The sequence below is a fragment of the Mesoplodon densirostris genome, unplaced genomic scaffold, assembly GCF_025265405.1.
Source record: "Mesoplodon densirostris isolate mMesDen1 unplaced genomic scaffold, mMesDen1 primary haplotype scaffold_101, whole genome shotgun sequence".
Lineage (NCBI taxonomy): Eukaryota > Metazoa > Chordata > Mammalia > Artiodactyla > Ziphiidae > Mesoplodon > Mesoplodon densirostris.
The window spans coordinates 1-242332 of record NW_026778188.1 but is presented as its reverse complement, the minus strand read 5'-3'; the positions used below and the strand labels follow the sequence as shown (position 1 = coordinate 242332).

At 37.4% G+C, this 242332-nt stretch overlaps 1 protein-coding gene, 1 long non-coding RNA gene and 1 pseudogene across 6 annotated transcripts; 2 read left to right on the top strand and 1 right to left on the bottom strand.

Annotated features, from left to right (window-relative positions):
* The first annotated feature begins 17466 nt into the window (after positions 1-17466).
* LOC132482907 (UDP-N-acetylglucosamine--peptide N-acetylglucosaminyltransferase 110 kDa subunit-like) lies at positions 17467-23529 on the top strand (annotated as a pseudogene).
* An 11506-nt stretch (positions 23530-35035) lies between these two features.
* On the bottom strand, positions 35036-47336 carry LOC132482906 (ferritin light chain-like). Its single transcript, XM_060088174.1, has 3 exons — positions 47275-47336; positions 35301-35638; positions 35036-35205 (listed from the first exon to the last, which is right to left on the bottom strand). The coding sequence occupies exons 1-3, from the start codon at positions 47334-47336 to the stop codon at positions 35036-35038; spliced, it is 570 nt and encodes a 189-aa protein (XP_059944157.1).
* A 31575-nt stretch (positions 47337-78911) lies between these two features.
* Positions 78912-234223, top strand: LOC132482909 (uncharacterized). Of its 5 annotated transcripts, none has more exons than XR_009531024.1 (9): positions 78912-79350; positions 85980-86141; positions 123181-123668; positions 130298-130459; positions 167716-168203; positions 175049-175210; positions 212490-212977; positions 219591-219752; positions 234045-234223. It is a non-coding gene; the product is annotated as an uncharacterized LOC132482909 (long non-coding RNA). The 5 variants fall into 5 exon arrangements; XR_009531025.1 differs by lacking the exon at positions 234045-234223 and adding an exon at positions 223392-224874; XR_009531021.1 differs by lacking the exon at positions 234045-234223 and adding an exon at positions 221491-223357.
* The last annotated feature ends 8109 nt before the right edge of the window (positions 234224-242332 follow it).

Sequence of the window (242332 nt, the reverse complement as noted above, 5' to 3'; positions counted from 1 at the left end):
CCTTTTCTTTTTATCTTTCCTATCAGGTCTTCTGCCCACTTCCCACCCCCTTCTTTCAAACAGGAGAGACACTAAATTAGCTGCTTTTTTTTTTGTTTGTGCTAAAACAACTATTGTTTTGGGTTTCTTGTTGTTCGGTGAACATTTTTGTTTTTACTGCCAAATGAGCTTCGGTGGTTGGTGTAGGGGGTCTCTTGGGAACTTAACTTTTTCCAGTTTAAGTGGGAAAGCTTTTTTGTTTGAATGGGCTTTTACTGGGTGCTTCAAGGTTTGCTCTTGGCTCTTTGATGGGGGACTGGATAGCACTGTGTTTCATTTGAGGTTCCGATAAATAAAGGATCCTATGTCCTCCTGGGCACTTTTTGTTGATTTTGCTGTGTGTTCTCTCTAATAGCCAGATGCAGATTCCAGGAAAATGACATATAAATGAATATAAGTAATCTAATATTTTTAGAATTTGCTTTTGCCATACTCCTGGTCTTATTCTACTTGTAGCAGATGGATTTAAAGAGCATTAGCTATGTATATATTAAATACAACATAAATATACCAATATTAAATATTATATTGATATATAAATTTAATATACTAATATTTATATTAATGTATAACAATTATGTATTATATTAATATATATTTTTGCCTAGCGTATATTATATACAAAATATATGGGTAATGAAATGTATTTATATGGTTAAAATGTTCATAATATTAATAGGATATATCCTGTAAAATTGATTATAAAACAATTATATCATAATATATAAATTATAAATATATATATTTTTATATATTATAAATATATAATTATTATTATCTGATATAATACACTATAGTTAATATATTCTATATAACACAATACATAATGTATTAGTATAAGACAATTATATTATGTAATATAAATATAATACATCTATAAAACTATATATATTTTAATTATATATTACACATACAAGTATGTATAGCTATTTATAATTTTATTTACATAGGAATCTGTTCATCCTAACAATTGATGTAAAATATGCAATATTTTCAATCAAATGGGCCTTTACCTCACTACCTACACATAACTACTCTTATAATCATGAGGCCTGTCTAACTCATGCTTCCATATCTCTCAACCTGCTTTTCTACACATGCACATAGACGACACACATTTATACACGATATATATGTATACTACCAGTTTTCAGTTCAATGTATATAACTATATAATATATATAATTATATTCCTGTGTATGTATACAAATATAAATCAAAGGTATGTGTATAGGTATGTAATTCATACGTTTATATAACTATATCATACAAATAATGTATGTGTATATAAATACATGACTATACACATACATACACAGAAATATACTTATTTAAACAAAAGGGACCTAAATAAACATAGTTCTCTAAGAATAAAACTAGTTATGTCTCACTGTTTCAATAAGAGTTTATAGTTTTCTACTGTATGTGCTTCTATAATTGTTATGAACAATTCCCATTTGTTGAATGTTAAGTTGTTTTAATTTTTTGCCATTATTAATGAAGCTCTAAAGAATACGGTGGCAAGATTACTTGAAAAACTCTCCTGAAGGAAAACGGTTAGGTATGCTAGGTTAAATGTACACAACTTATTTTTAAGTGCGTGGTTGATTTTTGAAGTATGCAGTAGAAATTTCCAGGACCCATGAAAGAAGGGTGGTACATGTATGAGAGTTATAGCTATATGAGGAGTGGATTGAAGATCTTGATAGCTTAGAACAGAAGCTGGAAATCCTGTTTTTATGGAGCCAAGTGGCAAATATTTTAGGCTTTGTAGACCAAAGAGCAAAATTGAGGATATTATTTAGGTACTTAGGTAACCATTTAAAATGTTACCAGTTAAAATGTGAAAATTATTCATAGCTCACAGGCCATAGAAATAGGCATCTGTCTGGATTTGTAATACAGGCCATAGTTTAATGACACACCTGACATAGAGACTTGTTTATAAATGGCCATAACCACGTGAGAGGCAGGAGGTAAGACTCCATCCCTACTAGATGGGAAGTTAGAACTAAACCTATCTATCCCTAGCTTCACCTTCAATGAAAGGGGTGTGCCAGGAGAAAAAAAATATCTGCTGGCAAAAGGAGACTAAGACCAAATTCTCTTGGCCTCTGCTCTGGGTAGGAAACAGGTAGGAAATCTTGAGAATTCTGAACCCCAGATCTGTGTTCCCTGTGTTTGGGTTGCAAATTTATGTGCGGTCTTGCAAACAGAAGCTAAGAAATTAACTTAAAATGCTCCCAAATCGGTGGTATTCCAAACACAAAACTAAACCCTTTCTGGAGAGGTAGACCTTCAACACAGGCCTATAGCATTCCCACAGATAAAGTTTAGCTAAACATGAGCTCATGATCTAAATTTACACAATAATGAAGAAATCAGCTAGAAGTGGAGAGAATCAGCAAAAAGCAATCAATACCAGAATTATATTCCCAAGGCCATCCATCAGATGTTGGAATAATCAGGTGCAAGGCAGAAAATATACATAAAACTAGAACTGAAACAAGGAACAAGGATGTTTTAAAAGACTGGGTAGGATCTTTAAAACATTTTTCAAGTACATGTCATTGATAAAGCTAAAAACTCGAAGGTTGTGTAATACAGCAGATTAATCATGGAGAAGTGTGAATTTATGCTGTTTTTAAAAATATGGCAGGTCAGATTTTCTGCCTAATTATATAAGTAGATTTATCTTTAAAAATACACATTATTTTAAAGACTTATTGGCTGTAAAATAAGTTAAGGTTATTTCAAAGGGCTTCTCTCCAAAGAAGAGTGAGAAGTAGCAAAACACAGAAAGTCGAGGGGAAAAAATGTCAATATATACATTGCGGTAGGGTGAACTAAGCCTTAGGCTAGCAACAGTGTGGACGAGCTGACCCTTAGATACTTACAACTAATCTGGAATCTTCAAAAAGTTCAACTATTTATAACTAAAAAGATTTCTTAAAATTAATAACCAAGTGTTTTAATTGACATCAGAAGAGTAAAACAATAAACCCTGAGAACATAGAAAAAATAGATAATAAATATATGAGCAGAACTTAATAAAACAGAAAAAAGTATAAAATTGAGGTGATTTAGTATGTCAAAAGAATATTCTTTGAAAAGATTTAAAAAACACACTTTGATTAAGCAAAACAAAAACATAAGTAAATAATATACAGAAAGAATCAGGACAATGTTAGAGCAGAGAATATATGAAATGCCAGTAAATTTGAACATTTCTGTAAAGTGGACAATTTCCTAGCTCCTAAAGTTTACCAAAACTGACACAAGAGGAAATCTATAGCTGGAGTTCTTTCACCAGTAAAGGCATTATGTCAATAGTTCACAGTCTTTCACCAAGAAAATACCAGACCCAGCCAGATCATTTGGGAGGTGAATTCTATGGCACTTCTATTAAACAGATAACATCAATATGAACAAAGAAAAACTTCTAGAGATAGCGAAGGAAGAATTCTCCTTTATTCATCTTATGAAGTCTATAAAATCCTAATACTGAAAATAGATTAGGACTGTAAGGAAAAAGAAATTTACAGGTCAAATTTACTTGTAAATATAAAAGCAAAAATGTTAAACTATGATATTAGCTACCCAAGTTCACTAGAGTAAGAAAAAGCATGAGCAAGTTAGGTAATCCAATGAATGAAAAGGTAGTTTAATGTCAAGGATATATATCAATAGATTGAAAACACCACATTTTATTTATTTCATCTGTCTCTTTAAAAAATGATAAGTACTTATATTGATTTCTCTTGTACTAGGCACTGTGCTAAGTCACTTACATATTTACTCCTTTAAACCTTCTATCATCCCTGCGGGAAAGTTCTATTTTGCTTCCATTTCTTAGCTAAGACTCTTACCCCCAGGAAAGTGAAGCAACATTTGTAAGTTTTTGTGGATGGTCAGTGATGGGACCAGTACAGGAACATCCAAAGTCTGTGCTTGGAAACAGCGCCCCATGTTGACACTCACATTACAGATGAAAGGAAAGGAACCATGCACTTACCATATAGATTAAGTCTCACATTACAGGTTAAAGGAAAGGAACCATGCACTTACATTATAGATTAATACCCCCATAACAGGTTAAAGGAAAAAGAAACATGTGCTTCCTCAAAAGTTGTAAAGAAAGCATATCCATTTCTTAATATATTTCCCAATTTCTTTTGCTTGTTTTCTGACCTTTGTAGTGCATTTTGCCATGAGGCAAATTTTATTTCTTATATAATTAAATGTATCCTTTTTTCTTTGTATCTGAGAAAGGTATTCCTCATGAATACCTTATTTCATGTCTCCCAGGTTTCTGATACTTTTACAGTTTCATTATTTTTTAACTTTTAGCTACTTGCTGTATCTAGAATTTAGTAATGATAGCCATATTTTCCCACGTTTGTTGAATAATTTTTGCTGCTGATCCAAAACGTGAATTTTATTTTAAACTCAATTCCTTTATGCTCTTGCATCTAATTTTAAGATGCTTCCTATTCCACTGGTTGTTTGCCTATCTAAAACAAAATGCTACCTCAATTATAATGTAATTATAATATAATAAATGTAATTAGTAATCATAATACGATATATAATAAATAGCATATATAAAATAACAAAATATAATTTACCATATAACAAGGTCCAAGGAGAGCAATACTATACAATCACTTGAAATATCCCGCAAAAGATAGTTTATAAAATTCAATATTCATTTGTAATTTAAAAGAAAGAGTAAAATAGGGATTGATGAATGCTTCCAAAATAAGAAGAAATTATATGTCTACAAGAGAAAGAGGTAAATGATAAACTTTAGTAACACTGGCAATAAATGCAGGACAAGATGAGGATGCCTGATATAATGTTAAAGAAAAAGTATTATGTAACATTGTTTTTGCAGCACTGATGAGTTCAGTGAAAAGAGAATCTCATAGAAAAGAGTATCTCGTTCTTCTTAATGTCTGTACACTTGTCCATTGCATGAACATAACAGCTTATTTAGCCAATATGTTACTGATCTGCATCTGGATTTCTAGGTTTTCATGGAATTTTTTATTATGCACAATTGTTTCAAACACTAGGACTTCCTCTTATGTTTATATCTTTTGAAAGAAACAATATCTCCACAGATGATTTATCTGTGCTGTCTGCTAGCTGACTTTGGGTACTTCTCATTTCTTCCCTTTACCTTCCTTGTCAATATGAAAACGGAAGGCAAGAAGGTCTCCTGTTTAGAGACTGTCAAGATAGATCTTGGTGATAAAGACTTGGTGGTAAAGGCTAAAAGTATCAACCCAGAACAAACGTTTTTCCACCTGTAGTTATGTGTGATTCCCTTGGCTTGACTCCGTAGAGGATGTCAGACAAGACTGTAGAATCTGCCGTCGAAGTGCTTCCAGTAGGATGAGCTAAGTCAAGTATGGTGGCATATGTAATTCAAGACAAAATATAATGTCTCCTTTTCTCTCCTAGCAAAACTTGGTGGAGTGAATGTAGAAGTCACTGTATGCTTTGAATTAAAGGAACACAATAAATCTTGTTTTGGAAGGTAAGTATTCTGGTCTCTTTGTGGAGATGAATTGGAAATTGCCTAGAAGAAGGAAAATGAGGTTAACCAAAGTTAAACTCATAAATAATTGAGCATTAATTAAATATCTGTGGTCTATGTTTGTCTTTGATCATAATTTCTCCCAATTTATAGACCTCTTTGATACTTGATGAGTCCTTGTCAAAGATGCACTTAACAATGGTTATCACTTGTGTATTAGGTTTTGCCTGGGCCCTGAAGAAACTATCCTAAATTACCAGCTATGATTGTCACTTGATTTCCTCACAGAGAACAATCAGAACTCCTTGTCTTAAGTGGCTTGGAATGTGAAACTAGTTAGTCTCTTAGATATTGTTAGAGGACCCTACAGAGCCCATTGGTGAAAGTTTGGAAAACATGGGGCTTCTTAAAATTGATTCTTGTAGTGCTATAGGAAAGATCACTGAACCAAAAGGATAACGGTGTTTCTGGTTCTGTTGTTAGCGTTCTCCATGGAAACATTGCTGAATCTTCTGGATTCAATTTCCTTCCCCATGTGTGAATGTCACTGAAAATATCCAACTCCATTCTATCCCCATATAACTTCAGGAACTAAGCAAAATGAAGACTCAAAATTCATTTCAAATAATGAAATGAATATATAACATAGAATGGAACTGGGAAAATACCTGGTTTAAATTCTGGAAAGTACCAACTGTACAATTCTGGATAAGTTGCTTACTCTTGCTTAGTCTAATTTAATGCCCATCTCACAGGATGTTATGATGATTAATTTAATATCTTTGTATAACACACAGTGTTATGTAATTTCTTCTTGTTTTTCTTGAGTAAATACATATCCTTAAGCAACTCACTGTAAACAATAGTTACTTACTTGCTTAAATTACTCTTATCTTCTATTATCACCTGAACTGTGTCCTGCTCAAGTTAATATGTGGAAGTCTTAACCCCCAATACCTCGTAATCTGACTGTATTTGGACATAAGGCCCTTAAATAGGTAACTGAGGTCAAATGAGGTCAAATGGGTGGGCTCTAATTCAATATGACTGGTGTCCTTATAAAAAGAAAATATTAGGACACAGACATGCACAGAGAGAAGACCATGTGAAGACCAAAGGAAAACATGGCATCTACAAACCAAGAAGAGATACCTCAGAAGAAATCAATCCTGTTGACACCTTATCTCAGATTTCTAGCCTCTACACCCGTGAGTGAGTAAATTTCTGTTGTTTAACCCCCTCAGTCTCTGGGACTTTGTCATGGCAGCTCTAGGAAACTAATACAACTTTTTATGGCCTCCTTGTCTCAAGTTGAAAGTTCAATATTTGGCATCATAGCTAAGAAACAAAAATATCATCTACATTCCTTGTTGTAGTCTTTCTTCCCCATTCTCATCACTAGTAATTTCCATATTTGGGTCTGTTTTCTGTATCTTGTAAACAGAGCGTTACACTCATTTCTTGTCTTACTGCTAAGATACAATAAATGTGCAGATACCGAATAGATTTTGGAGAAGTGCAACATATAGTTGATACATGTGTGATATGTGTGTATTCATATAATTTATACTTTTTCTCTATTTTCTTCCTTTGGTGTGAGCTAAGATTCTCTGCTTTTGTGACTAGTGCTCCTGAATACTAATCCCTGAATTTAATTCACCAAAAATTGTCAAAAATAATAATCATATGGGGAAAGAGAGAGTGATAGAGGGAGAAGAACAAATAATCAGGCAAAGGCAGTACTGTGACTTATTAGGGTCTTATTAATAAGATTATGTTAGTCTAGAGGAAATGACCGTAAGTACCATCAGTGAGCCCAGTTGGTCTTTACTGAGTGCTAGACACATCCCTGAGTTCTGTTCTTAGTCTCCAACTGTATGATGACTACTGTCTGGAAGTATTATCTGAACAACTAAAGTCACTTAATGGAAAAGGAATATGTCTTTAGAGAAGCAACAGTAATTTTTCTATCTGATTAAAAAGCAATGTTGACTGTCTGGAAACCTCAGTCATATTTGTAAGCAGAAAAGCATTGGCTATTAAAAGTGGATGATGTAAAGAGATGAGCAGAAACTTTGGCGATAGGTATACCTGGATTTAATTCTCACTTCTACCACTTGGCAGCTGGATAGCCTTAGGCAAGTTTCATACCTCCCTGAAATTCACTTAATTCAGTCTGTAAAATGGCATAATAACTTATTATAGCATCCTTTTAGGAATTTTAAATCAGTTATTGAAATAAAAGTACACACTATATAGACAAGTATGGATTCCTCAATAGGTGTTTGACCTTTCATTTCTCCAGTATCCCACCCCCATCAAATAAAGAAAAATACTTTTTAAAATTTATGAATATTTCATTATTCCAAAGTTAAAGCCATAAAAATAAAAATAATCAACTGGCCTACGATCATACCATTAGAAGAACAAAAAAATAGGTGTTCATGAGAGTTCCAAATTAGAATACAAGTTTTCATTAGGCACCTGTTTATGTATGCTATTCTACTCTTTAAAATAAATAATTAAATTTGAAAGACTTATTTCCTCACTTTTAAGACTTTATTAGTTTACAAATTACATATCGACCTATGCTAAATATTATACCGACCCATGCTAATGAATTCAGTACAGAAAACAAAAAACACTGCACTCAAGCAAACTACATATATATGTGTGTGTGTGTGTGTGTATATATATATATATATATATATATATATATATATATATATATATATATATATATATATATACATATAACTTAAATGCATTTATATCCTAGCATGTCCCATAAAGCATTGTGGTAACTCACCGGAATACATACAATCAAATATAATGGCAAAAGCACTTAATATAAACAAGGCCAAGGAAACATAGACAGAAGATGAGGGAAATGTGAACAGGAGGAAGTGTAGTTAATCGAGTTGTATGCTTTGACCTTAAGAGTCTCTGTGTGGGGACTTCCCTGGTGGCACAGTGGTTGGGAATCCGCCTGCCAGTGCAGGGGACATGGGTTCGAGCCCTGGTCTGGGAAGATCCCACATGCCGCGGAGCAAATAAGCCCGTGTGCCACAACTACTGAGCCTGTGCTCTAGGGCCCATGAGCCACAACTACTGAAGCCCGCGTGCCACAACTACTGAAGCCCCAGCGCCTAGAGCCCGTGCTCAGCAACAAGAGAAGCCACAGCAATGAGGAGCCTGCACACCACAATGAAGAGTAGCCCCCACTCGCCCCAACTAGAGACAGCCTGTGTGCAGCAACAAAGACCCAACATGGCCAAAAATAAATAATAAATAAATTTATTTTAAAAAAAGATTCTCCGTGGATAAAACAACATGTAAATAATTGGTTACAAAGCCACATTATTTGAAGGTGCCAGACTGCACATTAACAGTCTGACACAAAGGGACAGCACAGGAAAACTATTCAAAGATAGAGATTTTTAAATATTTGCAGTTTGAAACCTTTTAGAGCACGTATAATGAGCTCGACAGACATTTCAACACTCAACATGTTAATCACATGTTCAAAGTATGTCTCAAAGTCATTGCAAATAGCTGTTGTCTCTGTCCCTGATATCCAAAACTGATCTGTGATGTGTAAAACTCAGGACGTATTGATATCCACTTTTTGGCATCTGAACAGGAAACAAAGTTGTTTCGCAGTGATAATAAAGAATGAAGTAAATGCAAAAGGATACAAAAGACAAAGTACTGAGGGAATGTATTAACAGAACAAGTCAAACTAAATTCTGGTGAACTGGGGCCTACGATTGTACACACTCCATGGAAATACCCCAGCCTAAATACTGGCATAGGAGGAAGGGTACTGCGAAGCCCATCACAGTATAATCCTTTAAAATGTCCCTTTCAAGGTTGGCTCCACTCAACACTGAGTATAGGAAATCTTCCCATCAGGCAGAAACACTGGCTGCCCAATGATTGACCAAGAAATTAACACACTAATGAATAAATGATGCTAATTTATTTCTAGCCCTGACAATGGGAAACAGCACACACTCTGTGTCAATGGTATGTCCTCTTTCCCACTTTTCTAAGTGGGAAATTATGTTTTTCCCTTCATTGCTTTATATCATGTGTGGCAGGCATGATGGGAAATGGCTATCAATGGTTCTGTTATTGATTTCTACCTTCATTTCATTGTGGCTAAAGAGGATACTTTGTATGATTTCAATTTCTTAAAAATGTATTGGTACTTGTATTGTGGCCTAACATATGGTCTTTCCCGGAGAGTGTTCCATGTGTACTTGAGAAAAAATGTGTATTCTGCTGTTGTTGAGTGGAGTGATCTATATACGGCTGTTAGGTTTAGTTGGTTAAATGTGTTATTCAGTCCCCCTACCTCTCTACTGATCTTCTGTCTAGATGTGTTTTCCATTATTGAAGGCAAGGTATTGATCTCCAACTATTATTTTAGAACTATCTATTTCTTCCTTCAATTCTGTCAATGTTTGCTTCACATATTTGGGGGTTGTTTGGTACATATATGTTTATAGGTGTTCTATCTTCTTGATAGATTGAACTTGTTATCAACATATAGTGGCCTCCTTTTCCTCTTGTGATAGTTTTTGATTTAAAGTTTATTTTGTGTGATAGTAACATAGCCATCCCAGATCTATCTTCCTTCCTTCCTTCCTTCCTTTCTTTTTCTGTCTCTCTTTCTTTCTTTTTTGTTACTAGTTGCATGGGATATTTTATTCTATGCTTTAACTTTCAAGCAACTTGTGTCTTTTGAAATCAAGTGAGTTTTTTGCGGACAGCATATACTTGGATTATGGTTGTTTTTAAAGTCCATTCTGCCAATGTTTATCTTTTTATTGGAGAGCTTAATCCACTTACTTTTTCAAAAATTACTGATGAGGAAGAACTTAATTCTGTCTATTTCCTGCTTGTTTTCTGTATGTCTTATGCATTTTTTGCCCCTCATTTACTCCATTACTGACTTCTGTGCTTAGCCGATTTTCTTGTGGTGAACTCTTGATTCCCTTTTCATTTCTTTTTGCATATAGTCTATTGATATTTTCTTTGTGGTTATCAAGAAGATGACATTTACCATTCTAAAGTTAAAACAATATAATTTCAGTTGAAACCAACTTCAGTAGCACACAGAAACTCTGTTCCTCTACAGTTCCGTTCCTCCTCTTTACATTATTATTGTCACAAATTACACCTTTATACTTCGTGAGCTCAATAACATGGATTTATGATTATTTTATACATTTGTGTTTTCAATCATGTAAGAAATAAAAAGTAGAGCTACAAGCCAATAACACAATACTGGCTTTAGTATTTGCCCATGTATTTATCTTTACTGGAGATTTCTATTTCTTTCTACAGCTTTGAGATGCTGTCTAGTATCCTTTCATTTCAACCTGAAGGTTCAATTTAGCATTTCTCATAGGGCAGTGGTAGGAAGTTGTAAAATAAATGCCCTCAGCCTTTGTTCATCTGGGAATGCGTTAATTTCTCCCCACGTTTTGAAACCAGTTTGGCCAAATATAGAATTCTTGGTGGACAATTCTTTTTTCTTTCAGCACTTTAAATATGTCTGGCCTCTTGCTTCCGTGGTTTCATATAGGAAATTAGCTCTAATCTTTTTGAGGATCCCTGCTTTGTAACAAATTTCTTTTTTCTTTCTCCTTTGGGAGAAAAGATTCTTTCTGTGTCGTTTGGCTTCTGAGAGTTTGATTATACTGGTTTTTGCTGTGGGGTTCTTTGAGTTTCTCTTAGTCCTGAAATCAGCTAAAGATTTATAGCAACCAAACACATAGTGAACCAGGGAAGAGGCAATTTGAAAATGGCAGGAAAGCTTTGTGGCATTTTTACTTGCCCTTGCCCCATCCACTGTTAGTGTAGTGATGGTGTTAAAGTGGTGGAGTCTTAATGCAGTGATAGTCTTAAAGTAGCAGCAGACCATTCCTAGTATGGGACCCTCAATCCTGCTTCAGGAGGGAGCAGAGGAGACCGTACTCTCAGATTATTATGTGTATCTGTTCTAACCTGTCTGGGAGCTACCTGAAGGACTGACACAAGATGCTTATCTCTGTCTTAGCTAACTTGGAACACAGTCTGGAAAAGCAGTGGTCAATGCTCAAAAAAAGTGCAAGGTGAACTAACAAAACACAGGTGGCTGGGGCAGAAGACTGTGCATTGAAATACAATAGACCACAGAAGATGCAGGAGCCAAAGTTGGGGGAGATTCTTTGGGAAATTAGAACCTACATAAAGTACACATGTGTCCAGAGAAATTAGGAAAGCCACATGCATACTCGAGATAAGATGCATGTTCTGAAAACACCAGAGGAGTCTCTAAGCTTTTACCGTGGGCTGAGCCCTGAACTCAATGCAGGTCAGCTAAATGTTGAAGGAGTGATCCAGCAATCTGCACAATGGGCAGAGGTGTGTGGTTTTGGGTGTGCATGTGGATGTGCTTGTGTGTATTTATTTTTGTTTGTTTTAGGTGCAGGAATTCAAGGAAATCTCTGTCAAAACATTAGCTAAACATGAACTAAAGGAACAGAGACTTCAGTGCGTACATACGATAAGGAAAACAGTCATTGCAAAAATAGTTTGGAAAGGTCCCTAAACAAACAGACTACTACAGCCTCCAACAAGCAAAAGCCCAGGGAACCCTGGGAAAGTGGGAGAATCTGATTTCCATAGATACCACATTATACTATTTGAAAGACAAATTTTCAACCAAAAAAATCACAAGGTATACAAAGACATGGAAAAGTATGGTCCATTTAAGAAAACAAATTAATTGATGAAACCATCCCTAAGGAAGCCCAGACATTTCTCCACTGCATATTCTGGCCTCCTTTGTCATAGATTCATTGACCATAAGTGCATGGGTTTCTTTCTGGGCTCTCTATTCTGTTCCAGTGATCGATGTTTTTGTGCCAGTACCATACTGTTTTGATTAGTGTAGGTTTGTAGCACAGTCTGAAGCCAGGGAGCATGATTCCTCCAGTTGTGTTCTTCTTTCTCAAGACTGTTTTAACTATTCAGGATCTTTTGTGTTTCCATACAAACTTTAAAATTATTTGTTCTAGGTCTGTGGAAAATGCCCTTGATATGTTGATACAGACTGCATTGAATCCGTCGATTTCCTTGGGTATGATGGTCACTTTAACAATATTAATTCTTCCAATCCGTGACCATGGTATATCTTTCCAGCTGTTTGTGTCATCTTTAACTTCTTGTATCAGTGTCATATAGTTCCCTGGGTACAGGTCTTTTACCTCCTTAGGCAGATTTATTCTTCTGTATTTTATTCTTTTTTATGCGATTGTAAATGGGATTGTTTCCTTAATTTCTCTTTCTGATAGTTCACTGTTAGTGTATCGAAATACAGTAGATTTCTAGATATAAATTTTGTATCCTGCAAATTTACCAAGTTCATTTTTGAGCTCTAATAATTTTTGGATGGTGTCTTTCAGATTTTCTATGTATCATGCCATCTGCAAACAGTGACAGTTTTACTTTTTCCTTTCCATTTTGGAGTCCTTTTATTTATTGACTTTTCTTGTCTGATTGCTGTGGCTAGGACTTCCAAAAGGACCTTCAATAAAAGTGGTGAGAGTGGGCATCCTTGTCTTGTTCCTGATCTCAGGGGAAATGCTTTCAGCTTTTCACCATTGAGTATGTTAGCTATGAGCTTGTCGTATATGGCCTTAATTATGTTGAGGTATGTTCCCTCTATGCCCACTTTCTGGAGAGTTTTTACCATGAATGGATATTGAATTTTTTTCAAAAGCTTTTTCTTCATCTATTGAGATGATCATATGGTTTTTAGTCTTCAATTTGTTACTGTGATGATAAGAGACCTAAGAGAGCTACAGAGGCTAAGTGACCTTTCCTTCCCTGAATGGGTAGGTATCCTTGTTCTGCCTTCTAATTGAGTTAGTATCTGAGTAAAGAACTGCCAGGTGTCATTTAGTTCACAATACACTGTTGTGGCAATATAGAAATGAATTTGCCTAAATCATTTGGCTTTTCTAAATTATAGTAAATGAATATACTGAATGAATACTTCAACTTAAGGAAATGTTCTTAAAAATATATTAATGTAGACACTTCAGCGGAGAATTGAAAACAAAACAAATAATTCAGGTAAAATTAAAGTACACTCAGTTGTATCCAGTTTCCTCTTGTAAATCTCTCTTTTTCATTTGAGTGGACAGTCACTGGAGAATATCTGACTTGGGGCTAAGGAAATCTAAGCCTTCTTGGCCACACTGTATTCCCTTATGTCGTTTAATAAAGACACCAGTTGGGTTGCTGAAAAAATAGTGGGAAAAAATCAATGCCTCACATCCAAAGGGCAGCTCTTGAAAATATGTGGATTGTCGTAGTCATTTTGCTCTTCTGGCCTCAGAAGTTCTAATCTTAACCTTAGCCCCTCACGCAGAGAGACATTTTAAACCAATTCGCACATTACTCATTATGTGACTGTTGAATAAGAGAAACCCAGCTCTTTTCCTGTGCTTTCAACCAGTTATCTTCTTCAAAACTTTGTTTGGATTGTTATACCTTAATCTTGCCTGGCAAGGGACTTATGGGAAGGTTGTTATTGTTTGAAAGTTTGGTGCCAGTATCTGCAAAGAAAGAAGAAAGTAAAGAAGAAAAGGTGTGTTTATCAAACATCCCAATAGTGAAGGTGTGTGAAAGCAACTTTTGAAAAAGTGAATCTGTCAGAGTTTAGCCATATTATTACATTTTATTTTATTCATTGAACATAAGTAATTATCAGTGAATCCTTTCTAGATTTTCTAGTTTCCCAAAGTTCCCTGTATTCACATTCTAAGGTGAAAAATGGTATTTTAAGTCACTGCTCTCCACCTTATATTATTTATAATCACTCCTCATGACCTCTTCCTTCAAAGAAACGTGATCCTGAGAAGTGTCCTTTGTTTGTCTTTGTGGAATAAGTGATGGGGATGCATCCTGGAGACCTGTGAGATGTTTAAATTGTGGCCTAATGAAACTAGGATGGAGAGTTCTGGAAAGATCTGGAAAGATGGCTGGTAGAGTGTGGCCAGATGTGGGAGAAGAGATACATACAGAGAGAGGGAGAGGAAATTTTCAGAGGGAGACAATTAAACAAATAATTCAATAAGTTTTGTTGTGTGGTGTGGGATGCAAGCCTTTCTCTCCCCCTTTCCTTCACAATCTCTTTGTTAAAGACTGTGTATTTCATTAGCTTTACTAAGATAGGATTTGCCGTTTTCTTTGGATACTGAGAATGGACCCATGGAAACAGTTACATTTGGGTTATCTCTGACTGTCTTTAATGAAGAACATAAATATTGGCCACACTATCTATGCACATGCTATCACTATGCCTTTTTTGTTCTCTGTTCATATATCTAAGTCCTCTTCTTTGAGGTCAATCTCAAACCTCATCTGAAATGTACATTTATTGATAGATTCAACCCATAATGAACTGTCCCTTCTTTGTGCTCCTTAGGCTCTGATTATTTATAAAAACTCATTTTTGAACTTAGACACTGTCCAATATGATATATTAGTTATTTCATCAGCATATGTTATATCCTCAACACAGTTATAAGCTTTTGTGGGGCTGGGATCATACATTCTGTAATTTTTCTCAGTACTTACACTTACTTTGATAGAAAGCACATTCATTCATCTAAACATCATTTATTGAGTGTTAATTAAATGTCTCAACTCAGTCAATATTGTTTGAATGAATGCATGCATGAATGACGGAGTATGCAATAGGTAGCCTAATGTACCGCCCGATGTGAAAAAACCAAAAACATAAACACAAAAGCAAGCCGAAAAGTGGACCAGGACTTTCTGTAAAATATCCTGCTTTTGTTGGATGAGGCCATGAAAATCAAAATGCTCCTGAAAGGTCTTAAGAGCTGACCAAGAATAGTAAACAACTGAAATTCTCTCAGGCTTATTCAACCCTATCACTGGACACATTTATACCTCTCAGGAATGTTATTAAAAGAAGAGATTAATAAAGCTTTTATAGATGAGTTGATAAATCTCTAAATATTTGAATCTTCATTTCCTCCTAGGTTTCTCTAGTTTGGGTTTCCAAAAGATTTCAAGAAACCACAGGATAATTAAAAAATTAGACATTATCTTTCTTACCTTCATGTTTTTTGATGGTAAACACATTTTATTTTCTCCATAGTGCTGCCCAATTTCCACCAGTACAGTTCTTAAGTGAATTTTGCTCTGGATGGTGGTATATATAAGATGTAAATGAATTGTTTGTATATGTTTTAGAATTCTTCAAAAGGGCCTGGCCATGGGAATGCATTGAATCTTACTTAAATAAGTAAAGTAACTTCCTCAGAATTATTATTTTATTCTGGTTAGGATACTCTCTGCCCTGGTTTGTTAAAATTTCCCTCTAGAGTGGTTTTAATTTTGTTTCTGATAGGGTCCTAGGATTTATTGCCACACCCATCCTGCATCTGGTTTTCTTTGAATTACTCTCCTTGCAGTTTCTGATTCATACAGGGCCTTACAGGTTAGTGACAACCTGGCCATCACAACTCTGGGAAGGACAGGCCTACTTTTCAGAGGTGTTGATGTTTTCTGTACCTGAAGGTTTTCAAGAGATATCAATCTTCCTCACCACCTCCCTTGGCCCTCTTAATGGACTAAGCAGTTCCTCATGAAAGTTCTGTAGGATATCTGTACTAACTTCTCCATATTGTTCCATCCTGAGTCTAAATTCCTGGCCTCAAGGTAATGTTAGATTTCTAGCTCCAGCCCCTATGTACATAAGGCCTATACTAGGGAACGGAACCCATACACATCAGTCTGCTCTTATTTCTCTGGATTTAATTTCTCTGTTACTTTCTGAAACATGCAGGTGTTCCTTTCTTTCTTTTAATCTCAGCTATGTGCTTTTAACATTTTCAAAACTGACCCAGAATTTACATGTGTCTCCAGTAAGAGTACATTAAATTGAGCTTAGTCTGCTCTTCTACTGGCATATTTGAGATCCAAATAATTTGCTACTTAACTGGATTCAGTTACCTGTATATTTCAGGCACCTAAAACTCACCATGTTCCAAATTTCCCCCTTTATTGTTAGTAATTTTCTTGGGAATCTGGATAACATTTGATGGAATAAAGTTAGTGAGTGGCCCAGGATTGCCTGAAATTTTGTTTGTCAGAGTGGCCAGGGAAAGTTAAGCAAAGAAGAAAACCAAATGAAAAACAGAATCACATTATTATGGCTGAGACAAGATTCCATGCAGAACTCTCTGTAGAGCTGGGTTGGGTCATAACTTATGCCAGAGCTCTAGGTGGGGTTGACATCATCTCATGCCAAGATCTCAGTTCTGGGCTAACGTCATCTCTGGTCCACTCTATGGAGTGGAAACTTTGGAGGAATGGCCAATGTGTTCCACAGTGTAGGAAGAGGGAAACTGTGAACGTTACTTTCTAAATTGTGGAGGAACTAACCACTGTAAATGTGCCTTGAACTATGGTGTTTAATTTGACCAGGCAGATCAATGACTTTCCCCTTGAATGAAATGCTGCTACATATATGAGCAGAAAAACAAAACTGGTGTAAGGAATAGATAGCTAGTGGGAAGCAGCCACATAGCACAGGAAGATCAGCTCTGTGCTTTGTGACCACCTAGAGGGGTGAGATAGGGAGGGTGGGAGGGAGGGAGATGCAAGAGGGAAGAGATATGGGGACATATATATATGTATAACTGATTTACTTTGTTAGAAAGCGGAAACTAACACACCATTGTAAAGCAATTATACTCCAATAAAGATGTTTAAAAAAAAAACTAGTATAAGGAGATGGAGAGACTGGGAGTCTTATTTTCCCAGCAATTAACTTTTCCTCGACCATGACCTTCCCTTTGAGTCTCCTAGACCTTGGGGATGATCGCAACCCCTTGGGTTGGGTGATGGCAACCCCATCTTCACTAGAACCTCTATAGTTCACTTTGATTTTTCCCACTCCGTCTATCCATCCCATGTATGCAGTCAGACATTTGATCTTGGACTTTTACTGACAAAATATCCTTGAATATAACCATTTCTTTTCACTCCCACTGCTACTGCTTTGGTCACTGCCTTAACTAGGGCTTTATCTTTAAGTTCTTTATATAAATATATAAATATCTATATATAAATAAAATATACAAATAAATAAAATGTAATATTAATTCTGATGATTTTAAAGTCTTTTCTTGATAAAGACTTTTCCTGATAAATATACACAATATCTTATATAAATATTTGTGTATTATCTGTTCTTTTCTTAGAATTTTAGTCATATGATTCTATCTCTTGGTATGTCTAGAACTTTTTGATTGAATGCTGACTATTTTATTTGGCTTTTTAAATTTTTCTCAGTGGAAATGTTGTTTTGCTTCAAAATATTTTACTCTACCTGGAAGTAGCAAATCTTCAAAATACAATTTTTTTAATGCTTTCAAATATCAACACTGTAGGTGTCACAAAATCTAGAAAAATGACATTTGAAAATGAACTGCTGCCAGATGTGTCTCTATAAAACTTTTTCCCCACTCTTGTAGCTATATATTCTTTAACTGCCTCCTCATATGACAGTTTATGTGTTTTAGAAATAAAATTTTAAGAAATAAACTTTGTAGTTTATAGACATAGATTTCTTTTCACATGGTTGATTAGAGTTTGCTTTTAGTTATTAATAGTTTAGAAAAGTTTATTTCAGCGTCACAATTTATTATTGATAATGTCGCATTAATGTTCATTGTTAACTTTGAGAAAACCTCTATGGATTACTTCTTCATAAATATTTACTATTATAAATGCATTACTGATTTCAGTACTGCTATAGGTTTGTGCATTACAGGAATTCTGCTAAAATACTCATTCACACCATTCCATTACACACATTATTGATGGGGTATATTCTTTTATTTATTTATGTTTGAGTGTGTTGTGTCTTCGTTGCTGTGCGCAGGCTTTCTCTAGTTGCAGCGACCGGGGGATACTCTTTGTTGCGGTGTGCAGGCTTCTTATTGCGGTGGCTTCTCTTGCTGCAAAGCACAGGCTCTAGGCACACAAGTTTCAGTAGTTGTGGCTCGCAGGCTCAGTCGTTGTGGCTCACGGGCTCTAGAGCAAAGGCTCCATAGTCGTGGCACACGGTCTTAGTTGCTCCGCAGCATGTGGGATCTTCCCGGACCAGGGCTCGAACCCGTGTCCCCTGCATTGGCAGGTGGCTTCCTAACCACTGTGCCATCAGGGAAGCCCCTGGAGTATATTGGTTTTATTTATTTTTTTGCAGTATGCTGGCCTCTCACTCTTGTGGCCTCTCCCCGTTGTGGGGCACAGGCTCCGGACATGCAGGCTCAGTGGCCATGGCTCACAGGCCTAGCCACTACGCAGCATTTGGGATCTTCCCTGACTGGGGCACAAACCCGTGTCCCCTGCATCGGCAGGCAGACTCTCAACCACTGCACCACCAGGGAAGCCCTGGAGTATATTCTTGACAGAAGGAAATTTCCGTTTTGACTAAGCATTGAAGAAAACTGAATCTTTGACTTATCTTTCACATGCCTGATGATTGAAATAATTTTCCACAGAATAACTTCTGGTTTTATACTTTTCAGTTCTTTTTTTCTTCTTCAAACGCACATGCTTTGAGAGCTGTGAAGTGCAAGACATGGCTATACTGTAAGGTGGTTTTTGTCCTTACGCTTCTGTGTCTTGTGCTAGTTATGTCAGTAGGGTAGTCAGTAAGAGTACTGGAAGTTATTCCTGTAATGGGATATTATATAGTCAATTACATATGGTGCTGTCTGAAAATCACATAATAGCCTCACTTAAAACATCTCCTTATCCAGATTTCAAAAAAGCCTGTGACCAATCCAAGATGATCCAACATAGCAGAATATGATAGAAGGAAAATTGACAAAGAAATAGACGCTGGACTTACCTGATGGAAATTAAAATATCTCACATTTGACAATTTTTCAAAAACCTATAATTACATGAACTAATTTCTAGGGTTCTTCGTAGGACCTCAAAAGGAACCCATAGAGTTGTGGAACAACAATAGAAGCTACTGCGATGAGAAGCCTGGGCACCGCAACAAAGAGTAGCCCCCGCTCGCCGCAACTAGAGAAAGCCTGTACGCAGCACTGAAGACCCAACACAGCCAAAATAAAAATAAATAAATAAAAATAAATAAATTTATCTTTTAAAAAGTAATACTCAGGTTTGAGGCATGAGAAATTTGATGAGGAGAAATTAGCTAATGTTTGCAGAACTTTTAAAATATCAAACTCAGTCTCTAAGATTTTAGCATTCTATACAACATCAGTTACTTATTATTGGTTTGGGAAGGCCAATTTAAAATTTTCTCATCTTACTGTATTGAAATTCACAGCCCTAATGTTGTCCACGTTGACTATATGAATGATGAAGAAAAGTCAATCATGTATTTCATTTCCAACTGGACAGAAAACAATATTTTAAAAAGTGTTTGGCCTACTGATTTTTGATTTCTTCTAAGGCAAATGGATAGGTAATTTTTATTCCCTGATTAGAAGAAAAATGGTGGAAGAGGGCAGGGTTAAGAATTAAGATTTCAAGAGCATGAGAGGTAGATGGCCAACCACAGTTCCTAAGGTTCAGTGCCTGTAACTGTTGCCGCCGCTTACGCATGCCAAAGCAGTGGTACGGCTGCTGCGCTCGTGTTTGCTACCACTAGAAACATTCTTGCCAGTAGTGGCGGCAGCAGGACTCCATTACCCCCTTTTTTCACTCTCTCCAGAAACTCCAGGTGGCGTCTTCCGTGGGTAACGTGGCCGACAGCACAGAACCAACAAAACGTATGCTTTCCTTCCAAGGGTTAGCTGAGCTGGCACATCGAGAATATCAGGCAGGAGATTTTGAGACATCTGAGAGACACTGCATGCAGCTCTGGAGACAAGAGCCAGGCAATACTGGTGTACTTTTATTACTTTCACCTATACACTTCCAGTGTCGAAGGCTGGACAGATCTGCCCACTTTAGTACTCTGGCAATTAAACAGAACCCTCTTCTGGCAGAAGCCTATTCAAATTTGGGGAATGTGTACAAGGAAAGAGGGCAGTTGCAGGAAGCAACTGAGCATTACCGGCATGCATTGTGTCTCAAACCAGATTTCATCGATGGTTATATTAACCTGGCAGCCGCTTTGGTAGCAGCAGGCGACATGGAAGGGGCAGTACAAGCTTAAATCTCTGCTCTTCAGTACAATCCTTCTTTGTACTGTGTTCGCAGTGACCTGGGGAACCTGCTCAAAGCCCTGGGTGGCTTAGAAGAAGCCAAGGCATGTTATTTGAAAGCAATTGAGATGCAACCGAACTTTGCAGTAGCTTGGAGTAATCTTGGCTGTGTTTTCAACGCACAAGGGGAGATTTGGCTTGCAATTCATCACTTTGAAAAGGCTGTCACCCTTGACCCCAATTTTCTGGATGCTTATATCAATTTAGGAAATGTCTTCAATGAGGCACGGATTTTTGACAGAGCTGTGGCAGCTTACCTTCGTGCCCTAAGCTTGAGTCCAAATCATGCAGTGGTACAACCTGGCTTGTGTATACTACGAGCAAGGCCTGATGGATGTGGCAATAGACACCTACAGGCGAGCTATTGAATTGCAACCACATTTCCCTGATGCTTACTGCAACCTAGCCAACGCTCTCAAAGAGAAGGGCAGTGTTGCTGAAGCAGAAGATTGTTATCATACAGCTCTCCGGCTGTGTCCCACCCATGCAGACTCTCTGAATAACCTAGCCAATATCAAAGGAGAACAGGGAAACAGTGAAGAGGCAGTTCGCTTGTATCGTAAAGCATTAGAGCTCTGCCCAGACTTTGCTGATGCCCATTCAAATTTAACAAGTGTATTGAAGCAGCAGGGGAAACGGCACGAAGCTCTGATGCATTATAAGGAGGCTATTCGAATCAGTCCTACCTTTGCTGATGCGTACTGTAATATGGGAAACACTCTATGGGAGATGCAGGATGTTCAGGGAGCCTTGCAGTGTTATACTCGTGCCGTTCAGATCAACCCTGCATTTGCGGATGCCCACAGCAATCTGACTTCCATTCACCAGGATTCAGGGAATATTCCAGAAGCAATTGCTTCTTATCGCACTGTTCTGAAGCTTCAACCTGATTTTCCTGACGCTTATTGTAATTTGGCTCATTGCCTGCAGGTTGTCTGTGATTGGACAGACTATGATGAGCGAATGAAGAAGTTGGTCAGCATTGTGGCTGACCAGTTGGAGAAGAATAGGTTGCCTTCTGTGCAGCCTCAACATAGTATGCTCTATCCTCTTCCTCATGGCTTCAGGAAGGCTATTGCTGAGAGGCATGGGAACCTCTGCTTGGCTAATATAAGTGTCCTTCATAAACCACCGTATGAACATCCAAAAGACTTGAAGCTCAGTGATGGTCGACTGCGTGTAGGATACGTGAGTTCTGACTTTGGGAATCATCCTACTTCTCACCTTATGCAGTCTATTCCAGGCATGCACAATCCTGATAAATTTGAGATATTCTGTTATGCCCTGAGCCCACATGATGGCACAAACTTCCGAGCGAAGGTGATGGCAGAAGCCAATCATTTCACTGATCTTTCTCAGATTCCATGCAATGGGAAAGCAGCTGATCGCATCCATCAAGATGGTATACACATCCTTGTAAATATGAATGGTTATACCAGGGGTGCTCGAAATGAACTCTTTGCTCTCAGGCCAGCTCCTATTCAGGCAATGTGGCTGGGGTACCCTGGGACTAGTGGCATGCTTTTCATGGATTATATCATCACTGATCAGGAAACGTCACCTGCTGAAGTTGCTGAGCAGTATTCTGAGAAACTGGCTTATATGCCCCATACATTCTTTATTGGTGATCATGCTAATATGTTCCCTCACCTGAAGAAAAAAGCCGTCATCGATTTTGAGTCCAATGGGCACCTTTATGACAATCGGATTGTGCTGAATGGCATCGACCTCCAAGCATTTCTTGATAGTCTATCAGATGTGCAAATAGTCAAGATGAAATGTCCTGATGGAGAAGACAGCGCAGACAGCAGTAATACAGCTCTTAATATGCCTGTCATTCCTATGAATACTGTTGCAGAAGCAGTTATTGAAATGATTAACAGAGGACAAATTCAGATTACAATGAATGGATTCAGTATTAGCAATGGCCTGGCAACTACCCTGATCAACAATAAGGCTGCCACTGGAGAGGAGGTTCCCCGTACCATTATTGTAACCACACGTTCTCAGTGTGGGTTACCGGAAGATGCCACTGTGTACTGTAACTTTAATCAGTTATACAAAATTGACCCATCTACTTTGCAGATGTGGGCAAATATTCTGAAGCGTGTTCCCAATAGTGTACTGTGGCTGTTGCGTTTTCCAGCAGCAGGAGAAGCTAATATTCAACAGTACACACAAAATGTGGGCCTTCTCCCAAACTGTATCATTTTTTCCCCTGTTGCTCCTAAAGAGGAACATGTTTGGAGAGGCCAGCTGGCTGATGTCTGCTTGGACACTCCACTCTGTAATGGCCACACCACAGGGATGGATGTCCTTTGGGCAGGGACCCCCATGGTGACTATGCCAGGAGAGACTCTTGCTTCCCGAGTTGCAGGTTCCCAGCTCACTTGTTTAGGCTGTCTTGAGCTGATTGCTAAAAATAGGCAAGAATATGAAGAGATAGCTGTGAAACTGGGAACTGATCTCGAATACCTGAAGAAAATTCGTGGCAAAGTCTGGAAGCAGAGAACATCTAGCCCTCTGTTCAACACCAAACAATACACAATGGAACTAGAGCGGCTCTATCTACAGATGTGGGAGCATTATGCAGCTGGCAACAAACCTGATCACATGATTAAGCCTGTTGAAGTCACTGAGTCGGCCTAAATAACGACTGTGTGCCCAGGAGAATTATCCCTGTAGCTGAGCCTCAACCTTCTGGGGGAAAGGGAACTACTTTTTCAATATCATGGTGCAGATGGGTGACAGACAATGATAAGAAATAGCACAGCCAGACTTGCTTCCTGCATGATCACGATAGGGAGAGACCCAAGAGATGCGAAACTGCTGTTCCACAAGGAGTCTCCATCGAATTTTGCAGCAGCCAGGTGTCTGGAGGGTCTGGAAGGTAAGTCTGGAAGGTCTGATCTCCCTTGGTCTCCCAGGGGATGGATGGTTAGTGTGGAAGGGAGATAGAGATTGCCCAGCCGTTTTGTGATTATCATGGATTGATTGAGTCTTCTGAATTAATTTTTTTCTTTATATCTTGGGTATTGGAGCTTTTAAAAATGTTTGGTTTCAGGTATTTTTATTCATGTGAAGTGTATGTGATTCTCTTGAGATAAGGTTTTAAGCTAAAATATTCCTTGTTTTAGTTTCTGAACTCTACCGATAAATGGGGACTTTGCTGGTGTAGTCTTTTTATAGGTTTTATAAACCACTTGAGCCTATATCAGTCACTTTAGTGTCTGACATAACGTTTGGAACTCTCAGTGCTTTGTTGGTTTGTAGATGATGGCTTCAATTCTTTTTCTGGTCCGTTTCCTTCTTCCCTTCCCCCCACTTTAAAAATTATCCTGTAACTTGGCTAACAAAATACCAAGTGTGATTCACAACCTCCCAGAGTGTTTCTCTTCAACACATCATCTGGTGCCAAATGAAGATTCTTAGGAGTACTTATTAATTATAAAGGGCACAGTTGTGGTACTGTCACTGACGATAATAATAATGGATTTTTGGCCTAGAGTTTTGACCTATTTCACCAGTGTTTTACCGTTGACTGCCCCTCTATGCTGCTTCCAAAAGTGAGACTGTGTGATACGGTTTTTACTTTCATTTCTAAAGTTTGTTTTTTTTAGGTGAGTCCTGTTCTTCCTTTTTCTTTCAGCAGAAATGAAATCCCAGGTAAGTATAAGTATTCAAATATTTGATCAGTAAGTCACAGTTATCTCCAGTACATTAAATAACTTTCATCAAAAAACATGTTATAGGTAAAAAGCTCTGAAGGACCAGCTATGTATATGATAATTATGTTTCAGGCCTTCTAGGGTATTATATATAATAACTTGTCTTCTGGTTGTGGTCTTGAAGTCTTTATGGATTCAGCCTCAGTAGTAGCGAACTGCACTGCTACTTGGTTTGGAGTACAAATTAGACTTTAGCCCTCCTGGAGGTTGAGTTTTTGGTATTGAAAACCATAGGAATGAAATTATTGTATTTCAACAAAGGATCGAGGGCTTGAGGCTTAAACAAGCCAACATATGTGTGGGAAGCAGTCAGCCTTGAGAGCAGGCTGCAGACATGCCAGGCATGCCGCCGCTGCTCGAAGGGACTGTCCCTACTTGTTCCCCTCCTTGTTCCATTCCACGGGAGATAAATCACCAGGGCCCAGAAATCAGAAAGAATGTAAAATGAGACAAGCAAATCTGTCTCCACCCTGCACGTGCAGGTTATTTTGGATGATTCTGGGTTTATGGGTTTTCTCCCAGGGAAGTTAACCTTGAGCCGAGACAGTCATTAGATCATGTAAACCACCGTCTGGCAACCTTCCCTTTTCTAGTCTATATAATCTGCAACTGTAGCATAATAAAACTTGCCTTGCAACCATCAGTTGTCTTGGTCCTTCTGACCCCATTCGTCGGTGCTACTTCAGTTCCTTACCCCGTCCCTTCTGACCCTGGGTGGTGAAATCCTCTTTCTGAGGCTGGTCCGCGGCAAGTGGCACCCAAACAGGGACCTGAAGCATGAAGCCAATGAAAAGAAAAAGAAAGTGCAGGTAAGAGAACCCTTATGCAAAATATGTGTGGACACGAGTAAAAGTGAAACTAATAGAGGCATAAGGCAACAGTCAGAAGTAAAATAAGATGGGGCAAAAGGGCTCAAAGGAGCGTGAATTATTTGCTCCGGTTTTACTTTTGATGCTTCAAGCTCGGGGTAATAAAGTTTCTACCTCACAGTTGACTGAATTTTTGCAGCATATCCATGATGTATCTCCCTGGTTTCCTGATGGGGGCTCTGTGACATAGAAATCTGGCAGAAAGTTGGAGAAGATTTAAAAAATTATTATGAGCCTCGAGGGCCTACTCATACTGCCGTTGTTACATTTAGTTTGTGGAATCTGATAAAAATATGTTTAGGTTCTTCTCATGATAGTGTTGATTTGAATGTAAAGTCAGAAAAACATAAGCCTCTGACAGAAGAAAAGACTGTATTATCAGCTACTGTGTCGCCACTTCCTAAACCAAAAGAGCTAATTAATTTAAATATTTCAGATGAAGAGGAACATTTTGACTTAACAGATGAGGCTTTTAAACATAAAAGAGAGAAATATCCTGAGGATGATTTTCTAATGGCTATAATAGATAAGTCACTGCAAAAGCTGCAAATTAGTAAGGACTGTCTTCCTCAAAATTCTCCATCTGTAAAAATGCTCAGTCCCTTGCAACGTGCTGTACAAGCAGCAATAAAACGAGGAGAAGATCCTATTTTCTGTTGTCCTGTCACGGAAAGACCTGATCCTAATAATCCTCAACAGGCTATTAGGGAGCATCAGGCTCTTCCTTTTAAAGTTTTGAAAGATTTAAAATCTGCTTGTGCTCAATATGGGCCCACTGCTCCTTTTACTACTGCTATGGTTGACACTATTACAGGAGAAGCTCTTCCCCCTGCTGATTGGCAGTCTATTGCACGAGCTTGTTTAAATGGTGGAGATTATTTAATATGGAAGTTTGATTTTTATGAACGGGCTGCTGAACAAGCAGAAAAGAATGCTATCCATGATATTCCAGTTGATTATCATATGTTGATTGGGGAAAGACCATATATCTCTTTACAAGATCGATTAACTTATCCCTTTGTTGCTTATCCTCAAATAAATCATTTGGCATTACAAGCCTGGAGGAAATTATCTTCTACACACAAGACTGAGGATCTTTCAAAAATTAGACAGGGACCTGATGAACCATATGCTGATTTTGTAGATAGATTGTTACAGCCGGTGGGGAGGCTCATTGTGGATGGACTCACTGGTACAATTGTAGTTAAGCAACTTGCTTTTGAAAATGCTAATAATGCATGTCAGGCTGCGATTCGACCTTGGAGAAAACGGGGAACATTGAAGGATTATATTCGCCTTTGTGCAGACATTGGGCCTGCTTATATACAGGGTGCTGCTATGGCTGCAGCATTAACTGAAGTGGGGTTTAAAAACAATCCAAAGAGAACAAAGACTAGTTTTAAATGCGGAAAGGCAGGTCATTTTTCTGGAGAATGTAGATCTTTTCACTGTAACCCTGGTCCTTCCTTCCCTACTCAAAACCCTCCAGATGGTCAGAAAATCCCTGGTTTATGCCCTAAATGCAATAGGGGAAAACGTTGGGCACGAGATTGTCGCTCAGTGGCCCACAAGGATGGAACACCACTGTCGGGAAACTCCTCCCGGGGCCTTTCCCGGCCCCAACAGATAATAGGGGCAATGTCTGTGTATCCTCCTCAAACTATCAATCAGACATTAACCAAAAACAAAAACATACAATATCTTTGCTCTCCAGAGATACAGCAGGAAGCGCAGGACTGGACCACAGTACCTCCGCCTGATATGTATTAACTCCTGAAATGGGTCCTCAGGCCTTCTCTATGGGCATCTATGGACCTTTACCCAAGGGTTTGATGGGACTATTATTGGGAAGAAGTAGTGTCACCATGAAGGGTTTAACTATTATGCCAGGAGTCATAGATTGTGACTACGAAGGAGAAATAAAAATCATGGCACAAACTATTAAAAATATAATAATGATTTCTCCTGGGGATAAAATTGCACAATTGCTACTTTTGCCCTTTGTACCTCATGGACAAATTTTACAACATCAAAAGAGAGACACAAAGGCTTTTGGATCATCTAATGCTGCCTACTGGATTCAGAAGATAAGGAAAGAACGTCCAGAAAGGAAATGAACCATTAATGGAAAGGTTTTTTCAGGTTTGTTAGACACTGGAGCTGATGTCTCTGTTATGACACAGATTCACTGGCATAAACATTGGCCCGTTAGTCCTACTATTACAGAACTTCAAGGAATAGGACAGAGTTCTTCTCCTATGCAAAGTAGTCAGTTATTATTATGGCAAGATAGTGAGGGCCATTCAGGATACTTCCAGCCTTATGTTTTGCCTAGGCTGCCTTTAAACCTCTGGGGCCGAGATATATTAAAAGAAATGGGAGTATTACTTTATAGTCCAAATTCTCAAGTCTCTAATATGATGTTGGATCAAGGATTTCTTCCCACAAAAGGACTGGGGACAAATCAACAAGGAACTGTCTATCCTATTGATGTGAAAATAAAAAATGATAGACAAGGTTTGGGTTTTTCTTAGGGGCCTTGGATTCTCCTCCACTCACTGCTGATCCAATTACTTGGCTGAGTGATGACCCTGTATGGGTGGGCCAATGGCCCCTCACAAAGGAGAAATTAGAAACTGCAGAGCAATTAGTACTGGAGCAATTAGGGCATTTAGAAATTTCCAATAGTCCTTGGAATACTCCTATTTTTATTACCAAGAAAAAATCTGGAAAATATAGGTTATTACCGGATCTAAGAGCTGTTAATAAAACTATGCTAATAATGGGAGCTCTTCAAGCAGGTCTACCCTCTCCAACAGCCATACCACACAATTATCATCTTTTAGTTATAGATTTAAAAGATTGTTTTTTTCACTATTCCTTTGTTTCCTGAAGACAGAAAACATTTTGCTTTTAGCTTGCCTTCCTTAAATTTTAAGGAACCCATGAGGAGATTTCAATGGAAAGTATTGCCTCAGGGCATGGCAGATTGTCCTACATTATGCCAAAACTATGTGGCTCAGGCCTTAACTCCTGTGAGAAAAAGGTTTCCAACGTTATATCTCATACATTATATGGATGATATACTTTTAGCCACAGATAATATTTCTTTATTAGAGACTGCTTTTCAATTTTTACAACAATCCTTACAATCATTTGGCTTGGTCATTGCCTCAGAAAAAATTCAAAGACAATCTCCATTTTTCTATTTGGGAAAATATATTGATAACACTACCATTAGGCCTCAAAAACTGCAAATTCGAGTTGATAATTTAAAAACATTAAAGGATTTTCAAAAATTACTTGGAGATATTAATTGGCCAAGGCCTTCCTTAAAACTTACTACTGCTCAATTAGAGCCTTTGTTTGATATTCTTAAAGGTGACTCAGATCCTTCTACTTCACGCTCTATGACTCCAGAAGCACTTCAAGCTTTACAAATAGTTAATAGAGCTATCAGCTCTGCACAATTAACTCGAATGCATACTCACCTGCCAATTTCTTTAATTGCTTGTCCAACACCTCATGTGCCTACTGCCATCTTCTGGCAAACTGTTGGAATTATTGAATGGATTCATATGAAAACTACATCCTCTAAGGTGATTAACCCTTATTTTGAACTTAGTAGTAAGCTAATAATGCAAGGTAGAACTAGATGCTTACAACTTCTGGGTATAGAACCTTCTCAAATTATTATCCCTTATTCAGTTAGTCAACAAAATTGGCTTTTTCAACATAGTAATGAATGGGGTCTTGCTCTTGCAGGATTTTCAGGTAGCTTGGAATGCCATTACCCTGCTGATAAATTGATCCAATTCGACAAAGTTAACTGTTACATCTTTCCTTCTATAATTAGGCAACAGCCTATTCCTCATGTACCTTTGGTTTTTACAGACGGTTCTTCTTCAGGAGTGGCTACTGTAATCATTGACGACGGAACCAAGCTCATTAAACAAACTTCCTTGACTTCAGCTCAACGTGTTGAACTGTATGCTGTCATTATGGCTTTTAAACATTTGCCTTCTATATCTTTTAATTTGTTTTCTGATAGTAAATATCTTATCAGCTTATTATTTCTTCTGGAGACTGCGACCAGAGGACATACTAATGACCCTGAATTATCATCCTCTTTTCGTTTGCTTCAACAGCTTATTCGTTCCCACGATGGTCGTGTTGCAGCTCTGCATATCCGTGCTCATTCTAACTTGCCTGGTCCATTGTCTAAACTTAATGCGACTGCAGATGTTTTAACTCGATCTAAACGTGATCTTTATCCTGTGCGTTTTCCTCCCCAAAATAAAGTTAAAGTTCCTCTTCCTCCTCAATCTCTTTTCCCTAAAGCAGGACATATCCCAATTTACCGTCCTCCTCCTTTCCGTTCGTCATGCTGTCAAGAATGGCTAAGGTATTGCATTCATTATCTTCATACTGTTGATACTCATGGTCCATGTCCTGGACACCCTCATATTATGGTAAATTATGATCAAACTGCTTCACAAGCAGCACAGCAATCGCATGCTTTACACCATCAGTCGGCGGCTACGTTACGCAAAGAATTTTCCCTTACTCGTGAAGGCGCCCGACAAATTGTTAAGCAATGCCCACAGTGCTTACCTCACCTTCCTGTTCCACATTATGGTGTTAATCCTCGTGGATTATTACCTAGTCATTTATGGCAAATGGATGTTACTCATATCCCGTCTTTTGGGAAATTACAATTTGTTCATGTCACTATTGATACTTATTCTGGTTTCCTCTGTGCTACAGCACAGACCCGAGAAGCTACTAAACATGTTATCACTCATTTATTACACTGTTTTGCTTTCATGAACCTTCATTTTACGGGAACCAACATTACTCTTACAGGCCCGGCTACCAGCCGACGAGAGGATCTTAAGGATACCATCATTTGGTATAAAAATGGGCAAGCTATTAATATTAGAGGTCGAATCTCATATGCCTCACCACTTCAGGATTCCGCTATTACTATAGCCAAGGTTCCAGGTGAAGATTCAGGAAATTATTTCTGTATGAAGCATTTTCTTGGAGGACAAGGGATACTTATAGTTGGACATAAGGTTACTATTCTTAACAGAAAATCAAAAACTCAATTTCCTCCTTTTATGACCATTAACTTTGCTGGATCCAATTTTGAATGTTGCAATGCATCTTGGAATAATAACCAAATATGGTGTACTACAGATCATACCAAGAGGTCAATTCTTCTCTCTTCTATTCCCATCATAGATAGGTTTATCACATTTCAAAAGAACTGGGATATATGGAAACTAGCTCTAACTTATTCCAATACACCTGTTATAACTTGTGTTGCTCCTCCATATACACTTTTGATTGGTTCTATTAACATTGGTAATTCTTCCAAAGGAGGATATAATATTAGCTGTGTTCATTGTATTTTTAGCAGTTGTATGTTCCCTTCTGCAGGAACACAATCTGCGCTTATACTAAGGCAACCCATATATGTTATGGTGCCTGTACATCTGAGAGAACCTTGGTATGAAGATACTGGAGTACAGGCATGGGTGGAACTCTCTAAAGCCTTACAGAGAAGGAGATGCTTTATTGGGTGGCTAATAGTAAGTTTACTTGCCTTGGCTGCTCTGTCTGCTACTGCGGCTACTGCCCGTCTTGCTCTTTCACAGAGTATTAATCATGCTCACTTTGCTAATCAATTATCTCAAAATACCAGTCTTGCTTAATCTTTACAAAGTCACATAGATTTACAGATTAATAACAAGTTAGATGAATTTAAAAATGCAATTTTGAGGATTGGAGATCAGATGGCAGCATTAAAATTGAGGATGCGTTTAGCTTGTCATGCAAAGTATACGTGGATTTGTGTTATTCCTTACAAGTACAATGACTGTATTTGGGAATGGGAAGAAGTAGAAATGCATCTGCTGAGTGTTTGGTCAGATAATATTAGTCTTGATCTTAAGAAATTAAATGCTGAAATTCAGGATATACAAAATGCACATCTTGATGATATTTCACCAGAAGATGTAATTCAAAGTTTACTGGATCATTTAAAGTGGTTAAACCCTTAGTCGTGGATTACTAGAGGGTTTTCAGGATTTATTACCCTGGCCATAATTTGCCTATTATTGATAATAATCTTCTCATGTCTGTTTCGTATCCTCATGCAACAGTATACTACTCTCGGCACTAAGGTTCATGGAATTATTTTGCAGCAAAAATTAAAAAATAAAAAAGGGGGACCTGTGGGAAGCAGTCAGCCTTGAGAGCAGGCTACAGACATGCCAGGCATGCCGCCACTGCTCGAAGGGACTGTCCCTACTTGTTCCCCTCCTTGATCCATTCCATGGGAGATAAATCACCAGGGCCCAGAAATCAGAAAGAATGGAAAATGAGACAAGCAAATCTGTCTCCACCCTGCACGTGCAGGTTATTTTGGATGATTCTGGGTTTATGGGTTTTCTCCCAGGGAAGTTAACCTTGAGCCGAGACAGTCATTAGATCATGTAAACCACCGTCTGGCAACCTTCCCTTTTCTAGTCTATATAATCTGCAACTGTAGCATAATAAAACTTGCCTTGCAACCATCAGTTGTCTTGGTCCTTCTGACCCCATTCGACGGTGCTACTTCAGTTCCTTACCCCGTCCCTTCTGACCCTGGGCGGTGAAATCCTCTTTCTGAGGCTGGTCCGTGGCACATATGAATATGTTTTTGTCTTGCTGTACTGCACCTATGCTGTCTAGTAACAGATATTTTGTCTGCTATTATTGTTTTAGATTATGTCTTTCCAAAGCGCTGAGGCAGTGCACCTATTTTGAAGTTGTAGCTGATGCCTGAACGTATCCTAGCTGACAAATTATTGATTAATGAAAACATGAATTTCTGAAAGATTTGTACTGTTCACCAAAATCTGGGCAAGGAGTCTCAAATGTAATTCTTAGCCAGAATTACATGTTAATGAACCATTTAACAGTGTAAATCAAGGAACATCAATGTAGGGATTTCTTTTCATTTATTTCTTACCTGCTTGAAATATCAGTTAAAGGTTGCCAGCTTGGTTGCAGATGAACGGACGTTTGAAGTTCCCCGAACTACTTAATGTGGAATAGGATACTAGACTTCCAACGCCCTCAAGGCTGTGACCTTGCAGCCATTTTACATAGCACATCATCCTCCTATAGGGATGAACCTTTCCCTGGCCTGAAAAGTAGCCACTCCGTTGAAGCTTTGCTTATTGTAACAGGCTTTTGTTTCCAGGTTACATGTCTGTGGAAGACTTAATTCTGAATAGAGATATAGATATTACTGGAAACTAATTGTTTTTGCTATTATACTCTGCTTTATCAAAAAAGTAAAACATTTAAATTGTGCTACAAAAATTCAGATGTTGTCTTGCAATCTTTAAACAATAAATGAATGAATTGCCCTTAAAAAAAAGAATTAAGCAGTTAGTTAAGCTGTTGGTCCCACATCAGACAAATTATCCTTATACCTCATGTCAATATTGTTAACAGAGACTGTTATTTTATTAATCCTTATGATCCCGTGATTCTTTCTTTCATGTTTCGGGGCACAGCATTTGAGAGAGTGGGGTTGTTAAGGTGGGTGGGTTTATCCTTCTTTTATGCGTTCATTCAATTTTATGTTCATTTACTTATTGTATACATATGGCAATAGAAGCTGCTAAGGCAATCATTGCTATTCTGCAAAACAACAAGGCACAGAAGCAGATGTCTTATTTCCGAGATTTCTCCCCCCAGGATTATTATGATTAAAGATCCTTTCCCCCCACTCCCTGGAGAGGACAAGGGGCTGCTTGCTGGAGGATTTTTAATGACTTGGGGAAAGGCTCAAATATCCCCCCATTATGGTAATCCACCCCAGGGGCAAACCACACAAGAATATTATGAATTTATTTTATTTTTCTATCCTTGCAAAGGTAATACTCAGCTCATTAGAATACGAAAACTATACTGTCAAATTTCAGAATTACATGGATGAAGAAAATCACCAAAGTGACATCATATCATGTGTGTTATAGTTGTATTTACTATATTGACTATATTAAATATGTTGTGTTAACAATGTATTGTATAACTATATATTGAAAAGGCAAAATGCTGTAACGTATTTCAGAGAAAATAATTATGTTGGCCAACCCCAAATTGTACATTGTAGACGGGTCCTAGGAAAAGAAGATTTAATTCATAGTGAACAAGAGGTTAGCTTCTGTTTTCAGCCATGTGCTATTTCAAGAATTAAACATCATGAATAATACACGATATAAGAGGAATAGTCTAAAGATGGAAAAGCACATTTTGATTAGGAAAGAGAATTTAAGGCTTGAGTCTTTTTTTTAAGGAAAACTGCCTTATTACTATGAGATAAGAAAATTGTTTCCTTCTTTTCTTCCTTGCTTTCTTCTTTTTTTTTAACCTTTTTAATTTTGGATATTTGACCTCTAAGCTGAGATGACTGAAAACGCCTCCTCTGGGCATCAACCTTTTTGAAAGACTATTTCCCTCTCCCTAAGGGCTATTTGTCTCTTGGAGGCTTTGTCTACATTACTCCTCAAGAGGCAAGCATTTGTCCTTGCACTAAATGCTGACATCTCCTGATAAGAGGGAAGCTGCAAAGTAGAAGAATTGAAGGTCAGTATGTTGGTATTGGTCTCAAGTGCATTGATGTACATTTGTGTATTGGGGAAGGGGAGTGAAGCTTGAGAGTGGGCCAGTGGGGAGGGGTAAATATTTTGTGATGCTGTCTACCTATGGGCTTATAAGGTTTACATCTGCATTAGGAAGACAAGCATTACCATTAGCATGAAAAGTAGGGCAGACCTCAGTTGCAAAAGCTTCTAGCCATACACATAGGGCAATACGTAAATGATACACCTTATTGCATTCACCCATTCGCCCTCCCCTGTTCACGCTAATTGGAAATTTCCATCCATTTCAGAGAAGTAACACAACTATCAATCATTTTCCCTGGCACGAATCTTCCAGGAGGAAGAAAATGGAATACACCTAGCGACAGAGCTCACACACTAGTAAGTCCATGTGTCTTAGATTTAATATCTGATGACTAGCTGCATTGAAGCCAAGAGGTGGTTCACAAAGTTGCTGCACATTAGAATCACCTGGGGAACTCTGAGACCTCCCGGTGCCCAGGCTCCTGCCTAGACCTACTGAATCAAAATCTCTGGGGCTGGGACCCAGACACCAATGTTTTTCTTCAAAGCTCTTTAGGTAATTCAAACGAGCAGCAAAGCTTGAGAACCAGCCCAATAATTGGAACAAACTTACTTCACACAGATAAAGTGGGGCAATTCATATGTTAAAAGAACGTGAATATATGTATATATTTCTTTTTTTCGCTTTATTCTGTTTGTATTTCAAATAGGCTTTTTTTTTTCCTTCTGCAAAAAGCGTTATTGTTTCCATTTGGTCCAAGTCTTGGGAGAGGGCTCCGGGGCAGTTACAAAGCTGCCTAGTGGCTTCAGAGCGGGGCTTCAGGCAGAAGCTCTGACGCCAGAGGGTCTCCTCAGATGCGGCTGGACTTCAGAGACTCCTGTTTGGCTCGAGGGTGAGCCTTTCAAAGAGATGCTCGCCCAGCACAGCCTGCGGACCAGCCAGCCTGCGGAGGTTGGTCAGGTGGTCGCCCATCTTCTGGATGAGTTTCACCTGCTCCTCCAGGAAGCGGCTCTCCAGGAAGTCACAGAGCTGGGAGTCTGCAAGGCAGGACCCAGGGCGCGCAGATCCGATAGTGCCTGGTTCAGATTCTTCTCCCTAAGAATGGCGGCTTCCACAGCATCCTGGGTTTTACCCCACTCATCCTGAGAAGGCTTCCATGCATCCTGGAAGAGGGCGCGGCCGCAGCACTGGTTTTGCATTTTCAAGAGGCGCTGGGCGCCCTCACACTTCTCCTCAGCCAGCTGGCGAAAAATGTGGCCCATACTGTCCAGAGTCCCATTGTTGCTGTCGAAATAGATGCTCAGAGAGAGGTAAGTGTCCACAGATGCAAGATGAACAGGCGGTGGACGGGGGCCTCCACCTCGGTGGAATAATTCTGACGAACCTGGGAACTCGTGGTTGATCAGGGATAAGGAGCTAAGCTCAAAAACTGGTGTTGGCCTGTCCTGGAGGCTGAGGATAGCTGAGTGTCTGATTCCAAAGGTTGCGAAAGGAAAAAAGGTTGGAGGGTGGTCGGGGGCTGGAGCAAGGAGCGTCCCTGGGTCTGTTCATTCCAAACACTGTTGAAGCAAAAGACAGATCTCCAGGACTGCCGAACGCACTGCCTCAAATAGGCTTTGATATAAATGAACAAGAAGTCCAAGCAAGGACAAAACTTACCCTTCCTCCCACCAAAATAGCTGGTGATACTAGAATCTAGATCTGGGAAGGGATTCTTCCATTACTTTCCTAACATTCCAAGCCACTAGAGCAGTGGTTCTCAAAGTATGGTCACCTTGTAACCAAGCAGTACCCTATGGGGCCTTCCTAGGACAGACCCATCCACCATATCCTCTATTGTAGTTTCTCTCTGAAGTACTCAGATAATAGTATCTCAGGCATATTTCTTGAGTTTTCAGATGCTAAAAACCACCACCCAATGGAAGAAATGAACTCCTTGATGATCAAGAGCCTGTAGCCCCCAGACCTTCTGGCACCTAAGGATGGATAATGTTACCTGCCTTGTGGCCTCAACATCAGCCAATCAGAGTTTTGTGCACGAGCTGATCAAATGCCCTGGGATGTCCCTCCCTCACCTGGCCTTTAAAAATGCTTTGCTGAAATCCTTTGGAGATTTCAGGGGTTTTGGAACACGGACCACCCCTCTCCTTGCTCGATCCTGCAATAAACCTTTCTCTTCTCCAGACTCCAACCTTTAGGTTTGTTTGGCCTCAGTGTGCTTCAGACACACGAACCAGCATTCAGTAACAACCTGACCAGCTTTACCAGCATCCCCTGATAATGTGTCAGATATTCAAGTTTTAGGGCCCTATCCCAGCCCTATGGAATCAGCAACTCTAGTGGGGCTCAGTGATCTCTGTTATAACTGGCCCTCCAGATGATTTTTATTCACCTTAAAGTTTAAAAATATCTGCCTTGTCAGCTGCCAAAGCGTCCACCAGCAGGTTAAGGGGAGTGACGCCTGGAAAAGATAGGGAGTAGCCAAGGCAAGTACAGCAGCATTTGCCGTGGTAGTAATGGAGAATGCCTTTTCTCCACTGATTGGCACAGACTAGTATCTGGGAGCAGTGGCAGGGTTATTTAGGATACTTTACAATTCAATGTAGAGTGACCACTTTCCTGGTTTGCCAGGGACTTCCCCTGTGTGAACACTTAAAATCTCATCCTGGCAAACCCCTTAGCCCTGGATTTGAAAAACTTAGGGAATAACATGAAATTTAGGGGAAACATGATCTAGGATTTGGGCAAGTCACAAGTGCTAATTAAAGCGAAGCAAGTATGGACAACATCTAGCCTTCTTTACCCCTTTGTGGGAAGGTAAATCTGATTGGGTGAAAGGACTTATTGTTAAGAAATCTTTGTAGAAACATCCCCTTCTGCTTAGTCCTCTGGTTCTCAGTTCTGGCTAGACACTGGCATCGTCTGAGGAGATTTAAAGTTATTTTATTGGTCTAGGATGACCAACAGTCAGTGTGAGGGTTTTTAAAAAGTGCTTCAGATGATTCTAATATGCAGCCAAATTTAGGTGCCACTGCTTAAGCTTTTGAACCACTGCTACTTTTTTCACCTCATCTTCCTATGAGAATACCCAACTGTAGTTGAGGTTTGTTGTTTTTTTCTTTTTCTTTTTTTAACTCTCTTATTATAAGATTTACTGTCTTAAATAAGATTGAATGGACAGAAAATCCTGCTAGTCCATCTGGTATAGCTAGATACTTAGAATAATATCGTTAAGATATATACCATTTAAGTACTGTGACTGGCCTTTTTAAAATTAACATATGCATTGAATTAGTACAATCTCTTTTGAAGTTGTCATGTTGGGGAGCTATACCTGTAATCTGCTGCCATTGCTAAATATCTGGACAACTCTTATTAGGAATTGTTTTTAAACATCTTTAGGGATTAAAACCAAGAGTGCTGTATTATTTGTACTGGGACCACAAAAACCTCACAAAGTTTCCCCACTGTACCTTCTACCCCCATCTCTAACCCTTGGCAATTTCTAATCTGTTCTCCATCTCCACAGTTTTGTTATTTTAAGAATAATATGTAAACATAATCATGAATTACTTAATCTTTGGAGATTGGCTTTTAAAAATTTTTTCTTCAGCATCATTCCCTTGAAGTTCATTTTAATTTTTGCATATATTAATAATTTGTTCCTTATCGTTGCTCGGTAGTATTCTATCATAAGATTTTATCACAATTTGTTTCAACATTCATCCATTGAAAGACATTTGGGTAGTTGCCAGTTATTGGCTATTATAAATAAAACTGCTCTGAACATTTATGTGTAAGTTTCTGTGGGAACTTAATTAAGTTTTTGTTTCTTTTGGATAAATGCTCAAGAGTACAATTACTGCATTGTAGGGTGAATCTACTTTTAGGATTAAAAGAGACTGTCAAGCTGTTTCTCAGAGTGGCTAAACCATTTTATTTTCCCACCAGTGACGTGATATAACTTTTCTACATACTCGCCAGCATTTGATGTTGTCACTATAATTTTAGTTATTCTCTGATATCTCATTATGGTCTTAATTTGCATTTCCCTAATGCTAATGATGTTGAGCATCTTTTCATGTGCTTCTTTGCCATGTGTATATTCTCTTCCATGAAATGTCTGTTCCTGTCTTCTGCCTATTTTCTAGTTGGATTTTTTTAAGTTGTTTGGAGAGTTCTTTGTATATTATAGATACAAGTCATCTGTCTCATATGGGATTTTCAAATATGTTTTCCCACTGTGTAATTTGAGTTTTCATCCACTTAAAAGGATCTTCTATGAAGCATTTTTAACTCATTTTGATGAGATCCAATGTATCAGTTTTTGCTTTTATTGATCATACTTTCGGTGTCAAGTCTAAGAATTATTCACCTAGTTCTAGATGCCAAAGATTTTCTCCCATTTTTTTTTTCAAAAAATGTCCTGCTTTTACATTTAAGACTATGATCCACTTTGATTTAATTTTTGTGTAAGGTGTGGAGGTTTAGGTTAAGGTTCATTTTTTGTTTGTTTTTGTCGAGGGATGTCCAACTGTTTCAGTACCATTTTTTGAAATGTCTATTCTTCCTTGATAGCTTTTGCACTGCTGTCAAAAACAGGTTAAATGTATTTATGTCAGTCTGTTTCTGGGTTCTCTATTCCATTCCATTGATCTATGTATCTACCCTCCAAAATTGCTGCAAAGTCTTGAAATTGGGTGGATTAATTCCTCCCATTTTAATCTTCCTTTACAAATTGTTTTAGCTATTCTTCAGCCTCTTCTTACCATATAAATCTTAGAAAAAGCTTGTCTATATCCGCAAAAACCTTGAGGGCATTTTAAGAGTAATTGTGTTAAGCCTCTTAACTTGGGGAGAATTGACATCTTTATTATGTTGTGTTTTCTAATCCATGAACAAGGTATGTCTCCCTATTTGTTTGGGACTTTAAATGTTTTCTTCATCAGCATTTTGTAATTTTCAGTATAGAGGTCCTATAAATGTCTTATTGGGCTTGTATTTAAGTATTTATTTAGGTCAGTTGTCAATGGCATCACATATTTTAATTTAAGCTTCTACACATTTGTTATTAATATATAATGTGATAAAATTGTGTTGATCTTGTACTCTAAAACATTTACAGACTAATATTATTTCTCAAGCTTTTTGTGGATTCCTTGGTATTTTCTCCATTTAGATTATCATCTCCTCTTCAGACACCGAGAGTTTTACTTTTCCTTAGGCAATATAATAGGATATATTACTCTTCAACATTCAGTAGGATATATTCCTTCCTATTCAACATAGTAGGAATAGTCCTTTTATCTTTTAAATGAACTTTTTAAAAATTTAACTTTTAAATGTATGTATTTATTTATTTTTGCTTTATTTTCTTACTAGAACCTCCAGTAATATATTTAATAAAAGTGGTGAGAGCAGATATCCGTGCCTTGTTTCTGATCTTACAGAGAATACATTCAGTCTTTCACAGTTAAATATAATGTCGGTATAGGTTGTTTGTAGATCATCTTTATGAGTTTCAGTATGTTCCTTTTCTATTCCTAGTTTGCTTGGAGTTCTTTTTTCTTCTTTTGTTAAAATCATGAATGAGATTGGATTTTGTCAAGTGCTTTCTCTGCATTATTGGATAGGATCACATGACTTTTCCCTTTAATCTATTGGATATGGTGGATAATATTGTTTGATTTTCAAATATTTAACCAACTTTGCATAACTAGAATAAATGCCACTTGGTCATGGTATATTATTCTTTTTATATATTTCTGGATTTAATTTGCTAATATTTGGCAGAAGATTTTTACAGCCAATTTCATAAAAAATATTGGTCTGTAGTTTTCTTCTTTCTATACTATCCCTGTCCGGTTTTGGTATCAAGGTAATACTGGCTTCATAAATTTAATTAGGAACTGTTCCTTCTACTTCTCTTTCTTATCAAATCATGTAAAATTGGTGTTAATTCTTTATGTCTTGGGTAAAAGTGAAACATCTAAACCTGAATATTCCTTTTGGGAGTTTTTAAATGAAAAACCAGTGTTTCTAATGGTTACAGGAAAATTGAGATTATCTATTTCATCTTGGCTGAGTTTTGGTAGTTTTGAGCGTAGAAGCATTGGCCCATTTCACCTACATTTTTGAATTTATAGTGTAGACTTGTTCATAACAACTTGTCCCTTATTAACCTGCAGGATATGTCATGGTATCCCTGGTTGCATTTCTGATACCTGTGATTTGTGCCATCCATCTTTTTATCTTTATCAGTTTTGCTAGATCTTTATTGATTAGATTGTTTATTTCCAAGAACCAGCCTTTTGTTTCATTGATTTTCCCCCCTATTTTCCTGTTTTCAGTTTCATGGATTTCTATTTCATCTTTATTATTTCCTTCTTTCTGCTTGTTTAGTGTTTTTTTCCTCTTCCTTTTTTACTGTTGTAATATAGAAAATTAGATTATTGCTTTGAAACACTTTCTTTCCCAATTTAGTGCTATAAACTTCCCTTTCAGCATTGCTTTCACTTCATTCTGCAAACTTTGATCTGTTATATCTCCATTTTCTTTTATTCTATGCATTAAACAATATTTCCTTGATGCTGTCTTTTTTACCCATGAGATATTTGGAATTGTGATGTTTAGTTTTCATGTGATTGAAGACTTTCCTGTTGTCTTTCTGTTATTGATTTCTAGTCTGATTCCATTATGGCTAGAGAACATACTCTATGATTTTAATTCTTTTAAATCTGCTAATTTTTTATGAATATATAAATGAAAGAAATAAGAAAACCTCTGAGTCTTAGCATCCAACACTTAGGCACATTACAATTTAAATCTGCTAAGGTTCTTTTTATTGCCCAGTATATAGTATATGAGTGAATATTCCATGGACACTTGAATATGTATTCTGCTGTCACTGAGTGTGTTCTTTAAATGTCAGTTATATCCTATTGATTGATGATGTTTTCATTTCTTCCATATTCTTGCTGATTTTTCTCTCTGGTAGTTCTATAAATTGCTGTGCTGAAGTCTCAAATCATAATTGTAGATTTAAAATTTTCTCCTTTTACTACTTTTTTCAGTGTTTGCTTCATATATTTTGAAGTTCTGTTGTTTGGTGCACACACATTTAGTATCATTAGGTCATCTAGGTGGATTATTCCTGTTATCTTTATGTCATGACCCTGTTTGCCCCTAATAATTTCCTTTGCTCTGAAGTCTACTTTATCTGATATTAATATAGCCATTCCTACTTTTTCTGATTAACATTCACATGATATATCATTATCTTCCTTTTACTTTGAACTACCTATATCATGATGTTTAAAGTAAACTTCTTATAGACAGTATATAGTTGGATCATGCTTGTGAATTTTTAATCTACTCTTCCAATCTCTGTCTTTGACTTGGTTATTTAGATCATTTACAGTTAATGTAATTATTGCTATGTTAAAGATTAGGTCTACCATTTTATTTTTTGTTTTGTCTTTTACCTTAGTTTCTCAATCCTGTGTTTCTCTTATTTTGCCTGGTGGGTTACTTAAACATTTTTTAATAAGTCCATTTTAATTTAATTTATTTATAATCATTTGTGTATACTGTTTGTATAGTTTTCTTAGTGCTTACTTTTGGCATCACAGTATACATATGTAACTTACCATAGCCTACTGGAATCAGTGTTTTATTACTTCAAGTGAAGTTCCAAAATTTTACTTCCATTTAGTCTCTTAATATTCCCCAGTTTTAAAGTATGATTTTCTGTAGTATTTCCTTTCTCTACATTGAGAACCACATCAGATGGTGTCATAATATTTGCTTTGACCATTATATAGTATTTAAGAAACTCATGAGGCTAATGATATTCTCTTATATATACCCCATTTGTTTTCACCCATTCCATTGTTCCCCTTTTCTTTCTGAAGTTCCCAGTCTTCTGTTATTGTTTTTTTTTTATGTTTTCATAACATTAGGTGATATCTGGGCTTTCCAGTGCCATTGGATATGAGTTTCAGGAAACACTGAGTCTGGCTCACTTAATGCTGCTGAGTTGGAGGGTTTGTATATGTTGGGCCTGTTGGTGCAGCAGGTGCTAGCAGATTAGACTAATGTTGATGGGACTAGTGCCACAGGAGGATGGGTTCCCATTCAGGCTATGCTGCTGCTACAGTAGATCAAGTCCCCCTCTACCCCAAGTGTGGGGCAGTGACCTGCTGCTGTCACTGCTTTGTATTAGGCTGCTTTTGCCTCAGGTGTGTGGTGGAATCCCTTGGAAGCTGCTGTCAATCACAAGGTTAAATTCATTTCCGAAATACTTAAGTATAAATATATAGCCTGGCTCCTATAGGACCCCTGTAATAGTTTTTTATTGCTTTCATACAAATTACCACAAATATAGTGACTCAAAACAATGTCAATTTATTACCTTACAAGTCTGACATTGGTCTCAATTGAGTAAAGTAAAAGTGTTGGCAGGATCGACAGATGAATGGATAAAGATGTGGCACACATATACAATGGAATATTACTTAGCCATAAAAAGAAGTGAAATTGAGTTATTTGTAGTGAGGTGGATTGACCTAGAGACTGTCATACAGAGTGAAGTAAGTCAGAAAGAGAAAAACAAATACCGTATGCTAACACATATATATGGAATCTAAAAAAAAGAAAAAATGGTTATGAAGAACCTAGGGGGCAGGGCAGGAATAAAGACGCAGCCATAGAGAGTGGACTTGTGGACACAGGGAGGGGGAAGGGTAATCTGGGATGAAGTGAGAGAGTGTCATGGACATATATACACTACCAAATGTAAAATAGATAGCTAGTGGGAAGCAGCCGCAAAGCACAGGGAGATCAGCTCTGTGCTTTGTGTCCACCTACAGGGGTGCGATCGGGAATGGAGGGTGGTAGGGAGATGCAAGAGGGAGGAGATATGGGGATATATGTATACGTATAGCTGATTCACTTTGTTATGAAGCAGAAACTAACACACCATTGTAAATCAGTTCTACTCCAATATAGATGGTTAAAAAAGAAAAAAAAAGTGTTGGCAGAGCTACATTCTTTTCTGGAGGCTCTTAGGGGTGTTTCTGTTCCCTGGACTTTATCCGCTTCCAGCGGTCACTTGTAGTCCTTGACTCAGAGTCCCCTTTCTCCACCTACAAAACCCAAAATGTTGAATCTCTCTGATTCTGCTTCTATTAGGACATCTCTCTCTTTCTCTTTCTACAGTTGGGAATGGTTTTCTACTTTTAAGGACTCATGCAATTAGATTTGTTCCATGAGGTAATCCAGGATAATCTTTCTATCTCAAGGTCTATAACTTCAGCCATATCTGCAAAGTCCTCTTCACCATGTAAGGTAACATATTAATAGGTTCTAGGGATTAGGGTGAGGGCATTTTTAGGAGCCATTATGCTCCCTACCACACCCTTAACAAGTGACTTTGAGAAAATTACTGAGATTTTTAAAGCCTTACTTTCCTCAAACATAAAATGGAAAGAAAGCTAACTAATTAACATCATGAAAGTGAAACAGTATATATGAAATCAACTAATTCAAAAAATAAGATTTCTTCTTTTTCTTTATGATTTACATGATTCTCAGAGTTCAGTTACTTGAAGAGTTACTTTTTTTAAAACAGAACTAAGGAATTTCAGGGTTCAGGTGCTGTAAGATTGTCTGAATTATCTGAGTAACAATTAGCTAAGCACAGGTGTAAAGCATTTGATTTACTCCTTGGTTTTCTTTATCTTCTCATCCCAGTAAATGCAAATCCCTTTTCTAGCTCCAGGCAGTAGAGTCAGAGCTCGTGTTACTGTTTAACTAAAGTTCAATTTAAATTCTCTCTACATCTCCAGATTCTCGGCCCTGGTTGCATATTATAATCACCTGGGGAGATTTCAAGGACTACTGATGCCAAATTTCTACCTATCATGGATATTTGAGGAGGGACCTGGAATGAAATGCTCTAGCTTATGGTTTTTGGAACCAAATCATAGTCTACACTGAGCCAAATTATTTGCAAGATCACCTCTAAAAAGGAATTTATCTGTGGTGACTAATGCTCTTCCTTTGTCAGTATGCTTGATTTGTCCCTCTTTGGGGGAGAAAAGAGGGGGAAATAAACCCCAGCAGTTGTGCTCCCTGAATTATAACCTGATGCTGTGGAATTAGTGTTGGCTTAGAGCGCACATCTTCGGATACCCATTCTCTCTCCTGCTTCCTTGCATGAACTTATATCCTTGGGCAGTGTTTCATCCACCACCCTCTTTTGCTTCTAATCTTAGCAAGTAAAGTCTCCCCTTAATGAAATAGCATTTCATGAGGCTTACTGGGAGCATAGGTCTGTTCCAGACCTATCCTATGTTAGCTAAAGCAGATATAAGTGATGTATTTTTGGCATTCATCCTTGTGGGTTGGAAAGAGAAGACAGAATTTTATCTTTAGGTGTCATCTGACTGGACAAATGGGCTCTTTCCCTCTGCTGCCTACCATGTAAAAACCTGAGGGTGTTACCTCTAGACGGTATCTTCTAGTTATCAAAATAGTTCAGATAAGTCAAATTTCTCAGTAAAAGATGACAAAACTAGGGCTTAGGTGGTTAATTTTCTATGTCAATTTGTCTGGGCCACCATGCCCAGTTATTTGGTCAGATATTATTCTGGATATTTCTGTGATGGTGTTTTCGTGTTTTTTACAATTTTATTTATTTATTTATTTATTTATTTATTTATATTTTTGGCTGCGTTGGGTCTTCATTGTCACACGTGGGCTTTCTCTATTTGCAGCAAGCGAGGGCTACTCTTTGTTGTGGTGTGCAGGCTTCTCATTGCGGTCGCTTCTCTTGTTGCAGAGCATGGGCTCTAGGTGCACGGGCTCAGTAGCTGTGGTGCACAGGCTTATTTGCTCTACGGCACATGGGATCTTCCCAGACCAGGGCTCAAACCTGTGTCCCCTGCATTTGCAGGCAGATTCTTAACCACTGCGCCACCAGGGTAGTCACTGTGATGGTGTTTTTGGATGAAATTCATATTTAAATTGGTGTTGGACTTTGAGTACAGCAGATTATCCTCCATAGTATGGGTGCGCCTCATCCAATCAGTTGAAGCTCTTAATAAAACAAAGACTGACCTCCCTGTCGCAAAAAGGAATTCTGCCAGAAGACTTACAGAAATTGAACTGCAACTCTTCCTAGAGTCTCTAGACAGCCTAACCTGCAGATTTTGAATTGACCAAGCCTCTATTATTGTGTGAACCAATTGTTTAAAATCTCTCTCTCTCTTTCTCTATCTTTATATAGATATGGATATAGATCTAGGTATCAATATTGATATCTATATCTATCAATATATATGGGCACATTGTATACACATGCTGTTGGTTCTGTTTTTCTGGAGAAGCTTGACTAATATAGTGGCCCATATAAATAAAAGGATGAACCCAAGTTCACCCAGGTAGAAAGTAGTACAATGAGAACTGGAACTTAAGGCCTCATGACTCATTCAGCTGTGAACACTGACCCAGAACTGGGGTCCGCAAACTCTGGCCCACTGATCAGATCTCGCTTGACTCCTGGTTTTGTACATAACATTTTGCTTGAACACAGCCACACCCATTCATTAACGTATGGTGCATGGCTGTTTCTGTGCTACAGCAGTAGATAGGCAGTTGCAACGGAAAGATATGGTACACAACATCCAAAATATTTACTATCTGACCCTTTACAGAAAAGATCTGCTGACCCTTGCTCTAGGATGCCATCTGATTTCTGATAACACAGAGGAGAATAATTCATGCACATTGGGGTTGATTGTTAATCTCATGTCCTCCTTAGGTCAAAGATCTCTTAAATGCTCACCCTTGCAATAGCCAGCTTGGGGAGCATTGTCTGAGGATGCAGAAATATTTCTTGCCAGGTCTTTCCAATCCACACTGCTCCCTGACTATGGTTCTTAAAACCTATTTTTTAAAAAAAAAATTATTGGAATATAGTTGATTTACAGTGTTGTGGTGTTAATCTCACGTGTACAGCAAAGTGAATCCGTTATACATATACATATATCCACTTTTAGTTTTTTTTAGAGTCATTTCCAAATAGCCCGTTACAGAGTATTGAGTGGAGTTCCCTGTGCTAATAAGAAGAGCAGGTTCTTATTAGTTATCTATTTTATGTATAGCAGTGTGTATATTTCAGCCCCAGTCTCCCAATTTAGCCTCCCCACCACAATCCCCTGGTAACCCTAAGTTTGTTTTCTACATCCCTGCCTCTACTTCTAAAACCTGTCTATTTTAACCAACTACCACTCATTGCTTACTGTCTCTGGCTTCATGTACTTCATAATAAATCTATCTCTTGTTCAATCCTGGATGACATGTTCCAAGGACTGAGATAATATCTTATTCTACATAACTTGTCCTTGATATTGTCTAGCTTGGGGTCTTCATCTATGTCCCAAAGAAGACAGTCACACTCTGTCTTCTAGTACTACTAATAATACCACATTTTATGGCATGAATTTGACCCAATGCACTGAACTATCCCTTTAGAAACTGTATGCAACCTGTCACTGGGTTTTAGCACCGGGATAGAGCTCAAATTAGTGTTCATATTTAAACAAATCTACTTGACCAGAAACTTTTTGTCTCACCATTTATTTTATTACACAAGTAACTTCTCTCTTTGCATCTATGATGTAAATATTTTTAATTTCCTAAATTATCTGAAAAATTATTTAGAGCTTCCATTTCAGTAGGCATTGGAATTGCTGTGTTATGACTATTTCATTATTTTATTTCCAAATGTTAAATTAGGCTTCAAGCTTTGGCCAAGAGTAGACAGGAAAGGGTTTTAAAAGAAATGAAGAATGGGAAAGACTTCTGATGCAACGGAGACTTAATAAAGATTTGCTTTTGAATCAAGAATTTATAATAAAGGTTTGATTTTGAATCAATAAGTTATGTCATTGCAAAATAGCTCCCTGGTAAAATTCCATTCTTTTGTAATCATTAAGTACAGAAATTAACCATCAAAATATGCAGTGATCTTTTTCATTTTCTAAAAACAAACCTATATCTAGATGAGAGAATTCATTTCATAACTCAGGCTCTGGACTTACGACTCCAAGTCCTGTTTTCTTTCAACCATGCCTGCTAAGTTTCTGTCTAACTTCTTGAGCATGAGGTAATGGCTTCAGCTTTCATCTCCTTACTCAGTATATAGCTTGGTGACTAAGAGTAAGGGATCTAAACCTTGAGAACTTGGGTTCCAATCTTGACTCTAAAATTTACTTGTTGAGTACTCTTGAGCATGTTATCTGTTTTTGCCTCAGTTTTCTCATCTATAATATAGAGATAACATTACTTCTCTCAGCGAGTTGCTATGAGGGTTAAAAAAGAAAATTCATACAATGCAAGAATTTATCAGTTCTTGGAACACAATAAATACTGAAAAGAAATGTTAGCCATTATCAAGGGCCCCTCATTTTATGGATAATATAGATTAGTTTATATAGGTCTAATATTTACATATACATAAATATTTTGTACCTATATGTGTGTATACGTTCTTCTTAGAAATTGAGCAGTCAACATTCACATCTAAAAGTATGTGCTCTGTGAAATGTAGATCTCCTGTGTACAGACACAGTGCTGTAGTTATCTATTGCTACATAATAAAGAAGTCCAAACTTAGTGGTGAAATAAACAAAAATTTTAATATGTGCCCAGATTCTGTGGGTCAGCAATTCAAACAGTACGCAGAGGAGATGGCTTGTCTCTACTCTGTGACTGATGTCTGAAACCTCAGCTCATGAGGATTCAAATGGCTGGGGCTGCAATCATCTAGATAATTTTAATTCACATGTCTGGCCCTTGAGATGGGATGACTTGAAGACTGGGCCCAACAAGGACTGTTGCCTGGAGTGCCTACAGATGGCTGCCCATGTGGCTTGGACTTCTCATAACGTGGTAGTTAGGATTCAAGCTAGAGTATCCCAAGAATGAGCGTTCAGGGTTGAAGCATTCCAGGAGAATCATGCAAATGGTGCATGACCTTTTATGACCTAGTCTTAGATGTTACATAGCATCACTTTATACTATTGCAGGTGTTGGAGACCTTTTTCCATAAAGTATCAGACGGTCAATATTTTAGGCTTTACACGCCATACAGTCTCTTTTGCAACTACTTAGCTCCGCTGCTGTGATGTGAAAACAGACACAAACAATACATACACTAAGGAACATGGCTGTGTTCCAATCAAGCTTCATTTATAAAAGCCGGTAGAGGCCTAGATTTGGCCCACCAGCCATAATTTACTGACCCCTGCTCTATTGTTTGAAGCCATGGAAAGCCTGCCCAAATTCAAGGGGAAATGCCCACATCTGGATGTGAAGAATGGCAACGAATCTGAGACCTTGTATTAAAACCACTACATATGGGATACTTAGAAGAAGATCTGTCTGCATACCTTGTTTCTCCCATGTATGGTGGATATGAGGTATTGGCACATGCTACATCTCTGTAAGCCTGGGTCAAGGTCAAAGTTGGAATCTGAACTCAATGACCTTGATATCTGGAAGAATTGGTAACTCTACTTATGATATCCTTACACTCCTTACCCATATAAATACACCACAAAAGATAGATTTCAAGTAAACAGTTGCTTTATGGCAGATTTTTATTATGTCTCCATTGACTGAATTATTCCATTTTGGTTAGAAACATGAGTTTTGTTTCTTTCCTAAAGAGATCTGCAACTTTTCAGATGTGGCATTTCATTCTAATGAGAGGATGATGTAGGTTTTTATAAACGGAAAAAGCAGGGCAGGCTGAGTTCACTCAGATCATACCAATGCTTACAGGAATAACCAAAACTGGAACACAGGCTTCCAGGTTTTCCCGTCCTGTGCTCTTTCGGGTAGGTGCCATTGTCTGCTGGGCCTGGCAGTAATAAGTTTTGACCTTTACCTCTCTACACTCTTGTGAAGTGGTTTTGGGCTTTGTTAGCTTTCTTATGAGTTTGTACTAAATTGTGTCCATAAAGTAGGCTGAATTCCTCAGGGAAGGATGATAGCTGTTACTGTGTTATTACTGCAAATGTTGTGTTGGTTACTTTTTTTTCTTTTCTTTTGTCCAGTTGTATCCTGAACTTAAAAGTTATATTATCTGAAATGAACGATGTGCATCTGGTGGAAAACACTAATTTAAGGGATGAAAATTCCTGATGATTGCTTCAGTCAACCCTTAATACACACTGAGCTTCATTAGTAAATAGACAACTCTCAGACCTTTCCCTTGGAAGAGGTCGCATAATCAGGCTTTGTGTTGATTTCGCATTCTGTTCGTTAGAGACAGAACAAAGTAGAATAATTGGCTGGTACAGGGAAAGCAGAAAGAACTTTCTTCTATTTTGGTGATGCATCCCGTAATAAGGGTTGAAAATGAGACTGGAGGTAAAAACGTGAAACTCAGAAGAGCAAAGGAGAGAGGATATTGTTTCTTTGAAAATATTCTTTCAGTATTGGCCCAGATGAAATATGAAGCTGAGGAAATTTTTTTTTTTAAATGATGATTTTTGTGTTAACAATGTGAGTGTGGAATTAGTAAGAATCAGAAAGCAAGCATCCTTTTCCACCAAGGACTTGGGAGCAAGTGAAACCATAAATACTCCCGGTTCTTGGAAACCCTTTTGGAGCAGTAATCAGAGAAGGGTAAAGGCAAAGCCTCAGAGCAGAGGTGTTCAGAGCAAAGGGATAGGAGGAGAACAAAAGGAGAGTGGATATTTTTAGAGCTGTCATTTTGAAATTTACCTGCTTCTGATTCAGTGCCGCTTTGCTACTGTGTTGATCCCGTGGAAATCCTCAAAGCAGGAGCAGCCCTATTTTAAAATAACAAGGTTAGAGCAAGTGACTTGAATCCAGGTCTCTTTAGCTCAAGAGCACAGAGGAGAGTGTGAGGAAAGAGTGAGGCCACAAGGAATTGTTCACTGGGTACATTTTCCCCAAACCTCACTAACTGGGAGAAACTGACCACTGGATTATGTGGCTTGAAGGAAAGCAAAAATGTTGAAAGCAAAGAGTGTGGAGCTTGTTTAGAAAGCAAGCTCTATCATTTGGTCACCTGCTGATGATAATAGCATTGGCTGAGTCCTGACCATTTACAATGAAGGCACTTCTGTAGGTCATAAGTTCCAGGAGGGCCAGAACTGAGTATGTCTGTTTCAGCATTTAGCATGGTTTAGCATCTTAGAGCCCGGTACATTATTGGCATATAGTAGACTTAAAAATGAATATTTGTGGATTGTCTGAATGAGTGGATGGATGTGTGTGATTCATATCCTATTTGCAGGTCCTATGCTCTAGAGTGGATTTTCAGTGTCAGATTGGGAACGTATTTATGATGGGGATTGGCATTGTTCCCTATCTAATGGATAAAGATTACACATCAAAGGACTTTACATTGACATCCCAAAAACCTCATAGGAATTACTTAACAAAAAATAAAATTGGATTCTGTATAATTTCTAATTTATAAGCTGGCTAGACCACTGGTATTTCTGCCAGTCCTCTGGTAGTTCCGATGATGTCCCCATGATGACCCAGGCATAATCAGAATGGCTTTAGGATTTGGGAGCCAAAATGTTCCTCAGTATTTACTGCTTTGCTACTCCATTTAAGAAAATGGACTATTGAAAAAATAGCTTCAGACACAATATGGCATTTTCTGATTTAGCATAAAATCTGAGAAATATAGAGGTTATCTGAAGCCTGCAGTGGTAAAGTTCCCTCTGCTATTGAAGTTATTGTCTTTAAATAAAGATTCTACATCAGTAATGCTATATATATATATATATATATATATATATATATATATATATATATATATATATGGTTTTTTTCTGATATTCAGGTTAATTTCCTATTCTCTATAAGGAAGTAATTAGTTGGTTGGTATGAGAGATAGTGTGGCTTCCAAAAGTGAAAAGTATTATTTTGTTGTAATTTCCAGCTACCTAAGGATGGGAGAGGCCCAGGACACTGCAGTCAGTATATTATGTGGAGCAGGTTATATTGTGGTTTATTTATGACCTTTTACATGTTTATTTTCTATGCAATTTTGTGTGCTCCTTTTTGAGTTTTGGTAGATAAGTGTTTTGTAACTTCAGAATACTTGGAATTATATATATATATATATATATATATATATATATATATATGACATATATATATATATATATATATATATATATATATATATATTTATCAGAGTAGTTAAAGCCGTGGACAGTGTACTAGTCTACCTAGGTTCAAATTCTGGCTTTACCCTATGACTTCCCTGTGGCTTCCTCTGCTCACCTATTTAAAAGGAGTATAATAAGACTGCTGTGGTGAGTTATATACTAAGTGCTATTTAAGCATTTGCTATAATGATTATGTATACTCGAAGGCAAGGAACTTGCCCCTTGATTGTCTCTGTATTCCTAGTGCTTAAGAATTCCTAGTGCTTTCCTAGTGCATTGTCTTAGGATAGAGATAGCTCAGTATAGTTCTTCTCACTATAAAGTACTGTTACATTGAAAGTCTTTGCTTGTGTACTAATAATCTATGACATATCTGCTGAGGACAAGGAAAGGAATAGTTTTAAAACTGCAATGGATAAAAAAAGATTGTATGATGTAATGCCTTTATTATGTAATTATAAAACTAACAAATGATCATGGTAGAAAATTTGAAAAACTCCTAGACAAAATAGAGATCAATAAAATTTGGAGTAGCGTTCAGAGTGTAGAGTTGTCCATGAATATTAGTGCTTTCACATTTTCCAGGACTTTAAGTAGACTCTGCTTCTTAAGAGTCTATTCATGATATTTTATTTTCATGATGTTTTCATCATGGGGACACACACACACACACACACACACAGAGAAATCTGTTAAAAAAAAAAGAAAGACATGTAAATCACTGATGTTTCAGATAGCCACATGAAATAAAGTGAGAAAGGTCAACAAGCTGAAAGAATGTGGAGTAGCATCTCCTTAATTGCTTACATAATTCTGATAATTACCTCTCTGTGGGTAATGTAATTAATGGGGAATCTAATTCAAGAAAAATGTATGAACTTCAAGCCTTCTCGAAGCCACGTATTTCTTTCCACAAAAGTTTAATTTCCACAGTCGTGCTTCCTTATTACCTGACAGGGAAAGTGTATTGTATGGCAAAGGATCTTCCCGAAGGAGGGTGCTTCCCACACTGATCGTCATAAATGACTTCGGAATTACTGTTGCTATATTACCAAAATCTTAAACTAGGGTATTTTTGACAAATGTGGTCCTTAGTTAATTTTTAGAGCTACAAACTCTCAGATGGCTCTGCAATAACAATTGTCTGGCTGTTCTTCAGGTTGATCACAATATGGTAATGACCTTAAGGTACCACTAAAAAGCAGGAAGGTGTGAGTCTTCCTTTGGTTCCAGAGTGAAATGCGAGTTGGAGTTGGAGTTGGAAAAGAGGCCGACAACCAAGTGATAGAGAAGGAAATGTGAGGTCATTAGTGAAAAACCAGGTTTAAGTTAAGGTGAAGAGGCATGAGGAAATGGTCAGCTGTTACAGTATTACAAAGATCATGAAGAAGCATATCCATGAATGTGGTTTGTATTGCAATCTGCTGAAAAAGAGACAAATATCCTGGCCTGGCCTTCATGGAGCTTATTTTTATTGATTCTGATAATAGATTATTGTTGAAAAGGGCCTCCTATAAATTATAACCATGCAAAGGCAGCAAGATAATTTGTTTTTTCTTTATGTATGTGTTTCTCATTCCTACTCACTTCTCTCTTAGGGGAAGAGAAAATCACAAAACACAAAAATGTCAAATCTCAGCTATTCATTTTCAAAATAATTTTTTTTCCAAATTCCAAAGGAGGCAATAGGTTAACTGTTAAGATTTGTAAGGCTCAGAAAACTAGATTTTTACAAAGTGTAGCCAAATTTTGTTCCATAAATAGTAGCTTTGGGAAGAATATGTGATGATGCAAAGTTGGAAAAAGCTGGTTTTTCTTCCGTAAATGACTTCACCATGTGGGAGAAGAGGCAGAGAAGAAATCAAAGTAATTAAACATGGGGTGAGTTTTTCTGATAGGGGACTCTAGTGCTTAAAAATAGACTAGATAATCCTCGGGATAATCTGAGGGTAGAACAGACCAGTGCCTCATTTCCAATCTGGTACCCTGGAAGAAAACAGTGTATTTCCTTTGAGGTCTTGAGAGGTTTTTCTTCTTCTTTGTTTTGTTTTTGGTTCATTTTGTAATCAACTTTATTAAGGTATCATTTACACACAATAAAATGCAGATATGTTTAGTCAACGGTTCAATGACTTTTAATTAATGTACACATTTGTATAACTACCACCCCCATAAGATCGATAACAATTCTAAAACCCTAGAAAGTTTCCTCCTAGGCTTTTGCAAAAGTATCCCTATCTCCCACCCCAAGGCAACCACGGATCTGATTTTTATCTTTAGAGATGAATTTTGCCCAGTTTAGAATTTCATGTAAGTTGAATAATACAGTAGGTGCCCTTTTGATCTGGCTTCACTTGCTCAGCATATGGTTTTTGAGATTCATTCATGTTGGGATGTTTTAAAACCAGGACTTTAGCCTGGGTGGCTGATGTTGTCTGAAGGCACCTATAGGAACATCTGAGTCTCTGGCATTGTCACTGTCTGTTCTTGGCTCAGTAGTTTCAACTTTACTAAGAAGCACAAGGTTGAAGTAAGGAAGATCATTGTCAGTATAATGGAGGTGAAGTGGGTTCTGTTATATAATATTCTCAGCATAAATTGACCTGCTTGGAATCATTGTGTTGATGATCGACAAGAATACTCTTCCTCCAAAAACCTTGATACTATAAAACTTCTAAAGGATGCTGTCCTAGGACTCTTTTAGTTTTCATTTTTTGGGAAACATTTCTGGAAAATTGAAATGCTCACAACCTGAAAGAAGCAATTATTCACCTGAAGGCTAACTCTGCTAAAGTTGAGTTGTCCGACCTTTACATGCTGATAGAACCCAAATAGCCTTGCAAAACAATGCTCTCTTATTGGATATAAGCATATAGATTGTTTAAGACGGACGTGTATATGCAGTAAAGTGAAAAAACAAAGAATCTTTGAGTTTTCCTTGCTGTTTTTTTTTTATTTTTTCATTTACGCTTCTATATCATATGCTAATAGTTTAGGGTAACCTCAGGTTAGTTTTAGGTCCACTCTTTACGTAAATGTTGATGTACTCCATACGCAACTTTTTTCTACCTTCCTTCTTTTCTTCCATCTTTCCTTTCTAACTTCTTATAATCCATTATACTTAATCCTGCATTTGTTGAGGTGGCAAGTACTGTAGGAAAATTGAAAGCAGTGTGAAATTTTGCTGTTCAGAATGCATGTTGACCAAATTCTATATTGGGAAAAGGTCTGAATTTACCCACAGTAGCCGTTTCTCAGCGTCTCTGAATAAAGGCCATAGAAACTGGGCTCTATATAGTATCCTGACAGGTATGTAGAATTCATAGCAATTGCCCTCAAAGAGCTTACCTAGCGTAGATGCATATGAATGCATTTAATGATTGCTTTATTGGCAGCAGTGCCAACATACACAGTCTATTTTGTTTTATATCATTATCATTACCTGCTGTTTACCACTGTATACATTGCTAATGGTGTGGTTTCTATAGCTTGTGAATTTCACGGCCCGATATTATGTAATTTATTGCACACTTTAGTGTAGAAGATGGAGACTCCATAAATTTTCGTGTGCTCTTTGCCCCTTTGGAATGTATTACACCGAGATCAGGCGAAGTAATAAATTTATTTCAAATGTGCGTGATAGCTAAACATCAATTAGGACTTGATGGGAAATATTTCTTCTTCCAGCAACATAACAGTTTTTAAAGACTAAGCCATTGAACGTGGAGTTCCTGAACATGGGACTCAGTTCACTGGGATCCCTCCTTAGAAAAATAAAGGAAAACTTGAATTGGATATGTGTGGCTTATTCAAGTAGTAACTAATCAGCTACATCTTTGTTAACTTAATTTGTCACAATGGTTTGGTATTTTATTAACTCTCTTCCCCTTCTTCTCCTGACTCTCACGAGAATGGATCATGAGTATCTTAAAACATACTAAGTCATCTTCCATCCCTGTTAATCTAACTACAAAAACACACTTCCCTTATCCAATGTAACATACCATCTTTTAGAGTAGCTGTGGTTTTAATTCTCTACAAAATTAAAACCAGCAAAGAGAAACATTTTCAAGGAGCCACCACATTGTAGAGCTTTAGAAAGAAGACTTTAGAATTAAGGGCAACTATATCATTTTATAGCTAAAGCACCTGAGACCTAAAGTAGGAAGGTAACCATCGTGGTCAGGGAAAGGGGTTGAAGATCAGGTTTCAAGCTGAGAAAGAGTCTACAGGGACTCAATCTGAGCAGGTCAAAAACTGAAATGAGACCACGAATGTTCTGGGAAGGGTGGCACCTGGCCTCGAGGGTGGGATTCAAACAGGGAGTGGGCCTGGGGGAACTGAGCTTCTGCAGTAGGCAGAGAAGGCCACCTCATCTGCAGAAAGTGCCACTGACATCAGGGAGTTGAGGGGAAAGAGCGGTGAATTCCAGTCCCCCTGAGAAAGCAGGCCAATCTGATTAACTCTGAATTTAGGCTTATTTCAGATACTTCTTGAGAAAGAACTTGGACAAGAGCACGTCCCACACAGCCTCTTTAAATCCATGTCCAGTATTTTCTGGTGGAGCTGCTTAAACCCTCCAAGTGACTCCAGTATTTTAATTTCACATTATATTTAATTCCGACAGTTCTATGATTGATTATTTAATGGGCAAATAAGTAGGGTCACAAAAGAGTGTGAATGTATTTCACAGGATGAGGATGGGCGGAGTGGAGCAGTCTGGAATAGGACACCAATAAAAAGGGATCTTGGTAAATAAGAACGTCTATTAGAAATGGAGAGGAATTTGCAAGGAAATTAGTGCCTGACACCACGCCCTTCTCTCTGCATGTTTAGAAGCTAGTTTCTAATTTTATTTTCATAGGAGATGTCCCTGTGATGAATTGTCTTTTACCTCCACACTATTTATCACGTGACATATTGTGAAGTTTGTGTGAGAGAAAGTAAGTATTAGCATTTGTCTTGGAAGCAGCTATAAACATTTCCTGGAACAATCTAGGGTAGAAGGAAAAGGAAAGGAAGGTGGAAACAAAGGAGAAAGACAGCTAATGCTGCTGGAGTCTCTCGCTGGGATTTGTGGTGTCTCTTTTTGAAACTAAGTACAGAAAGTCAGAACTTGACTGATTGTTTCTTGATCACGGTTTGTTTTCATTTTTGTTTTTTTCTTGCTCTCTCATCAGGTATTCCAGCCAGTGCTATGTCATTTTCAGTTTCATTAAGCATGCCTGTCTTGTTTCCATTTGCATTATTCACGCAAACGTTGATTGAACTGATGACCCCGAGTTATCACGGAAACATTAGATACACCAGTGGATACATTTCTTAATTTTAGGAAAAATTTACCGAGTGAAGGTTAAAATAACTCCTCTTAAATTTGTCATTTTAAAAAAACTTCTCCTAACATACAATACCTCATTGCCTAATAATGCCAGATAAGTGAAGAATACCTATGTATTCATGAATGCAGGCTAGTCTGTATATTTTTTGGCAGGTATGACCATTACCAAGGGTAACGGCCTGGTTTGCTAGCCATGTCCTATCTCCTAGAAAGTTGTAGTTTCTGTTGTCTTTCAGTTGGTCCATTGGATATCAGAGGTGAATTTATAAAACTATACTTCCCTTTCCAATTACTTTGTTTTGTTTTGTTTTGTTTTGTTTACTTGAAGTATAGTTGATTGACAATGTTGTGTTTCAGGTGTACAGCCAAGTGATTCAGATATATTTCTTTTTCAGATCCCTTTCCATTATAGGTTATTACAAGGCATTGAATATAGTTGCCTGTGCTATACAGTAGGACCTTGTAGTTTAATACTTTATATATAGTATACACTTACTTTGTGTGATCCAGGCTGGTCAGACCACAGGATTATTTTCACTTTTGATATAATTTTTTCAGGTCCAACCTCAAATCTTTGGTAAGAAGATATTTTAAAATAAGTTTAGCATCTGCATGCTCTAAATCCAACAGTAGTTATTAGAGATATGGTTTTGCACTAGGTATTCCTCTCTTTTTTGTTCTTGGCCAACCAATTGAAAACTAGCTTTTATTTTCTGGTTGGTTTGCTAGATGTTTATGACTATAATAAAAGTCTTAAATTTTGTCTCTTATCTTAAAACACAATCTGAATTAGCAATGGATATTGTGCTATACGTAGGGGCTGTGATATAAATATAGTTTCTAACTTCAAAAACATATAACCTAGAATGGAACACAGACACATGTGCAGCAATTATGGCAACTGCATTTGTTTGCTAAGTGAAATAGTACTGAGATGGATAAAGTTCTAGCAAGCCTTGAACAGCCAAATCAGCTTCAAAAATAGATGTGCAGTTCTTTAAAAATATTTTAAACATTTTTCCAGCTACATGTAGAATATAACAGCATAAAAACGGTATGGGTTTTATTTTAAGTAATTAAGCATTTTGACATCGTCATAATGAAATTAAATCCAGAAGGAGGTTTCTCTCCATGATCTCTTGAAATGGTCCTTGATCATCCACAATATTTCAAATCATCACAAAGGTAATAGCAAGGGCAGGGAACTCCAACATTATTAAAGTTTCATAAAGCAAAGTCAATTTTAAGAATATAATGTCCCCAAACTGATAAAGGTCTTGACAGATAATTTCAAGGGAAGCATAAATTATTTTCTGTTTGTCAGAGGGCAAAAATATTTAGATTGGGTTAATGAATGGTAGAGTTTTTGAGTGGAGAGTGTCCTTAAAATATTATGTAGATCTGTACTGTCAACAGATGCTAGCTATGTGGCATTATTTATATGTAAACAAAATTTAAAATAAGATTAAAAGTTCAGTTCCTCAGTTGCATTTGCCATATTTCAAAGATGTTTATTAGCTCCATGTAGCTATTGAATACTGCTTTGCATAGTACAGATATAGAATATTTTCATTATCACCAAAAATTCTATTGAGCAATACTAAAATTATACCCAGATATTCACAGAGAAGGCCACCCAGTCTCAAGGAAATAATATAACTTCCCCAAGGTCACACAGCTATGTTTTTAAAGAAAAACAAAATGACACAAAGGAAATAGTAATAGAGGCATTAAAGAAACCCAGTAAGTTTCTGGAGCAGTCAAAGTAGGGCTTAAAAGTGCATACTTAGCTGTTAGCAGGGTTGAAGCTCTTGATGGTTGGTAAGATCTACCTGCCTGAATTTGGACATTAGCATTTTATGCAATGAATTAAAAGCAAAAAATCATTTCAACGTGTGGCTGCCAGTTCCATACTTTTAGCCACTGCCATGCTTCCAGATTATGTTTATCACTTTCATATACAGGGCACCACTGTGAAATGTGATGGTTTATCTGACCCCAGAGAAATCAAGAAATCTTGTGGGGGCTATGGCTCTATTTGAAAAGGTTGATTTTTAAATGCATCATGCAGACTGGCCCTGTTTTAAAGGGGATTCCTGCCATCAATAATCACAATGTAAACTCTCTTCTCACCTTGAAAAAGTCAAAGATAGTCCCTGCATCTTTATTATTTCATTGAAATCCAAATATTATTTTTCCATTCTCTAAGATGTTTTCCTCACAGTGTGATCAACTATTGCCAAGGAAAGAAAGGTTAGATTTATCAATCAAAGTTTGCTTGAAGGTCCCCTAGGTAATTGAACGCTCAGGAAAAACAATCCTCATGTATTCTTTTTCTGTTGTTTCAATAGCTTTGTTTCAGTATGTTTTGTTCTGTAGCAGAGGTTCTGTGACGTGCTTATCTTCCTCAGAGGTCCAGAAAGCCTGCGAGTCTGTGGGTAAAGAAGGGTAAGGAGAGAGAGGGAAGGAGGATAGAGAGAGGCTCAGGGCTGAGATAAGGACAGTGATCTACAGCCTCCTGGGGGTGAGGCTGGGGTGCACAGACACCCACGACTAATCTAGACAGAAACTGAGTAATCAAGGGGACGGCCACTGTGAGGTCATGTGGTCACCTCTCCCTCTAGAAATAAACATTGCCCTCAGTAAGTCTCCTCCCACCCCAGAAGAGCATTAGGAAGGTCTGGAGAGGGGGATTATTGGCAGAAATGGAAAAAGCAGGTTGAAGGGATTAGCCTGGAGCAGAGAGACCAAGAAACCCAAGCCAGTAGGTGGAAGGCAGACTTTTCATGGAAGTCTCCAAGCCCAAGTCAAGTTCTGGGACCACCAAGTACAAGTCAAAGAGTGCTCATTTAGCCCCTTTGGGCCCCCATGGGAGTGGAGGAAGACTGGACAGAGAGGGAGAATTGGAGGTACGGTATTTACTAAGGGATTTAACTCCTGAAAGGCCTCCCAGTAGCTTCAGATCTGCTCAAGAATCCTTCATGTCCTGCTGGTTTGCAGTGAGTGGCTCACAGCTTCAAGGCCTCCTCTGCCAGATAGAGAACTATTTCAACCATCCTGCCTCTATTTTGGACTGTAGCAATGCAGACAGGAAACCTGACCCCATTTTCAGGTTCTAAAGAGAAATTCTAAGTACCTGAAAGACTGAGGAACATGGTGGCTTTTATTTAAGATGGGGAGCTAGAGAGCACATACCTGGACTTGGGCCTGCAGCAGCACCAAACTGCACCAAGAGTTCCCTTTATTTTCTCTCACATCTCTGTTTCTCCTTTTCTCTCTGCTGGATTAGCCACGGGGACTCCAAGTTCTTCATTATGTGGTCCTGGTACCAAGATTCTCCTGGGAATTGTAAAGCTATTCACCTTCTACATCGAGCACTTCTTGTTTTTTCCCCAGCAAAGTTAAGTCATCCTTAAGAGGAGTCAGGGTGCTAGCTCTTAAAAATATTTCAGTCATCCCTTTGTACATTAAATGCTCTTTCTTGGAGACTGCTCCTGACGTGGCGTTCACCGTGCTCTCAGCTGGCCTCCTGAAGTTCTGCCCTGCCTTCCCCACCAGGTACAGTTCAGGAGCTGCCTACCTCAGGGTGATAGGTTATCTTCTAGTTGCTTTATTCCTTTCCCGTTTACATTTAGAAAATATAATTTGAATACATAAACTTCTCTGTGGCCACAGCTTTATTTGCAACCCACAGGTTTGGTTATGGCATATTTTCATTATCATTCAATTAATAAAATTCTAATTCCCATTGCGACTTTATCTTTGACTTACATAATGATCAGAAGTATGTTTTTAATATCCAACTATTTGGTAAAATATTGGTTATATATTTTTAAATTTCTTGCTTATTCGGAGTCTTGTTTTATAACCGGAATATAGTCAATTTTATAAATGTGCCATGTGCACCTAACATTTTCTGCATAATATATATATTCCATCATTGTTGTTGCAGTGTTTTATGTAAATTTAGGCCAAAGTTTTTAATGTTGGTATTCAGATCTTCTCTAATCTGCTGATTTGTTGTTGTGGTTCTATGTTACTGCTCTAGGTAATTTAGATTTTTCTATTTCTACTTAGTTTCTTGGAATTTCCCTTCATCTATTGCATTGAAGTTTAGATTTATAATATATTCCTTGTAAAGTAACAGTGGGTTTTATTATCCTGCCTTATCGCCAGTGATACTTTTTGCTTTCAAATTTATGTTAACATTAAAAAAATCTTCTTCAATTTTACTTATTGTTGTTAGGACATAATTTTTGAATCCTTTAATTTTCAATCTGACTCTTGTCTCTTGTAGGTGGCATAGAATTACGGTTTTTGTTTTAATAATCCTTGTCCTTTAATTTGAGTATTTACAGTTAAGGTATTTTCTTGTAGACCGTTTACTCCTCGTTTACTATCTGTCCCACCTTGTTATGTTCCTTTTGCTCTTCTTTCTTCCTTTTAGATTTCTTCAAATTCCATTTTCCCTTGTATTAGCTTGTTATTTTTACATAAGTAGCAGTTACACATGTACCATGACTTATTAGCTCTTTTACTGCTTCTCAAGCAATGCTGAGATCTTAAATATCTTTTACTACGTTTTCTCTTCCATTTGTTTTAATGCATTTTAATTTTTGATATATTTTATTATTACTTTTTTGTGCTGTTAGATTTTATTTAGGTTTATCCACTTATTTATTCCTTCTGTTATACATAATTCTTTATAAAGTCCTTATTTTCGTCTATGATAATCTTCCTTCAGCCTGCGGGTCTCCCTTTATAATTTAATTCAGTCAGTTCTGATGAGAACATATTTTCTAAATTTTGTTTGTCTGCAAATTTCCTTATTTCATCTTTCCTTCCAAACAACATTTTCTCTGCCTCTAGAATTCCCAATGGGCAGTTCTTTTCTTTAGCACTTAAAAATGTTATTCCATTATTTTCTAGTATCCAGTCAGTTTCGTTGAGAAGAAAGCTGTAATCTTAATCCTATTGTTCCTTTGAAAGTAATCTCTCTCTTTTTCATCGGGCAGCTTTTAAGATGTCATGTTTTTCTTTGCTATTCATGAATTGTACTGTGGTGATCTCAGGTGTGGTTTTCTTTGGATTTGTTCTTGTTGCATTTTTTAATGCTTATTGAATTTATGGCTCCATATATTCTTTTTAGTTTTAGAGAACTCTCAGCTGTTAATATTTCTGAAATATTGTTTTCATCCCAATCTCTCTCTCCTTTTTTCCTTGGACTCCAGTTTACACATATGATAAAAAATATTTACTGTGGCCCATGTGTCTCAAATGCGCTTTTGTCTACTTTTTATTCTTTTCGTTTCCCATGCCTTAGTCTTAATATTGTTACTACTCTATCTTCCAGTTCACTTACCTCTCTTTACCTGTGTCCAATCCAGTACCGAGTTTTAAATTTCGTATAGTTTTTAATTCTATCAGTTCAACTTCAATCAGTTTATAGTTTCTTGTCGTCAAGTTAAGTTCTCCACCTTGTCATCTATTTTCTTGAACTTGATAATATTTACCAAAATATGTATGAACTTTAATGTTTAGGTCATCTATGATTCTGATTCTGTTTTGTTTTTTATTCTAATTCTCCTTTTCTTGGTAGTCTTGGTGGCTCTTCAGCGAATACCAGACTTGGGATATGACAAGTTGTATAGAATCTGAATGACATTACAGTTGCCCTTTGAACAACCTGGGTTTGAACTGCACAGATGCACTTATACGTGGATTTTTTTTTCAATAAGTAATACAGTACTACATGATGTGTGGTTGGTTGAATCCTCAGATTCAGAACCACAGATAAGAAGGGCCGACCATAAAGTTATATGTGGATTTTTGACTGCACAGGGAGTCAGTGTCTCTAACCCCTACATTGTTCAAGGGTCAACTGTATTTTCTTGAGGAGAGAATTTCCTATTCTTAGGTAGGGAGCAGAGGGGAAGATCACCTCAGTCACTGGACCAACTTCATACTCATTTTCCTTCTTTATAAGGTTCAATGTAGATGTTGCCTCAACCTTCCTAACACACACACACACACACACACACACACACACACATGTAGAGATTTCAATGTCCTAATTCATATCATTAGTTTACCATTGGGCCACAAATCTTTCATAGGTTCTGAACCCCAATTTTGTCTCTTCAGCATTATGAACCAACTAAGTCTTTGCTTTGACTTCAGTTAGCTTTTGTTTGACTTCTTAGCATCTTGCCTTGTCTACCTATTATACATGGAAAATACTGCAAGAGAACACTGTTGCTGAATCCAGCTCCGTTCTCTGAATCTTTACTCTCTCTGTGATTTTGGTCCTTAAAATTCTAGCTGCCTTGTTATTTCTCAATTCCAATTCTGGTTTCCTTAGTCCTATGACATTGTCCTAAGATCTACTGGCTTTTCTACCTCTTAGGAGCCACATTTGGTTTCTCAGCCTTTTGCTCTTCATCAGTAGTTTCTAAATGACAGGGCTAGAAAAGCATGTGCAGAATATTGTTCTCACTTCAGTGAGTTTCTTTCTCTATTTTACTTTTCTAGGTCATGGCTACCTCAGTAGCTTTCTAACGCTCACAGTCAAATGTTGCTTATGATTTATCTGGCCTTTCTAGTATGTTTTCCTAAGGTAAACTGATATAGTTGGAAACAGAAGTTCGTACCCACCATTTAAAAAAATGCTGTTTTGTCTTTCTATGAACTCTCTTTTCGTCCCATCTTCTGTCACTTTTTCCCACCCAAAATTCCCATTCTCCCAGATAGATTATTTTAAGACTAAAAATTATTATTAAGCTAATATGTTAATTTTGAAAGGAATTAATTTTGCTTTGAACAAGAACACAGATTGGTGAATGGAATATGGAAGATTCCTTAAGACCTTTTTCATCTCTAAGAGTAGTATCCAACCATCGGTACCATAATAAGTTTGTCAACAATGGAAGAAAGCAGTCTTTATAAAATCAGCATTATTCAGTAATCTCAAAAACTGCTTCACTTTCCTGCTCATGCCACCAACTTCCAAATGTTCAATAGGAGCAGAGAATCATGGGATGGGATGTGGAGAAATGGCCTGTCATAGTAACTATAAATATTGGAAGAATGGAATTATAAATAAAGAGGGTTTTCTATGAATATATTTGAAGTGTTTGTTCCTAAAGAACTTCTAGAATAAGACTCAAAAGTTTAACATAGAAACACCTCTTAATAAGTATGAAAATCACTAAAATTTATCTCATAATACTTTTTTCTTTTGTGTTATGTGATTGTCAGAGTCACACCAAACTATTTTTATCTGGACTTCACAGATCTTCTTATCTTTACTATGGGATCAGTTACCCTACATTTTTGAAATTTGGCAAAATAGTTAAAGTTGGAACATTTCCCCAAAATCCAGGGCATATGACTTACATTTCTGTAGAAGGCAATATTATATTTCTGTCTAGTTCTGGGGTAAACATTTTCATACCTGCCAATCCAATTTGACGAATGTATCATTTTTCCAGTGCACTAGTGTAAAGTAAATGGTAAATTCAGTCAAACAGTCATTTCATACATCAAAAAGGAAAATCAGTCAACACAACTGTCTGACTGAAATGAATGAAGAAAACAAATCAAGGCAAACAACTGTCCCAGTAGACTTGTATAAATACAGTAGTGGTGTCATGTGCAGAATTAATCTTCCCTCACCCTTAACTGGAGAACACTCTGCCAGCCAATTCAGTCACTCAAATGATACTGAATTATAATATTCCAGTTTCATTTACTCTCAGTTACTGCTGACTGCCCTTCCTTCTCCTTCATCTGTCCATCAGTGGAGAATGTCAGAGCAGGAGAATAGTAATATTGGCATATTGTAATGTACTGTCGTGAATTCTACAGCTTCAAAATTCTTAGGATAACTCAGTGATCTTAAAGAGTCTGGTGCAGAAAGGATATGTGAATTAAATCGCAGACCACTGTCTGACCCTTCCAGCACTAACACCCCTTATTCCTGGTTCTAATATATCACAGAATACTCAAGAGGAAGGTTTTGAGTGGTCAGCAGAAATATGGCTCCAAAGCAGCCACATGGAAAAGAAATGTTGTCATCTCTGATCCACTTTAAAGTTGACTTGTCTTTTACTCATAAACCAGATTCAGTGTGAATTCTGTTCTGCTAAATGTTAGAGAATCTATTGGAGGAGTGTGGCCAATTCTTTTGAATTTTTTTCCTCTCTGACTTTTTGTTTTTTTAACATCTTTATTGGAGTAGAATTGCTTTACAATGCTGTGTTAGTTTCTGCTTTATAACAAAGTGAATCAGCTATACATATACATATATCCCCATATCTCCTCCCTCTTGTGTCTCCCTCCCACCCTCCCTACCCCACCCCTCTAGGTGGTCACAAAGCACCGAGCTGATCTCCCTGTGCTATGTGGCTGCCTCCCACTAGTTTGTGTTTTACATTTGGGAGTGTATATATGTCCAAGCCACTCTGTCACTTCATCCCACCTTACCCTTCCCCCTCCCCGTGTCCTCAAGTCCATTCTCTACGTCTGCGTCTTTATTCCTGTCCTGCCCCTAGGTTCTTCAGAAGAATTTTTTTTTTCAGATTCCACATATCTGTGTTAGCATACGGTATTTGTTTTTCTCTTTCTGACTTACTTCACTCTGTATGACAGTCTCTAGGTCCATCCACCTCACTGCAAATAACTCAATTTCATTTCTTTTTATGGCTGAGTAATATTCTACTGTATATATGTGCCACATCTTCTTTATCATTCATCTGTCGATGGACACTTAGGTTGTTTCCATGTCCTGGCGATTGTAAATACTGCCACAATGAACATGGTGGTACATGTCTCTTTTCGAATTATGGTTTTATTAGGGTATATGCCCAGTAGTGGGATTGCTGGGTCGTACAGTAGTTCTATTTTTAGTTTTTTAGGGAACCTCCATACTGTACTCAATAGTGGCTGTATCAATGTACATTCCCACCAACAGTGCAAGAGGGTTCCCTTTTCTCCACACCCTCTCCAGCATTTATTGTTTGTAGATTTTTTGATGATGGCCATTCTGACTGGTCACAGAAAGAACTTTGGCATGGTGTTCATCATCTAACTTATCCTAACATGCAGACATTTATGAGAGTAAAGTCATGTCTTTGCCAGAGTGGGTTGCTTATCTGGGCAACTGGGTCAAATCAAGAAGGGCAAATGTAGGCTGCCAGAGTAAATAAGGAGAGGAAAAACAAAAGAACGAGCCATACCATTCATCACTGATTTTCCCCCCAATATTCTTAGCCTCCACCTATCTCCATCTTACTGGTAACACAGGAACTAGACTGAACTATCAGGTAAAAGGTCTCTACAGAAACTGAGGTAATATAGAAAATTAAAAAAAAAACATAAAATTGTAAACTTTCTTCCTAGGGCTAATTGAGATGATACTTCAATAATAACATAAGATCAGGTGAGGTCTAAAGAAATTTTAGAAAACCTGGATACAGTAAGAAAACATCTGTTCGCCAGCATCCGAATGTTAGAGAGACACCAAGACATGTGGGCCAAGTTCTGGAGAGAAGGGAAACACAGATGCAAGCTTGACATTTGGTGCAGCTTTTCTCCTTGGGGCATTTGCTGATTCAAATGTTACAGCCTAGGAGCTGAAAAGCCAAGGAGTTCAAAAGACTGTAACCACAGAAGCCAAATGGCAAGAGCTCAAGCTAAAGGCAACAACTAATGGAATGACAAGCTACACGTATCCTTAGCCTCACAGGGCTGCGGGAACCATTACATTTAAAGCCTAACAAATACAAGGGTAGTTGGGAATAGGGAGAATCCAAACTTTCACATGGTTAATTCCAAAGGGCAACACCACCCGTAGAGGAAGGACAAGACAGAAATAGAGCACCCTTCACACAGATGGGAAAAAAGGCTTTGAATGAGCTCCAACTGAGAATGGACTAAGGTTTCCAGTCCCTATAGTAACTGTCTGCCATGGGCAAAAGGAAATCTTTTCAAGAGAACAATAACAACATCCAGAATGTGGAGGTATCTTTACAGTTTCCTAAAATAAGTTAAGCCCAAATTTAATATAAAAAATAATTGGACATACCAGGAAAAAGACTAAGTGATCAAAAGCTCAAAAAAGAGAGAAAGAAAGAAAGAAAAAAGACAATATAAATAGACACAGGAGGACAAGAGTTAGTAGGCATTGGTTAAAAAACAAAAGAAAAACAACTATGATTAAACAAAGAAAATAGACACATGGCAAATAAGCATATGAAAAGATGCTACACATTCCATGTCATCAGGGAATTTTAAATTAGAATAAGGAGATACCACTACACACCTATTCAAATAGCTAAAATCCAAATAATGAAATACCAAAGTTGTTGATGATGCAGAACAACTGAAATTCTCATTTGCTGCTAGCAGGGTACTTGGCAGTTTCTTACAAAACTAAACATACTTTTACCATACAGTGATCTAGTAATCATGCTCTTTGGTATTTACCCATAGGAACTGAAAAGTTATGTCCGCATAAAAACCTGCACATGGATGTTTATAACAGTTTCTTTCATAATTGCCAAAACTTGAAATCAACCAAGATGTTTTTCAATAGGTGAATGGATAAACAAACTATGGTATATCGGTACAAAGGAATAGCATTGAGCAATAAAGAGAAAATGCTATGAAGCCATGAAAAGACATGGAAGAAGCTTAAATGCATATTGCTAAGTGAAAAAAGCCAATCTGCAAAGGCTACATGCATATTATATGATTGCAGCTATATGAAATTTAGGAAAAGGCCAAAGTGTGGAGACAGTCAAAAGATCAATGGTTGCCAGAGGTTGCGGGGAGGGAGAAAAGGATGGGTGAAGCGCGGAATTTTAAAGGCAAAGAGACTTCCTGTGTATGGTTCTGTAATGGTGGATACAGGTTATTGCACATTTATCAAAAATCATATAATGTACAAAACAAAGAGTGAAGTCTAATGTAAACCATGGACATTAGTTAGTAATAATGTATCAATATGGGTTCATTAACTATAACAAACATCTTACGCTAATGTAAGATGTTAATAATAGGGGAAACTGGGTAGAGAGCTAAGGAGGTACGAGAACTCTGTCCTTTCTGCTTAATTTTTCTGTAAACCAGAAACTGCTCCGAAATAGTCTGTTAATTTAAAAAACAAATCTAGACCTGCATACATAACTTGCACGTAAATCCAACCACAGCAGCATTATTCATAAGAGCCCCAAAGTGGAAATAACCAAATGGCCATTTACTGTGAATGGATAAATGAAACATAGTAATATCCACACCATGGAATATTATTCAGCCATAAAAAGACATCAAGTACTGATGCATGCTACAACATGGATGAACCTTGAAAACATGCTAAGTAATTGTATGATTCCATTCGTATGCAATGTCCAGTCTAGACAAATCTGTAGAGACAAAGTAGATTAGTGGCTGCCTAGGGTTTGGAGAAATGGGGGAGTGAGTGACCTATAATAGATTCTTTTTCTTTGGGTGGGTGGATGAAAGTTCTAAAATTGATTGTGGTGGTAGATGCATAACACATTAAATTGTACACTTTAAATAATATGGAAAGTAAATTATATCTCAATGAAACTATTATTTAAAATTATGATTAATGTATTAAAAGAAGGGCAACATGTACAATTTAAGCAAAAATTATCTGTGAAATGCAACCAAAAGAAACTTCTAGAATTAAAAAAGTTGAAATTAAGCACTCAGAAGATTGGTTGAACAGTACCTTAGTCAAACAAAAGAAAGGAATACAAATGTCAATTAAAAAATGACTACACAAAAATTTGGAGGGAAAATGATGGAAAACAGAGAAATAAGTACTTAAGACCTATAGAGTATATGTGAAACACTGTGTCTAGCCAGCCCCAAGTCACACAGCCTAGGAAGGAGACACACAGCCTACCTGAATCACAAGGACTTCTCCAAAGTAAAAATGAGGTTCTGAGGCCAGAAGTGGAAGGAATGAATTACAAAGGAAAAGAACAGTGGTAAACTATAATGTAGATATACATCAGTAAATACATAGGTTCCCTGGGGTTGTGATCTGGTACAAACAATAAAAAGAAAAGAGATAAGACTCATAGTAGAGGCTGCTAGATTCTGCTGAGGAAAATGCCCAGGGAGGGAAGAGTTGATTTATTTCATTATTTTTTTAGAGTCCACATATAAGTGACATCATGCACTATTTGTCTTTGTCTTATTTCACTTAGCATAGTGGCCTCCAGTTTTATCCATGTTGACTTAAATGACAGGATTTTCTTCTTTTTTAAGGTTGAATAATATGCTATTCTCTATATATACCCTATTTCCTTTCTCCATTAATCTACTATGGCCACTTAGGTGGTTTCCATACCTTGGCTCTTGTGCATAATGCTACAATAAACATGGGAGTACAGATATCTCTTCAAATTATGATGATATTTCCTTTGGATATATACTCAGAAGTGGGAGTGAGGAAGAACTTATGACACAAATCGACCATATGTAAAAGATGTTGTAGGAATGAAAAAGTCTGAACACCTAGAAGGAGTGTGGAGTACTTGGAAGGGTCATTGTTCAAGGTCATACATAGTTTAAAGTTATGACATTTCAGTGAGCCTGTGTGCATGAAGGCTTGCTTATATTTGGGGATTTGAATACAGTGCAAAGAAGTGTTGCTACATTTTCGATCAACATCAAAAAAAGGGTGGAAATGTTTTTTTCTTTGATTATGACACTGCAGGAAAGGAAGCCTAGAATTCTAGGCCCACTAGAATTTTCCCTGAGGATAGTGCTAATTTAGGAGAAGAAGAAGGATCCAAGGCTATAGAACAACTTTGAAAGCAAAATAAGCCTGCCGAGTCTTCACCCCGTGTATGAGATGAAGTTTTCATGGCACATGATGAAGTGGCCACGACACAGCCGGCAGAGCTCGTTGAGTTGTGGAAAATGGCTCCTGAAGCTACAGGAAATGGACAGGAGACATAGAGACGGAACAAGGTAACTGCCAAAGAGTGGAAGGACAAAAGTCATCCAGAGAAAAGTCAAAACTAGAGAAGAAAAGCAGTCAACGTGACAAAGAGAACCAAAAGCTTGCTCTTTACAAACACCAATAAAATAAGCAATATTTGGCAAATATGATAGAGATGGGACTAGCTAAAAAACAGAGAGCATTTTTTTTTCATTACAAAAGAATACTACGGTAGCTTTATACCAACACATCTAAAGATCTGGACAAAATGGCTGATGATGATTAGTTATATGCAGCCATTATTTACTCCTGTTTTGAGTCGAGAATACAAGAAGCTTTATGAAAATAGAAAACATAATCAAAGATATACACCTTAGAAAGACATCAGTTATTTTCCAATATATATAAAAAGTTAGAAGAGTCCTAATACGAAAACCAGATATGGGGCTTGCCTGGTGGCGCAGTGGTTGAGAGTCCGCCTGCCGATGCAGGGGACACAGGTTCGTGCCCCGGACCGGGAAGATCCCACATGCCGCGGAGTGGCTGGGCCTGTGAGCCATGGCCGCTGAGCCTGCGCGTCCAGAGCCTCTGCTCCGCAACGGGAGAGGCCACAACAGTGAGAGGCCCGTGTACTGCAAAAAAAAAAAAAAAGAAAGTGAGTGACAACTTAAATGATATATGGAATATTTTGCTGACTTACAAGAGCATGCATAATTAAATATGACCCAGTTGAAATGTTAATTTTATTTTAATGTGTATGTTGGGATGGAGTCTTCAAGGTGCCAGAAAACAAGCATTCATCCATGCTGTTTGGAACTGCAGCACACAGACACCTTCAGTTACCAGTTCTGTTCATGCCACAGAATCATCTTCAGAAAACAGACTGTTTTTTATGGACCTAGTATATATCTTAATTAGTTTGAAGAATTCCCCAAATACCTGTTAATATGTAGTGATCCAATTCCAATCTGGCCACGTCCTGTACCAGTGACACAGCACATAGGAGTTTCATTTCTCTTTCTTTCTCCGGGTTGTTCAGAACCCAACGAAAGAACAATGGAATGGCATCAAAGAGATCAGGGTTCTTGTCCCAGAGTTACCATAAAATAATAGTGTCCTCTTGGGAAAATTATAGTTATTCTAGGCCCCTTTCCTTTTCTTTACTTTGACAGAGCTGCACTAGATGACCCCAAGTAACATTGCACTCTTTGCAGTAGTAGCTTAGATGTTATTGGTTTTCTGAAACAAATGAAGACAATGACACATGAAACTGTGCCACATCTCTGTAACTATGTTTTCTTAGAGTTGCCTCCATTTTACAGATGATAAGATGGCTGAGCACAGAAGTAGCTGTCTTGACCAGAGGTTGCAGAGTAGATGGAACTGAACCACAAGTTTCCTTCTTTCCTGAAGCTCACTTAGCCAAAACATAGGCTTCTGAATATTAAGCTGTAAAGCATATTATCAGTATGCTTTAAAAGAAGCGGTTCTTCTAGGATTTCCAATTAATAGCAGGAGGTTTTGAAATTCTTCAAAGATCATCTAATTTTGTGAGATTTACAGCTCAATTTTCCTGTCAAGCAAGTTGTATTAGTGCCAATCATCTGAGCTTCTGGATGCTTCTCTGAACTTCTTGAAGTTTTCTTCTTGCTATCTGAAATTCATGCCAGATAAGCCTTTTTCTAGAGCGCATATACAGACTTGTGTATTTTTATACAGAAAAGCAATGCAGTGAGTCAGGACGGGGGTTAAGCCCTCATTCTCAGAGTGGTATTGAGCTCCTGGTGAAATATAATCATCATTTCCTCAGAATCGAAAAGCAGTTATCTCTAGTTTTTAATCCCATTAACTATTTATACATTTATGTATGATACATGTATTTATTGTACCTACTAGGTGTGTTCTCTTTGGGAAGTACAAAGCTCTTTGAGATATAGGTTGTTCATTTTTTCGTTTTCCCACAAATACTGTGACCTTTTGAGCAGGAAGGTCTATATTTTACTAACATCTAGAACCAGCAGTTATCACGGTGTCTAAGATGTAGTCAATAAATATGAAATACATAAATGAACACATTTTTAAGGAAGGAAATGAACAAATAGAAATTTTTCATTTTCAGTCACAAAGCAACCAGAGACATAAAAATGATACAGACAACGAGTGCTACGGTCATTCAAATAAGGCATAGAATAGATACAACAAGGATCTCCTTATTGGCACAGGGAACTCTACTCAATATTTTGTAATAACTTATAAGGGAAAAGAATGTGAAAAAGGAATCACTGTGCTGTACACCTGAAAGTAACACAACATTGTAAATCAACTATACTTAAATTAAAAAACAAACAGACAGACAACAACAACAACAACAAAAACCCAAAAGAGGTCATAGAAGTTTTTATGAGATTCCATAAGAGAAGCCAAATGAGGACGGGCGAGACGGCTTTTGAATCAATTCAGAGGAGAGGTCACAGAGAAACTTGTCTTTGACCTGAACTTGAGTTTCCATTAAGATTGCAACACAGGGATATTACAGATGAAGGTAATCACATAAACTTACTACACTGAAACTTGCAGAGGTTATGAGTGTTGTTCAAGATCCCAAAGCAAGTGCATTGTGGAATCAGAATTTTAAGTGAGACCTAATGAACTAAAAACAAACAAACAAAAAAACAAACCTTTTCTGTGATACCATGTTGCCTTTGAAGTCGTTATTTTGGTGGGTTGGTAGAAAGTGGTTCCCGTGTTTCTGGCAGCAAGCAATGACTAGTTCTGTCCCCCCAGCGGCCCCCCACCCCCGAGTTGATCCTCAAAGTTCCCTTTAGAATGGACTTGCTAAAATGCAGACATGCAAGTATTCATGACGCCTGTGTCCAATCATTTCTCCTGCCATTGCCTACTTCACTTCTGGATTATATGAACAATTCACTGTCTTCATTTATGCTTTTCCCTCCTCCAAGAACTCCTTTCTCCCTATGGGGCACCTGGGAAACCCACTTCATTTTTCAAACCTCAGTTTACATATTATGTCTTTTGTGCAGTCTTCTTTTTAGTGTTGTGATCACATGCTCCTTTTTGCTACCCTTGCACTTCTGCATGCCTGATTGTTGCACTCGCTACACTGTATTGTGATTGTGTTGTTTACATATATCTGTGTTCTCCTGGGCAACATTCCTTGGGGCCAGGGACTACCATTTTTCATCTATTGATGTTGCCTTAGCATGTTACTTGTTGCGAAGTAGTTAGTTATAAAAATGAGATTTGTTTAAATTGAAAATTGTTATGTACATATTAGTCATTATCATTTACAGATATAACAGGAAAAAATATTAATGCTGGTGCTGAAAGTTCACTTCTAGTAAATGATGGTGGTACTTGACTTCACTTATATTATTTTCCCCACTATTTTATATCTTTCTACCTGATATCTCTTCTTTATTCCCATCTCTTTCTTTATTACTAAACCAAGAAAAACAGGGATGAGGGTAGGGCTAGGCCATACTTGGCTGGAATAGTAAAGAAATTGTGTGGGGTTTTGGTGAGAAAATCCTGAAGCATACAGGTCTGCATCTTCCTTTTATTTTTATTTTTTTTGCGGTATGCGGGCCTCTCACCATTGTGGCCTCTCCCGTTGTGGAGCACAGGCTCCGGAGGCGCAGGCTCAGCGGCCGTGGCTCACGGGCCCAGCCGCTCCATGGCATGTGGGATCTTCCTGGACTGGGGCACGAACCCGTGTCCCCTGCATCAGCAGGTGGACTCTCAACCACTGCACCACCAGGGAAGCCCCTGTTTGAAGTTTTTTGATAAATTAGATTTGATAACACAGTTTTATAAAAACTTAGTTTGGACATTTCTGAACCTCTTTTTTTGTTTCCTTATGTAAGAAAGCTGCTTGTTTAGGGTTAATACTAATTCAATGGGGGTAAGATTTACACAGGACCAACCCTAACATTCATAGTGTGTGGCACAGGAAACAACTTTGAATGGCCATTTCAAGGAACAATATACTTAAGTGTATACAATGAGTAAAATGGATGAACTACACAAATTTATGAGTTGAAAACCATAGAATCATAGAATTTTCTCACTGTAAAGGCTCTTACTTTTCCAACTGCTTAACTTCAACCTCTGTTAAAGCACTTCAGTAACAGGGAGTTCTTGAGTTTAAAATGCAGTCGGTCCATTTTATAGTTGAAAGGTTCTACTTGTCAAAATATTCATCCTTTTATCAACCTAAACCTGTCTACTTGGTCTAAAATCTTCAGTGTGGGACAGTCTAAACCCTTTTTCATAGGACAACTCCTAAAATAGTTTAGAGCGACCACCTACTTCTCTCCTGGTCTTGCTTCATGTCATCTATTCCCAGTTCCTTCAATTGCTTCTTATTTTAGATTCCAGACACTTTATTGAATACACTTTCTTCAGTATAATAACTCATTTGCTGAATGTGATATTTTAAGCCTAAAAGGATTTGTTTACTGTTTTCTGTAAAGAATTAAAACATAAAATGTCCAATCAACCAATAATTCTTCACCTAACATGATTCATATACACCAATTGATATGGAAAATTTAAAAACTCAAATTACTTCATTCTTAAAGAGTGATCATAGTATGTCCTTATTTATAATGTACAGGAAATATGAATTTTCTTTCTGTGCATCTATAACAGTGCCCTCTTGCAGGGTACAGAGGATCCTCCATTGATGCTGCCTAATGATGTGTATGTGATATCCTGATATTTACTAAGAAGTTAGACATTCAGGAGGATTTTTTGTTCCCAGCAGACATACACATATGAATTTTTCTTCTCTATTTTTGTGTGTTTCTAACTTCTATTATTCATCTATTGGCACTGAAGTGCATTCACCAAACTGCATCATAAACATCAAAGTAGATTACTTCACTTTTCCTTTTATGAGATTATTATACTTATCAACCAATATCTGAGCCCTTAATATGGGCAAATCATCCTAGCCTGTTAAGCACAGAGGTAAAGAGCATGGAGTTGAGAGGGCACACACCAAGATTTGAACAAATTACTTAATCTCTCTAAGTCTTCATTTTTGTATGTGAAAAATGAGAATAATTACAATGATTGAACTCATAAGGTGGATCGTAGAAAACATCTAGGTGCTACGTGCAAAGAGCTTGTTTGACTACCTGGCAAATATATCCATTCTTTATTAACATGATGGTGATGATGTTGATGGTGATGATGATGATGATGCAGCTACCAGCAGGTGTCCTTATTAGGTTGGTAAGGATGGTGAATAAGCCACAAGATCATGTCTGTGAACATTTGCATTCTAAGGCTACACTGCCTTTGCCTTCCCAACTCTGGCTCCACTCCTCATCTGTTTAAACGTCTCCCAAGATAGCTCAGGTCTTCTCCTCTGTGAAGCTATTCTGAACTACTCCTCTAGAATGAACTTAAAATACATTGCTTGCACTTATATTAATTTATATCAAGTACAAACTTCTGCAGTGGAATCACTCATCCTCCGTCAACCTTATATGGACCTTTACCTCCAACCCTGATACCTAGCAAATCCTTCCACTACATTATAAATTGTTAACCATAAGGTTTAGCATGTTCTCTCTTCCAAGGTATTTAGAACTTTAAAGGAGAAAGAAGCCTGCCCAAGTGGACAAAGCTAACACTTATCAAGCATGAGCTCCCAACATTTGCACCAGACAATTTCACATCATCTCATTATAAACTGACAATAATCTTTGTGAGGTTGGGGTCCTAACCTTCTTTTTACTGTGGATCCCTTTGACAATATGGAGTAGCCCATTTAAAGAGTCTTAAAATAACACTTTTAAATTCATAAAATATAATACATAGAATCTCAAAAGAAACGAGTTACTATGTTTTAAGTGCAGTCATTAGAATATTTTCAAAACCAAATTTGTGATATAGAAACGAATGGGTATTTAAACTCATTAAATAACGAGATACAACAGAGACTCTATTAACTACTATACTTAAAAATAGTGATGTTGGGGAGGTGGGTTCACAACTCTGATACATGTGTACTGAAATTGAACAATTAAATAAATAGATGGTGGATGGTGGTAGCCACATTTCTCAATATTGAAGTATGAATTTACAGATAAACAAGAGGAGAAGGCTAAACTAATCTCAGCGTTAATGCATTATAGTTGCAGACATCAGTATACACTCAGCTCAATATAGATATAGATAGTTATATATAGAAATATTTACTGATATGTGTATATACATGGGTTAGTATACATATATATTTCTTTGTTCTCTCAGTTAAGAGAGCCTAATCAAATAATAGCCCATTAGCAACAGCACATCTAGAGCCCAGATCTTGGTTTCTATTACTACTCTCCAATAAAAGGAATCAGGGCTCCTCAGAGAAATGACTGATTCTAGGACTGGGGCAGGAAATACACAAAATGAGCCTGGAGCATCTTGTGGTACCAGAAAGTCAGGAAGTGTTAAACACACACACAAACATGCATGCTAAACACAGATACACAGACACACACAAACTCACACACCCCAAAGGGAGTATGTCAAAGGAGCACAGGCACCAAAAGCAAACGCTCCCAATGGCCAAAGCTGGAACAATTCAAACAACAAAATAAAGTAGTATTGGATTATAACCCAAAGGATAAAATAGATATCCATGAGTCTATACTGATATAAATAAATATCAATAATTGAATAAATTAATGTTTAGCGGAAAATAGACAAATCTGTGTGGAAGAATTCCAAATACTTTATGTACATACTCTGTCCTCAAGGAGGTGGATCATAACTCTCCACTCTTTGGGTTTGTGCTTCACATAGTGACTTCCTTCCAACAAGTGTAGTGTGGAAGGGGTGGAGGAGTAACTTTACAGTGGAGAAATCTGAGACACGACCTCAGCCAGGTTATCAAGGTCAACATCAACAGGCAAATCACGTTGATAGCATGTACCCTTGATAAGATGTTATAAAAAAGGCACTTTATCTGGTTGTCCTCCCAATAAACCATAATCCCAGTCTTACCATGAGAAAAGCATTGGACAGTTTACATTAGTGAGGTATGCTACAAAACACTTGATCACTGCTCCTCAAAACCATCAAGGTTGGGGCTTCCCTGGTGGCGCAGTGGTTGAGAGTCCGCCTGCCAATGCAGGGGACACGGGTTCGAGTCCTGGCCTGGGCAGATCCCACATGCCAGGGAGCAACTAAACCCGTGCGCCACAAGTACTGAGCCTGCGCTCTAGAGACCGTGAACCACAACTACTGAGCCCATGTGCTGCAACTACGGAGGCCCACGCGCCTACAGCCCGTGCTCCACAACGAGAGAGGCCACTGAAATGAGAGGCCTGCGCACTGCAACCAAGAGTAGCCCCCGTTTTCCGCAACTAGAGAAAGCCCACGCGCAGCAACGAACACCCAACACAGCCAAAAATAAATAAATTAAATAAATACATTTAAAAAAGAAACTGTCAAGTTTATCAAAAACAAGAAAAGCCTGAGAAACTACCACAGCCCAGAGGAGCCTAAGGGGGCTTGATAACTAAATGTAATGTGGTGTCCTGGATGGAAGCCTGAAATGGAATTAAGGACACTAGGCAAAAGCCAAGGAAATCTGAATAAAGTACAGACTCTGGTTAATATTATTGTATTAATATTGGCTCGTTAATTGTAAAAAAGCTACCACACTAGTGTACGGTGTCAATAATAGAGGAAATTGGGAATGAGATATATAAGAACTCTGTATTATCCCCTTAATTTTTCTGTATATCTAAAACCATTCTAAAATAGATATAGTCTATTAGATAAAACAAAAAAGGTAATGATGAGTTGATTGTAACATCAGACTAGTGATACTTTGAGATAACTATAAAAACTGCCTTAGGAAATTGTCTGTGGTATCTGCTGGGGATATAGTCACAGGTACTCCTAATATTATTGTGGTTTGTTGTCTGCATTTAGATTTAAAGGACATGCTAAATACTAAATTGCAGCTAGAGGTTAGTGAAATTAAAGATGTAATATTCCCATCCAGATTCCACATACACTTTGATACATATTAAGAATCCCCTGCTCTTTGGTGAGGTCTAATTTTATGAAAGTGAAACTCAGAGAGATGAATTAGGTTGTTCCAGCTTTTAAAAAGCCCGCATTCTAGGGTCAAGAATTCTTACTGAGCCTTGTTGAAACTGTTTGCTACACTACCTCCTAATTTTGGAACTGCTAAACAGAGAGTTGGGAACTCCTCCTAGATTAAAAGTACTGCCTTGGCCTTGTGCAATTATACTGTTTAGGTTGCTGGACAAATCCAAGGATAAAACTGGCCTGGACCTAGTGATGGGCAATTCCAAAAGCAAGCTGAATGTGAGAAGTTCACTCACAGAGAACCCTAGTGTCAAAAAGCCTCTCTACTTGGGAATGGCTGAACACCGGGAAAATAAGCCCTGGTTCAGCTGTAAAGAGAGCACATCCTTGGCCTTTTTTCCCCCTTAAGTCCGGAAACTGATGATCTGGTCAGCTTAGGAGAGGGAGGGAGGGAAGGAGGGAGGGAGGAAAATGAGAGAGAGAGAGAAACCTGTTAATAGGTGGTGCCAATTTAAAGAGAGAAGGAAAGGGTTTCTTATATACGTATATGCTAATATTATTCCTAAAGCCAATTCTGATAAATCCTTCGGGAAAGAAAGAGATGCAGCCACCTGTTAATGTGGCTTCAGCTTCTTTGTTTCCAACTGTTACAGCGGTCACCACACCAGCCATTCCACTTGGGGCGGGGCCAGGGGGTTAGAGGGGGAACATCTGTCCACTAAGGACACTACTGAACAGCAACAAAATCTTGGGGCGACCCCTCTCTCTTTCCTCGAGTGCTTTCGCTAGCCGGTCCTACTTCCCCACTCCTTTGGGAGTTTCCTGTTCCATTACGTAGGCAAGAGGGCGGGCGAGAGGTCCCAGCTTTCCTAATTGTGAGTGGTTTGGCTGGGTGTGTACGTGCGAGTAACTGTGTGTGTGTGTGTGTGTGTGTGTGTGTGTGTGTGTGTTGAGGGAAAGTGGAGCTTGCTACAGGGGCTTAGAAAAACTAGTCGCCAATTTAAAATATTTTCGGAGTGTTTGAATGATATCTTCAAAGCTAATCCCACTCTCAAACTCAGCGAAATGAACAATACAGATAAGGAAGATGAAGAGGGTGGAAAACCCACACAGCGGAATGGAGCTGTCCATGCCGCGGGAGTGACAGGGGAGCGCTCAGAGGTAAGGCGCTCTGCAGAGAAAGTCACTCTGGCTCTTCTCTCTCGGTCCACCAGCCGGCGACGCTTCTTCTGTAAAAGCATTCCTAGAAAATAACCCTACAACCGGGAAGGGTAGCGATCTTTGAGCGCAGTTTCCAGGAGCTGGTCCCCGCAGCAGGGAGAGGCCCCTCTCCCCCCGCGGCTGGCGCGGAATGTGGCGATCCGGCCCGGCGCGGGGGATGACTTCCTGCGGCCGGAGCTCGGCGGCGGGAGCGGCGGGAGCAGCTGCTGCAGCTGGCAGGTGGGGTGGGGGCCGGCCGAACTGACCAAGCACAGACCCGGCGCGGCGGCACTGCGGCCCCGGGGCAGCCGGCGCGGGGACATGCGCTGATTCGATCCCTCCGGAGAAGGTAAGCAGCCCGGCTATTATTAGCCTCGGCCACACTGCGCGGTGCTTTCTGCTTGGTTAGTAATGGGGTTTGTAATACAGAGGGAAGAAGGGGAATATCCCTGCCGCCTTCTGCAATGGGAAAAAGAGCAGCAACTGGAATTGAAATATTAATCAGCCAAGTGCTTGAGATTATTGGAGGAGCGGTGTTACTGGGCAAACAAAGAAGGCGGTCAGCCTCTGTAATCTTAAGATAATCAACCATTGCTGTGCCACACTCGCTTCGATATTGAAGAGGATTCAGAATGTAAAATAATTTGAGTTTCACTTTTACGTTGCTACCTTCAACCTTCGCTTGGTTAATTTCTGGTTTGCGAGCAGCAGGTTCTTGTCAGCAGCCTAGAGAAGTAATCGGAAATCTTCCCTCTCCTTTTGCCTTCCTCAGTCTTCTCCCTTTCCAGTTATTAGAATGGGTCTGCACATTTCAACGTCAAACACCCACTTCAATACTGAACCTTTAGAAAGAATCTCAAATTAGAGGAGAAACTTACCTCCTGGAGTTCAGCTTGGGTTGAGCAGCACTTGTCCCCACTTCTCCCTTCATTTACCATCTTCTCTTGTCAATCATTTCATTGATTCCCCCACCCCCCACCCCGGGGATGCTGTGCTCATTAACAAGCCAGCTCTTGTCAGCTCCTGTCCACCACCTCTGTTCCCTGACTGATTTTTCAAGGACCCAGAAAGGACATGGCCTTATACCATGTTTGGACTATTATCTGTGTCCTTCCCCAAAATGCATGGCATGAAAAATCCTTTCAACCCAGTACCAACATGGTTTCCGATAACTCCCTTCATTGTAGTCACTGCAGCTACCAGATGGGTTTCGAGGACAGCAGAATCTGTTGGGGTGTGAGAAAGAGGGCTATACCTACATATTTTGCTCCACGTGCCTAAGAATAGGTGGAAGTAGAAATGCAAATGTCAGTCTGTCCCGTTTTTCTTGAAGCTTTTTTAGTCCAGCTAGGTTGTGAGACACCTAGCTGGGTAGGGTATGGGGCAAGTCCTCCTGCAAAAGCAAGCAGTGTGTTTGTCCTAGGATTCCCCCAATAACCTCAAAAGAGATTCCAGAGAGGCTTTTCCCACAGGCAGTCAGAAAGCCAGGGGAGGTGGCCAAGGTAAACCTCAGGTTATTTGGGCATCCTCAAGTTAGTCTCCCCTTTTAGGGGTTCTGACCTAGGATTTCCCCACAAACGCTTTGCTGCTGAGCTCAAGTGCCGATTCTTGTTGCCCACCTAGGGATGTACAATTGAATGATATTCTGTGAAATGGTGAAGATTGCTATGGTGGGGATTACAAATGTGCCACTTCACCAACAGAGAACAGTTGCAATAAGCCAGACTGTGTGGTGTCTGTGTGCCAATATTCCATTTAAAAAGAGATTTGTTATCTTTAAATCTGAAATTAAAGAGACAGTTTGACTCAAAAGGCCATGGATTTTATTTTAACAAATTAAAATAGGAGACCAATGAAAAAGAGGTCCAGGGTTTATAGCTAACCTTCTTACCTTCTTTTTTAAATATTGCTTTAGAACAAGATACTGGTTCTGAAAAATCATGTTACTTCTATTATATATCGTTCTTGTTTTTCTGATTACAAATTCTCTATTTATAGATACACTTTGGAAAGAGTTGAGTTGGTTTCTTTGTCTCTATCTTCAGTATATGAGGCAGAAGGAGTGGAGGGGGGTGGGCAAATCTCACTCCAAATGGCCCCCTCAGAGAACTGTTCCCCGGACCATGCAAACCTCTGGACCGATATTGTTTTGGCTGGTTGTTATTATTATCTTTAAATGCGGTTTGGGTTTGAAATATTAAATTTTCAATATTCTAAAATTTTGGCTCAGGCACACCAACTAGAAGAGAGAACAAAGAATAAGAAGAGCAAAACTATTTTCCACCTTTCTTACCTAATTGTAAAATATTTAATTATATGAATAATTATTCTGAATAATAAGTGAAAAACATATTAAAATAATAATTCATTTTTTAGAAAGTAGCCCAAGGTTTATGAAATACAGGTGAGTGCAATTGATCTTAAGTACAGTAAAAATTTCTGTAATTTTGAAAGGTGTTTTTATGTTGAGTATTAGTACATGAAAATATGCTAATGATGGTTAGAAATTGAAATGTCTGTTACTTTGTTTCTGAAGAAGCTGAGTTCTTTGGCAAGAAATGGGTCAGGATTAGGGGACTGGAGCCGCCAAAGCCGGCATCATACCTGCCAGTGATTGTATAGGTAAGATGAATGCATGAAGTTATGGATTAGGGTTGGAGAAGCCTTCTGGGGAAGAAAGAAAACAAGATAGAAAATAGAATTTGTTATTTTAGTGCAACTAAGATAATTAAATTTAAGGTATTTCTGAATTTGGACTTCGTTATATTTAAACAATTTCTGAGGAAAGTTTCTAAATTCCAAGCCCTAGGTAGAAATAGTTATATGGTTTCCTAACCGAAACTAATTTATGACTCTATTTCCTTTGTTAAAAACGTTTCCCAGAGAAAGGAAAAATTAATTGCCCCGTGTTAAGGAGGAGTAATACCAAATAGAAGGATGTATTCTATTAGTTGCTAAATGAACTGTAGGAACTTTTTTGTAGATATGACAAGATAGAATTGAAATCAATCTGTTGCTTTCCAATCACGTAAAGAAAAACATTTAGTCTGGTGGGTGGTCAGTGTTATCAGTAATTTAAGACTTGAGTACCCACTTAGGATTCACAAAGTTGCCCTCTCTTTACAAAAGGCATTTTCTGGTGCTGCATTACTGCCATTAGCTACAATTGAAATAGACTTATCCTGAGATTTTGAAAAACAGAAAAAGAAATAGTAGGATTAATAAGGCTTTGCCTCCACTGAGAATGGGTAGAAAAAGTGCTATTTTGAAAGTTATCAATGGCCTCTTAATTGCCAGATTTCTGCGCTGTTTCAACCTGCTCTTTATGTCTTTATTTTTAAGCTCTCTTCTAAGTTCTTTTTTAAAAATTTTACTGCTTAGTGTTTTATTCACTAAAATAGCATTTTTAATTGAAGTATAGTTGATGTGTAATATTATATAAGTTACAGGTGTAAAATATAGTGACTCACGATTCTTAAAGGTTATACTCCATTTATAGTTATAAAATATTGGCTATATTTTCTGTGCTATGCAGTATATCCTTATAGCTCATTTTATAATAATAGTTTGTACCTCCTAGTCTCCTATCCCTATATTGTTCTTTTTTTAAAAATTAAATACTTGTGTTCAAAAGTATTATTAATAAGTAATACATAAAGAGATATCTCTTTATCTAGTTTCTCACTAATCCCCTTAAATTACCTCATGACCAGCCTAGAACAAGTGCTGTTTATTTCTAGTTTGTGCCTCATGATATCACGACTATATGTCTTCATTTGTTCCTTTCACTCACCCTGCTACACGTTGAAACCTTGCTCACAGCATTCACTGCCTCTTCCATGAACCCTTCCCCATACCCACCTTCCTTCTCATTTCAGATGTGTTTCTCCCTTGTCTAAATGCCTGTGGCACTTTCTATTTTGGTCTATCCTTTAGTTTGAACATGATTTGCTGTTGTAAAATAACCCTAGGGAGCAGAGTCTTTGACTAACAACTTTTTATTACCTGAAACTCATAATACAGTGCCTAGCTATGTATATGCAAAGTAGATGTTCAGCAATTTTGATTTTAGTGAAGAAATTAGCTATTATTTTCCAGGAGTGTATATCCACCTACTCTAATATCCAAGTTAGGCTGTAAATAGTGTGTGCAGGTACATTTTAGTTTAAAATCCCTATATAATAATATAGTGAAAGTACATTCAAACAGTTATATTCAACAAAAGTTATTGTGAGCTTACATGCCCTTAAGTGGATATTGGCTCATCCGTATCAAAAAGCATAGTAAGCATTACAAAAGAAAACTTTAAAGAAGACATTGTACCAGCTTTCAGTATGCTTTCATTCTACTGAAAACAAGTAAGCAGGGGAAGATGTCTTGCATAAATAAGTACTAGTCTTAAAGCTCTCTGCTAGGTACTTTCATCTGTGGTGTATAATTTCATCCTTCTACTATATGCTAATTTTACACTGAGACTCAGAGATCTTACCTAAATGGCAGAGATTCTTTCCACATTCACATGCTGTTCTTTGAAGTGTTAACGAGTGAAGGAAAACTATAAAAACATAATCAGAGTAGTTTAAAATGGTTTTGTGGTCAGGCTTTCCAGTGCTTTTTAAACTTTTGGGTCTTAACATCCCCTTTAATAATTCAATAAAGGCTATGCGTCCACTCCCCAAGTACATACACAACACACACACATAGAATTTTGCCTGTAATTGCAGGTGTTCGCGGACCTAATAAAGCCCTCCTTTGCAAATGCTTTAAGGACATCTACGCTGGGCTCAGTTTTTCTTTTTGCTTGTTGTATGCTTAATATTTATTTTTGTACCTATTAAAATTAAACAAATTGTTATCTGTTATAGATTGAGATATAAACCTAAGCAGCTTCGTACTTTACAACTTTTCTTTTTGCATTTTTGTATTCTGTCCTCTCTCACACAAACACACAAATTTATATAAATGAGATCAAATAATACTTTTCTGTGAAGAGAATGCTTAGAATTTATTCTTAACGATTTTTCTATATATCACACGTCAGTGTTAGCTGTAGTCATCATGTTGTACATGATGTCCATAGTATGTATTTATCTTACAATTGGAAGCTTGTACCTTTGACCATCTTCCTCCAATTTCCCCTCCCCTGACCCTCTGTCTCCTGTAACCACAGGTCTGATCTCTTTTTCTATGATTGTTTTCCTTTTTTTTAGGTTCCACATATAAGTGAGATCATATAGTGTTTGCCTTTCTTTCTCTGACTTATTTAACTTAGCATAAAGCCTTCAAGGTCCATTTCTGTTGTCTCAAATGGTAGCATTTCTTTGTTTTCTTACAGATGAATAATATTTCAGTGTGTGTGTGTGTGTGTGTGTGTGTGTATACATATAATACGTATATATCTATAAATATATAAAACAACCTCTTTACCCATTTGTCCATCAATGGGCACTTAGATTGTTTCCATGTCTTGGCTATTATAAATAATGCTGCTATGAACATGGGGGTGCAGATATCTTTTTGAGTTAGTGTTTTCATTTTCTTTGGATATATTCCCAGAAGTGGAGTTGCTAGATATATGTAGTTCTAGTCTTAATTTTTGAGGATCCTCCATACTGTTTTCCATACTGGCTTTACCAATCTACAATCCCACCAACAGCACAAGGCTTCCCTTTTCTCCACATCCTCACGAGCATTTGTTATCTCTTGACATTTTTGAGGATGACTGTTCTAACAGGTGTGAGGTAATATCTCAATGTGGTTTTAATGTGCATTTCCCTAATGACTAGTGGTATTGAGCACCTTTTCATGTACCTGTTGGCTTTTCGTGTGTCTTCTTTGGAGGAATGTCTATTCGGGTCCTTTGCTCATTTTTTTAATTGGGTAATTTTTTTTTTTTTTTGCTATTGATTTGTATGAATTTTTAATTTATTTTGGATATTAACCCTTATCAGATATATGGTTTACAAATATGTTTTTTGCATTCTATAGGTTGTCTTTTCAATCACTTTGTTGATTTGTTTTTGTTTTCGTTTGCTGTGCAGAAGCTTTTTAGTTTGATGTAGTTCCATTTGTTTATTTTTTATTTTGTTGTTTGTGTTTTCAGTGTCATATCCAAAAAGTCATTACCAAACCCATGTAATGAGCTTTATTCCTATGTTTTCTTCTGGCAGTTGCATAGTTTCAGGTCTTACATTTGAGTCTTTAATCCAATTCAAGTTAGTTTTGTGTATAAGATATTGGTCCAATTTCATTCTTTTACATGTGAATATCCAATTATCCCAGGGTTCCCTTGTATGTAACTTCTCTCTTTTCTCTTGCTGGTCTTAAAATTCTTTCTTTGTTTTCGACTTTTGATGATTTAATTGCAATGTGTCTCAGAGTAGCCCTATTTGAGTTCAACCTATTTGGGCTTGTTTGGACTTCATGGATATGGATGTCCATTTCTCATCCTAGGTTTGGGAAGGTTTCATCCATTATTGCTTTAAATATACTTTTTTTTCCCTTTCTCTCTCTCTTTTCTTGTTCTGGAATTCCCATACATGAACATTGTTTACTTTATTGTGTCCCATAATTTCCATAGGCTTTCTTCACTCTTTTTATTCTTTTGCTTTTTGTTCCTTTCACTGGGTAATTTCTAAAGTCCTGTCCTCCAGTCTGCTGATTCTTTCTTCTGCATGGTCGATTCTACCTTTGAAACTTTCTATTGAATTCTTCAGTTCAGTTATTGTATTTTTAAAATCTAGTGTTCCTGTTTCTTTGATGTTGCTACTTCCTTGTCAAACTTCTTGTCTTGTTCATGCATTGTTTTCCTAATTTCACTTAGCTGTCTGTGCTTTCTTGTAGTTCACTAAACTTCCTTAGGAGGATTATTCTGAATTCTTTGACAGTTCATAGATATTCTCTTTTTTTTTTTTTTTTTTTTTTTTTTGCGCTGTGTGGGCCTCTCACTGTTGTGGCCTCTCCCATTGCGGAGCACAGGCTCCGGACGTGCAGGCTCAGCAGCCATGGCTCATGGGCACAGCCCACTCTGCGGCATGTGGGATCCTCCCGGACCGGGGCACGAACCCGCATCCCCTGCATCGGCAGGCGGACTCTCAACCACTGCGCCACCAGGGAAGCCCAGATCTTCATTTTTTTAAGGTCAGTTATTGGAGTTTTATTACTTTCCTTTGGTGGTGTCCTATTTGCCTAATTTTTGTGATCCTTGATTCCTTACATTGGTATCTGCATATCTGAATAATTGGGCTCTTCCACCAGACTTAACTGGGTATTATATTCAGTAGTAGTAGTACATGGGGCTATGAATTAGTTTCCTGGCAGAGAATCAGAGCTTGTATAGGACCTGGCTCTGGACAGGACCCAGAGCCTGTATAGTTCATTGTTTGGGAACCCAAATCAGGCCAGAGTGTGCACTTAATTCCCTGGTCAGGTGAGGGCAGTGGTTTTGCCCTGCAGAAGGGGGAGGCCACAGGCTGTGCTGTCTGTTCAAGTGCCACTGTATCTAGGGCTGTTTAATGGGCTGTACAGCTTCCCATGTTCTCTGGTTAGGTTCCCCAGTTGGACGTGCTGAAGGCTGTATTCAGTGATGAGTAGGGCTATGAATTAGATTTCCTGCCTGGGTGCAGCAGGAGAAGCAGCTCTAAAGCCAGTAAAGCTCTTTGTTGTCTTAACTCAAGCTGATCCACACTCCACGTTCTGTGGCTGAACAAGGCCACTGGCTTGGCTTTGCAGACTATCAGCTCTGTCTACCCTTCTCTAGGCTTGAGCACTGCTGGGCCGCACAGTTTCTAGGAGTTGTCACCAATCCTTGTAGTCAGATGGGCCAGGAAGGCACTCTCCACAGCAGATGAGATGGGGCTAGTCCCAGTTCCTTTGCCTGGGTGGGATGAGGAGGGACCACTCCAGGCGACTCTTAATTTCTCAAACAGGCTCCCCAGTTGGGAGGAGCTGGGAGCTCCTCTCAGCCTTGGATATGAATTAATCTCCCTGCCTGTGCATGGTACAGGATCCCTCCACACCTGATACTGGCTCTGCTTTGTACCAGAGCCAGTGATGAGCTCTGGCTGCCTGCCTCTTGGCTGGAGCACGACTGGGCCAAATAGCTTCCAGGATTTATTGCCAGCCCTTTTGGTCAGATGGCCAGAAGACACTCTCCACAGTGGGTGGGCTGTGACTCTGCTCTTTCCCTGGGTATGGGCAAACCAGGTTCAAGGGCCAGATGCATATCAGGTGGATCTGTACCCTGCTGAGTTCCCCGGTTGTAGTGTCCCACCAACCTGGCTCTGTAGATAAGCAAAGGTGCCAGTTGTGATCACTACTTGGGCACTGCAGGTATGAATTCCATCGGTCACAATCCATGTGCTGGCTGTTGCATGCCCCTTCCCCCTTCATCACTAAAAGTCCAACTTTTAGTGGTCAAACCCTGCAGATTCCCCTGCAATCCCAGTGGAGCAGATTAGAGCAGTGGCTCCCACAAAGCAACCCCAATGCTAGTGGTGGTGCTTGCTGTCCCCCAGTTCTCTTCCCCTACTGGAGGAACCAGAGGTTCAGGGGAGACCTCACCCATGGTGCTCCACTGGCTTGGGGGAGGGGCAGTGTGGTCAAGCTCCTTTTCTCACCCTTCTAATGCAGTCTGTCTTGGTCTCTGTGGTGAACGGGGGTGCTTCAGCCTCACCTCCATGTTCTAGGACTCTCTCAAATAGTGTCCTGTTTCCAAGTAATTGTTAGTTGTTCCTCCTGTGGGGGGCGTGGAGCCAGGAATGACCTTGGTGATGTCACCCCACTCTGGGCTTACTTTGACAATATGTGTGTCCTTTATAGCCCAGACATTTCTGGTACTTGAAATGAGGTTCTCCTTTTATTGTTCTCCCTGCTTTAGGACCTAAACTGGGAGCTCTTCATTAGCACTGGCACAAAGGCTGCTGAGATGACTAGGAAGCAAGTGCCAAGGAGGATAGTGAATCAAAGAACCTTGATTCATGGAAAAGGAATCCCAGAAGGAGCTCTAAACATTACACATTCCAAAGGATTTATTCAGGGTTTTCCAAACAAAATCATTTTTACAAAAAAGAAACAGTTCTCAGACTTCGAGTAGTATACTGCCAAGTATGTGGAAGAACATTGCCAGCAGTTGAGTGGTGTGGTCTGCTTTGAAATATATTCAGTTTGCTTAGGATGGACATATGTCTACTTCAAAGTTACTATTTCTTTCTAGTAATGCTGTCTACAGTACTGTATTTGCTTTTGGCAAGTTAAGAAAACAATGGCACCTCCCAGGTTCTAAAACAATTACCAGCATAAAAATACATTAAACTTTTTAGCTGATACTTAAGGAAACCAGTACTAGTTAGCATTCCTACTGATGCTAGTATTCAAAGAGAGGCGTGACAAAACCATTAATCTAGAAAACACCAGGTTGGAAAGATGGAGAGAAAGAACTCAAGAGGACTACTTAAGCTGTTGCTTTCTTTACATGTCCCCAAATATGATAATAACCATATAAGCTCCTAAAATAAGTGCAATTTTATGCAAACTTCATAGTCTGCCTAGTATGAGGTAAATTTGTACTTTATTTTATAGTATATTTTTATTTTTTATTTTGGTAAAATGTCCCATAATGTAAAATTTACCATTTTAACCATTTTTAAGTGTATCATTTATTGGTATTAAGTACATTCACAATGTTGAGCAACCATTACCATTATCCATTTTAAGACCTTTCTTGTTATCCCAAACAGAAACTGTACTCACTAAACAATAACCCCTTATTTCTCCCTTCCCCTTAGCCTCTGGTTAACTCTATTCTATTTTCTGGGTTTATAATTTGCCTGTTCTAACTACCTCATATAAGTGGAATCATATAATAGTTGTCCTTTTGTGTCTGGCTTCTTTCACTTAACATAATGTTTTCAAAGTTTATCCATGTTATAGCATGTAGCAGCATTTCATTCCTTTTTAAAGCCATACAATGTATAGTGATTTTTAGTTGCAAAACACTTTTAGTACATTGTGTTTCTATTATATTAATGATATCTAGCATATATCACTACCATATTACCTTTAGTAGATGCCCAGTAATGTGTACTATGAGTGAGCCATAATTTCATTCAGTCAAAACCCATTGATAAACATTTATTAAGTTCCAAACAGTTTTATGATTTCAAGAAATGTGGTAATGGACATAGAGGTTCATGTCTTGATGTCCTGGAGCTTTTACTTTCGATGGAAGAATTCTTGGAGTGGCATGGAATGGTATTGTTGGGTCAGAGATTATGCAGAAACATTTATCATTTGAATACATACATTGACTATAAAAACCATCAACTTCTTCAACAGATAATATTCCTGTATTTTATGTAACCATTTATGACTATCTTAAAAATGAATGCAAGTAATGTAAGGGAATCCACTTAATGTGATTTGAGCAAGGAAACATTCTCACTTTTTTCATTTCTAGTTCATGGAAGAAAATTCCTATACACAAGTATTGAAATATTTCAAGTCTCTGGATCACACATTTCATCATTTCAAAAATATTACAGAGTACATCACGGATGTCAGTCAAGTCTTGTAACAGCAGTGTAGAAAACTAGTAACATTTATAGCTAGTTTGTTTTTAAGCTTCAGCAATGGATCAATTCTATCCAGCCTAATCTGTAATTTTAATTAGATTAATTTTTAAAATAAAACAGATTAATTTTTAATTTAAAAGTATTTTTAGTTCATATTTATGTACCTGCATTATGGTAAATCTTTTATTTTGTTGTTTTTTTCTTAGTTTCTCTTCAGAGTATCTTTGAAAATTTATTTTTAAACAGAATAATTAAAGCCCAAAGATGAGAATGTCTCATTTAAGATAAACTAAAGAACGTTGGAAGAGCTGAAGTATGAACACAATTGGCACAACTTTTCACCACCCTCCTTAGAAGAAGACTGTTTTGATTTGCATGGTCCAAGAAAGGAGAAACAGATAACTTGCTGGGGATTGCATCCTGCTTTACTTAAGTTAGACATTAACAGGCTAAAAGGGCAAGGATGAAGCAACATGTTTATAACATATTTTTGAAAAGCTACTTAAAGGTGAAGGGTGGCAAGAACACAGACAGACACACCCTAGACATTTCACGACAGTATTTTAAGGTATGCCTTTTCTTTGGTTGATAGGGATGGAGGGACCTATTAATAAACATTTCTCCTATTTACTTTTGTCTTTATTGCTGTCTAATCAAACCCTCATTAAAAAACAGACATAAAACAAATAAGCATTCTGACTTTTGCCTGAATAAGCAACAACAAGCTCACATCTTAAACAATGGACTGCAATGGCTATGAGACTGAGGATCCTTGGTCATTGCAACAGTAGCAGCAACACAACCTGCTTTGTTCCTTCTGTTGTATCCTGCAGAATCTGAGTAAATAGAGAGAAGTCAGTGATACCTTTAGTGCCATTTCTTACACTCCTCTCCATGATCTTTCACACTCAGGTTCTCTGGTCATCTCAATGTAGTGAAAAACCACCAGGATGTTAATACCCTCTATCCATTCACAAAACTTAATGCTTCTGAGACTTGCAGAAATAATGTTGAATCTGAATTGGTGGTACCCAATAGAGTCACTAAGAATAATCCGTCAGACTCACCAAATCCAAATTCAGATTTAAAGGCCATCAAATTTTAAAGATAATGAAGATTTTAAGATTTCCATATTTATTATATATGGTCATATGTAAAAATTTAGAAAAGTAAAATTACATGTATAGGTTTTTAATTATAAGCTATATTCACTGGAGAATTAATGCATTTTTAAAAGGATTCATTCTGAAAAGATTACATTAGCACTTTTTTTAAACCACTACCCTCAAAAATAAATTGTGACAAATCATTGTTCACCCAAGTTTATGTCTCATCTCAAGGAAGTGAGTTGTTCTTGGGGAAATTGCTTTCATCTAATTTGTGCTTTCCTGCAGTGGATCAAGCTGAAATGAAATGGGGCTGACATTCTTAACTATTATTACGTGCCCACATTTACCGGAATTACCTAATGATCAGTACCAAAGAGTTTTATAAGAAATAAATATGTATGTACTGAGAGTCTCCACTGATAAAATTAGTTGAGACATGGCTGGTGATCCCATAGAAGAGATATCTAGCTTATATTTCTTACATCATCTCCATAGTAGAAAGCAATCCAGGATTGCAAAGCAAGGCATGAGACAGTAGCATCTGGTGTATTTTATAAATGTTTAGATTTCTAGGGAGCTTATTGGTATTACATATTGTGGTAAGCACTCAAATGTAAACTGTTACTTTAAAATAGTAAAATATCAAGACCGTACAAATTCCTGCAACTTAAATGGTCAGTTTGGTATTTGGCTTTATGATAAGCATCTGCAAGATATTTATTAAACAACCAAATGAACCAATACCATTTAATTTTGAAAACTGCCTTCCTAATACAAAAGAATTGGTATTCTACACAAGTTCCTTGTGATTATTTTTGTAGGTGTGGTGGGAATGAATTATGGATGTCACTACCCTTTCTCCTGTTTCTTGTCTGAGGTTTTGGTAAGGTGGAAATTAGAGATGATGGACCTTAAAGTTTGAGCAGTTCAAGACACTCAACCAGTAAGTCAGAAAGAGAAAGACAAATACCGTATGCTAACACATATACATGGAATCTAAGAAAAAAAAAAGGTCATGCAGAACCTAGGGGTAAGATGGGAATAAAGGCACAGACCTACTAGAGAATGGACTTGAGGATATGGGGAGGGGGACGGGTAAGCTGTGACAAAGTGAGAGAGTGGCATGGACATATATACACTACCAAATGTAAAATAGATAGCTAGTGGGAAGCAGCCACATAGCACAGGGAGATCAGCTCGGTGCTTTGTGACCACCTAGAGGGGTGGGAAAAGGAGGGTGCGAGGGAGGGAGATGCAAGAGGGAAGAGATATGGGAACATATGTATATGTATAACTGATTGACTTTGTTATAAAGCAGAAACTAACACACCATTGTAAAGCAATTGTATTCCAATAAAGATGAAAAAACAAAAAACAGTGAGTAGAATTCAAATAAGTAATAGTAGATATAAAAATAATAAAAAAAAATTTTGGCAAAAAAGACACTCAACCAAGCACAACCCATTTGCCCAGGACAAGAAAACATATGACATTACTCTTCTTTTTTCAACCACCATGGATTTGAACTTTTAGAAAATTGAAAATGCAAGATACAGATTTTATTTATTTTCTTAAGTAATTTATTTATTTCTGGCAGCGTTGGTTCTTTGTTGCCGTGCCTGGGCTTTGTCTAGTTGCTGGGAGTGGGGACTACTCTTCGTTGTGGCGCACAGGCCTCTCATTGCGGTGGCTTCTCTTGTTGCACAGCACGGGCTCTAGGGCACGCCGGCTTCAGTAGTTGCAGCGCATGGGCTCAGTAGTTGTGGCTCGCGGACTCTAGAGAGAAGGCTCAGTTGTTGTGGCCCATGGGTTTAGTTGCTTTGTGGCATGTGGGATCTTCCCAGACCAGGGTTCGAACCTGTGTCTCCTGCATTGGCGGGCGGATTCTTAACTGCTGCACCACCAGGGAAGCCCAAGATACACATTTTAATAAGAAAATATTAGTCAACAGTTCTCTTATCTCTGTGTCTTTTTCTATCTCATTGATTGTGAAGAATACAATCATAGAGAAAGCAAAATCTACATCAGTTGAAAATTTTTTCCACCTGCATGCATGTTATAGTGGATGTGTAACATCTTCACAGGGTTTGTGAAATCACTATTTCACCACAGAAATTAAATATGACACTAAAATGATCTGACACTAATTAGTCCATTGAATAAGGGGAGGAGGATCGGCATCTTGGTCATCGTTTAGAAGAAAAAAAATCATTAACCTGTTAGGCAAAACACTTGTCTTTAAATTATCCCTTAATAAATATAATAGAAAATGAAATAAAATGGCAGTACAGTGTTATGAAAGGAAAGCAATTGGGTGATCTCAAAGTGAGTGAGTATAAAAATCAATATTTTTTGTTTAGTTTGTTAATAATTTTATTCTTAGAGCTCTCAGGCAGCTAGCTTTTGGTCATTTTTAAGATCAATCAAAAAGTTCTAAACATTATTTTTAAGGTATGGAGATCACTAGGCCCTCCTCCCCTCCTTTCTCTCTTTCTTTTAATTTTTAAATTTATTTTGGGGAGTTTTGGCTACCATTTATGTTCTAATCATGTTTTTCAGGAAGTGAATTTGAACTTTGAACCTCACCTAGTTTGAATCCTACCTCTATTGTTTTCTATCTCTATGAGTTAGGGTAAGTTACTTAACCACTGTGAATTGTTTCTGGATATTTAAAACAGGAAAATCACAGGGTTGTTGCGAAGATTAAAGAAGATAACATAAAAGGGAACTTACTGCAGTGTTTGAGACATAGTAAGGGTTAGTAAATATTTCCAGTTTTTATCTTTCTAATTCTCGTGAGCAGTTTACAATGAGATCTCATTACCACAGATTTTCCCTAAAATTATGAACCTTTTCCTACCCCTCTCCATTTTAAAGCAAACCTTGAAATGACTGAACCTCATAGGAAGATGTCTCAATGCAGGGAAGCCCAGTAGCAGGAGAGGTTGGAAGCTACCACAATGCAAAGTTGTCAGGCTCTGATCTGGCAGTAGCTGTGGGAATTAGTCTTAGCTTCTATTTTTAACTCTGCAAGGAGTTGATTGGATGACCTGGGAAAACTCAGTTGGCATCTTATTTTCTTTCTGAATTTCTTTCTGCATCTTATTTTCTTTCTGAATTGTACCATTTGTCTAATCACTCTTTTCACTGACTCATTATCAGAAATGATATCAAGGGTGTTGATTTCAGAAGTAATGTTATAGAAAATGGGAATTGTTCCCTTTCTTAAAAGCAATAGTTGACAATTTTATTTTATTTTTTCTGGTACAGTATTGAAGTTCCTGGGAGAGGCCAACTTTAATTTATAAAGAGTTGTTAACATTCACTTCCTCTAACAAAAGCCTTTAAAGGTAATACTACTAATTATCTGCCTTGTACCCCAGTCTCTTTTTTAATATGTAACTGTTGAAGTTTTTTAATGTTAATCAATATCATTAAGTTGTCCAAAAAGGAAAATTAATCTGTTACTCCATTGTACATCATATACAAAGGAATCTTCTTGGTATATGATATGTTTCTATTTGACTGAATCTCAATGAATTTAGAGAGTACATGTAAGAATTTTAATATTCAGAGTCTTATTCATAAAAGTGCACTACTGAGTAGATTCAATCACTAGTAACACCTTTAAACTGAAATCAAAAGTAGAGCCTCAATTAATGTGAAAACTTTAGTAGCAGAAACACCTGCCTATAAAAACTGCACTGTTAGTACACAGGCGAGCTTTAGTATTGATAACAATTTTGTTGAGCTTGAAAAGCACATAATTTGACATTTTTTTCTTATTTGACTTTTTATCATTATGTGGACCATTTAGGTCTAAGGACACAAGTACAAAAACTGCCTAAAGCCTTCCATTTAATATGTAAGCCATAGTTGTCCGCAAGAGAGAATTTTGTGGTGATCAACAACTCTAGCCAAATCGGCAATAATTTATTTTAGTTGGTAGAGTCTAATCATGTGTACCTAACTATGTTCTTTTAAGTAAAAAGTGTAAAACATTTTTAGTAGTAAGTTTGTCCTGAATTTCCAAGTCAATATTTTTAATCCCTGTTTGAATACTGAATTCATTAGCTATTCACCAAAGGCTTGAGGCATAGATTTTGGGCATAGTCTGCTTCTAAGATGAGATGTAGCAAACAGTCTAAATTCCAGTTTTAAATATACACGTGCAAACACATATACACGTATATTATACAAAAATTTATATACAGACATTCCCCGAATTACAATGGTTCGACTTACCGATTTTTCAACTTTACCATGGTGCGAAAGCGATACTCGTTTAGTAGAAACTATAGTTTGAATTTTTTCATTTTTTCAAAGTATACTTTGAATTTAGAGTAGAAACTGTACTTTTCCCAGACTCCTGATATGCAGCATGATGCTCTCTTGTGATGCTGGGCAGCAGCAGCAGCAAGCCACTCCTCCCACTCAGCGACTCGATCACAACTGACACACTTACAACCGTTCTGGTTTTCACCTTCAGTACAGTATTCAATAAAACAAATGAGTTATTCAACAGATTATTATAAAATAGGCTTTGTGTTAGATGATTTTGCCCAACTTTAGGCTAATGTGAGTGTTCTGAGCACATTTAAGGTAGACTAGGCTAAACTATGACGGTTGGTAGATTGGGTGTAGTATAAGCATTTACAATTTATGATATTTTCAATTGATGATGGGTTTATCAGGATGCAGTGCCATAGTAAGTTAAGGAAGATCTGTATTTTATGTGTATTATATATATTCATTATATTATCCAATTATGTGTATATATGCATATAAATGCATGTATATATGTCTGCTTTCATGAACATTTGCCTTCTATTTCAAATATTTGATTATATTTATTTATTTTTTTTTATTTTTTTATTTGGTTATATTTAAAATAAACAGACAAGTTCTTGGAGAAGCATTTGAAGAATCTTTGTTTCCAGAGTCAAGTTTTGCAAAGAAAACTTATTTTTTCACTAGCTGTTTATTTTTCAATAGTTAAAAAAATATTTTTAAATTTTAAAGTGATTCTTTAATATATGAATATGAATATGTATTTACTTCAGGTGCTATATATGTTATTTATACATATGTGTATTTATATATATTTAAATGTTTTTAAACCTGATCTTACTGGGTTATGTCTACTGTCCAATTATGTGAGAATAGTGAGATTGTTGCCTTTCAGCTTGGAACATGCTTCTGTTTCATTTGATTATATTTTATCCATTAAGTGCTCTGGCCTTCCATTAGCTCTTTTGCTTTGAGGAATACATTTTATAGTGCATTAGAAATATTCTTCTATTTTTCATGCCATAATTTTCCAGTGTCTCACAAAATCATAATTTGGAATGTTCTGACTTGAATAGTGTTTCAGAATAGAGACTTGTCCCTTTTGGAATCATCAGATCTGTTGGTTAGGTACAGTATTTCTTATTTTTTCTGTTGGGGAAAGGGAGGAAGGAAACTGCAGTATGGAACGTTCCAGTTTTTTTTTTTTTTTCTTACGCTTATACCAAAAAAATGCACTCTTCTAGTAAAACTAGAAACATGAGAGTGGCAGTTACATAGTTCCAAATTAGGACAACCTAATATACTGTAATTTTTTCAAGTAAAAGAATAACCCAGGTAGTATATACTATTAACTAGATTTTTTAAAACAGCCATTTGTTGCTTAATAATTCTACTCTTTTTCCATTCTTAGTTTCATAACATTTTTACACAAAGGTTTATATTAACAAATGCCATCAGTTGTATTGTTGGTTTCCTCCTGCTTTCTGATGAGTTCTATAATTTAAAAATGCTTAAAGTCCAGACTTCTCAACTAGAATACATAAGCACAGTAAAAGCAGTGTTTTTAAAATTAATTCTGGAATATATTTCTCTTGATGGTAAAGACATATAAGATTACAGATGTGTATGTTTGGATGCTTTATAAGTAAAAGTAATATGATTAATCATGTAATAATTTATACTACCAGAAATTCCCTCTAAATCCTTTCTAGGACATAAACATTTATGACATTTCTATATTGTTCTCATTTTATTATTTTAATGAAATATTATATAGGTAGTATTTCATAAAAACATTGCATCAATTGTAATACAAGTTTAGGAATCTTAATTTGGTATGTAAATATACTAACTTCTGTTGAAATTGCTATAGCTTAGGGTCAAAATTAATTTGAAGGTTATTAGTGTTATTATTCTGGTTTTTATTAGCTGCTGTCTCAAATTAATTATAAAGACAAAAATATCCCTGGCTTAGAGTTTCTGCACTATTAATGACATACCGAGATGTCTCTTGGGTATCGGTAAATGATATATTTTAGAGCATAACTTACGAAATGACTTGCCGATTGGCAGACCACCTTTGACAATAAAATACATTTGATAGTCTACCTTTGCAAATGCATTGTACCACACAAATGTGATCTTGGTAATTGACATATGACTATTAAGCTTCAATCATTCTCCATAATATTCCTATTAGCAATTATTAACAGAACAAAGGGGAGATAACAATTCTATAGTATTTATTCAGATTTTTATTTAAAGTCAAGTATAATCTATATTTCTATAGTGCTTTTTTAATCTAACACCTCACTTAAGTAGAAGGAAGTGTTCTAGAGGTTTGTTATCAGCTTTTAAATGAAGTCATCTTTATCTTTTATTTAAAAATACCAAAAACAAGTTTCATGGTCTTTAATTAAATATAAATAGTGGAATTGTCTATGAAACTTTTGAAATGGTCAATCACATAAAAACATAGGGATATCCTTTAAGCAGGGGTCCCCAACCCCCTGGCTGTGTGAGGAAATGGGCCGCCCAGCAGGAGGTGTGCGGCCAGTAAGCGAGCGAGCGAAGTTTCATCTGCTGCTCCCCATGGCTTGCCATCGCTCACATTACAGCCTGAACCAACTATCCTCCCCCCACCCACTCTGTTGGTGGAAAAATTGTCTTCCACGAAACCGGTCCCTAGCTCCAAAACAGTTGGGGATCACTGCTTTAAAGCATATGAATTTCTAATATATTAATTTAGGTTATAGATGCTGAACTTTTTTTTACATAATAGCTCATAGGTAACCTTCACTATTAAGTATTTTATGATGCTTAGAATCGGAAACAATACAGAAGTTAACAAATTAAAATTGTTTTTTGTAAAATGTCAAGTGAGAAGAGAAGAATGTTAAATAATAAATACAGCATATTCACCACTTGGTTTTGAATATCACGCACATAGAGAAAAAAGACCCAAAGAAAATGTAAAAATTATTTATCAATGGTTAACTCAAGAAATAAGAGAGTCAGGGTGACCTTTACTTCCTCCCGTTCTCATTCTGTATTTCCAAATTCATTGCACTATGTATGTATTACTTTTAGAAGTGTTTAAGAAGAAATGTGCCAGTTTGGATAATTTTATTTTAACATCTAAACATTGCCGAGTATTGTTAAAATGTTCAGGTTTTATGTAGCTTTCTGGAAGATCTAGGTGGCCATAAAAAGCTGAATATATTAGCGGAGGGGGAGTTTTCCCTCATCTTGAAATAATAATGATAAATAATATTTTTAAAGCATTAAATAATTTTCAAAGCATTTTTATGTACATTTTCTCCTCAGACCATCCTAACTCTCTAGAGTTGGTAGAAAAAAAGATTCTACTCATTTTGCCCAGGGTGGGGGTTGGAGAGTGGGAATTGAAATTCATGAAGTTTAGCAAATTGCCTGTTTAAGCCGTACACAGTTATTAAGTGGCAGGGCCAGAATCCTAACCTGGCCATTCATGCCATGGCCAATCTAGTGCTTTCCTCTATGCTGTAGGAACTGGACATATTTAAGAGGTAAGCACAAAAATGGAAATAGGTCTGAATCTTGCTCTAGTTGCAAATTTGCCTATAGACCTCACTGGAGCCTGAACCAGGAAAATCTATATGAATTTCTTTCTTCAACCCAAAGAAATGGCCATGTTAAATAATTCCTAGGTTTAATTTTAAAAAATCGATACTGTCTGTTTTTGCACCATATTCCAGTTTTGTGTATCTTGTGTCTCTCAACTTCTCCAAAGAACCATGCTTCCTACCTAAAGGATTGCATTGCTTAAGAAACAAACATTGACAATTCTGATGCTAACCTGAATTAAATAATATACCAATCATTTATGAGATCCGCCTTAGTATTTTTACACTCCTGAAATATCATCTCTATAACCTGCTTTCTAAAATAGTCTGACACCTACCGGGTACTCTTTCACTTCCTACAAGAAATCAAGAAAAAGGAAGCATTTGTGTTTTTAATTTTAGTGAAGGGTTCTTGATTTAAGAATTAGTCATTTAATGTCATTTGAATTTCAAGTGTGCCTCAAGTACTTGAGGTTCTTTCTGTATGACTTCTCCAGAGTTTTCACATATATATCATCATTAATTTCATCTTTCACTTGGGATTAGTACAAGAAAAGTTTTATTTACTACTATTTCTTAGTTTTCTTCATTTCAAATATTCAGTGCCTTGTCAAAAATAATATTACAGTCTTATACTGTTCATTGATAACAGATAATACCAAGAAATTGTGATTCTGGTTTTCAGTTAAAAAAACAAAATGAGAAACTAAAGAAATAATTACTATAACAGTGTTTTTCTCCATTTAGCCAATCAGATATTCACATCAGTGAGTGTTAGATTTTGAGACTATGAATCCCAATACTAAATGTTTTATATATTCAGAGAAGTGAAAAATAATACTTATTATGCTTCCTCTGTGCTAAATACTATTTTAAAACCAGTTGGAATCCCCCCTGACAACAATCCTAAGAGGTAGGTTCTGTTTGCACCTATTTTACAGCCGGACAAACTGAGGCACAGAGTGATTAAATTATTCATGGTCACACTGCTAGTAAGGCACAGATACAGTATTTAAAATCAAGTCTGTTTTTGTGAGAGTCCACATTCCCAACCCCTGTAATGAAAGCGTGTGACCCCTACTATTTTCTATGTACCCAGTTACTTGCTTTGTGGAAAGAAAGGGAGTGAGGGAAGAGGAGGGAAAGGGAGGGAGGGAAAGAGGAAAAGAAGGCGGAATGGAGGGAGGCAGGAGAATTGTCAAAATTCTGCCAGCTTGTTGCTACTGTGTGTTATTTCTTATAATAAGGTTGAAAATAAGGACTTGTAGAGATTTACATAGAAGAAATAATTTTAAATTTCCTTAAGGGAAGTCTCTGGTAATATTATCAGATGGTGACAGCAAGTGAATTTCTGTTTAATTCTATTCATAATTAAAATGCTATAGCAGGCTCATATTTGGAACAAACACAGTTCTGTTAATTCTCATAGTAATAATTCTACATTTCCTTAAATTTGTTATCATGTTTTTCACCCTCAACACTCTCAGCTTATTTAATTTTAGTACCTACTCTTTTTCAAAAGTCCATAAATTTTAGTTAGGCTTATATCATAGGAAACTTGAAGAAAGTTTAGAGCTTGTAACAGAAGGAAACCACCCCCTTCCCACCCCGAGCCCAGCTCTGTCCATTTCTATCAGAGCTACTCCACCAAGAATGGAGGAATTATTCTAATTGGTCAGATTTATGACACATTCTATTGCATAGGGTGACTGTATTTGTTTAGAGGTACACAGCAACAGTTCCACATTTCTTCTTGTCCGTTGCCTGGTTCTGTGAAAGCAGGTAAGTGGAGTGAAGATCCTCAAAACCTAGACCTCAGTCTCTTGTTTCTGTTCCATTCCGTTCCACCAGGGTGAGCTTAATCCAGCAGAAGAGTGAGCTCTTCTGTGTTTCGCTGGATGGTTCCATGCAGATGAGTCAAGTTCCATTTTGAGCCTGGAAAATCTTGCATGCTGTCTCATCAACTTCTTCCTCTTCTGAGTGTGTCCTCAGAAAATGGTACCATGCCCCCAGTAAGCCTTGACCACAGCTCTGACTCAGGGTTATTAGGAAGGAATTCCAAACCTCAGACATGTTCTGTATTTTAATCAACAGATAATTTGTACTTATAGTTAACATTTACTCTGGATTAGTCACGTGTTCTTATGCAGTTGGAACCTATTTCTGTCTTCATGTGCTTAAAGCTAGGATGAGTATGGATTTTAATCAAGATAATTTAGAAATTTTATTAAGTGTTTCTTATGTGGCAGGCACTGTTCTAGGTACTGGTGATAGAGTTTTAAACAGAGTGGTTACAATCCACACTCTAAGAAAGGGTACTTAACATGAAAATTCATATAGGAAAGATGTACAGAAATCATACGCAAAAAACAAGAGTCCGTTTAATATGCATGGTTGGCATCTTGGGGATAGAAGAAATCTAACACAAGGAGTTTTACAAGACTGATGATATTATAGTCACTTCAGTTGAACTTTGTTTTATTTAAAACAAGCAACCTTTTTCAAACCAAGTAAAAAAATTATTGACAGTAATTGTACAACTTTGTAGCTCCTTATTTAGTAAGGAGAGGGTGCTTTGACTTATGATATGAGGGAATTTCAGTATTTTGATAAACTAACCTTCAGCATTTTAGAAATTAAGCTTTTTCATTGATGGAAATTCTAATATTTGCCCATCAGTTTTATTTCATGCCTCCGAAATTCGATTAAATTTTCCAATTTTAAGTGAAAACCTGGCATATTATCTATTGACACTACAGTTCCAAGTTTTATCATAAGAAAAGGTGGGTGAGAGGAATCCCCAGCTCAAAATCCTATGCAAATTTGGATTCTGAAAGTCTTTTTTTGATTGATTAGTAGATGTTGGTATCACATTATTTGCAATGACAGAGGACATTGTCAAGTTGTTATTAGCATTCATTGCAGCACCGGCTTCTGAGAATTTAGTGGGTTTTTATAAACCACGTTTTCTCCTCTTGACCCATGACTCCAACTCTCAAAATATCTTGACTCATTCATACATCATACATTCAAGAAATAATTACTGATCGCATATACTATTCCAGATACCAAGCTGGTCACTAGGGAGTCAAAATGACTAAGGCACAGGCTTGGCTGTCAAGGAGACCCCAATGTAGTGAACCTTTGCTTCTTACTCTTCAAGTGGCATTGATCCTGTGTAACCAGAAGTAATAGGGAATTAAGTAGCATTCATATTGTAAGTAAATGTAGATTGAGCCAGATGATTTTCCAAAATCAGGTTTAATCAGAGATAGGGCAAGAGTGTTCTTTGGGATTTTTCCTTGATGAGCATTGTTAACTATCCTTGAGATGCAATAATAGAAGTCAGTGAGTGATTTATCAATTTGGTTTCCTATGGGAACCAAGATGAAGGACGTTTCCTCCTTGAGTCATTGACTTTCTACAGAGATAGCAAAGGTGCTTCAACTTTCCCAGAAAAGCAATCACCAGTAAACAGCAGTGATGGTAGATGTGGGTTATTTACTACCATGGGGTTGAGAATATTAGTGAGCTGCATTTTGACCACTTGTCAAACATTTTGACATCTTGGAACAGAAAGTGTTATTTAAATATAAAAAGCATTTTCTGTTGAATTGCTGTTAGTCATCCCTATGAGGAAATGACCTATTAAGTAATAGATCGGGAATAAGATTGATTTCTGCTAAAGAGTCCTTAAAGTAGCTACATGTTTCAATTTGTGGGTGTTTTTCAACCATTTGTAAGTTACCACAGTAAAAACCCCATATAAAAAGCTCTCTGAATTTACTTTCCAGCATTCTTTCCTGGGCTTTCTCTCTCTTTCCCCCCCCCTCCCTCTCTCTCAGATCAGAAGAAGAGCAATGGGTCTCAAGCTTTAGCTAGAATCAGAAGGCTTGTCAAAACAATGATTTCCGGAGCCTCAGCTGGGAATTTGCATTTCTAACAAGTTTCTAGGAGAAGCTTCTGCTGCTGTTACATATTTGATGAACCACTGCTCAAGTAAAAGGAATGGGAATTTAGGAAGTAGAAAGATGGAGAGCTATGAAAAGCTGAAGTCAGCTTCTGATCTTCTTCACCAATCTGCCCAAGCTATTGGGAAGATAATCACTACCGCCCCTGGGAAGCGTATTGAAAGTCACACCGATTAGAATGGGCATCATCAGAAAATCTACAAGCAACCAATGCTGGAGAGGGTGTGGAGAAAAGGGAACCCTCTTGCACTGTTGGTGGGAATGTAAATTGATACAACCACTATGGAGAACAGTATGGAGGTTCCTTAGAAAACTAAAAATAGAATTACCATATGACCCAGCAATCCCACTACTGGCACATACCCAGAGAAAACCATAATTCAAAAAGACACATGCACCCCAATGTTCATTGCAGCACTATTTACAATAGCCAGGTCATGGAAGCAACCTAAATGCCCATTGACAGACAAATGGATAAAAAAGACGTAGTACGTACATAAAATGGAATGAACTTGGGTCATTTGTAGAGACGTGGATGGACCTAGAGACTGTCATACAGAGTGAAGTAAGTCAGAAAGAGAAAAACAAATATCGTATATTAACACACATATGTAGAATCTAGAAAAATGGTACAGATGAACCGGTTTGCAAGGCAGAAATAGAGACGTAGATGTAGAGAAGAAACGTATGGACACCACGGGGGGAAAGCGGGGCAAGGGTGGTGGTGGTGGGATGAATTGGGAGATTGGGATTGACATGTATACGCTAATATGTATAAAATAGATAACTAATAAGAACTTGCTGTATAAATAAATAAATTTAATTTAATTTAAAAAGTAATTGGCCCTCCTCTGAGTAAGTGATTGCCCGAGGGCATCATGTTGAACACTCTTGACTGTCCTCTTAAGCCCAGGTTTGCAGTGAATGAGCCATTTAACCTCTCTTTACCCCAGTCTTTCTAGATTACAAATAGTAACGGTAATTTCCCTTCCCTCTTGTTAAAAAACAAGACAAAACAAAAAATACGCAAATCCTGATGGTGCTTTCCCTTTGTGGAAAATTCTTTGGATTTATCCATCTATTACTCTGATGTAGTAAAGAAGAAATTTAGCAAAATTTCTCTCTGTCCATAAAGATTTTAGGCTTTTAAGCTTAACTCTTCAGCAAAAACTATCAAATGCCTATTCTCCACTGCCTGTGACTAGACAGTTCCTTGATTCTGTCTAAGAGGTGGGGAGCCACAAGGGAACAAGTACTTAAAGAGACTCTAAAAAGCCCTATCTTTTCTGCACCCCCTTCGCCACCACCAGCTCTCCAGTTTATCCACTGCTCTTCTCACTCTTTCCACACCAGGAACACCAGCCTCTTAGTTTGTACTTTCAACACTCAACGTCCTCCCATCCAAAGGCCCTTGCATTTACGATTTCATCCTCTGGAAATGTTCTAGAAAAGTAATCCATACACATATAAATAGAATATGATACTAGAGGTTATGATAATAGATAGGATATGACTACCTTCAAGTCTCTGGTCAAATGTCACCACATCAGTGAGACCTTGATCATCCTATAAAAAACAGCTGTTGTGCATCCCCATGCAGGTGCACACATTAACCTACACATGCTCCATTCCATCTCTGATATAGTTTTCTCCATATGTTTGTTCCCGTCTGCCAAACAATATATCAATATTTGGGTATTGGTTTATTTTCGGTCTCTTCCCTAGGTAGAATGCAAATTCCGTGCAGGTAGAGTCATGATTTTTTCACTGCAGAACCTACAACAATCATTGGCACATAAGAGTCACTCAGTAAATATTTCTAGGGTGAAAAAAAGAAAGGTGATATATCCTTACCTTAGATTATCCACTGCACATTTTGGCATCCTTTGCATTACTTGCTCAAATGATCTTACACTCCAGTCATACGTACCTATTGGCAGTTCTTTAGGACCACCATTGCTCTGTATGCCCTCGTGTCTTTTTTAAAATTTAATTTTATTTTTTTAACATCTTTATTGGAGTATAATTGCTTTACAATGGTGTGTTAGTTTCTGCTTTATAACAAAGTGAATCAGCTATACATGTACATATATCCCCATATCTCGTCCCTCTTGCGTCTCCCTCCCACCCTCCCTATCCCACGCCTCTAGGTGGTCACAGGACATATATACACTCACTACCAAATGTGAAATAGATAGCTAGTGGGAAGCAGCCACGTAGCACAGGGAGATCAGCTCTGTGGTTTGTGCCCTCTTGCTTTTTAAATCTTGCTGTAGCCTCTGCCTAGAATGTTCACTTCTGAAACTTTTTGGTTGTCTTTCACACTTCTACATTTCCTTCAAAACACAAATCAGGTGTCCTGTTCTTCAAAAATATTTCATGATGAACTCATTCTTTCTCTGTGTCCTCCTTCCCACGCTGGCACCCTGTCCTGGCACTTATCTACTCATTATGCTATACTATTCTGTCCAGTTGAAACTCCTCCCAGCTTTACCAGAGACCACTTGAAAGCAGGGACTGCTTCTGACGTCAAAAGCACAATGCCCCAATGCCTGGCATATGACAGCTACTCATAAATGATCAATAAATGAACAACAACCCACCTTATTCATTTTTCTTATCGTAAGAAGCTGCTCTTCATTGCTTTAAACTTCTAAAATTGCCCTGAGGGATATAATAGTAATGAGTGTTCCTGAAAATCAAGAGAATGGACACTTATGATAAGTAGCTTGAAGATCAGCCAAGTGAAAACTGGAATAGCTCTCAAGGAAGAGGAGTGAGGCATTCAAGCTCCTTTAGGAGTAGCAAGTAGCAGTGATGCTGGTGTTCACACTGCCATGAAGAAAACCACTGCCATGTGAAGCTCCTAACACAAGTAAATATGTAGTATCTCTGAGGTATGTGATAGTATGTGAGAGTAGATCATGACAGAACTCTTCAGCAACCTTGTTTCTGGATTTTACCTCATCCAGCATCACTTGGTGTATGTTGAGGTAATGCACAAATTTTACTAGGTAATTAGTCTAGGAATTATTCTTCTAAGGTAGAAAGATGCTATCTTACTCCAATCATGTTGCTATAACAAAATACCACCAACTGGGTAGATTATAACAACAGCAATTCTTGCTCACAGTTCTGGAGGCTGGGAAGTCCAAGACAGAGGTGCTAGCATGTTTGCCTTCTGATACCAGGAGGAAAGTGGAAAGTAGTCATGTATGTCCCTGCAGGTATTTGTAGGTTGTCTTCCACTCTGAGATTTCTCTGCTGCCTCCCCTCCCCTAAACAAGTGTCAGAGAGGATTGGAGCTCTATCTTCACAGCGCTTGCTGACTTTTCAAGAGAAACATTGTACAGATAGACCCACAGACATACTTAAATAGATATCCGCAGCTCTGTTGGATGTGTAGTATTTAGCTTCTTCGGTCTGTGTGTGAAACACTTCTAACATGCTTCCCCTCCTCCAATGCCCACAGGGCCACCAGTTTTCAGCCTGTTTTCTCTGTTCTGTTAAACACACCTCTTTTTCTAGCAGCTGAATGGGAAGGAGGACCCCCCTTTCAGTTGTCATCTTCCTCGAAACTGTTCACTCTAAACGAATTCTCACATTTCCCTTCTGAATCTATCTACCATCTCCCTCTATGTCCAAACTCCTCCTGATAGACAAATTTATTGAGCGCTTAAATGTATACCAGTTACCGTTTGTCAGTGGCATTTAACCCTCACAAATATTATCCACATTACACAGTTAAATACTGAGGCTTAGAGAAAGTAAGAAACTTGCCAAAAGTTGCACACTTAACAAGTGACATGTCCAGGATTCAGGCACAAAAGATTTGAGCCCAGAGGCCATGCTCTTAACCATGAAGTGAAACCCTCTACACAGGAAGAAGTTAACACCTGTTCAAGGGAAATGGAGGGTCCATACTAGCTCCCTTATTTATACCAGCTGCCCGAGGGGAAAGTTTAACAGAAAAGTGTTCCCATTTAATTTTTCTGTTTCTTTAACCATTGAACTAAATAATAGCACGTCCTCCTTAAATGCAATCTCTCTTTGATTCAAGCTTTCTGATTATTTCAGAAACTTCAGTGAATAGTTTATATCTTCATAATTTTTTTCTTTAATTTCAGAACTTTGTGAGAAGGATAATGCTATTTTCTTTTAAGTGATTAGATAATTTTGTAATTTTCTATGCTAAAAAGTATACTTATACTATAGTATATATAAATTCTATGTATTTAGTGTGTACTTTTGTTAAAGCATTGTAAAATAACAACTGAATTGTACTCCAATAAATACATCGTTTTCCTCAACATTGACTTAATGTGCACTATAGTTCATATTTTTTTCTGATTAGTTCAGAATTATCAAATTAGAGAATTATCATTTTGAGACTGGTTTTTACTAACTCTAACTTCCATGTTCCTAATTTCCATGTTCCTAATGAATAAACTAAGCTTTATTTATCCTTAATATTTTCTGACCTCTTCACTTCAATTGAAATCTGGATTGTTTCAAATGATTCCCCTACCATCTCCACCACAAATTTAGCTTTCTCTTTCTCTAGTATAAGAAGAGCCAGCCTGCTTCTTACATTTATGCCACTTTCTGATTATTATTCTCTAATCTCTGTATTCCCCTAATTTTAACTTACTGTTAGGAAGTAAAGTTGGCCCTCTCTCTATTCAAACCACTCCTGTATCCTCCAGAACCAGTGCCTACTTCTACTTTCCTGAATGAGGTCAACTACAGTTCACCAAGCTTAATGTTTTTTAATTTTAACTAATTAATTTTTAAAAAGTTAATTTTATTGAAGTATAGTTGATTTACAGTGTGTTAGTTTTAGGTGTACAGCAAAGTGATTCAGTTATACATATTCATATATCTATTCTTTTTCAGATTCTTTGCTCATATAGGTTCTCATAGACCAAGCTTACCAATTTTATAGTTTCATTGCCTGTCTTCATCTATGCCATGACCTCATTTCTCATTCACATCTCAAAATTAAACTTTCAGAACTCCATTGCAACAATGATCAGTGGTCTAATGAACTTGTATAAGATGACCAGAAGTTGAAGTATTGTAAGCATTAGTAATATAAAAGTCCAACTTCTGTCTGTTCTGCAAATGAATATATGTTTAATACTAAATATAGGTTTAGTACTAAAAGTTTCACCATGGTAGTGTGAGTCTTTCCAAAATTTATTACATTCCTATTATATGCCAAGCACTGACTTACTCTTTGATTTCATTTTCCCCCCAATTTTGTTTTCCAAACACAGAATGACAACTTGGTGAAAAAAAACCCTGCGGTATATACCAAATACCAAGATGTGCATCCTCTGCCCATCCTCATTTCTGTATTCCCACTCATCCCATCGTAATTAGATTCTGCCACTTTTCTCCTGAGCCCTATAATAGTCTCATGTCTACTCACTTCCCATCTCTTTCGCGTCTTTTAATCTCAAATACAGTTCATAAATACAGAACGTCACCTGAATGATGTTCATAACTGATGGCTGCTTGCTTTCTTAAGAATGCTTAAAAGATGCAGTGTTGGAAGAGAAAGCTGTCACCACCTGCTGATTTGTGCCCAAAGTCTCAGAGGCTGAAACTTCTGCTTTCATAAATGGGGAGGTCCAGCACAGAAGTGAATTGAAGAAGTGCCATAAAAGAGCTTATGAGCCTTTTAAAGACTTCCCAGGAGATATACACACACACATACATGTACACAAGATGTTCAGTGTGATTTCAGAGAAATTCTCAGAGACCTCATATGTCTCGAACACTGGGTAAGACCTCTGCTTCCAGACATTCTAAAATTTACTCTTGAATAATGCAACCCAGAGAGTGGAGTACTTGGACCAAATTACTTATATCCCTTATAGTATTATTTCTGGCAAATTACCCCATCCGCTTTTGGCTTGCATAACACACAATTACAAGAGCTTCTTTTCTATCTATTGGTAGAGGTCCTCTTCCATCACATCCTGTATACAAAGACTATATAAGTGCACATAATGTCTTACATACTATTTCATAGGGTTAACAGATACTTGGTGTCCAATGTAGAATAACATGGACTATGGGCTAACAATGTTCTATAAAGAATAAAGTAGTTCTTTGTAAACTAGACTGTTTATATATTTCATACACACGCTTTGTTTCCCAGTTATTCTCTCTCATCACTTAATAAATTCTTTTGATGTCTTTTCTATATCATTTGTACAAAAGTGAAACAAAGCAAGATGTTTTTGATTGCTCCATACCTGGACAAAAGTGTTAGAATGGAAGCCTAGAGGCTGCTATGGTGGTAGCAGTCATAATGAAAATGAGAGAACCCCTAAACGGATGTGGTTTTCCTGCTTCAATTACCTGGAGATTGTTTTCCAGTGCTGACACCAGGATGTTCTGCATTTTGCTTTAGTGAAAGGAATGAGTGTTTCCTCTACAGTTTTAATTATAATTTTGTTTCCTCTAAAATGGCTATGTAATTTCATTGACCACTGAGTTAATGCAAAGTGAACTCCTTGGCCTGGCCCTCCAGGCACTCCAACTGTTCTAACCTATCCCTGCTGCTCCATCACCTCCCCTTCTCCTACACATGGGCCTGTGCTGCCATCAAACTGCACAAACCTCTCTTCTCTCAAGTGCTGGGGAGTTTTCTAATCTCTGTGTCACTTTTCATTCTGCTGATTATGTCAGGAATTGGATTTTCTTAGATGCGATGCATACTAAATCTACTTTACATGTATAACATGCTTATATAGTTAGTAAATTTGACAAAAAATTATTAAATGATACCTAATGATGACTACATTATAAAATCATATATATATATGCTTTTTCATATATATTCATGTCTTTCAACACTAACCTCACCCTCTCCATTCTCATAATACTTAAAATATGCTTGCTTTATGTTTTCCAGGCCATTGCATGTGGTGCTCTCTTTGCCTGGACTTCTCTCCTTCCTCCGTTCTTCTACTTGCTACCACTTCCCCATGTAATGACCCGATTTGGAGAAGACTTGTTTCTGCTTCTCTTACGGGTTCCCTTAGTACCCTCTTCTAAGTTCTATTAATTCAGACTGCATTGTAACTCCCTGTTCATTGTCTTACTTGCTCATTGTGTCCCCAATGCCTATACAGCACCTAACGTTTGGAAAGTACTCAAATAAATGAAAGTTGGTGACATTGAAATACATGTATAACTGGTTTAGAAGAGTTAAATGATCATTGTTATTGAAAGTCATAAAGATACTTACACCTTTGACCCAGTAATCCAGGAGTCAAAAATTCACATGCTTTCAGGGTCAAGCAAGTAATCTAAATGTGCAATGTTGGCCTGGGGGAAGGCAATGGGAATACAGGTTACTGTACTTGCCTCACCTAAACACATTCAGATTTACACTTTTATAAATACTGTCAATACAAGCCAAACAAACCATAACCCCGGTCTCATTCAAAGAAACAATTCTGTAGAGGAAAAAAAATATTCATAATAATATTATTTGTGAATCTATCTGTAATCAGGAAAAAATGAAGACAAATAGCTAGTAATAGGAATCTGATTAAATTAAATATCGATTGTATCCATTAAATATCATGTATTCTTTAACATTAAAATAATCCCCCAATTGTAATATATGAAAAATGCTTTCGTTATTGGAAATGGTGAAGGAATAACACAAAACCCTGTGTTTGCTGTAATTGCAACCATGTAAAAATGTACATCCTTGTTTAAAACCAAAAGGATTATACAAAATGAAGATAACTATGTTAGGGTGCTCAAAATAGAAATGATTTTTGTCAAGTTCAGCATTTAATAATGCCGTCATTTTTCCAATCCTAGTCTCTGGAGAAAGCTTTGGCAATATCTCTTGGAGTCTTAGAAGATGATACCTAGCAAGCAGAACCAGGTGACTTTGGGTAAAAGCTGAAGAATATGAATTGTGGGCTGAGCTACAAATAACATTGTCATAGCACCCTCCAAAGATTTCATAGAAAAGGCATGACTTGGATTTCTCTCTTTTTTTTTTAAGGAAAATGACTAACAAGATCCCTTTTGAAACAGTTCCGATATAGTGCGGGATAAGATACAATAAGTTTGATAAAGAGTTTTGTCGAGAAATTGGGATAAACTGGCATAACCTTGAGATCAGAAGTGAGACTCCCTAGTGTAGCCTTAGCACATTATTTTGTGTGTGTATTGATTAGTTTTCAGTGACGTAACACTTATGTGATGCCAATCTGCCTTCCCTGCAGATAATATTTATTTAATAATAAAATATTAAGAACAATATAATAATTCTATAATGATAATAATGGTTATTGTTAGTAAAAAAGTTCAATTCTCCTTGTTAGGAGACATTTAATATATTTCTCTGATTCTTTATAAAGGCTTGATTATCTGTTCTCAGGGTTCTTCTGTGATACTATATATAACCTCCTGGAAACAGAGGACTGTGGAAATACTGATAGTATCAACGGAAATCATTGTAACTTCTTTGGAAAGGGCGTATTCCATCAGTCTCATTGCCTCATTTGTTAAGCTGAATCGCCATCCTCAGTGACAGATCTTTTCAGTGTCCAAACTTCCTGCAAGGATTTATGTTATTAACCCCATTCTGTTTGAGTTTAGATCAGGAGTGTCCCTTAGGTTATTTTAGGAACCCAGGTTTCCTGTAGTTTGCAAAAGCTGGCCCAGCCCACTGGCAGAAAATCGGCTTCTGATAGCATAGTCCTGTGGTAACAACTTTGGTATCTTGCACAGATAAGCAGCCTTGATATAGGTCCATGTGGTTAAGGAGGAAGACATTGTCAGTAATTACTTTTACGGGGGAAATTCTAGTTAGCAATTTTTTTCCAGTTCGAGGTAAACATGTAAATCTGGGCTTATCATAAATAGCAATATATCCAAAGTATCATTCTCAGACTACACACACATTTTTGACTCTAGCTTTCTGTGTAATGTTAGAAAAACAAACAAACAAAAAAGCATAGTCAGATCACCTGTTACCTCAAAATAAGGAGCTGTGTGGCAGCATCAGGAAGCATAATGAGTTAAGCCAGAGTTAACAAGGAGCAGGGCTGAGTGTGAAACCCCTGCAGTTCAGGCCTGATCATTGAAACTGGCACCTGATTGCCCTTACAAGTAATACCTGTTCACTCAGTTCTTGAAACAATCAAATATATACCGTAAATATCATGGTTCTGCTAACACCTTTTGTATGTTTTCTGAAGCCACTGGTAGAACTAACCTTTTTAACCATCTGCTGAGGACAGAAGTCACGTTATAAGTCAAGTGGAACTTTGAGTTCTATTTCCATTTCTAAACATTTGACCACAAAATTAAACCTCAGATTCTTAAAGAAGAATTCAGTCTTCTGGGTAAGTGGGATCTGTCCACTCGTTCATTCAACAGTTACTGAGCTGCTGCTTCATGTAGAATGTACAAGTGGGTTAAAAGATGTTTGAGGAGATTACTGTCTCGTTAGCCATCCAACTAATGATCACTCATGCTGAAGTTTTGAATCAGAAAAATAAAAGAGTTGAACCAATATTTGTTAAATTTTGCACACAAATAGCCCTAGGGAGCACAGAAGGGAAGACTTTTTCCATTGAAAAAATGTATGACTTTTCTGAATAAATTAATATGTATCTTAATCATCTACATTTCAAATGAGGAAAAGATTAATTTAACAGAATCATTCTGTAAAACCCCTACTGCTTTGAATCCTATGAAAACTTGTTGCTAATTTGAGGCTTTCAAATTTAAAGTCATAAGATAAGTTGAGCAGTCAATAACCTTGAAATTTAGGAAAGTGACTGACATGGACTAGCCAGAACGTTTTTTGCAGTAATTTGATTTATAACTCTGCCCTAATCACTCTTAAAAATCAGCTAGACAGTAAAAAGTTCTCTACCTTCAAACCTCTTGATGAAGTTTTGCAGATTAATCTGAATGGGTTGAAAATTTGATGAAAGGATGGAGAGCATCTAAATTTAGTTTTTCTGGATAGCCACACACAAAAGAATGAGACTAGACCACTATCTTATACCATGCATAGATATCAACTCAAAATGGATTAGAGACTCCAATGTAAGATCTGAAACAATAAAACTCCTAGAAGAAAACATAGGCAGTATTCGCTTTGCCTTTGGTTTTAGCAATATCTTTCTGCATATGCCTCCTCAGGCAAGGAGACAAAAGCGTAACTAAACAAATGGGACTATTATCAAACTAAAAAGCTTCTGGACAACAAAGGAAACATCAACAAAATGAAAACCTACCAAATGGGAGAAGATATTTACAAATCATGTATCTAATATCCAAAATAGATAAAGAATTCAAGCAACTCAACAACAAAAAAGCTAACAATCCAATTTAAAAACGAGCAGAGAAACTGAATAGATATTTTTCCAAAGAAGGTATATAGATGGCCAACAAGCATGTGAAAAATGTTCAACATCACTAATTATCAGGGAAATGTAAATCAAAACCACAGGGAGATATCACTTCACACCCATTAGAATGGCTATTATCAAAAAGACAAGAAATAAGTGCTGGAGAGGAAGTGAAGAAAAGGGAACCCTTGTGCACTTTTGGTGGGAATGTAAATTAGTGCAGCCACTATGGTAAATCACATGGAGATTCCTCAAAAAATTAAGACTAGAACTATCATATGATGTAGCTATTCCACTTGTGGGTGTTTATCCAAGGAATACAAAAACACTAATCTGAAAAGATATATGCACCCCTGTGTTCATCACAGCATTATTTAGAATAGACAAGATGTGGAGACAACCTAAGTGTTCACTGATGGATGAATGGATAAAGAAGATACACACACACTTACAATGGAATAATAGCCATAAAAAGATGAAATCTTGGCATTTGGGACAACATGGATGGACCTTGTGGGTATTAGGTTAAGTGAAATAAACCAGATGGAGAAAGACCAATACCATATGATTTAACTCATATGTGGCATATAAAAACAAGCAAAACAGAATGAATGAAGAAACCAAACTGAAACAAATAGATACAGAGAACAGAGTAGTGGTTAGCAGAGGAGAAGGGGGTGGAGGGAGGGCAAGATGGGTAAAGGGGGTCAACAATATGATGACAGTTGACAACTAACCTTTTGGTGGTGAGCACACTGTAGTTTATATAAATGTCAAAATATAATATTATACACATGAACCTTATGTGTTATAAACCCATGAAACTATAAATAAATAAAAATTTAATAAATAAATTTACTTTCATTAACTTATGAAACAGCAACATACTTTGCCCAATTTACTTAGGTTCAGAATTTTCATTTGTACAGTTTGAACCAGAAGAAGTACCTTTTTATTGGTTTATTTTTTTCTAAAATTCTAAGACTAAATTGTTATTACAATGTCTTCACAAAATTATTAATAGAATGCCTCCATAATTATCTCACGTAAATATTTAGATAAATAGCTATGCATTAGCTGAATTTTCTCTAACTCTTAAAATATTATTTCTAAAGGTATATTTCAGGTTAAGAAGGATTAAGCTGCAGAGATATAATGTTTAATGATATTTCTCAAGTGATAAGAACTTACTATCAGAAGCATGTAATGTATTAGTACCCTCATTATGGAGTTCAGATTCTCTCTTCAGCAGAAAATGCTCAGGGCATATGTGAGTGATGATAATTTTTTTTCTATGCCTATATTCCTATAGCATTTCTTATCATGATGTCATTGTGTAACTGCATTTAAAGTGGGCTCTTAGGGACTTCCCTGGTGGCACAGTGGTTAAGAATCCACCTGTCGGGGCTTCCCTGGTGGCACAGTGGTTGAGAGTCCGCCTGCCGATGCAGGGGACACGGGTTCGTGCCCCGGTCCGGGAAGATCCCACATGCTGGGGAGCCGCTGGGCCCGTGAGCCATGGCTGCTGAGCCTGCGCATCCGGAGCCTGTGCTCCACAACGGGAGAGGACACAGCAGTGAGAGGCCCGTGTACAGCAAAAAAAAAAAAAAAAAAAAAAGAATCCACCCGTCAATGTGGGGGACACAGGTTTGATCCCTGGTCCGGGAGGATCCCACATGCCGTGGAGCAACTAAGCCCATGCACCACAACTACTGAGCCCATGTGCCACAACTACTGAAGCCCACGTGCCTAGAGCCTGTGCTCTGCAACAAGAGAAGGCACCGCAATGAGAAGCCCGCGCGCCACAACGAACAGTAGCCCCCACTCCCCGCAACTAGAGAAAGTCCACGTACAGCTATGAAGACCCAACACAGCCCAAAATAAATAAATTTAAAGAAAAGATGATTCTTTAATCAATCAATCAATCAATCAATAAAGTGTGCTGTTAAGCATTTGCCAATTAAAGAAACTCAACATAAAGACCCAAAGACCCCATCTGAGTTTGCTAAATGATGCAGTGTTAATAAAACTGTGGCTCATTGGAATCTAGTGTGTTACAGGATTTTTTGCACACTTAGCTCTTCAACTGATTTGGTTTGGATTCTAGTCAAATTACTTGGTACCTTGGTTAAGTGGACTTGTGAAAAATACCTGATATATACAACCACTTCCTATGGAGCTAATAGCTATATGTTTGCTAAGTATTTTGTGAGAAGAAAAGATCAGAGAGCAAAGAAAGCTGGATTTCCTTTAAAGCACTGAACTGTAACATGTATGTAAAGACTGGGTAATTACTGGGCAGAAACAGGCCTGCCAGTAAAAGCCAAATATATGCAGCTCCCTTCTTCTGCTGAAAATCTGTCCTAGTTTCATGTTAAATTATATATTAAAAGAATACTGCATTTTTCTATAATGATGTTTTTATAATATAGAGGGTGTTTCTGACCAAAGACTCTACATCCACAATATATGATAAAAGCAAAGGTATAATGATAAAATATCATACTCAACTCATTTAAGTAGTAAAGTATATTCTAAACCTCATAATGGACAAATACAGTCACTGTGAGGTGGTTCTATAAGTCTCTAATATATTTTTAAAAGGTATATATCATGTTCAAACCAATTTCTACTATATCTTAAATTATAACTATATAAAATGAACACATTAACTTTAATGACCACTTATTTACACTAATATAAGTCTGTTCCCCAACAAGAAAGATGTACATATGTATATGGTTGTTTGTATGAGTTAGATAACTGGCATCTTTTAAAAAATTGTTCAAGAAAGTTTGAAGGAATGAGTTTTCATGTAGCATGAGGAGGTAATCAAAATCATTCTCCCATATTTCCTTAATTCTAAGGTGCCATATGTTGTATATGTCCTTAAGTTAGTGAAACTTTTTTTGGAAAGAAATAGCAAGTACACCCGATGCGCACATTAGAAGGAAAATTCTGGTTTTATAAATTTTATAATGAAAAAAAGAAAATGGAGTACATATTTTTATTTACCTTAGAATTAAATTTGAATTTAAGCTTAATTTCTACAGTAACCTTTAGAAATTTTTATTATGCATTCTTTCTTGATGATAATTTGTAATTTGCTATGATTGATTTAGAATTTCCAAATTTCCATCCATTTTTAGAATTCAAAATTTTGGCTAAAACCATCAATTATTGGAAATCCTCTCAATGTAGACTGTGCATGAGGCCAGTACCTGAGCTGATCCTATAGGGAGCTTCATGGAGAGTATAATAAGGGGAGCCCTTGTTGAGTAATTTATAGTTGATTAACATCATCACGAATTGCTCCCAACTTTATTCATGATTCTGAACACTTGAGATAATCGAAATACCAAAAGAACGAGTATAAAGCTATTAGGACGAGTGGATACTTGAGCCTACTCACAGTCTCTTTGAGGCAGAGGCTCATTTTGTGCATAAGTGTAAAGAAATTTATTTTTGGAAAAATAATTCTAGTTCCAGTTAGAAGATGGTGAACTCAGAGATTTCATTTATCACTGCTCAAAGTGTTTAGAGCCATTGAAAACATTTCCCCCTAGACATTGACATGATGGACTTATTTTAATCAGCAATTACAAAAGTTGACCAAGTGCCAGGCATCAGTGAGTAGATTATTGGGCAAAAATCAGTTTTTTCCCCTTGTACAAAACCTGGATGCATCCTGTCCAAGGACAGACTTAAACAGGCAAGGGAAAGTTTATTGAAAACGATTGCAGTTGGAGAGAGAGATTGGACTAAACTCTGCTGAAACACAAGGTGGGACAGTTTATCAATTCTGGAGTGAGCTAGTGGACTGGTACTGGAGGACATTAGGAGGAGACTGGTTAATGTGATTAGGCCATCTGTGTTTGCTAATCAGCACTTATTGAAGTTAGACTCTTGCCCTCCCACAGAGAATGCGGTGCTATCTTTCTTGATGATTACATTTCGAAAAATGGCTCCCATGTCCGTGAGAAAGACATTCCTGGGTTGTAAATCTGGCAAGATTACTAGAAGAAGATTTACGTGTCAAAGGGGTGAAAAAAGAATTTGCATGTTTTTTAGAGTAAATGTTCTAAATAAGGGGAGGTCAAGGGCCTATAAGTCAGGAAGAAACCTGTCTAAAGTTTTATTAAGCTGAAAGGAATGTGAAGGCTGTCTTGGTCAATCTAAACCTTGAACACAGGTAAAGATGTTTGCCAACTCTAGAGAAAAGCCTACAAGTACGGCAAGCTCCTTTACCTTTAATCTCCCATCCTCCCTAATCTGATTTAGATATTTCCCTTGTGTTGTCACAGGCTTACCAATATCACAGAATTTATCAGGTCAAATTGCAATTTTTTGTCTGTTTACTACTCTTGACACTAGACTGTAAGGTACCTGAGAACAGGGATCCTGTTTACATTTGTAACCACAGGACCTACTGTAATTCCCCTTACCTCAATTAATGCCTGCTAAAATAAACTGAATTCTAAAAAAATAACAGAAAAGTAGCTGAGATAGGAAATAAGAATGTGGGGATTACAAAAAAATTAAGAGCCTTTAGTTTAGTAAAATGAAGATGGTAAGGGAATATGATCAGAAGCCATATATTCCTAGAAGGTATGAAATTTTCTAGTAAATCCTAGAAAACTAGAAGTTGGCCACACCCAGTGGAGATAGGAAAGAGGGCTCACATTTAATGTACACTATATGGTAGACACTATGTTAGCATATCAAATTTAATCCTTTATCTGTGAAGAAAGCACTGCAAACCCTATTTTATAAGTAAGAAAACTGATACCTGGAGTGGCCATATACCACCTACAGAACAGTGAACCAAGATTTAACCACTCACCTTTATGGCCCCAAAGCTGTTAAATTTGGCTGCCTTAAACATAAATTATAATAGTTTAAGTTTAGGAGAGAAACATGATCAATACTTTTAACTTTGCATATGAGATGATATCCCTAAGAAGGGATCACCCTCAAAATATAAATAGAATCAATAAGTATCAGATGTGTCTTTAAATACTAGAGACAAGCAAGGTTGTAAAGAAAACTGGTGATGTTTGGGGGTACCTTGCAAAACTTTTGAAGGTGGTGTCACCACAAGGAGACTCTGTCTCTTGGTAGCACCATCAGCTCTGCTTCTGGATTGGATGGATTTTGAGATGACATTAGAAGTGCTCTTCTCTTAGAGTTAGGACATTCTCGGATTCTTTAGTAATGAAATACCTTTGATTCTTTGCTTTATCACCAAAAAAGATGGTTTAAAGGAACAACCTTTTTGTTTTTCCAGATACACACTGGGAATGCTATTTACTAACTCTCACTACATGCTAGAGATATGATGGTAGTCCCCTTATATATCGCAGTATACCATACAGAAAATATTAAGGCTACTGGCATCAGTCCCATATGGTTAAATAAGCTATTTAAAGGAGGATATTCCTGAACTGGAGAGGGATGTCTGGGACAAGAGCAAGCAGGATGAGGATTTAATCAACAATTTAGTTTTCTCTGGAAGCCTGATAAAATTCAAATACCCATGTCTCGCTTACATGGGACTTATTTCTCAACATAATATGGCTTGACAATTTTTCTTAAGAATTTGGGATGAGAAGGAAAAACATAATAATTTAATCTAGTCAATAAGAGGAATATTGATGTTCCTCATATTTCTTTGAAGTCCTTTGGTAAATTTCTTGACTTGTCATCTGACTGACTTTTACCCTTTTCTAGAAAAAAAGCATACCGGGAGGAAGTAAGACCTAGTGCTTTTTAGTGTACTCTTGGCATTCTTCCAACTCTTCTGGAAAACATCATTCTATCACTTATATTCCTGTCGAACTGTAAGTTGAAATGAAGAACCCTCTTACCCAGCCTCTTACACAAAAGTATCACGATATTCTTTAAAAGACCCTATCCAAACAGACACATTTTAAATAATTATTAGTTCATCATCATGACCCAACAAGACTGCAGGGTTGCTTAGCAACAGAATCAGGCACTCTTAACAGGAACATGCATGGGAACAATGGTGAAAAGTGATGGAGATCTTACAAAGGCAAATTCTTTGAATTAAATCTTTGTGAAAAGACATCACGGGGAAAATGAGTTTTTTAACCTAAGAATTGTTTCCTGAGATTGATACATTATTTCATAGCTAAACATCAACCACTTTCCATAGAATAGATAGAACAATGGAACTTTTAGTCTTTACATAATTTAGGGCACTGACAAAACATTATTTATCAGTGTTAGCTTGAAAGTGAATAATATTTCTGTGTTGTCCCATTATCTTTAAAACTGTATAGATACATAAAGAAAGGAAGTTACATACAAAAATAAATACTGAAAATGTATTTGATTAATGATGTTCTATTTTTATGTCATACATAGACTATAAAAAATTGTATTCTTTTAAATTTGAACAAGATATAAGTATATATATATATATATATATATATATATATATATATATACATACATACATACATACATACATACATACACACAAACATGCATTATCTATCTAATTCCCATTTCCAGTGGAAAAAGAAAAGAAAAGAAAAAGCCTGCAAAGCATTGTCTCTTTGGGAGTCCTAGATTGACTAATTTTTGACTAGTTTGACTGAATGGGCTGATTTTATACTACAATACCTGTAAAGGCACTAACTTGCTTCTATCAGTAAATGGAAGAAAATCCAGTACATATGGGCTCTGTTGATGCAATATGTAAACACCCAGCAAGTTCAAAGAGTAAGCTCAACATCCTGGCAGAAGACCTCAACTTTGACCCTAGTCCCATCTCTGGCTTGGACAATTCACTTAACCACCATAGACCTCATATTCCTCATCTATAAAAGGAGGCCTCCAAGATTATTTTCAGCTCTAAAATTCCTAAAGTTCATGTCCATCAACTCTAAGTAGCATCATTCTTTTTTTCTCACAGAAGATTGTTTGTTTTACTGCATTGGTTATTTGACTACTGTCTTTATGTAAATACTAGAAGTAGCAGGCTTGTTCACCAATACATTCAGGTATCAGGCAGAAAATTTTCAATACTGGGTTTTTGTTTGTTTCTTTCTTCATGGCTGATTGCATGTTGCAGAGCTGATTTTTAGTTTCTGGAAGTTAAAAACATGCAGGTGTAGATATAATATGCTGCAGCCATTTATATCACCAGCCATAATGTTTTAAAACAACTGGCTTTTTTGCATAGTCTTTAGAAGAGGGTTAGATGAGCACTTCTGTTTTCCTTTTCTTGAGAAGTTTTATAAAAACACCAAAAGGTCATCTTTAAACTGTCAGACAAGATTAACAACAAAATCTTGGAAGACAGCCAGTCCACCAAGGAAACAAACCCAAAGGACTCTTTACAGATGCAAATCTTAAATAAGCAACAGAACCTGAGAGTGGGGTGAGGGCAGGGGAGAGAAATACTTTGTAGCAAAGAAATACATTCAAGAGATGCCTCGTGGCCTTGAACTGTTGGAAAGGAGTAGCAGTAAACAAACCTGGCCCCCAGCAATTGCTAAAGGGCACATTCATTAGGAAGTTGGAAGCAAGAAGTCTAAGATCATGAGTCAGAGAAGCAGAATCATGAGCCACACCCACACTGGGTTCTATATGCTATTGTTAAAACAAAGAGAACTTGATGTAAATATTTTAATTGCAAGGAATTGAAAAAGTGGTTATTAATCCCACTAGTTGATGCCAGGCCAGGTTTCTGATTATACAACTGAGGATGTAGCTCTATAGTCCTGACAGCTGGGTAGTAGAGAAGATGCAGTTTTCTTCCCACAAAAATACCACTTCTCCTACTAACACTTCTAAAGGGAGAGAAAGCCTTTAACAGAGAACACATTAAAGGAGAGTCACAGTTATTTAAAACCAGAAACTTAAATATTGATGGAAGAAGCAAGTAGGTTTAGGAAGAGAGCAAGCTACAGAAATTGATAAAAGCTTTGCACTTTTAGTTGAAATTTTTAAAATTATAAACAGAAATGGAGAATTCTCTGCCATTTGTATTTTATCCAGTATTCAACTAAGTGGCCTATTAGTTTAGTAGGATGAAAAGTATCTTGCTGGCAAATGTGGAAACTAATACTGAAACAAAACTATAAGGCAGAGACATATTTTTGTAGCAAAGGATTTCACCAGCGCTGTCAGGGTTGACACAAGAATCATATTATAGGGGCTTCCCTGGTGGCGCAGTGGTTGAGAGTCCGCCTGCCAATGCAGGGGACACGGGTTCGAGCCCTGGCCTGGGCAGATCCCACATGCCAGGGAGCAACTAAACCCGTGCGCCACAAGTACTGAGCCTGCGCTCTAGAGACCGTGAACCACAACTACTGAGCCCATGTGCTGCAACTACGGAGGCCCACGCGCCTACAGCCCGTGCTCCACAATGAGAGAGGCCACTGAAATGAGAGGCCTGCGCACTGCAACCAAGAGTAGCCCCCGTTTTCCGCAACTAGAGAAAGCCCACGCGCAGCAACGAACACCCAACACAGCCAAAAATAAATAAATTAAATAAATACATTTAAAAAAGAAACTGTCAAGGTTATCAAAAACAAGAAAAGCCTGAGAAACTACCACAGCCCAGAGGAGCCTAAGGGGGCTTGATAACTAAATGTAATGTGGTGTCCTGGATGGAAGCCTGAAATGGAATTAAGGACACTAGGCAAAAGCCAAGGAAATCTGAATAAAGTACAGACTCTGGTTAATATTATTGTATTAATATTGGCTCGTTAATTGTAAAAAAGGTACCACACTAGTGTACGGTGTCAATAATAGAGGAAATTGGGAATGAGATATATAAGAACTCTGTATTATCCCCTTAATTTTTCTGTATATCTAAAACCATTCTAAAATAGATATAGTCTATTAGATAAAACAAAAAAGGTAATGATGAGTTGATTGTAACATCAGACTAGTGATACTTTGAGATAACTATAAAAACTGCCTTAGGAAATTGTCTGTGGTATCTGCTGGGGATATAGTCACAGGTACTCCTAATATTATTGTGGTTTGTTGTCTGCATTTAGATTTAAAGGACATGCTAAATACTAAATTGCAGCTAGAGGTTAGTGAAATTAAAGATGTAATATTCCCATCCAGATTCCACATACACTTTGATACATATTAAGAATCCCCTGCTCTTTGGTGAGGTCTAATTTTATGAAAGTGAAACTCAGAGAGATGAATTAGGTTGTTCCAGCTTTTAAAAAGCCCGCATTCTAGGGTCAAGAATTCTTACTGAGCCTTGTTGAAACTGTTTGCTACACTACCTCCTAATTTTGGAACTGCTAAACAGAGAGTTGGGAACTCCTCCTAGATTAAAAGTACTGCCTTGGCCTTGTGCAATTATACTGTTTAGGTTGCTGGACAAATCCAAGGATAAAACTGGCCTGGACCTAGTGATGGGCAATTCCAAAAGCAAGCTGAATGTGAGAAGTTCACTCACAGAGAACCCTAGTGTCAAAAAGCCTCTCTACTTGGGAATGGCTGAACACCGGGAAAATAAGCCCTGGTTCAGCTGTAAAGAGAGCACATCCTTGGCCTTTTTTCCCCCTTAAGTCCGGAAACTGATGATCTGGTCAGCTTAGGAGAGGGAGGGAGGGAAGGAGGGAGGGAGGAAAATGAGAGAGAGAGAGAAACCTGTTAATAGGTGGTGCCAATTTAAAGAGAGAAGGAAAGGGTTTCTTATATACGTATATGCTAATATTATTCCTAAAGCCAATTCTGATAAATCCTTCGGGAAAGAAAGAGATGCAGCCACCTGTTAATGTGGCTTCAGCTTCTTTGTTTCCAACTGTTACAGCGGTCACCAGACCAGCCATTCCACTTGGGGCGGGGCCAGGGGGTTAGAGGGGGAACATCTGTCCACTAAGGACACTACTGAACAGCAACAAAATCTTGGGGCGACCCCTCTCTCTTTCCTCGAGTGCTTTCGCTAGCCGGTCCTACTTCCCCACTCCTTTGGGAGTTTCCTGTTCCATTACGTAGGCAAGAGGGCGGGCGAGAGGTCCCAGCTTTCCTAATTGTGAGTGGTTTGGCTGGGTGTGTACGTGCGAGTAACTGTGTGTGTGTGTGTGTGTGTGTGTGTGTGTGTGTGTGTGTTGAGGGAAAGTGGAGCTTGCTACAGGGGCTTAGAAAAACTAGTCGCCAATTTAAAATATTTTCGGAGTGTTTGAATGATATCTTCAAAGCTAATCCCACTCTCAAACTCAGCGAAATGAACAATACAGATAAGGAAGATGAAGAGGGTGGAAAACCCACACAGCGGAATGGAGCTGTCCATGCCGCGGGAGTGACAGGGGAGCGCTCAGAGGTAAGGCGCTCTGCAGAGAAAGTCACTCTGGCTCTTCTCTCTCGGTCCACCAGCCGGCGACGCTTCTTCTGTAAAAGCATTCCTAGAAAATAACCCTACAACCGGGAAGGGTAGCGATCTTTGAGCGCAGTTTCCAGGAGCTGGTCCCCGCAGCAGGGAGAGGCCCCTCTCCCCCCGCGGCTGGCGCGGAATGTGGCGATCCGGCCCGGCGCGGGGGATGACTTCCTGCGGCCGGAGCTCGGCGGCGGGAGCGGCGGGAGCAGCTGCTGCAGCTGGCAGGTGGGGTGGGGGCCGGCCGAACTGACCAAGCACAGACCCGGCGCGGCGGCACTGCGGCCCCGGGGCAGCCGGCGCGGGGACATGCGCTGATTCGATCCCTCCGGAGAAGGTAAGCAGCCCGGCTATTATTAGCCTCGGCCACACTGCGCGGTGCTTTCTGCTTGGTTAGTAATGGGGTTTGTAATACAGAGGGAAGAAGGGGAATATCCCTGCCGCCTTCTGCAATGGGAAAAAGAGCAGCAACTGGAATTGAAATATTAATCAGCCAAGTGCTTGAGATTATTGGAGGAGCGGTGTTACTGGGCAAACAAAGAAGGCGGTCAGCCTCTGTAATCTTAAGATAATCAACCATTGCTGTGCCACACTCGCTTCGATATTGAAGAGGATTCAGAATGTAAAATAATTTGAGTTTCACTTTTACGTTGCTACCTTCAACCTTCGCTTGGTTAATTTCTGGTTTGCGAGCAGCAGGTTCTTGTCAGCAGCCTAGAGAAGTAATCGGAAATCTTCCCTCTCCTTTTGCCTTCCTCAGTCTTCTCCCTTTCCAGTTATTAGAATGGGTCTGCACATTTCAACGTCAAACACCCACTTCAATACTGAACCTTTAGAAAGAATCTCAAATTAGAGGAGAAACTTACCTCCTGGAGTTCAGCTTGGGTTGAGCAGCACTTGTCCCCACTTCTCCCTTCATTTACCATCTTCTCTTGTCAATCATTTCATTGATTCCCCCACCCCCCACCCCGGGGATGCTGTGCTCATTAACAAGCCAGCTCTTGTCAGCTCCTGTCCACCACCTCTGTTCCCTGACTGATTTTTCAAGGACCCAGAAAGGACATGGCCTTATACCATGTTTGGACTATTATCTGTGTCCTTCCCCAAAATGCATGGCATGAAAAATCCTTTCAACCCAGTACCAACATGGTTTCCAATAACTCCCTTCATTGTAGTCACTGCAGCTACCAGATGGGTTTCGAGGACAGCAGAATCTGTTGGGGTGTGAGAAAGAGGGCTATACCTACATATTTTGCTCCACGTGCCTAAGAATAGGTGGAAGTAGAAATGCAAATGTCAGTCTGTCCCGTTTTTCTTGAAGCTTTTTTAGTCCAGCTAGGTTGTGAGACACCTAGCTGGGTAGGGTATGGGGCAAGTCCTCCTGCAAAAGCAAGCAGTGTGTTTGTCCTAGGATTCCCCCAATAACCTCAAAAGAGATTCCAGAGAGGCTTTTCCCACAGGCAGTCAGAAAGCCAGGGGAGGTGGCCAAGGTAAACCTCAGGTTATTTGGGCATCCTCAAGTTAGTCTCCCCTTTTAGGGGTTCTGACCTAGGATTTCCCCACAAACGCTTTGCTGCTGAGCTCAAGTGCCGATTCTTGTTGCCCACCTAGGGATGTACAATTGAATGATATTCTGTGAAATGGTGAAGATTGCTATGGTGGGGATTACAAATGTGCCACTTCACCAACAGAGAACAGTTGCAATAAGCCAGACTGTGTGGTGTCTGTGTGCCAATATTCCATTTAAAAAGAGATTTGTTATCTTTAAATCTGAAATTAAAGAGACAGTTTGACTCAAAAGGCCATGGATTTTATTTTAACAAATTAAAATAGGAGACCAATGAAAAAGAGGTCCAGGGTTTATAGCTAACCTTCTTACCTTCTTTTTTAAATATTGCTTTAGAACAAGATACTGGTTCTGAAAAATCATGTTACTTCTATTATATATCGTTCTTGTTTTTCTGATTACAAATTCTCTATTTATAGATACACTTTGGAAAGAGTTGAGTTGGTTTCTTTGTCTCTATCTTCAGTATATGAGGCAGAAGGAGTGGAGGGGGGTGGGCAAATCCCACTCCAAATGGCCCCCTCAGAGAACTGTTCCCCGGACCATGCAAACCTCTGGACCGATATTGTTTTGGCTGGTTGTTATTATTATCTTTAAATGCGGTTTGGGTTTGAAATATTAAATTTTCAATATTCTAAAATTTTGGCTCAGGCACACCAACTAGAAGAGAGAACAAAGAACAAGAAGAGCAAAACTATTTTCCACCTTTCTTACCTAATTGTAAAATATTTAATTATATGAATAATTATTCTGAATAATAAGTGAAAAACATATTAAAATAATAATTCATTTTTTAGAAAGTAGCCCAAGGTTTATGAAATACAGGTGAGTGCAATTGATCTTAAGTACAGTAAAAATTTCTGTAATTTTGAAAGGTGTTTTTATGTTGAGTATTAGTACATGAAAATATGCTAATGATGGTTAGAAATTGAAATGTCTGTTACTTTGTTTCTGAAGAAGCTGAGTTCTTTGGCAAGAAATGGGTCAGGATTAGGGGACTGGAGCCGCCAAAGCCGGCATCATACCTGCCAGTGATTGTATAGGTGAGATGAATGCATGAAGTTATGGATTAGGGTTGGAGAAGCCTTCTGGGGAAGAAAGAAAACAAGATAGAAAATAGAATTTGTTATTTTAGTGCAACTAAGATAATTAAATTTAAGGTATTTCTGAATTTGGACTTCGTTATATTTAAACAATTTCTGAGGAAAGTTTCTAAATTCCAAGCCCTAGGTAGAAGTAGTTGTATGGTTTCCTAACCGAAACTAATTTATGACTCTATTTCCTTTGTTAAAAACGTTTCCCAGAGAAAGGAAAAATTAATTGCCCCGTGTTAAGGAGGAGTAATACCAAATAGAAGGATGTATTCTATTAGTTGCTAAATGAACTGTAGGAACTTTTTTGTAGATATGACAAGATAGAATTGAAATCAATCTGTTGCTTTCCAATCACGTAAAGAAAAACATTTAGTCTGGTGGGTGGTCAGTGTTATCAGTAATTTAAGACTTGAGTACCCACTTAGGATTCACAAAGTTGCCCTCTCTTTACAAAAGGCATTTTCTGGTGCTGCATTACTGCCATTAGCTACAATTGAAATAGACTTATCCTGAGATTTTGAAAAACAGAAAAAGAAATAGTAGGATTAATAAGGCTTTGCCTCCACTGAGAATGGGTAGAAAAAGTGCTATTTTGAAAGTTATCAATGGCCTCTTAATTGCCAGATTTCTGCGCTGTTTCAACCTGCTCTTTATGTCTTTATTTTTAAGCTCTCTTCTAAGTTCTTTTTTAAAAATTTTACTGCTTAGTGTTTTATTCACTAAAATAGCATTTTTAATTGAAGTATAGTTGATGTGTAATATTATATAAGTTACAGGTGTAAAATATAGTGACTCACGATTCTTAAAGGTTATACTCCATTTATAGTTATAAAATATTGGCTATATTTTCTGTGCTATGCAGTATATCCTTATAGCTCATTTTATAATAATAGTTTGTACCTCCTAGTCTCCTATCCCTATATTGTTCATTTTTTAAAAATTAAATACTTGTGTTCAAAAGTATTATTAATAAGTAATACATAAAGAGATATCTCTTTATCTAGTTTCTCACTAATCCCCTTAAATTACCTCATGACCAGCCTAGAACAAGTGCTGTTTATTTCTAGTTTGTGCCTCATGATATCACGACTATATGTCTTCATTTGTTCCTTTCACTCACCCTGCTACACGTTGAAACCTTGCTCACAGCATACACTGCCTCTTCCATGAACCCTTCCCCATACCCACCTTCCTTCTCATTTCAGATGTGTTTCTCCCTTGTCTAAATGCCTGTGGCACTTTCTATTTTGGTCTATCCTTTAGTTTGAACATGATTTGCTGTTGTAAAATAACCCTAGGGAGCAGAGTCTTTGACTAACAACTTTTTATTACCTGAAACTCATAATACAGTGCCTAGCTATGTATATGCAAAGTAGATGTTCAGCAATTTGATTTTAGTGAAGAAATTAGCTATTATTTTCCAGGGGTGTATATCCACCTACTCTAATATCCAAGTTAGGCTCTAAATAGTGTGTGCAGGTACATTTTAGTTTAAAATCCCTATATAATAATATACTGAAAGTACATTCAAACAGTTATATTCAACAAAAGTTATTGTGAGCTTACATGCCCTTAAGTGGATATTGGCTCATCCGTATCAAAAAGCATAGTAAGCATTACAAAAGAAAACTTTAAAGAAGACATTGTACCAGCTTTCAGTATGCTTTCATTCTACTGAAAACAAGTAAGCAGGGGAAGATGTCTTGCATAAATAAGTACTAGTCTTAAAGCTCTCTGCTAGGTACTTTCATCTGTGGTGTATAATTTCATCCTTCTACTATATGCTAATTTTACACTGAGACTCAGAGATCTTACCTAAATGGCAGAGATTCTTTCCACATTCACATACTGTTCTTTGAAGTTTTAACAAGTGAAGGAAAACTATAAAAACATAATCAGAGTAGTTTAAAATGGTTTTGTGGTCAGGCTTTCCAGTGCTTTTTAAACTTTTGGGTCTTAACATCCCCTTTAATAATTCAATAAAGGCTATGCATCCACTCCCCAAGTACATACACAACACACACACATAGAATTTTGCCTGTAATTGCAGGTGTTCGCGGACCTAATAAAGCCCTCCTTTGCAAATGCTTTAAGGACATCTACGCTGGACTCAGTTTTTCTTTTTGCTTGTTGTATGCTTAATATTTATTTTTGTACCTATTAAAATTAAACAAATTGTTATCTGTTATAGATTGAGATATAAACCTAAGCCGCTTCGTACTTTACAACTTTTCTTTTTGCATTTTTGTATTCTGTCCTCTCTCACACAAACACACAAATTTATATAAATGAGATCAAATAATACTTTTCTGTGAAGAGAATGCTTAGAATTTATTCTTAACGATTTTTCTATATATCACACGTCAGTGTTAGCTGTAGTCATCATGTTGTACATGATGTCCATAGTATGTATTTATCTTACAATTGGAAGCTTGTACCTTTGACCATCTTCCTCCAATTTCCCCTCCCCTGACCCTCTGTCTCCTGTAACCACAGGTCTGATCTCTTTTTCTATGATTGTTTTCCTTTTTTTTAGGTTCCACATATAAGTGAGATCATATAGTGTTTGCCTTTCTTTCTCTGACTTATTTAACTTAGCATAAAGCCTTCAAGGTCCATTTCTGTTGTCTCAAATGGTAGCATTTCTTTGTTTTCTTACAGATGAATAATATTTCAGTGTGTGTGTGTGTGTGTGTGTGTGTGTGTATACATATAATATGTATATATCTATAAATATATAAAACAACCTCTTTACCCGTTTGTCCATCAATGGGCACTTAGATTGTTTCCATGTCTTGGCTATTATAAATAATGCTGCTATGAACATGGGGGTGCAGATATCTTTTTGAGTTAGTGTTTTCATTTTCTTTGGATATATTCCCAGAAGTGGAGTTGCTAAATATATGTAGTTCTAGTCTTAATTTTTGAGGATCCTCCATACTGTTTTCCATACTGGCTTTACCAATCTACAATCCCACCAACAGCACAAGGCTTCCCTTTTCTCCACATCCTCACGAGCATTTGTTATCTCTTGACATTTTTGAGGATGACTGTTCTAACAGGTGTGAGGTAATATCTCAATGTGGTTTTAATGTGCATTTCCCTAATGACTAGTGGTATTGAGCACCTTTTCATGTACCTGTTGGCTTTTCGTGTGTCTTCTTTGGAGGAATGTCTATTCGGGTCCTTTGCTCATTTTTTTAATTGGGTAATTTTTTTTTTTTGCTATTGATTTGTATAAATTTTTAATTTATTTTGGATATTAACCCTTATCAGATATATGGTTTACAAATATGTTTTTTGCATTCTATAGGTTGTCTTTTCAATCACTTTGTTGATTTGTTTTTGTTTTCGTTTGCTGTGCAGAAGCTTTTTAGTTTGATGTAGTTCCATTTGTTTATTTTTTATTTTGTTGTTTGTGTTTTCAGTGTCATATCCAAAAAGTCATTACCAAACCCATGTAATGAGCTTTATTCCTATGTTTTCTTCTGGCAGTTGCATAGTTTCAGGTCTTACATTTGAGTCTTTAATCCAATTCAAGTTAGTTTTGTGTATAAGATATTTGTCCAATTTCATTCTTTTACATGTGAATATCCAATTATCCCAGGGTTCCCTTGTATGTAACTTCTCTCTTTTCTCTTGCTGGTCTTAAAATTCTTTCTTTGTTTTCGACTTTTGATGATTTAATTGCAATGTGTCTCAGAGTAGCCCTATTTGAGTTCAACCTATTTGGGCTTGTTTGGACTTCATGGATATGGATGTCCATTTCTCATCCTAGGTTTGGGAAGGTTTCATCCATTATTGCTTTAAATATACTTTTTTTTCCCTTTCTCTCTCTCTTTTCTTGTTCTGGAATTCCCATACATGAACATTGTTTACTTTATTGTGTCCCATAATTTCCATAGGCTTTCTTCACTCTTTTTATTCTTTTGCTTTTTGTTCCTTTCACTGGGTAATTTCTAAAGTCCTGTCCTCCAGTCTGCTGATTCTTTCTTCTGCATGGTCGATTCTACCTTTGAAACTTTCTATTGAATTCTTCAGTTCAGTTATTGTATTTTTAAAATCTAGTGTTCCTGTTTCTTTGATGTTGCTACTTCCTTGTCAAACTTCTTGTCTTGTTCATGCATTGTTTTCCTAATTTCACTTAGCTGTCTGTGCTTTCTTGTAGTTCACTAAACTTCCTTAGGAGGATTATTCTGAATTCTTTGACAGTTCATAGATATTCTCTTTTTTTTTTTTTTTTTTTTTTTTTTTTGCGCTGTGTGGGCCTCTCACTGTTGTGGCCTCTCCCATTGCGGAGCACAGGCTCCGGACGTGCAGGCTCAGCAGCCATGGCTCATGGGCACAGCCCACTCTGCGGCATGTGGGATCCTCCCGGACCGGGGCACGAACCCGCATCCCCTGCATCGGCAGGCGGACTCTCAACCACTGCGCCACCAGGGAAGCCCAGATCTTCATTTTTTTAAGGTCAGTTATTGGAGTTTTATTACTTTCCTTTGGTGGTGTCCTATTTGCCTAATTTTTGTGATCCTTGATTCCTTACATTGGTATCTGCATATCTGAATAATTGGGCTCTTCCACCAGACTTAACTGGGTATTATATTCAGTAGTAGTAGTACATGGGGCTATGAATTAGTTTCCTGGCAGAGAATCAGAGCTTGTATAGGACCTGGCTCTGGACAGGACCCAGAGCCTGTATAGTTCATTGTTTGGGAACCCAAATCAGGCCAGAGTGTGCACTTAATTCCCTGGTCAGGTGAGGGCAGTGGTTTTGCCCTGCAGAAGGGGGAGGCCACAGGCTGTGCTGTCTGTTCAAGTGCCACTGTATCTAGGGCTGTTTAATGGGCTGTACAGCTTCCCATGTTCTCTGGTTAGGTTCCCCAGTTGGACGTGCTGAAGGCTGTATTCAGTGATGAGTAGGGCTATGAATTAGATTTCCTGCCTGGGTGCAGCAGGAGAAGCAGCTCTAAAGCCAGTAAAGCTCTTTGTTGTCTTAACTCAAGCTGATCCACACTCCACGTTCTGTGGCTGAACAAGGCCACTGGCTTGGCTTTGCAGACTATCAGCTCTGTCTACCCTTCTCTAGGCTTGAGCACTGCTGGGCCGCACAGCTTCTAGGAGTTGTCACCAATCCTTCTAGTCAGATGGGCCAGGAAGGCACTCTCCACAGCAGATGAGATGGGGCTAGTCCCAGTTCCTTTGCCTGGGTGGGATGAGGAGGGACCACTCCAGGCGACTCTTAATTTCTCAAACAGGCTCCCCAGTTGGGAGGAGCTGGGAGCTCCTCTCAGCCTTGGATATGAATTAATCTCCCTGCCTGTGCATGGTACAGGATCCCTCCACACCTGATACTGGCTCTGCTTTGTACCAGAGCCAGTGATGAGCTCTGGCTGCCTGCCTCTTGGCTGGAGCACGACTGGGCCAAATAGCTTCCAGGATTTATTGCCAGCCCTTTTGGTCAGATGGCCAGAAGACACTCTCCACAGTGGGTGGGCTGTGACTCTGCTCTTTCCCTGGGTATGGGCAAACCAGGTTCAAGGGCCAGATGCATATCAGGTGGATCTGTACCCTGCTGAGTTCCCCGGTTGTAGTGTCCCACCAACCTGGCTCTGTAGATAAGCAAAGGTGCCAGTTGTGATCACTACTTGGGCACTGCAGGTATGAATTCCATCGGTCACAATCCATGTGCTGGCTGTTGCATGCCCCTTCCCCCTTCATCACTAAAAGTCCAACTTTTAGTGGTCAAACCCTGCAGATTCCCCTGCAATCCCAGTGGAGCAGATTAGAGCAGTGGCTCCCACAAAGCAACCCCAATGCTAGTGGTGGTGCTTGCTGTCCCCCAGTTCTCTTCCCCTACTGGAGGAACCAGAGGTTCAGGGGAGACCTCACCCATGGTGCTCCACTGGCTTGGGGGAGGGGCAGTGTGGTCAAGCTCCTTTTCTCACCCTTCTAATGCAGTCTGTCTTGGTCTCTGTGGTGAACGGGGGTGCTTCAGCCTCACCTCCATGTTCTAGGACTCTCTCAAATAGTGTCCTGTTTCCAAGTAATTGTTAGTTGTTCCTCCTGTGGGGGGCGTGGAGCCAGGAATGACCTTGGTGATGTCACCCCACTCTGGGCTTACTTTGACAATATGTGTGTCCTTTATAGCCCAGACATTTCTGGTACTTGAAATGAGGTTCTCCTTTTATTGTTCTCCCTGCTTTAGGACCTAAACTGGGAGCTCTTCATTAGCACTGGCACAAAGGCTGCTGAGATGACTAGGAAGCAAGTGCCAAGGAGGATAGTGAATCAAAGAACCTTGATTCATGGAAAAGGAATCCCAGAAGGAGCTCTAAACATTACACATTCCAAAGGATTTATTCAGGGTTTTCCAAACAAAATCATTTTTACAAAAAAGAAACAGTTCTCAGACTTCGAGTAGTATACTGCCAAGTATGTGGAAGAACATTGCCAGCAGTTGAGTGGTGTGGTCTGCTTTGAAATATATTCAGTTTGCTTAGGATGGACATATGTCTACTTCAAAGTTACTATTTCTTTCTAGTAATGCTGTCTACAGTACTGTATTTGCTTTTGGCAAGTTAAGAAAACAATGGCACCTCCCAGGTTCTAAAACAATTACCAGCATAAAAATACATTAAACTTTTTAGCTGATACTTAAGGAAACCAGTACTAGTTAGCATTCCTACTGATGCTAGTATTCAAAGAGAGGCGTGACAAAACCATTAATCTAGAAAACACCAGGTTGGAAAGATGGAGAGAAAGAACTCAAGAGGACTACTTAAGCTGTTGCTTTCTTTACATGTCCCCAAATATGATAATAACCATATAAGCTCCTAAAATAAGTGCAATTTTATGCAAACTTCATAGTCTGCCTAGTATGAGGTAAATTTGTACTTTATTTTATAGTATATTTTTATTTTTTATTTTGGTAAAATGTCCCATAATGTAAAATTTACCATTTTAACCATTTTTAAGTGTATCATTTATTGGTATTAAGTACATTCACAATGTTGAGCAACCATTACCATTATCCATTTTAAGACCTTTCTTGTTATCCCAAACAGAAACTGTACTCACTAAACAATAACCCCTTATTTCTCCCTTCCCCTTAGCCTCTGGTTAACTCTATTCTATTTTCTGGGTTTATAATTTGCCTATTCTAACTACCTCATATAAGTGGAATCATATAATAGTTGTCCTTTTGTGTCTGGCTTCTTTCACTTAACATAATGTTTTCAAAGTTTATCCATGTTATAGCATGTAGCAGCATTTCATTCCTTTTTAAAGCCATACAATGTATAGTGATTTTTAGTTGCAAAACACTTTTAGTACATTGTGTTTCTATTATATTAATGATATCTAGCATATATCACTACCATATTACCTTTAGTAGATGCCCAGTAATGTGTACTATGAGTGAGCCATAATTTCATTCAGTCAAAACCCATTGATAAACATTTATTAAGTTCCAAACAGTTTTATGATTTCAAGAAATGTGGTAATGGACATAGAGGTTCATGTCTTGATGTCCTGGAGCTTTTACTTTCGATGGAAGAATTCTTGGAGTGGCATGGAATGGTATTGTTGGGTCAGAGATTATGCAGAAACATTTATCATTTGAATACATACATTGACTATAAAAACCATCAACTTCTTCAACAGATAATATTCCTGTATTTTATGTAACCATTTATGACTATCTTAAAAATGAATGCAAGTAATGTAAGGGAATCCACTTAATGTGATTTGAGCAAGGAAACATTCTCACTTTTTTCATTTCTAGTTCATGGAAGAAAATTCCTATACACAAGTATTGAAATATTTCAAGTCTCTGGATCACACATTTCATCATTTCAAAAATATTACAGAGTACATCACGGATGTCAGTCAAGTCTTGTAACAGCAGTGTAGAAAACTAGTAACATTTATAGCTAGTTTGTTTTTAAGCTTCAGCAATGGATCAATTCTATCCAGCCTAATCTGTAATTTTAATTAGATTAATTTTTAAAATAAAAAAGATTAATTTTTAATTTAAAAGTATTTTTAGTTCATATTTATGTACCTGCATTATGGTAAATCTTTTATTTTGTTGTTTTTTTCTTAGTTTCTCTTCAGAGTATCTTTGAAAATTTATTTTTAAACAGAATAATTAAAGCCCAAAGATGAGAATGTCTCATTTAAGATAAACTAAAGAACGTTGGAAGAGCTGAAGTATGAACACAATTGGCACAACTTTTCACCACCCTCCTTAGAAGAAGACTGTTTTGATTTGCATGGTCCAAGAAAGGAGAAACAGATAACTTGCTGGGGATTGCATCCTGCTTTACTTAAGTTAGACATTAACAGGCTAAAAGGGCAAGGATGAAGCAACATGTTTATAACATATTTTTGAAAAGCTACTTAAAGGTGAAGGGTGGCAAGAACACAGACAGACACACCCTAGACATTTCACGACAGTATTTTAAGGTATGCCTTTTCTTTGGTTGATAGGGATGGAGGGACCTATTAATAAACATTTCTCCTATTTACTTTTGTCTTTATTGCTGTCTAATCAAACCCTCATTAAAAAACAGACATAAAACAAATAAGCATTCTGACTTTTGCCTGAATAAGCAACAACAAGCTCACATCTTAAACAATGGACTGCAATGGCTATGAGACTGAGGATCCTTGGTCATTGCAACAGTAGCAGCAACACAACCTGCTTTGTTCCTTCTGTTGTATCCTGCAGAATCTGAGTAAATAGAGAGAAGTCAGTGATACCTTTAGTGCCATTTCTTACACTCCTCTCCATGATCTTTCACACTCAGGTTCTCTGGTCATCTCAATGTAGTGAAAAACCACCAGGATGTTAATACCCTCTATCCATTCACAAAACTTAATGCTTCTGAGACTTGCAGAAATAATGTTGAATCTGAATTGGTGGTACCCAATAGAGTCACTAAGAATAATCCGTCAGACTCACCAAATCCAAATTCAGATTTAAAGGCCATCAAATTTTAAAGATAATGAAGATTTTAAGATTTCCATATTTATTATATATGGTCATATGTAAAAATTTAGAAAAGTAAAATTACATGTATAGGTTTTTAATTATAAGCTATATTCACTGGAGAATTAATGCATTTTTAAAAGGATTCATTCTGAAAAGATTACATTAGCACTTTTTTTAAACCACTACCCTCAAAAATAAATTGTGACAAATCATTGTTCACCCAAGTTTATGTCTCATCTCAAGGAAGTGAGTTGTTCTTGGGGAAATTGCTTTCATCTAATTTGTGCTTTCCTGCAGTGGATCAAGCTGAAATGAAATGGGGCTGACATTCTTAACTATTATTACGTGCCCACATTTACCGGAATTACCTAATGATCAGTACCAAAGAGTTTTATAAGAAATAAATATGTATGTACTGAGAGTCTCCACTGATAAAATTAGTTGAGACATGGCTGGTGATCCCATAGAAGAGATATCTAGCTTATATTTCTTACATCATCTCCATAGTAGAAAGCAATCCAGGATTGCAAAGCAAGGCATGAGACAGTAGCATCTGGTGTATTTTATAAATGTTTAGATTTCTAGGGAGCTTATTGGTATTACATATTGTGGTAAGCACTCAAATGTAAACTGTTACTTTAAAATAGTAAAATATCAAGACCGTACAAATTCCTGCAACTTAAATGGTCAGTTTGGTATTTGGCTTTATGATAAGCATCTGCAAGATATTTATTAAACAACCAAATGAACCAATACCATTTAATTTTGAAAACTGCCTTCCTAATACAAAAGAATTGGTATTCTACACAAGTTCCTTGTGATTATTTTTGTAGGTGTGGTGGGAATGAATTATGGATGTCACTACCCTTTCTCCTGTTTCTTGTCTGAGGTTTTGGTAAGGTGGAAATTAGAGATGATGGACCTTAAAGTTTGAGCAGTTCAAGACACTCAACCAGTAAGTCAGAAAGAGAAAGACAAATACCGTATGCTAACACATATACATGGAATCTAAGAAAAAAAAAAGGTCATGCAGAACCTAGGGGTAAGATGGGAATAAAGGCACAGACCTACTAGAGAATGGACTTGAGGATATGGGGAGGGGGACGGGTAAGCTGTGACAAAGTGAGAGAGTGGCATGGACATATATACACTACCAAATGTAAAATAGATAGCTAGTGGGAAGCAGCCACATAGCACAGGGAGATCAGCTCGGTGCTTTGTGACCACCTAGAGGGGTGGGAAAAGGAGGGTGCGAGGGAGGGAGATGCAAGAGGGAAGAGATATGGGAACATATGTATATGTATAACTGATTGACTTTGTTATAAAGCAGAAACTAACACACCATTGTAAAGCAATTGTATTCCAATAAAGATGAAAAAACAAAAAACAGTGAGTAGAATTCAAATAAGTAATAGTAGATATAAAAATAATAAAAAAAAATTTTGGCAAAAAAGACACTCAACCAAGCACAACCCATTTGCCCAGGACAAGAAAACATATGACATTACTCTTCTTTTTTCAACCACCATGGATTTGAACTTTTAGAAAATTGAAAATGCAAGATACAGATTTTATTTATTTTCTTAAGTAATTTATTTATTTCTGGCAGCGTTGGTTCTTTGTTGCCGTGCCTGGGCTTTGTCTAGTTGCTGGGAGTGGGGACTACTCTTCGTTGTGGCGCACAGGCCTCTCATTGCGGTGGCTTCTCTTGTTGCACAGCACGGGCTCTAGGGCACGCCGGCTTCAGTAGTTGCAGCGCATGGGCTCAGTAGTTGTGGCTCGCGGACTCTAGAGAGAAGGCTCAGTTGTTGTGGCCCATGGGTTTAGTTGCTTTGTGGCATGTGGGATCTTCCCAGACCAGGGTTCGAACCTGTGTCTCCTGCATTGGCGGGCGGATTCTTAACTGCTGCACCACCAGGGAAGCCCAAGATACACATTTTAATAAGAAAATATTAGTCAACAGTTCTCTTATCTCTGTGTCTTTTTCTATCTCATTGATTGTGAAGAATACAATCATAGAGAAAGCAAAATCTACATCAGTTGAAAATTTTTTCCACCTGCATGCATGTTATAGTGGATGTGTAACATCTTCACAGGGTTTGTGAAATCACTATTTCACCACAGAAATTAAATATGACACTAAAATGATCTGACACTAATTAGTCCATTGAATAAGGGGAGGAGGATCGGCATCTTGGTCATCGTTTAGAAGAAAAAAAATCATTAACCTGTTAGGCAAAACACTTGTCTTTAAATTATCCCTTAATAAATATAATAGAAAATGAAATAAAATGGCAGTACAGTGTTATGAAAGGAAAGCAATTGGGTGATCTCAAAGTGAGTGAGTATAAAAATCAATATTTTTTGTTTAGTTTGTTAATAATTTTATTCTTAGAGCTCTCAGGCAGCTAGCTTTTGGTCATTTTTAAGATCAATCAAAAAGTTCTAAACATTATTTTTAAGGTATGGAGATCACTAGGCCCTCCTCCCCTCCTTTCTCTCTTTCTTTTAATTTTTAAATTTATTTTGGGGAGTTTTGGCTACCATTTATGTTCTAATCATGTTTTTCAGGAAGTGAATTTGAACTTTGAACCTCACCTAGTTTGAATCCTACCTCTATTGTTTTCTATCTCTATGACTTAGGGTAAGTTACTTAACCACTGTGAATTGTTTCTGGATATTTAAAACAGGAAAATCACAGGGTTGTTGCGAAGATTAAAGAAGATAACATAAAAGGGAACTTACTGCAGTGTTTGAGACATAGTAAGGGTTAGTAAATATTTCCAGTTTTTATCTTTCTAATTCTCGTGAGCAGTTTACAATGAGATCTCATTACCACAGATTTTCCCTAAAATTATGAACCTTTTCCTACCCCTCTCCATTTTAAAGCAAACCTTGAAATGACTGAACCTCATAGGAAGATGTCTCAATGCAGGGAAGCCCAGTAGCAGGAGAGGTTGGAAGCTACCACAATGCAAAGTTGTCAGGCTCTGATCTGGCAGTAGCTGTGGGAATTAGTCTTAGCTTCTATTTTTAACTCTGCAAGGAGTTGATTGGATGACCTGGGAAAACTCAGTTGGCATCTTATTTTCTTTCTGAATTTCTTTCTGCATCTTATTTTCTTTCTGAATTGTACCATTTGTCTAATCACTCTTTTCACTGACTCATTATCAGAAATGATATCAAGGGTGTTGATTTCAGAAGTAATGTTATAGAAAATGGGAATTGTTCCCTTTCTTAAAAGCAATAGTTGACAATTTTATTTTATTTTTTCTGGTACAGTATTGAAGTTCCTGGGAGAGGCCAACTTTAATTTATAAAGAGTTGTTAACATTCACTTCCTCTAACAAAAGCCTTTAAAGGTAATACTACTAATTATCTGCCTTGTACCCCAGTCTCTTTTTTAATATGTAACTGTTGAAGTTTTTTAATGTTAATCAATATCATTAAGTTGTCCAAAAAGGAAAATTAATCTGTTACTCCATTGTACATCATATACAAAGGAATCTTCTTGGTATATGATATGTTTCTATTTGACTGAATCTCAGTGAATTGAGAGAGTACATGTAAGAATTTTAATATTCAGAGTCTTATTCATAAAAGTGCACTACTGAGTAGATTCAATCACTAGTAACACCTTTAAACTGAAATCAAAAGTAGAGCCTCAATTAATGTGAAAACTTTAGTAGCAGAAACACCTGCCTATAAAAACTGCACTGTTAGTACACAGGCGAGCTTTAGTATGATAAGAATTTTGTTGAGCTTGAAAAGCACATAATTTGACATGTTTTTCTTATTTGACTTTTTATCATTATGTGGACCATTTAGGTCTAAGGACACAAGTACAAAAACTGCCTAAAGCCTTCCATTTAATATGTAAGCCATAGTTGTCCGCAAGAGAGAATTTTGTGGTGATCAACAACTCTAGCCAAATCGGCAATAATTTATTTTAGTTGGTAGAGTCTAATCATGTGTACCTAACTATGTTCTTTTAAGTAAAAAGTGTAAAACATTTTTAGTAGTAAGTTTGTCCTGAATTTCCAAGTCAATATTTTTAATCCCTGTTTGAATACTGAATTCATTAGCTATTCACCAAAGGCTTGAGGCATAGATTTTGGGCATAGTCTGCTTCTAAGATGAGATGTAGCAAACAGTCTAAATTCCAGTTTTAAATATACACGTGCAAACACATATACACGTATATTATACAAAAATTTATATACAGACATTCCCCGAATTACAATGGTTCGACTTACCGATTTTTCAACTTTACCATGGTGCGAAAGCGATACTCGTTTAGTAGAAACTATAGTTTGAATTTTTTCATTTTTTCAAAGTATACTTTGAATTTAGAGTAGAAACTATACTTTTCCCAGACTCCTGATATGCAGCATGATGCTCTCTTGTGATGCTGGGCAGCAGCAGCAGCAAGCCACTCCTCCCACTCAGCGACTCGATCACAACTGACACACTTACAACCTTTCTGGTTTTCACCTTCAGTACAGTATTCAATAAAACAAATGAGATATTCAACAGATTATTATAAAATAGGCTTTGTGTTAGATGATTTTGCCCAACTTTAGGCTAATGTGAGTGTTCTGAGCACATTTAAGGTAGACTAGGCTAAACTATGACGGTTGGTAGATTGGGTGTAGTATAAGCATTTACAATTTATGATATTTTCAATTGATGATGGGTTTATCAGGATGCAGTGCCATAGTAAGTTAAGGAAGATCTGTATTTTATGTGTATTATATATATTCATTATATTATCCAATTATGTGTATATATGCATATAAATGCATGTATATATGTCTGCTTTCATGAACATTTGCCTTCTATTTCAAATATTTGATTATATTTATTTATTTTTATTTTTTTATTTGGTTATATTTAAAATAAACAGACAAGTTCTTGGAGAAGCATTTGAAGAATCTTTGTTTCCAGAGTCAAGTTTTGCAAAGAAAACTTATTTTTTCACTAGCTGTTTATTTTTCAATAGTTAAAAAAATATTTTTAAATTTTAAAGTGATTCTTTAATATATGAATATGAATATGTATTTACTTCAGGTGCTATATATGTTATTTATACATATGTGTATTTATATATATTTAAATGTTTTTAAACCTGATCTTACTGGGTTATGTCTACTGTCCAATTATGTGAGAATAGTGAGATTGTTGCCTTTCAGCTTGGAACATGCTTCTGTTTCATTTGATTATATTTTATCCATTAAGTGCTCTGGCCTTCCATTAGCTCTTTTGCTTTGAGGAATACATTTTATAGTGCATTAGAAATATTCTTCTATTTTTCATGCCATAATTTTCCAGTGTCTCACAAAATCATAATTTGGAATGTTCTGACTTGAATAGTGTTTCAGAATAGAGACTTGTCCCTTTTGGAATCATCAGATCTGTTGGTTAGGTACAGTATTTCTTATTTTTTCTGTTGGGGAAAGGGAGGAAGGAAACTGCAGTATGGAACGTTCCAGTTTTTTTTTTTTTCTTACGCTTATACCAAAAAAAATGCACTCTTCTAGTAAAACTAGAAACATGAGAGTGGCAGTTACATAGTTCCAAATTAGGACAACCTAATATACTGTAATTTTTTCAAGTAAAAGAATAACCCAGGTAGTATATACTATTAACTAGATTTTTTAAAACAGCCATTTGTTGCTTAATAATTCTACTCTTTTTCCATTCTTAGTTTCATAATATTTTTACACAAAGGTTTATATTAACTAATGCCATCAGTTGTATTGTTGGTTTCCTCCTGCTTTCTGATGAGTTCTATAATTTAAAAATGCTTAAAGTCCAGACTTCTCAACTAGAATACATAAGCACAGTAAAAGCAGTGTTTTTAAAATTAATTCTGGAATATATTTCTCTTGATGGTAAAGACATATAAGATTACAGATGTGTATGTTTGGATGCTTTTAAGTAAAAGTAATATGATTAATCATGTAATAATTTATACTACCAGAAATTCCCTCTAAATCCTTTCTAGGACATAAACATTTATGACATTTCTATATTGTTCTCATTTTATTATTTTAATGAAATATTATATAGGTAGTATTTCATAAAAACATTGCATCAATTGTAATACAAGTTTAGGAATCTTAATTTGGTATGTAAATATACTAACTTCTGTTGAAATTGCTATAGCTTAGGGTCAAAATTAATTTGAAGGTTATTAGTGTTATTATTCTGGTTTTTATTAGCTGCTGTCTCAAATTAATTATAAAGACAAAAATATCCCTGGCTTAGAGTTTCTGCACTATTAATGACATACCGAGATGTCTCTTGGGTATCGGTAAATGATATATTTTAGAGCATAACTTACGAAATGACTTGCCGATTGGCAGACCACCTTTGACAATAAAATACATTTGATAGTCTACCTTTGCAAATTCATTGTACCACACAAATGTGATCTTGGTAATTGACATATGACTATTAAGCTTCAATCATTCTCCATAATATTCCTATTAGCAATTATTAACAGAATAAAGGGGAGATAACAATTCTATAGTATTTATTCAGATTTTTATTTAAAGTCAAGTATAATCTATATTTCTATAGTGCTTTTTTTTATCTAACACCTCACTTAAGTAGAAGGAAGTGTTCTAGAGGTTTGTTATCAGCTTTTAAATGAAGTCATCTTTATCTTTTATTTAAAAATACTAAAAACAGGGCCTCCCTGGTGGCGCAGTGGTTGAGAGTCCGCCTGCCAATGCAGGGGATACGGGTTCGTGCCCCGGTCTGGGAGGATCCCATATGCCGCGGAGCGGCTGGGCCCGTGAGCCATGGCCGCTGGGCCTGCGCATCCGGAGCCTGTGCTCCGCAACGGGAGAGGCCACAACAGTGAGAGGCCCGCATACCGCAAAAAAAAAAAAAAAAAAAAAACTAAAAACAAGTTTCATGGTCTTTAATTAAATATAAATAGTGGAATTGTCTATGAAACTTTTGAAATGGTCAATCACATAAAAACATAGGGATATCCTTTAAGCAGGGGTCCCCAACCCCCTGGCTGTGTGAGGAAATGAGCCGCCCAGCAGGAGGTGGGCGGCCAGTAAGCGAGCGAGCGAAGTTTCATCTGCTGCTCCCCATGGCTTGCCATCGCTCACATTACAGCCTGAACCAACTATCCTCCCCCCACCCACTCTGTTGGTGGAAAAATTGTCTTCCACGAAACCGGTCCCTAGCTCCAAAACAGTTGGGGATCACTGCTTTAAAGCATATGAATTTCTAATATATTAATTTAGGTTATAGATGCTGAACTTTTTTTTACATAATAGCTCATAGGTAACCTTCACTATTAAGTATTTTATGATGCTTAGAATCGGAAACAATACAGAAGTTAACAAATTAAAATTGTTTTTTGTAAAATGTCAAGTGAGAAGAGAAGAATGTTAAATAATAAATACAGCATATTCACCACTTGGTTTTGAATATCACGCACATAGAGAAAAAAGACCCAAAGAAAATGTAAAAATTATTTATCAATGGTTAACTCAAGAAATAAGAGAGTCAGGGTGACCTTTACTTCCTCCCGTTCTCATTCTGTATTTCCAAATTCATTGCACTATGTATGTATTACTTTTAGAACTGTTTAAGAAGAAATGTGCCAGTTTGGATAATTTTATTTTAACATCTAAACATTGCCGAGTATTGTTAAAATGTTCAGGTTTTATGTAGCTTTCTGGAAGATCTAGGTGGCCATAAAAAGCTGAATATATTAGCGGAGGGGGAGTTTTCCCTCATCTTGAAATAATAATGATAAATAATATTTTTAAAGCATTAAATAATTTTCAAAGCATTTTTATGTACATTTTCTCCTCAGACCATCCTAACTCTCTAGAGTTGGTAGAAAAAAAGATTCTACTCATTTTGCCCAGGGTGGGGGTTGGAGAGTGGGAATTGAAATTCATGAAGTTTAGCAAATTGCCTGTTTAAGCCGTACACAGTTATTAAGTGGCAGGGCCAGAATCCTAACCTGGCCATTCATGCCATGGCCAATCTAGTGCTTTCCTCTATGCTGTAGGAACTGGACATATTTAAGAGGTAAGCACAAAAATGGAAATAGGTCTGAATCTTGCTCTAGTTGCAAATTTGCCTATAGACCTCACTGGAGCCTGAACCAGGAAAATCTATATGAATTTCTTTCTTCAACCCAAAGAAATGGCCATGTTAAATAATTCCTAGGTTTAATTTTAAAAAATCGATACTGTCTGTTTTTGCACCATATTCCAGTTTTGTGTATCTTGTGTCTCTCAACTTCTCCAAAGAACCATGCTTCCTACCTAAAGGATTGCATTGCTTAAGAAACAAACATTGACAATTCTGATGCTAACCTGAATTAAATAATATACCAATCATTTATGAGATCCGCCTTAGTATTTTTACACTCCTGAAATATCATCTCTATAACCTGCTTTCTAAAATAGTCTGACACCTACCGGGTACTCTTTCACTTCCTACAAGAAATCAAGAAAAAGGAAGCATTTGTGTTTTTAATTTTAGTGAAGGGTTCTTGATTTAAGAATTAGTCATTTAATGTCATTTGAAATTCAAGTGTGCCTCAAGTACTTGAGGTTCTTTCTGTATGACTTCTCCAGAGTTTTCACATATATATCATCATTAATTTCATCTTTCACTTGGGATTAGTACAAGAAAAGTTTTATTTACTACTATTTCTTAGTTTTCTTCATTTCAAATATTCAGTGCCTTGTCAAAAATAATATTACAGTCTTATACTGTTCATTGATAACAGATAATACCAAGAAATTGTGATTCTGGTTTTCAGTTAAAAAAACAAAATGAGAAACTAAAGAAATAATTACTATAACAGTGTTTTTCTCCATTTAGCCAATCAGATATTCACATCAGTGAGTGTTAGATTTTGAGACTATGAATCCCAATACTAAATGTTTTATATATTCAGAGAAGTGAAAAATAATAATTATTATGCTTCCTCTGTGCTAAATACTATTTTAAAACCAGTTGGAATCCCCCCTGACAACAATCCTAAGAGGTAGGTTCTGTTTGCACCTATTTTACAGCCGGACAAACTGAGGCACAGAGTGATTAAATTATTCATGGTCACACAGCTAGTAAGGCACAGATACAGTATTTAAAATCAAGTCTGTTTTTGTGAGAGTCCACATTCCCAACCCCTGTAATGAAAGCGTGTGACCCCTACTATTTTCTATGTACCCATTTACTTGCTTTGTGGAAAGAAAGGGAGTGAGGGAAGAGGAGGGAAAGGGAGGGAGGGAAAGAGGAAAAGAAGGCGGAATGGAGGGAGGCAGGAGAATTGTCAAAATTCTGCCAGCTTGTTGCTACTGTGTGTTATTTCTTATAATAAGGTTGAAAATAAGGACTTGTAGAGATTTACATAGAAGAAATAATTTTAAATTTCCTTAAGGGAAGTCTCTGGTAATATTATCAGATGGTGACAGCAAGTGAATTTCTGTTTAATTCTATTCATAATTAAAATGCTATAGCAGGCTCATATTTGGAACAAACGCAGTTCTGTTAATTCTCATAGTAATAATTCTACATTTCCTTAAATTTGTTATCATGTTTTTCACCCTCAACACTCTCAGCTTATTTAATTTTAGTACCTACTCTTTTTCAAAAGTCCATAAATTTTAGTTAGGCTTATATCATAGGAAACTTGAAGAAAGTTTAGAGCTTGTAACAGAAGGAAACCACCCCCTTCCCACCCCGAGCCCAGCTCTGTCCATTTCTATCAGAGCTACTCCACCAAGAATGGAGGAATTATTCTAATTGGTCAGATTTATGACACATTCTATTACATAGGGTGACTGTATTTGTTTAGAGGTACACAGCAACAGTTCCACATTTCTTCTTGTCCGTTGCCTGGTTCTGTGAAAGCAGGTAAGTGGAGTGAAGATCCTCAAAACCTAGACCTCAGTCTCTTGTTTCTGTTCCATTCCGTTCCACCAGGGTGAGCTTAATCCAGCAGAAGAGTGAGCTCTTCTGTGTTTCGCTGGATGGTTCCATGCAGATGAGTCAAGTTCCATTTTGAGCCTGGAAAATCTTGCATGCTGTCTCATCAACTTCTTCCTCTTCTGAGTGTGTCCTCAGAAAATGGTACCATGCCCCCAGTAAGCCTTGACCACAGCTCTGACTCAGGGTTATTAGGAAGGAATTCCAAATCTCAGACATGTTCTGTATTTTAATCAACAGATAATTTGTACTTATAGTTAACATTTCCTCTGGATTAGTCACGTGTTCTTATGCAGTTGGAACCTATTTCTGTCTTCATGTGCTTAAAGCTAGGATGAGTATGGATTTTAATCAAGATAATTTAGAAATTTTATTAAGTGTTTCTTATGTGGCAGGCACTGTTCTAGGTACTGGTGATAGAGTTTTAAACAGAGTGGTTACAATCCACACTCTAAGAAAGGGTACTTAACATGAAAATTCATATAGGAAAGATGTACAGAAATCATACGCAAAAAACAAGAGTCCGTTTAATATGCATGGTTGGCATCTTGGGGATAGAAGAAATCTAACACAAGGAGTTTTACAAGACTGATGATATTATAGTCACTTCAGTTGAACTTTGTTTTATTTAAAACAAGCAACCTTTTTCAAACCAAGTAAAAAAATTATTGACAGTAATTGTACAACTTTGTAGCTCCTTATTTAGTAAGGAGAGGGTGCTTTGACTTATGATATGAGGGAATTTCAGTATTTTGATAAACTAACCTTCAGCATTTTAGAAATTAAGCTTTTTCATTGATGGAAATTCTAATATTTGCCCATCAGTTTTATTTCATGCCTCCGAAATTCGATTAAATTTTCCAATTTTAAGTGAAAACCTGGCATATTATCTATTGACACTACAGTTCCAAGTTTTATCATAAGAAAAGGTGGGTGAGAGGAATCCCCAGCTCAAAATCCTATGCAAATTTGGATTCTGAAAGTCTTTTTTTGATTGATTAGTAGATGTTGGTATCACATTATTTGCAATGACAGAGGACATTGTCAAGTTGTTATTAGCATTCATTGCAGCACCGGCTTCTGAGAATTTAGTGGGTTTTTTTAAACCACGTTTTCTCCTCTTGACCCATGACTCCAACTCTCAAAATATCTTGACTCATTCATACATCATACATTCAAGAAATAATTACTGATCGCATATACTATTCCAGATACCAAGCTGGTCACTAGGGAGTCAAAATGACTAAGGCACAGGCTTGGCTGTCAAGGAGACCCCAATGTAGTGAACCTTTGCTTCTTACTCTTCAAGTGGCATTGATCCTGTGTAACCAGAAGTAATAGGGAATTAAGTAGCATTCATATTGTAAGTAAATGTAGATTGAGCCAGATGATTTTCCAAAATCAGGTTTAATCAGAGATAGGGCAAGAGTGTTCTTTGGGATTTTTCCTTGATGAGCATTGTTAACTATCCTTGAGATGCAATAATAGAAGTCAGTGAGTGATTTATCAATTTGGTTTCCTATGGGAACCAAGATGAAGGACGTTTCCTCCTTGAGTCATTGACTTTCTACAGAGATAGCAAAGGTGCTTCAACTTTCCCAGAAAAGCAATCACCAGTAAACAGCAGTGATGGTAGATGTGGGTTATTTACTACCATGGGGTTGAGAATATTAGTGAGCTGCATTTTGACCACTTGTCAAACATTTTGACATCTTGGAACAGAAAGTGTTATTTAAATATAAAAAGCATTTTCTGTTGAATTGCTGTTAGTCATCCCTATGAGGAAATGACCTATTAAGTAATAGATCGGGAATAAGATTGATTTCTGCTAAAGAGTCCTTAAAGTAGCTACATGTTTCAATTTGTGGGTGTTTTTCAACCATTTGTAAGTTACCACAGTAAAAACCCCATATAAAAAGCTCTCTGAATTTACTTTCCAGCATTCTTTCCTGGGCTTTCTTTCTCTTTCCCCCCCCCTCCCTCTCTCTCAGATCAGAAGAAGAGCAATGGGTCTCAAGCTTTAGCTAGAATCAGAAGGCTTGTCAAAACAATGATTTCCGGAGCCTCAGCTGGGAATTTGCATTTCTAACAAGTTTCTAGGAGAAGCTTCTGCTGCTGTTACATATTTGATGAACCACTGCTCAAGTAAAAGGAATGGGAATTTAGGAAGTAGAAAGATGGAGAGCTATGAAAAGCTGAAGTCAGCTTCTGATCTTCTTCACCAATCTGCCCAAGCTATTGGGAAGATAATCACTACCGCCCCAGGGAAGCGTATTGAAAGTCACACCGATTAGAATGGGCATCATCAGAAAATCTACAAGCAACCAATGCTGGAGAGGGTGTGGAGAAAAGGGAACCCTCTTGCACTGTTGGTGGGAATGTAAATTGATACAACCACTATGGAGAACAGTATGGAGGTTCCTTAGAAAACTAAAAATAGAATTACCATATGACCCAGCAATCCCACTACTGGCACATACCCAGAGAAAACCATAATTCAAAAAGACACATGCACCCCAATGTTCATTGCAGCACTATTTACAATAGCCAGGTCATGGAAGCAACCTAAATGCCCATTGACAGACAAATGGATAAAAAAGACGTAGTACGTACATAAAATGGAATGAACTTGGGTCATTTGTAGAGACGTGGATGGACCTAGAGACTGTCATACAGAGTGAAGTAAGTCAGAAAGAGAAAAACAAATATCGTATATTAACACACATATGTAGAATCTAGAAAAATGGTACAGATGAACCGGTTTGCAAGGCAGAAATAGAGACGTAGATGTAGAGAAGAAACGTATGGACACCACGGGGGGAAAGCGGGGCAAGGGTGGTGGTGGTGGGATGAATTGGGAGATTGGGATTGACATGTATACGCTAATATGTATAAAATAGATAACTAATAAGAACTTGCTGTATAAATAAATAAATTAATTTAATTTAATTTAAAAAGTAATTGGCCCTCCTCTGAGTAAGTGATTGCCCGAGGGCATCATGTTGAACACTCTTGACTGTCCTCTTAAGCCCAGGTTTGCAGTGAATGAGCCATTTAACCTCTCTTTACCCCAGTCTTTCTAGATTACAAATAGTAACGGTAATTTCCCTTCCCTCTTGTTAAAAAACAAGACAAAACAAAAAATACGCAAATCCTGATGGTGCTTTCCCTTTGTGGAAAATTCTTTGGATTTATCCATCTATTACTCTGATGTAGTAAAGAAGAAATTTAGCAAAATTTCTCTCTGTCCATAAAGATTTTAGGCTTTTAAGCTTAACTCTTCAGCAAAAACTATCAAATGCCTATTCTCCACTGCCTGTGACTAGACAGTTCCTTGATTCTGTCTAAGAGGTGGGGAGCCACAAGGGAACAAGTACTTAAAGAGACTCTAAAAGGCCCTATCTTTTCTGCACCCCCTTCGCCACCACCAGCTCTCCAGTTTATCCACTGCTCTTCTCACTCTTTCCACACCAGGAACACCAGCCTCTTAGTTTGTACTTTCAACACTCTACGTCCTCCCATCCAAAGGCCCTTGCATTTACGATTTCATCCTCTGGAAATGTTCTAGAAAAGTAATCCATACACATATAAATAGAATATGATACTAGAGGTTATGATAATAGATAGGATATGACTACCTTCAAGTCTCTGGTCAAATGTCACCACATCAGTGAGACCTTGATCATCCTATAAAAAACAGCTGTTGTGTATCCCCATGCAGGTGCACACATTAACCTACACATGCTCCATTCCATCTCTGATATAGTTTTCTCCATATGTTTGTTCCCGTCTGCCAAACAATATATCAATATTTGGGTATTGGTTTATTTTCGGTCTCTTCCCTAGGTAGAATGCAAATTCCGTGCAGGTAGAGTCATGATTTTTTCACTGCAGAACCTACAACAATCATTGGCACATAAGAGTCACTCAGTAAATATTTCTAGGGTGAAAAAAAGAAAGGTGATATATCCTTACCTTAGATTATCCACTGCACATTTTGGCATCCTTTGCATTACTTGCTCAAATGATCTTACACTCCAGTCATACGTACCTATTGGCAGTTCTTTAGGACCACCATTGCTCTGTATGCCCTCGTGTCTTTTTTAAAATTTTATTTTATTTTTTTAACATCTTTATTAGAGTATAATTGCTTTACAATGGTGTGTTAGTTTCTGCTTTATAACAAAGTGAATCAGCTATACATGTACATATATCCCCATATCTCGTCCCTCTTGCGTCTCCCTCCCACCCTCCCTATCCCACGCCTCTAGGTGGTCACAGGACATATATACACTCACTACCAAATGTGAAATAGATAGCTAGTGGGAAGCAGCCACGTAGCACAGGGAGATCAGCTCTGTGGTTTGTGCCCTCTTGCTTTTTAAATCTTGCTGTAGCCTCTGCCTAGAATGTTCACTTCTGAAACTTTTTGGTTGTCTTTCACACTTCTACATTTCCTTCAAAACACAAATCAGGTGTCCTGTTCTTAAAAAATATTTCATGATGAACTCATTCTTTCTCTGTGTCCTCCTTCCCACGCTGGCACCCTGTCCTGGCACTTATCTACTCATTATGTTATACTATTCTGTCCAGTTGAAACTCCTCCCAGCTTTACCAGAGACCACTTGAAAGCAGGGACTGCTTCTGACGTCAAAAGCACAATGCCCCAATGCCTGGCATATGACAGCTACTCATAAATGATCAATAAATGAACAACAACCCACCTTATTCATTTTTCTTATCGTAAGAAGCTGCTCTTCATTGCTTTAAACTTCTAAAATTGCCCTGAGGGATATAATAGTAATGAGTGTTCCTGAAAATCAAGAGAATGGACACTTATGATAAGTAGCTTGAAGATCAGCCAAGTGAAAACTGGAATAGCTCTCAAGGAAGAGGAGTGAGGCATTCAAGCTCCTTTAGGAGTAGCAAGTAGCAGTGATGCTGGTGTTCACACTGCCATGAAGAAAACCACTGCCATGTGAAGCTCCTAACACAAGTAAATATGTAGTATCTCTGAGGTATGTGATAGTATGTGAGAGTAGATCATGACAGAACTCTTCAGCAACCTTGTTTCTGGATTTTACCTCATCCAGCATCACTTGGTGTATGTTGAGGTAATGCACAAATTTTACTAGGTAATTAGTCTAGGAATTATTCCTCTAAGGTAGAAAGATGCTATCTTACTCCAATCATGTTGCTATAACAAAATACCACCAACTGGGTAGATTATAACAACAGCAATTATTGCTCACAGTTCTGGAGGCTGGGAAGTCCAAGACAGAGGTGCTAGCATGTTTGCCTTCTGATACCAGGAGGAAAGTGGAAAGTAGTCATGTATGTCCCTGCAGGTATTTGTAGGTTGTCTTCCACTCTGAGATTTCTCTGCTGCCTCCCCTCCCCTAAACAAGTGTCAGAGAGGATTGGAGCTCTATCTTCACAGCGCTTGCTGACTTTTCAAGAGAAACATTGTACAGATAGACCCACAGACATACTTAAATAGATATCCGCAGCTCTGTTGGATGTGTAGTATTTAGCTTCTTCGGTCTGTGTGTGAAACACTTCTAACATGCTTCCCCTCCTCCAATGCCCACAGGGCCACCAGTTTTCAGCCTGTTTTCTCTGTTCTGTTAAACACACCTCTTTTTCTAGCAGCTGAATGGGAAGGAGGACCCCCCTTTCAGTTGTCATCTTCCTCGAAACTGTTCACTCTAAACGAATTCTCACATTTCCCTTCTGAATCTATCTACCATCTCCCTCTATGTCCAAACTCCTCCTGATAGACAAATTTATTGAGCGCTTAAATGTATACCAGTTACCGTTTGTCAGTGGCATTTAACCCTCACAAATATTATCCACATTACACAGTTAAATACTGAGGCTTAGAGAAAGTAAGAAACTTGCCAAAAGTTGCACACTTAACAAGTGACATGTCCAGGATTCAGGCACAAAAGATTTGAGCCCAGAGGCCATGCTCTTAACCATGAAGTGAAACCCTCTACACAGGAAGAAGTTAACACCTGTTCAAGGGAAATGGAGGGTCCATACTAGCTCCCTTATTTATACCAGCTGCCCGAGGGGAAAGTTTAACAGAAAAGTGTTCCCATTTAATTTTTCTGTTTCTTTAACCATTGAATTAAATAATAACACGTCCTCCTTAAATGCAATCTCTCTTTGATTCAAGCTTTCTGATTATTTCAGAAACTTCAGTGAATAGTTTATATCTTCATAATTTTTTTCTTTAATTTCAGAACTTTGTGAGAAGGATAATGCTATTTTCTTTTAAGTGATTAGATAATTTTGTAATTTTCTATGCTAAAAAGTATACTTATACTATAGTATATATAAATTCTATGTATTTAGTGTGTACTTTTGTTAAAGCATTGTAAAATAACAACTGAATTGTACTCCAATAAATACATCGTTTTCCTCAACATTGACTTAATGTGCACTATAGTTCATATTTTTTTCTGATTAGTTCAGAATTATCAAATTAGAGAATTATCATTTTGAGACTGGTTTTTACTAACTCTAACTTCCATGTTCCTAATTTCCATGTTCCTAATGAATAAACTAAGCTTTATTTATCCTTAATATTTTCTGACCTCTTCACTTCAATTGAAATCTGGATTGTTTCAAATGATTCCCCTACCATCTCCACCACAAATTTAGCTTTCTCTTTCTCTAGTATAAGAAGAGCCAGCCTGCTTCTTACATTTATGCCACTTTCTGATTATTATTCTCTAATCTCTGTATTCCCCTAATTTTAACTTACTGTTAGGAAGTAAAGTTGGCCCTCTCTCTATTCAAACCACTCCTGTATCCTCCAGAACCAGTGCCTACTTCTACTTTCCTGAATGAGGTCAACTACACTTCACCAAGCTTAATGTTTTTTAATTTTAACTAATTAATTTTTTAAAAAATTAATTTTATTGAAGTATAGTTGATTTACAGTGTGTTAGTTTTAGGTGTACAGCAAAGTGATTCAGTTATACATATTCATATATCTATTCTTTTTCAGATTCTTTGCTCATATAGGTTCTCATAGACCAAGCTTACCAATTTTATAGTTTCATTGCCTGTCTTCATCTATGCCATGACCTCATTTCTCATTCACATCTCAAAATTAATCTTTCAGAACTCCATTGCAACAATGATCAGTGGTCCAATGAACTTGTATAAGATGACCAGAAGTTGAAGTATTGTAAGCATTAGTAATATAAAAGTCCAACTTCTGTCTGTTCTGCAAATGAATATATGTTTAATACTAAATATAGGTTTAGTACTAAAAGTTTCACCATGGTAGTGTGAGTCTTTCCAAAATTTATTACATTCCTATTATATGCCAAGCACTGACTTACTCTTTGATTTCATTTTCCCCCCAATTTTGTTTTCCAAACACAGAATGACAACTTGGTGGAAAAAACCCTGCGGTATATACCAAATACCAAGATGTGCATCCTCTGCCCATCCTCATTTCTGTATTCCCACTCATCCCATCGTAATTAGATTCTGCCACTTTTCTCCTGAGCCCTATAATAGTCTCATGTCTACTCACTTCCCATCTCTTTCCCGTCTTTTAATCTCAAATACAGTTCATAAATACAGAACGTCACCTGAATGATGTTCATAACTGATGGCTGCTTGCTTTCTTAAGAATGCTTAAAAGATGCAGTGTTGGAAGAGAAAGCTGTCACCACCTGCTGATTTGTGCCCAAAGTCTCAGAGGCTGAAACTTCTGCTTTCATAAATGGGGAGGTCCAGCACAGAAGTGAATTGAAGAAGTGCCATAAAAGAGCTTATGAGCCTTTTAAAGACTTCCCAGGAGATATACACACACACATACATGTACACAAGATGTTCAGTGTGATTTCAGAGAAATTCTCAGAGACCTCATATGTCTCGAACACTGGGTAAGACCTCTGCTTCCAGACATTCTAAAATTTACTCTTGAATAATGCAACCCAGAGAGTGGAGTACTTGGACCAAATTACTTATATCCCTTATAGTATTATTTCTGGCAAATTACCCCATCCGCTTTTGGCTTGCATAACACACAATTACAAGAGCTTCTTTTCTATCTATTGGTAGAGGTCCTCTTCCATCACATCCTGTATACAAAGACTATATAAGTGCACATAATGTCTTACATACTATTTCATAGGGTTAACAGATACTTGGTGTCCAATGTAGAATAACATGGACTATGGGCTAACAATGTTCTATAAAGAATAAAGTAGTTCTTTGTAAACTAGACTGTTTATATATTTCATACACACGCTTTGTTTCCCAGTTATTCTCTCTCATCACTTAATAAATTCTTTTGATGTCTTTTCTATATCATTTGTACAAAAGTGAAACAAAGCAAGATGTTTTTGATTGCTCCATACCTGGACAAAAGTGTTAGAATGGAAGCCTAGAGGCTTCTATGGTGGTAGCAGTCATAATGAAAATGAGAGAACCCCTAAATGGATGTGGTTTTCCTGCTTCAATTACCTGGAGATTGTTTTCCAGTGCTGACACCAGGATGTTCTGCATTTTGCTTTAGTGAAAGGAATGAGTGTTTCCTCTACAGTTTTAATTATAATTTTGTTTCCTCTAAAATGGCTATGTAATTTCATTGACCACTGAGTTAATGCAAAGTGAACTCCTTGGCCTGGCCCTCCAGGCACTCCAACTGTTCTAACCTATCCCTGCTGCTCCATCACCTCCCCTTCTCCTACACATGGGCCTGTGCTGCCATCAAACTGCACAAACCTCTCTTCTCTCAAGTGCTGGGGAGTTTTCTAATCTCTGTGTCACTTTTCATTCTGCTGATTATGTCAGGAATTGGATTTTCTTAGATGCGATGCATACTAAATCTACTTTACATGTATAACATGCTTATATAGTTAGTAAATTTGACAAAAAATTATTAAATGATACCTAATGATGACTACATTATAAAATCATATATATATGCTTTTTCATATATATTCATGTCTTTCAACACTAACCTCACCCTCTCCATTCTCATAATACTTAAAATATGCTTGCTTTATGTTTTCCAGGCCATTGCATGTGGTGCTCTCTTTGCCTGGACTTCTCTCCTTCCTCCGTTCTTCTACTTGCTACCACTTCCCCATGTAATGACCCGATTTGGAGAAGACTTGTTTCTGCTTCTCTTACGGGTTCCCTTAGTACCCTCTTCTAAGTTCTATTAATTCAGACTGCATTGTAACTCCCTGTTCATTGTCTTACTTGCTCATTGTGTCCCCAATGCCTATACAGCACCTAACGTTTGGAAAGTACTCAAATAAATGAAAGTTGGTGACATTGAAATACATGTATAACTGGTTTAGAAGAGTTAAATGATCATTGTTATTGAAAGTCATAAAGATACTTACACCTTTGACCCAGTAATCCAGGAGTCAAAAATTCACATGCTTTCAGGGTCAAGCAAGTAATCTAAATGTGCAATGTTGGCCTGGGGGAAGGCAATGGGAATACAGGTTACTGTACTTGCCTCACCTAAACACATTCAGATTTACACTTTTATAAATACTGTCAATACAAGCCAAACAAACCATAACCCCGGTCTCATTCAAAGAAACAATTCTGTAGAGGAAAAAAAATATTCATAATAATATTATTTGTGAATCTATCTGTAATCAGGAAAAAATGAAGACAAATAGCTAGTAATAGGAATCTGATTAAATTAAATATCGATTGTATCCATTAAATATCATGTATTCTTTAACATTAAAATAATCCCCCAATTGTAATATATGAAAAATGCTTTCGTTATTGGAAATGGTGAAGGAATAACACAAAACCCTGTGTTTGCTGTAATTGCAACCATGTAAAAATGTACATCCTTGTTTAAAACCAAAAGGATTATACAAAATGAAGATAACTATGTTAGGGTGCTCAAAATAGAAATGATTTTTGTCAAGTTCAGCATTTAATAATGCCGTCATTTTTCCAATCCTAGTCTCTGGAGAAAGCTTTGGCAATATCTCTTGGAGTCTTAGAAGATGATACCTAGCAAGCAGAACCAGGTGACTTTGGGTAAAAGCTGAAGAATATGAATTGTGGGCTGAGCTACAAATAACATTGTCATAGCACCCTCCAAAGATTTCATAGAAAAGGCATGACTTGGATTTCTCTCTTTTTTTTTTAAGGAAAATGACTAACAAGATCCCTTTTGAAACAGTTCCGATATAGTGCGGGATAAGATACAATAAGTTTGATAAAGAGTTTTGTCGAGAAATTGGGATAAACTGGCATAACCTTGAGATCAGAAGTGAGACTCCCTAGTGTAGCCTTAGCACATTATTTTGTGTGTGTATTGATTAGTTTTCAGTGACGTAACACTTATGTGATGCCAATCTGCCTTCCCTGCAGATAATATTTATTTAATAATAAAATATTAAGAACAATATAATAATTCTATAATGATAATAATGGTTATTGTTAGTAAAAAAGTTCAATTCTCCTTGTTAGGAGACATTTAATATATTTCTCTGATTCTTTATAAAGGCTTGATTATCTGTTCTCAGGGTTCTTCTGTGATACTATATATAACCTCCTGGAAACAGAGGACTGTGGAAATACTGATAGTATCAACGGAAATCATTGTAACTTCTTTGGAAAGGGCGTATTCCATCAGTCTCATTGCCTCATTTGTTAAGCTGAATCGCCATCCTCAGTGACAGATCTTTTCAGTGTCCAAACTTCCTGCAAGGATTTATGTTATTAACCCCATTCTGTTTGAGTTTAGATCAGGAGTGTCCCTTAGGTTATTTTAGGAACCCAGGTTTCCTGTAGTTTGCAAAAGCTGGCCCAGCCCACTGGCAGAAAATCGGCTTCTGATAGCATAGTCCTGTGGTAACAACTTTGGTATCTTGCACAGATAAGCAGCCTTGATATAGGTCCATGTGGTTAAGGAGGAAGACATTGTCAGTAATTACTTTTACGGGGGAAATTCTAGTTAGCAATTTTTTTCCAGTTCGAGGTAAACATGTAAATCTGGGCTTATCATAAATAGCAATATATCCAAAGTATCATTCTCAGACTACACACACATTTTTGACTCTAGCTTTCTGTGTAACGTTAGAAAAACAAAGAAACAAAAAAGCATAGTCAGATCACCTGTTACCTCAAAATAAGGAGCTGTGTGGCAGCATCAGGAAGCATAATGAGTTAAGCCAGAGTTAACAAGGAGCAGGGCTGAGTGTGAAACCCCTGCAGTTCAGGCCTGATCATTGAAACTGGCACCTGATTGCCCTTACAAGTAATACCTGTTCACTCAGTTCTTGAAACAATCAAATATATACCGTAAATATCATGGTTCTGCTAACACCTTTTGTATGTTTTCTGAAGCCACTGGTAGAACTAACCTTTTTAACCATCTGCTGAGGACAGAAGTCACGTTATAAGTCAAGTGGAACTTTGAGTTCTATTTCCATTTCTAAACATTTGACCACAAAATTAAACCTCAGATTCTTAAAGAAGAATTCAGTCTTCTGGGTAAGTGGGATCTGTCCACTCGTTCATTCAACAGTTACTGAGCTGCTGCTTCATGTAGAATGTACAAGTGGGTTAAAAGATGTTTGAGGAGATTACTGTCTCGTTAGCCATCCAACTAATGATCACTCATGCTGAAGTTTTGAATCAGAAAAATAAAAGAGTTGAACCAATATTTGTTAAATTTTGCACACAAATAGCCCTAGGGAGCACAGAAGGGAAGACTTTTTCCATTGAAAAAATGTATGACTTTTCTGAATAAATTAATATGTATCTTAATCATCTACGTTTCAAATGAGGAAAAGATTAATTTAACAGAATCATTCTGTAAAACCCCTACTGCTTTGAATCCTATGAAAACTTGTTGCTAATTTGAGGCTTTCAAATTTAAAGTCATAAGATAAGTTGAGCAGTCAATAACCTTGAAATTTAGGAAAGTGACTGACATGGACTAGCCAGAACGTTTTTTGCAGTAATTTGATTTATAACTCTGCCCTAATCACTCTTAAAAATCAGCTAGACAGTAAAAAGTTCTCTACCTTCAAACCTCTTGATGAAGTTTTGCAGATTAATCTGAATGGGTTGAAAGTTTGATGAAAGGATGGAGAGCATCTAAATTTAGTTTTTCTGGATAGCCACACACAAAAGAATGAGACTAGACCACTATCTTATACCATGCATAGATATCAACTCAAAATGGATTAGAGACTCCAATGTAAGATCTGAAACAATAAAACTCCTAGAAGAAAACATAGGCAGTATTCGCTTTGACTTTGGTTTTAGCAATATCTTTCTGCATATGCCTCCTCAGGCAAGGAGACAAAAGCGTAACTAAACAAATGGGACTATTATCAAACTAAAAAGCTTCTGTACAACAAAGGAAACATCAACAAAATGAAAACCTACCAAATGGGAGAAGATATTTACAAATCATGTATCTAATATCCAAAATAGATAAAGAATTCAAGCAACTCAACAACAAAAAAGCTAACAATCCAATTAAAAAACAAGCAGAGAAACTGAATAGATATTTTTCCAAAGAAGGTATATAGATGGCCAACAAGCATGTGAAAAATGTTCAACATCACTAATTATCAGGGAAATGTAAATCAAAACCACAGGGAGATATCACTTCACACCCATTAGAATGGCTATTATCAAAAAGACAAGAAATAAGTGCTGGAGAGGAAGTGAAGAAAAGGGAACCCTTGTGCACTTTTGGTGGGAATGTAAATTAGTGCAGCCACTATGGTAAATCACATGGAGATTCCTCAAAAAATTAAGACTAGAACTATCATATGATGTAGCTATTCCACTTGTGGGTGTTTATCCAAGGAATACAAAAACACTAATCTGAAAAGATATATGCACCCCTGTGTTCATCACAGCATTATTTAGAATAGACAAGATGTGGAGACAACCTAAGTGTTCACTGATGGATGAATGGATAAAGAAGATACACACACACTTACAATGGAATAATAGCCATAAAAAGATGAAATCTTGGCATTTGGGACAACATGGATGGACCTTGTGGGTATTAGGTTAAGTGAAATAAACCAGATGGAGAAAGACCAATACCATATGATTTAACTCATATGTGGCATATAAAAACAAGCAAAACAGAATGAATGAAGAAACCAAACTGAAACAAATAGATACAGAGAACAGAGTAGTGGTTAGCAGAGGAGAAGGGGGTGGAGGGAGGGCAAGATGGGTAAAGGGGGTCAACAATATGATGACAGTTGACAACTAACCTTTTGGTGGTGAGCACACTGTAGTTTATATAAATGTCAAAATATAATATTATACACATGAACCTTATGTGTTATAAACCCATGAAACTAAATAAATAAAAATTTAATAAATAAATTTACTTTCATTAACTTATGAAACAGCAACATACTTTGCCCAATTTACTTAGGTTCAGAATTTTCATTTGTACAGTTTGAACCAGAAGAAGTACCTTTTTATTGGTTTATTTTTTTCTAAAATTCTAGGACTAAATTGTTATTACAATGTCTTCACAAAATTATTAATAGAATGCCTCCATAATTATCTCACGTAAATATTTAGATATATAGCTATGCATTAGCTGAATTTTCTCTAACTCTTAAAATATTATTTCTAAAGGTATATTTCAGGTTAAGAAGGATTAAGCTGCAGAGATATAATGTTTAATGATATTTCTCAAGTGATAAGAACTTACTATCAGAAGCATGTAATGTATTAGTACCCTCATTATGGAGTTCAGATTCTCTCTTCAGCAGAAAATGCTCAGGGCATATGTGAGTGATGATAATTTTTTTTCTATGCCTATATTCCTATAGCATTTCTTATCATGATGTCATTGTGTAACTGCATTTAAAGTGGGCTCTTAGGGACTTCCCTGGTGGCACAGTGGTTAAGAATCCACCTGTCGGGGCTTCCCTGGTGGCACAGTGGTTGAGAGTCCGCCTGCCGATGCAGGGGACACGGGTTCGTGCCCCGGTCCGGGAAGATCCCACATGCCGGGGAGCGGCTGGGCCCGTGAGCCATGGCTGCTGAGCCTGCGCATCCGGAGCCTGTGCTCCACAACGGGAGAGGCCACAGCAGTGAGAGGCCCGCGTACAGCAAAAAAAAAAAAAAAAAAAAAAAAAGAATCCACCCGTCAATGCGGGGGACACAGGTTCGATCCCTGGTCCGGGAGGATCCCACATGCCGTGGAGCAACTAAGCCCATGCACCACAACTACTGAGCCCATGTGCCACAACTACTGAAGCCCACGTGCCTAGAGCCTGTGCTCTGCAACAAGAGAAGGCACCGCAATGAGGAGCCCGCGCGCCACAACGAACAGTAGCCCCCACTCCCCGCAACTAGAGAAAGTCCACGTACAGCTATGAAGACCCAACACAGCCCAAAATAAATAAATTTAAAGAAAAGATGATTCTTTAATCAATCAATCAATCAATCAATAAAGTGTGCTGTTAAGCATTTGCCAATTAAAGAAACTCAACATAAAGACCCAAAGACCCCATCTGAGTTTGCTAAATGATGCAGTGTTAATAAAACTGTGGCTCATTGGAATCTAGTGTGTTACAGGATTTTTTGCACACTTAGCTCTTCAACTGATTTGGTTTGGATTCTAGTCAAATTACTTGGTACCTTGGTTAAGTGGGCTTGTGAAAAATACCTGATATATACAACCACTTCCTATGGAGCTAATAGCTATGTGTTTGCTAAGTATTTTGTGAGAAGAAAAGATCAGAGAGCAAAGAAAGCTGGATTTCCTTAAAAGCACTGAACTGTAACATGTATGTAAAGACTGGGTAATTACTGGGCAGAAACAGGCCTGCCAGTAAAAGCCAAATATATGCAGCTCCCTTCTTCTGCTGAAAATCTGTCCTAGTTTCATGTTAAATTATATATTAAAAGAATACTGCATTTTTCTATAATGATGTTTTTATAATATAGAGGGTGTTTCTGACCAAAGACTCTACATCCACAATATATGATAAAAGCAAAGGTATAATGATAAAATATCATACTCAACTCATTTAAGTAGTAAAGTATATTCTAAACCTCATAATGGACAAATACAGTCACTGTGAGGTGGTTCTATAAGTCTCTAATATATTTTGAAAAGGTATATATCATGTTCAAACCAATTTCTACTATATCTTAAATTATAACTATATAAAATGAACACATTAACTTTAATGACCACTTATTTACACTAATATAAGTCTGTTCCCCAACAAGAAAGATGTACATATGTATATGGTTGTTTGTATGAGTTAGATAACTGGCATCTTTTAAAAAATTGTTCAAGAAAGTTTGAAGGAATGAGTTTTCATGTAGCATGAGGAGGTAATCAAAATCATTCTCCCATATTTCCTTAATTCTAAGGTGCCATATGTTGTATATGTCCTTAAGTTAGTGAAACTTTTTTTGGAAAGAAATAGCAAGTACACCCGATGCGCACATTAGAAGGAAAATTCTGGTTTTATAAATTTTATAATGAAAAAAAGAAAATGGAGTACATATTTTTATTTACCTTAGAATTAAATTTGAATTTAAGCTTAATTTCTACAGTAACCTTTAGAAATTTTTATTATGCATTCTTTCTTGATGATAATTTGTAATTTGCTATGATTGATTTAGAATTTCCAAATTTCCATCCATTTTTAGAATTCAAAATTTTGGCTAAAACCATCAATTATTGGAAATCCTCTCAATGTAGACTGTGCATGAGGCCAGTACCTGAGCTGATCCTCTAGGGAGCTTCATGGAGAGTATAATAAGGGGAGCCCTTGTTGAGTAATTTATAGTTGATTAACATCATCACGAATTGCTCCCAACTTTATTCATGATTCTGAACACTTGAGATAATTGAAATACCAAAAGAACGAGTATAAAGCTATTAGGACGAGTGGATACTTGAGCCTACTCACAGTCTCTTGGAGGCAGAGGCTCATTTTGTGCATAAGTGTAAAGAAATTTATTTTTGGAAAAATAATTCTAGTTCCAGTTAGAAGATGGTGAACTCAGAGATTTCATTTATCACTGCTCAAAGTGTTTAGAGCCATTGAAAACATTTCCCCCTAGACATTGACATGATGGACTTATTTTAATCAGCAATTACAAAAGTTGACCAAGTGCCAGGCATCAGTGAGTAGATTATTGGGCAAAAATCAGTTTTTTCCCCTTGTACAAAACCTGGATGCATCCTGTCCAAGGACAGACTTAAACAGGCAAGGGAAAGTTTATTGAAAACGATTGCAGTTGGAGAGAGAGATTGGACTAAACTCTGCTGAAACACAAGGTGGGACAGTTTATCAATTCTGGAGTGAGCTAGTGGACTGGTACTGGAGGACATTAGGAGGAGACTGGTTAATGTGATTAGGCCATCTGTGTTTGCTAATCAGCACTTATTGAAGTTAGACTCTTGCCCTCCCACAGAGAATGCGGTGCTATCTTTCTTGATGATTACATTTCGAAAAATGGCTCCCATGTCCGTGAGAAAGACATTCCTGGGTTGTAAATCTGGCAAGATTACTAGAAGAAGATTTACGTGTCAAAGGGGTGAAAAAAGAATTTGCATGTTTTTTAGAGTAAATGTTCTAAATAAGGGGAGGTCAAGGGCCTATAAGTCAGGAAGAAACCTGTCTAAAGTTTTATTAAGCTGAAAGGAATGTGAAGGCTGTCTTGGTCAATCTAAACCTTGAACACAGGTAAAGATGTTTGCCAACTCTAGAGAAAAGCCTACAAGTACGGCAAGCTCCTTTACCTTTAATCTCCCATCCTCCCTAATCTGATTTAGATATTTCCCTTGTGTTGTCACAGGCTTACCAATATCACAGAATTTATCAGGTCAAATTGCAATTTTTTGTCTGTTTACTACTCTTGACACTAGACTGTAAGGTACCTGAGAACAGGGATCCTGTTTACATTTGTAACCACAGGACCTACTGTAATTCCCCTTACCTCAATTAATGCCTGCTAAAATAAACTGAATTCTAAAAAAATAACAGAAAAGTAGCTGAGATAGGAAATAAGAATGTGGGGATTACAAAAAAATTAAGAGCCTTTAGTTTAGTAAAATGAAGATGGTAAGGGAATATGATCAGAAGCCATATATTCCTAGAAGGTATGAAATTTTCTAGTAAATCCTAGAAAACTAGAAGTTGGCCACACCCAGTGGAGATAGGAAAGAGGGCTCACATTTAATGTACACTATATGGTAGACACTATGTTAGCATATCAAATTTAATCCTTTATCTGTGAAGAAAGCACTGCAAACCCTATTTTATAAGTAAGAAAACTGATACCTGGAGTGGCCATATACCACCTACAGAACAGTGAACCAAGATTTAACCACTCACCTTTATGGCCCCAAAGCTGTTAAATTTGGCTGCCTTAAACATAAATTATAATAGTTTAAGTTTAGGAGAGAAACATGATCAATACTTTTAACTTTGCATATGAGATGATATCCCTAAGAAGGGATCACCCTCAAAATATAAATAGAATCAATAAGTATCAGATGTGTCTTTAAATACTAGAGACAAGCAAGGTTGTAAAGAAAACTGGTGATGTTTGGGGGTACCTTGCAAAACTTTTGAAGGTGGTGTCACCACAAGGAGACTCTGTCTCTTGGTAGCACCATCAGCTCTGCTTCTGGATTGGATGGATTTTGAGATGACATTAGAAGTGCTCTTCTCTTAGAGTTAGGACATTCTCGGATTCTTTAGTAATGAAATACCTTTGATTCTTTGCTTTATCACCAAAAAAGATGGTTTAAAGGAACAACCTTTTTGTTTTTCCAGATACACACTGGGAATGCTATTTACTAACTCTCACTACATGCTAGAGATATGATGGTAGTCCCCTTATATATCGCAGTATACCGTACAGAAAATATTAAGGCTACTGGCATCAGTCCCATATGGTTAAATAAGCTATTTAAAGGAGGATATTCCTGAACTGGAGAGGGATGTCTGGGACAAGAGCAAGCAGGATGAGGATTTAATCAACAATTTAGTTTTCTCTGGAAGCCTGATAAAATTCAAATACCCATGTCTCGCTTACATGGGACTTATTTTTCAACATAATATGGCTTGACAATTTTTCTTAAGAATTTGGGATGAGAAGGAAAAACATAATAATTTAATCTAGTCAATAAGAGGAATATTGATGTTCCTCATATTTCTTTGAAGTCCTTTGGTAAATTTCTTGACTTGTCATCTGACTGACTTTTACCCTTTTCTAGAAAAAAAGCATACCGGGAGGAAGTAAGACCTAGTGCTTTTTAGTGTACTCTTGGCATTCTTCCAACTCTTCTGGAAAACATCATTCTTTCACTTATATTCCTGTCGAACTGTAAGTTGAAATGAAGAACCCTCTTACCCAGCCTCTTACACGAAAGTATCACGATATTCTTTAAAAGACCCTATCCAAACAGACACATTTTAAATAATTATTAGTTCATCATCATGACCCAACAAGACTGCAGGGTTGCTTAGCAACAGAATCAGGCACTCTTAAGAGGAACATGCGTGGGAACAATGGTGAAAAGTGATGGAGATCTTACAAAGGCAAATTCTTTGAATTAAATCTTTGTGAAAAGACATCACGGGGAAAATGAGTTTTTTAACCTAAGAATTGTTTCCTGAGATTGATACATTATTTCATAGCTAAACATCAACCACTTTCCATAGAATAGATAGAACAATGGAACTTTTAGTCTTTACATAATTTAGGGCACTGACAAATCATTATTTATCAGTGTTAGCTTGAAAGTGAATAATATTTCTGTGTTGTCCCATTATCTTTAAAACTGTATAGATACATAAAGAAAGGAAGTTACATACAAAAATAAATACTGAAAATGTATTTGATTAATGATGTTCTATTTTTATGTCATACATAGACTATAAAAAATTGTATTCTTTTAAATTTGAACAAGATATAAGTATATATATATATATATATATATATATATATATATATATATATATATACATACATACATACATACATACATACACACACACAAACATGCATTATCTATCTAATTCCCATTTCCAGTGGAAAAAGAAAAGAAAAGAAAAAGCCTGCAAAGCATTGTCTCTTTGGGAGTCCTAGATTGACTAATTTTTGACTAGTTTGACTGAATGGGCTGATTTTATACTACAATACCTGTAAAGGCACTAACTTGCTTCTATCAGTAAATGGAAGAAAATCCAGTACATATGGGCTCTGTTGATGCAATATGTAAACACCCAGCAAGTTCAAAGAGTAAGCTCAACATCCTGGCAGAAGACCTCAACTTTGACCCTAGTCCCATCTCTGGCTTGGACAATTCACTTAACCACCATAGACCTCATATTCCTCATCTATAAAAGGAGGCCTCCAAGATTATTTTCAGCTCTAAAATTCCTAAAGTTCATGTCCATCAACTCTAAGTAGCATCATTCTTTTTTTCTCACAGAAGAATTGTTTGTTTTACTGCATTGGTTATTTGACTACTGTCTTTATGTAAATACTAGAAGTAGCAGGCTTGTTCACCAATACATTCAGGTATCAGGCAGAAAATTTTCAATACTGGGTTTTTGTTTGTTTCTTTCTTCATGGCTGATTGCATGTTGCAGAGCTGATTTTTAGTTTCTGGAAGTTAAAAACATGCAGGTGTAGATATAATATGCTGCAGCCATTTATATCACCAGCCATAATGTTTTAAAACAACTGGCTTTTTTGCATAGTCTTTAGAAGAGGGTTAGATGAGCACTTCTGTTTTCCTTTTCTTGAGAAGTTTTATAAAAACACCAAAAGGTCATCTTTAAACTGTCAGACAAGATTAACAACAAAATCTTGGAAGACAGCCAGTCCACCAAGGAAACAAACCCAAAGGACTCTTTACAGATGCAAATCTTAAATAAGCAACAGAACCTGAGAGTGGGGTGAGGGCAGGGGAGAGAAATACTTTGTAGCAAAGAAATACATTCAAGAGATGCCTCGTGGCCTTGAACTGTTGGAAAGGAGTAGCAGTAAACAAACCTGGCCCCCAGCAATTGCTAAAGGGCACATTCATTAGGAAGTTGGAAGCAAGAAGTCTAAGATCATGAGTCAGAGAAGCAGAATCATGAGCCACACCCACACTGGGTTCTATATGCTATTGTTAAAACAAAGAGAAGTTGATGTAAATATTTTAATTGCAAGGAATTGAAAAAGTGGTTATTAATCCCACTAGTTGATGCCAGGCCAGGTTTCTGATTATACAACTGAGGATGTAGCTCTATAGTCCTGACAGCTGGGTAGTAGAGAAGATGCAGTTTTCTTCCCACAAAAATACCACTTCTCCTACTAACACTTCTAAAGGGAGAGAAAGCCTTTAACAGAGAACACATTAAAGGATAGTCACAGTTATTTAAAACCAGAAACTTAAATATTGATGGAAGAAGCAAGTAGGTTTAGGAAGAGAGCAAGCTACAGAAATTGATAAAAGCTTTGCACTTTTAGTTGAAATTTTTAAAATTATAAACAGAAATGGAGAATTCTCTGCCATTTGTATTTTATCCAGTATTCAACTAAGTGGCCTATTAGTTTAGTAGGATGAAAAGTATCTTGCTGGCAAATGTGGAAACTAATACTGAAACAAAACTATAAGGCAGAGACATATTTTTGTAGCAAAGGATTTCACCAGCGCTGTCAGGGTTGACACAAGAATCATATTATAGGGGCTTCCCTGGTGGCGCAGTGGTTGAGAGTCCGCCTGCCAATGCAGGGGACACGGGTTCGAGCCCTGGCCTGGGCAGATCCCATATGCCAGGGAGCAACTAAACCCGTGCGCCACAAGTACTGAGCCTGCGCTCTAGAGACCGTGAACCACAACTACTGAGCCCATGTGCTGCAACTACGGAGGCCCACGCGCCTACAGCCCGTGCTCCACAATGAGAGAGGCCACTGAAATGAGAGGCCTGTGCACTGCAACCAAGAGTAGCCCCCGTTTTCCGCAACTAGAGAAAGCCCACGCGCAGCAACGAACACCCAACACAGCCAAAAATAAATAAATTAAATAAATACATTTAAAAAAGAAACTGTCAAGGTTATCAAAAACAAGAAAAGCCTGAGAAACCACCACAGCCCAGAGGAGCCTAAGGGGGCTTGATAACTAAATGTAATGTGGTGTCCTGGATGGAAGCCTGAAATGGAATTAAGGACACTAGGCAAAAGCCAAGGAAATCTGAATAAAGTACAGACTCTGGTTAATATTATTGTATTAATATTGGCTCGTTAATTGTAAAAAAGCTACCACACTAGTGTACGGTGTCAATAATAGAGGAAATTGGGAATGAGATATATAAGAACTCTGTATTATCCCCTTAATTTTTCTGTATATCTAAAACCATTCTAAAATAGATATAGTCTATTAGATAAAACAAAAAAGGTAATGATGAGTTGATTGTAACATCAGACTAGTGATACTTTGAGATAACTATAAAAACTGCCTTAGGAAATTGTCTGTGGTATCTGCTGGGGATATAGTCACAGGTACTCCTAATATTATTGTGGTTTGTTGTCTGCATTTAGATTTAAAGGACATGCTAAATACTAAATTGCAGCTAGAGGTTAGTGAAATTAAAGATGTAATATTCCCATCCAGATTCCACATACACTTTGATACATATTAAGAATCCCCTGCTCTTTGGTGAGGTCTAATTTTATGAAAGTGAAACTCAGAGAGATGAATTAGGTTGTTCCAGCTTTTAAAAAGCCCGCATTCTAGGGTCAAGAATTCTTACTGAGCCTTGTTGAAACTGTTTGCTACACTACCCCCTAATTTTGGAACTGCTAAACAGAGAGTTGGGAACTCTTCCTAGATTAAAAGTACTGCCTTGGCCTTGTGCAATTATACTGTTTAGGTTGCTGGACAAATCCAAAGATAAAACTGGCCTGGACCTAGTGATGGGCAATTCCAAAAGCAAGCTGAATGTGAGAAGTTCACTCACAGAGAACCCTAGTGTCAAAAAGCCTCTCTACTTGGGAATGGCTGAACACCGGGAAAATAAGCCCTGGTTCAGCTGTAAAGAGAGCACATCCTTGGCCTTTTTTCCCCCTTAAGTCCGGAAACTGATGATCTGGTCAGCTTAGGAGAGGGAGGGAGGGAAGGAGGGAGGGAGGAAAATGAGAGAGAGAGAGAAACCTGTTAATAGGTGGTGCCAATTTAAAGAGAGAAGGAAAGGGTTTCTTATATACGTATATGCTAATATTATTCCTAAAGCCAATTCTGATAAATCCTTCGGGAAAGAAAGAGATGCAGCCACCTGTTAATGTGGCTTCAGCTTCTTTGTTTCCAACTGTTACAGCGGTCACCAGACCAGCCATTCCACTTGGGGCGGGGCCAGGGGGTTAGAGGGGGAACATCTGTCCACTAAGGACACTACTGAACAGCAACAAAATCTTGGGGCGACCCCTCTCTCTTTCCTCGAGTGCTTTCGCTAGCCGGTCCTACTTCCCCACTCCTTTGGGAGTTTCCTGTTCCATTACGTAGGCAAGAGGGCGGGCGAGAGGTCCCAGCTTTCCTAATTGTGAGTGGTTTGGCTGGGTGTGTACGTGCGAGTAACTGTGTGTGTGTGTGTGTGTGTGTGTGTGTTGAGGGAAAGTGGAGCTTGCTACAGGGGCTTAGAAAAACTAGTCGCCAATTTAAAATATTTTCGGAGTGTTTGAATGATATCTTCAAAGCTAATCCCACTCTCAAACTCAGCGAAATGAACAATACAGATAAGGAAGATGAAGAGGGTGGAAAACCCACACAGCGGAATGGAGCTGTCCATGCCGCGGGAGTGACAGGGGAGCGCTCAGAGGTAAGGCGCTCTGCAGAGAAAGTCACTCTGGCTCTTCTCTCTCGGTCCACCAGCCGGCGACGCTTCTTCTGTAAAAGCATTCCTAGAAAATAACCCTACAACCGGGAAGGGTAGCGATCTTTGAGCGCAGTTTCCAGGAGCTGGTCCCCGCAGCAGGGAGAGGCCCCTCTCCCCCCGCGGCTGGCGCGGAATGTGGCGATCCGGCCCGGCGCGGGGGATGACTTCCTGCGGCCGGAGCTCGGCGGCGGGAGCGGCGGGAGCAGCTGCTGCAGCTGGCAGGTGGGGTGGGGGCCGGCCGAACTGACCAAGCACAGACCCGGCGCGGCGGCACTGCGGCCCCGGGGCAGCCGGCGCGGGGACATGCGCTGATTCGATCCCTCCGGAGAAGGTAAGCAGCCCGGCTATTATTAGCCTCGGCCACACTGCGCGGTGCTTTCTGCTTGGTTAGTAATGGGGTTTGTAATACAGAGGGAAGAAGGGGAATATCCCTGCCGCCTTCTGCAATGGGAAAAAGAGCAGCAACTGGAATTGAAATATTAATCAGCCAAGTGCTTGAGATTATTGGAGGAGCGGTGTTACTGGGCAAACAAAGAAGGCGGTCAGCCTCTGTAATCTTAAGATAATCAACCATTGCTGTGCCACACTCGCTTCGATATTGAAGAGGATTCCGAATGTAAAATAATTTGAGTTTCACTTTTACGTTGCTACCTTCAACCTTCGCTTGGTTAATTTCTGGTTTGCGAGCAGCAGGTTCTTGTCAGCAGCCTAGAGAAGTAATCGGAAATCTTCCCTCTCCTTTTGCCTTCCTCAGTCTTCTCCCTTTCCAGTTATTAGAATGGGTCTGCACATTTCAACGTCAAACACCCACTTCAATACTGAACCTTTAGAAAGAATCTCAAATTAGAGGAGAAACTTACCTCCTGGAGTTCAGCTTGGGTTGAGCAGCACTTGTCCCCACTTCTCCCTTCATTTACCATCTTCTCTTGTCAATCATTTCATTGATTCCCCCACCCCCCACCCCGGGGATGCTGTGCTCATTAACAAGCCAGCTCTTGTCAGCTCCTGTCCACCACCTCTGTTCCCTGACTGATTTTTCAAGGACCCAGAAAGGACATGGCCTTATACCATGTTTGGACTATTATCTGTGTCCTTCCCCAAAATGCATGGCATGAAAAATCCTTTCAACCCAGTACCAACATGGTTTCCGATAACTCCCTTCATTGTAGTCACTGCAGCTACCAGATGGGTTTCGAGGACAGCAGAATCTGTTGGGGTGTGAGAAAGAGGGCTATACCTACATATTTTGCTCCACGTGCCTAAGAATAGGTGGAAGTAGAAATGCAAATGTCAGTCTGTCCCGTTTTTCTTGAAGCTTTTTTAGTCCAGCTAGGTTGTGAGACACCTAGCTGGGTAGGGTATGGGGCAAGTCCTCCTGCAAAAGCAAGCAGTGTGTTTGTCCTAGGATTCCCCCAATAACCTCAAAAGAGATTCCAGAGAGGCTTTTCCCACAGGCAGTCAGAAAGCCAGGGGAGGTGGCCAAGGTAAACCTCAGGTTATTTGGGCATCCTCAAGTTAGTCTCCCCTTTTAGGGGTTCTGACCTAGGATTTCCCCACAAACGCTTTGCTGCTGAGCTCAAGTGCCGATTCTTGTTGCCCACCTAGGGATGTACAATTGAATGATATTCTGTGAAATGGTGAAGATTGCTATGGTGGGGATTACAAATGTGCCACTTCACCAACAGAGAACAGTTGCAATAAGCCAGACTGTGTGGTGTCTGTGTGCCAATATTCCATTTAAAAAGAGATTTGTTATCTTTAAATCTGAAATTAAAGAGACAGTTTGACTCAAAAGGCCATGGATTTTATTTTAACAAATTAAAATAGGAGACCAATGAAAAAGAGGTCCAGGGTTTATAGCTAACCTTCTTACCTTCTTTTTTAAATATTGCTTTAGAACAAGATACTGGTTCTGAAAAATCATGTTACTTCTATTATATATCGTTCTTGTTTTTCTGATTACAAATTCTCTATTTATAGATACACTTTGGAAAGAGTTGAGTTGGTTTCTTTGTCTCTATCTTCAGTATATGAGGCAGAAGGAGTGGAGGGGGGTGGGCAAATCCCACTCCAAATGGCCCCCTCAGAGAACTGTTCCCCGGACCATGCAAACCTCTGGACCGATATTGTTTTGGCTGGTTGTTATTATTATCTTTAAATGCGGTTTGGGTTTGAAATATTAAATTTTCAATATTCTAAAATTTTGGCTCAGGCACACCAACTAGAAGAGAGAACAAAGAACAAGAAGAGCAAAACTATTTTCCACCTTTCTTACCTAATTGTAAAATATTTAATTATATGAATAATTATTCTGAATAATAAGTGAAAAACATATTAAAATAATAATTCATTTTTTAGAAAGTAGCCCAAGGTTTATGAAATACAGGTGAGTGCAATTGATCTTAAGTACAGTAAAAATTTCTGTAATTTTGAAAGGTGTTTTTATGTTGAGTATTAGTACATGAAAATATGCTAATGATGGTTAGAAATTGAAATGTCTGTTACTTTGTTTCTGAAGAAGCTGAGTTCTTTGGCAAGAAATGGGTCAGGATTAGGGGACTGGAGCCGCCAAAGCCGGCATCATACCTGCCAGTGATTGTATAGGTGAGATGAATGCATGAAGTTATGGATTAGGGTTGGAGAAGCCTTCTGGGGAAGAAAGAAAACAAGATAGAAAATAGAATTTGTTATTTTAGTGCAACTAAGATAATTAAATTTAAGGTATTTCTGAATTTGGACTTCGTTATATTTAAACAATTTCTGAGGAAAGTTTCTAAATTCCAAGCCCTAGGTAGAAGTAGTTGTATGGTTTCCTAACCGAAACTAATTTATGACTCTATTTCCTTTGTTAAAAACGTTTCCCAGAGAAAGGAAAAATTAATTGCCCCGTGTTAAGAAGGAGTAATACCAAATAGAAGGATGTATTCTATTAGTTGCTAAATGAACTGTAGGAACTTTTTTGTAGATATGACAAGATAGAATTGAAATCAATCTGTTGCTTTCCAATCACGTAAAGAAAAACATTTAGTCTGGTGGGTGGTCAGTGTTATCAGTAATTTAAGACTTGAGTACCCACTTAGGATTCACAAAGTTGCCCTCTCTTTACAAAAGGCATTTTCTGGTGCTGCATTACTGCCATTAGCTACAATTGAAATAGACTTATCCTGAGATTTTGAAAAACAGAAAAAGAAATAGTAGGATTAATAAGGCTTTGCCTCCACTGAGAATGGGTAGAAAAAGTGCTATTTTGAAAGTTATCAATGGCCTCTTAATTGCCAGATTTCTGCGCTGTTTCAACCTGCTCTTTATGTCTTTATTTTTAAGCTCTCTTCTAAGTTCTTTTTTAAAAATTTCACTGCTTAGTGTTTTATTCACTAAAATAGCATTTTTAATTGAAGTATAGTTGATGTGTAATATTATATAAGTTACAGGTGTAAAATATAGTGACTCACGATTCTTAAAGGTTATACTCCATTTATAGTTATAAAATATTGACTATATTTTCTGTGCTATGCAGTATATCCTTATAGCTCATTTTATAATAATAGTTTGTACCTCCTAGTCTCCTATCCCTATATTGTTCTTTTTTTAAAAATTAAATACTTGTGTTCAAAAGTATTATTAATAAGTAATACATAAAGAGATATCTCTTTATCTAGTTTCTCACTAATCCCCTTAAATTACCTCATGACCAGCCTAGAACAAGTGCTGTTTATTTCTAGTTTGTGCCTCATGATATCACGACTATATGTCTTCATTTGTTCCTTTCACTCACCCTGCTACACGTTGAAACCTTGCTCACAGCATACACTGCCTCTTCCATGAACCCTTCCCCATACCCACCTTCCTTCTCATTTCAGATGTGTTTCTCCCTTGTCTAAATGCCTGTGGCACTTTCTATTTTGGTCTATCCTTTAGTTTGAACATGATTTGCTGTTGTAAAATAACCCTAGGGAGCAGAGTCTTTGACTAACAACTTTTTATTACCTGAAACTCATAATACAGTGCCTAGCTATGTATATGCAAAGTAGATGTTCAGCAATTTGATTTTAGTGAAGAAATTAGCTATTATTTTCCAGGGGTGTATATCCACCTACTCTAATATCCAAGTTAGGCTCTAAATAGTGTGTGCAGGTACATTTTAGTTTAAAATCCCTATATAATAATATAGTGAAAGTACATTCAAACAGTTATATTCAACAAAAGTTATTGTGAGCTTACATGCCCTTAAGTGGATATTGGCTCATCCGTATCAAAAAGCATAGTAAGCATTACAAAAGAAAACTTTAAAGAAGACATTGTACCAGCTTTCAGTATGCTTTCATTCTACTGAAAACAAGTAAGCAGGGGAAGATGTCTTGCATAAATAAGTACTAGTCTTAAAGCGCTCTGCTAGGTACTTTCATCTGTGGTGTATAATTTCATCCTTCTACTATATGCTAATTTTACACTGAGACTCAGAGATCTTACCTAAATGGCAGAGATTCTTTCCACATTCACATGCTGTTCTTTGAAGTGTTAACGAGTGAAGGAAAACTATAAAAACATAATCAGAGTAGTTTAAAATGGTTTTGTGGTCAGGCTTTCCAGTGCTTTTTAAACTTTTGGGTCTTAACATCCCCTTTAATAATTCAATAAAGGCTATGCGTCCACTCCCCAAGTACATACACAACACACACACATAGAATTTTGCCTGTAATTGCAGGTGTTCGCGGACCTAATAAAGCCCTCCTTTGCAAATGCTTTAAGGACATCTACGCTGGACTCAGTTTTTCTTTTTGCTTGTTGTATGCTTAATATTTATTTTTGTACCTATTAAAATTAAACAAATTGTTATCTGTTATAGATTGAGATATAAACCTAAGCAGCTTCGTACTTTACAACTTTTCTTTTTGCATTTTTGTATTCTGTCCTCTCTCACACAAACACACAAATTTATATAAATGAGATCAAATAATACTTTTCTGTGAAGAGAATGCTTAGAATTTATTCTTAACGATTTTTCTATATATCACACGTCAGTGTTAGCTGTAGTCATCATGTTGTACATGATGTCCATAGTATGTATTTATCTTACAATTGGAAGCTTGTACCTTTGACCATCTTCCTCCAATTTCCCCTCCCCTGACCCTCTGTCTCCTGTAACCACAGGTCTGACCTCTTTTTCTATGATTGTTTTCTTTTTTTTTAGGTTCCACATATAAGTGAGATCATATAGTGTTTGCCTTTCTTTCTCTGACTTATTTAACTTAGCATAAAGCCTTCAAGGTCCATTTCTGTTGTCTCAAATGGTAGCATTTCTTTGTTTTCTTACAGGTGAATAATATTTCAGTGTGTGTGTGTGTGTGTGTGTGTATACATATAATACGTATATATCTATAAATATATAAAACAACCTCTTTACCCATTTGTCCATCAATGGGCACTTAGATTGTTTCCATGTCTTGGCTATTATAAATAATGCTGCTATGAACATGGGGGTGCAGATATCTTTTTGAGTTAGTGTTTTCATTTTCTTTGGATATATTCCCAGAAGTGGAGTTGCTAGATATATGTAGTTCTAGTCTTAATTTTTGAGGATCCTCCATACTGTTTTCCATACTGGCTTTACCAATCTACAATCCCACCAACAGCACAAGGGTTCCCTTTTCTCCACATCCTCACGAGCATTTGTTATCTCTTGACATTTTTTTTTTTTTTTTTTTGCTGTACGCGGGCCTCTCACTGCTGTGGGCTCTCCCGTTGCGGAGCACAGGCTCCGGACACACAGGCTCCGCGGCCATGGCTCGCGGGCCCAGCCGCTCCGCGGCATGTGGGATCTTCCGGGATCGGGGCACGAACCCGTGTCCCCTGCATCGGCAGGCGGACTCTCAACCACTGCGCCACCAGGGAAGCCCTCTCTTGACATTTTTGAGGATGACTGTTCTAACAGGTGTGAGGTAATATCTCAATGTGGTTTTAATGTGCATTTCCCTAATGACTAGTGGTATTGAGCACCTTTTCATGTACCTGTTGGCTTTTCGTGTGTCTTCTTTGGAGGAATGTCTATTCGGGTCCTTTGCTCACTTTTTTAATTGGGTAATTTTTTTTTTTTGCTATTGATTTGTATGAATTTTTAATTTATTTTGGATATTAACCCTTATCAGATATATGGTTTACAAATATGTTTTTTTGCATTCTATAGGTTGTCTTTTCAATCACTTTGTTGATTTGTTTTTGTTTTCGTTTGCTGTGCAGAAGCTTTTTAGTTTGATGTAGTTCCATTTGTTTATTTTTTATTTTGTTGTTTGTGTTTTCAGTGTCATATCCAAAAAGTCATTACCAAACCCATGTAATGAGCTTTATTCCTATGTTTTCTTCTGGCAGTTGCATAGTTTCAGGTCTTACATTTGAGTCTTTAATCCAATTCAAGTTAGTTTTGTGTATAAGATATTGGTCCAATTTCATTCTTTTACATGTGAATATCCAATTATCCCAGGGTTCCCTTGTATGTAACTTCTCTCTTTTCTCTTGCTGGTCTTAAAATTCTTTCTTTGTTTTCGACTTTTGATGATTTAATTGCAATGTGTCTCAGAGTAGCCCTATTTGAGTTCAACCTATTTGGGCTTGTTTGGACTTCATGGATATGGATGTCCATTTCTCATCCTAGGTTTGGGAAGGTTTCATCCATTATTGCTTTAAATATACTTTTTTCCCCTTTCTCTCTCTCTTTTCTTCTTCTGGAATTCCCATACATGAACATTGTTTACTTTATTGTGTCCCATAATTTCCATAGGCTTTCTTCACTCTTTTTATTCTTTTCCTTTTTGTTCCTTTCACTGGGTAATTTCTAAAGTCCTGTCCTCCAGTCTGCTGATTCTTTCTTCTGCATGGTCGATTCTACCTTTGAAACTTTCTATTGAATTCTTCAGTTCAGTTATTGTATTTTTAAAATCTAGTGTTCCTGTTTCTTTGATGTTGCTACTTCCTTGTCAAACTTCTTGTCTTGTTCATGCATTGTTTTCCAAATTTCACTTAGCTGTCTGTGCTTTCTTATAGTTCATGAAACTTCCTTAGGAGGATTATTCTGAATTCTTTGACAGTTCATAGATATTCTCTTTTTTTTTTTTTTTTTTTTTTTTTTTTTGCGCTGTGTGGGCCTCTCACTGTTGTGGCCTCTCCCATTGCGGAGCACAGGCTCCGGACGTGCAGGCTCAGCAGCCATGGCTCATGGGCCCAGCCCACTCTGCGGCATGTGGGATCCTCCCGGACCGGGGCACGAACCCGCATCCCCTGCATCGGCAGGCGGACTCTCAACCACTGCGCCACCAGGGAAGCCCAGATCTTCATTTTTTTAAGGTCAGTTATTGGAGTTTTATTACTTTCCTTTGGTGGTGTCCTATTTGCCTAATTTTTGTGATCCTTGATTCCTTACATTGGTATCTGCATATCTGAATAATTGGGCTCTTCCACCAGACTTAACTGGGTATTATATTCAGTAGTAGTAGTACATGGGGCTATGAATTAGTTTCCTGGCAGAGAATCAGAGCTTGTATAGGACCTGGCTCTGGACAGGACTCAGAGCCTGTATAGTTCATTGTTTGGAAACCCAAATCAGGCCAGAGTGTGCACTTAATTCCCTGGTCAGGTGAGGGCAGTGGTTTTGCCCTGCAGAAGGGGGAGGCCACAGGCTGTGCTGTCTGTTCAAGTGCCACTGTATCTAGGGCTGTTTAATGGGCTGTACAGCTTCCCATGTTCTCTGGTTAGGTTCCCCAGTTGGACGTGCTGAAGGCTGTATTCAGTGATGAGTAGGGCTATGAATTAGATTTCCTGCCTGGGTGCAGCAGGAGAAGCAGCTCTAAAGCCAGTAAAGCTCTTTGTTGTCTTAACTCAAGCTGATCCACACTCCACGTTCTGTGGCTGAACAAGGCCACTGGCTTGGCTTTGCAGACTATGAGCTCTGTCTACCCTTCTCTAGGCTTGAGCACTGCTGGGCCGCACAGTTTCTAGGAGTTGTCACCAATCCTTCTAGTCAGATGGACCAGGAAGACACTCTCCACAGCAGATGGGATGGGGCTAGTCCCAGTTCCTTTGCCTGGGTGGGATGAGGAGGGACCACTCCAGGTGACTCTTAATTTCTCAAACAGGCTCCCCAGTTGGGAGGAGCTGGGAGCTCCTCTCAGCCTTGGATATGAATTAATCTCCCTGCCTGTGCATGGTACAGGATCCCTCCACACCTGATACTGGCTCTGCTTTGTACCAGAGCCAGTGATGAGCTCTGGCTGCCTGCCTCTTGGCTGGAGCACGACTGGGCCAAATAGCTTCCAGGATTTATTGCCAGCCCTTTTGGTCAGATGGCCAGAAGACACTCTCCACAGTGGGTGGGCTGTGACTCTGCTCTTTCCCTGGGTATGGGCAAACCAGGTTCAAGGGCCAGATGCATATCAGGTGGATCTGTACCCTGCTGAGTTCCCCGGTTGTAGTGTCCCACCAACCTGGCTCTGTAGATAAGCAAAGGTGCCAGTTGTGATCACTACTTGGGCACTGCAGGTATGAATTCCATCGGTCACAATCCATGTGCTGGCTGTTGCATGCCCCTTCCCCCTTCATCACTAAAAGTCCAACTTTTAGTGGTCAAACCCTGCAGATTCCCCTGCAATCCCAGTGGAGCAGATTAGAGCAGTGGCTCCCACAAAGCAACCCCAATGCTAGTGGTGGTGCTTGCTGTCCCCCAGTTCTCTTCCCCTACTGGAGGAACCAGAGGTTCAGGGGAGACCTCACCCATGGTGCTCCACTGGCTTGGGGGAGGGGCAGTGTGGTCAAGCTCCTTTTCTCACCCTTCTAATGCAGTCTGTCTTGGTCTCTGTGGTGCACGGGGGTGCTTCAGCCTCACCTCCATGTTCTAGGACTCTCTCAAATAGTGTCCTGTTTCCAAGTAATTGTTAGTTGTTCCTCCTGTGGGGGACGTGGAGCCAGGAATGACCTTGGTGATGTCACCCCACTCTGGGCTTACTTTGACAATATGTGTGTCCTTTATAGCCCAGACATTTCTGGTACTTGAAATGAGGTTCTCCTTTTATTGTTCTCCCTGCTTTAGGACCTAAACTGGGAGCTCTTCATTAGCACTGGCACAAAGGCTGCTGAGATGACTAGGAAGCAAGTGCCAAGGAGGATAGTGAATCACAGAACGTTGATTCATGGAAAAGGAATCCCAGAAGGAGCTCTAAACATTACACATTCCAAAGGATTTATTCAGGGTTTTCCAAACAAAATCATTTTTACAAAAAAGAAACAGTTCTCAGACTTCGAGTAGTATACTGCCAAGTATGTGGAAGAACATTGCCAGCAGTTGAGTGGTGTGGTCTGCTTTGAAATATATTCAGTTTGCTTAGGATGGACATATGTCTACTTCAAAGTTACTATTTCTTTCTAGTAATGCTGTCTACAGTACTGTATTTGCTTTTGGCAAGTTAAGAAAACAATGGCACCTCCCAGGTTCTAAAACAATTACCAGCATAAAAATACATTAAACTTTTTAGCTGATACTTAAGGAAACCAGTACTAGCTAGCATTCCTACTGATGCTAGTATTCAAAGAGAGGCGTGACAAAACCATTAATCTAGAAAACACCAGGTTGGAAAGATGGAGAGAAAGAACTCAAGAGGACTACTTAAGCTGTTGCTTTCTTTACATGTCCCCAAATATGATAATAACCATATAAGCTCCTAAAATAAGTGCAATTTTATGCAAACTTCATAGTCTGCCTAGTATGAGGTAAATTTGTACTTTATTTTATAGTATATTTTTATTTTTTATTTTGGTAAAATGTCCCATAATGTAAAATTTACCATTTTAACCATTTTTAAGTGTATCATTTATTGGTATTAAGTACATTCACAATGTTGAGCAACCATTACCATTATCCATTTTAAGACCTTTCTTGTTATCCCAAACAGAAACTGTACTCACTAAACAATAACCCCTTATTTCTCCCCTCCCCTTAGCCTCTGGTTTACTCTATTCTATTTTCTGGGTTTATAATTTGCCTATTCTAACTACCTCATATAAGTGGAATCATATAATAGTTGTCCTTTTGTGTCTGGCTTCTTTCACTTAACATAATGTTTTCGAAGTTTATCCATGTTATAGCATGTAGCAGCATTTCATTCCTTTTTAAAGCCATACAATGTATAGTGATTTTTAGTTGCAAAACACTTTTAGTACATTGTGTTTCTATTATATTAATGATATCTAGCATATATCACTACCATATTACCTTTAGTAGATGCCCAGTAATGTGTACTATGAGTGAGCCATAATTTCATTCAGTCAAAACCCATTGATAAACATTTATTAAGTTCCAAACAGTTTTATGATTTCAAGAAATGTGGTAATGGACATAGAGGTTCATGTCTTGATGTCCTGGATCTTTTGCTTTTGATGGAAGAATTCTTGGAGTGGCATGGAATGGTATTGTTGAGTCAGAGATTATGCAGAAACATTTATCATTTGAATACATACATTGACTATAAAAACCATCAACTTCTTCAACAGATAATATTCCTGTATTTTATGTAACCATTTATGACTATCTTAAAAATGAATGCAAGTAATGTAAGGGAATCCACTTAATGTGATTTGAGCAAGGAAACATTCTCACTTTTTTCATTTCTAGTTCATGGAAGAAAATTCCTATACACAAGTATTGAAATATTTCAAGTCTCTGGATCACACGTTTCATCATTTCAAAAATATTACAGAGTACATCACGGATGTCAGTCAAGTCTTGTAACAGCAGTGTAGAAAACTAGTAACATTTATAGCTAGTTTGTTTTTAAGCTTCAGCAATGGATCAATTCTATCCAGCCTAATCTGTAATTTTAATTAGATTAATTTTTAAAATAAAAAAGATTAATTTTTAATTTAAAAGTATTTTTAGTTCATATTTATGTACCTGCATTATGGTAAATCTTTTATTTTGTTGTTTTTTTCTTAGTTTCTCTTCAGAGTATCTTTGAAAATTTATTTTTAAACAGAATAATTAAAGCCCAAAGATGAGAATGTCTCATTTAAGATAAACTAAAGAACGTTGGAAGAGCTGAAGTATGAACACAATTGGCACAACTTTTCACCACCCTCCTTAGAAGAAGACTGTTTTGATTTGCATGGTCCAAGAAAGGAGAAACAGATAACTTGCTGGGGATTGCATCCTGCTTTACTTAAGTTAGACATTAATAGGCTAAAAGGGCAAGGATGAAGCAACATGTTTATAACATATTTTTGAAAAGCTACTTAAAGGTGAAGGGTGGCAAGAACACAGACAGACACACCCTAGACATTTCACGACAGTATTTTAAGGTATGCCTTTTCTTTGGTTGATAGGGATGGAGGGACCTATTAATAAACATTTCTCCTATTTACTTTTGTCTTTATTGCTGTCTAATCAAACCCTCATTAAAAAACAGACATAAAACAAATAAGCATTCTGACTTTTGCCTGAATAAGCAACAACAAGCTCACATCTTAAACAATGGACTGCAATGGCTATGAGACTGAGGATCCTTGGTCATTGCAACAGTAGCAGCAACACAACCTGCTTTGTTCCTTCTGTTGTATCCTGCAGAATCTGAGTAAATAGAGAGAAGTCAGTGATACCTTTAGTGCCATTTCTTACACTCCTCTCCATGATCTTTCACACTCAGGTTCTCTGGTCATCTCAATGTAGTGAAAAACCACCAGGATGTTAATACCCTCTATCCATTCACAAAACTTAATGCTTCTGAGACTTGCAGAAATAATGTTGAATCTGAATTGGTGGTACCCAATAGAGTCACTAAGAATAATCCGTCAGACTCACCAAATCCAAATTCAGATTTAAAGGCCATCAAATTTTAAAGATAATGAAGATTTTAAGATTTCCATATTTATTATATATGGTCATATGTAAAAATTTAGAAAAGTAAAATTACATGTATAGGTTTTTAATTATAAGCTATATTCACTGGAGAATTAATGCATTTTTAAAAGGATTCATTCTGAAAAGATTACATTAGCACTTTTTTTAAACCACTACCCTCAAAAATAAATTGTGACAAATCATTGTTCACCCAAGTTTATGTCTCATCTCAAGGAAGTGAGTTGTTCTTGGGGAAATTGCTTTCATCTAATTTGTGCTTTCCTGCAGTGGATCAAGCTGAAATGAAATGGGGCTGACATTCTTAACTATTATTACGCGCCCACATTTACCGGAATTACCTAATGATCAGTACCGAAGAGTTTTATAATAAATAAATATGTATGTACTGAGAGTCTCCACTGATAAAATTAGTTGAGACATGGCTGGTGATCCCATAGAAGAGATATCTAGCTTATATTTCTTACATCATCTCCATAGTAGAAAGCAATCCAGGATTGCAAAGCAAGGCATGAGACAGTAGCATCTGGTGTATTTTATAAATGTTTAGATTTCTAGGGAGCTTATTGGTATTACATATTGTGGTAAGCACTCAAATGTAAACTGTTACTTTAAAATAGTAAAATATCAAGACCGTACAAATTCCTGCAACTTAAATGGTCAGTTTGGTATTTGGCTTTATGATAGGCATCTGCAAGATATTTATTAAACAACCAAATGAACCAATACCATTTAATTTTGAAAACTGCCTTCCTAATACAAAAGAATTGGTATTCTACACAAGTTCCTTGTGATTATTTTTGTAGGTGTGGTGGGAATGAATTATGGATGGCACTACCCTTTCTCCTGTTTCTTGTCTGAGGTTTTGGTAAGGTGGAAATTAGAGATGATGGACCTTAAAGTTTGAGCAGTTCAAGACACTCAACCAGTAAGTCAGAAAGAGAAAGACAAATACCGTATGCTAACACATATACATGGAATCTAAGAAAAAAAAAAGGTCATGCAGAACCTAGGGGTAAGATGGGAATAAAGGCACAGACCTACTAGAGAATGGACTTGAGGATATGGGGAGGGGGACGGGTAAGCTGTGACAAAGTGAGAGAGTGGCATGGACATATATACACTACCAAATGTAAAATAGATAGCTAGTGGGAAGCAGCCACATAGCACAGGGAGATCAGCTCGGTGCTTTGTGACCACCTAGAGGGGTGGGAAAAGGAGGGTGGGAGGGAGGGAGACGCAAGAGGGAAGAGATATGGGAACATATGTATATGTATAACTGATTGACTTTGTTATAAAGCAGAAACTAACACACCATTGTAAAGCAATTGTATTCCAATAAAGATGAAAAAACAAAAAACAGTGAGTAGAATTCAAATAAGTAATAGTAGATATAAAAATAATAAAAAAAAATTTTGGCAAAAAAGACACTCAACCAAGCACAACCCATTTGCCCAGGACAAGAAAACATATGCCATTACTCTTCTTTTTTCAACCACCATGGATTTGAACTTTTAGAAAATTGAAAATGCAAGATACAGATTTTATTTATTTTCTTAAGTAATTTATTTATTTCTGGCAGCGTTGGTTCTTTGTTGCCGTGCCTGGGCTTTGTCTAGTTGCTGGGAGTGGGGACTACTCTTCGTTGTGGCGCACAGGCCTCTCATTGCGGTGGCTTCTCTTGTTGCACAGCACGGGCTCTAGGGCACGCCGGCTTCAGTAGTTGCAGTGCGTGGGCTCAGTAGTTGTGGCTCGCGGGCTCTAGAGCGCAGGCTCAGTTGTTGTGGCCCATGGGCTTAGTTGCTTTGTGGCATGTGGGATCTTCCCAGACCAGGGTTCGAACCTGTGTCTCCTGCATTGGCGGGCGGATTCTTAACTGCTGCACCACCAGGGAAGCCCAAGATACACATTTTAATAAGAAAATATTAGTCAACAGTTCTCTTATCTCTGTGTCTTTTTCTATCTCATTGATTGTGAAGAATACAATCATAGAGAAAGCAAAATCTACATCAGTTGAAAATTTTTTCCACCTGCATGCATGTTATAGTGGATGTGTAACATCTTCACAGGGTTTGTGAAATCACTATTTCACCACAGAAATTAAATATGACACTAAAATGATCTGACACTAATTAGTCCATTGAATAAGGGGAGGAGGATCGGCATCTTGGTCATCGTTTAGAAGAAAAAAAATCATTAACCTGTTAGGCAAAATACTTGTCTTTAAATTATCCCTTAATAAATATAATAGAAAATGAAATAAAATGGCAGTACAGTGTTATGAAAGGAAAGCAATTGGGTGATCTCAAAGTGAGTGAGTATAAAAATCAATATTTTTTGTTTAGTTTGTTAATAATTTTATTCTTAGAGCTCTCAGGCAGCTAGCTTTTGGTCATTTTTAAGATCAATCAAAAAGTTCTAAACATTATTTTTAAGGTATGGAGATCACTAGGCCCTCCTCCCCTCCTTTCTCTCTTTCTTTTAATTTTTAAATTTATTTTGGGGAGTTTTGGCTACCATTTATGTTCTAATCATGTTTTTCAGGAAGTGAATTTGAACTTTGAACCTCACCTAGTTTGAATCCTACCTCTATTGTTTTCTATCTCTATGACTTAGGGTAAGTTACTTAACCACTGTGAATTGTTTCTGGATATTTAAAACAGGAAAATCACAGGGTTGTTGCGAAGATTAAAGAAGATAACATAAAAGGGAACTTACTGCAGTGTTTGAGACATAGTAAGGGTTAGTAAATATTTCCAGTTTTTATCTTTCTAATTCTCGTGAGCAGTTTACAATGAGATCTCATTACCACAGATTTTCCCTAAAATTATGAACCTTTTCCTACCCCTCTCCATTTTAAAGCAAACCTTGAAATGACTGAACCTCATAGGAAGATGTCTCAATGCAGGGAAGCCCAGTAGCAGGAGAGGTTGGAAGCTACCACAATGCAAAGTTGTCCGGCTCTGATCTGGCAGTAGCTGTGGGAATTAGTCTTAGCTTCTATTTTTAACTCTGCAAGGAGTTGATTGGATGACCTGGGAAAACTCAGTTGGCATCTTATTTTCTTTCTGAATTTCTTTCTGCATCTTATTTTCTTTCTGAATTGTACCATTTGTCTAATCACTCTTTTCACTGACTCATTATCAGAAATGATATCAAGGGTGTTGATTTCAGAAGTAATGTTATAGAAAATGGGAATTGTTCCCTTTCTTAAAAGCAATAGTTGACAATTTTATTTTATTTTTTTCTGGTACAGTATTGAAGTTCCTGGGAGAGGCCAACTTTAATTTATAAAGAGTTGTTAACATTCACTTCCTCTAACAAAAGCCTTTAAAGGTAATACTACTAATTATCTGCCTTGTACCCCAGTCTTTTTTTTTAATATGTAACTGTTGAAGTTTTTTAATGTTAATCAATATCATTAAGTTGTCCAAAAAGGAAAATTAATCTGTTACTCCATTGTACATCATATACAAAGGAATCTTCTTGGTATATGATATGTTTCTATTTGACTGAATCTCAATGAATTTAGAGAGTACATGTAAGAATTTTAATATTCAGAGTCTTATTCATAAAAGTGCACTACTGAGTAGATTCAATCACTAGTAACACCTTTAAACTGAAATCAAAAGTAGAGCCTCAATTAATGTGAAAACTTTAGTAGCAGAAACACCTGCCTATAAAAACTGCACTGTTAGTACACAGGCGAGCTTTAGTATTGATAACAATTTTGTTGAGCTTGAAAAGCACATAATTTGACATTTTTTTCTTATTTGACTTTTTATCATTATGTGGACCATTTAGGTCTAAGGACACAAGTACAAAAACTGCCTAAAGCCTTCCATTTAATATGTAAGCCATAGTTGTCCGCAAGAGAGAATTTTGTGGTGATCAACAACTCTAGCCAAATCGGCAATAATTTATTTTAGTTGGTAGAGTCTAATCATGTGTACCTAACTATGTTCTTTTAAGTAAAAAGTGTAAAACATTTTTAGTAGTAAGTTTGTCCTGAATTTCCAAGTCAATATTTTTAATCCCTGTTTGAATACTGAATTCATTAGCTATTCACCAAAGGCTTGAGGCATAGATTTTGGGCATAGTCTGCTTCTAAGATGAGATGTAGCAAACAGTCTAAATTCCAGTTTTAAATATACACGTGCAAACACATATACACGTATATTATACAAAAATTTATATACAGACATTCCCCGAATTACAATGGTTCGACTTACCGATTTTTCAACTTTACCATGGTGCGAAAGCGATACTCGTTTAGTAGAAACTATAGTTTGAATTTTTTCATTTTTTCAAAGTATACTTTGAATTTAGAGTAGAAACTGTACTTTTCCCAGACTCCTGATATGCAGCATGATGCTCTCTTGTGATGCTGGGCAGCAGCAGCAGCAAGCCACTCCTCCCACTCAGCGACTCGATCACAACTGACACACTTACAACCGTTCTGGTTTTCACCTTCAGTACAGTATTCAATAAAACAAATGAGTTATTCAACAGATTATTATAAAATAGGCTTTGTGTTAGATGATTTTGCCCAACTTTAGGCTAATGTGAGTGTTCTGAGCACATTTAAGGTAGACTAGGCTAAACTATGACGGTTGGTAGATTGGGTGTAGTATAAGCATTTACAATTTATGATATTTTCAATTGATGATGGGTTTATCAGGATGCAGTGCCATAGTAAGTTAAGGAAGATCTGTATTTTATGTGTATTATATATATTCATTATATTATCCAATTATGTGTATATATGCATATAAATGCATGTATATATGTCTGCTTTCATGAACATTTGCCTTCTATTTCAAATATTTGATTATATTTATTTTTTTTTATTTTTTTATTTGGTTATATTTAAAATAAACAGACAAGTTCTTGGAGAAGCATTTGAAGAATCTTTGTTTCCAGAGTCAAGTTTTGCAAAGAAAACTTATTTTTTCACTAGCTGTTTATTTTTCAATAGTTAAAAAAATATTTTTAAATTTTAAAGTGATTCTTTAATATATGAATATGAATATGTATTTACTTCAGGTGCTATATATGTTATTTATACATATGTGTATTTATATATATTTAAATGTTTTTAAACCTGATCTTACTGGGTTATGTCTACTGTCCAATTATGTGAGAATAGTGAGATTGTTGCCTTTCAGCTTGGAACATGCTTCTGTTTCATTTGATTATATTTTATCCATTAAGTGCTCTGGCCTTCCATTAGCTCTTTTGCTTTGAGGAATACATTTTATAGTGCATTAGAAATATTCTTCTATTTTTCATGCCATAATTTTCCAGTGTCTCACAAAATCATAATTTGGAATGTTCTGACTTGAATAGTGTTTCAGAATAGAGACTTGTCCCTTTTGGAATCATCAGATCTGTTGGTTAGGTACAGTATTTCTTATTTTTTCTGTTGGGGAAAGGGAGGAAGGAAACTGCAGTATGGAACGTTCCAGTTTTTTTTTTTTTTTTCTTACGCTTATACCAAAAAAATGCACTCTTCTAGTAAAACTAGAAACATGAGAGTGGCAGTTACATAGTTCCAAATTAGGACAACCTAATATACTGTAATTTTTTCAAGTAAAAGAATAACCCAGGTAGTATATACTATTAACTAGATTTTTTAAAACAGCCATTTGTTGCTTAATAATTCTACTCTTTTTCCATTCTTAGTTTCATAACATTTTTACACAAAGGTTTATATTAACAAATGCCATCAGTTGTATTGTTGGTTTCCTCCTGCTTTCTGATGAGTTCTATAATTTAAAAATGCTTAAAGTCCAGACTTCTCAACTAGAATACATAAGCACAGTAAAAGCAGTGTTTTTAAAATTAATTCTGGAATATATTTCTCTTGATGGTAAAGACATATAAGATTACAGATGTGTATGTTTGGATGCTTTATAAGTAAAAGTAATATGATTAATCATGTAATAATTTATACTACCAGAAATTCCCTCTAAATCCTTTCTAGGACACAAACATTTATGACATTTCTATATTGTTCTCATTTTATTATTTTAATGAAATATTATATAGGTAGTATTTCATAAAAACATTGCATCAATTGTAATACAAGTTTAGGAATCTTAATTTGGTATGTAAATATACTAACTTCTGTTGAAATTGCTATAGCTTAGGGTCAAAATTAATTTGAAGGTTATTAGTGTTATTATTCTGGTTTTTATTAGCTGCTGTCTCAAATTAATTATAAAGACAAAAATATCCCTGGCTTAGAGTTTCTGCACTATTAATGACATACCGAGATGTCTCTTGGGTATCGGTAAATGATATATTTTAGAGCATAACTTACGAAATGACTTGCCGATTGGCAGACCACCTTTGACAATAAAATACATTTGATAGTCTACATTTGCAAATTCATTGTACCACACAAATGTGATCTTGGTAATTGACATATGACTATTAAGCTTCAATCATTCTCCATAATATTCCTATTAGCAATTATTAACAGAATAAAGGGGAGATAACAATTCTATAGTATTTATTCAGATTTTTATTTAAAGTCAAGTATAATCTATATTTCTATAGTGCTTTTTTTAATCTAACACCTCACTTAAGTAGAAGGAAGTGTTCTAGAGGTTTGTTATCAGCTTTTAAATGAAGTCATCTTTATCTTTTATTTAAAAATACTAAAAACAGGGCCTCCCTGGTGGCGCAGTGGTTGAGAGTCCGCCTGCCGATGCAGGGGATACGGGTTCGTGCCCCGGTCTGGGAGGATCACATATGCCGTGGAGCGGCTGGGCCCGTGAGCCATGGCCGCTGGGCCTGCGCATCCGGAGCCTGTGCTCCGCAACGGGAGAGGCCACAACAGTGAGAGGCCCGCATACCGCAAAAAAAAAAAAAAAAAAAAAAAAAAAAAAAAAAAACTAAAAACAAGTTTCATGGTCTTTAATTAAATATAAATAGTGGAATTGTCTATGAAACTTTTGAAATGGTCAATCACATAAAAACATAGGGATATCCTTTAAGCAGGGGTCCCCAACCCCCTGGCTGTGTGAGGAAATGAGCCGCCCAGCAGGAGGTGGGCGGCCAGTAAGCGAGCGAGCGAAGTTTCATCTGCTGCTCCCCATGGCTTGCCATCGCTCACATTACAGCCTGAACCAACTATCCTCCCCCCACCCACTCTGTTGGTGGAAAAATTGTCTTCCACGAAACCGGTCCCTAGCTCCAAAACAGTTGGGGATCACTGCTTTAAAGCATATGAATTTCTAATATATTAATTTAGGTTATAGATGCTGAACTTTTTTTTACATAATAGCTCATAGGTAACCTTCACTATTAAGTATTTTATGATGCTTAGAATCGGAAACAATACAGAAGTTAACAAATTAAAATTGTTTTTTGTAAAATGTCAAGTGAGAAGAGAAGAATGTTAAATAATAAATACAGCATATTCACCACTTGGTTTTGAATATCACGCACATAGAGAAAAAAGACCCAAAGAAAATGTAAAAATTATTTATCAATGGTTAACTCAAGAAATAAGAGAGTCAGGGTGACCTTTACTTCCTCCCGTTCTCATTCTGTATTTCCAAATTCATTGCACTATGTATGTATTACTTTTAGAACTGTTTAAGAAGAAATGTGCCAGTTTGGATAATTTTATTTTAACATCTAAACATTGCCGAGTATTGTTAAAATGTTCAGGTTTTATGTAGCTTTCTGGAAGATCTAGGTGGCCATAAAAAGCTGAATATATTAGCGGAGGGGGAGTTTTCCCTCATCTTGAAATAATAATGATAAATAATATTTTTAAAGCATTAAATAATTTTCAAAGCATTTTTATGTACATTTTCTCCTCAGACCATCCTAACTCTCTAGAGTTGGTAGAAAAAAAGATTCTACTCATTTTGCCCAGGGTGGGGGTTGGAGAGTGGGAATTGAAATTCATGAAGTTTAGCAAATTGCCTGTTTAAGCCGTACACAGTTATTAAGTGGCAGGGCCAGAATCCTAACCTGGCCATTCATGCCATGGCCAATCTAGTGCTTTCCTCTATGCTGTAGGAACTGGACATATTTAAGAGGTAAGCACAAAAATGGAAATAGGTCTGAATCTTGCTCTAGTTGCAAATTTGCCTATAGACCTCACTGGAGCCTGAACCAGGAAAATCTATATGAATTTCTTTCTTCAACCCAAAGAAATGGCCATGTTAAATAATTCCTAGGTTTAATTTTAAAAAATCGATACTGTCTGTTTTTGCACCATATTCCAGTTTTGTGTATCTTGTGTCTCTCAACTTCTCCAAAGAACCATGCTTCCTACCTAAAGGATTGCATTGCTTAAGAAACAAACATTGACAATTCTGATGCTAACCTGAATTAAATAATATACCAATCATTTATGAGATCCGCCTTAGTATTTTTACACTCCTGAAATATCATCTCTATAACCTGCTTTCTAAAATAGTCTGACACCTACCGGGTACTCTTTCACTTCCTACAAGAAATCAAGAAAAAGGAAGCATTTGTGTTTTTAATTTTAGTGAAGGGTTCTTGATTTAAGAATTAGTCATTTAATGTCATTTGAAATTCAAGTGTGCCTCAAGTACTTGAGGTTCTTTCTGTATGACTTCTCCAGAGTTTTCACATATATATCATCATTAATTTCATCTTTCACTTGGGATTAGTACAAGAAAAGTTTTATTTACTACTATTTCTTAGTTTTCTTCATTTCAAATATTCAGTGCCTTGTCAAAAATAATATTACAGTCTTATACTGTTCATTGATAACAGATAATACCAAGAAATTGTGATTCTGGTTTTCAGTTAAAAAAACAAAATGAGAAACTAAAGAAATAATTACTATAACAGTGTTTTTCTCCATTTAGCCAATCAGATATTCACATCAGTGAGTGTTAGATTTTGAGACTATGAATCCCAATACTAAATGTTTTATATATTCAGAGAAGTGAAAAATAATAATTATTATGCTTCCTCTGTGCTAAATACTATTTTAAAACCAGTTGGAATCCCCCCTGACAACAATCCTAAGAGGTAGGTTCTGTTTGCACCTATTTTACAGCCGGACAAACTGAGGCACAGAGTGATTAAATTATTCATGGTCACACAGCTAGTAAGGCACAGATACAGTATTTAAAATCAAGTCTGTTTTTGTGAGAGTCCACATTCCCAACCCCTGTAATGAAAGCGTGTGACCCCTACTATTTTCTATGTACCCATTTACTTGCTTTGTGGAAAGAAAGGGAGTGAGGGAAGAGGAGGGAAAGGGAGGGAGGGAAAGAGGAAAAGAAGGCGGAATGGAGGGAGGCAGGAGAATTGTCAAAATTCTGCCAGCTTGTTGCTACTGTGTGTTATTTCTTATAATAAGGTTGAAAATAAGGACTTGTAGAGATTTACATAGAAGAAATAATTTTAAATTTCCTTAAGGGAAGTCTCTGGTAATATTATCAGATGGTGACAGCAAGTGAATTTCTGTTTAATTCTATTCATAATTAAAATGCTATAGCAGGCTCATATTTGGAACAAACACAGTTCTGTTAATTCTCATAGTAATAATTCTACATTTCCTTAAATTTGTTATCATGTTTTTCACCCTCAACACTCTCAGCTTATTTAATTTTAGTACCTACTCTTTTTCAAAAGTCCATAAATTTTAGTTAGGCTTATATCATAGGAAACTTGAAGAAAGTTTAGAGCTTGTAACAGAAGGAAACCACCCCCTTCCCACCCCGAGCCCAGCTCTGTCCATTTCTATCAGAGCTACTCCACCAAGAATGGAGGAATTATTCTAATTGGTCAGATTTATGACACATTCTATTGCATAGGGTGACTGTATTTGTTTAGAGGTACACAGCAACAGTTCCACATTTCTTCTTGTCCGTTGCCTGGTTCTGTGAAAGCAGGTAAGTGGAGTGAAGATCCTCAAAACCTAGACCTCAGTCTCTTGTTTCTGTTCCATTCCGTTCCACCAGGGTGAGCTTAATCCAGCAGAAGAGTGAGCTCTTCTGTGTTTCGCTGGATGGTTCCATGCAGATGAGTCAAGTTCCATTTTGAGCCTGGAAAATCTTGCATGCTGTCTCATCAACTTCTTCCTCTTCTGAGTGTGTCCTCAGAAAATGGTACCATGCCCCCAGTAAGCCTTGACCACAGCTCTGACTCAGGGTTATTAGGAAGGAATTCCAAATCTCAGACATGTTCTGTATTTTAATCAACAGATAATTTGTACTTATAGTTAACATTTCCTCTGGATTAGTCACGTGTTCTTATGCAGTTGGAACCTATTTCTGTCTTCATGTGCTTAAAGCTAGGATGAGTATGGATTTTAATCAAGATAATTTAGAAATTTTATTAAGTGTTTCTTATGTGGCAGGCACTGTTCTAGGTACTGGTGATAGAGTTTTAAACAGAGTGGTTACAATCCACACTCTAAGAAAGGGTACTTAACATGAAAATTCATATAGGAAAGATGTACAGAAATCATACGCAAAAAACAAGAGTCCGTTTAATATGCATGGTTGGCATCTTGGGGATAGAAGAAATCTAACACAAGGAGTTTTACAAGACTGATGATATTATAGTCACTTCAGTTGAACTTTGTTTTATTTAAAACAAGCAACCTTTTTCAAACCAAGTAAAAAAATTATTGACAGTAATTGTACAACTTTGTAGCTCCTTATTTAGTAAGGAGAGGGTGCTTTGACTTATGATATGAGGCAATTTCAGTATTTTGATAAACTAACCTTCAGCATTTTAGAAATTAAGCTTTTTCATTGATGGAAATTCTAATATTTGCCCATCAGTTTTATTTCATGCCTCCGAAATTCGATTAAATTTTCCAATTTTAAGTGAAAACCTGGCATATTATCTATTGACACTACAGTTCCAAGTTTTATCATAAGAAAAGGTGGGTGAGAGGAATCCCCAGCTCAAAATCCTATGCAAATTTGGATTCTGAAAGTCTTTTTTTGATTGATTAGTAGATGTTGGTATCACATTATTTGCAATGACAGAGGACATTGTCAAGTTGTTATTAGCATTCATTGCAGCACCGGCTTCTGAGAATTTAGTGGGTTTTTTTAAACCACGTTTTCTCCTCTTGACCCATGACTCCAACTCTCAAAATATCTTGACTCATTCATACATCATACATTCAAGAAATAATTACTGATCGCATATACTATTCCAGATACCAAGCTGGTCACTAGGGAGTCAAAATGACTAAGGCACAGGCTTGGCTGTCAAGGAGACCCCAATGTAGTGAACCTTTGCTTCTTACTCTTCAAGTGGCATTGATCCTGTGTAACCAGAAGTAATAGGGAATTAAGTAGCATTCATATTGTAAGTAAATGTAGATTGAGCCAGATGATTTTCCAAAATCAGGTTTAATCAGAGATAGGGCAAGAGTGTTCTTTGGGATTTTTCCTTGATGAGCATTGTTAACTATCCTTGAGATGCAATAATAGAAGTCAGTGAGTGATTTATCAATTTGGTTTCCTATGGGAACCAAGATGAAGGACGTTTCCTCCTTGAGTCATTGACTTTCTACAGAGATAGCAAAGGTGCTTCAACTTTCCCAGAAAAGCAATCACCAGTAAACAGCAGTGATGGTAGATGTGGGTTATTTACTACCATGGGGTTGAGAATATTAGTGAGCTGCATTTTGACCACTTGTCAAACATTTTGACATCTTGGAACAGAAAGTGTTATTTAAATATAAAAAGCATTTTCTGTTGAATTGCTGTTAGTCATCCCTATGAGGAAATGACCTATTAAGTAATAGATCGGGAATAAGATTGATTTCTGCTAAAGAGTCCTTAAAGTAGCTACATGTTTCAATTTGTGGGTGTTTTTCAACCATTTGTAAGTTACCACAGTAAAAACCCCATATAAAAAGCTCTCTGAATTTACTTTCCAGCATTCTTTCCTGGGCTTTCTCTCTCTTCCCCCCCGCCCCTCTCTCTCAGATCAGAAGAAGAGCAATGGGTCTGAAGCTTTAGCTAGAATCAGAAGGCTTGTCAAAACAATGATTTCCGGAGCCTCAGCTGGGAATTTGCATTTCTAACAAGTTTCTAGGAGAAGCTTCTGCTGCTGTTACATATTTGATGAACCACTGCTCAAGTAAAAGGAATGGGAATTTAGGAAGTAGAAAGATGGAGAGCTATGAAAAGCTGAAGTCAGCTTCTGATCTTCTTCACCAATCTGCCCAAGCTATTGGGAAGATAATCACTACTGCCCCAGGGAAGCGTATTGAAAGTCACACCGAGTAGAATGGGCATCATCAGAAGATCTACAAGCAACCAATGCTGGAGAGGGTGTGGAGAAAAGGGAACCCTCTTGCACTGTTGGTGGGAATGTAAATTGATACAACCACTATGGAGAACAGTATGGAGGTTCCTTAGAAAACTAAAAATAGAATTACCATATGACCCAGCAATCCCACTACTGGCACATACTCAGAGAAAACCATAATTCAAAAAGACACATGCACCCCAATGTTCATTGCAGCACTATTTACAATAGCCAGGTCATGGAAGCAACCTAAATGCCCATTGACAGACAAATGGATAAAAAAGACGTAGTACGTACATAAAATGGAATGAACTTGGGTCATTTGTAGAGACGTGGATGGACCTAGAGACTGTCATACAGAGTGAAGTAAGTCAGAAAGAGAAAAACAAATATCGTATATTAACACACATATGTAGAATCTAGAAAAATGGTACAGATGAACCGGTTTGCAACGCAGAAATAGAGACGTAGATGTAGAGAAGAAACGTATGGACACCACGGGGGGAAAGCGGGGCAAGGGTGGTGGTGGTGGGATGAATTGGGAGATTGGGATTGACATGTATACGCTAATATGTATAAAATAGATAACTAATAAGAACTTGCTGTATAAATTAATTAATTAATTTAATTTAATTTAAAAAGTAATTGGCCCTCCTCTGAGTAAGTGATTGCCCGAGGGCATCATGTTGAACACTCTTGACTGTCCTCTTAAGCCCAGGTTTGCAGTGAATGAGCCATTTAACCTCTCTTTACCCCAGTCTTTCTAGATTACAAATAGTAACGGTAATTTCCCTTCCCTCTTGTTAAAAAACAAGACAAAACAAAAAATACGCAAATCCTGATGGTGCTTTCCCTTTGTGGAAAATTCTTTGGATTTATCCATCTATTACTCTGATGTAGTAAAGAAGAAATTTAGCAAAATTTCTCTCTGTCCATAAAGATTTTAGGCTTTTAAGCTTAACTCTTCAGCAAAAACTATCAAATGCCTATTCTCCACTGCCTGTGACTAGACAGTTCCTTGATTCTGTGTAAGAGGTGGGGAGCCACAAGGGAACAAGTACTTAAAGAGACTCTAAAAGGCCCTATCTTTTCTGCACCCCCTTCGCCACCACCAGCTCTCCAGTTTATCCACTGCTCTTCTCACTCTTTCCACACCAGGAACACCAGCCTCTTAGTTTGTACTTTCAACACTCAACGTCCTCCCATCCAAAGGCCCTTGCATTTACGATTTCATCCTCTGGAAATGTTCTAGAAAAGTAATCCATACACATATAAATAGAATATGATACTAGAGGTTATGATAATAGATAGGATATGACTACCTTCAAGTCTCTGGTCAAATGTCACCACATCAGTGAGACCTTGATCATCCTATAAAAAACAGCTGTTGTGCATCCCCATGCAGGTGCACACATTAACCTACACATGCTCCATTCCATCTCTGATATAGTTTTCTCCATATGTTTGTTCCCGTCTGCCAAACAATATATCAATATTTGGGTATTGGTTTATTTTCGGTCTCTTCCCTAGGTAGAATGCAAATTCCGTGCAGGTAGAGTCATGATTTTTTCACTGCAGAACCTACAACAATCATTGGCACATAAGAGTCACTCAGTAAATATTTCTAGGGTGAAAAAAAGAAAGGTGATATATCCTTACCTTAGATTATCCACTGCACATTTTGGCATCCTTTGCATTACTTGCTCAAATGATCTTACACTCCAGTCATACGTACCTATTGGCAGTTCTTTAGGACCACCATTGCTCTGTATGCCCTCGTGTCTTTTTTAAAATTTAATTTTATTTTTTTAACATCTTTATTGGAGTATAATTGCTTTACAATGGTGTGTTAGTTTCTGCTTTATAACAAAGTGAATCAGCTATACATGTACATATATCCCCATATCTCGTCCCTCTTGCGTCTCCCTCCCACCCTCCCTATCCCACGCCTCTAGGTGGTCACAGGACATATATACACTCACTACCAAATGTGAAATAGATAGCTAGTGGGAAGCAGCCACGTAGCACAGGGAGATCAGCTCTGTGGTTTGTGCCCTCTTGCTTTTTAAATCTTGCTGTAGCCTCTGCCTAGAATGTTCACTTCTGAAACTTTTTGGTTGTCTTTCACACTTCTACATTTCCTTCAAAACACAAATCAGGTGCCCTGTTCTTCAAAAATATTTCATGATGAACTCATTCTTTCTCTGTGTCCTCCTTCCCACCCTGGCACCCTGTCCTGGCACTTATCTACTCATTATGCTATACTATTCTGTCCAGTTGAAACTCCTCCCAGCTTTACCAGAGACCACTTGAAAGCAGGGACTGCTTCTGACGTCAAAAGCACAATGCCCCAATGCCTGGCATATGACAGCTACTCATAAATGATCAATAAATGAACAACAACCCACCTTATTCATTTTTCTTATCGTAAGAAGCTGCTCTTCATTGCTTTAAACTTCTAAAATTGCCCTGAGGGATATAATAGTAATGAGTGTTCCTGAAAATCAAGAGAATGGACACTTATGATAAGTAGCTTGAAGATCAGCCAAGTGAAAACTGGAATAGCTCTCAAGGAAGAGGAGTGAGGCATTCAAGCTCCTTTAGGAGTAGCAAGTAGCAGTGATGCTGGTGTTCACACTGCCATGAAGAAAACCACTGCCATGTGAAGCTCCTAACACAAGTAAATATGTAGTATCTCTGAGGTATGTGATAGTATGTGAGAGTAGATCATGACAGAACTCTTCAGCAACCTTGTTTCTGGATTTTACCTCATCCAGCATCACTTGGTGTATGTTGAGGTAATGCACAAATTTTACTAGGTAATTAGTCTAGGAATTATTCCTCTAAGGTAGAAAGATGCTATCTTACTCCAATCATGTTGCTATAACAAAATACCACCAACTGGGTAGATTATAACAACAGCAATTATTGCTCACAGTTCTGGAGGCTGGGAAGTCCAAGACAGAGGTGCTAGCATGTTTGCCTTCTGATACCAGGAGGAAAGTGGAAAGTAGTCATGTATGTCCCTGCAGGTATTTGTAGGTTGTCTTCCACTCTGAGATTTCTCTGCTGCCTCCCCTCCCCTAAACAAGTGTCAGAGAGGATTGGAGCTCTATCTTCACAGCGCTTGCTGACTTTTCAAGAGAAACATTGTACAGATAGACCCACAGACATACTTAAATAGATATCTGCAGCTCTGTTGGATGTGTAGTATTTAGCTTCTTCGGTCTGTGTGTGAAACACTTCTAACATGCTTCCCCTCCTCCAATGCCCACAGGGCCACCAGTTTTCAGCCTGTTTTCTCTGTTCTGTTAAACACACCTCTTTTTCTGGCAGCTGAATGGGAAGGAGGACCCCCCTTTCAGTTGTCATCTTCCTCGAAACTGTTCACTCTAAACGAATTCTCACATTTCCCTTCTGAATCTATCTACCATCTCCCTCTATGTCCAAACTCCTCCTGATAGACAAATTTATTGAGCGCTTAAATGTATACCAGTTACCGTTTGTCAGTGGCATTTAACCCTCACAAATATTATCCACATTACACAGTTAAATACTGAGGCTTAGAGAAAGTAAGAAACTTGCCAAAAGTTGCACACTTAACAAGTGACATGTCCAGGATTCAGGCACAAAAGATTTGAGCCCAGAGGCCATGCTCTTAACCATGAAGTGAAACCCTCTAAACAGGAAGAAGTTAACACCTGTTCAAGGGAAATGGAGGGTCCATACTAGCTCCCTTATTTATACCAGCTGCCCGAGGGGAAAGTTTAACAGAAAAGTGTTCCCATTTAATTTTTCTGTTTCTTTAACCATTGAACTAAATAATAGCACGTCCTCCTTAAATGCAATCTCTCTTTGATTCAAGCTTTCTGATTATTTCAGAAACTTCAGTGAATAGTTTATATCTTCATAATTTTTTTCTTTAATTTCAGATCTTTGTGAGAAGGATAATGCTATTTTCTTTTAAGTGATTAGATAATTTTGTAATTTTCTATGCTAAAAAGTATACTTATACTATAGTATATATAAATTCTATGTATTTAGTGTGTACTTTTGTTAAAGCATTGTAAAATAACAACTGAATTGTACTCCAATAAATACATCGTTTTCCTCAACATTGACTTAATGTGCACTATAGTTCATATTTTTTTCTGATTAGTTCAGAATTATCAAATTAGAGAATTATCATTTTGAGACTGGTTTTTACTAACTCTAACTTCCATGTTCCTAATTTCCATGTTCCTAATGAATAAACTAAGCTTTATTTATCCTTAATATTTTCTGACCTCTTCACTTCAATTGAAATCTGGATTGTTTCAAATGATTCCCCTACCATCTCCACCACAAATTTAGCTTTCTCTTTCTCTAGTATAAGAAGAGCCAGCCTGCTTCTTACGTTTATGCCACTTTCTGATTATTATTCTCTAATCTCTGTATTCCCCTAATTTTAACTTACTGTTAGGAAGTAAAGTTGGCCCTCTCTCTATTCAAACCACTCCTGTATCCTCCAGAACCAGTGCCTACTTCTACTTTCCTGAATGAGGTCAACTACACTTCACCAAGCTTAATGTATTTTAATTTTAACTAATTAATTTTTAAAAAAATTAATTTTATTGAGGTATAGTTGATTTACAGTGTGTTAGTTTTAGGTGTACAGCAAAGTGATTCAGTTATACATATTCATATATCTATTCTTTTTCAGATTCTTTGCTCATATAGGTTCTCATAGACCAAGCTTACCAATTTTATAGTTTCATTGCCTGTCTTCATCTATGCCATGACCTCATTTCTCATTCACATCTCAAAATTAAACTTTCAGAACTCCATTGCAACAATGATCAGTGGTCTAATGAACTTGTATAAGATGACCAGAAGTTGAAGTATTGTAAGCATTAGTAATATAAAAGTCCAACTTCTGTCTGTTCTGCAAATGAATATATGTTTAATACTAAATATAGGTTTAGTACTAAAAGTTTCACCATGGTAGTGTGAGTCTTTCCAAAATTTATTACATTCCTATTATATGCCAAGCACTGACTTACTCTTTGATTTCATTTTCCCCCCCAATTTTGTTTTCCAAACACAGAATGACAACTTGGTGAAAAAAACCCTGCGGTATATACCAAATACCAAGATGTGCATCCTCTGCCCATCCTCATTTCTGTATTCCCACTCATCCCATCGTAATTAGATTCTGCCACTTTTCTCCTGAGCCCTATAATAGTCTCATGTCTACTCACTTCCCATCTCTTTCCCGTCTTTTAATCTCAAATACAGTTCATAAATACAGAACGTCACCTGAATGATGTTCATAACTGATGGCTGCTTGCTTTCTTAAGAATGCTTAAAAGATGCAGTGTTGGAAGAGAAAGCTGTCACCACCTGCTGACTTGTGCCCAAAGTCTCAGAGGCTGAAACTTCTGCTTTCATAAATGGGGAGGTCCAGCACAGAAGTGAATTGAAGAAGTGCCATAAAAGAGCTTATGAGCCTTTTAAAGACTTCCCAGGAGATATACACACACACATACATGTACACAAGATGTTCAGTGTGATTTCAGAGAAATTCTCAGAGACCTCATATGTCTCGAACACTGGGTAAGACCTCTGCTTCCAGACATTCTAAAATTTACTCTTGAATAATGCAACCCAGAGAGTGGAGTACTTGGACCAAATTACTTATATCCCTTATAGTATTATTTCTGGCAAATTACCCCATCCGCTTTTGGCTTGCATAACACACAATTACAAGAGCTTCTTTTCTATCTATTGGTAGAGGTCCTCTTCCATCACATCCTGTATACAAAGACTATATAAGTGCACATAATGTCTTACATACTATTTCATAGGGTTAACAGATACTTGGTGTCCAATGTAGAATAACATGGACTATGGGCTAACAATGTTCTATAAAGAATAAAGTAGTTCTTTGTAAACTAGACTGTTTATATATTTCATACACACGCTTTGTTTCCCAGTTATTCTCTCTCATCACTTAATAAATTCTTTTGATGTCTTTTCTATATCATTTGTACAAAAGTGAAACAAAGCAAGATGTTTTTGATTGCTCCATACCTGGACAAAAGTGTTAGAATGGAAGCCTAGAGGCTGCTATGGTGGTAGCAGTCATAATGAAAATGAGAGAACCCCTAAATGGATGTGGTTTTCCTGCTTCAATTACCTGGAGATTGTTTTCCAGTGCTGACACCAGGATGTTCTGCATTTTGCTTTAGTGAAAGGAATGAGTGTTTCCTCTACAGTTTTAATTATAATTTTGTTTCCTCTAAAATGGCTATGTAATTTCATTGACCACTGAGTTAATGCAAAGTGAACTCCTTGGCCTGGCCCTCCAGGCACTCCAACTGTTCTAACCTATCCCTGCTGCTCCATCACCTCCCCTTCTCCTACACATGGGCCTGTGCTGCCATCAAACTGCACAAACCTCTCTTCTCTCAAGTGCTGGGGAGTTTTCTAATCTCTGTGTCACTTTTCATTCTGCTGATTATGTCAGGAATTGGATTTTCTTAGATGCGATGCATACTAAATCTACTTTACATGTATAACATGCTTATATAGTTAGTAAATTTGACAAAAAATTATTAAATGATACCTAATGATGACTACATTATAAAATCATATATATATATGCTTTTTCATATATATTCATGTCTTTCAACACTAACCTCACCCTCTCCATTCTCATAATACTTAAAATATGCTTGCTTTATGTTTTCCAGGCCATTGCATGTGGTGCTCTCTTTGCCTGGACTTCTCTCCTTCCTCCGTTCTTCTACTTGCTACCACTTCCCCATGTAATGACCCGATTTGGAGAAGACTTGTTTCTGCTTCTCTTACGGGTTCCCTTAGTACCCTCTTCTAAGTTCTATTAATTCAGACTGCATTGTAACTCCCTGTTCATTGTCTTACTTGCTCATTGTGTCCCCAATGCCTATACAGCACCTAACGTTTGGAAAGTACTCAAATAAATGAAAGTTGGTGACATTGAAATACATGTATAACTGGTTTAGAAGAGTTAAATGATCATTGTTATTGAAAGTCATAAAGATACTTACACCTTTGACCCAGTAATCCAGGAGTCAAAAATTCACATGCTTTCAGGGTCAAGCAAGTAATCTAAATGTGCAATGTTGGCCTGGGGGAAGGCAATGGGAATACAGGTTACTGTACTTGCCTCACCTAAACACATTCAGATTTACACTTTTATAAATACTGTCAATACAAGCCAAACAAACCATAACCCCGGTCTCATTCAAAGAAACAATTCTGTAGAGGAAAAAAAATATTCATAATAATATTATTTGTGAATCTATCTGTAATCAGGAAAAAATGAAGACAAATAGCTAGTAATAGGAATCTGATTAAATTAAATATCGATTGTATCCATTAAATATCATGTATTCTTTAACATTAAAATAATCCCCCAATTGTAATATATGAAAAATGCTTTCGTTATTGGAAATGGTGAAGGAATAACACAAAACCCTGTGTTTGCTGTAATTGCAACCATGTAAAAATGTACATCCTTGTTTAAAACCAAAAGGATTATACAAAATGAAGATAACTATGTTAGGGTGCTCAAAATAGAAATGATTTTTGTCAAGTTCAGCATTTAATAATGCCGTCATTTTTCCAATCCTAGTCTCTGGAGAAAGCTTTGGCAATATCTCTTGGAGTCTTAGAAGATGATACCTAGCAAGCAGAACCAGGTGACTTTGGGTAAAAGCTGAAGAATATGAATTGTGGGCTGAGCTACAAATAACATTGTCATAGCACCCTCCAAAGATTTCATAGAAAAGGCATGACTTGGATTTCTCTCTTTTTTTTTTTAAGGAAAATGACTAACAAGATCCCTTTTGAAACAGTTCCGATATAGTGCGGGATAAGATACAATAAGTTTGATAAAGAGTTTTGTCGAGAAATTGGGATAAACTGGCATAACCTTGAGATCAGAAGTGAGACTCCCTAGTGTAGCCTTAGCACATTATTTTGTGTGTGTATTGATTAGTTTTCAGTGACGTAACACTTATGTGATGCCAATCTGCCTTCCCTGCAGATAATATTTATTTAATAATAAAATATTAAGAACAATATAATAATTCTATAATGATAATAATGGTTATTGTTAGTAAAAAAGTTCAATTCTCCTTGTTAAGAGACATTTAATATATTTCTCTGATTCTTTATAAAGGCTTGATTATCTGTTCTCAGGGTTCTTCTGTGATACTATATATAACCTCCTGGAAACAGAGGACTGTGGAAATACTGATAGTATCAACGGAAATCATTGTAACTTCTTTGGAAAGGGCGTATTCCATCAGTCTCATTGCCTCATTTGTTAAGCTGAATCGCCATCCTCAGTGACAGATCTTTTCAGTGTCCAAACTTCCTGCAAGGATTTATGTTATTAACCCCATTCTGTTTGAGTTTAGATCAGGAGTGTCCCTTAGGTTATTTTAGGAACCCAGGTTTCCTGTAGTTTGCAAAAGCTGGCCCAGCCCACTGGCAGAAAATCGGCTTCTGATAGCATAGTCCTGTGGTAACAACTTTGGTATCTTGCACAGATAAGCAGCCTTGATATAGGTCCATGTGGTTAAGGAGGAAGACATTGTCAGTAGTTACTTTTACGGGGGAAATTCTAGTTAGCAATTTTTTTCCAGTTCGAGGTAAACATGTAAATCTGGGCTTATCATAAATAGCAATATATCCAAAGTATCATTCTCAGACTACACACACATTTTTGACTCTAGCTTTCTGTGTAACGTTAGAAAAACAAACAAACAAAAAAGCATAGTCAGATCACCTGTTACCTCAAAATAAGGAGCTGTGTGGCAGCATCAGGAAGCATAATGAGTTAAGCCAGAGTTAACAAGGAGCAGGACTGAGTGTGAAACCCCTGCAGTTCAGGCCTGATCATTGAAACTGGCACCTGATTGCCCTTACAAGTAATACCTGTTCACTCAGTTCTTGAAACAATCAAATATATACCGTAAATATCATGGTTCTGCTAACACCTTTTGTATGTTTTCTGAAGCCACTGGTAGAACTAACCTTTTTAACCATCTGCTGAGGACAGAAGTCACGTTATAAGTCAAGTGGAACTTTGAGTTCTATTTCCATTTCTAAACATTTGACCACAAAATTAAACCTCAGATTCTTAAAGAAGAATTCAGTCTTCTGGGTAAGTGGGATCTGTCCACTCGTTCATTCAACAGTTACTGAGCTGCTGCTTCATGTAGAATGTACAAGTGGGTTAAAAGATGTTTGAGGAGATTACTGTCTCGTTAGCCATCCAACTACTGATCACTCATGCTGAAGTTTTGAATCAGAAAAATAAAAGAGTTGAACCAATATTTGTTAAATTTTGCACACAAATAGCCCTAGGGAGCACAGAAGGGAAGACTTTTTCCATTGAAAAAATGTATGACTTTTCTGAATAAATTAATATGTATCTTAATCATCTACGTTTCAAATGAGGAAAAGATTAATTTAACAGAATCATTCTGTAAAACCCCTACTGCTTTGAATCCTATGAAAACTTGTTGCTAATTTGAGGCTTTCAAATGTAAAGTCATAAGATAAGTTGAGCAGTCAATAACCTTGAAATTTAGGAAAGTGACTGACATGGACTAGCCAGAACGTTTTTTGCAGTAATTTGATTTATAACTCTGCCCTAATCACTCTTAAAAATCAGCTAGACAGTAAAAAGTTCTCTACCTTCAAACCTCTTGATGAAGTTTTGCAGATTAATCTGAATGGGTTGAAAGTTTGATGAAAGGATGGAGAGCATCTAAATTTAGTTTTTCTGGATAGCCACACACAAAAGAATGAGACTAGACCACTATCTTATACCATGCATAGATATCAACTCAAAATGGATTAGAGACTCCAATGTAAGATCTGAAACAATAAAACTCCTAGAAGAAAACATAGGCAGTATTCGCTTTGCCTTTGGTTTTAGCAATATCTTTCTGCATATGCCTCCTCAGGCAAGGAGACAAAAGCGTAACTAAACAAATGGGACTATTATCAAACTAAAAAGCTTCTGTACAACAAAGGAAACATCAACAAAATGAAAACCTACCAAATGGGAGAAGATATTTACAAATCATGTATCTAATATCCAAAATAGATAAAGAATTCAAGCAACTCAACAACAAAAAAGCTAACAATCCAATTAAAAAACGAGCAGAGAAACTGAATAGATATTTTTCCAAAGAAGGTATATAGATGGCCAACAAGCATGTGAAAAATGTTCAACATCACTAATTATCAGGGAAATGTAAATCAAAACCACAGGGAGATATCACTTCACACCCATTAGAATGGCTATTATCAAAAAGACAAGAAATAAGTGCTGGAGAGGAAGTGAAGAAAAGGGAACCCTTGTGCACTTTTGGTGGGAATGTAAATTAGTGCAGCCACTATGGTAAATCACATGGAGATTCCTCAAAAAATTAAGACTAGAACTATCATATGATGTAGCTATTCCACTTGTGGGTGTTTATCCAAGGAATACAAAAACACTAATCTGAAAAGATATATGCACCCCTGTGTTCATCACAGCATTATTTAGAATAGACAAGATGTGGAGACAACCTAAGTGTTCACTGATGGATGAATGGATAAAGAAGATACACACACACTTACAATGGAATAATAGCCATAAAAAGATGAAATCTTGGCATTTGGGACAACATGGATGGACCTTGTGGGTATTAGGTTAAGTGAAATAAACCAGATGGAGAAAGACCAATACCATATGATTTAACTCATATGTGGCATATAAAAACAAGCAAAACAGAATGAATGAAGAAACCAAACTGAAACAAATAGATACAGAGAACAGAGTAGTGGTTAGCAGAGGAGAAGGGGGTGGAGGGAGGGCAAGATGGGTAAAGGGGGTCAACAATATGATGACAGTTGACAACTAACCTTTTGGTGGTGAGCACACTGTAGTTTATATAGATGTCAAAATATAATATTATACACATGAATCTTATGTGTTATAAACCCATGAAACTATAAATAAATAAAAATTTAATAAATAAATTTACTTTCATTAACTTATGAAACAGCAACATACTTTGCCCAATTTACTTAGGTTCAGAATTTTCATTTGTACAGTTTGAACCAGAAGAAGTACCTTTTTATTGGTTTATTTTTTTCTAAAATTCTAAGACTAAATTGTTATTACAATGTCTTCACAAAATTATTAATAGAATGCCTCCATAATTATCTCACGTAAATATTTAGATAAATAGCTATGTATTAGCTGAATTTTCTCTAACTCTTAAAATATTATTTCTAAAGGTATATTTCAGGTTAAGAAGGATTAAGCTGCAGAGATATAATGTTTAATGATATTTCTCAAGTGATAAGAACTTACTATCAGAAGCATGTAATGTATTAGTACCCTCATTATGGAGTTCAGATTCTCTCTTCAGCAGAAAATGCTCAGGGCATATGTGAGTGATGATAATTTTTTTTTCTATGCCTATATTCCTATAGCATTTCTTATCATGATGTCATTGTGTAACTGCATTTAAAGTGGGCTCTTAGGGACTTCCCTGGTGGCACAGTGGTTAAGAATCCACCTGTCGGGGCTTCCCTGGTGGCACAGTGGTTGAGAGTCCGCCTGCCGATGCAGGGGACACGGGTTCGTGCCCCGGTCCGGGAAGATCCCACATGCCGGGGAGCGGCTGGGCCCGTGAGCCATGGCTGCTGAGCCTGCGCATCCGGAGCCTGTGCTCCACAACGGGAGAGGACACAGCAGTGAGAGGCCCGTGTACAGAAAAAAAAAAAAAAAAAAAAAAGAATCCACCCGTCAATGTGGGGGACACAGGTTTGATCCCTGGTCCGGGAGGATCCCACATGCCGTGGAGCAACTAAGCCCATGCACCACAACTACTGAGCCCATGTGCCACAACTACTGAAGCCCACGTGCCTAGAGCCTGTGCTCTGCAACAAGAGAAGGCACCGCAATGAGGAGCCCGCGCGCCACAACGAACAGTAGCCCCCACTCCCCGCAACTAGAGAAAGTCCACGTACAGCTATGAAGACCCAACACAGCCCAAAATAAATAAATTTAAAGAAAAGATGATTCTTTAATCAATCAATCAATCAATCAATAAAGTGTGCTGTTAAGCATTTGCCAATTAAAGAAACTCAACATAAAGACCCAAAGACCCCATCTGAGTTTGCTAAATGATGCAGTGTTAATAAAACTGTGGCTCATTGGAATCTAGTGTGTTACAGGATTTTTTGCACACTTAGCTCTTCAACTGATTTGGTTTGGATTCTAGTCAAATTACTTGGTACCTTGGTTAAGTGGGCTTGTGAAAAATACCTGATATATACAACCACTTCCTATGGAGCTAATAGCTATGTGTTTGCTAAGTATTTTGTGAGAAGAAAGGATCAGAGAGCAAAGAAAGCTGGATTTCCTTAAAAGCACTGAACTGTAACATGTATGTAAAGACTGGGTAATTACTGGGCAGAAACAGGCCTGCCAGTAAAAGCCAAATATATGCAGCTCCCTTCTTCTGCTGAAAATCTGTCCTAGTTTCATGTTAAATTATATATTAAAAGAATACTGCATTTTTCTATAATGATGTTTTTATAATATAGAGGGTGTTTCTGACCAAAGACTCTACATCCACAATATATGATAAAAGCAAAGGTATAATGATAAAATATCATACTCAACTCATTTAAGTAGTAAAGTATATTCTAAACCTCATAATGGACAAATACAGTCACTGTGAGGTGGTTCTATAAGTCTCTAATATATTTTGAAAAGGTATATATCATGTTCAAACCAATTTCTACTATATCTTAAATTATAACTATATAAAATGAACACATTAACTTTAATGACCACTTATTTACACTAATATAAGTCTGTTCCCCAACAAGAAAGATGTACATATGTATATGGTTGTTTGTATGAGTTAGATAACTGGCATCTTTTAAAAAATTGTTCAAGAAAGTTTGAAGGAATGAGTTTTCATGTAGCATGAGGAGGTAATCAAAATCATTCTCCCATATTTCCTTAATTCTAAGGTGCCATATGTTGTATATGTCCTTAAGTTAGTGAAACTTTTTTTGGAAAGAAATAGCAAGTACACCCGATGCGCACATTAGAAGGAAAATTCTGGTTTTATAAATTTTATAATGAAAAAAAGAAAATGGAGTACATATTTTTATTTACCTTAGAATTAAATTTGAATTTAAGCTTAATTTCTACAGTAACCTTTAGAAATTTTTATTATGCATTCTTTCTTGATGATAATTTGTAATTTGCTATGATTGATTTAGAATTTCCAAATTTCCATCCATTTTTAGAATTCAAAATTTTGGCTAAAACCATCAATTATTGGAAATCCTCTCAATGTAGACTGTGCATGAGGCCAGTACCTGAGCTGATCCTCTAGGGAGCTTCATGGAGAGTATAATAAGGGGAGCCCTTGTTGAGTAATTTATAGTTGATTAACATCATCACGAATTGCTCCCAACTTTATTCATGATTCTGAACACTTGAGATAATTGAAATACCAAAAGAACGAGTATAAAGCTATTAGGACGAGTGGATACTTGAGCCTACTCACAGTCTCTTGGAGGCAGAGGCTCATTTTGTGCATAAGTGTAAAGAAATTTATTTTTGGAAAAATAATTCTAGTTCCAGTTAGAAGATGCTGAACTCAGAGATTTCATTTATCACTGCTCAAAGTGTTTAGAGCCATTGAAAACATTTCCCCCTAGACATTGACATGATGGACTTATTTTAATCAGCAATTACAAAAGTTGACCAAGTGCCAGGCATCAGTGAGTAGATTATTGGGCAAAAATCAGTTTTTTCCCCTTGTACAAAACCTGGATGCATCCTGTCCAAGGACAGACTTAAACAGGCAAGGGAAAGTTTATTGAAAACGATTGCAGTTGGAGAGAGAGATTGGACTAAACTCTGCTGAAACACAAGGTGGGACAGTTTATCAATTCTGGAGTGAGCTAGTGGACTGGTACTGGAGGACATTAGGAGGAGACTGGTTAATGTGATTAGGCCATCTGTGTTTGCTAATCAGCACTTATTGAAGTTAGACTCTTGCCCTCCCACAGAGAATGCGGTGCTATCTTTCTTGATGATTACATTTCGAAAAATGGCTCCCATGTCCGTGAGAAAGACATTCCTGGGTTGTAAATCTGGCAAGATTACTAGAAGAAGATTTACGTGTCAAAGGGGTGAAAAAAGAATTTGCATGTTTTTTAGAGTAAATGTTCTAAATAAGGGGAGGTCAAGGGCCTATAAGTCAGGAAGAAACCTGTCTAAAGTTTTATTAAGCTGAAAGGAATGTGAAGGCTGTCTTGGTCAATCTAAACCTTGAACACAGGTAAAGATGTTTGCCAACTCTAGAGAAAAGCCTACAAGTACAGCAAGCTCCTTTACCTTTAATCTCCCATCCTCCCTAATCTGATTTAGATATTTCCCTTGTGTTGTCACAGGCTTACCAATATCACAGAATTTATCAGGTCAAATTGCAATTTTTTGTCTGTTTACTACTCTTGACACTAGACTGTAAGGTACCTGAGAACAGGGATCCTGTTTACATTTGTAACCACAGGACCTACTGTAATTCCCCTTACCTCAATTAATGCCTGCTAAAATAAACTGAATTCTAAAAAAATAACAGAAAAGTAGCTGAGATAGGAAATAAGAATGTGGGGATTACAAAAAAATTAAGAGCCTTTAGTTTAGTAAAATGAAGATGGTAAGGGAATATGATCAGAAGCCATATATTCCTAGAAGGTATGAAATTTTCTAGTAAATCCTAGAAAACTAGAAGTTGGCCACACCCAGTGGAGATAGGAAAGAGGGCTCACATTTAATGTACACTATATGGTAGACACTATGTTAGCATATCAAATTTAATCCTTTATCTGTGAAGAAAGCACTGCAAACCCTATTTTATAAGTAAGAAAACTGATACCTGGAGTGGCCATATACCACCTACAGAACAGTGAACCAAGATTTAACCACTCACCTTTATGGCCCCAAAGCTGTTAAATTTGGCTGCCTTAAACATAAATTATAATAGTTTAAGTTTAGGAGAGAAACATGATCAATACTTTTAACTTTGCATATGAGATGATATCCCTAAGAAGGGATCACCCTCAAAATATAAATAGAATCAATAAGTATCAGATGTGTCTTTAAATACTAGAGACAAGCAAGGTTGTAAAGAAAACTGGTGATGTTTGGGGGTACCTTGCAAAACTTTTGAAGGTGGTGTCACCACAAGGAGACTCTGTCTCTTGGTAGCACCATCAGCTCTGCTTCTGGATTGGATGGATTTTGAGATGACATTAGAAGTGCTCTTCTCTTAGAGTTAGGACATTCTCGGATTCTTTAGTAATGAAATACCTTTGATTCTTTGCTTTATCACCAAAAAAGATGGTTTAAAGGAACAACCTTTTTGTTTTTCCAGATACACACTGGGGATGCTATTTACTAACTCTCACTACATGCTAGAGATATGATGGTAGTCCCCTTATATATCGCAGTATACCGTACAGAAAATATTAAGGCTACTGGCATCAGTCCCATATGGTTAAATAAGCTATTTAAAGGAGGATATTCCTGAACTGGAGAGGGATGTCTGGGACAAGAGCAAGCAGGATGAGGATTTAATCAACAATTTAGTTTTCTCTGGAAGCCTGATAAAATTCAAATACCCATGTCTCGCTTACATGGGACTTATTTTTCAACATAATATGGCTTGACAATTTTTCTTAAGAATTTGGGATGAGAAGGAAAAACATAATAATTTAATCTAGTCAATAAGAGGAATATTGATGTTCCTCATATTTCTTTGAAGTCCTTTGGTAAATTTCTTGACTTGTCATCTGACTGACTTTTACCCTTTTCTAGAAAAAAAGCATACCGGGAGGAAGTAAGACCTAGTGCTTTTTAGTGTACTCTTGGCATTCTTCCAACTCTTCTGGAAAACATCATTCTTTCACTTATATTCCTGTCGAACTGTAAGTTGAAATGAAGAACCCTCTTACCCAGCCTCTTACACGAAAGTATCACGATATTCTTTAAAAGACCCTATCCAAACAGACACATTTTAAATAATTATTAGTTCATCATCATGACCCAACAAGACTGCAGGGTTGCTTAGCAACAGAATCAGGCACTCTTAAGAGGAACATGCATGGGAACAATGGTGAAAAGTGATGGAGATCTTACAAAGGCAAATTCTTTGAATTAAATCTTTGTGAAAAGACATCACGGGGAAAATGAGTTTTTTAACCTAAGAATTGTTTCCTGAGATTGATACATTATTTCATAGCTAAACATCAACCACTTTCCATAGAATAGATAGAACAATGGAACTTTTAGTCTTTACATAATTTAGGGCACTGACAAATCATTATTTATCAGTGTTAGCTTGAAAGTGAATAATATTTCTGTGTTGTCCCATTATCTTTAAAACTGTATAGATACATAAAGAAAGGAAGTTACATACAAAAATAAATACTGAAAATGTATTTGATTAATGATGTTCTATTTTTATGTCATACATAGACTATAAAAAATTGTATTCTTTTAAATTTGAACAAGATATAAGTATATATATATACATATATATATATATATATATACATACATACATACATACATACATACATACATACATACACACAAACATGCATTATCTATCTAATTCCCATTTCCAGTGGAAAAAGAAAAGAAAAGAAAAAGCCTGCAAAGCATTGTCTCTTTGGGAGTCCTAGATTGACTAATTTTTGACTAGTTTGACTGAATGGGCTGATTTTATACTACAATACCTGTAAAGGCACTAACTTGCTTCTATCAGTAAATGGAAGAAAATCCAGTACATATGGGCTCTGTTGATGCAATATGTAAACACCCAGCAAGTTCAAAGAGTAAGCTCAACATCCTGGCAGAAGACCTCAACTTTGACCCTAGTCCCATCTCTGGCTTGGACAATTCACTTAACCACCATAGACCTCATATTCCTCATCTATAAAAGGAGGCCTCCAAGATTATTTTCAGCTCTAAAATTCCTAAAGTTCATGTCCATCAACTCTAAGTAGCATCATTCTTTTTTTCTCACAGAAGAATTGTTTGTTTTACTGCATTGGTTATTTGACTACTGTCTTTATGTAAATACTAGAAGTAGCAGGCTTGTTCACCAATACATTCAGGTATCAGGCAGAAAATTTTCAATACTGGGTTTTTGTTTGTTTCTTTCTTCATGGCTGATTGCATGTTGCAGAGCTGATTTTTAGTTTCTGGAAGTTAAAAACATGCAGGTGTAGATATAATATGCTGCAGCCATTTATATCACCAGCCATAATGTTTTAAAACAACTGGCTTTTTTGCATAGTCTTTAGAAGAGGGTTAGATGAGCACTTCTGTTTTCCTTTTCTTGAGAAGTTTTATAAAAACACCAAAAGGTCATCTTTAAACTGTCAGACAAGATTAACAACAAAATCTTGGAAGACAGCCAGTCCACCAAGGAAACAAACCCAAAGGACTCTTTACAGATGCAAATCTTAAATAAGCAACAGAACCTGAGAGTGGGGTGAGGGCAGGGGAGAGAAATACTTTGTAGCAAAGAAATACATTCAAGAGATGCCTCGTGGCCTTGAACTGTTGGAAAGGAGTAGCAGTAAACAAACCTGGCCCCCAGCAATTGCTAAAGGGCACATTCATTAGGAAGTTGGAAGCAAGAAGTCTAAGATCATGAGTCAGAGAAGCAGAATCATGAGCCACACCCACACTGGGTTCTATATGCTATTGTTAAAACAAAGAGAAGTTGATGTAAATATTTTAATTGCAAGGAATTGAAAAAGTGGTTATTAATCCCACTAGTTGATGCCAGGCCAGGTTTCTGATTATACAACTGAGGATGTAGCTCTATAGTCCTGACAGCTGGGTAGTAGAGAAGATGCAGTTTTCTTCCCACAAAAATACCACTTCTCCTACTAACACTTCTAAAGGGAGAGAAAGCCTTTAACAGAGAACACATTAAAGGAGAGTCACAGTTATTTAAAACCAGAAACTTAAATATTGATGGAAGAAGCAAGTAGGTTTAGGAAGAGAGCAAGCTACAGAAATTGATAAAAGCTTTGCACTTTTAGTTGAAATTTTTAAAATTATAAACAGAAATGGAGAATTCTCTGCCATTTGTATTTTATCCAGTATTCAACTAAGTGGCCTATTAGTTTAGTAGGATGAAAAGTATCTTGCTGGCAAATGTGGAAACTAATACTGAAACAAAACTATAAGGCAGAGACATATTTTTGTAGCAAAGGATTTCACCAGCGCTGTCAGGGTTGACACAAGAATCATATTATAGGGGCTTCCCTGGTGGCGCAGTGGTTGAGAGTCCGCCTGCCAATGCAGGGGACACGGGTTCGAGCCCTGGCCTGGGCAGATCCCATATGCCAGGGAGCAACTAAACCCGTGCACCACAAGTACTGAGCCTGCGCTCTAGAGACCGTGAACCACAACTACTGAGCCCATGTGCTGCAACTACGGAGGCCCACGCGCCTACAGCCCGTGCTCCACAATGAGAGAGGCCACTGAAATGAGAGGCCTGTGCACTGCAACCAAGAGTAGCCCCCGTTTTCCGCAACTAGAGAAAGCCCACGCGCAGCAACGAACACCCAACACAGCCAAAAATAAATAAATTAAATAAATACATTTAAAAAAGAAACTGTCAAGGTTATCAAAAACAAGAAAAGCCTGAGAAACCACCACAGCCCAGAGGAGCCTAAGGGGGCTTGATAACTAAATGTAATGTGGTGTCCTGGATGGAAGCTTGAAATGGAATTAAGGACACTAGGCAAAAGCCAAGGAAATCTGAATAAAGTACAGACTCTGGTTAATATTATTGTATTAATATTGGCTCGTTAATTGTAAAAAAGCTACCACACTAGTGTACGGTGTCAATAATAGAGGAAATTGGGAATGAGATATATAAGAACTCTGTATTATCCCCTTAATTTTTCTGTATATCTAAAACCATTCTAAAATAGATATAGTCTATTAGATAAAACAAAAAAGGTAATGATGAGTTGATTGTAACATCAGACTAGTGATACTTTGAGATAACTATAAAAACTGCCTTAGGAAATTGTCTGTGGTATCTGCTGGGGATATAGTCACAGGTACTCCTAATATTATTGTGGTTTGTTGTCTGCATTTAGATTTAAAGGACATGCTAAATACTAAATTGCAGCTAGAGGTTAGTGAAATTAAAGATGTAATATTCCCATCCAGATTCCACATACACTTTGATACATATTAAGAATCCCCTGCTCTTTGGTGAGGTCTAATTTTATGAAAGTGAAACTCAGAGAGATGAATTAGGTTGTTCCAGCTTTTAAAAAGCCCGCATTCTAGGGTCAAGAATTCTTACTGAGCCTTGTTGAAACTGTTTGCTACACTACCCCCTAATTTTGGAACTGCTAAACAGAGAGTTGGGAACTCTTCCTAGATTAAAAGTACTGCCTTGGCCTTGTGCAATTATACTGTTTAGGTTGCTGGACAAATCCAAGGATAAAACTGGCCTGGACCTAGTGATGGGCAATTCCAAAAGCAAGCTGAATGTGAGAAGTTCACTCACAGAGAACCCTAGTGTCAAAAAGCCTCTCTACTTGGGAATGGCTGAACACCGGGAAAATAAGCCCTGGTTCAGCTGTAAAGAGAGCACATCCTTGGCCTTTTTTCCCCCTTAAGTCCGGAAACTGATGATCTGGTCAGCTTAGGAGAGGGAGGGAGGGAAGGAGGGAGGGAGGAAAATGAGAGAGAGAGAGAAACCTGTTAATAGGTGGTGCCAATTTAAAGAGAGAAGGAAAGGGTTTCTTATATACGTATATGCTAATATTATTCCTAAAGCCAATTCTGATAAATCCTTCGGGAAAGAAAGAGATGCAGCCACCTGTTAATGTGGCTTCAGCTTCTTTGTTTCCAACTGTTACAGCGGTCACCAGACCAGCCATTCCACTTGGGGCGGGGCCAGGGGGTTAGAGGGGGAACATCTGTCCACTAAGGACACTACTGAACAGCAACAAAATCTTGGGGCGACCCCTCTCTCTTTCCTCGAGTGCTTTCGCTAGCCGGTCCTACTTCCCCACTCCTTTGGGAGTTTCCTGTTCCATTACGTAGGCAAGAGGGCGGGCGAGAGGTCCCAGCTTTCCTAATTGTGAGTGGTTTGGCTGGGTGTGTACGTGCGAGTAACTGTGTGTGTGTGTGTGTGTGTGTGTGTGTGTGTGTGTTGAGGGAAAGTGGAGCTTGCTACAGGGGCTTAGAAAAACTAGTCGCCAATTTAAAATATTTTCGGAGTGTTTGAATGATATCTTCAAAGCTAATCCCACTCTCAAATTCAGCGAAATGAACAATACAGATAAGGAAGATGAAGAGGGTGGAAAACCCACACAGCGGAATGGAGCTGTCCATGCCGCGGGAGTGACAGGGGAGCGCTCAGAGGTAAGGCGCTCTGCAGAGAAAGTCACTCTGGCTCTTCTCTCTCGGTCCACCAGCCAGCGACGCTTCTTCTGTAAAAGCATTCCTAGAAAATAACCCTACAACCGGGAAGGGTAGCGATCTTTGAGCGCAGTTTCCAGGAGCTGGTCCCCGCAGCAGGGAGAGGCCCCTCTCCCCCCGCGGCTGGCGCGGAATGTGGCGATCCGGCCCGGCGCGGGGGATGACTTCCTGCGGCCGGAGCTCGGCGGCGGGAGCGGCGGGAGCAGCTGCTGCAGCTGGCAGGTGGGGTGGGGGCCGGCCGAACTGACCAAGCACAGACCCGGCGCGGCGGCACTGCGGCCCCGGGGCAGCCGGCGCGGGGACATGCGCTGATTCGATCCCTCCGGAGAAGGTAAGCAGCCCGGCTATTATTAGCCTCGGCCACACTGCGCGGTGCTTTCTGCTTGGTTAGTAATGGGGTTTGTAATACAGAGGGAAGAAGGGGAATATCCCTGCCGCCTTCTGCAATGGGAAAAAGAGCAGCAACTGGAATTGAAATATTAATCAGCCAAGTGCTTGAGATTATTGGAGGAGCGGTGTTACTGGGCAAACAAAGAAGGCGGTCAGCCTCTGTAATCTTAAGATAATCAACCATTGCTGTGCCACACTCGCTTCGATATTGAAGAGGATTCAGAATGTAAAATAATTTGAGTTTCACTTTTACGTTGCTACCTTCAACCTTCGCTTGGTTAATTTCTGGTTTGCGAGCAGCAGGTTCTTGTCAGCAGCCTAGAGAAGTAATCGGAAATCTTCCCTCTCCTTTTGCCTTCCTCAGTCTTCTCCCTTTCCAGTTATTAGAATGGGTCTGCACATTTCAACGTCAAACACCCACTTCAATACTGAACCTTTAGAAAGAATCTCAAATTAGAGGAGAAACTTACCTCCTGGAGTTCAGCTTGGGTTGAGCAGCACTTGTCCCCACTTCTCCCTTCATTTACCATCTTCTCTGGTCAATCATTTCATTGATTCCCCCACCCCCCACCCCGGGGATGCTGTGCTCATTAACAAGCCAGCTCTTGTCAGCTCCTGTCCACCACCTCTGTTCCCTGACTGATTTTTCAAGGACCCAGAAAGGACATGGCCTTATACCATGTTTGGACTATTATCTGTGTCCTTCCCCAAAATGCATGGCATGAAAAATCCTTTAAACCCAGTACCAACATGGTTTCCGATAACTCCCTTCATTGTAGTCACTGCAGCTACCAGATGGGTTTCGAGGACAGCAGAATCTGTTGGGGTGTGAGAAAGAGGGCTATACCTACATATTTTGCTCCACGTGCCTAAGAATAGGTGGAAGTAGAAATGCAAATGTCAGTCTGTCCCGTTTTTCTTGAAGCTTTTTTAGTCCAGCTAGGTTGTGAGACACCTAGCTGGGTAGGGTATGGGGCAAGTCCTCCTGCAAAAGCAAGCAGTGTGTTTGTCCTAGGATTCCCCCAATAACCTCAAAAGAGATTCCAGAGAGGCTTTTCCCACAGGCAGTCAGAAAGCCAGGGGAGGTGGCCAAGGTAAACCTCAGGTTATTTGGGCATCCTCAAGTTAGTCTCCCCTTTTAGGGGTTCTGACCTAGGATTTCCCCACAAACGCTTTGCTGCTGAGCTCAAGTGCCGATTCTTGTTGCCCACCTAGGGATGTACAATTGAATGATATTCTGTGAAATGGTGAAGATTGCTATGGTGGGGATTACAAATGTGCCACTTCACCAACAGAGAACAGTTGCAATAAGCCAGACTGTGTGGTGTCTGTGTGCCAATATTCCATTTAAAAAGAGATTTGTTATCTTTAAATCTGAAATTAAAGAGACAGTTTGACTCAAAAGGCCATGGATTTTATTTTAACAAATTAAAATAGGAGACCAATGAAAAAGAGGTCCAGGGTTTATAGCTAACCTTCTTACCTTCTTTTTTAAATATTGCTTTAGAACAAGATACTGGTTCTGAAAAATCATGTTACTTCTATTATATATCGTTCTTGTTTTTCTGATTACAAATTCTCTATTTATAGATACACTTTGGAAAGAGTTGAGTTGGTTTCTTTGTCTCTATCTTCAGTATATGAGGCAGAAGGAGTGGAGGGGGGTGGGCAAATCCCACTCCAAATGGCCCCCTCAGAGAACTGTTCCCCGGACCATGCAAACCTCTGGACCGATATTGTTTTGGCTGGTTGTTATTATTATCTTTAAATGCGGTTTGGGTTTGAAATATTAAATTTTCAATATTCTAAAATTTTGGCTCAGGCACACCAACTAGAAGAGAGAACAAAGAACAAGAAGAGCAAAACTATTTTCCACCTTTCTTACCTAATTGTAAAATATTTAATTATATGAATAATTATTCTGAATAATAAGTGAAAAACATATTAAAATAATAATTCATTTTTTAGAAAGTAGCCCAAGGTTTATGAAATACAGGTGAGCGCAATTGATCTTAAGTACAGTAAAAATTTCTGTAATTTTGAAAGGTGTTTTTATGTTGAGTATTAGTACATGAAAATATGCTAATGATGGTTAGAAATTGAAATGTCTGTTACTTTGTTTCTGAAGAAGCTGAGTTCTTTGGCAAGAAATGGGTCAGGATTAGGGGACTGGAGCCGCCAAAGCCGGCATCATACCTGCCAGTGATTGTATAGGTGAGATGAATGCATGAAGTTATGGATTAGGGTTGGAGAAGCCTTCTGGGGAAGAAAGAAAACAAGATAGAAAATAGAATTTGTTATTTTAGTGCAACTAAGATAATTAAATTTAAGGTATTTCTGAATTTGGACTTCGTTATATTTAAACAATTTCTGAGGAAAGTTTCTAAATTCCAAGCCCTAGGTAGAAATAGTTGTATGGTTTCCTAACCGAAACTAATTTATGACTCTATTTCCTTTGTTAAAAACGTTTCCCAGAGAAAGGAAAAATTAATTGCCCCGTGTTAAGGAGGAGTAATACCAAATAGAAGGATGTATTCTATTAGTTGCTAAATGAACTGTAGGAACTTTTTTGTAGATATGACAAGATAGAATTGAAATCAATCTGTTGCTTTCCAATCACGTAAAGAAAAACATTTAGTCTGGTGGGTGGTCAGTGTTATCAGTAATTTAAGACTTGAGTACCCACTTAGGATTCACAAAGTTGCCCTCTCTTTACAAAAGGCATTTTCTGGTGCTGCATTACTGCCATTAGCTACAATTGAAATAGACTTATCCTGAGATTTTGAAAAACAGAAAAAGAAATAGTAGGATTAATAAGGCTTTGCCTCCACTGAGAATGGGTAGAAAAAGTGCTATTTTGAAAGTTATCAATGGCCTCTTAATTGCCAGATTTCTGCGCTGTTTCAACCTGCTCTTTATGTCTTTATTTTTAAGCTCTCTTCTAAGTTCTTTTTTAAAAATTTTACTGCTTAGTGTTTTATTCACTAAAATAGCATTTTTAATTGAAGTATAGTTGATGTGTAATATTAGATAAGTTACAGGTGTAAAATATAGTGACTCACGATTCTTAAAGGTTATACTCCATTTATAGTTATAAAATATTGGCTATATTTTCTGTGCTATGCAGTATATCCTTATAGCTCATTTTATAATAATAGTTTGTACCTCCTAGTCTCCTATCCCTATATTGTTCTTTTTTTAAAAATTAAATACTTGTGTTCAAAAGTATTATTAATAAGTAATACATAAAGAGATATCTCTTTATCTAGTTTCTCACTAATCCCCTTAAATTACCTCATGACCAGCCTAGAACAAGTGCTGTTTATTTCTAGTTTGTGCCTCATGATATCACGACTATATGTCTTCATTTGTTCCTTTCACTCACCCTGCTACACGTTGAAACCTTGCTCACAGCATACACTGCCTCTTCCATGAACCCTTCCCCATACCCACCTTCCTTCTCATTTCAGATGTGTTTCTCCCTTGTCTAAATGCCTGTGGCACTTTCTATTTTGGTCTATCCTTTAGTTTGAACATGATTTGCTGTTGTAAAATAACCCTAGGGAGCAGAGTCTTTGACTAACAACTTTTTATTACCTGAAACTCATAATACAGTGCCTAGCTATGTATATGCAAAGTAGATGTTCAGCAATTTGATTTTAGTGAAGAAATTAGCTATTATTTTCCAGGGGTGTATATCCACCTACTCTAATATCCAAGTTAGGCTCTAAATAGTGTGTGCAGGTACATTTTAGTTTAAAATCCCTATATAATAATATACTGAAAGTACATTCAAGCAGTTATATTCAACAAAAGTTATTGTGAGCTTACATGCCCTTAAGTGGATATTGGCTCATCCGTATCAAAAAGCATAGTAAGCATTACAAAAGAAAACTTTAAAGAAGACATTGTACCAGCTTTCAGTATGCTTTCATTCTACTGAAAACAAGTAAGCAGGGGAAGATGTCTTGCATAAATAAGTACTAGTCTTAAAGCGCTCTGCTAGGTACTTTCATCTGTGGTGTATAATTTCATCCTTCTACTATATGCTAATTTTACACTGAGACTCAGAGATCTTACCTAAATGGCAGAGATTCTTTCCACATTCACATGCTGTTCTTTGAAGTGTTAACGAGTGAAGGAAAACTATAAAAACATAATCAGAGTAGTTTAAAATGGTTTTGTGGTCAGGCTTTCCAGTGCTTTTTAAACTTTTGGGTCTTAACATCCCCTTTAATAATTCAATAAAGGCTATGCGTCCACTCCCCAAGTACATACACAACACACACACATAGAATTTTGCCTGTAATTGCAGGTGTTCGCGGACCTAATAAAGCCCTCCTTTGCAAATGCTTTAAGGACATCTACGCTGGACTCAGTTTTTCTTTTTGCTTGTTGTATGCTTAATATTTATTTTTGTACCTATTAAAATTAAACAAATTGTTATCTGTTATAGATTGAGATATAAACCTAAGCAGCTTCGTACTTTACAACTTTTCTTTTTGCATTTTTGTATTCTGTCCTCTCTCACACAAACACACAAATTTATATAAATGAGATCAAATGATACTTTTCTGTGAAGAGAATGCTTAGAATTTATTCTTAACGATTTTTCTATATATCACACGTCAGTGTTAGCTGTAGTCATCATGTTGTACATGATGTCCATAGTATGTATTTATCTTACAATTGGAAGCTTGTACCTTTGACCATCTTCCTCCAATTTCCCCTCCCCTGACCCTCTGTCTCCTGTAACCACAGGTCTGATCTCTTTTTCTATGATTGTTTTCTTTTTTTTTAGGTTCCACATATAAGTGAGATCATATAGTGTTTGCCTTTCTTTCTCTGACTTATTTAACTTAGCATAAAGCCTTCAAGGTCCATTTCTGTTGTCTCAAATGGTAGCATTTCTTTGTTTTCTTACAGATGAATAATATTTCAGTGTGTGTGTGTGTGTGTGTGTGTGTGTGTATACATATAATACGTATATATCTATAAATATATAAAACAACCTCTTTACCCATTTGTCCATCAATGGGCACTTAGATTGTTTCCATGTCTTGGCTATTATAAATAATGCTGCTATGAACATGGGGGTGCAGATATCTTTTTGAGTTAGTGTTTTCATTTTCTTTGGATATATTCCCAGAAGTGGAGTTGCTAGATATATGTAGTTCTAGTCTTAATTTTTGAGGATCCTCCATACTGTTTTCCATACTGGCTTTACCAATCTACAATCCCACCAACAGCACAAGGCTTCCCTTTTCTCCACATCCTCACGAGCATTTGTTATCTCTTGACATTTTTGAGGATGACTGTTCTAACAGGTGTGAGGTAATATCTCAATGTGGTTTTAATGTGCATTTCCCTAATGACTAGTGGTATTGAGCATCTTTTCATGTACCTGTTGGCTTTTCGTGTGTCTTCTTTGGAGGAATGTCTATTCGGGGCCTTTGCTCATTTTTTTAATTGGGTAATTTTTTTTTTTGCTATTGATTTGTATGAATTTTTAATTTATTTTGGATATTAACCCTTATCAGATATATGGTTTACAAATATGTTTTTCGCATTCTATAGGTTGTCTTTTCAATCACTTTGTTGATTTGTTTTTGTTTTCATTTGCTGTGCAGAAGCTTTTTAGTTTGATGTAGTTCCATTTGTTTATTTTTTATTTTGTTGTTTGTGTTTTCAGTGTCATATCCAAAAAGTCATTACCAAACCCATGTAATGAGCTTTATTCCTATGTTTTCTTCTGGCAGTTGCATAGTTTCAGGTCTTACATTTGAGTCTTTAATCCAATTCAAGTTAGTTTTGTGTATAAGATATTGGTCCAATTTCATTCTTTTACATGTGAATATCCAATTATCCCAGGGTTCCCTTGTATGTAACTTCTCTCTTTTCTCTTGCTGGTCTTAAAATTCTTTCTTTGTTTTCGACTTTTGATGATTTAATTGCAATGTGTCTCAGAGTAGCCCTATTTGAGTTCAACCTATTTGGGCTTGTTTGGACTTCATGGATATGGATGTCCATTTCTCATCCTAGGTTTGGGAAGGTTTCATCCATTATTGCTTTAAATATACTTTTTTCCCCTTTCTCTCTCTCTTTTCTTCTTCTGGAATTCCCATACATGAACATTGTTTACTTTATTGTGTCCCATAATTTCCATAGGCTTTCTTCACTCTTTTTATTCTTTTCCTTTTTGTTCCTTTCACTGGGTAATTTATAAAGTCCTGTCCTCCATTCTGCTGATTCTTTCTTCTGCATGGTCGATTCTACCTTTGAAACTTTCTATTGAATTCTTCAGTTCAGTTATTGTATTTTTAAAATCTAGTGTTCCTGTTTCTATGATGTTGCTACTTCCTTGTCAAACTTCTTGTCTTGTTCATGCATTGTTTTCCTAATTTCACTTAGCTGTCTGTGCTTTCTTGTAGTTCACTAAACTTCCTTAGGAGGATTATTCTGAATTCTTTGACAGTTCATAGATACTCTCTTTTTTTTTTTTTTGCGCTGTGTGGGCCTCTCACTGTTGTGGCCTCTCCCATTGCGGAGCACAGGCTCCGGACGTGCAGGTTCAGCAGCCATGGCTCATGGGCACAGCCCACTCTGCGGCATGTGGGATCCTCCCGGACCGGGGCACGAACCCGCATCCCCTGCATCGGCAGGCGGACTCTCAACCACTGTGCCACCAGGGAAGCCCAGATCTTCATTTTTTTAAGGTCAGTTATTGGAGTTTTATTACTTTCCTTTGGTGGTGTCCTATTTGCCTAATTTTTGTGATCCTTGATTCCTTACATTGGTATCTGCATATCTGAATAATTGGGCTCTTCCACCAGACTTAACTGGGTATTATATTCAGTAGTAGTAGTACATGGGGCTATGAATTAGTTTCCTGGCAGAGAATCAGAGCTTGTATAGGACCTGGCTCTGGACAGGACCCAGAGCCTGTATAGTTCATTGTTTGGGAACCCAAATCAGGCCAGAGTGTGCACTTAATTCCCTGGTCAGGTGAGGGCAGTGGTTTTGCCCTGCAGAAGGGGGAGGCCACAGGCTGTGCTGTCTGTTCAAGTGCCACTGTATCTAGGGCTGTTTAATGGGCTGTACAGCTTCCCATGTTCTCTGGTTAGGTTCCCCAGTTGGACGTGCTGAAGGCTGTATTCAGTGATGAGTAGGGCTATGAATTAGATTTCCTGCCTGGGTGCAGCAGGAGAAGCAGCTCTAAAGCCAGTAAAGCTCTTTGTTGTCTTAACTCAAGCTGATCCACACTCCACGTTCTGTGGCTGAACAAGGCCACTGGCTTGGCTTTGCAGACTATCAGCTCTGTCTACCCTTCTCTAGGCTTGAGCACTGCTGGGCCGCACAGTTTCTAGGAGTTGTCACCAATCCTTGTAGTCAGATGGGCCAGGAAGACACTCTCCACAGCAGATGGGATGGGGCTAGTCCCAGTTCCTTTGCCTGGGTGGGATGAGGAGGGACCACTCCAGGCGACTCTTAATTTCTCAAACAGGCTCCCCAGTTGGGAGGAGCTGGGAGCTCCTCTCAGCCTTGGATATGAATTAATCTCCCTGCCTGTGCATGGTACAGGATCCCTCCACACCTGATACTGGCTCTGCTTTGTACCAGAGCCAGTGATGAGCTCTGGCTGCCTGCCTCTTGGCTGGAGCACGACTGGGCCAAATAGCTTCCAGGATTTATTGCCAGCCCTTTTGGTCAGATGGCCAGAAGACACTCTCCACAGTGGGTGGGCTGTGACTCTGCTCTTTCCCTGGGTATGGGCAAACCAGGTTCAAGGGCCAGATGCATATCAGGTGGATCTGTACCCTGCTGAGTTCCCCGGTTGTAGTGTCCCACCAACCTGGCTCTGTAGATAAGCAAAGGTGCCAGTTGTGATCACTACTTGGGCACTGCAGGTATGAATTCCATCGGTCACAATCCATGTGCTGGCTGTTGCATGCCCCTTCCCCCTTCATCACTAAAAGTCCAACTTTTAGTGGTCAAACCCTGCAGATTCCCCTGCAATCCCAGTGGAGCAGATTAGAGCAGTGGCTCCCACAAAGCAACCCCAATGCTAGTGGTGGTGCTTGCTGTCCCCCAGTTCTCTTCCCCTACTGGAGGAACCAGAGGTTCAGGGGAGACCTCACCCATGGTGCTCCACTGGCTTGGGGGAGGGGCAGTGTGGTCCAGCTCCTTTTCTCACCCTTCTAATGCAGTCTGTCTTGGTCTCTGTGGTGCACGGGGGTGCTTCAGCCTCACCTCCATGTTCTAGGATTCTCTCAAATAGTGTCCTGTTTCCAAATAATTGTTAGTTGTTCCTCCTGTGGGGGGCGTGGAGCCAGGAAGGACCTTGGTGATGTCACCCCACTCTGGGCTTACTTTGACAATATGTGTGTCCTTTATAGCCCAGACATTTCTGGTACTTGAAATGAGGTTCTCCTTTTATTGTTCTCCCTGCTTTAGGACCTAAACTGGGAGCTCTTCATTAGCGCTGGCACAAAGGCTGCTGAGATGAATAGGAAGCAAGTGCCAAGGAGGATAGTGAATCAAAGAACCTTGATTCATGGAAAAGGAATCCCAGAAGGAGCTCTAAACGTTACACATTCCAAAGGATTTATTCAGGGTTTTCCAATCAAAATCATTTTTACAAAAAAGAAACAGTTCTCAGACTTCAAGTAGTATACTGCCAAGTATGTGGAAGAACATTGCCAGCAGTTGAGTGGTGTGGTCTGCTTTGAAATATATTCAGTTTGCTTAGGATGGACATATGTCTACTTCAAAGTTACTATTTCTTTCTAGTAATGCTGTCTACAGTACTGTATTTGCTTTTGGCAAGTTAAGAAAACAATGACATCCCTCCAAGGTTCTAAAACAATTACCAGCATAAAAATACATTAAACTTTTTAGCTGATACTTAAGGAAACCAGTACTAGCTAGCATTCCTACTGATGCTCGTATTCAAAGAGAGGCGTGACAAAACCATTAATCTAGAAAACACCAGGTTGGAAAGATGGAGAGAAAGAACTCAAGAGGACTACTTAAGCTGTTGCTTTCTTTACATGTCCCCAAATATGATAATAACCATATAAGCTCCTAAAATAAGTGCAATTTTATGCAAACTTCATAGTATGCCTAGTATGAGGTAAATTTGTACTTTATTTTATAGTATATTTTAATTTTTTTATTTTGGTAAAATGTCCCATAATGTAAAATTTACCATTTTAACCATTATAAGTGTATCATTTATTGGTATTAAGTACATTCACAATGTTGAGCAACCATTACCATTATCCATTTTAAGACCTTTCTTGTTATCCCAAACAGAAACTGTACTCACTAAACAATAACCCCTTATTTCTCCCCTCCCCTTAGCCTCTGGTTAACTCTATTCTATTTTCTGGGTTTATAATTTGCCTATCCTAACTACCTCATATAAGTGGAATCATATAATAGTTGTCCTTTTGTGTCTGGCTTCTTTCACTTAACATAATGTTTTCAAAGTTTATCCATGTTATAGCATGTAGCAGCATTTCATTCCTTTTTAAAGCCATACAATGTATAGTGATTTTTAGTTGCAAAACACTTTTAGTACATTGTGTTTCTATTATATTAATGATATCTAGCATATATCACTACCATATTACCTTTAGTAGATGCCCAGTAATGTGTACTATGAGTGAGCCATAATTTCATTCAGTCAAAACCCATTGATAAACATTTATTAAGTTCCAAACAGTTTTATGATTTCAAGAAATGTGGTAATGGACATAGAGGTTCATGTCTTGATGTCCTGGATCTTTTGCTTTTGATGGAAGAATTCTTGGAGTGGCATGGAATGGTATTGTTGAGTCAGAGATTATGCAGAAACATTTATCATTTGAATACATACATTGACTATAAAAACCATCAACTTCTTCAACAGATAATATTCCTGTATTTTATGTAACCATTTATGACTATCTTAAAAATGAATGCAAGTAATGTAAGGGAATCCACTTAATGTGATTTGAGCAAGGAAACATTCTCACTTTTTTCATTTCTAGTTCATGGAAGAAAATTCCTATACACAAGTATTGAAATATTTCAAGTCTCTGGATCACACATTTCATCATTTCAAAAATATTACAGAGTACATCACGGATGTCAGTCAAGTCTTGTAACAGCAGTGTAGAAAACTAGTAACATTTATAGCTAGTTTGTTTTTAAGCTTCAGCAATGGATCAATTCTATCCAGCCTAATCTGTAATTTTAATTAGATTAATTTTTAAAATAAAACAGATTAATTTTTAATTTAAAAGTATTTTTAGTTCATATTTATGTACCTGCATTATGGTAAATCTTTTATTTTGTTGTTTTTTTCTTAGTTTCTCTTCAGAGTATCTTTGAAAATTTATTTTTAAACAGAATAATTAAAGCCCAAAGATGAGAATGTCTCATTTAAGATAAACTAAAGAACGTTGGAAGAGCTGAAGTATGAACACAATTGGCACAACTTTTCACCACCCTCCTTAGAAGAAGTCTGTTTTGATTTGCATGGTCCAAGAAAGGAGAAACAGATAACTTGCTGGGGATTGCATCCTGCTTTACTTAAGTTAGACATTAATAGGCTAAAAGGGCAAGGATGAAGCAACATGTTTATAACATATTTTTGAAAAGCTACTTAAAGGTGAAGGGTGGCAAGAACACAGACAGACACACCCTAGACATTTCACGACAGTATTTTAAGGTATGCCTTTTCTTTGGTTGATAGGGATGGAGGGACCTATTAATAAACATTTCTCCTATTTACTTTTGTCTTTATTGCTGTCTAATCAAACCCTCATTAAAAAACAGACATAAAACAAATAAGCATTCTGACTTTTGCCTGAATAAGCAACAACAAGCTCACATCTTAAACAATGGACTGCAATGGCTATGAGACTGAGGATCCTTGGTCATTGCAACAGTAGCAGCAACACAACCTGCTTTGTTCCTTCTGTTGTATCCTGCAGAATCTGAGTAAATAGAGAGAAGTCAGTGATACCTTTAGTGCCATTTCTTACACTCCTCTCCATGATCTTTCACACTCAGGTTCTCTGGTCATCTCAATGTAGTGAAAAACCACCAGGATGTTAATACCCTCTATCCATTCACAAAACTTAATGCTTCTGAGACTTGCAGAAATAATGTTGAATCTGAATTGGTGGTACCCAATAGAGTCACTAAGAATAATCCGTCAGACTCACCAAATCCAAATTCAGATTTAAAGGCCATCAAATTTTAAAGATAATGAAGATTTTAAGATTTCCATATTTATTATATATGGTCATATGTAAAAATTTAGAAAAGTAAAATTACATGTATAGGTTTTTAATTATAAGCTATATTCACTGGAGAATTAATGCATTTTTAAAAGGATTCATTCTGAAAAGATTACATTAGCACTTTTTTTAAACCACTACCCTCAAAAATAAATTGTGACAAATCATTGTTCACCCAAGTTTATGTCTCATCTCAAGGAAGTGAGTTGTTCTTGGGGAAATTGCTTTCATCTAATTTGTGCTTTCCTGCAGTGGATCAAGCTGAAATGAAATGGGGCTGACATTCTTAACTATTATTACGCGCCCACATTTACCAGAATTACCTAATGATCAGTACCGAAGAGTTTTATAATAAATAAATATGTATGTACTGAGAGTCTCCACTGATAAAAGTTAGTTGAGACATGGCTGGTGATCCCATAGAAGAGATATCTAGCTTATATTTCTTACATCATCTCCATAGTAGAAAGCAATCCAGGATTGCAAAGCAAGGCATGAGACAGTAGCATCTGGTGTATTTTATAAATGTTTAGATTTCTAGGGAGCTTATTGGTATTACATATTGTGGTAAGCACTCAAATGTAAACTGTTACTTTAAAATAGTAAAATATCAAGACCGTACAAATTCCTGCAACTTAAATGGTCAGTTTGGTATTTGGCTTTATGATAGGCATCTGCAAGATATTTATTAAACAACCAAATGAACCAATACCATTTAATTTTGAAAACTGCCTTCCTAATACAAAAGAATTGGTATTCTACACAAGTTCCTTGTGATTATTTTTGTAGGTGTGGTGGGAATGAATTATGGATGGCACTACCCTTTCTCCTGTTTCTTGTCTGAGGTTTTGGTAAGGTGGAAATTAGAGATGATGGACCTTAAAGTTTGAGCAGTTCAAGACACTCAACCAGTAAGTCAGAAAGAGAAAGACAAATACCGTATGCTAACACATATACATGGAATCTAAGAAAAAAAAAAGGTCATGCAGAACCTAGGGGTAAGATGGGAATAAAGGCACAGACCTACTAGAGAATGGACTTGAGGATATGGGGAGGGGGAAGGGTAAGCTGTGACAAAGTGAGAGAGTGGCATGGACATATATACACTACCAAATGTAAAATAGATAGCTAGTGGGAAGCAGCCACATAGCACAGGGAGATCAGCTCGGTGCTTTGTGACCACCTAGAGCGGTGGGAAAAGGAGGGTGGGAGGGAGGGAGACGCAAGAGGGAAGAGATATGGGAACATATGTATATGTATAACTGATTGACTTTGTTATAAAGCAGAAACTAACACACCATTGTAAAGCAATTGTATTCCAATAAAGATGAAAAAACAAAAAACAGTGAGTAGAATTCAAATAAGTAATAGTAGATATAAAAATAATAAAAAAAAATTTTGGCAAAAAAGACACTCAACCAAGCACAATCCATTTACCCAGGACAAGAAAACATATGCCATTACTCTTCTTTTTTCAACCACCATGGATTTGAACTTTTAGAAAATTGAAAATGCAAGATACAGATTTTATTTATTTTCTTAAGTAATTTATTTATTTCTGTCAGCGTTGGTTCTTTGTTGCCGTGCCTGGGCTTTGTCTAGTTGCTGGGAGTGGGGACTACTCTTCGTTGTGGCGCACAGGCCTCTCATTGCGGTGGCTTCTCTTGTTGCACAGCACGGGCTCTAGGGCACGCCGGCTTCAGTAGTTGCAGCGCATGGGCTCAGTAGTTGTGGCTCGCGGGCTCTAGAGCGCAGGCTCAGTTGTTGTGGCCCATGGGCTTAGTTGCTTTGTGGCATGTGGGATCTTCCCAGACCAGGGTTCGAACCTGTGTCTCCTGCATTGGCGGGCGGATTCTTAACTGCTGCACCACCAGGGAAGCCCAAGATACACATTTTAATAAGAAAATATTAGTCAACTGTTCTCTTATCTCTGTGTCTTTTTCTATCTCATTGATTGTGAAGAATACAATCATAGAGAAAGCAAAATCTACATCAGTTGAAAATTTTTTCCACCTGCATGCATGTTATAGTGGATGTGTAACATCTTCACAGGGTTTGTGAAATCACTATTTCACCACAGAAATTAAATATGACACTAAAATGATCTGACACTAATTAGTCCATTGAATAAGGGGAGGAGGATCGGCATCTTGGTCATCGTTTAGAAGAAAAAAAATCATTAACCTGTTAGGCAAAATACTTGTCTTTAAATTATCCCTTAATAAATATAATAGAAAATGAAATAAAATGGCAGTACAGTGTTATGAAAGGAAAGCAATTGGGTGATCTCAAAGTGAGTGAGTATAAAAATCAATATTTTTTGTTTAGTTTGTTAATAATTTTATTCTTAGAGCTCTCAGGCAGCTAGCTTTTGGTCATTTTTAAGATCAGTCAAAAAGTTCTAAACATTATTTTTAAGGTATGCAGATCACTAGGCCCTCCTCCCCTCCTTTCTCTCTTTCTTTTAATTTTTTAATTTATTTTGGGGAGTGTTGGCTACCATTTATGTTCTAATCATGTTTTTCAGGAAGTGAATTTGAACTTTGAACCTCACCTAGTTTGAATCCTACCTCTATTGTTTTCTATCTCTATGACTTAGGGTAAGTTACTTAACCACTGTGAATTGTTTCTGGATATTTAAAACAGGAAAATCACATGGTTGTTGCGAAGATTAAAGAAGATAACATAAAAGGGAACTTACTGCAGTGTTTGAGACATAGTAAGGGTTAGTAAATATTTCCAGTTTTTATCTTTCTAATTCTCGTGAGCAGTTTACAATGAGATCTCATTACCACAGATTTTCCCTAAAATTATGAACCTTTTCCTACCCCTCTCCATTTTAAAGCAAACCTTGAAATGACTGAACCTCATAGGAAGATGTCTCAATGCAGGGAAGCCCAGTAGCAGGAGAGGTTGGAAGCTACCACAATGCAAAGTTGTCAGGCTCTGATCTAGCAGTAGCTGTGGGAATTAGTCTTAGCTTCTATTTTTAACTCTGCAAGGAGTTGATTGGATGACCTGGGAAAACTCAGTTGGCATCTTATTTTCTTTCTGAATTTCTTTCTGCATCTTATTTTCTTTCTGAATTGTACCATTTGTCTAATCACTCTTTTCACTGACTCATTATCAGAAATGATATCAAGGGTGTTGATTTCAGAAGTAATGTTATAGAAAATGGGAATTGTTCCCTTTCTTAAAAGCAATAGTTGACAATTTTATTTTATTTTTTCTGGTACAGTATTGAAGTTCCTGGGAGAGGCCAACTTTAATTTATAAAGAGTTGTTAACATTCACTTCCTCTAACAAAAGCCTTTAAAGGTAATACTACTAATTATCTGCCTTGTACCCCAGTCTTTTTTTTAATATGTAACTGTTGAAGTTTTTTAATGTTACTCAATATCATTAAGTTGTCCAAAAAGGAAAATTAATCTGTTACTCCATTGTACATCATATACAAAGGAATCTTCTTGGTATATGATATGTTTCTATTTGACTGAATCTCAATGAATTTAGAGAGTACATGTAAGAATTTTAATATTCAGAGTCTTATTCATAAAAGTGCACTACTGAGTAGATTCAATCACTAGTAACACCTTTAAACTGAAATCAAATGTAGAGCCTCAATTAATGTGAAAACTTTAGTAGCAGAAACACCTGCCTATAAAAACTGCACTGTTAGTACACAGGCGAGCTTTAGTATGATAACAATTTTGTTGAGCTTGAAAAGCACATAATTTGACATTTTTTTCTTATTTGACTTTTTATCATTATGTGGACCATTTAGGTCTAAGGACACAAGTACAAAAACTGCCTAAAGCCTTCCATTTAATATGTAAGCCATAGTTGTCCGCAAGAGAGAATTTTGTGGTGATCAACAACTCTAGCCAAATCGGCAATAATTTATTTTAGTTGGTAGAGTCTAATCATGTGTACCTAACTATGTTCTTTTAAGTAAAAAGTGTAAAACATTTTTAGTAGTAAGTTTGTCCTGAATTTCCAAGTCAATATTTTTAATCCCTGTTTGAATACTGAATTCATTAGCTATTCACCAAAGGCTTGAGGCATAGATTTTGGGCATAGTCTGCTTCTAAGATGAGATGTAGCAAACAGTCTAAATTCCAGTTTTAAATATACACGTGCAAACACATATACACGTATATTATACAAAAATTTATATATAGACATTCCCCAAATTACAATGGTTCGACTTACCGATTTTTCAACTTTACCATGGTGCGAAAGCGATACTCGTTTAGTAGAAACTATAGTTTGAATTTTTTCATTTTTTCAAAGTATACTTTGAATTTAGAGTAGAAACTATTCTTTTCCCAGACTCCTGATATGCAGCATGATGCTCTCTTGTGATGCTGGGCAGCAGCAGCAGCAAGCCACTCCTCCCACTCAGCGACTCGATCACAACTGACACACTTACAACCGTTCTGGTTTTCACCTTCAGTACAGTATTCAATAAAACAAATGAGATATTCAACAGATTATTATAAAATAGGCTTTGTGTTAGATGATTTTGCCCAACCTTAGGCTAATGTGAGTGTTCTGAGCACATTTAAGGTAGACTAGGCTAAACTATGACGGTTGGTAGATTGGGTGTAGTATAAGCATTTACAATTTATGATATTTTCAATTGATGATGGGTTTATCAGGATGCAGTGCCATAGTAAGTTAAGGAAGATCTGTATTTTATGTGTATTATATATATTCATTATATTATCCAATTATGTGTATATATGCATATAAATGCATGTATATATGTCTGCTTTCATGAACATTTGCCTTCTATTTCAAATATTTGATTATATTTATTTATTTATTTTTATTTTTTTATTTGGTTATATTTAAAATAAACAGACAAGTTCTTGGAGAAGCATTTGAAGAATCTTTGTTTCCAGAGTCAAGTTTTGCAAAGAAAACTTATTTTTTCACTAGCTGTTTATTTTTCAATAGTTAAAAAAATATTTTTAAATTTTAAAGTGATTCTTTAATATATGAATATGAATATGTATTTACTTCAGGTGCTATATATGTTATTTATACATATGTGTATTTATATATATTTAAATGTTTTTAAACCTGATCTTACTGGGTTATGTCTACTATCCAATTATGTGAGAATAGTGAGATTGTTGCCTTTCAGCTTGGAACATGCTTCTGTTTCATTTGATTATATTTTATCCATTAAGTGCTCTGGCCTTCCATTAGCTCTTTTGCTTTGAGGAATACATTTTATAGTGCATTAGAAATATTCTTCTATTTTTCATGCCATAATTTTCCAGTGTCTCACAAAATCATAATTTGGAATGTTCTGACTTGAATAGTGTTTCAGAATAGAGACTTGTCCCTTTTGGAATCATCAGATCTGTTGGTTAGGTACAGTATTTCTTATTTTTTCTGTTGGGGAAAGGGAGGAAGGAAACAGCAGTATGGAACGTTCCAGTTTTTTTTTTTTTTTTTTTCTTACGCTTATACCAAAAAAATGCACTCTTCTAGTAAAACTAGAAACATGAGAGTGGCAGTTACATAGTTCCAAATTAGGACAACCTAATATACTGTAATTTTTTCAAGTAAAAGAATAACCCAGGTAGTATATACTATTAACTAGATTTTTTAAAACAGCCATTTGTTGCTTAATAATTCTACTCTTTTTCCATTCTTAGTTTCATAACATTTTTACACAAAGGTTTATATTAACAAATGCCATCAGTTGTATTGTTGGTTTCCTCCTGCTTTCTGATGAGTTCTATAATTTAAAAATGCTTAAAGTCCAGACTTCTCAACTAGAATACATAAGCACAGTAAAAGCAGTGTTTTTAAAATTAATTCTGGAATATATTTCTCTTGATGGTAAAGACATATAAGATTACAGATGTGTATGTTTGGATGCTTTATAAATAAAAGTAATATGATTAATCATGTATTAATTTATACTACCAGAAATTCCCTCTAAATCCTTTCTAGGACACAAACATTTATGACATTTCTATATTGTTCTCATTTTATTATTTTAATGAAATATTATATAGGTAGTATTTCATAAAAACATTGCATCAATTGTAATACAAGTTTAGGAATCTTAATTTGGTATGTAAATATACTAACTTCTGTTGAAATTGCTATAGCTTAGGGTCAAAATTAATTTGAAGGTTATTAGTGTTATTATTCTGGTTTTTATTAGCTGCTGTCTCAAATTAATTATAAAGACAAAAATATCCCTGGCTTAGAGTTTCTGCACTATTAATGACATACCGAGATGTCTCTTGGGTATCGGTAAATGATATATTTTAGAGCATAACTTACGAAATGACTTGCCGATTGGCAGACCACCTTTGACAATAAAATACATTTGATAGTCTACCTTTGCAAATTCATTGTACCACACAAATGTGATCTTGGTAATTGACATATGACTATTAAGCTTCAATTATTCTCCATAATATTCCTATTAGCAATTATTAACAGAACAAAGGGGAGATAACAATTCTATAGTATTTATTCAGATTTTTATTTAAAGTCAAGTATAATCTATATTTCTATAGTGCTTTTTTAATCTAACACCTCACTTAAGTAGAAGGAAGTGTTCTAGAGGTTTGTTATCAGCTTTTAAATGAAGTCATCTTTATCTTTTATTTAAAAATACCAAAAACAAGTTTCATGGTCTTTAATTAAATATAAATAGTGGAATTGTCTATGAAACTTTTGAAATGGTCAATCACATAAAAACATAGGGATATCCTTTAAGCAGGGGTCCCCAACACCCTGGCTGTGTGAGGAAATGGGCCGCCCAGCAGGAGGTGGGCGGCCAGTAAGCTAGCGAGCGAAGTTTCATCTGCTGCTCCCCATGGCTTGCCATCGCTCACATTACAGCCTGAACCAACTATCCTCCCCCCACCCACTCTGTTGGTGGAAAAATTGTCTTCCACGAAACCGGTCCCTAGCTCCAAAACAGTTGGGGATCACTGCTTTAAAGCATATGAATTTCTAATATATTAATTTAGGTTATAGATGCTGAACTTTTTTTTACATAATAGCTCATAGGTAACCTTCACTATTAAGTATTTTATGATGCTTAGAATCGGAAACAATACAGAAGTTAACAAATTAAAATTGTTTTTTGTAAAATGTCAAGTGAGAAGAGAAGAATGTTAAATAATAAATACAGCATATTCACCACTTGGTTTTGAATATCACGCACATAGAGAAAAAAGACCCAAAGAAAATGTAAAAATTATTTATCAATGGTTAACTCAAGAAATAAGAGAGTCAGGGTGACCTTTACTTCCTCCCGTTCTCATTCTGTATTTCCAAATTCATTGCACTATGTATGTATTACTTTTAGAACTGTTTAAGAAGAAATGTGCCAGTTTGGATAATTTTATTTTAACATCTAAACATTGCCGAGTATTGTTAAAATGTTCAGGTTTTATGTAGCTTTCTGGAAGATCTAGGTGGCCATAAAAAGCTGAATATATTAGCGGAGGGGGAGTTTTCCCTCATCTTGAAATAATAATGATAAATAATATTTTTAAAGCATTAAATAATTTTCAAAGCATTTTTATGTACATTTTCTCCTCAGACCATCCTAACTCTCTAGAGTTGGTAGAAAAAAAGATTCTACTCATTTTGCCCAGGGTGGGGGTTGGAGAGTGGGAATTGAAATTCATGAAGTTTAGCAAATTGCCTGTTTAAGCCGTACACAGTTATTAAGTGGCAGGGCCAGAATCCTAACCTGGCCATTCATGCCATGGCCAATCTAGTGCTTTCCTCTATGCTGTAGGAACTGGACATATTTAAGAGGTAAGCACAAAAATGGAAATAGGTCTGAATCTTGCTCTAGTTGCAAATTTGCCTATAGACCTCACTGGAGCCTGAACCAGGAAAATCTATATGAATTTCTTTCTTCAACCCAAAGAAATGGCCATGTTAAATAATTCCTAGGTTTAATTTTAAAAAATCGATACTGTCTGTTTTTGCACCATATTCCAGTTTTGTGTATCTTGTGTCTCTCAACTTCTCCAAAGAACCATGCTTCCTACCTAAAGGATTGCATTGCTTAAGAAACAAACATTGACAATTCTGATGCTAACCTGAATTAAATAATATACCAATCATTTATGAGATCCGCCTTAGTATTTTTACACTCCTGAAATATCATCTCTATAACCTGCTTTCTAAAATAGTCTGACACCTACCAGGTACTCTTTCACTTCCTACAAGAAATCAAGAAAAAGGAAGCATTTGTGTTTTTAATTTTAGTGAAGGGTTCTTGATTTAAGAATTAGTCATTTAATGTCATTTGAATTTCAAGTGTGCCTCAAGTACTTGAGGTTCTTTCTGTATGACTTCTCCAGAGTTTTCACATATATATCATCATTAATTTCATCTTTCACTTGGGATTAGTACAAGAAAAGTTTTATTTACTACTATTTCTTAGTTTTCTTCATTTCAAATATTCAGTGCCTTGTCAAAAATAATATTACAGTCTTATACTGTTCATTGATAACAGATAATACCAAGAAATTGTGATTCTGGTTTTCAGTTAAAAAAACAAAATGAGAAACTAAAGAAATAATTACTATAACAGTGTTTTTCTCCATTTAGCCAATCAGATATTCACATCAGTGAGTGTTAGATTTTGAGACTATGAATCCCAATACTAAATGTTTTATATATTCAGAGAAGTGAAAAATAATAATTATTATGCTTCCTCTGTGCTAAATACTATTTTAAAACCAGTTGGAATCCCCCCTGACAACAATCCTAAGAGGTAGGTTCTGTTTGCACCTATTTTACAGCCGGACAAACTGAGGCACAGAGTGATTAAATTATTCATGGTCACACTGCTAGTAAGGCACAGATACAGTATTTAAAATCAAGTCTGTTTTTGTGAGAGTCCACATTCCCAACCCCTGTAATGAAAGCGTGTGACCCCTACTATTTTCTATGTACCCATTTACTTGCTTTGTGGAAAGAAAGGGAGTGAGGGAAGAGGAGGGAAAGGGAGGGAGGGAAAGAGGAAAAGAAGGCGGAATGGAGGGAGGCAGGAGAATTGTCAAAATTCTGCCAGCTTGTTGCTACTGTGTGTTATTTCTTATAATAAGGTTGAAAATAAGGACTTGTAGAGATTTACATAGAAGAAATAATTTTAAATTTCCTTAAGGGAAGTCTCTGGTAATATTATCAGATGGTGACAGCAAGTGAATTTCTGTTTAATTCTATTCATAATTAAAATGCTATAGCAGGCTCATATTTGGAACAAACACAGTTCTGTTAATTCTCATAGTAATAATTCTACATTTCCTTAAATTTGTTATCATGTTTTTCACCCTCAACACTCTCAGCTTATTTAATTTTAGTACCTACTCTTTTTCAAAAGTCCATAAATTTTAGTTAGGCTTATATCATAGGAAACTTGAAGAAAGTTTAGAGCTTGTAACAGAAGGAAACCACCCCCTTCCCACCCCGAGCCCAGCTCTGTCCATTTCTATCAGAGCTACTCCACCAAGAATGGAGGAATTATTCTAATTGGTCAGATTTATGACACATTCTATTGCATAGGGTGACTGTATTTGTTTAGAGGTACACAGCAACAGTTCCACATTTCTTCTTGTCCGTTGCCTGGTTCTGTGAAAGCAGGTAAGTGGAGTGAAGATCCTCAAAACCTAGACCTCAGTCTCTTGTTTCTGTTCCATTCCGTTCCACCAGGGTGAGCTTAATCCAGCAGAAGAGTGAGCTCTTCTGTGTTTCGCTGGATGGTTCCATGCAGATGAGTCAAGTTCCATTTTGAGCCTGGAAAATCTTGCATGCTGTCTCATCAACTTCTTCCTCTTCTGAGTGTGTCCTCAGAAAATGGTACCATGCCCCCAGTAAGCCTTGACCACAGCTCTGACTCAGGGTTATTAGGAAGGAATTCCAAACCTCAGACATGTTCTGTATTTTAATCAACAGATAATTTGTACTTATAGTTAACATTTACTCTGGATTAGTCACGTGTTCTTATGCAGTTGGAACCTATTTCTGTCTTCATGTGCTTAAAGCTAGGATGAGTATGGATTTTAATCAAGATAATTTAGAAATTTTATTAAGTGTTTCTTATGTGGCAGGCACTGTTCTAGGTACTGGTGATAGAGTTTTAAACAGAGTGGTTACAATCCACACTCTTAAGAAAGGGTACTTAACATGAAAATTCATAGAGGAAAGATGTACAGAAATCATACGCAAAAAACAAGAGTCCGTTTAATATGCATGGTTGGCATCTTGGGGATAGAAGAAATCTAACACAAGGAGTTTTACAAGACTGATGATATTATAGTCACTTCAGTTGAACTTTGTTTTATTTAAAACAAGCAACCTTTTTCAAACCAAGTAAAAAAATTATTGACAGTAATTGTACAACTTTGTAGCTCCTTATTTAGTAAGGAGAGGGTGCTTTGACTTATGATATGAGGCAATTTCAGTATTTTGATAAACTAACCTTCAGCATTTTAGAAATTAAGCTTTTTCATTGATGGAAATTCTAATATTTGCCCATCAGTTTTATTTCATGCCTCCGAAATTCGATTAAATTTTCCAATTTTAAGTGAAAACCTGGCATATTTTCTATTGACACTACAGTTCCAAGTTTTATCATAAGAAAAGGTGGGTGAGAGGAATCCCCAGCTCAAAATCCTATGCAAATTTGGATTCTGAAAGTCTTTTTTTGATTGATTAGTAGATGTTGGTATCACATTATTTGCAATGACAGAGGACATTGTCAAGTTGTTATTAGCATTCATTGCAGCACCGGCTTCTGAGAATTTAGTGGGTTTTTTTAAACCACGTTTTCTCCTCTTGACCCATGACTCCAACTCTCAAAATATCTTGACTCATTCATACATCATACATTCAAGAAATAATTACTGATCGCATATACTATTCCAGATACCAAGCTGGTCACTAGGGAGTCAAAATGACTAAGGCACAGGCTTGGCTGTCAAGGAGACCCCAATGTAGTGAACCTTTGCTTCTTACTCTTCAAGTGGCATTGATCCTGTGTAACCAGAAGTAATAGGGAATTAAGTAGCATTCATATTGTAAGTAAATGTAGATTGAGCCAGATGATTTTCCAAAATCAGGTTTAATCAGAGATAGGGCAAGAGTGTTCTTTGGGATTTTTCCTTGATGAGCATTGTTAACTATCCTTGAGATGCAATAATAGAAGTCAGTGAGTGATTTATCAATTTGGTTTCCTATGGGAACCAAGATGAAGGACGTTTCCTCCTTTAGTCATTGACTTTCTACAGAGATAGCAAAGGCGCTTCAACTTTCCCAGAAAAGCAATCACCAGTAAACAGCAGTGATGGTAGATGTGGGTTATTTACTACCATGGGGTTGAGAATATTAGTGAGCTGCATTTTGACCACTTGTCAAACATTTTGACATCTTGGAACAGAAAGTGTTATTTAAATATAAAAAGCATTTTCTGTTGAATTGCTGTTAGTCATCCCTATGAGGAAATGACCTATTAAGTAATAGATCGGGAATAAGATTGATTTCTGCTAAAGAGTCCTTAAAGTAGCTACATGTTTCAATTTGTGGGTGTTTTTCAACCATTTGTAAGTTACCACAGTAAAAACCCCATATAAAAAGCTCTCTGAATTTACTTTCCAGCATTCTTTCCTGGGCTTTCTCTCTCTTCCCCCCCCCCCCGCCCCTCTCTCTCAGATCAGAAGAAGAGCAATGGGTCTCAAGCTTTAGCTAGAATCAGAAGGCTTGTCAAAACAATGATTTCCGGAGCCTCAGCTGGGAATTTGCATTTCTAACAAGTTTCTAGGAGAAGCTTCTGCTGCTGTTACATATTTGATGAACCACTGCTCAAGTAAAAGGAATGGGAATTTAGGAAGTAGAAAGATGGAGAGCTATGAAAAGCTGAAGTCAGCTTCTGATCTTCTTCACCAATCTGCCCAAGCTATTGGGAAGATAATCACTACTGCCCCAGGGAAGCGTATTGAAAGTCACACCGAGTAGAATGGGCATCATCAGAAGATCTACAAGCAACCAATGCTGGAGAGGGTGTGGAGAAAAGGGAACCCTCTTGCACTGTTGGTGGGAATGTAAATTGATACAACCACTATGGAGAACAGTATGGAGGTTCCTTAGAAAACTAAAAATAGAATTACCATATGACCCAGCAATCCCACTACTGGCACATACCCAGAGAAAACCATAATTCAAAAAGACACATGCACCCCAATGTTCATTGCAGCACTATTTACAATAGCCAGGTCATGGAAGCAACCTAAATGCCCATTGACAGACAAATGGATAAAAAAGACGTAGTACGTACATAAAATGGAATGAACTTGGGTCATTTGTAGAGACGTGGATGGACCTAGAGACTGTCATACAGAGTGAAGTAAGTCAGAAAGAGAAAAACAAATATCGTATATTTTTTTTTTTTTTTTTTTTTTGCGGTATGTGGGCCTCTCACTGTTGTGGCCTCTCCCGTTGCGGAGCACAGGCTCCGGATGCGCAGGCCCAGCGGCCATGGCTCACGGGCCCAGCCGCTCCGCGGCATATGGGATCCTCCCAGACCGGGGCACGAACCCGTATCCCCTGCATCGGCAGGCGGACTCCCAACCACCGCGCCACCAGGGAGGCCCCAAATATCGTATATTAACACACATATGTAGAATCTAGAAAAATGGTACAGATGAACCGGTTTGCAAGGCAGAAATAGAGACGTAGATGTAGAGAAGAAACGTATGGACACCACGGGGGGAAAGCGGGGCAAGGGTGGTGGTGGTGGGATGAATTGGGAGATTGGGATTGACATGTATACGCTAATATGTATAAAATAGATAACTAATAAGAACTTGCTGTATAAATAAATTAATTTAATTTAATTTAAAAAGTAATTGGCCCTCCTCTGAGTAAGTGATTGCCCGAGGGCATCATGTTGAACACTCTTGACTGTCCTCTTAAGCCCAGGTTTGCAGTGAATGAGCCATTTAACCTCTCTTTACCCCAGTCTTTCTAGATTACAAATAGTAACGGTAATTTCCCTTCCCTCTTGTTAAAAAACAAGACAAAACAAAAATACGCAAATCCTGATGGCGCTTTCCCTTTGTGGAAAATTCTTTGGATTTATCCATCTATTACTCTGATGTAGTAAAGAAGAAATTTAGCAAAATTTCTCTCTGTCCATAAAGATTTTAGGCTTTTAAGCTTAACTCTTCAGCAAAAACTATCAAATGCCTATTCTCCACTGCCTGTGACTAGACAGTTCCTTGATTCTGTCTAAGAGGTGGGGAGCCACAAGGGAACAAGTACTTAAAGAGACTCTAAAAGGCCCTATCTTTTCTGCACCCCCTTCGCCACCACCAGCTCTCCAGTTTATCCACTGCTCTTCTCACTCTTTCCACACCAGGAACACCAGCCTCTTAGTTTGTACTTTCAACACTCAACGTCCTCCCATCCAAAGGCCCTTGCATTTACGATTTCATCCTCTGGAAATGTTCTAGAAAAGTAATCCATACACATATAAATAGAATATGATACTAGAGGTTATGATAATAGATAGGATATGACTACCTTCAAGTCTCTGGTCAAATGTCACCACATCAGTGAGACCTTGATCATCCTATAAAAAACAGCTGTTGTGCATCCCCATGCAGGTGCACACATTAACCTACACATGCTCCATTCCATCTCTGATATAGTTTTCTCCATATGTTTGTTCCCGTCTGCCAAACAATATATCAATATTTGGGTATTGGTTTATTTTCGGTCTCTTCCCTAGGTAGAATGCAAATTCCGTGCAGGTAGAGTCATGATTTTTTCACTGCAGAACCTACAACAATCATTGGCACATAAGAGTCACTCAGTAAATATTTCTAGGGTGAAAAAAAGAAAGGTGATATATCCTTACCTTAGATTATCCACTGCACATTTTGGCATCCTTTGCATTACTTGCTCAAATGATCTTACACTCCAGTCATACGTACCTATTGGCAGTTCTTTAGGACCACCATTGCTCTGTATGCCCTCGTGTCTTTTTTAAAATTTAATTTTATTTTTTTAACATCTTTATTGGAGTATAATTGCTTTACAATGGTGTGTTAGTTTCTGCTTTATAACAAAGTGAATCAGCTATACATGTACATATATCCCCATATCTCGTCCCTCTTGCGTCTCCCTCCCACCCTCCCTATCCCACGCCTCTAGGTGGTCACAGGACATATATACACTCACTACCAAATGTGAAATAGATAGCTAGTGGGAAGCAGCCACGTAGCACAGGGAGATCAGCTCTGTGGTTTGTGCCCTCTTGCTTTTTAAATCTTGCTGTAGCCTCTGCCTAGAATGTTCACTTCTGAAACTTTTTGGTTGTCTTTCACACTTCTACATTTCCTTCAAAACACAAATCAGGTGTCCTGTTCTTCAAAAATATTTCATGATGAACTCATTCTTTCTCTGTGTCCTCCTTCCCACCCTGGCACCCTGTCCTGGCACTTATCTACTCATTATGCTATACTATTCTGTCCAGTTGAAACTCCTCCCAGCTTTACCAGAGACCACTTGAAAGCAGGGACTGCTTCTGACGTCAAAAGCACAATGCCCCAATGCCTGGCATATGACAGCTACTCATAAATGATCAATAAATGAACAACAACCCACCTTATTCTTTTTTCTTATCGTAAGAAGCTGCTCTTCATTGCTTTAAACTTCTAAAATTGCCCTGAGGGATATAATAGTAATGAGTGTTCCTGAAAATCAAGAGAATGGACACTTATGATAAGTAGCTTGAAGATCAGCCAAGTGAAAACTGGAATAGCTCTCAAGGAAGAGGAGTGAGGCATTCAAGCTCCTTTAGGAGTAGCAAGTAGCAGTGATGCTGGTGTTCACACTGCCATGAAGAAAACCACTGCCATGTGAAGCTCCTAACACAAGTAAATATGTAGTATCTCTGAGGTATGTGATAGTATGTGAGAGTAGATCATGACAGAACTCTTCAGCAACCTTGTTTCTGGATTTTACCTCATCCAGCATCACTTGGTGTATGTTGAGGTAATGCACAAATTTTACTAGGTAATTAGTCTAGGAATTATTCCTCTAAGGTAGAAAGATGCTATCTTACTCCAATCATGTTGCTATAACAAAATACCACCAACTGGGTAGATTATAACAACAGCAATTATTGCTCACAGTTCTGGAGGCTGGGAAGTCCAAGACAGAGGTGCTAGCATGTTTGCCTTCTGATACCAGGAGGAAAGTGGAAAGTAGTCATGTATGTCCCTGCAGGTATTTGTAGGTTGTCTTCCACTCTGAGATTTCTCTGCTGCCTCCCCTCCCGTAAACAAGTGTCAGAGAGGATTGGAGCTCTATCTTCACAGTGCTTGCTGACTTTTCAAGAGAAACATTGTACAGATAGACCCACAGACATACTTAAATAGATATCCGCAGCTCTGTTGGATGTGTAGTATTTAGCTTCTTCGGTCTGTGTGTGAAACACTTCTAACATGCTTCCCCTCCTCCAATGCCCACAGGGCCACCAGTTTTCAGCCTGTTTTCTCTGTTCTGTTAAACACACCTCTTTTTCTAGCAGCTGAATGGGAAGGAGGACCCCCCTTTCAGTTGTCATCTTCCTCGAAACTGTTCACTCTAAACAAATTCTCACATTTCCCTTCTGAATCTATCTACCATCTCCCTCTATGTCCAAACTCCTCCTGATAGACAAATTTATTGAGCGCTTAAATGTATACCAGTTACCGTTTGTCAGTGGCATTTAACCCTCACAAATATTATCCACATTACACAGTTAAATACTGAGGCTTAGAGAAAGTAAGAAACTTGCCAAAAGTTGCACACTTAACAAGTGACATGTCCAGGATTCAGGCACAAAAGATTTGAGCCCAGAGGCCATGCTCTTAACCATGAAGTGAAACCCTCTACACAGGAAGAAGTTAACACCTGTTCAAGGGAAATGGAGGGTCCATACTAGCTCCCTTATTTATACCAGCTGCCCGAGGGGAAAGTTTAACAGAAAAGTGTTCCCATTTAATTTTTCTGTTTCTTTAACCATTGAACTAAATAATAGCACGTCCTCCTTAAATGCAATCTCTCTTTGATTCAAGCTTTCTGATTATTTCAGAAACTTCAGTGAATAGTTTATATCTTCATAATTTTTTTCTTTAATTTCAGAACTTTGTGAGAAGGATAATGCTATTTTCTTTTAAGTGATTAGATAATTTTGTAATTTTCTATGCTAAAAAGTATACTTATACTATAGTATATATAAATTCTATGTATTTAGTGTGTACTTTTGTTAAAGCATTGTAAAATAACAACTGAATTGTACTCCAATAAATACATCGTTTTCCTCAACATTGACTTAATGTGCACTATAGTTCATATTTTTTTCTGATTAGTTCAGAATTATCAAATTAGAGAATTATCATTTTGAGACTGGTTTTTACTAACTCTAACTTCCATGTTCCTAATTTCCATGTTCCTAATGAATAAACTAAGCTTTATTTATCCTTAATATTTTCTGACCTCTTCACTTCAATTGAAATCTGGATTGTTTCAAATGATTCCCCTACCATCTCCACCACAAATTTAGCTTTCTCTTTCTCTAGTATAAGAAGAGCCAGCCTGCTTCTTACATTTATGCCACTTTCTGATTATTATTCTCTAATCTCTGTATTCCCCTAATTTTAACTTACTGTTAGGAAGTAAAGTTGGCCCTCTCTCTATTCAAACCACTCCTGTATCCTCCAGAACCAGTGCCTACTTCTACTTTCCTGAATGAGGTCAACTACAGTTCACCAAGCTTAATGTTTTTTAATTTTAACTAATTAATTTTTAAAAATTAATTTTATTGAAGTATAGTTGATTTACAGTGTGTTAGTTTTAGGTGTACAGCAAAGTGATTCAGTTATACATATTCATATATCTATTCTTTTTCAGATTCTTTGCTCATATAGGTTCTCATAGACCAAGCTTACCAATTTTATAGTTTCATTGCCTGTCTTCATCTATGCCATGACCTCATTTCTCATTCACATCTCAAAATTAAACTTTCAGAACTCCATTGCAACAATGATCAGTGGTCTAATGAACTTGTATAAGATGACCAGAAGTTGAAGTATTGTAAGCATTAGTAATATAAAAGTCCAACTTCTGTCTGTTCTGCAAATGAATATATGTTTAATACTAAATATAGGTTTAGTACTAAAAGTTTCACCATGGTAGTGTGAGTCTTTCCAAAATTTATTACATTCCTATTATATGCCAAGCACTGACTTACTCTTTGATTTCATTTTCCCCCCAATTTTGTTTTCCAAACACAGAATGACAACTTGGTGGAAAAAACCCTGCGGTATATACCAAATACCAAATGTGCATCCTCTGCCCATCCTCATTTCTGTATTCCCACTCATCCCATCGTAATTAGATTCTGCCACTTTTCTCCTGAGCCCTATAATAGTCTCATGTCTACTCACTTCCCATCTCTTTCACGTCTTTTAATCTCAAATACAGTTCATAAATACAGAACGTCACCTGAATGATGTTCATAACTGATGGCTGCTTGCTTTCTTAAGAATGCTTAAAAGATGCAGTGTTGGAAGAGAAAGCTGTCACCACCTGCTGACTTGTGCCCAAAGTCTCAGAGGCTGAAACTTCTGCTTTCATAAATGGGCAGGTCCAGCACAGAAGTGAATTGAAGAAGTGCCATAAAAGAGCTTATGAGCCTTTTAAAGACTTCCCAGGAGATATACACACACACATACATGTACACAAGATGTTCAGTGTGATTTCAGAGAAATTCTCAGAGACCTCATATGTCTCGAACACTGGGTAAGACCTCTGCTTCCAGACATTCTAAAATTTACTCTTGAATAATGCAACCCAGAGAGTGGAGTACTTGGACCAAATTACTTATATCCCTTATAGTATTATTTCTGGCAAATTACCCCATCCGCTTTTGGCTTGCATAACACACAATTACA

Excerpts from the sequence above, each read along its gene's own strand:
- LOC132482906 (XM_060088174.1), bottom strand. The coding sequence starts at position 47,336 with ATGCTCAAGAAGTTAGACAGAAACTTAGCAGGCATGGTTGAAAGAAAA. Across the intron at positions 35,639-47,274 it reads AGAAAACAGGACTTGGAGTC|ACACTCAGCTATCCTCAGCC; the intron begins GTAAGTCCAGAG and ends CTTTGGAATCAG. Across the intron at positions 35,206-35,300 it reads GCCTTCTCAGGATGAGTGGG|ACTCCCAGCTCTGTGACTTC; the intron begins GTAAAACCCAGG and ends CCTGCCTTGCAG.